The sequence below is a fragment of the Lepisosteus oculatus genome, chromosome 19 (assembly GCF_040954835.1).
Source record: "Lepisosteus oculatus isolate fLepOcu1 chromosome 19, fLepOcu1.hap2, whole genome shotgun sequence".
In the NCBI taxonomy this organism is placed as follows: Eukaryota; Metazoa; Chordata; class Actinopteri; order Semionotiformes; family Lepisosteidae; genus Lepisosteus; species Lepisosteus oculatus.
Window position 1 is genome coordinate 2,214,778 of NC_090714.1, and position 219,352 is coordinate 2,434,129.

The 219,352-nt window shown below is 40.3% G+C and overlaps 5 protein-coding genes and 5 long non-coding RNA genes across 26 annotated transcripts; 6 read left to right on the forward strand and 4 right to left on the reverse strand.

The window, feature by feature from the left end:
* Positions 1 to 7,729: 7,729 nt before the first annotated feature.
* On the reverse strand, positions 7,730 to 84,555 carry prkar1b (protein kinase, cAMP-dependent, regulatory, type I, beta). 4 transcript variants are annotated; one of them, XM_015359786.2, is made up of 12 exons: positions 84,385 to 84,555; positions 84,041 to 84,243; positions 82,918 to 83,143; positions 65,313 to 65,483; positions 58,785 to 58,876; positions 32,917 to 32,978; positions 25,978 to 26,024; positions 24,183 to 24,341; positions 21,968 to 22,028; positions 16,882 to 17,003; positions 9,825 to 9,906; positions 7,730 to 8,787 (listed from the first exon to the last, which is right to left on the reverse strand). In XM_015359786.2, the coding sequence occupies exons 3-12, from the start codon at positions 83,086 to 83,088 to the stop codon at positions 8,615 to 8,617; spliced, it is 1,140 nt and encodes a 379-aa protein (XP_015215272.1). In that variant the 5' UTR covers positions 83,089 to 83,143; positions 84,041 to 84,243; positions 84,385 to 84,555; the 3' UTR covers positions 7,730 to 8,614. The 4 variants fall into 4 exon arrangements, with proteins under 4 accessions (XP_015215272.1, XP_006637029.1, XP_015215274.1 ...); XM_006636966.3 differs by lacking the exon at positions 84,385 to 84,555 and having other exon boundaries at positions 84,041 to 84,343; XM_015359788.2 differs by lacking the exons at positions 84,041 to 84,243; positions 84,385 to 84,555 and adding an exon at positions 83,439 to 83,996.
* An 879-nt stretch (positions 84,556 to 85,434) lies between these two features.
* On the reverse strand, positions 85,435 to 87,098 carry LOC138224327 (uncharacterized). The gene is made up of 2 exons (XR_011182787.1): positions 87,009 to 87,098; positions 85,435 to 85,789 (listed from the first exon to the last, which is right to left on the reverse strand). It is a non-coding gene; the product is annotated as an uncharacterized lncRNA (long non-coding RNA).
* On the forward strand, positions 86,683 to 128,360 carry dnaaf5 (dynein axonemal assembly factor 5). Its single transcript, XM_006636991.3, has 13 exons — positions 86,683 to 87,248; positions 88,672 to 88,856; positions 89,092 to 89,216; positions 90,225 to 90,343; positions 93,848 to 94,080; positions 94,526 to 94,738; positions 99,678 to 99,821; positions 102,969 to 103,137; positions 113,693 to 113,840; positions 120,681 to 120,831; positions 123,045 to 123,201; positions 123,481 to 123,672; positions 127,743 to 128,360. The coding sequence occupies exons 1-13, from the start codon at positions 86,720 to 86,722 to the stop codon at positions 127,880 to 127,882; spliced, it is 2,505 nt and encodes an 834-aa protein (XP_006637054.2). The 5' UTR covers positions 86,683 to 86,719; the 3' UTR covers positions 127,883 to 128,360.
* A 7,604-nt stretch (positions 128,361 to 135,964) lies between these two features.
* Positions 135,965 to 168,386, forward strand: sun1b (Sad1 and UNC84 domain containing 1b). 12 transcript variants are annotated; one of them, XM_069180855.1, is made up of 23 exons: positions 135,965 to 136,028; positions 136,138 to 136,244; positions 148,545 to 148,727; positions 149,155 to 149,345; positions 150,412 to 150,438; positions 150,841 to 151,050; positions 152,332 to 152,454; positions 153,258 to 153,338; positions 154,470 to 154,577; positions 155,961 to 156,059; positions 157,437 to 157,530; positions 157,990 to 158,048; positions 158,678 to 158,844; positions 159,386 to 159,646; positions 160,013 to 160,105; positions 160,447 to 160,490; positions 160,685 to 160,823; positions 162,148 to 162,402; positions 162,983 to 163,067; positions 164,071 to 164,186; positions 164,728 to 164,895; positions 166,219 to 166,311; positions 166,947 to 168,386. In XM_069180855.1, the coding sequence occupies exons 3-23, from the start codon at positions 148,618 to 148,620 to the stop codon at positions 167,061 to 167,063; spliced, it is 2,640 nt and encodes an 879-aa protein (XP_069036956.1). In that variant the 5' UTR covers positions 135,965 to 136,028; positions 136,138 to 136,244; positions 148,545 to 148,617; the 3' UTR covers positions 167,064 to 168,386. The 12 variants fall into 12 exon arrangements, with proteins under 12 accessions (XP_069036956.1, XP_015215230.2, XP_069036952.1 ...); XM_069180851.1 differs by lacking the exons at positions 135,965 to 136,028; positions 136,138 to 136,244 and adding exons at positions 138,069 to 138,200; positions 142,867 to 142,961; XM_015359736.2 differs by lacking the exons at positions 135,965 to 136,028; positions 136,138 to 136,244 and adding exons at positions 138,846 to 139,407; positions 142,867 to 142,961.
* A 2,399-nt stretch (positions 168,387 to 170,785) lies between these two features.
* Positions 170,786 to 179,229, forward strand: get4 (guided entry of tail-anchored proteins factor 4). The gene is made up of 9 exons (XM_006636967.3): positions 170,786 to 170,978; positions 173,474 to 173,552; positions 174,326 to 174,407; positions 175,093 to 175,242; positions 175,894 to 176,032; positions 176,544 to 176,684; positions 177,055 to 177,130; positions 177,991 to 178,063; positions 178,668 to 179,229. The coding sequence occupies exons 1-9, from the start codon at positions 170,836 to 170,838 to the stop codon at positions 178,751 to 178,753; spliced, it is 969 nt and encodes a 322-aa protein (XP_006637030.2). The 5' UTR covers positions 170,786 to 170,835; the 3' UTR covers positions 178,754 to 179,229.
* A 7,186-nt stretch (positions 179,230 to 186,415) lies between these two features.
* On the forward strand, positions 186,416 to 199,666 carry LOC102686567 (hatching enzyme 1.2-like). Its single transcript, XM_069180857.1, has 17 exons — positions 186,416 to 186,749; positions 187,318 to 187,457; positions 187,852 to 187,919; positions 188,322 to 188,429; positions 188,928 to 189,026; positions 189,827 to 193,291; positions 193,670 to 193,771; positions 194,457 to 194,702; positions 194,840 to 194,876; positions 195,163 to 195,213; positions 195,782 to 195,937; positions 196,174 to 196,291; positions 197,314 to 197,492; positions 198,025 to 198,106; positions 198,572 to 198,699; positions 198,823 to 198,945; positions 199,512 to 199,666. The coding sequence occupies exons 8-17, from the start codon at positions 194,637 to 194,639 to the stop codon at positions 199,538 to 199,540; spliced, it is 969 nt and encodes a 322-aa protein (XP_069036958.1). The 5' UTR covers positions 186,416 to 186,749; positions 187,318 to 187,457; positions 187,852 to 187,919; positions 188,322 to 188,429; positions 188,928 to 189,026; positions 189,827 to 193,291; positions 193,670 to 193,771; positions 194,457 to 194,636; the 3' UTR covers positions 199,541 to 199,666.
* A 366-nt stretch (positions 199,667 to 200,032) lies between these two features.
* LOC138224310 (uncharacterized) lies at positions 200,033 to 206,208 on the forward strand. Of its 3 annotated transcripts, XR_011182761.1 has the most exons (7): positions 200,033 to 200,342; positions 200,641 to 200,713; positions 201,513 to 203,183; positions 203,399 to 203,880; positions 205,097 to 205,147; positions 205,303 to 205,353; positions 205,926 to 206,208. It is a non-coding gene; the product is annotated as an uncharacterized lncRNA (long non-coding RNA). The 3 variants fall into 3 exon arrangements; XR_011182763.1 differs by lacking the exons at positions 200,033 to 200,342; positions 200,641 to 200,713 and adding an exon at positions 200,844 to 200,943; XR_011182762.1 differs by lacking the exons at positions 200,033 to 200,342; positions 200,641 to 200,713; positions 201,513 to 203,183; positions 203,399 to 203,880 and adding an exon at positions 204,150 to 204,765.
* Positions 201,249 to 202,295, reverse strand: LOC138224309 (uncharacterized). The gene is made up of 3 exons (XR_011182760.1): positions 202,207 to 202,295; positions 201,816 to 201,918; positions 201,249 to 201,630 (listed from the first exon to the last, which is right to left on the reverse strand). It is a non-coding gene; the product is annotated as an uncharacterized lncRNA (long non-coding RNA).
* Positions 206,209 to 206,918: 710 nt separating the features above from the next.
* On the reverse strand, positions 206,919 to 210,383 carry LOC107078925 (uncharacterized). Its single transcript, XR_011182550.1, has 5 exons — positions 210,301 to 210,383; positions 208,153 to 208,308; positions 207,931 to 208,015; positions 207,675 to 207,729; positions 206,919 to 207,163 (listed from the first exon to the last, which is right to left on the reverse strand). It is a non-coding gene; the product is annotated as an uncharacterized lncRNA (long non-coding RNA).
* On the forward strand, positions 210,050 to 211,631 carry LOC138224198 (uncharacterized). Its single transcript, XR_011182548.1, has 3 exons — positions 210,050 to 210,191; positions 210,377 to 210,471; positions 210,827 to 211,631. It is a non-coding gene; the product is annotated as an uncharacterized lncRNA (long non-coding RNA).
* The last annotated feature ends 7,721 nt before the right edge of the window (positions 211,632 to 219,352 follow it).

The window sequence follows — 219,352 nt, forward strand, 5'->3', positions numbered from 1 at the left end:
CATAACAAAAATAGCAAATCCATCCATCCCTCTTTTTCGCAGGATCGCAGGGGAGATGGAACCTGTCCCAGAAAGAAAGAAAAGGCACAGGGCTGGATCCAGCCTGAATGGGACACCAGTCCATCACAGGACACACACAGACACAACCACACACACCAGGGCCAGTTCTACCAGAAGCCAATTACCTCACCAGTATGTCTTTCGACTGTGGAAGGAAACTGGAGCACCCAGAGGAAAGTGTAACTCCAAGCAGAGAGCACCCCGGGAATTGAACCCAGGGCCCGAGCACTGCAAGGCAGTAATGCTGAACACGGCACCAACATGCTGCCCCCAAAATGCCTAATATAATTTCCATTTCATTAACAGTTCATTAAAATATTGCAGTTGAAAAATAAAACCAAACATGCTATTTAAAATCTTTTATAAAACCATGGCCTACTGACCTAAAAAACTGTTCGAAGCGGCTCTGAAGGTTACCAGGTTCACCTCCTCTGTCCACTACCTGCTCTAAAGCCGTGTGAAACCCATGTTCGTAGTCATAGCATCTCATGCCTGTCGGAGAATAACAGAGGTACTTGGCAGTTTGGCTTTTAACACGTGTTAAAAATGGAAACTATCAGAATGATGCAAAGACTTGACAGTTTTCAGAAAATTGAATCAGTTACAAAACTGAATCAGCCAACCATATGTTATTTTAGAGTTAAAGTTGATCAGTACCCCACTAGTATAGTTCTGTCTGATAACAGATTAGAGGCAGTGAATTACACAGACTGTACAGTTCTGACCTTTTTGTTAAGCATCACCCAGGGGGGGCTTAGAACACCACTCACCACCTTCCCCACTCCTGGAATCTCATCAGCTGCTTCTAGTGTTCTTTCACCTCTGACCTGGCAAGGTCATGAACTCTGACCCTTCTGGGTAAGATTAAAAACCTGGTCAAAGATGTTCACCCTGAGCTTAGCTCCAGCAGAGACACTTTAAAATAAGACCTGCTTATCAGCCCATGCTCATTACGGCATTAGGGGTTAATTTGTGACACGAAATAGGATTTGTCATGAATTGAGGCTTTCCCCTCCTGACTTTGATGTGTACATCTGTTTATACACATGTTATTTAATTGGTCTCCTAAATGAAATAAGTGTTATATTTTAGAATTAAAAAAGCATAGTGATTCGCTAGGACAGCTTATTTGAGAGGAAAATGTGGAATTATATAGCATGAAAGTACTGGCATTTAGCACACAGAACATTTCTAAAGGGTTTGCTCACATTTTCTAGCAGTCCTAGTAACATTACTGGTCATGTCAAAAACTTTATAAAGGAGTCCTTTGATAATTTCAATCCTTCTTAATATGAGGCAATTGTTATATTTTCTTTTCATCTGCAGCGTTTAGACTTATTACAATACATGTAGTGTGCTTTTCATTAGGATATTTGATGAACTTTAATTACATCACCAAATAATTTAAATGCCAATGATTGTGAAATCCATTAACAATGGGTATTCCTGTCACCCCTATCCTCTCATGGAATTGCCAAAGCTTAGCTAGAACATTTGTCAAGAGAGGCAGACTTGGAACGAACTAACTGGTGTCTACTTGAAGGTGACTTGATAAACGTGATAAACGCCAGCTCCAGCTCCAGATGTATTTTGCTTGGGGCAGGGGCTTCTCACCTGGTCAGACAAGTCCTATAGGCAGGCAAGAATGACACCAGGAGTTACAGTACAAGCGCCGAGACTGGAATACTACTCCACTCTCATGAAGGTAGCCAGAGGTAACTGTATGACATCCGTGTAACATGACCAGACTTGTTAGATTCTGCCATTCGATCCCTACCCCAGGAACTGTAGAATCTGTATTCCGGATGGCCACGGCTGGTGCCTGGGATAAGGTAGTGGGTTCCGGCAGTTGCCATGGCTCTGCCTAAAGCTTCTGAATGAAATCCGCAGACTGGTACATCCAATGTACCTGAGCGTCACCCCAAACCCTGAAGCTCTCATCTGATTTTTCCACCGGCAATCTGCAGGAAATAGTGTAAGAGACCTTTGGGGGACAATGTTGTATCCATGCTGTGTACTTCTGTGCATGACAACGTGAGAGGAACCAAAATTCTCCCTGGTAGTGAAGATGTTAACAAAGGGAGTCCAAGAGCAAGTCCAGGTCAGTCTTGCTTCACCCAACCCCAGAGCACTCTGACTTTGACTTGTCACCATTCACTATGGACAGTGGGTCCAGCGTGGTACCATCCTCTCCAACCGACACAGTCCACTCATCAAACCTCACGTGGAATAACATCCCCCAGTCAGAAACTGCTTTTAGGAATGTGTATTAAGTTTGGCCTAAGAAGCTTTGGCGAAACCTGTTTTGCTGGGCCCAACTACCTGGCTTTCTTGTAGGACAAGGAAGTCAGGACCTCCATACAAAAAGAGAACTTAACCAAGGGTTAGCTGTAAAGGGGGACAGTAGGGTGGTGGAGGGGATGTGAGCAAGAGGGCTTCACGGGAGCATTAAGAGTTTTTTGTGAAGTGACGTCATGAAGGAGGACGAGTTAGTTTAAGGTGGCGGATGGAAACCAGGATTGCTGTCATCTCTCATACACTTTTCCATTAAAATCTCATTTTTGTCTTGAATTATTAAGGATAACATTGCAGTGATACAACGACCAAAGCCTGCTTGTGGTACAGTACAAGAAGTGAGACAAGCCGTAGTTTTTGTGCTGGTGTATGGATTCTGGATTATTGTATCCGGGTTGGGATTCAGCCTCACAATCAGCTGCTCGAGAGTGAGACACATGCTTCTGTAGTTCACTGTTAACAGTAGGCATACACAGATACACAATAGGCCTGTCTACACAGCAGGTTCTCCATGGTAACATCCTCTTAAGTCTAAAATTAATAATTTTGTTCGTTGAGGATGGATTAATGCTGTGGACACAGATAAAGCAAAAGCCACATTGTTTGATTATTGCATTCTTGAAAGAAACCTAGCCTGGTCTAGTTTCAAATGCTTCCCAACACAGTGTAAGAGCACCGGGTATTCATGACACATTTTTTCCATTTGATTCCTACGCCAGTGGGATAGACTGGATATCACTCTCCTCGGCTTCATTATCTTTGGTGCCTCAGAGGTAAATTCCACTTTTTCTGCTTCACTGTGGAGTGATAGGGGAGGATTTACATTTTAGCTGACATGTTCAATGAGGAGAGTTTCCACTCGCTGCAGAGAAATTTCGGTCTCAACGCGAGGTACCTGAATCCTCTTTCACTGTTACTCACGTGCTTATTGCCTCCTATGTTTGTAAACCCAATTCCCAAGTTCTAATTTCTTAGGGGAAAAACGGGAAGATTGATTTTGTTCCTCTCATGTTTTTCCTTTAAAGGCAGCTCATAAATCCGTAGCATCTATCGGAATTAGGGATTTTAAGGTTACAGAGGAAGAATATCTATTTCAAAATATCTAGGAATATTTGGCTCCCAGAAATCATGATTATTTCAATTTTCTTCACAACTTTCCTTCAGTCTGTGTATCCAATGTCTGCCCATGGGGCACTATGGGGACTTTTCTTACATATGTTCTGGGAGGCCTAAAAATAGCTGAGTATTGAACGTGGGTTTGTGGTTGTTTTGTCCACTGTCCTAGACAAGGAGGTTAATGATTCTGGGCTCCTTCCCACCCTCTTTAAGAGATGTTGAAAATCTTGTGGAATCCTCCACACTCCCTTTTCTTGCACCACTTGACTACAATTCCTAGTCATTTGCAAGAGCTAGGACCCATGGAGCCAGGGGGAGTGAGCAGAGAGGTTGGATTGCAGGTTGGGTCCTTATTTGAAACTTCTCCTTCTGTTGTAGAGTTGCAGAGACTGTGTGTTCGGGGGAAATGTTTTGGTTCCCTTTTGTCTGGGTTTTGAGCATTTCAACAAAAAATGCTCACAAAGGACACAAAAAGCAGTCTTTGAAACCCCTCTTGCCTCCTCCAGTATCTTATCTCAATCTCCGCCATATTCTTGCACGGTTTGGTCTTTATCTTGAATCGAGATTGAGAAGTGCAGTTTCACAATGCAGACGCACATCGAGTTGGCTTTCCATTTAAAAACAAAGGCATTACTGTGTGTGAGTGGCCTTGGGCTCCTTAAACCCTCAAGTGTCAAAAGCCTGCCGTCTTGTGATTCAATACCATTGATTTTAAAGTCTGGCAAAGCAGCGACTGGAGTTTTATGGGTTTTCCTAGTGTTTCAGACTTTTTTTCATTCATTACCAAGTCTTTGTTATGCAAATGTGGTGAGGTGGGGCTGGAAGAACAATTGCTTCCATTGGGTTAATTAGGTTCACATGGCTGTTAGATGTACAACATCAGTGGCTTTTGCTTTACAACATTAAAGACAAATTTGGGGGATTGGCAGCTTCATAGATGAATAGAAAGATTAAGGCAATTTGGATCACTGTCTTGCCTGAAGGAAAATCCTACATTTTCCTTATTTCATGCAATGTTAGATTACATTATGTAAATACTGGTCTTTATAGAGTGGAATTGCAATAAACTCTTGCCCAGAGTTCGTGCTATGAGCATGTGATATGAAGGAACTGAGCCAAAAGCTGAAATAACTTCTCCAAAACGTCTCCGTTACATTTTTTATGCTGCAGAAACCCAAATTGTTTAAGTGTGCTTTTTATTGAAGAAGTGTGTGTAAAGAGACCAAGGCATATCTTATAGAAAGGTATGCACTTTTAAGAGCATGTAGTTTATTTAAAAATGGGTTTGTTGATAATATGCATCAGTAAATGTTTTCAGAAAAATAAAGCCTTCTCGTGAACCATCCTAAACAACCCCTTAACTTTTATTTGCCTCAGGACTGATTTTAAGTGACTACGTTTTAGACGGTATTTAAGATGGGGGCATAAGGTTGCTTTTGCTAAATATTTCAACAAATGAAATGAAAAATTTTGATTGGTATTAAGTGTGTCTGGATTTGAAGCTCCATTGTCTGCTTAGTGAATAAGATAGAAACTTTCTGTATATTAGATCTGCTTATATGAAATATGTGCATGGCTTGATCATTTTGACAAAATGGCAAAAATAAAAATAAAAACTCTCTTTAGAAACTCTCTAAGATTATTTTAAAAACAACATGATGCACTGAATGCCACTGTTAAGCAGTTAAAAGCTGACTACTTGTATACACAAGTAAATCTCTTTGGCACAATGACAGAAACCCCTATCTTCAGTCAGCCAAAACCTAAAGCGTGTTTCAACGAAGCATTAAACGAAAAATCAGCTTCCTAGCATATTGAAAAAAGAAACAAAGAACAACAACAAAACACTACAAGTCTAAGCACAGTATCTGAATTATATACTGTATTAAAATGGAAAACTTTCAAAATTTAAGTATCTGTAGTTTTCGTTTAAGATTTTAATTGATGATTGGATTTAGAGAAAGTTATGACAACACAGCCATTAATCTATTTAACTATCTTGATTCTGAGGATCTAAAACATTCTAAAGGGGATAGTCACACACAATGTAGTTGACAGAAGTAGAGAATGACCGGCAAAGTTCTTGCAAAACAAGCAAATCCAGGTTCTCAAAGAGACAGATGTCAAGTTACTGTCTCAATACCAGAACATAACAGCGCACAGTATTTTCGACAGGAGCCTACAAGATTCATTCGGGTTCTCTGGTCAGAGAAAGGTGGCCATTTGTGATGCTTTTCTCAGCTGATTTAACGGACTTGAACTTTAAGAAGGGTCCCAATTGTAGTCGTAAAATAACTCAATAACATCTGTAACAGCACTTTCTGGGAGCAGATCACTTCCCAGGAAAATGCTAGCGTATGAAACTTTAAAGGTTTACAGAAGAGACAAAAACAGTGATTTCCAGAATGATTCATAGTCCCAACAAAAAAGGAATAAAAATATCATACAGTGGAAATATTTGTAGAATGGATATCTTGCTTAAAAATATTTAAAACATTGTTGTGTAATCTTAAAGTGACGAGATAAGCTTGCACCCTCTTCCTGTGTTACCACACATCAGTAGTCTTTAATTACCTAATAAATGGGTACCACAGTGGAAAGAAGTAGACTTTTTGTGGGAACTTCTACAGCTATCCCCAAATTTGTGGAGGTCAATGACAGTACTTCCGCAAGCAAAAGTCTTTCAGTGAGGAAAAGCTTTCTGACTTTAACCATGACGATGCATGATACTTCTTAATGTCTTCCAATGCATTACCTTCTTTTATACCCAAGGGAAATGGGAAAACCTTGGAAGCATCTATATACTGCAGTTCCAGAGGCTTCCACTTCACTTCCAAAGACCAGTATGCTACTGTAGAATTGTTTTTTGGGGAATATTATTTAAAGGATTACCTAGAGGCGTGAATAAACATGACCCTCGTGTTTTCAATGAATTATAATAAATATGACTTGGCTATTATGATCACAGTAAAACAACTTTAGAACTTAAGCAAAGACACTTGATCTCATCTTCATTCTGCTATTTGTTTCGTTCCTACCTTAGCAGGGGTATAAATAAATCTGGAGGACACTGTATGGGGGGGGTCACAAATAATCAACTGTTTTAAAACCACGGTTCACCTCAAATTGTTTGCAGTCTGCCCATCCGTTAACACATACTGAACTAACGCAGTTCCTTGATAAATGTCAAGACAAATAAAATGTTATGTGTAGCAATTATTTTCTAAGGATGAAATGCAGAATTTAATTTTCTAATCACATTAGTCTGTTCATCACCTCTGAAGACACGTTTTACAAATCCAAAAGCAAAACAGAATCATTCTCTGTCTTATTTGAATCTCAGAATGTACGTATAAACCATTTATTGTATATTGGAAAGTGTTATGGAATGCACATCACATGACGGTGCCTGTGACCTAATTTCTCCACTCCTTCTAGGAGCTACTGCTAAAGCAATATAATTCTGGGCAAGCAGAGTCCTTTGCTGTCTTTTAAAACTGAACTGTATATACAGAGATAAGATAATTTACATGGCTAATAATTAGAGACTGTTCAGTTTAGTGAGAGCACCAAGTGATGTGAATAACTGAAGGAGACACAAGAGTCAGTGAAAGATCAAGGATGTTAGAGATAGCATCACTTCTCTGTAAAACAGGCAGAAGCTCTAATTTAAAGGCACGTACATAGTTCTGTATAAGAACAAGGATAGGTTAACTACATACCATAAAGTGGAAAGAAAAAACAAAGTTGAGTCATCTTCTTGTGTGGAAGGGTCCACAGCTGAAAAGTTTTGTTTTTTACTTTAAAAAACATAAGCTTTGCTTATTCCTTTAAATTCCAGATGCTGATACAGCTCGTCAGTATGACCTATTAGTTGAGAATTTACATATACTTTCATAAAAGGTTTTAATATCTATGAAGTTTTGTAATTTACTTTTGGAAAACACTTCCCATTCTTTCACAATTTAAAATGTCAATAAAACTGTTTCACAAATTTAAAATTGCTGTTTAAGGTTTCGAAAAGCCAAATGTACACATAAAGCTAAACAAATCCAGTAAATTGGAACTCTGAACACAGTATCCCAAGAGGCATTTGGCTTTACAGTATTTGAATGTGTAAGAGACTGAAAAACATGGTGTGAAAAGGTGCAGACGACTTTCTCCACCTACAAGATAAACCTCCAGAAATGGCAGGTTAATGAAATGGACAGCTTTGCGTTTTCCAAAGAAAATGTGTTCAAGAACGACTATAACAGGATAGATCAGAAGGTTATGCTTTATTTGCGCTGGGATTCAGATAATCGACGTGAAATATGTCATATGAAAGGATTAATTAAGGTTTGATGTGTACAGTAGATTGATATAGAGCAGTGTTTTATTTAACTTATGGTATATAACTAGGTCTAAACAGTTGATGTTATATTAAAAAGTTCAGGAGTTATGACAGGTGCCATGCCCTCAGTTTCAACAGAACATATATTCAATATTAGCTATGGATGAGAAAGTGTGCTCCTGAGAATGTTTTAACTGATTGTTACTCAATAATTTATAATACTACTGACCTTTTGCTTTGGAAGGTAAACACGGCATTAAGGTGCTTATATCCAGTTACAAAACATTTGCACAATATATTTTCAAAAAACAAAACAGGTGTTCGTAATATCACACAGGGATTTCTGACTTATTTAAACATTAATGTTGTAAAAGACGCTTCAATTTTAAATTTCAAAATTCCAGTTATAGTAAACCTGCTTCACCATTCGTACACAGAATATATCACATTCAAAAGTAGTAAACTAAAAGGAAATGCTGGAACAAAATGGGGGAGGAAATCAATAAATGTTTTCACCATAGGCTGCAAAATAATTTTTCAAGTAAACATGGCACAGAAATCTAATAAACCTGAACCGAAACTCTAAGATCCACTCTTCCACTGTATGGCCAACAGACCCATGTACAATCTACATCGTATAACTTTTTTTTTTAAAATACATATTCTAGTGCATCTGCCATCCCTTACATAAAAATGCACATGAAATGCACAACTCATTTTTTTTTTAATAAAGCTACGCAACAGCACAGGTCAAATCGCAGTGCACGAGATAACACAAAAAAAAAGGCAGCAATCCTGCCAGGTAGCCGATTACACGGTCAGAGAAATGAAGCTGTTGTATCTCTGGATGTTCCTCTTCAGGATTTCGGAGCAGGGCCCCAGCACGCGCTCGAAACGAGGGCGGTCCAGTTTGACACACTTCAGGGGCCCGCGGGCCACCACCGTCGCTGCTCTGGGCCTGTTCAACAGCAGTGCTATTTCCCCTAAGGGTGAGGAAAGCGGGAAAAGAAACATTATTTGCGGATGGGAAATCGAGTCACCGATAAATGGATCGCACCATACTGAGAGCGCTCCAAGCCAAAGCTGAGCCGCTCTCAGATGGTTTTAAATTTCTACTCGCACATTGTAGAGTTTGGACGTTCCTGCGGTTTAGAGTTGCCGTATCAGGTTAGCTGGGGAAACGGGTAAATTGTTACGTCTTTCTCCTGCAACAGCCAGTGCCTGAAACTGAAGACTGCAAATATCAGATCACAGCTCAGCAGTCAAGTGAAAGCCTCTGGCCAAAACGACAGCTGTATGCAGTGTTTCAGTTGCAGGAGACATCAAGACTACAGTTGTGTTACTGTACTTTGCTGATCACAATAGCTAGTATGGAGAGCTGGGGCATCACCACTGGATCTATCCAGTGCTGTGTTTTCACTCCTCCTTCTCAATGGCCACTCAAACCCACAGGGAAGCAGCTTGCAGGTGCAGGGCTGGTTTTTCAACATGGAAGTGATCCCATAACACAGACCAGAACGGAACCTCTGTTATTTGAAGTTGAAGACCAAAGCACTTACTTACTTACACTGATGGACTTGATTGGTCTGTCCTCTGTTCTCAGACCATTGATAAAGTGAAAAGCAAACCTACACACCCATAGACTGAGTGAAGACTGGTTACAATAAGCTGCCACAAGCTATTTGTTGTGTGACCGAATGCCCACAGTATGAACAGGCATGATTGTAAATAAGAGGGATTTTGATCAGAATAATTTGCAGCAAAACTATTCCTTCTTCCTTTCTGTTACACATTTGCATTTGGAGACAATAATGTTTTCCCAAATTTTCCATTTGCTTTTGGTCATTTTCCAGTTGTTTTTCCATAAGAGTGCATACATCATTTTAAAGCAAAAAAAAAACACTTGCACCATATGTTCAAGTCCGATAGATCCCCCACGTTGTGTTAACAGTAATACAGGACAAACGGCACATTGAGAACAGGAATAAAGAAATAAGCAAGAGGTGAAAAATGTACTGACCAAAGTAATCTGACGGTCCGAGTCTTCCAACTTCCACATACTCTTCGTTGTCAGACCTGCGCTGCAGAACAGAGGCAGTGCCCTGCACAAGTCCAGAAAGAAGGAACAGCAGTGAGACTGGAGCTCTCTTCTCTACCTGCACTGAACTTGGGCCCTTGTGTTCACTTCAGCTCTGCTCTCTACATCAGGCTGACACCAGGTTGGGCAGACTTCTCAAAAGACACAACCGATGAGCACACACAACACGCAAGGAGTACTGCATTTGCACGTCATTAGTGAATGACCATTAACAGGATGGCACCAGCTTACATTACTGGACTCAACTTACCTCCTTATTGATCCCAAGAGACTGAAACTACAGGCAAAAGCCAACATTCTCCTTATAATGGGTCATTAAGTTCATTAAAATTCTACTCATGCCAAAAGGAAATGCACACAAAAATAATGTAAGAAACTCAACTACCCTGTAAAAACCAGCTTATGAAGATCCCCAGGGAATAGTCAGGCTGGGAACATATTAACCAGTTCTGACTACCTATGAAAGAACGCAAAGAAGCTGTTCCTGGTTATGACTTTGTATTTTTCTATTTCAAGCACATCCATACCGAGAAAAAGTTTTCAATTCCTACAGTTTACTGCACTGACCAGCCTGTAAAAAAAAAGAAAGTGTATGATTCAAGTAGGAAACCTGCTGCAGGCATGGTAAGACAGGACTTTGGCAAACTTTCAGAAACCTAGAGAAGAAAAACTCCATTACCCCACAGCTGTTTATAAAGCACATGTCATTCCATCGAAAATAAGTAAAAACATAGATTAGTCGGTTTTACAGCCCAAAGACCCTGACGCTACTGACCATGTGAAACACCTGCAACACAGAGAGGAGAAGCAGCTGCCTGGAGTACACGGGCAGCGCACACACTACGACCAATCGCACACCTCCAGCATTGCGAACACGCCGAAGAGCTTGAGAGCGCTGCAGCCGCGTGCCAAACCGAGCCAAAAGGGGCGATGTATCTTCTCAATCTGCGTAGCAGTCCCCCCTCCAAAATAAACCTTCTACAAAGCATCTGCAGATAAGCTTCATGTGCGAGTTTGTGTTGGGATGCCCTATTGCCAGTCGTCCCACCTGTGTGCTGCCGACACCTAGTTTTTTGTTTTCGACGGACAGAAAATAAAAACAGGGGCCTCCTGACATTGGAAATAGGACCAACAGGGAAGTCTGCTACAAGAGACAAACAGTGTATTCTTTGTTAATATTCTGAAATTACAGAACAAACACTTAATATATTGTAGTAGTTGAGATCATGAAAATATGTACTATACAGTATGTGAACACAAAGGATCCATGATGGCGATCTTGATATTGTTCTTTTCTTTTCTTTTAAATTTGATTTAAAATAGTGATTTAGATGTGCTTTCCTTGTGCACATAGTATAACACCTAAATGGTTAATAATTACCTGAAAATAACATTAAACTACACATTTCAAGTGTCCAAATAAGGACTGTAAATCATACTAATAAAGCTGGAATTCACTGAGGTAGAACATTAAACATTTATCTTCGCTTGGGTCCCGGCAGAACCTTTAAGGTTCTTGCATTGCTGTGAGTCATATGGAAAAAACATCCTAAACCATGGGCTGGGCTGTGTTCTCAGCAACAGCTGCTCCAGATGGGTCCAGATTCTCTATCATTGTAATAAGAGATTTGATCATAGCTTCCACCTTCAGTGGAGGTAGACAAAGGTGCCGACGATTCAGCAGAGCTGAGTGTTTGGCTACAACTTTTACATTTACATTAATATCAAGGTCCAGGTGTTCTAAATAGCCACAGACATGTAAAATAGGTGCTGTTTAGCTACATCACAACTTGCTAAGAGAGGATTACTTCACTGCTTCTTAAAGTGCCAGATTGGAATTAGTCACATATTAAACACTTGGCCTGGGGCTGGTAGCTCATCGTCAGCTTCTGTGGGAAAACCATCAAATGATAGTTCAATTCAATGCCAGAGAAAAAAAGCCCCAGCAGAATGTGTGCCAAGAAACGTGGACAACTGCCAATAACGGCACTATTTTTCCTCCTTCCAGACATATCAAGGAGATTCACGGCAGTAAAAGTCACAGAAGATTAGAGAAAAAAAAAGAGGAAGAAAAGTGGTAGTCTTTCCTGAATGAAACGCATTATCTTATTTGTCTCCGCCGCTTTTGCAACACAAAAAAAAGTCCGCTGAGTCAATAAAATGGCAAATTTATATTGGATTATGCAGCCGAGGCTTAACTTTCATCAAGGTCCACAAAGATGATCATGTCTGGGGATGAGACAAAAGCACAGGCCACCACCCACAGAGAGTGTTTCACTACAGACAAAAGGGCACAGAACAAGGAGAAGGGATCGCAGCCTGCTTCAAAATACAGCAAACAAAAACCATGTAAGAGTGAAGAAAATAAATGCATGCAGTCTGCCTTGTACAAAAAGCCCAGTTATTTCAGTGCAGGCAAAAGGCTAACATTTTCTGTTGAGCATAAGGGTTAGTTGTGCCATTCCAGGAGAAAATCTTTCTGTTTCGGACACCGCAGTAGATGTGGGTATAACTTGGCAAGTTTCTTCTGTCATAAACGTTTGCAACTTTGATTTGTTTTATGATCATACTAGATAGGTGCTGCTCCCACCGTCACACAGAATTGAAGGGAGGTGCAGCAGGTACGCAGGTAGATGTCTAGGGACAGATGATTGCCCTGGGCAAACAAAAAGGGTAAAGAAACCTGCAGTATTTCATGTTTTAAGGCCAAAACAAAGAGCTCTATTCTCCTGCAAACGGAAGAAGCAGCATTTTGGAGGGCAAATGAATGACAGCCAAGCACGTTAGGAAGTGCGGACAGAGGAGAGACAGAAAAGAGAGGGAGAGCAAGGCTGTTCAGAATGTAATGAGAAGCTCAGACAACAAGCGTAATCTTAGCTAATGCAGTGAAGGCCAAGGTATGGACGGTGTTTACTTTAGCAATATCTTAGTTAGTCAGAAGGAGAAGGGGGGGGGGGCTCTTTAAGGCGATATTCTTTGCTTTAATTTACCATCGCGAACAATAAGGGCAACGCAACAAGCCTTGATTTTTGGAAAAACAACGTAAAGCATTTTATGTTTAACTTCTGACAGGCAGAATGATGGAGAAAGCATTAGCGAGGAAAGAACCTGAAAGCTGCACATATAAATGAGAACACAAGCAGGCGTGTACAGCACAGCCCGTAGCAATGGAATTTCAGATAACGTTGTGCAGGCTTGGTTCAAAGTTTATATGCTAGAGCGTGCCAGACCTGGAAAGCCCCCAAAGACTCATATGAACAAACCCCGGCACACACACGGTATGAAAACAACTATCTTTCCTCAGGTAAGAGAAAATAACCCAGACTGATCTACACACACACACACAAACCCCCCAAAAAAACCTTCAGAGCCCTCTCATACAAACTTTGGTTGCCAGACTTCATCAATCATCCTAATTAATAATTAATCGTTCTGTATTTCTGGAAAGATTAATACCGAGATAGCTGTGTGTGCCCAAGGCGGTGGCTATGTTAATCCATCTCGCAAAAACCTGCTCCTTTGCTCTTTGATACTGCTGGGGCAGTCTCAGAGGGGAGGGTCAGATCTGGGCTGACATGTCAAACTGTCACAACTTAAAAGCAGGAAACAACTACTGAGCAAATACTGGGACAAACAACAGATTGGGCATGGTAACTTTACACTGGAAAGAGGATATGCAAGGAAATCTTTTGGATAAGCCTATTGTACAGAAACTTTCAGATGCCATGGCAGTTTTTTAACATTTCATGTTAAAAATCTAACATTTTCTTTAAGAAGCGAAAGTACCCAATTATAACTGTAATGTTTTTTTAACAGGTTTAAGGTCTAAACTTAAGGTCCCAGATAAACACTTTCAATTAAAAAAACCTTAATTATACCAAGATTAAATTATCTTCAGCTTTAATCAGGAAGGCCTACTCAGCAACCATTCTGTTGCTGTATAATCAGAGCTGTGCAGGAATTCTGATCTGGTGTTAAAAGAGATGAAAAACTCATCGATAAGGGTGTAGCCCAGCACAGAAAACTGAAACTGTAAACCCAATAACTATCACTGAATTTAAAGTGAAACCGAAAGACACTGCATCAAAGAAAACACACTAGTGTAAACACACTTTTGCAGTGTATCGATCACGGATAACAGTTAATCAGAAACTGGGTTTGTATTTTTGTTTTGTATGCACGTCCTACAATTACATTTAAATTGAATACTACTGCAGCTAGTTTCTGTAACTTGAATAATACAAAGCAATCTTCACGACAAAGTGTGAGCCTATGTTATGGAATAGGTACCAGATTTAACAATGTTTTGTATAGACTTGTTTGTGCAATGCAGAAAAAAATGAAAACATGTCAATTTCCATCGGGGCTCTATCCCCATAGTTATAAAAGAAACGTATATCTTTTTGCATTTTGCTCTCTGTTTAAAATCCGCAATTGGCCTTTTTACATTATTTTTTAGTGGCCATACAAACCACCGAAATAAAGCTAAAAACAAAAGCAAAGCTGGCACAACTTATCTCAGCCTTCTGGGGGAACAAAATGCATGTGGCTACACCACCTTGAAGGTGATTAGCACTTGAAGTGTTGTTTTCAGCAAAGAGCCATCCCATGAACTTGCCAGTTGTCTCTATTGCAGTACATTTTCAAAGACCACTAAAGTTTTCACCGTAATTTCAGATATCCCTCAAGGGACAGTTTCCTGACCTTGGAAACCACATTCCACATCTGTCCCGTCTGGGAAAGTTTGATTCTGTGCTTACATTGTGTGAAAAGCACAGTGGGAAACCGGGGTATGGAAATATCTGAAAATTAAATGTTTGTCTCGTCTTACAAAAGGAATTTAACATTTGGACATCCCAATCTTAAATGACAACTTTTTTTTTCATCATCCCAGTTAACAGAGTAACAGAACTGAGCTCTTCAGGGGGAACAAAATGAACAGTGTTCGAGACAGTCTGATCAGTTTAGTTTGTCAGCATGGGAGGATCACACGGTGAACTTGGTATGTTGGCATCAGTGTCCATGAGCTACATTTCTTGAAAGGCTTAACCAAGAATATTTGATTTTGCAGCAGGTATACAGCTTTATATTCTTATTTTGATCTGCAATTAAAGACAATTTGATTTCTTCTATAGTATCACTACATTATTTAGAGTATGTGTTCTGAACTGAAATATAGAGCCGCTAATGAAAGAATAATAGAGAGGAACAATTAAAATAGTTCCTTTTTCATCGATGATATTTTAACATTTCTTTTTGTGCTCAGCTCATCTGTTAGCCAGGTAACAGCATACACGGGTGCATCGAGAATGTAAATTAATTTATACTTCACTAAAAATAAATGTCAGGATCAAGTCACACTATTAACATAAAGACAATGTATTGAAAATTCCTCCCCAAAACTTTAAACAAATTACAAAAATTAAAGTACAGGCTATTTTAACATTATCATATGTAAAAGCAATCATGTAATGTGATACAGAGATGGGGAATTAACAGTAATTAGACTTTAATATGAGTAACATCTTAAAACCTGCTTTCTGTGTTTTGAGGATTATAATGAATAAAAGTATGCAAAACTTAGTCAATTAGCCTAGCATCCCTATTACCAGATTGCTTTTACTTTTATTTTGTATACTTTAAAGGTTATCCATTCATCACCACTATTCCCATCTCTCCCAGAACAAGAGAGAATGATCACAAGCCTTTCTATTTGCAATTACAACTGGCTGAGCAGGCACTGAGTTCAGTCCCACAGGGACACTTTTAAACAGTTTCTTATCTAACTTTGTTTCAAAACCTCAGTTTAAAATCCATTAACTTCCATCTTCAACACTTAGGTCTTGTTCTCAAACATCAGAGAAATGTTTCAGAACAACTAAAAATGGATAAATACATTTACACATTTAGTTTTTACCTTTTAAGTCCGATGCCCTCACCTATTCAAAAAAACCTTTAGCCACTCTGGAATATCACTATCTGTGTGTGAGTCCGAATGGCAGCCATCACGAAAAATAGGAAGAAATGAGGCGAGCAACCTGCTTAAAACAATAGGTTCAACGGGGCCTTCAAATACAATTAAAGCCAAGAACAGCAGCTGTAAATAAAAAAAAAAGGACAGCAAAGCAAATGGGAAAAAAACAGCTAAGGGCTGCAGGTGGAACCTGTGAGTTGGCCAAAAAGGATAAGAGCAATATGTCCGTCAGCACAGTGATAATAGGGCTCCCCTTCAGCTGCAGTGATTGTTATTTGTTCAGTCCCTGCTAGTCACTGGCTGCATTGTTAGACCCATACAGAGTACGGACACTCAACAAAGACATGAGAATGCTCCATGTAAGAAAGAGCCCATTTCTCAACACAGTAAAAATCCTGTGTGCGGAATTAATGAAATGCTTGTTAAATCACAGGATTTATTTCCTCATAAAGAAGCTGTGTGAAACCTCCAGCAGCCCAGTCTCTCTAGCTGCCTTCCCCTTCAAAGAAATGGGAAAGGGGTGAGCCACTTGGTCAGGATCTACAGCTTATTTTAATTGTAGTTCCTAATTTAAAAGAACAACTGGAAGATATAAATGATTGTGGTGTATCATACATACAAACATACACCAACAGGCTGAATTTGAGTACTGAATGTTATCTGCAAAACCAAAAACTTAACAGCGTCCTGAATACTACAGGCCTTTCACAAAAGTCACTGCAAGAGCTTGACACTTTTAATCATCATTAATCTCCCCCCAGACTGCTTCAGACTTCAGTCATTTCTGTAAGCAGTAGTTAAATGTTACATTAGGCACTGTTTTTAAAGTTAGGCTGACATTTCCTAAAAACATGCATTAAAATCCACCCCAAAGCAGGAGGTTATTCAATTTATTACTCAAATGACCTTGGTGCTGAGATAAAACCGAAGCGACAGTTGGAAAAATGATGTTGTACCTTAGCAACTGAGAAATGGTACCCCGCGACCACACACACAGGCTCTCACCTCTGTGATGATGAAAAAGTCATCTCCCGGCTCTCCTTGGACCACAATTTTCTCCCCGTCTTCGAACTGGACAGGCTCCAAAGCATCGGCCACAGTCAGGCGTTCCCACTTGTCTAAGGACTCTACACCATCGGAAAAAGAGATGCTCAGGACGTGCAGGACTGAGTGATACAAAATGAATGACCTTTTCCCTTCACAAACAACACTGGCCAGAAATCTCGACTCCAGCTTTTTGACTTGCTTGTTGCCCAGACTACATTTATTTTTAACTTTCTAGAAATATTAGAAAAACAAACTATAACTGTGTGGAACTCAAATAAATAAGCCCCCCACCTCGTGAGACCAGCATTCAGCATTGTGAGCCATGGCAGTTTTAATTACATGAAGATCCATCTGTCCCTTTTCTAATCCTTTCTCCAGATTCAGGGTCATGGGGGAGACAGAGCCTATCCTGGGCGTGCACCAGGTCCAAGGCCATGGTGCCAGTCCATCACTGGGCACACAGGACACTCATACTCACACCAGGGCAGATTTCACCAGGACCCAGTTAACCCACCAGCATGTCTTTGGACTGTGTGAAGAAACTGGAGTACCCAGAGGAAACCCAAGCGAACACAGAGGTTCTCAGTACAAACAATACAGTACAAACTCCACGCAGGCAGCACCTTGGGTCCAGAATTGAACCCAGGGCCCCAGTGCTGTGATGCAGCAATGCCTAACCACTGCACCACCAAGCAGCCCATAATTACATGAAGATGATGAGTACTAGCACAGCTCTAGTGAGTAGCTGTTAAATTATGTCCGTCATACTGTAAGCGGTGTTTCCTTTGCAACATTTCCATTTGTTAATCAAGCACTAATTGCTAAACAGAATCCCACAGACCAGCAACAAATTTTATACACCAAAAGAGAGTAAAAATAAATAACCAATCAGGAGGTGGTGTTAATTATATTAAAAAATATAATTATTCTGGATTGGAATGGAAGATTGTTCACTACAATTATATCTATACAGTTCCCGTATAAACAGTATATTCTCCCTTAATATACTTTAAGTTTCTTTGAAACCAATATTTCAAATTAAAAACTTTGTCAATATTGTTAGACAACACATTTATACATTAAGAGTGTGATTTAAGAGCGTGATTTTCAAAGTACTTTGCTCCAGAAAAAAACACTATAAACATTTATTGAAATGAATAAGTTAACAGGAGGGAACACAGGTATGCAGTAAAATCAGTGTTTTTTTTAACTAAAATATAGCTTGTGGAAAAACAGTTGCAGGTCTTCTAAGCAGAGTCTTAAATGCTGCTTATTTTACAATGGAGCAGCCCTCTTTAGAAGTCATCCTGTGGAGATTAAAGATAGTCATGATTTACGGAAGCAATTTGGCACCTGAAGAATGTCTGTATCGTTTATCAATAGGATTAATTGGTTCTGTTCAAACACTTTACTTTGGTTTGATGGCCCATCCCACCTCACTTTAAACCACTCAGCTATGAAGTGTGGTTGCTTTAAATCTGTGTGTTAAAGCCTTAACTAGCAAACAAACTCATCTGAACGACTAGAGGAAACCCCGAAGAAACACAAAAAATAACTGGAAACAGCCATCAAACCGCTTCTCGGCAGAATAAATCCAATGTTTCAACACATACATGTGCAGCATCTTTTAACTCGAAGCGACAGCCTGGTGCACATTTACTTCTTTTGCTCTTTTCATCGGCACCAAACCATAAACACTCTGTGCACTTGTGTAAATGCACAGCACAGAGAGAGGAGTACATTTGCGCTCGGGAGGTTGAAATGCAGTGTGTTCTGGCCACTGCAGTCCAATGTCTTTCAGACAAAAGTGGTGAAAGGAGATCATCTGCTTCTTTCACAACTGCAGGCATTATGAATCACTGCCAATGTTTCTTTGGTGTCCACTCCCTGCCAATTCACCCCAGATTATTTCCTTCATTGTCTCAATAGCACCTCAAAATGACAGTTTTCAGTTTCCACAAAGATTCACGAGACATTCACTTTTTTCCTAATGTTTACCTCTTTGCTGATCACACCCCATACAGTCCAAAGCCTTCCACTACGAATACAATAATTTAATGTATAATTTTTTTAATTATTCATTTAATAATTAGCATTTTACATCCAGTCCTCCTTATTCTCAGCGAATATGTTCCTGGACTGCCCTTGGATAACAAAAAAAAACATTTATATTGGGGGAACGGTTCTTCTACACCATATATATGCCATGGGTATGCCTACTACAGCATATTACGCCAAATAACAGAAGATCATGATCCAAAATAAACATTACAAATCTATTACAATAACAAATAAGGAGGATTCAAAAAGCTAAATCTGTAGATGGACAGTGTAGGTTCTGAGTGATCCCAGAGTCAGGACGACGTGATGAAGCTGTAATGGTGTGATCAGATGGAAAAAGTCACGTGTGAAATTTAAAACCGAGCCTTGGAGATGGTCTAGAAGCTCCGGGGCTCTGAATGTTCTAGAAGCTTCAGGAACACTAAAAGGCACATTATTGTTCAGGAACACCTGACACGCCTGGGTTGGCCTGACACCGCAGGTCCATGGAGGAGTAATAAACGGACGAGGAACAATTTCTCGATTTCTTATTGTATTGAGATTCACTGAGCCTAAATACACAATCTCTTTTCCCCAGTCCCCATTCAACGTCTTCGCAGAGACCATATTTTTTCCTCTTTTTTTTTGTGTGTGTGTTTTTGTGCTGCTACATAATACCACAGTGTTCTTGTAATGTGGATGGTTATGGTCTGTTTAGTAAAAACAGTGGTGATAATGTGGACGAGCAGCCTAGAATTTCAATTTAGGTGGCAGCTGAGTGCCGCCAGTGAACTTACGAAGTAAGAAGAGGATATCTGGGTTAATATCAAACAGAACGGCAAAGGGCTGACAATAGGGGTTTGCTGCCGGCTGCCAGGTTCAGATTGCTATTAAAAGAATCCTTTGTTCAGCTGTGTAAGGAAGCCATGTAGAGGGAAGGAGACTGTACTTAAGGAAGACATTAGGAAGATATTTCTGCTATTAAGTAGAACACTCTTAGGAGCTAAGAAACACAGAACAGGTACTTTTAGATGTGACAGTGTAACGTTTTATGACAGCGTGTTAGTAAAAAAAAATAAGAGATGAGTACTTAAATCACCTGAATATATCCGAAAAGGTATTGAGCCACCTGGATAAAGTAATCATAACATTTAGTTTCAAGTTGTTAAAAAATCGTACTTCAATTCAAACATCTACACAGTCTGACTTTAATTATTAGCATCTGAAAGTCAGATTTTCTGGAAAACACTGGAAAATAGATGGGATTCAACCAGTAACCTCAAAATCAAAGGAAATGTGTTTTTGGTATAGCCTTTTTGGGATCAGGTTTATTTTTTGAAAGAGGAAAAGTTAAAAAAAATCAGGAACACAGTAAAAATGAATAAAGTTAAATCAAAAAAGCTGTTACTGGTAACTCTCTCTGACAGATCAAGTCAAATGTTTTGTAATGTAAGGGAACCTACACCATTTAATCTAGCAGTGACCTCTCAAGGTGAACTACTGCACATCCCTAAACACAATTAGCCAGTAACGCCATGTAGCTCTAACAGGTTCTTAATGGTGGCCTTGGTTGTGGAGTTGTGGGTTTGATTAAACAGGGAGAAAAAACACACAAACAAAATACTAATCTGAGGATCAGCCCTGACGTTGTGTGATGTTGTGCGACAATGCTTTTTAACATTTGCTGGCTATTGGCTGCCTTTGGAATCAGGTCAAGTGAAATCTGCAAAAACATTATCAGATGTATAATTTATTATTTATGCTTATTTATTATATGTATGTGTATGTTTGTTTATTCTTTAATGCAGAAAGTGATGATGTATGCTTAAGGCAACCAACAGAAGATATGAAATTCAGGTATGGAAAACTGCTTGCAGGTAGTCTTGCTAGTGATGTGTAAAAGTACACGTCAGACATAAACCACTTACAGCTAAAACTGATGTGTTAGCATTCTGGGAATGATCTGTCTCCGAAATAAAAATTGCAACATTGCACAACTATATCTGACAACAGAACGTTTTATCAGGATTTGTTAAAATGTATTTGGGCAAAAAGCCTGGACTATATACTGTATGCCCTTCAAACAAACCTTCGATTTTAATTTGTAGAGTTTCTACTCAGATTAAAAGGAAACTATCCAGCACTATAAAATAACTTGGTGGAAAGAAAACTGTCTGGAAAAAACCCTTTAGGAACAGATTTGCCTGATTGCTCGTGACTGATGGGCACTTTACCAGAGATGTTTTAAACATCATCGTGGTATTCAAGATCCTAACTATTCAAGTGGTAATGTGATCCTGCTTCCATAGAATTGACATTTCACGGTACGGTTAACATTTTCCCACTTATGGGAAGTTGTTGTTTGGGGAATGGAGATTGGTTGTTTGGGGATTAGGTCTTTGTTGTTTTATTCGTACTGAAGGACGTCAAGTGCTTGTCCCAATTTTGTGGCTATCAAAATAATCAAAGAAAAACAAAAAAGCCAAGGACAAAAATTGAAGGAGCTGTTTGAAGACGGCCTCTGAGGGGCTATAAAAAGGCATGGAGGAAAAAAGTTGGGGCCTGTGAGCTCTTTGGTGTCAGTTTATTTAGCTTACTTGACAGAGGTTATATCCTCTAACCAGGCAACCCCCTGTCACATTCCCACTCAGCTTCTGATTAAAGACTGGGCTTGATGTCATGGGATAATTGCCACACTCAGTGTGTATAGGTCCCACAACGTCTCATAAGCTCCACCGAGCTCCAATCACCACAAGCCAGGGAATTCCTTTAGGATGTTTCTTCCACATAACTGTTAAGGTATTCGGTGAGTTACAGCAAATGTTTCCATAACTGAGTCAGCTTGTCTGAGCTGCCATGTGCTATCTGTCCAGAAATCCCATGCTAGAAATGGGTTTTAGCTTTTCGAAAGGAGTCAATGGCCATCTTCGTGCTTCAGAAAGAGAACTGTCTAGGTGCTGAGTGTGCGGCGGTGACCGGCGATTTCACACACAAGACAACTGACCCAAGATGGAGACCTTGCTCAGGAATTCCTCATACATCTTCCGCTTCCTCAGCGTGCTGCCCTGTTGGGAAAAAATAAAAGGAGAAATGGAGGAAAAGAGAAAGATGGAGAGAAGGGCCACAGTCAGTAACCGGTGAATTGGTTCGACAGCTGCTGACTCTGATTTTCTTCTGCGCTTGTGATGTGGGTGACAGCCTCTGGAAAACATATCCCTCGTGAAAGAGATCAGAGACAGCAGTGCTTGATGTGCTCACCTGACGCAAACGTGACAGGCCCATCAGCAAGACCCTCCAAAAAGAGAAGCATGATTATGGAAAATTGACAGCAATGTCACAAGTGTGGAACGTGATTCGGATTTATTTTTCAAGACAAGCAAGGGGGACCTTGCAAGACGTTTGCAACAGTGTGTAAAAAATTCCAATTACAGTTTAAAACCGAGAAAAGGTCCATCCTACAGCAGAGAGCACAAGTCCCATCCCATGACCCATCCCACTCACATGCACAGGGGGTTTCCCTAACATTGCTGTGTGTTGCAGCAAAAAAAATAGCACTGACTGGCATGTCTAGACAGAAAAAGAAAGATCAAAAAATGTCTTTTCACTGTGATCAGGTTAATGTAGCCCTTAGGAAAAACAAGAGAAGTCAAAAATGTGCATTTTTACATATGGAAAAAATACAGAAGAGGTACTCTGTAATTCCTCCCTTTAATTTAATTGAGGCCAAGAAGAAACACGTACCCTTGCATTACAGTGTTTAAACTAAACTCCAGTTATTTTAATTAAAGGCATTTTTGCAACATCTATTTTTTTCTATTAAATTCTTTTCTCTCTTTTTTTAGTCTATAAAAAGTAATTTGTGTAGTACAAATGAACCTCACAGCCGTAATAAAAGGGTGGGCTGCTGTCTATTAGAATTCTGACAGCTACAGTAGGCATCGGTGAGGTTCTGAAACCGTTCAAAAACGGAAAGTCTTATTTTAAACGAAGACAATTCCACAACAGCAAATCAATCAGGCCTTCGTGATAACGTAAAGGTCAAAGTTAGGCAATCTGCCTGTGTTTCCTTTCTTTCAAATCTACCTCTCTTTTTGTAGGGAAATAGGCTGGAGTGTATATACAGTCCCTTAGAGCACTCTTAATAAAGTAGCCAGGAAAGTTACAAGTCTTGTCAAACTCGGTGCAGTGTATAATCCCTGTCAGTTCTTTAACATAAAGCAGTGTCTTCTTCCCTTTTAAGACTATTTAACATCATCCACGCTAAAGAAGCACTAGTGTCCAGCATGTGCCATAAACAACATCGGGAGCAGACCTTAAATCAGTAACTAAATAGAATCTTAGGCCTGTTTCATTTCATGCAACTTTCTGCGTCTCCAGACTTCAAAAATTACGTTTGTGCTTGAGCATCGGGAATGTTAAGACTTGGTTCCACAGCATTTCTGATCAAATGTTTTATTATTTTTTTAGTGGAATAACTGGATTTGATTTTTTATAACACCAATAAAATTCTAGTTATTCCCCTAGGAAAAATCTCTCTGGATTGACGGTGCAGCTCACAAATTCCACTGTACAGAGTGCAAGCACACAGAAAAGCAAATTCACCATGCCTGTTTTTATGAGGGAAAGTTTTACTTGGAGAACACAATGTGCAATTAACGGCTGAATACCTCACCCTGTGTATGTGCTCTGTTAATATAAAATCTTGAAAGCATGTAATTATTGACCTTTGCAAAACACTTTTTTTATGATTCTGTAGGATTCCCTTTTAACATAACTAAGAAGGCAAAAATCTTTCCAGAACTATTTGACAAACATACCAAATATGTATTATTATGTAATATTGTGTGTTTCTGGGGTAAATGTTGGGTAAAAAGCTTGTTCCCGCCATATGAAGTAAATAGATAAAGGCTGGCAAAACAAATATGACAACAAGTTACTTGATTAACCACTAAATTGTAAAACCAATCAGCTAACTAGAACAAAGCAAAACAAACATGCTGAGTTGTGATAAGGAGCTGTCGATTTTCCTGCTTAGATTAAGGGTCTGTTTTGTTTTGTACAACCCTTGTGGCTACACATTTATCATGACCAGAGAGGAGATCCTGCCTTTACCCAGTCACAGGACTTGAAATGAACAGAGCGAATGAACAATGTAGGAACTCTTCTGGGACCCATGAGATAGTGAAACACTGAGTCCCATAATGAAATCTTGCATTTACCATGAGTATTCGCCTGTAGCTGTCCCGGTCAATCCCCCATAATTTGAGATCAGTTTTGGCCTTGACAGTTGCTGCCCTAGGGGTCCCATAGATCAGGGCAAGTTCCCCAAAGCTGCCTCCTTCCCCAATACTGGTCACCCATTCTCCATTCACATAGACCTATGGACACACAGACACATAGAGGGAAAAAGATACAACAACACGCAAAACACAAAGCTTAAAGCCGCAACGATTCCCAGTTGTGAAGATGGAAGACAAACCCTATTTTTGTGGATGAAGTTTCAGCTCGTGTTTGTCGAGCACAATTGAGTTGTTGACTTTGTAAATGCCCAGCTCCCTCCCCCTTCCAGTGTATTGGTTTGGCTTTTCTTTAACACTTACAAAAATCGACAAGCAGAACCGTCGCAACGTTAAGCGTAAAATGTCAAGACGTTTTATGAAACCAAAAATTACAGTGGCAGGCTCTATCTTCCATGTGTCTTAAGGCCACTGAAACGATCAAGAGCTTTCTCTCACACAAAACACTAATGCAGAAAAAATAAACCTGCTGAATGCTGAAAACACCACAAAAAGAAAACAGCTAAATTAAGATGAGAATGGAAGCTTTTTTGCCAGTTTTTGTGGAATCCCAGCAACATTATGGTGTCTTTGGGGGGAGTATTTTTGGGCGATGTGTCTGCAGACTCTCCAGTCCAAATGTCTGACGGAGCTGTCTCCTGGCAGCCTGGACTTTAATCATCCAAGCACTGGAACAAGGAAACAGACAGCTGCTGGTTTCAGGGTTCTGGGCTTGAGAAGCAGCCAAGACCATAGTTGTGAGACTTGCAGGCAGTTCCCATGTGTTAGTCATGGAATATCAAGCCTGATAAATACATTTTAAAATGGGTACACTTGGTATCACGCTTTGTTGATTTTAAAAAGACTCTGAGATGTTAATACCCATCAATCAAATTAATGAATTTAGATTTTAGATAACCTTTCTAAGGGTAAGCACCATCTCCCAATTTTTTTTTTATCGAGTCAGGTTGCAACAGGATAGAGTGAGATACCTAAAGTACCCTCCTGGAACTACAAGACGCTTATGTAAATATTTAATCAGCTTTTCAAAAAGACAGTTTGTTCTGTGCAAGTAGACAGCAAAGATTCCTGCATTGTAGCCATTCTATCACCGTTGCCATCTCATCTAGGTCATGCTTCACCTGATCATGGAGGAGAGGCTCTGTACTTTATATGTTTTGAATTGAGGAGAGAAAGCCAATCCTGTTTGATCTATCACTCTGTTTTTTTTTCATACCTTTGTCCCTTTCTGCATAAAATGATAAGTAGTTTCCTGTTTATATTTCTCACTAAATGCTATCTTTTCTCCTAAGATTGCACAACAATGGGACTTTTTTCAGATTATTCCTGCCATCTCAAAACCAGCGTGTCCATGTATAATTTTGTAGAAGAGGAACTAGTTTCAATGGAATTAAAAAAAAAACATTCAACTTTTCTGTTATATATTTCATATTTTACAGGATGCTTGTGGACATCTACACAGCTATATCCATTTAATTATCTTCAGGCTAACACTTTCAATTTTAAATTGAAGGATGGTAAAAATATACAGTACACATAGCTTGTTTCATTCGAGATAGAAGTATAGTAAATTAATAATTCTGAACGTCCAATGTATATATATAAGATGTCTACACCTTTCATTGATCTGATCAGAACTTATTAGTTTGGCTAATTGTGGAATCAATGTACTTGTTTCTTTAGAGGACACTGTGAAATTGTAATGAATATTACTTACATCAACTTCTCCTTGGTCGATTACATAGAAGTTGTCTCCCTCATCACCTACAAAGAAAAACGCCACATATTAAATGACTTATGGAAGGCATTTCCAATAGGATTTTTCCTCATTCAGCAAATCTTTCTGTAAACACTTCATAGAACTAAGAGATTACAGCGGTCCGAAAAATGCTTAGGCTACTGTGTCCTCCCCAGTCTCCTTTTACCCCCTGAGGCCCACAGTGATTTGAAAGGCTAATTGTATGAATTATATTTTGTATTAATTTGACCAAAACCAGCAGCAACTGAAAGAGCCACCGCTTCTGGTGAACAAATATTTTTCTTTCCATGGTCAACATTTAATCCCCACACTTTGTTTTATTAATAGGCAGCTATTGGCTTAAGGATGGCCACGCAAGTACCAACTGCGGTGCCGCACAAAAGCGCCGACACCCTTTCGACTTATTGATAACATGTGCAAACATACAAGGAAATGACATGGACTTTGTGGGAGCTGACGATTCAGCATGGGAACCTGGGATTTTTTTTCCTCACTCGGAAGATGGGACATAAGGAGAAAGTATTCCAGCTGAATTGTCCGGTTGTACAAGGTGTGTGCCATGATTTGGGGGTGGAACTTATGATAAGCATGTTTAGGACACATGAAATACTACAGCAGCATGCAGCCATTGGCTCACATACCCAATGGGTGTTTTTTAGAGGTAATCCGAGGTATTCCTGTAAATGCTACATCAATTAACTCCTTTTACGATTAAAAGACATTAACCCTGAGTGAACAAAAGCAGGTATGTACTGTAGCATATCGGATGCTTTTACAGGACTCGTAAACGCATGATCCTGGACGTATACAACGCCCTTCATCAAAACCAAGCTTCCCAAGAGGATTGAGAAACCTGCCAAACCTACAAATTTATGCAGAGATGCAGCCTCTTTTGAGGCCACCACTGCAAGCCAGCTAACCCACAGTGGCCAGATCATGGGAACATCCAGCAGGAGGGAGGGAAGCAGAGCTCCTGCAGTATCTGGGAATTATCCGGGAATTACGAGCTCGGTGGTTGAACTTTGAGTTTCTAAAAATTTGGATTGTTTTCTGTATCTGGAATGATTTTCACAATTTTATTTTATTTTTTAAAGTCAAACTTTTCAGCTTTTTTTACACACAGAGCTTCTACGCATCTACGTGAATTTCCAGTTGGATGGGAAATATTCACCAACCAGCTCCTTCTTGGTTTTTGTTAATCATTAATTACATCTTTCCGGACTTGAGAGGAAAAACCCAAATGTAATTTAAGACATCCATTGTCTGTCCATCTCCTTTTAAGAGTTTAGGACTATGACATATGAAACCTTTTTTCCCATGTCTGGTTTATCAAAACCGTGGAACCCTAAAACTTGTGGTATAGACAGATTAAATTCTGTGTGCATTTTTTATTTACCAGGCAAAACATTTTTTTTTAACGACACCAAAAATAACTAAAATGTAACAGTGGTCGAAAGCCTTTGCATGGGAAATGCCATCTTGGTTACCGACATGGCTGTCTACTGTGTTGGCAGAAGGTTCTGGCCCCATATTAAAAATCAAAATGCTAAACACGCAAACATCAACATAAAGCTTACTAAGGTTAAACCCATGCTAATACCGTTATTCTCCAGTTGGAAGGTGGTTCCTGGCTTCCAAGATAGTGCAGACTGGTGAGCAGGACAGAAGTTCGCTCTGCTGCACGACCGTAACAAGAATGTTCTTCAGGCAGGCAGCACCGTCACTAGAGTTACTATCCCGGGGCAGACACCAGGATTACTAGCCCTTGGCCGGTGAGCTGGAGTGTAGGATGGAATCCTACCATCATCAGACACCTGCACACGTCTTCAGTGGAGGTGTTAATGAATTGGCTTACTGTACTTCAGTGATGTTTTGACAGGGACCACAGAGATTTTCCCCCCATGTTTTATCATGGTTATTTGCAGAAATCAGACCACCCATCTCCTCACTATCAGAAAGCAGCTTGTTCCTGGTAAGGGCAGCAGCTGGTCTGATACAGTGTTTTCTGGGCTGAAAGAGGACATGTACAGTACGTAGTAGGCGCGACTACATGTTAATTGGGTCGTAAGGTCATCACAGGGCTTGCACACCGATACTACTGATAACTACAACCAATTAACAACCAATTAGCCTAGAACCTAGCCAGCAGTCTTTGGAAGGCTGATATCAGAGCACCTGAAGGAAACTGTGAGGAAGCAACACTACCTACAAGTCATTGTGTGCCCTCCATAGATGTCATAAAGATTAAAATGCAATAAATAGCAATATGACACATTTCAGCATGGAATAATCCTTTACCTGCGGCTTTGCAGCCTACTCCTGCTGAAGCAGCTCCCTACTCACACTTCATAAATAATAGTATTTGTCCACATCTTTTCTCATGTGCACAAAATCCGAACAAGTTAGAAAAATAATAGAACACTCATAATAGTTCCTTGCATTTATATGGCATATAAATATGGTAGATATATAGACTTAGAAATTCTGGTCTAGAGGGAAGAACGGTAACTATTGGACCTCCAGCAGCACTTTCAACGGCAACTCGTTTATCCTTGGAAGTCATTCGCTTCTGATCAGCTCCTTAAGATCCCAACTCCTGCTTGCTTTCCAAATCTCGCAAGACCGGGCCGCAGGGAGGTAACAATGCTGCCGAGAAAGACAGACCATCGAGTAAAGAAGCGAGATCACACAAAACAACAACCATTCGACGTGACTAGAATCTTAGTCTTCTCAACAAGGAATGTCTGATTGTGTTTTCTTACGTTAAATTATTAAACTTTTGTAAAAGCTAAGACCTAAGAGGTTCCCTGAAGACTCGAAGGATTAACAACCCTGTTCTGTCATTCAATCAGGAAAAGAAGGCCCAAAGCTAATTAATATGATGTGCAAGGTGCCCATAACTCATGTGGCTAGAAGTCGCAAAGGGGGTGCAAGCTGCACACATGCTTGCTCAGTTGATAATTATCAAATACCATCAGGAACTCGTCAACACACTCCTCCTCACCAACCATTATCCCTGGTGCACAGCAGGCTTTGTTTTCATATCCACTAACCTAAACCCGAGTACCAAGTACAAATATTTACCAGCTGCAGGCACAAAGATCCCACAGTCGTACGGGAGTTTAGAACTGCTTTGTACTGTAGGTGATTTGTTTCATTTCATTTCCAGCACTACATCAAACACACTGGGAATGCAGCTGAAAGCTCATTTCCTTCATTTACCATCATCGGCTATTCAGATTTACTTCTGTGACTTGGAGCACTTTCAGAGTTCTCATACCATTGAGGTATTACAAATTTGACAGAACAATACGAACGTTCCAAAAAAAATGGCCAGAACAGCGAGGAAAACAACATATTTCTCCTCCCTTTACGTTTTCATCATCCATTCGAGCTCTGTGCATTTTTTATTCCATAAGTTGTTTACTGCACCGGATTTGAAAGCATCACTTTTCCTTCATACTCTTCCCTCCAGCAACAAGCCATATAGCCACACAGACAGCTCTTCCAACAAACACAAAGTCACCCAGCTAGTTCCAGAGTTTGCGGTTATACCACTAACCCAGGAGAGTCCTCTCTGATTAATCCCAGTGCTACACGGGCTGTACTCTTGGGAACTTGAGGAACCAAGGTCCCAGTTGGTTAGTGACACAATCCAGACCTGAACCACCTAGATCACAGAGTACAGCCTTGGTAGTGTGTGGTTTTACCTCAGAATTGTTTTATCCTCATAACAGAAGACATGCGACAGACAAAAAGTAAAAAAAGGTTGAAGTTTTGCACAAATCCCCCCTCCCCCAAAGAATAATAAACAATCAATGTATTCACCTTTCTGCTTAAATAATGCAGAATATGGAATCATATTCAGAACCATTCTTATATTAAATAATATCAAATTGAACAACAATGAAAATGTTCTTTGCATTGTAAAAACTAGTGCCAAACATGATAGCAATCATACACTGTAACTCGGCAGGCTCTACTTTGGTTCTTGCTATAGTTTGCAAGCTCTTTTGTAACTCTGGAAAGAAGGTAGGCATCTGTGTGGTGAATTATTTTTAAGAACACAACTTTGAGAACATTCCGCTCAGACTCCTAGGGTGATAAATATATTGTACGTTATACAGTACTTTGCAAAATTATTCTGATTCTTTCTATGGCAATATAACACAGACATTTTAAACTTAATATCTTGAATACGTTTAAGAACTTTTAATGATATTATAAAGTTTATAACTTGGATGCTCAAACTCAAGACCTTTAATGTATAGATAAGTTGCAGTAAATATCAGCAATATCAAGGAGAAAAAACTGAAATATGTCGATTGCATAAGTATTCGTACCTGTGAACTTCAGCAGCGATTGCAGCCTCAGGTCTTTTGGAGTAGGCTCTACCACATGCATGTGTAAAACGGCATGTTTTGGGCTTTGAGTCCAGCTCTGCACACTGGTTTAGTGCAAGGATTGCCTATACTTCTTGGCAGATTTGCTCAAGCTCTCTCCAGTTGCTTAGACATGACTTACGGAAAGCAGTTTTCAAGTCTTTCCACAGATCCTCAACAGGATTCAAGCAAGGACTTTGACTGAGCTACTCAAGGACTTTCACCTTTTGAAGCTCTGGCCTTGTGCTTTGGGTCATTATCCTGCCAAGAGGTTAAGTTTTGTCTCGGTTTCAGGTCTGAAGCATGTTTTCCTATAAGATGTGCCAGTACGTTGCTCCCTATACTGTATGTTCCCAACAGTCCTGACAAATTTCCCAGCCCCTGCTGATGAGAAGCAGATCTATAACAGGATGCTGCCAACACTATTTTTGACAGCAGGGATGGCGTTGACTGAGTGATGCACTGTGCTGTGTTTGCATCAGAGGTAACACTTTGCATTTAGAACAAAGTGTTCCAATTTTGTCTTTAGCTGACCACAAACTCTTCCACCATATGTCTGCAGTATCACCTACAAGGCTTTGTTGCAAACTCCATGTGCAGTGTGAGATGGGTTTCCCCATCCTCTGTTATGCAGGCCAGCTTTGTGAAGTGGCTGTGATATCATTGACTCATGTTTTCCTATATCAGAAACAGAACTCTGCAGGTCTTTCGAAGTTGCCATCCCTGTCACAGAGGCATCCCTATCCAGTCTCCTCTTTGCCCAGCTGCTCAGTTAGGAGTGACAGCGACAGTCTGGGTGTATGATTCACATCCTCAAAGCTTCTTAATGATAGACTTCTCAGTGTTCCAGGGGAGATTCGGGGTTATCGAGTTTTCTTATACTTTATTCCTGATCTGTGCTGTTTTACAACTCTAGTTGTTTTAAAAGCTCTTTGGTTTTCAAGGTTAATCCCTTGCTTGGAATTCATTACCTGAATAAGGGACTTTACAGACCGTGTGTATTGTGAAATCATTGTGACTGGCAGTATTGTGACTGAGGCCCTACAACCACGTGGCTGGTTAAGATAATTTTGTGCATCTAAGAGGTTTGCCACAAAGGTTTTGAAGACGCAAGCAATCTTTACTTTTCTGTGTTTATTTCATATTAATGATTTATTTACTTCTTAGTTTTTTTGCTTTTGAATGTGTGGAGTAGATTGTATATACCTGTACTGTGTAACATTTATTAACAGCTGCTTCATAGTGTCATGACTGCAAGTGTTAATGCAACAAAATGTAACGTGCATGGGTCTGAATACTTTTGCAAGGTACTGTATATGAAGATATTCACGTATTTAAACTATGTTAACTATTCATCTTCAATTTCAAATTTAAATTATTTAAATTCTGAAATTCGTTGAAATAACATTTACATGACAGAACAAATGATAAGCTGAAACAGGAACATAAACAGATGTGACACATTAAACTTCTGCCAAGAATATTTTAGGATTTTCACGCAAGTCCTAATCAGAATGAGTATTTTAATATATCAATAATCTTTTACTCACAACTGAAACATTAATCATCTACTGAGTGAAGTCATTTAAATGTCCTAGTATCAGGGGTAAAAAATATATCTATTCATAGAAACAACTTTAGTGAAACGACTGAGAGTAAAAAAGACAAGCTCACATTTGATGAAAACCTTTATCGTCATGTCTCCCCTTACTAAATAGCTTGAGAAAACATTGTGTGTCTTTGGCTTTCTATGGCCTGGCTGAGAGGGGGAGCCAGTTTTCTCAAACAGAGTCCTGGAATCTCTCAATAAAAGGACTGCAGTGTGTCTACAGATTCTGGTTAACATGAAATGTTGTTTTTAGAAATAAATATAAACAATCTCTGAATCATGTGAACTCTCAAGATCATAAGAGCTCTTTTTTAAACCTCCCCCTTTCGCTGGTTTGAAACCCAGCTTGCACTGCTAGTACCCAAAGCCAGGTCTCAGGAGAAGTCCAGGCTAAGCAAGCTGGCATTATGAAAGCCTATTCCAGCCCATGAGATGATTCGGTATGTTTTCCTACTCAATTCTTCACGTCTGATTTCATATGGCAACTGAGGGGCATATGGATTGAGATCTATAAGTTAGAGGGTCGAAAATATGAGCTATCGCATTGCAATGATGAAGGAAAACAGTCTATAAAATAATGGGCTACATAATATATGGCACCTTTGAAGTGTATGTTCAAAGTAAGAATACTATTCCTAAACAATGCTTTTTTAGCCGAGTTTAAACATGAATACCGTGCACACCTCAAAACAATGAGTTGCCTGTTTTTACATTATAATTGAAGGAAGTAAGTGCATTGTTCTTTAAAGAATTACACAACATTCCAAAAGCAAGTTCGTAGCTACTGAGTAATTTAGGAAGTGATTTTCCTGAATATGCACTGTACGCCCCTTATTATCACCAAATTAGGACACAAACGTGTCTCGGTGTGCATGTGTGTTGGGAGAGGAAATAATGTGTTCAAACCTTGCTGGATGACAGTTTCTCCTGCGATGTGTGTGACTGGGAACATGGCATCAAATATATCGCTGAAAGAAAGAGGGAGAACGTAGTTATCATGCTGTGATACTCGCTTTGCTCTCTTGAATTAAAAAACATGACATTTTTAAATCTGTGAAATGAAAAATAAAGTAGATGCCCTTATCTAAAAGCCTTTAGTAACCCATGCTTCTAAAACCCAGTGTTATCATGTACACTGATGTATAAATACACCAATCACATGTACATATCGTCAGGCTCGTCCTAGCTGCTGCTCTGTGGGGGGAGCTAGCACTGGCGTGGCAGTCCGCTTCTGCTTCATCGGCCTGTCACTCATTGCCGGTTGCCATGGACACTGACAGGAGACTTGAATCACCTGGAGGCGACCACCAACTTGCCTGTCTGGGTGATTTGGGGATATTTAAGAGCTGCTCAGGCTGCTCACGCCTCTGTCATAGTTTGTGTCTCCTGTCCTTTGCTTGTTTCTGTTTCCTGACTTTGCTTGGTTCTTGTCTACATTTCTTGCATCTCCCTTGTGCTTGCTCTGGTCTATGGCATTGATCATCTCGGCTTGGACCTAGTGTTGCTTGACCTCATCCCCCTGGTCATCTCCTTTGTGCCCAGCTGTTCCCTAACTTTATATTATATAATAATAATAACAACTAATAAAAGATCAAAAACACAGAAATGCCCCAGAAAAAACACTAGCACTGTCAATGGAATACTGTGGTATTTTTATTCTATGAAACTGGACTTACTAGTGGAAAGTATCAAATAGAATTTTAGGTATTTGGCAGTAGATCGACAACAATAAGCATATAGTGGTGCTATAATGAATGTCCTGGACTTGCATATTTGGGGGGTTGTTTTTACATCTTGGATGCGCAAGGCCCATTTACATCAATTCACACTCTGTCACTCGTTTACCAGTATTGCGGTATGTTTATTGTTCTGTCATGTACTTCCCATAGGTCATCAGAAAAACGCTGAATTCAAAGTACCAAGTGGTTCCAAGAAGGACTGTAACCTTTTTGAGACCTACAGATTCACACATTCGGATACACAGACCTTCATGCTTAGTCACAGCTTTATATTCATGCTTAGTCACAGCTTTGACTTTGTTAGTCTGTTTGATCACTTTTGCATTTCCTCATTTCCACCCACACTAGACTCCCCAAGGAAGCACGATCCATTTCTGACGGCATTGCTTTAAATGCTCCGTTACTCCACCTCTTTTGTTCCTGAAATTCCTGTGTTTGCATGACCTGCCAGCAGCACCTCTGAGGGCAAGCAAGGAAGAAACAACAAACCATCAGCAATCGTGTTTGTGCTGCATTAATCCCCAGCCAGTCAGTAAAATGCCTGCAGACCAGTGCTGTTTGAGGCTGGTGACCCCAGAACCTTTTCAACAAGGTCCTCTTGTGCCCTGTTATACGGTGTACATGTCCACCAACAAGAGATGAGAGAAAACTACCGCTGGAGAGGAGGCAGACTCGCAACTGTCAACAAGACTACTTGAAGTTTATTACACTCCAACAAAGCAGACCCAGCAGAGCTGAACGGTCACACTGTGAAATGTTTTGAGATGTTGCTGTTGTTTTTTTCACAATGAGGGATCAAAGACGACCACGCTATTCAGTTCATCTGCAAAGCTAATGCACAAAAACAACAAAAACACACATAGGAGCATCTTATTTTAAGAGCCAAAAGCAGTGAAAACAGCACTAATGCAGATAGTTTAAATGGCACGTACTGGTGATAAGTGACAAAGGTGTATGCGTTGAGACTTGAATGGTGTTGCAAAACTTATTTAATCAGCTGCATACCATCTGTCTTATAACGGAATATAAAAATGAAAAGTCATGAATATCAAAGATCCACAGGCTGATACAACGTGGTGAGTGAATCTAGTACATGCCTAAGCCTGTGTTTCATGTGTGTGATTTTAGGCATGTACTAAAGCTGCACACTGAATACGTGTCTAAATATGTCACAGATTAAAGTGAGCTAAGAAAAGCAGGATTTTTAAAAGCTCGCATTTAAAGAGAAAAAACATACACTAATCCTTCTAAAATATTCCTCACAATGTGTGGGTTCTTTGTTGAACTTTAAATTTCCCTTTTTTTACACGTACAGTAATACTATCCAAAACGTTTTTTTTTCTTGATGGATTCTCCAGTGTCACTGTCAACAAACTGCAGCAGTTTGTACCCAACACTTACAAGTCTCTGAGTGTTTCATTATTGACCTTCAAGTGGTTTTACTTTCTGAGATGACAGTGCCAATGTCTCTCAAAACTTTGAATAACCGAATCAAGTCCTAGCATGAACTCATATAGTAAAATTAAAGAGATAAAGTTCCTTTAAAGGGACTGTGTACACATCTGAAGAGGAATAAGTTTATTCCATGCTGAAAAGAGAAGAAAGAAAACACAGTGTTTCGGTTGTGGAGCCTTCTTCGGGTGTGTGACTCTTCTAACACTGTGTCCAAATATATGGACAAAACCTTTTGAATTTTCAGCATGGAATTAACTTCTCATTGTTATTCTTCACCTCCCACTCGGACCTTTTATATTCCTTTAATATACCTATACATGGAATACCTTTCAGGAACTGCTCAGCTTGCTTTCCTTTGAACTATCCCCAGATCAAAGGGTTTCACAGTTCTCATGCGCTGAACTCTAAAGCCACTTTACAGCAGACATATCCAAATTAGAATGTAAGAAAAAAATACAACATTAGATCCTACAATTCAGTTCTACAGTACAATTCCAGCTGAGGTGCTGGTGGTATATTGTAAATTGTTAACATCTCTTGATTTCAGAATTAATAATTAAGTGTTGGCATCTGTTGTACTGTACTATCTTCATTTGGACAAGCATTTTGTGCGTTACCCAATGGAACTCACAATAAAGGTTGGTAGCTCTTCCTGTGCATGCCTACAGGCTCCGTGGTCAAGTGTCTATCTTGCAATATATTCATGTTTTTAATCGTGTGTTAATTGTACCCATCGAATGCAAATACACGGATGGGTCATTGAGCAAATGAACAATTTCGTCAACTCTGTAGCTTCGAGCTCTCCCTTTCTTCGTGATTTCACTGTGTTTTTGTGTATCCGATTTTGAAGGTTTGTAATTTCAGCTACCTACCAATCACCCTGGGTAACTTTTCACAAAGCCAGTCCTGTTCAGTGTGGAACCAATGGACAGGAAGTCCAGAAACGTAAACACAAAAGGATGGCTGTCAAGATAAAGCCTCTGTCAGCAGTAAGCAGAAAGGGCTTATAACCCCTCCCCAGGTTATAATTTATCAGCCTTCAATCAGAACTGCTTCATCAGATGATGAGTTATAGCTAAAAGCAATCCATTCATGTGGAAAGTATTCATTTGTCATCCTTAAATTTGCACTTCCCAGGTAAAAGAACTGAAAAATGTCAAAATTCATATGAAGGGCTTTTGTCTGGAAAGAAGACAGCTTCCATCTCGAAAATCCAAAAATAACTCCTGTCAGGCAAAAGCTGATATTCTGTTTCCTTTTTTAAGATAATGTACTAAAAAGGCTTAGTCTTGATGACATTATGTAGAATGATATATCCATTTAACACCAGACAACGTTTAGGCGCAGTCCTGGCACTGTTGGTACAGCATGGGTCTTCCCTAGCAAACTGTGATTTCTCAGCATCATTGATCAGAGATATAGGAGTCCCCTATTTGGTACTACCTCACTGTATGGCACACAGAAATGTCAAGTGGCTTGATATCACAGCCTGGTTCTTCCATTCCAACGCAGGGGCCAGAGAGAAGAGCTGAGCTGATTGACAAAACACCAATTTCGAAACGGGACAGTATGAAAAGAATGACCAATTCCAAATTAAGAACAACCCTTATACAAAGTTTTAACTTTCAGCTGGAGTTGATCGATGCATGATAGTGCTTTGTTAACACTAAAATATGTATTGCCCAGAACACATGAGTATTTATGATGTTGCGAGTTAGGTTACAGATTACATTAGCAGTTACAGCTAGGTACACTTCCACATGAGTATCTGAAGAGGCTGAAAATAGGCATCAGCCTTTTGACCCTAAAGCCGTAAAGATTCTATTTTATTTAAATTCTGACTTAAGAAGTTAAGTCAGAATTTAAATAAAACAGAATCTCCAACGAATATGATATTGTAATTGACACTTTTAGGTCTTTCTCATCTCAGTTCATTGCAGGGCCAGCTTTGACCCCTAAAAAGGGAGAAGGAGGAAGTGTAGACTTTTCGAACTGCTGGTCTTTTAACATGTCATGGGCAACACAGCCCTGTACTGTTATGAGCTCAGCCGGACCTCGTTAATTAGCAATCAGCATTCCGCACATGACTCTCTATTTAAACCCTCTGCGACCCGCACGTCACTGTATTGAACAGCCTGCTGTTGTCCTGAGCTCTTCCTCCTCCTGAGCCCTTCAGCAAATGACCCCTTCTCCTACTCTGGATCCCGACACTGCTCGCCCAGGTGGCTGCAGGGGTCCCTGTGTCAGCCCTGCTGACTTAAAGGGGAACTATAATGCTATTTTTTAGATTTCAGGGCATTGATAAGTGCATTTCAAACCACAGTGAAAGTAAAATGTACACAGTAACGTGTAAAACCTCCAATTTACGTCACAAAATAGACAAAATTTCCAGGTTTACGCAGCGCCATGTTCTGTGATTCAGAATGAGGCAACAAAACTGATGAATACATCTCTTTTGATCCAAGAGAAATATTGCTCTCAACTTCCAGATGATTTTGCCAACAAATACTACTTACTTTTTAACACTGCATGCAGATCACGTTGGAACCCTTTTGCAGTTAAATAACTACTGCACAACCTGTACCTATTCCATTGTACATCTCATTGCATCAGACATTACAGTGACTAGTGAGCAGGAAGGGCTGCAACACGTCACAAATGTCGTGAACTCTCGCTCTCGGCCGTGGTGAAACCAAAGGTTTGCCACCACATGGCGACCTGCAGTACTTTCACAGAGGTCACGATTTTGTGCTTCATTCAGAATGTGTAAAATTTTGCGATACTTTCAATGAATTTTTCTTTAACCAAGATTTAATAACCGGTCTGAGAAAATAGAACTGTGGTTCCCCTTTAATCCCACGTTACTCGCAGGAGCTAATGAGAGAATAATGAAACTCAGAAAGATAATGTGACAGGGGCTCTTGTTACTCAGTGGCCCCCAGCTCAAGTCAGTTACTCACAACGTGTCCTCTGTAGCATGGTATTCAGGTTCCTGGTGCTCTATCATTTGAAAGAGACCTAAACATGGAGGCCTGTTGTAAGTAAGTGCAACAATATACAATAGTCTCATAGTTTAAAAAAAGAAAACTGGATTAACCTGCATCTTGAAAATGAAACATTTATTTATTTAGTATGAGAGGACCATAAAACAAGGATATGATGGCGTGTCTTAGATTGTCTGTGTCCTTGTCTGATGATGCAGTAGCAGTCCAACAGGCAGTGTCTCTGACAGTACGAGCAGTGGTTGGCCTATTATCTGTACCTCACTCCCCCAGTGAGCCATGAGGAGCACTGAAGAATGTTATCAATCCTATCAGTGGCAGGGCTGACCTCAGGGGAGATCATACAGGAACTCAGGTTTACAACAGATAGGCCATCAGCAGGCCTACCTAATACTAAACATGTCTTTATCACTTCAAAGAACCAAGGGTACCTTCACCTAAGGCAACTCTCCTCTTGAATGTTTTCAGACTTAGTTACCATTTAATCATGTTGCTGGTGGACATGCCTTATAATTTTCAGAGAATGTGGTGAGGGAGAAATGAGAAAGGAAACTGTACCTACTTTAATATTTCCTACTTTCTACCAAATGGGGCGTATTCATTCTCATGAATTACCTCTTAAGAGACAGTTAAAGTACTCCAAGGAAGGTTAGATACTGCATTTGGCCTGGAGGCTTTGGCATATCGGTCGTTCCATCTGGAGCAGGTCGTAGTAGCAAATTAAAAAAAAAGGGTGAGGATATCAGTTTTAGAGTTTTGATTTTGAAAATTTTGATTTTGATTTTCATTATTCTATGGCAGAGTCAGATACCAAGAGTTAATGTTTTCACATTTATTTTCCCCCTAAGCATATCAAAACTTGGCTGCACCCTCCTGAAACTTGGATACCTTCTGTTAAAACCAGTGTTAATGCTACAATGTGTTCTCACTCTGACCTTTAAAAATACCTAAGAAAATGCTGCAGTATACTTTATATTCTCCGAGCATAAGATGTAATTATTTCAAAGGCTAATATAAAACATATTCAGAAAGTTCCAGTAGGTGCTTTTACACTCATTAGTATTATCAGTCTTATGAAAAACTGTATGCAGTGATGTGCATGTATACCCAGCTACAGTTACAGTGCGCAGACACGGTGGTAGTAAGCAGAACACCTTTAAGAGTTTCACATGAGGTTTCTTCATGACAGGCAAACAGGAAAAAGAATAAAGTGGGCTTAAATTAATTTAATTCAGATTTATTTGTATAATGCTGGTAAGTGTTCCGACACAGCTCAAAGGGAAAAAAATCTAAGATTATTATTATTTGATTTTATTTATCTGATTATTTGTTTTTTCCCCCCTGCACAAGTTTTTTGACAGCTAACAAATTACAAAGAGCTTTTGAATAAATATATCAGCCTGGTAATACAGACTTAACTCACTGGGGATACTGTATATGTTCCAGCATGTGTGTTCCCCTGTCAGAGGCTGAAATGTTTTTTTTAATAAGTAGATTCCTTGGGAGTGGGGGAATTTTATGACGGATTTTTAAAAATGTATAGATGCTTTTACACTCAGTGCGCAGTGATATAATACATAATACATATACATAATACATAATAATACATAATACAATAATACATATATTATGTATATTGTATATATATAGTAAAGTAACTGCAAAGACAATGGAAATTCTGGGTTGTTTTCAAATGTTTTCTCAATATAAAATAAATTCAACACTTGATATTGTCCTTGTCTCACTTGTCTCAATCTCAATCAGAGACAAATGAAATACATATTAAAATAAGATGATCATTGAGTGTAAGAAAGATATAAAACTGATAGATTTCCCAGTTATACAGAAATTATGTAATCTACTGAAAAACAACAGTTTTGGCCACTTATTTTATATTATTTTCCCAATCCTTATATGCACTGTGAAAAAGCCCCATTCTCTTTATACCCCAAACCCTTCTCAATCACACTTCAATAGTAAAATGAGGCCAGTCTTTCCTTTCTTAAAGCAAGCAGGAAGGAGATCAATTATATCCAAAGAAAGAACAGGTAGCCTATCTACTTATCCCATACACCTGGCCCTTTTATAACAGATATAAAATCCAGCATGCTTCCTGAATGCTTCTAAGGGCATGCAGAGGCTTCATTAAGCACCTGGAAAGCTAGTTTTATGGTAATGATCTACCGTGACCAGTATGATACAATTAGCGCTTCTTGATTGAAGAAAGTTATTTACAAAGGAAAGCCCAACTCAAATGCTGTCACGGTGTGGTGTGGAGACTATTTACAGCCAATCTTTATGGCTGGGTGTGATCTGTAAAGAGGATTGTGAAGTACCTTCAGGTCAAACACTGACTCACTGGCTAAAAACAAGATCTACGCTGGGCTCCAGCTGCCTTTCACAACCAAATCAGGACGCTGGGAAGGTGACATGAAGAAAGAGTTAACTTCATTTTGGTTATGATTACAGAGAAGGGATCAGGGATCAGTAATTATATTGTAAATCCATGCTAAAAAGTAAAATCGAATGTGGATTCAGCTGTAATTCATAACATGTGTACATATTTTTATGAAGACAATTATATTTGGCAGACTCCATACCAGGTCAGTTTTCAGTAGCTTTATTTTACAGCAGCAGAAGGAATCCACGATAAACTGCAGTAAAGCACACTGCACATTACGTTGTCTTTGACAAGTGAAACCAAACAGCTGTGCTGGAAATACACACTCTATTTAACAGTGTTTTATACCTCCGTCGGTTTTCAGGTCTAATTTGGTAAATGATGGCTGACACGTGGGACTGCACAAAATATTGGCAGGCCTCACTCTTTGGCAAACACTTGTACTGACAAACTTCATTCCAGCTGTGAAGTGGAAATAACCTTTTTTTTTCTGCTCCTTAGATTCATCTGGTTTTCTCTCATACTTTCTATCTGTGCAAGGTGCAAGCAAAGCCACAAGGAAGGGAAGCAGCACGCTGCTGGTTTCAGACAAGCGGCTGACGTTAACAGTCACCTCAAGGACAGAACCGTCATTTCAGGGCTTCTGTGTTTCTCAGGTATTAGCGCCTGCAGGACTGAAACAACTGCGTGAAGAGAGTGGATTTGAATCTAGGCCATTCCACTCTTTACCTAATGTATGAACTCTCGGTGTCAGTATTTAAATGGCCAGATCACTGTTAGTATTGGGTTGCTTACAACAAACAAGAGGGTCTTTGTCGTGGAATTCAACAGTGATTCACTGTGGCTCATTTGAAGACTATTGGACTTTCCAATCTACAGCAAGCTACGTGTGTCCTTCAAATGCACTCAAGCTAGGCTATTTCACTGCAGGAAAAGAGGAGGGCAGTCTTCACAGTTTAAACAATGTCATCCTGTCTAGGAAGGTACTGTAGGTCTCCTTTTCAGGCCATCATCCTGTCTACCCGGTCAGTAAAAAAGACTGGTTGATGTTTGTTCTGAAACAGTGACCAGAAATATTGAAAATTATAAAACTTCTTAAAAAGTGGTTAATAAACTTAAAAGATTAGACGTATCTGAAACAAACAGTAAGCTGTTTATCCTGGTGAGGGTTGTGACGAGCCAGAGCCCATCCTGAAAGTAGAGGTCCCAGGCTGGGAGTTGACAATGCATGTCTTCTGGGGACTGCACAAGGTCACAGGAATAGCCCAATCCAAAACTGGCCAGCATGCAAACTCCACATGGTTTCCTGAGAAATCAACTCGGGAGCCTAGAGCTGTGTGGCAGCCGTGCCAGGCAACATGTTGTCTTCAGAGGAAGCTGAAGCAGGTGAACAAAAAAGCAATTTGCAATGGAAGAGGAGCAATATCTATGGCAACAGAGAGGGATTCAGGTCATCAAGAAAAAAAAACTGGCATCTATACAACACTTCACTTATTAGTAACAAACATAGTCTTGAACTTGATCGAAATTGTTTTACAAAAATCCCAGAGCAGATTGATGGGTTTCTCATTCACAAAGCTATGCCGTTTTGGTTCCTGTTTCGTTGTCTAGTTACACACAAAGGGACAGTCGAGGCTTTCTGGTTCACTGCAAAATGTCCCCCAAATAAAACAGAAATAAAATTTCCTAGCAATGTTTACATAAGAATCCTAATTTAATCACTCTCATTATTACAAGACCGTCATGCATTTCGTCCTGTCACTTCCTCAAACTTGAATTTACTGTCAGAAAACAGAGCAAATTGTTCTCTGTTGCAAAAGGCTTTGAACATCAACATTGTTATTCGTGTATCTATACGACCACTACAGTGACAAATAATAATGATGATGGAGATGAAAATTACACAGGAAAAAGAAGATGCTTTCCTTTTCAAAAGCCAAAAACTGCCACATATAATAAGTTGATGTAACAGAATATTTTCTAAATTAAAAGGTGTTTTCTTCCTGCCAGTTAGTAACTACTGTCTGTTTGAGGGCTGCAGGCTAGTAGTGGTTTCCTCAACAAATTATGCGTTCATTTGTTTTTCTTGACCGGGTTAACATCTGTTTTGATTAATGAATTACCCTCCTTTGGTCACTGAATGCGGTTGGTCGGCAGTAGCCTAAGAGATGGACATCATTTCCAGCAATTTTCCTACCTGTAGAAGCACTCATTAATTACTTAAACTTCTGACACCTAATAATAAGCCTTTTATTCAACTGTACAGTGGGATACTTTTAAAGTTTCCTTCTTTCAAGCACAATCTTCTGTTTAGAGTAGGCTATACTGGCAGAACTGCAATTATATACTTGGATTTTTACTGCATTAAGCAACAATAAACTATCATTATTCTGAGGGGGAAAGATGACTTCATTATTTTATGTGTGAAAGAGACTCAATAAAATAATGATTTGGGTTTTACTTCAGTATTTTAAAAGCAACAATAACTTTCTATAATAAATCTTACAGAGGGTCTCTCATACATTGGAATACTTGGTACATTAAATAGTGAACATGAGAAAATCAATTAAGACACCAAAATATCATGCAAATATCTTTCATGGCATGTCTTAGTGAGTTAAAAACGAGTTCAAGCTCATGATGTCAGATGCTAAATATGTTAAATGCTGTCTCTTTTCTGCAGGCACTCCCAGTTCACTAGGTTCTGCTAAGATGTGCCTCAGGCAGGAAAATAAAGGATTCTTTGCCCACTTACCAAAACTCAATGAATCAAATGTTGACAAGACTAAGCCGCCCTTTGACGTGTCTACAGGGAATGTGTCACAGGAGAAAGAAAGACATCCTCACATCTACCTGCTCAGTCAGGCCAAAGTAACAAACCAGCCACAACAAGGTCTATATGCGACCCAAATTGCAAGAACTTTGCTTCACAGGAGAAGCCGACACAAAGCTTCTAGCCACAAGCTTTTAGAATCTGGCAAAGCTGAAGCTAATTTCAACACAAATTGCCCTTTGTCTGGTATTTGGCAGTATTGCTTACATAATATTGCGGTTACAGCAACTATTTTTTCATTACATCTTAGGCCACAAGGAATAAATTCCCTATGGCTAACAAAAAACATGTTATTTACTTATCTGTTGCATATATGTGATTATCAGTTACTACACCTGAGGGCTATGAGATTTGGTCATTCCTATTCATGCAGATAACTGACCTATTTACACAGGATAAATGGTAACAGTTCATGTGATCCCAATTCAAAGATATTTTTCATTCTGTCTAGGTTAGGTGTCAAAATAATGATATCATACCGATCTACTCCAGGGGGTAATTCTGTTTTTCACCAAACACTATAAGCACTCCAGCACTGAGGAGAATAATTTCATGTGAAAACCTTAATAGTGTCCTGTTAAACGGAGTTCAATTAAAGGTATTTTGAATTAAATTTCCAAAAGAATTGAAACTGACATGGCCACATTTGAACTGGTGGGGCAGCTATGCTTACTGCCTGAAAGCTTGTAAGTCCTTGGTTAGATTCCAGCCTGGGTGACATTCTGAGTGGAGTCTCCATGTTCCCTCCTTGGTCAGGTGCTCCAGTTTTCTCCCACTGTCCAAGACCTAGGCTGGTGTCTCAAAACTGTCCCCTTGTATGTATCTGCACGTGCTGGACTGGACAGGTGTCCTGTATAGGGTGTATTGTACTTTGTTCCAGTTGTCCGCCAGGTTAGATTCCAACTCACTGTGGCGGTGCATTGGGCTAAACAGTTATTGAAGATGGATGGATAATGAAATAATCACGACAAAGACAATATTTCAGAATTACTCAATACTGTTCACATCATTTTATTTTTTTTTGTGCAGAACTCTCCCAGAGGCACAAAGGACTTAATTCCACAGTAATGTGCTTGCACTGCAAACATTCTGGCAACATTTTTTTTTGGAAAGACCTTTTTCGAAACAATTTTGGGAAGGAACGAATTGCTTAGCAGAAAAAAATGATCTACCAATAAACAAAAACTGATCATGCAGAACCAATTCAGAGGAGCCACTCCCTTAACTTTCAACTCTTTCAACACTTTGCTTATTAAGATGAACACAAAGCATTTTGTACTCGGTCCATCAGCCTGACCTCACTGCAACCATGCAAGAAGAAGAATGAACATTTTCCTAACCACAAATCTACAGCCAGGAAATGGCGTTACCTCAATATTCATCTTAAGCGACCAGTCGCAGAGCACAGGCATTTGCCTTTGAAGAACCTTTGTTAACTTCTGATCTAGAACTTTCAGGACCTTTCATAGATCCAGGCTGTCACTCACATTTAATTTGCCGTCACATTGACCTGTCTTCAGCAGTTCACACTGTGTATCAGTGTGTGTTTAGCATGTTGTTTTGGAACAAAGACTAACCTTTAACAGACAAAAAGATTGGAAAAATCTATTCTTAACATAGAATTTGTACTCGACAACGTATTCGTGTTGGCAAATCTTTTTAACACATCAGACAAGAATGAAAGAAAATCTGTGGATGATTTGAAATAAAACATATGGTTATTAAGCTGCTCTTAGTGAGAAAAACGTTCATGAGCAACATACTGTATGCAGTGAGGTAACCACAGCCTTTTCTGTAAAAGGGAACGATCCAAGCCCACCTCCAAACAGAGTTGTCGACAAAAATGTCTTTGTCACTTTGCACCCGCTACTACTAAAAGAAAAGAGCTAAAATGTATACAGAACCCCGGGAGGAGCTGCGTCTTGGAGCTCCGTGTGTGTGAGAATGGTTCTGGTGACTGTGGGGTCCCAAGCTGACTTACAGTACTTTCAGGAAGATTCAAGGATTGAGTTCACTATTAAAGTGAACAATTATTAACCAGATTCCACTTAATTTCATGCTGTATTATCACAGACCTTTGGAATCCATTCTTGTCCACTTCAGATGTGACTGCTACTACCTCCACTTCCCTAGAGCTCAGTGTGAACAGCGCAAGGATTTTCTTGTAACTCATGCTACAATCTGAAACACCACAATCAAGATTTTGCCACCTTTGAAAGGTATTACTCTATTTTGCTCTGACGAACTTATCCTAAACTCTCAGGGTCAAAAGGTAACACTTTCAATAAACTGACAGCAGGATATTCACTGAGGGACATTTGAGTGACATTAACAGACTGACTGTGTCAAGAATCACAGATCATTCCTCGGCTTCCCCTACAGTACAACCTCAACCAACTTTTTTATACAATTGTTTCAGTGGTTAATCGGTCTAAAATGAAAAGAGGAAACCGCTGATTGTGAAAAAAGAGACTTACGTCAGCTTTGAGTCTTTATTTGCACAATTTCCAGTTAATTTTCCAGTTAACTTCCTTTCAATCTAGATATCCAAAACACTGTCATGTTGATAGAATAGTAAACACACACAGCAAGAATCTTTGATCAAGAAAGAAAGCCACACTTTTGTCAAATAAAATACAATAGAGGCGATTACTATTGTCAAGTGAAGCTTCTGAACCACAGAACACCCAGGAATTTTTGGGAGGGCGCAGTGTAATACTTGTGGGAAAAACGATTCAACCAGCAGTAAGTCTACATATTAGAGAGCTGGAGGTGAACAGATATCATTCTTCTGTGTGAAGAGAAATGTGAAGCAAACCAAGCCAGAGAAGGCGAAAGGTACTTCTGACAAAAACAGTCAACGTTTTATGAAACAAGGACAGAAAGAGGTTTCAGCCGAGCGATTTTCAGATGTAATGTGTAACTGAGGATTGCTCATGAAAGAGAAGTTCAAGGCTGTGTGAACTGGGGCTTGTTCAACACTTCCTCTTTTCTGTGAATGACTTCATGGCAGCTATTTTAAGACTCAACCCTTCTAAAGAGTGGGCAATGGGCACTGCAGCCCAGGCAGCCAAGTACAGAGGGGTGGAGCAGTTTACTGCTGTATGTACCCACACTGGGCAGCCCAGGCAGGAAGTCACTGATATGGTGCAGAGAACAAGGCTTCATAATCACTACGGTTTCCTCTTTGTGTTGCGGCCCAGTGCTGTTTTACTTACTGTATGAGCTCTATGTCATGCCTCAACGTATTTACCCAGGACTCTATTTCTCATTTCCCTGTATACCAAAGATACAAAGAGTTTGTCCTCAGGTTACTTGATCAGGGTTCTAATCACTGATCATGAAAGAGCTCCGTGGGGAATAAGAACACTATAAATGTTCTGTGTATGCCCTAGGTTTCAGTAACTCATAATCGTACTAAATGTTTGTGATCATGACATGTTCACTTATCTTCTTTTGCATTCACAAAATACGGTCTTGTTCTAAGAGAAATCCATGAAAAAATCTAGGTCTGTAGTTCTACTGAAAGCCACAAAATTTCTGATAAATTTCATGTAAAAATGACCAATGACAATTTCATATAATAAAACATATTTTGTACATTAACATAAAATGGAAACAAGTTTAAGAAAAAAAAATCCCAGAATGAAAGCAAAAAAAATGCACAATCTCACATTATGGGTTTAGATAAATTAGTTTCTGAGCCTCAGTTATCCAAGTATTATTCATCTCTGAAGAACTACACCTCCCAGAGGTCCAGCATGCAGTTACATCACACGCCAGTCAAAAATGTCTCTCTGCTCTTATTTTGTTATTTTACCATGCTGCGCAGAACACAAACATTTCTGATTCTCTCTCTCCGATACACGTTTTGGCACAGAGTAAAATGTGAAGCCATATTAAGAAGAAATCTCACTTGGCTATTTCAACGAGCCAGTGTTCTATCAGTTGATAAAGAAGCAAGACAGTTTACAGTGGAATACTGTGTTGCTCACTGTATTCCACTGACTCAACAGTGTCTGCTGTAGTTAAAACAGCTTCACAATTTTAATGCCAAACATCTGTCTTCAAGGGTCAAAGCTGACAAAAACTCCTGTTTTTATTCCAGTTCAGACCTTGGTTACATTATTGAGTTTATTTTACTCTTAACTGGAAATTGTAACATACACATCCTCAGTTAGACGTTTTACAATCCTTACTGCAAAGACTGAAAACGTTATATCTAATATTGTGCAAAATATCCTTTAAATATTGTTTACGTTTTAATGGTTTCACCCACCACTGTTTGTGTTTTACAAATGTCTGTTTCCTTGTTTCCTTACCAGAGGTTCATTTCCTTTCAGTATTACTGTAGGATACAGTCCCTTTAAACTCGTTTTTCAGTGAAACTGTTAAAATACCTCAGTTCATCCTTAGCCAAGGCCACTCACCCTTTGACAGGGGATGTTTTGTGGCATGGGAAAAGCAGAATTCAAGAGACCTGCTTTGATCATCAAAAAACCAGCTGGCATCGGTCCTTATTCCATGAAAGCAGAATCTAAGGGTACTGAGGACAGCTATTCTTCTCCCTATCACTCCTCAGAAAATCAAAAGTCAGAAACATTCCATTTATTCTCACACTCTTTTCTCTATTCTATTTTCCAAAGGCTGAAATGTGCAAATTGCTTCTTGTACTACAAGAATAAATGATACATGACGGCGTGGTTTTCAGGTTCAGATTTTCAGGGATGGAGGATTGACTTCATGCATGTTCAGCATCAATCCACAAACCAGTCTCACTTCAGATCTGCACCACGATTTGATTTTACGCCTGATAAACCATGGGTGATGAACAGAAGTGCTCTAGCATGAATGGATACCACAAAGCTGCTTCGTAATTGTGCAGTATCACTGCAGTCATACACTCAACGTCTGAATGGACTGATTTAGCGAGCTATAGTGGGATCCTGACTATCCCAGCTTGGACAGGGTGCAGGCTGAACTCTGTAACTTAGACGGCCCAGTTCAAGTCTGGGCTACGATGGAGGGAAAGTGGCTGAAAGCTACCGGGGCAGGATTTAATCCAGCCAGTGATGCTGAGACCTGTCAGGGAGCTGTGAGCTTGCAGTGCTTTGAGTCGCGGTGCTTCTTCCAGGCAGCGCCATGCACAAAGAGTGGCGGTTGACTCCGACAGCGTACCTCTCACAGACAGGTTTAGAAAGCCCTTGTCCCTTCATCAAGGCAGCCTTAAAGCCTGGTAGCTCGACAACCACTGATTCCAAATTGAGGGGATGTACAAAGGACTGGAGATTGCAATTTAAATGAAAAGAGAAATGGTATGTTTTTGAGTGAGTTCATTATGGAAATTAACACTTTGAAATTAATACAAGCTTTGCAAGGTGGCTTCAACTCTTTATTTGACAATGGACTCTAATGGATATTCATAAAGTACACATTCCTATTACTACTACACAAAACCAACTATAAAATGCTGCTTATGAGATTGTTTGGGCTCAATCTATCGTTTTAGGTGAAAGACTGAAACTTTGATGACTGTTTTAAATTCTTATGTAGTGTCATTATGTTACAACAAAGCAAATAACACAAATCAGAATGGGGACAGCTGGTAAACATGCTGGGAGACAACAAAAACAACAGACTGACCCTCAGTCGAGCGAACCTGCAAAAATGTCCAGATAAGACTGAATAAAGGTTATCTTCTGCCATTCACAATATTTATTTCTACAGGACAGTGCCAAGTATTTTGCTGCATTTTTCATTACTAGAGCAATATGTTATCATGCAAATATTCTTTTTTTCACATGGTATCAAAACCGGATGGAAAAGGAAGTTTCTGATTTCACTTAAGATTGCTAATACAAAAGTCTTGTTTGGACAGCTGATAAAAAGAGGCTTATCAAAAATGTAGAATACACATGCTACCAGTAGAGATAATAGTTCCTACAGTATATCCCTGAGATGCATCAAACACTAGTACAGCCAGGTTCCTGGTTTGAAGTAAAATTCGAAATATCTGCTTCAGCTGCTGTTTATAAAACATGATAAGGCATAAGAAAGGTGTACAAATGTATTTAGTCTCAGATTAAATGGGTCACAAGAAAAGTTAAAAGTTCCAATATTTATCTGAACTCGACCTTAACTGATCAAGCCTAAAAAAAAACCACTCTTTTCAAAAACAAGCCATAACATTAGGAAATTGTACAGTTGTGCTGCTTGAAGATTAAACATAATTAAATGTCACTCACTGCAATGTGAATGAGTTATCAAAGGCAGAATAAAACACTGGCTTTCATTTCAGCTGTTATCAGTACAGGAGGCAGCCAGTACTTCAGGCTAAGTGGCTATCCCGTGCTAAGCAGCACAAGATGAAACACAAAATTGCCACACCTGTGTTTATTAAAGGAAACAATCTGCTTTATAGGCATCATAATAGACTGTTTCAAAAGAGAGCCACTTTGACAATCCGAAAAGTGAGGCAGTAACATCAGGGATTGTCCGGCATGTAATTCAACAAAAAGCCCTGCAAACTTTACAGGTGAATTTGAATGACTTAACTAAAATGTATTTTTGTTCAGTACTGCAAGGCACTGCAGTAAACGGATGTAAAGAATGTTCAAGTCATTTTAATGAATTAAAACGACAATGAGTAATTATTTCAAACATATCCCCTATTAACAAAGAACCAGTTCCATTTTTGCAAGTGATGTATACAAAAATATACATCACCTAAACCTATTACTTGTTCCTATACACAAATATAGTTGTGAACACTGGCCATGCAGAAAGTAGGCTCTCTAGAATATGCTGCTTTCATGTTTCACTATTATTTTCACTATTACAAAAGTAATTCCTCCTTTTAGATAGGGTCACTACAGTATGTGGCTATTTTCTGCAAATACAAACATATGCTCTACAGTTTGTAGGATTTTACTATGACACCTCCTTTATAGTTGAGTTAATGTCAATCAACACTAACAGCAATTCTTTGTTTAATGTGCAACAAATTGTATCTTAACCCATTATCTGAATGTTGATGCATACCTATCCTTTGATCCAACTTTATATATCGCCAACAATGACCTTTTATATTATTATCACATACTATTTTCCCTTTTACTTTCAATGATCAACGTGCAGTCTTCAGTCTTTAAAACAGGTGTCAACAGGCGTACAAGGGCCTGTGAGAGAGCAAAAGGTGGCTTTGGATGACAGTCTACAAGTTAACAGAGAAAAGCTGGGTAAAATGAGACACACCTGGGCTGATTGAATAATTGGCAGCCAGTGGCAGTGAGATTCCGCATGAGGGAGAGGAGAGGACAGGCTCTGTGTGGAACTGACCACTCCCCTGGACCAAGGGCAAGACTGATAAGAGCAGCCAGGGGGAAGGGGGTTCAGTCTGTGTCTGGTAGCTTGAAAGTAAGGACAGGAGAGTTTTGGAGAGAGAGAGGTGTATGGGCTTGTGGGACAGTTTTTCCCCAAAGGACTGATGAAGAGAGGTCCTAATAGGGCCAAATAAGAAGGAAGAACAGGCTCCTGTGTTTCCTAGTGTGTAGCAGTTCTACTTGCAACAGGGCATGCTTGAGGTGACAGGCTTATCACCTGGCAAGGCAGCAGTGGATCTTACACTCTCCAACATAGCTGAGTGACTAAACTATATGTTGGCAGAGCTAATAGCACCAGGTCGGCCTGTATAGAAATGCAGCCAGATGTTGCATTGTCATATCAATCACTTATCTGAAAGGGGGCCAAAGAATAGTCTTTTTGTTTCCTGAAGTGAGACTTTTCAAATGTGCAGCCGGTCTACCCTCATGCCATTATGAGACTCAATGTGACTTTGTCAGTATATTCCAATATATAACATTGTGAGTGGATTGAGAAGCTGAGGTAGCCCTTGAACCCTCCATAGGAAGCATGCATTTTTGCTAGTGTGTACACCTAGTCACTGAGCCAGAATGATGAGTGGCAGTTTAATAGAGCACAGGCTGACAATCAAGGCCCAGCTGATGCATATATAAAACAGAATGGTGTTTTCTTTTCAGAAAGACAAACCAAAAGGAAGCTCTGTTATTTGGCAGTGTGGTTTGTGGGGAACAGGATATAATCTTGCCTTACAAGAGATCAGGAAAAGTCATCCTAAAGTAGAGAAGGGTCTCGGTTTGGTTTGTACGACAACCTTGGGGGAAAGAAAACAAGGGTTCTGTGACAGAAGTCTGCCGCAAGATGGCCATCTGACTCACTTGAGTGAAAATGTTGCACGGATAAAACAACATTCTGTTTGTACATTTTTAATCAGCTGCTTGTCTGCTGTTTGTTGCATTTTCTTAATTGTAAAATTAAAGAGATCAATGTAATGGTAATGTACAGTTCTGGAAGTAAAAAAAAATTAAATCAAAGCAAAGTTTTCTCTATTCTAATTTTTGTTAATCTGTCTTGCATGTACTATACATGTATTATACAGACCAAACTAAACCTGGATATTCTTGGTTTTACATCATTGTAGACCGGTGATATTGTTTTGTAGCACAGTGATCCATACACAGTAAAGCAGGGGACTGTTTCACAAAGCAAGATTACTCAGGTAGCTGGATAACTTCAGCAAACATTGGCAAGAGCCTGGATTTTCAGTTTCATGAAGTGAGACTGAATCTGGTTAATTAACTATAACTCCATAAGTATAAATTAACTATTCTTAACCTGCTCTGAGAGACTTTTTTTTTTATTTGAACATCATTCTAGCGGTACTGTGACCGATGTTTTAGGATATGTTTTTTTCTAATTTCATTTAGGTTATTTTTTAATAAAATATATTTAGGTCACATTTTTATTCTAGTTTAGGAGGGGGGGGAGCTTCACATACTACTTGATTCACACCAACAAAAGAAAGAAAATCCCAACACAGGAATATATTCTTTAATGATGATGATGATCATTCTTTAGTGTTGAAGATGATTCCACCTCCTCCTCCAATGTGGTTCTGCTCACACTTATTCTTGTTGGATAAAATTAGGGAACACTTTAAGTTGGAGGATTGCTCTACACTGTATTGTACAACTACACAATGGCTTAAAGAAGAGCTCCACTTCAATGCCGTAATAATGTAAATTAAGTAATGCCAACACATGAGTTGGTGTAGTTTTGTATATTCTTCACCAGGTGTCTTACACCAGGCAGTGTACAGTGTACTGTGCTGTAGCTCCCTGCTATTATAACGGGTTTAATCCTCATGGTTTTCCGTAAAGAGCTGTAATTCATGTTTTCTGGATTAAGAAGCATGTCCTTTTGCCCTGGATTTGCTGGCTCGAACGGAGGTTTTGCCTATTCTACCCTCCTTGTCTACTGAACTGCGGTGTGAACATGCAGTTAGTCAGATTGTTTAAGCCTGAATCGCTTTAACCGGATAATTTTAACCAGCGTTTGCCTTCGTGAACCTGGAGTAATCCTGGAGGCAGTTATTGAGTTGATTCAACCTGACTCATTTGAGAAAATCCTGCATTAGTTAGACCTGCTTCATGAAACAGACCCCAGGTCACGCATTTGGTACCAAACGCACAATTTAAATGCGCTGGTAATTCACAAGCTCTTCTTTCCGGTGTTCGCTGGTTGACCTCATAAGAGTTAAAAAGATGCAGTGAGCATTTCTCCTTCTCCGAGTTTCACGTTCAACAGCTGAGCGTGGATGGTGTGACAACAATATGCAGCTGCATATCCCAGAAACAGAACACCACTGTTCCTGGCAGATTTCTCATTACTTATTTTCTCCTTGAGGCTGTCAAACAGCTGGTTCCCAACAGCATGTCTACTACTCATTCCGTCTGGGGGCACTGTGCACATTTTTTCTTCAATAAAGGAGTCTTTGAAAGTGGCCAGTCTTACTACTGCATGATTTGTGTGACTCGCAGTTCAATCGTATTAAAGTAAAGCATTGTTCTTTTTTTGTGTGTGTCTTTGGACTGCACTGTCCACACAGAGTGACCAGAGGTATGCTCCGCTCTAGAGCTGCTAATGTGGGCGGGCTGAAAAACCCAACCAGAATCATACTCCTTTGGTCTTTGTCCTGGTCATGTCATCCAACGTTAGAATGACATGAATACTTTTTTTTTCTGGTTTCCTCCTCTTAAGCCTGGTAATCTGTGAAGAGACTTTAAACAGAGATTCCCATTGACTGAAAAGACGGTAGATATTATCATCTGTGGAGACATCTGACGCCACATTTTTCCATTCAAAAGGGAAAAGAGGATTATACCCTTCAGAAACAAAAGGCACACTATGACTTTTCAAGTACTAACCTGGGGCCTGTTTCGGTACTTCTCCGGATATATTGTGGGAAGGAAACAAATAAGTTTAGTAAATGTTTCTGAGCTTGCAAACTGTATCTGATTGCGCTGGTGGTTCGGGGATAAATATGTACAAATCGATCTGCCTCCCACCAACCCCCCTCAAACTTGTCATGAAATGTGAACATCCTGTCCTGCAGATGAGGAAGAGTAGAAGATTTTGTACGCTTATCAAATGACCTGTCTATTTGGGAAACATTAATTGTATCTTATCAGCCTTTGAAAAAAGTATTTTTTTTGTCATAGCAATCAAATTCTAGACTACAGGAATTTCACTTCATTGATGAACATTCAGATGGGTTTTTTTTCTCCTGTGCCCATATGAAGGCTACCCTGACTGTACTGTATTCAGAGCGGATATCTCCTTCATATCCCAGAGCATGGTATCTAATAAATGTTTTTAGAATTGCTTTTAACAGCACTCTAGATGATATTTTCATCCAATTATAATTTTCACAATAACATCTTGAGTATATTTTGTAAATGAACAAGTGACTCATGATCAAATAATAAAGATTGGCACTGTTGAATTGTGGTAAAAACAAAAAAAAGGTGTGGGTGTGTGATATTTTTCTTGCCCCTTTTTGAAAGTCTGAAAACAAGCGGACTGAGAGAAGAAGGTGGATGCCACAAATACACTTTACCACTGAGGGTTGTAGGTCTTTTATTTCTCTTATACTATACTTACGCTGTTTCCCTCTTAATTAGAACACCTACTCAATAGGAACATGAATATATTTCTAATTTAGTATCTATTTTCTCTATGAAAGTTTATGATTTATGGACTATTATTTAATTACGTCTTTATTATATGTCACAGAAACAGAATTGTAGCCTACAGAAATTTTACATCAGGAATGTATTTGTTCTTGTACGGTTTTTGCTTATTTTCTTTCACGTTACATAATTAAAAGGCTTCTGTTGCCCAATGGTTTAAATGATTTTAGAAATCACAGCTTGACAAAAAAACAACAACTGTTTATTGCTAACCCCTAATACTAATGTCTCAGTACATTTTTTCATGTCTTTTAAAAAAATACCTGATCCTATTTTTAAAATAAATGTACCTCAACCTATTCATAACAGTAGTTTTACTGAAACCATACAACCTAAAGATCTGAATTTAATCCCAGGCAGTCATGGAGTAAGAGAAACTTAGAAGAGAAGTCAACTCCTATGTACAGAGGCAGAATACTGTATTATCTTTGCATATTGACTTGCTGTAAAATCCAAGTGTTTCCTCTTTCTAACATTTGCCTCCTTAATGCATCTGTCCATAGAAAATGCTCTCCTAAATGGATGCTTTCTTATGAGTACAAATTCTAATAGACTGAAAAAACAGTAATCAAGATTTGTTAATATTCTATACAACACTTACCTCACTCTTTGGAGCCAAATACACAATAGAAACTGTGCTTTCTAGTAGCCAAACTGCATTTATCAGTAATAAAAAAGTCTTATGTGGTATTAAGGAGGCAAGATACTCAACCATAATTCCCTGCAGTGATGGCCATGACTGATTCATTTCCACTCCTTATTTACGTGTTTCCTATCTCTGGTCTATCTCCCTGCCCTTTCTTTGGCCATGCCTCTGAATGGTGCTGTGGAGCACATCAGCGCTCGACTGCAATCGATCAGCCAGACAAGACAATAAGGGGTGTTCAGGTTCATGCCATTTGTGGTCATTATAAAGGAAAGACGACCAGGGTCATGTGTTTGTATCCCGGCTTCATCTGACATGTGACACCACTTGACGCAGCTTCTGCATGCGATAAACCACAGAGCAGAACGAGTCCATTCTCCAGTTGGCCTGTTGTCTGGGTTGAGAGCACTTCGGTGAACCTAGATATCCAACCTGAACATGACTTCCAAACTGTCACCACACCTTCAGGAAAATCACCCGCACCTAGAACTTGTGTTTTAGAAAAAAGAAAAGGTATTTATACATGCCTCCTTGAAGTTAGAACGTGTTTTCTTTTCTTGCAAGGTTTTTGCTTGTTTTATTTCATGTGGCACATAAAAAAAGCCCTGTTGCCACAACAGTTTCATTGATTTCAGAAATCTCATGGTGACAATAAAGTTTGCCAACCCCTAATACTAAGACTTACTTACACTACTCACATTGTTCTGCAAATTATCATTAGGTTTGAAATTGTCTGGGGTGTAACTATTTGATTCACGTCATATATAGAACAAACATAATAAAGGTTTCAAACATGAGGAATCCATTTGATCCATCTCTATCATTTGACTGATAGTAATGGGCCGTGGAATCTCGTCTAACCCCTTCTTGAGGCACATATAGAAGCATACTGTATGTCCTCCTGACCTAGGCTCTTATTTCATTGCTGAGCCAGAGGTAGTCCCATATGTGAGACGTTTTCCATATAACCTTCCAGGTCTTGAATACTTGAATGAAATTCCCACATATTCTTGACTTAATCTAACAGGATTCAGTTCATTTAGCATGTCCAACTGTGACATTCCTCCAAGGCCAGGAATAATTTCAGTCAATCTTCTTTGAACTGTCCAGAGAGACGTTCAAATTAAATACAGAACATTCAAAGCATAAGAGACGTAAGACGTTCGAGTAGAAGCTGCATCATCGACCCAAGGCTTCTAAGGAACAGGTAAAGAAAGGTTCATTCCATGAAAACAAACACCATCTTCTGGCTGTGGAGCCTGGACACCTGAAGAGTTCTCCACAGCCAAAACAAAGCCTTTTTCTTTTTTTTTACCTTTCAGCATGGAATGAACCTTTACCTATTCCATAAAAGACACAATACTCACCATTCTTTTAAGCCAGTGGTCTCTCACCCTGGCTCTGGAGTTCCCTAATCTAGCAGGTGTTACAGGTCACCATTAAACTGACAGTTTCTAAATGTTTAGACCAGTCTAATTGCGATCAAGCCGGAGACTTCTTAATCTAAGAAATTAAGAGTTCATTTTGAGCAAATACATATTCGTCAGCTCTCAAGGACCATGTTTTTCTTGATTGAATAATAATTTACTTCCCTAAACGATCGATTATATACAAATAGTTACAAAATAGGAACACTACAGGTATAGATTACTGGCAATCTAGGGTCACCTATAAAACAAAATGCTGTTGGGCTCTCTGAGACCATAACAAGAGTTCCCTGTTTTAAATCAATGACATACAATAAATTAATATTGTAGCATACACCCTGTCACTGACTATACATAAAACACTACAATTACTTCGGTACATTAGTATAAACATCACTATAAACATACTTTTTCCATTTTTCAATATGTCTTTTAAATATTTTGTTTTTTGTAAGAGGCAAAAGACACCTTTTTACTTATCGTAAATGATATTGAAAAAACAAATATAATTTATGCCCAGTCCTGACACTGGTACTTCAAGCCAAGCCAAGAGAGAGAACCCTAAACTGTTCTACTGATAGAGACTGAAAGTGATGCAAACCAATCAGTGAAAGAAAGCAGGTATAACTTCAACTGAACCATTTACATCTCAAAATACATGCTCTTATATTAAACATTCCTGACATTTTCTAAACACACTGAAAAATTGTGAATTCACATACCACTGGAACAGACAGTGTTTCTTTTATATTCAATAAAGATGGGACACAACTTTGGAATGTTTACATCGCATAACTTGTTCTTGTGAGTAATGAACCAGGGGGATTATCTAGAGAACAAATCCTTTGAGTGAATCGCAAAAAAAAAAACACCGGCACTTTCACTCTGGTGAAAACAACATGGGTGAACCACCCATTAGATATAGTAATTATCCATATTCTTATTGTCCGATTAATAAAAGCATCCCTCAACACAGCTAATTATTCAAACAGGATTCACAGGAAAGCATCATGGTTACAGTTCTTAAAGTTAGTGGCTTAATATTTGATGTCAAGCCACTCTTATTTTTATAATACACAAGGAAAGGGGTTCAGACTTCTCAAGATACAGAGACTAACAGGCAGTCTGACTATTTTTTTAAAGTCTGGGCTAACCCTTATTCCTTCTATGGTTTCTAGTCTCTAGACTGTACACCTGCACAAGAGAAGGGGAATGCTTTCACATGCTATTAATCACAAACCGCATGACATTGGCATTCCAGTAAAATTGGCAGGTGAACCAGCATTAAAGAGTCAGTTTGATGTTTCATCTCCTGGTCCGCCCCTACCTCCAGTGACTTCCTGCTCAAATAAAACAGGATCTGTGCTCAAATAAAATAAGTTGGCCTTTTTAGTCTGGCCTTGGCAGATCATTTATGGTTCTGCTGTTTAGTTTAAATGCCATAAAAGACTAACTAGCCTGCTCATAGTAACTAGATCAAAATCCCACTAATATAACTTGACCTATGGGGTAAAGATTAAGTATATACAATAATACATCTCTAGGATTCATCAATTAAAGTAATTATTTAGAGAGATTCCGTTCTTTCCGGAAAAACTGAAAAACATGGGTAAGAAGAAAATACTTTTTGCTAAGACAGAAAAACAGTTTGAACTGACTCTGAAATAATCCAGGTTTCTGCAAGGTCTGTTCCGCATAACCCATTCTCTTCACTAATAAAAATATTGCACTGCATTCAGTGCCACCTGGAAGTTTCCCACAACCACAGATAATAGGCGATTAAACGGTAGGAGGCTGTTGGTTCTGGAGTTTACTCTAGCTGGTAACCGTCCAAAAGAAATCTTTAAAATTAAAGACACAAACTTACACAAACTAATAAAATGAGCGGTTTATGAAATGTATTTCTGCTTCTACAAGTAATAGACTAGATGTGAAGGCACTATCATTTTTTTCTTGGATAAGTGGGCACTGAGCATTTAATGGTATCTCTTGAGCTACATTCTCAGTAGTAATGATACTTTGTAGTTTGATATACTGTATCTCTCTGCAAAAATCCTAAAATCTGTGCATGCAGAAAAGATGTGGGGTACCTGTATGCTCTGAAGGAATGTAAATATAGTACCAGACAGAAAAATAAACGCTGTGCTTGAAAAGCCATACCTTCTCTCATTGTCATCAAGGTGTGCGAAGAGCACGTTCTTAGATATTGCCTTGGCCAGCGCTGTCATTGTTTTGTAGTCCTTTGGTATTACCTGTGGAAATATGATCAAAGAGTTGCCACTGCACAAGAGGACTCTGAATTATATCAAGGAACAATGCAAATATCCAGTTAACATCACAACTCCAGGTGCTAGGCTTTCTTTTGTGCTACAGGTTTAGATGCTCATTTTCATTTCATTTTGTCAAAGTATTTAAGAAACATGCTATCTGAAGTGCAAGTTTTTCGCACAGTGGTAGGCTCTTGTGCCTCTTTTATGTCATGCAGGTATTTTGTATAGACTACAGAGGTATAAAACACCTCGTTATTGGCCTCTGTCTTTGAGAGTGTAAAACATAGCTGGTCTTCACTTGAGTATCAGACTTTAATTAACACTAGTAAACAGGTGTACTGTATGTGCAGGACACTAGCAGTGTTTCTGAAAATGTAGAAATGCGGAGGTTCTCAAGAACCGTATACGGATAAATAATGCTGCACACATGGCATTAAGTAAGAAGAGTGAGTAGGCTGAGGAAAAATGTCACTTGGCACAGGAAAACAAGGCAGGCTTTAATTAAGTAACTACGCCAGATGGTTTACCATGAAGGCGACCACGCAAAATAAAAAAGGCAGGCATGTCAGTCCCAGCATCGTTTTCAGACCAGCATCTGCAGTTGGGCTATTTACTTTGAAAAAAAAACTGTAATTACCAAAACAATGATGGGTTTTCTGAAAATCTGCAGCAATAATTCTCACCACCATGGGTTGGTAATCTCCAATACTCTGCAGCACAGTGCTACACATCCTGGAGCTGAGCTCCTGCACTGTCTGGAGCTCTAAACTCCCCAGCAAGGGCTTTGAACAAGGAGACAAACGTTCTGTCTTGACCGCCAAAACAATTGGCGCTAAAACATGTAACAAACTTTGAAAATCGATAGGTATGCCATAGTGTTAGAGGAGATATTAAGAAAATATTTCGAAAGAAGAAAGTATTGTACAGATGGTGTAAAATTGAAAGATAGAAAAGGTGCAGCTGAAAAACGTATAGTAAGAATTGCACACAGAAAAGGATACTGTATCTGAGGCAGAACCTAATGCAAATTATGCAAAAAGGTTTTGTAGATTCTTCCATGTTAAGCACGACAATGTGGCGAAGCAATAAAAAGCAAAAAGAATAATTGTGGGTATAGAAGAAAGCTAAAATCACTTAAACAGGGAAGATTGTTTCTGCTGTGCAAGTCCTCACTTACAATATTGTGTTCAGTTTTAGTCAACAATGCCACATAATGGATATTATAATCTAAAAAAAGTTCAAAGAAGAACAAGAAGAATGATTTTTTGTCTCAGCGGATTGTCACATATAGATTAATGGAGCTATGACAAGGGAGTTTGCAAGATTTGATTCAAGTACAAAGGGGTATAAACAGAGTTAACCCAGTTAACCCATTTACACGCTGAAGTAAAATGAGGACAAGGGGCCACCATTGGAAATGGGAAAAAATGTAGATTAGAGAATAAGAAACAGTTCTTCACACAATGGTGTGGGTATCTGGAACACACAGACAGGTGGCTGAGGCACGTTTTTAAAGAAATAGCTGGATGAAATGTTGGTTTCACTTAGCTATTAAATTGCAAAATAAGCAAGACAAGCCAAATGGCCTACTCTGGTTTGCAAGCATTCCCATGCTCTAGAAATCATTCTGGTAGCAGCAGGGAATATAAAAAGAGCAGATAAATCAAACGCTTGGATCAAATCAATAATTAAAAGCTGAGGTTATCCACAAGTTGGAGATCACAGATTTAAGCACTGTATCTACCCTGTACCCTCCCACTCCCTCCCACCTGCAAATGAGCACTGTAAACATGTGGGGCTGGCATGGTTAAGTGGCATTATTCATCAATGGTTAGTGACATGTTTTTGCACGATTTATTGTAAACATAAAATTGCTTCTGAGTGTTTTTGAACAGTGAAGTGTATTGTTGTTTGAACTGATAAACAAAACAAAAGAGAGGAAAAGGGTGGAATGGGTTGACTTTCGTACACGTTTTCTGACATTTAAGGAACCGTTCCCCTTTCTAGAAAACAATCCCATTTGCACCCAGGAGAGAGTTTAAAAAAATTGAATGACTTTGGCAAATGTAGGGACAGAGATAAAATAAAGTTCAGTTTTTGAAAAATATTTCCCCCCCCTACCAGGATGCAGCAGCTTTGTCTATTAATATTAATTCAATTCCCTGCACTTATATTACTAAAATAAAGGATTTTTATAAAAAATTATATGAGCTACATACTGTATGTTTAGGTAAAGAGGTACTGTAAGAACTGCATTAAAGGGTAATTAAGGTAGAAATTTAGCCAGGACACTCTCCGGCTACCATATGGTACAAAGCGGTTTGGCAAATGACATGACACGACTCTCCAACTAATGAAGCTATTTACAGCACTTTCAGTGTCCACTGAAGCTGAATCTCCTTGAATATAGTGCACAGACGTGCATTGTGGTTCCTGGCAGAATGTATCATTACACACTATTTTGCTAGAAGCTTTGCAGTGACAGCCAGTTAGTGCTTTGAAAACCTTTTTATCACGAGATACGTTCTGCGAGGGGCTGAGAGGTGGCCTAAAGAGAAAAGGAGAAAAGAAAAGTTCAGGAGAAAAGCCGGTGCAAAATGAGACACACCTGGGCTGATTGAATAATTGGCAGCCAGTGGCAGTGAGATTCCGCATGAGGGAGAGGAGAGGACAGGCTCTGTGTGGAACTGACCACTCCCCTGGACCAAGGGCAAGACTGATAAGAGCAGCCAGGAGGCTCCAGGGTGACAGGAAGGAGAGTGAGAGTACGGAATTACTTCCCAACAGCAATGGGCTGAGCTGGAGCTGCAGGCTTGTGGGTCTCAGTGAGGAAGGGCTAGGGTTAGGGTCATGCCTAATGAAAATACTGTAATTTGTATATTAATCATGTAGAAACCAAGCCGAAAAAATCTGCCTACTGGTTGTGCATCTCCATGGACACTATGTATAGTTTTCATTTTATTTATTTTTACAATTCATCACTTTGGCAGACATTTCGGGGGGAGATCTTTCACTTCATATGATACAGTCTCTATCAGCAGTTTTGTCCGTGTGCTGCCTGTTTCTCACTATGCTGGTATCTAATGGCAGGGTGGACAGGCAGCTCAGCACTAGACAGAGCCTGCGTGCAGTGTTTGCCTCCTCTGTTCAACAATGTGCTTCACCAAAGGTGCTTTCTATACCAGTATAATATTAGAAAAATGTAATCAAGATAACAGTAACTAATTTTAACATGCTGGATAACAATTAGAACTAGAATCTCATCATATGTTTTACGTAATTATGGGATATTACTATTAGGTTGCAGAGTGATGTGTAACAGTGTAAAGATGAGACACTGTTATTGAAATAAAACCGTAAAAGCACAACCCTGTTGGAATTGTGTAAATAATCTATTTGAATAATTGAAAAATTAATCTCAATTCAGAATAATCTGAATCTGAATAAACTAAATCATTTGATTTTTTAACATAATCCTGTCTGAGTGGAAAAGATTAATGTACCATTCAAGAAAATGAGAGCTGTATGTAAAACAGTATCAGTGGAAAAATTTGAAATTTGAAATTGTTCATTTCCATTATAAGCAGCAAAATGTATATAAATAGTAAGCCTGTATAGGGAATCTGACATGCTTTTGTTCTTGTGTTTTTTTTTTTTCAAATAAATTCTATATGCTGGCTCAGATCTGTTACTCATTCTGCAGAATACAGCAGCATTCCACACAACAAAATAATGAAATGCAAAATCCAACACAAGACCACGAATAACAGTCAAGTTCAAACTTGCCATGTGGCAATGACAAAATTACATAACTGATCTGCCAGCTGTGTGTTGGAAATTGCATGTTGTATCTGTTGCTAAGTCAACTTTGACATGGGAACTGAAAAACATTTCACAGTGGACTACCAAACATTATCTGATTAGAATTAGCTATAGGGTTCATATGGTATATAAAGCATCCCTTTGAATGGAAAAACAGAAATGTAGTTCCAGTAGTTCCAGTGATTCCTAATTATTGTAATGCAATAATTATGTTTCCTCAGTTTGGCTCAATGATTTATGGTCTGTAATTCTACTGATGCATACCTCATGCTATGTATGTTTTATCTTGTTCTACCTGCTTAGTTAAATGACCATTCTAATACAAATTCTCTCAATAATGATTTATCAAAGAATATCCCGACAGTATACTAAAGCAAAAAAGGCCTAATACAATCCTGCCGAGATTTTCTTCTTTGCTGCGTTTTTGGGCAGAAATGAAGAAGCAGAAAGTGTGTTTGAGCTGCTGAGGACAGCTGTACTGTCCCTTGTTGGAGGGGCAAGTGACCTTCGTCCTTCAAGGGAATAAAATCTACACAGTCAGGAGTGTGGCCCCAGCTGTGCCCGGCTGTGCCCCTGGCAGCCGATCACAGGCCTTTCACTGCAGAACCTGACCCTCCTACAAATGTGAGGGACGACCACAAGGAAGCCTGTGCTCTAGCAGCCATAAAAATAAAATAAAAAAGAATAGAAACGCCCGCCTCCCAAAGAATACAAAATATTGCATTTGCTTTTCATTTTGATTTTCATCAGAAGCAGCTCCAGGACCACGGATGGATTATTAAACAGAACGCTCGTGTTTAAATTCCTCAAGATCAGTGTCTTGTCAATCTGAAGAACAACCACGAAGAAGAAGAATGAAACAAGTATTAAAGTATCAGAGCTTCTGCAGGACAGAGTAATACTGCAGTTGGAAGAGAACTGCATCCCTCTGACAGGTGTGAGGATTCATCATGCACCGGGAAGGGGCTGCTTTCTCTTTTCCAGTTCTCTGTATCCGCCAGTGAAGCCCCGGCTGGCCGATTAGAATGTCATCATTTTAATATAGTAGGCTCTTTAAAGATCCGGAATTCAGTTTTATGGTATATAAGTTTTACAAACCCTCCATTTAATTCTATAATTCAGAAACAATGGCTGGAATGTCACAGACCCAAAAAATGGAGGAGTGACGAAGAAAAATTTAGGAGAGATATTTCAATGTGTGTGCAATTACATGTTTAAACCTACTTACTGTGGCCCAGTTTATTTTTTCTGTGTGCACTACACACAGATATGTTTGCCAGTCTATATATATACAGTATTTCCTGCAGAAGACTCACCCCTGCTCTTGGCCCACTCTATCTTGTCATAATGACCTATAATCAGTTAAATATTTTTGAATGATCTTATTACCTTAAATGCTTTATCCGGTAGAATCAAAAGTGTGATAAAGTAACTTCATGTTATTGAAAAGAAAAGCCCCGTTTGAAACTTTTCTTTATAAATTGAATCTAGTTCATTTTACGCTGCATGCGTGTGAAACGACTGACATACTAATCTGTCTACAACAGTAACTTCCTATCACCCCACTCAGTTAAAAGTAAAAACATTACGCATGTTCATATAATAATGGCGTTTGTTGTGACATGTTAGTGTTAATGCACTTTGTATCGTGTAGTATCCTATGTTGTAATATTATTTAGAAGTTACAAAAGTTGTTATTTTGTGTATTTTGGGAAACGTTTTCTGACTGATGCTTTTCGGTAGTTTTCAGTTTTTCTAGTCACGACAAGCAGATTAAGACCTTTCCATAGAAAACAAAATATCGTGGCAAGAGAAAACATCTCAGGTGTAGACTCAAGAGTAAAATCTGAACCCGGCTTCCATTGTTTATATGTTGTTGTCGAAGAACCACAGCCATGAGAATCTATTAAGCCAAAGGTATAAATTCTATATTTACATTAAGGGACAAACTTCAATTAAAAAATGCTCTCTTTATTTGTGGAGGAAGTATATCAGTGATAATCTGAAAGCGCATATCAAAGATTTAATCTGAATTTCCAGAAAGAATGTGAACCAAAAGGATCATGATAAATGCAATTATTATGAAGCATAATGGCTAGGCAAAGCAAGCACTGATACTAGGATCAGCTCCCAGCTGTATAAACTTTGATAAAACTTAAGCGTTCAGATAGACCTGCCATGAGACAGGCAATTAGAGTAATCTAATTCAAGATAACTAAATTCTGAAAAAAAAAGTTATCTGATTTTTAGCTAATGTATGCCCACATTTACTTAGCCTGGTTACAGCAATAACGTGACCTTTCGGTCTGTCAATGAGTCTAACTGGACATCAGCCCCAGGTGAGTCGCAGGGTTTTCTGAATTTTGTCCCAGGGAAGCATTTGCTTACCTGAGCCTGCTAATGTCCCTTCGCCTACTGTCTGTTAACAACCCAAGATCGTAACGAATTTAACAGACTTATTCAAAGCTGCTGGAATTTCAAGGCCCAGAGTTGACCACTCCAAGTCAAAGTCTTATTTATATGCTTCAGCATCAAGCTTCTTGGCTCTTATGAGCAGGAGAGATAACAGGGCCTGAGTGACAGAGGCCTGCCTCACCTTCCTGACATAAGACACAGCATCTTCCTCAGTGTAGACCTCAGCGCTGACACCCCCTCTTCGGCGCCGGGCCTTCACCACTGGATTTGGGGGTGGAGGAGAAATCTCATCATCATGAGAGTCGGACTGCGAGTTGGACTTCTGGCGAGCCAAGATTTGTTTGCATTCTTCCTAAAGTGGCAAGCAAAGAGAAGACGTGTTAGTAGAAACGGAACGCAACAAAAAGGCCTGGAACTCATGTCCACATTTTAAACAGTTCCACGCTGTGTACTGGCGACTTTCAATAATTAACGGAGGCAGCCTTCATTTACCACAAACAACGCTGTCAATTAAATACCCCATCTCTGAAAAACATTTACGGGGTTCCAGTAAACCATTTGATCTAGCTTTAGAAAGCTCACCTTTCAAAAACATCAATGATAAAATCAAATTCCATTGATTAAGCCTAAAGAGATATTTACCTCGAAATAGAAATCAGGGTACTCAGGTGCAAAGTCTAGTCAAACAATCACAAGATGGTTGCCTGGTATTATTTACTACCTTGCAAAGGTCTTTCTTTTGGCCTTGATTTCCCCGCCTGCTAAGTAGCTGACTGGGAAAAGGACATAACACACAGAACACATCCAATCTCTCTGATGCACACATCTGCTTGGACCACAGATCCCAAAGTCACACAGTCTTTCAGTGTCAAACACTCTGCCCTGAAACAGGAACCAGTAGCTGAATGGGACCATAGAACAGCTGCCAAAAGCTCACAGGCTCCTGTAAAAGGTAGTGGTCGATTTTTACAGCTGAAGGTAATCCTGCTACTCAGCATTGTTAAGAATATGCACTGTACGTAAATGTGAAATGAATTAAACTATGGAAGTAAGCATTTACAGCATTGTTTATTCCTGCACACATCCAGTGCGATGGGTCTAAAAATGATCTAGAAATTACAAAGGAAAATCTAAAATGAGGAAAAACTGTATGTTAACTGTACGATTAGTATCATCTAGGCATTCAAGACACCAATCCAGTTACATTGACATTATCTTTACACACAACTGAATACATTTACAGTCTAACCTTATTACTTTGACACAGGATGTGCAGTCCACAACAGCAAATACTGCACATGGCGTGCTCTTGTTTTCTTCAATGACTAAGCCAATATGTCATATTTGACTTTGAAGAGTAGCCTACATAAAAAAGGAGCCCTGTGAGATATCCCAGGATGAAAACCCTGTCCAGTGATCCGCTTTACAAAACAGGACCACAGCAAACATGATCAAATAACCACTGTGATTAACATCTGATGAGAATCATAAAAAGACTGAATTTTGATTGAAAACAAAGACAATATCGCAGAGACTAAGCTTTGTAGATACATTTCGATTAGAACAGTATGCTATCACTGCTACATCAAGAATGACACAGCCCTAATGGCAGTAATTAAGAACAGCAATAACATGAGCTCTGTATTTACCATGCCATTCGGTAGTCTTCTGCGGAGCTCCGTGTTACTCAACTCCAGTAATTCCACAGCAGGAGGCCCGTACTGCCCCAGTTGCTCTGTCATGCACAAGCAAGGGCGTGTGGCCGAGGCGCACCTGCCATCACTGAACTACTGAAGCATCCGCCTCCCCAGACACCTTCCCGCACAAGGAGCGGGGGGCGGCAGTCCCCCCGAAACAGCGGTATGAACAATACTGCCAAGCGTGCGCGCGCTCCCCCCCCCCCCGGCCACAGGACGAATCGCCCGAGACGGACCCTCACCCCCAGGTGAACACCTCAACGTTCATGCGTTGCCATGACAACGGGGCATCTCACCCTCGGTGAGGACGAAGCGCAGCTAAAAACGACGGTCGCGCAGATCAGGGGAAAGGAAGAGCGAGCGCAGGGGCTCACACACACACGCACAGAAAATCTGCATTCTCCTGTTCACCACAGATCTAGCTCACAGTTCCCAGCGCATCAGACAAGACCTTGTTCTGAAATCAGCATCCCCTTGCATTAATATTAATGAGGATTTAAATGTCACCTAACAACACAGTAGGCTGATTAAACATTCGCATTACGCAGCTGGATACTCAAATGATGGGCTCCAGCCCAAGCTGTCTTTCTGCAATGTCGTCAGATAATTCGGCTCCGCACTGAGCTGTCATCCCTAGCGGTATTTTCTCGGATTCAGGCGCAGTGTGCCCTTCTTCCTTCATTGACATTTCTGCTTTCACTATGCTGTACTGCGTCACCGTCTCGCTGAGAGCAGCGGAGAGGGAGGGGGCAGGGAAGAACAGGGAAAACAATGTGACGAGAGGCCACTGCTATTCAGGAGGCTCTGCGTCTTAGTGCATCCCTTAAGCAGCTCGCAAGGAGACGCAAAATGAGCATCCCCTGCCAGACCGCTGCGGCCAGTCTCAAGGCTGGAGAGCAGAAAGAATAGTTTAATCTGAGCGGAAAAGAAGGCAAGAGAAGGAGCAATATCTTCAGGCTCCGGGACTCCAAACGCACTGACGTGGAATAAGGATGACAGCCCTTTTCAGCAGAATCAATGAAAACTCTGGGACAAAAAGATGAGGTTTTCTGAGAAGAAAATCCAATCTTGCCCACTGATTCTTTCCTCGATTATGTTCTGTGAAAGGTGCTACAGAGAAAAGAGTACTGTTCATATGGTCTTTTGTTCCTCAAGAAAACCTCTACATCTTGTTCAGCCATGCTGTTCCCCCGTGTCTCAAATATCCTGCTATAGAGTGACTACTCGTTAAGGAGACTGAAGGGCTGTACAGTCTATAAAGTACTAAATCTTTTTCACCTTCAGCGAAGGTCTTGTGCTGTGCCAATACAGGTTTTGCTTTGTTGATGTTCACTAGAGGCTAATATGAGAGCATCAAACTCATTATACTTGTAACCTTGGTCTCCAGAGGGGAAAGGTTATGTCCTCTCAATAAACACATCAAAAGAAACCCTCAAGGACTACTGTCAGACCTCCTTTTCTTCAGTGTTGTGTCCATAAGAATGTTTTTCCCCGTCTTGAAGTTAAAAAGTGCTCAATGCAGCAGTAAATGTTTCCCATTTGAAGTCTGGTGATAGAAGCACTCCCATCTTTTCTACTATACAGCACAGCAGAAGAGCTGTGTTGATGACCAAGGACCTTGCTAAAACAGAACGAGCACTTGGGCTTGCAAAGTAGAACCGACAACATTTATGAAACAAAAAATACACCAGCAAGCTGCAGAATACACTGTTGCACCCCAACAGTAAGTCTGGGTTTCATCACTTTAGTTAAGAACATGTCACATCACTGATTCTGAGGCATTGATGCCCTTTTACTCCAGTATCCAGGATACACAGGATACTGTATGTATGCTGTGCTTAAACCATCTCCTAATATTTTTTTTTCAGCAGCAGTGAATAGTGAGATTAGGTACATACATCTGTGGTGTGCAGTGCTGAAGGGCTCGAGCAAAATCTGACATACAAAAAGCTACAAGGCAACATCTAACTATAAGAATTATTCATTCTTATAATTTCACAGAGGATTATTTTTTTTTCATGGGTTTTCTGAACAGACAAGAAAAGGTGTTTATAGGCCATTAAAGCCAGAGTATGTTCTGGGCAGGGCTCATTCCAGACTCTCCCATAGAGCAGTGCAGTCTCCGTAGACAAAACACAGGACAAGTGTGCAGGGAGGCTTTTGTTTCTAGATAAAATTCTGAGGCAGGATATTTTCATTTGCTTGATTTTCAATAAATCACAGGCGTTGGAGATCGTCCGCCCCTGGCTGGGCTCAGAGAGCCTCAGTGTTTATTGTGCTCAGGGCCTGGGAAGAAAGACAGAAGCACCTCAAGCCACCCACAGAGACCACCACACCTTTCTCCAGACAGTCTTGTTAAAATATTGATGGCATTGCCCCTCCAAACAACTCAAGATTCTCGAAGATAGGATCATAACAAAAGAAAGAGGAGACCACCATGCTTCTTCGGCATCATCGAGCCATTTTCGTCAGTTCTGTTCCGGTGAAGCAAGGCCAGGTCAGCATGTAAGCTAGTTACCTGTCCTTCAAAACACGACACTGTAACTTGTCTCTGCATGTTGTTAACACATTATGCTCATCCTAACAAGGGAGTGCTTTGAAATGCATGTCTTTTGGGGGTCTTTTGTCACTCACTTCAATTACCTCAGGCAGAATACCATCAGTGCAGAACAACCCACTCGATCCCAATGCTCACTCAAAAAATGTTTTAGGCTGAGGGGGGATTGTGTGTGTGGGGGGGTGGGGGGTTGTCTAATCTAATTTTATGGCACATTTCTCCATAATAATGTGATTGCACTTTGAAGGCACACTGGTAGTTCAGTAGAAGAATTCTCACCTGCCACGAGCAAAGCCCAGGTTCGATTCCAGGCAGGACATTTTTGTCACCTTACTGCAAAAAAGATAATGCTCTTTGGAACTAGATTAATGCGTAAATGTTGTGTCCCTCTCATCTCGGAGTGGATGAAGAAGACCAGCTTCTCACTGACCAGAACTTAACAGAATGTAATAACCTTTTTAGCATGTTTAAGGCGCAACTGTAAAATGCAATTATTATTATTGCTGTTGTTGTTGTTTTCTATTACAGTCAAAATGTCCTCAGTCTTCCTCCAGAGACCTAACTTTAAAGATCAACAGAAGGTCATTGTTGAAAACTTTTGTCGAAATAATTTGAATCTTCTCTTATCCAGAGAACAGACTACTTTTCAAGCTCACAGCTGCTTTAGGGTGTGTGCACAAAGAATTGCCATACAAGCAAATATCTCCATTCAGGACATCATCGAGCGGAAATCTCACTGTCACTGCTGTCAAAGGCACTGTATCTCCATCACTGACAACTTTATTGCACTCCTCCCGTCTCCTCCACTGGCACTGTACAAGATATAAATTCCTCTCAACGCAACAGCGAAAGCCATTGTTGTGCACCTGCGATCCCAGGAGGCTGAAAAATCTAACTGACATTGATCCCCACACAGATAATACTTTTGCTTTGTGAATAAACCATTCCCAGTCCTCACTTGGTTAATGCATAATCCCTGATATAGCACATTTGCCTCATGTGCTCAGCTCTGAAAGCTGCAGCTTAATTACTAGCTGCTGATGGTAAACCATAATGTTGGTCCAACTGGAATCCATATGATAAACTTCAAAAGAGAGGGCTTGTGCTTCAGTTTAATCTTTTGGAAAATTAGAAAGAGCCCTAATTCTTGTGGTAGCAGGCACTGACTTCAAAAGCAAAGGCTCAAAGCAGGCTACTTGTTTGAGTGGTGAAATCTCAAACCACAGCAATTGCAACAGAAATGTAATTCCCTGCCATGTCACTTGTTGAGCAAAGGGAACACAGTAAAGGCTACCGAAAATAACTATGGAAAAATCCATTTCATAATTATTAATTAATTATTCTGTGTTCTGCAAAACATCCGTGCCGAAGGAGGAAAACAGCCCCACAATAAAACGTTTCAAATGCACCTGTTAGATCAATATCTCTCTGTAGTCATACAGGCATCTGATGACTTCTACAGTAGCTATCCTTCTAAGGATCTTTTGAACTAAGAAAAACTTGCAGATCTGAGAATGAAACGTAAAGCATTCAAATCAATAAAATTAAAATCTGTCGTCTGCCAATTTCACCCACTTTCAAGTAGTTCACTTTTATAGGTTTGTCAAATATCATCCCCAAATGTCATCATGGATTTCCCCAAAACCAACAGACTTCGAAACTCTCGCACTAACATTACGTGTGGCGAAAGCTACCTACATTTCTAACAGACCAACTAACAAGCACTCAGTTTAGACATAAAACAACTGGCTTCACTTCACCTTGGGGATCAAAATGACAGATCTCTTCTTTCCCAGTTTTAATTTTAAATAATTACATTTCAGAAAAGATTCATATTTTAATCTGGTAAAATATACTGCTACATATTCTACTTCTTTAAACAAAAGCATTCTGTTTCTTCCTCTCCAAGCTAGTACAGTAAGGTGAAACAGCCTGTGCATTGTTAAGTCAGACATCCAATACTCAAAGATTATCTCAGCTGAGATAACTTCATAAACCTTAATCCTCCTAATTATAATTTTCTGTAAATCAATACACCTGTAATCTAAGCACTGAAACACCTGCATATGATCTTTCAGTTTACAGAAAATGTGCTTAATCAGTTAAAAGGGTTGGTAGAACAGTAGAGTGCAGATAACGTATCATGTCTGTGTCCGTGACACAGTGAGAAAGTCTTTGTTATTAATGTTGAATAAAGGGTGATGTAAGATGTATGCCGTCATTAATGAAAATGTGGCTGAACTTTACCTTTAGTAGTGCAGGAAGAAGAATTAGAATGGGCCGACAATTCTCAATGTGCCCAAGAAAAATGTTAAGGTATAAATTCATGCATTCAATCTACACTTATAAAAGGAGGGTGAAAAAAATGGTTCTTGATTCTGACATTACACAACACACAAATGTGAGTGTGCGGGGAAATACAGCTTTTTGCATTTATGGAATGGTTTGGAAAGATATGTACATTTATTTTTTAAGTATTTAGTGTATATCTTTCTATATATAGCCTATGCTCTATATTCTATGTATTTTCCTGTTTTCTACCAGGAAAACATACTATTATTTCAGGCTTTGCATTCAGCTAAAGTTCATAATCCATACGAATCTGAGTACATCTTGTCAAAGCTGGTGTCAGAAATGTCAGAAAATTAGTAAGACTTGAAATTAGCATATATGAGAGGCAGAATTTAGGCATGCATCCAAAAGGGAAATGATTTCAGTGTCACTAACAAAGGATGTTGACACTTTATTGTACATCACATTGTGTAGAATGTTTCAAGTTTATGATAAAAACCACTTAACAGTGGCTTTTGATTTCTTTGAGATCAAGGTCACAATTGGGGGTTCTATATCAGCACTTATCTAGCTTGAATACTTCATACTACTGTATTTCAAGATAAACAAAAAATGAAAGTTCTGTAATGTACTGAAATATCAACGTTTTGGACACCAATAACAATCACGTAATTAATTTTGATCTGCATGTTTGGAGAATGTTTATAATTTGATTAAATATTATATAAAAGCAACTTATATCAGCTGCAGTAGTATCTTCAATGGCGTAGTTTCTTCATCCAGAATCTCCTAGTTATTTGTGCAGAGCTGCTAGGCAGGATTTTAAAACCGAATAAGAATGATTTTAATAATAGGAAAATATTTATGACCTTTCAATGAAAAAACATATCCAAGAAATCACATTTCCCCAAATACGCAAGCATACTGGGAGCATCACTGAAATGTCTTACAAGTACTATATTAATAATATTCCACAGGGTTCGCAAGAGCTTTGTACATACTGTAGGAGGGATTTCACATCTTTCACATTTCACAGTGTGGAGCCCTGTGGCAGATGCGTGGCAGATATTGTGGGCTGGTGGTCCTACTACACAGCAGATCAGGGGAGCAGTGAGTAGTGAGAAGTTGATCTCCAGCTGAGTTAAGGTGGACTTTAGGAAGGCCAGACTATGTGAATCAGGAGAGAGGGGTTACCAAACCTGCTCTTTGGAAACGTGCCCCACGACATAAAGTCAGGACATTGGTTTGACACTCTCATCCAAAAGCACGGCACTGTCAACAGTATAGGGTCTCCGTTCACCATACAGGGCTTTTGGTTTGAAAATTCCCATCCAGAAGGAAGAATGGACCACCAGCATCGCTTACAAGAACAGCTTGGTGCTCTTTAGAGCTTTCCCATCTGACCAGTAGTGGCCAGGCCCAGTCTTTCACAGCTTGAGATCTGATGATCAGTCACAATACTGGGAAATTCATTGTTAATGGTCTAGACCAGAGGGAAGAGCACCACCTACTAGTCCACCAACACTACTATCAGCAGCAACCTGGCTTTACTTAGACTCTCCACCCCAGTACTGACCAGACCTAGCCTTGCTTAGCTTTATACCTACATACAGTATAATTTCCCAGTTTAGAGTTCTGCAATGAATTCATATTGGGACAGAATACTCTTAATATCCAGAAAATGTTGAATGTTGAAATTCCCCCCAAAAAATATATTTTCCAATCCACGATGGGCAGTGTTGTTGCTCATGATGTCTAATTTCAGTATGTAATTATCTGACCCTTAAAATCAAAAACAAAATCATTCATCATTTTTTTTTCCCCTCAAGTCTTCTTGTGGTTTCTGTGACTTTAAGACTGACAGTTGTTTTGTTTCTCTGCTCCAGGAAAACATTTCACTGACTTCAGTGAAGTTCCCTACGTCTTCGTGGAGGATATTAGGATACTACACAACCTTTTGCAGAATTATTATTTGCAGGCAAACAATTTGCACAGGCAGTTCACAGGTGCCGTGGCACCTCCGTGAAAACAAATGAGACACTTCCTTTCTTCGCATGTGTGTTTTCACAGCAGTTAGTGATTTGCTGTGGTTGCCATGGAATTGTATGACCAACTGCAAGTTCTGCAGTGAATTCTGTGAAGACATTCCCGTTTCTAAACCACATCTTTAGTGCTGATTCGTCCTCCTGGGCCAATTTATATATCTTATTGTATATCTGCAATAAGATGTCACTGAGACCTGAATTTTATGGGACAGGGAGTTTCTGGATTGAACCCTCTATACAAACTAACAATATTAAATCCTGGCTTATTTACAGTCAGTCATTGTGTTTCATATCACAGCACTGTCACAGTGACAATGTATAAAGCCCAGCTCGACTGCTGTACCATCCAATATGGCATGACCTGGAACTGTGTGCCTGCCTCTTGGAGAGCATTCTCTCAAGGCTCCAGCTGGTGGCCCTGGGGGATACATATGATGACACCCGTAACGGCCTTAACATCACATGTGTCATCACACGGGAGAACATGTGAGAACTTGTGACCGGAGGAAACAGAAGAAGAGTACACTATGGCAGTAAACCGCAGTGCACATTGCTCCCACATTGTGTTTGCCACAGCAAAGAGTAACCTTGGGAGCACAGAAAAATCAGAAAATAACATCCACATTTTTTAATAACTAAACATTAACCCAACGATCAGACTGCCAAAAACCCTACTTGACATAAAGCATGCCACCCCAACAAAGTTCCAGTTTGAATGTTGTGATATTCGGAGCTCAGTCCCACATTCATTTCCCATATTAATCAGTAAACAATCAAAACAACACTTAAATAGCCACTCTGTTGTGTGAGCTTTTACAGATTAGACCACTTCATTAGGAGCAGAAAGGTGCTGGGACTCTATGAACCAAAGCTTCCGAAGAGAGGTATGATCCTCAGATCGCTGTGGCTCCTCTCGTTTGCAGACTTCCTTAAGATTTATAATGCTGACTGAAGATGGTGTCACAGTAATTTAATGGGACCTCATATATTTACTTATCCACAGTAAGGACCATTAACTTCCTACACTCCTACTAAGAACAAATCCAAATGATTAAATACAATTTATCAAGACTACAGAAAATATAAGAACATAAAAAAGAATTTGGATTACTATGTAATTAAAGGTGGTCTGTGGGCTGCAACTCATTGTTTAGGGTAAAACAATACCCATTATTAACTTCTGAAGCGTTAAAAAAGTTGTCAAACACATAAATTACTCCCACTACAATTTACAGTATGATAAGGAGAATCACCAAGAGATGCCGAAATCAAAAGAGTTATAATCAGAGTACTCTCATTTTGTGCACACTTGAAGATTTAAGGTTATTTGGGCAGCAGAAGACAGTATTTTAAGTTAAGGTATGAACTCTGTTAATGTTTTACCACACCACATAAATGATACTATGGCTGGCTGTGGTAGTTTATGCAGGCAGCAACAAAGACTAAGGATTTTTTTTTCCAAACGCACAATAATTAGGTTAAGATGGCCCTGTTAACGCAACAGATTCAACAGAACTCAACTGCTCTCAGAATCACTGAAGATACTGTAATCCCAGATGGTTTAGCTCATGAACATGCTTGCTAACACATAAAAGGGCCTGACTGGGTGTCTGGGTGTGTGGGCTGATCTGTAGACACAGACACAGATATGGAAATACACCACAGGATACATTTTCCAGATCAGGATATCTGCAACAGACGAAGCCGCAAACAAAATGAAAAGGAAATTAAACATGAGCCCAAGATGTGCTGATTTTGTCACATATGGCTACTGACTGCTCTGATACCCATCCAAAACCCGAAAGTGCTCCACAAGTTTAGTATATGGTATTTTCAGCATTTTTAAAGAAATTATCTTGATGGAAATAGACACCAATGTCATCTGCCTTTGATTAAACTTAACTGCTCTCAGAATGGCCCAAATAAAATTCTTTATATACTTAAAAGAATAAATCATAAACAAAGGTAAGACAGATAGAACTTCTGCAATTTCGTTTCACACCTCTGACAGGCACAACAAAAGAGCAGGTATTACAGATCGTACAGGACCTGACAGACTGGAGCACACTGTGTGAGGACCTGCCATGATCTGAGCTTGTTGGAAATGTGCACAGAGAGTCAGTTCCCCTGGTGCTGTTGCAGAGATTGCAGCAGTTACCCAAGCTGAGTTACAGTTTCAGGGAGGAAAATGGTTCAATATCACAGGGGCCCTAGACTCAATTCCAGACGTGGGGTACGATCAATGTGGAGTTTGCACAATGTGGGTACGATCAATGTTCTGGTCGTGTTTGTGGGGTTTCCTCTGGGTGCTCCAGTCTCCTCTCACAGTCCAATAACTGTTTCCTGGGAAAATTCGGTGTGAGTGTGTGCGTGTCTGATTAGCGTTGTGTCCTGTGACAGAATGTGTGCTGTGCAGAGTGTACCCCTATCCCCCACGACCCTGAATGGAAAATCTGGTAAAAAAATGGATGGACGAATGCAATGGAATCTTCTCAATCAGCAACAGCTCCTCTTCTAAAAAGATAAAAGTTCACTTTTCCTACGTTTTTTGCACTCATTTCAGAAAGCCTCCTATTTTAGCAGTAAAAAAAGTTCATTATAATTCGTCAAAGGTTATGATTAATTCTGACGGTCTTGTGCTGTTAGTTTCACATGAAAGGGATTAGACAGAATCTGAAATTAACAGATCAGCATGGAAACACATTAATTATAAAAAGAGGAGAGGAAAATTCCAGCAAAGCTCTTCTGTCTAGTAGCGATTCTATCCTGTCATACTCTGTCTCTTGGGTTACAGCTAGAGATCAATGAGAATAAGTTAAATATAGGGAAAAAAAACACGACTGGCTCAGTACTACCTAAGATGTCACATACTGTACAGTCCTACTTTTTGAGCTCAGGCCTCTGTGTTATAACAATTGAGATATTCATACTGCTGTATCCTCATATAAATAAAAAAACAGGCAACTGACCTTCACCAGATTATTTTTACAAGAGACTCTATTCTGAACATTCTTCTTCATCAAAGACTTCAAGCACAGAAAAAACACATTCGTTCGATCCCGACAATCCTGCTGGGATCTCATTAAAATGTCATGGAAGCTTCTGATATCTGCAATGGCTCACGCATGCACTTATTTCTATAAACCCTGCAATGTTACAGAGCCTTGACTGTAATATAAACCCATACGTTCAAAAATCGCCACTTTGTCAGAGGATGAATAAAATAAAAATGCATCGTTAACAGAGGTTTTCACGTAGTCTAAACTACATTTACAAAAGCAAAGACAGCAAACAAAAAAAATCTTAATAATGCAGATTAAAATATAATAATTGAAGTAGTTAAAGACCTGCAAAAACATTTCAATTTTAAATGGTTTAGTAGCTTTATGATATACTGAGTATCGAAAGACCTTATCATTTAGAATATGCAACATAATCACGAGAATGTTATCAGGACATTATAGAACAGATTGACATGTCATCTACAGGACTAATCGACAGGGGTTCTACTGTTTAAGTCCCAGTACAGTAGAGTGTCACCACTGGAAGCAAAACCAGCTGTATATCTGTGACTGACGCTTTGCTGCAGGTTGCAGATGCTTTCCTGGGAGTCTCTGTCCCTTTTCTCTTGTGCCCACACTCACATCATCCCGCAGTGCACCTGATTGCCCAAGAAAGCCCCCGTGACATGATGCTGGAGATGCCCACAGAAAGGGCAGGAGGTTCCAGGACCTGATCGGTGTGGCGGGTGTGTAAAGTTTCCCTCAATCGCTACAAATGGAGTTTTGTACTAAACACCTCTCATGCACCGAACTCTTGTGCAAAAGAATTAAGAGGATTGTTCTGAACATCCGGCACATCATCTGGTATCCATCAGGGTGGTCAATACAAAAACTTACAGGACTTGACTCCAACGCTGATGGTTTTTATCTGAAGTGACGTAGTCAGGCCTGCAAAATTTCTAACGTACAGGCATTGCTTTTTTGATAACCAAGACATTTTGGTTGCTTCCTGCATTTTCGTTCTTAAATTTCACTGGGTTTGATAGTGTGCCAGTCAAATTAAATCCTTGCTCCTCAAAATTTATCACCAATCAAATTCTTATGTGTTATTAAACATTTTAAATTAATAAACAAAAATGTTTCATTTGTCTAAAAGTGTACTTAAAAGAAGCGATAAGTTTCTTTTGATGAACAGGATATGATTAAAAGCATTCAGAGAGCTTGCAAGACTTTCGTATTGCCATTCTCAACTGCAGAAACTAACCATCAACACTGAAATGGGAAATGTTGAATTTCTTTGATGGAAGTCCTCCGAGTAAGCATACCCTGCATCTCAAATCAGTGAAATAACTAGAAATCATATCAGCACTGTGCTCCGATGAGCTCCTACTATCAAATAAACAGCTTTAAAAGATTAACTATAATCCTTTTGTCCCTTCTTGTCACCGTTAAGATGGTAAACTTCAGTCATTCTCCAACAACAAGCAGTGCATGAATAAGAAAGCAATGTTGCATTATAACTCAACACTGAAATAGTCATTGTTCTTCAAATAATAAAAAGAATTGTAGCTGTATATTATAAAAAACACATCTTCAGTTCTTTTATTTTGACATTAAAGAAATAGGATTAAGACTCAATACTTAGAAACAGGACATCAGCAGTTCTCAATTTATCCTGGCCTGGCTTGCCATAATATATAGCACCTTATAAGCTGCATTTGTCTAGCCATGATACCTGGTTTAAGAAATTCAGATTGAGAAAATGTTGTGATGTTTTTTAAACTATTTTAACTTTAATTAAAACACCCAAGACATGGAAAACACTGACATGGCACTTCCACAAATTAAAGAGATCACTAGCTATGGTACTCGAAGCAAAGAAGATTACTTAAATTCCAAAGGACATTACGCACAGGAAAAAACAAAGAACTATACGAAAACAAAATTATGATGTCAAATGCAACATTTCAAGCCACTTTACAGAAAGTATCTGAAAAATCTTCTTTTATAAGAGCCTTATCATTCACATTTCACTCACATTTTTCAAATGATATAAAAGGGACCAGTACTTACCATCGTAGTTTCAGGCATGCTGAATGTGTTTTTTTTTTATCTCATTTACAGTTACTTATAAAAATTTATGTCTTTCCCACAAGCTCCTAAAGTAAAAATAATAAATTACTGAGTGGAGAATTTTAGCTTTCCAATTCTGAGATATTAATCTGAATTTCAGCCATTACCACAGCTATCTTTATCATTGGCTACATCACCAGAACTGGACACTCATTTTCATCCTAACTTCTATTAGCTCATTCGCCTTTGTCTTGTGATGTATCTTGATGGAGGTTTTACAAAAAGGACAGGAAGCCATAAATCTGTTTTAATGGGGGAAATATGGACAATGGTCCCTACATTCCAAAAAACATGTTGGTGTTCTGGAATCAGTATGAGGAAGAACAACTATGTGCACCCCTAGCCTCAAAGAAATATCTTACAGTGGCATCTTAACACAACCGAATCAATTTGGTCTTGAAGAGAGAACACAAGTGCTAATTGCTATTAAACCTGGTTTGTCACCGCACTCCTACACAGAGTGCGAAATCACAAGCACAAACTCCCCAAGATGGGCCTTCAGGCGGACTGTGACTTTACACACTGCCAACAGGGAGCTGAAACAGCACAGCTTGCGTGTCAGAGGAGAGGCAGACAGATTCCCACAGGTCATCACAGTCCAAAAAAAGTGAGGCGCCCCAAAAACAGTTCGCCCATGGGTGTAACAGCTTCTGACCTCCTCCCAAAAGCAATTGCTGCAGCAGTATTGCAAGTAACACGCACGCCTTCTGACTTGTCACTGGAAGAACCAATGCTACTGGAGCTCTTCCTTTGCCCGGCATCCCAGAACAAAATAAACACCACAAAATGACAACAAAAAACCTCCAGACCAGGAGATTTCCTGTTACAGCACTTCAAATAGACCTCAAAGAGAGGAAGGAAAGGCAGACTGTCAGTTAAATCATGAGGAGACGTCTGTAATGTAAATCACAAGTCAGTCAATATGCAATATCTCTTTTCTAAAGCCTAAAAGGTCAGATGGATAGGGAAATGACTGATAGAAGTTTATACTTTTATTTATATTTTGTGGGAAAGCTAATGTCTGACCTTACTGCCCTATCTTGCCTATTTCTATGTCACAGAACACTGACTGAAAAGTTAAATAAAGACCCTATTACACCCTAATTTATGACACACAAAACGAGAACACTGCCAAACCATCTTATCACTTCTGATCACGACATTGTAGGAAATGGTTTTTGCAAGGTTTAGTTATCACGAGCTTGGTGGGTGGCCTGAGCCATTATGGACCCTCTCTTCCTGAATGATTCAGTATTCATGCGGATCAAAAAATGTAAGTAGTGGAAAAGATGTGCAGACAACACTGTGAGGACACAGCAAGAACTGGAACTGCCTGTGGGCACTGCATTCCATAGCAAACAAAACCCAATATTATCTGTTAGCTAATCACATGCAATATAGAAGACTTCAGAATCAGACCACAACTGAAGACAGAAAGGAGAAACACGGCTTAGTATTTCACAAGGAAAACCATTAACCAAAAGATGAGCACACCACAGAACTTTCTTCTGTTTTGCAGATTTTGTGGCATGTATTTTTAATCTTCCAGTCTCTGGGAAGGTTCAGGGAAGGTCCATTTATAATTCAAAGACCTCTACTCCTGCTGTCAAGCAAGACAGCATGTAGCTATTTGATCATTCCCCTTTCTCACTTTCTTTCTTTTTTTGTCCATGTCACACAAAGTGTGCCCCAACCACAGCGCACAATCACAAGGCAAACACTGTTTTAGCTATCGAAAGGGCTTTTTAACAACGATCAGGCCCAGGACATTTACTGCGAGACAGATCAAAACTGACCTCTGCTTTTAAGATTTGCCAGAAGGCTATATTTGGGGTGCTAAAAGACGTCACAGACTGTCAAAAGAAATATTTCAACTTGCGACATTTTGTTCTTTCCCACGTCTGTTTATCAGAAGTGTCTGGCCTACACGGGGCCTTTAGTTTTTATCTTGGGTAAACTCATTACCATACACACCTTCACTCTGTGAAAATGAGCAGAAATGCTAGAATGTCTTTCTTGTGCTTTGGATATGTGTAATGCTAAATAACATAAACAGAAAGAACAACAGGCACTGAGACTGACACACTGGTCTTGCCAGCCACCCTTACTCAACACCATTGCAAAGTGATGCTGTATAAACTTGACAGGAAGAGTGAAAAATGCAGCCCTACTTAACTTTGCTCAGGGAGATGGCCAGTGCGAGGTGATAACAAGGGTACGTTGTATTTCATTAAAGTTCTGCCACAGCACTGCACAATTACAAGTGTCTGGGGGGGCTGCAGAAGTTCCTGTGTTTACTCAGAGAGCCCTGACTGACGTTTCCCACACTGTCCCTCCCGCTTGTGAAATGACACAGGCTTAAACCCCTGACGTGTGGAACAGAGAACTTACCACACACTCTGGAGAGCACCTTTACTGGTGGAGCAAATCGGGAGGGTAGGGTGTTAGGGGGGCAATTTTCTCAGTTTGATATCACTGTAGTGACCTGCGGTAAGTCCGTTCAGAAATGGATTTGCTGAAACCGTTTATTTCAGTCAAAAAGGCAAAAGCCGAGGCCAACCAGGAGAACAGAGCATCAAAACGGAGAATATTTCATATGGAAGGAATGGAATATCAGGACAAGGATTAAAATAGTTCATTTAAAAAAGAATGATCATTTATTTAGTGTTATCAACCCAGCCGATTTGTAAACACAATGTGTTCCATGTGCACACAACCTATGAACCCTGCATCCGCACACAGGGGACAATCAGGAAGTGCAGGTAGACTTCTCCGACTTGCCCACTTTTCAACCCCTCGTCTCTGGACACCTCACAAACTACACGGCCCAACGCAGTTTGTCCGTCGCTGATTGGAAGAGAAGCGCACCCCTCACCGAAGACAGTACAGCCTGTAAGCGCCCAGGAGGTTGCAGGGGTCTCTGTGTCGACAGGAGCCAAGACAACCCTGCTGACTAATCCCAGCTCTCCCCTCGGTAGATAAGCGCCCAGTGAGTCAGCTGGTGAAATGGCCCAGGCTTGGTCATGTGAGGCCGAGTCACTCATGAGCTCCCTGTACAGCTTTTAATGCATTGTTCTGATATGTACCTCTGTAATTCATTCAATGGCTAACTGTCAACAAGCAGATACTCAGTATCTTTTATTAAGCACCATTTAGGCAATTTTTATTAATAATTTTTGGCATTATTTTTGTTGTAGAACATCCAGGTGCATTGCCTTCATAGCACATTGTGGATTTACAATAACGTCCTACAGCAAAACACTCGCAGGGGACTGGTATAGAGTCCTGTGAAATATTAATTCTGTGATGAACAAATCACGTTGTGATTGAAGCTGGTCTTTCTTCTCCAGGTAAAAGAGTGTGGCTGCCCAAGTCCTTCAGTGCACAGACAGGTTTGCCTGCGGCCACTTCTACTGGGCTCTTCGATGTCTGTCTTCCTAGCCACTTCCATTCACCACTCTCAGAACTACTATCAAGTACTCTCACTTAATATCCATCTACTTTTCTATGTACAATTCGCCCAGTTCATGTATAATGTGTCTGTAATTATGTGAAGTTTTGACAAAGCGTTGTTCCGGAAACAGTGCATTCACTTTACATACGAGGCTGTGTGTATTGAGCTAATCAGCCATCTTTACCAGATCACGACAGGCAAGGTCTCCAGCAAAGAATCTGTGATTATTTTTGTCACCACTTAACCTGCAAACCTTAACATTAACCTATCCATTCTCATGAAATAAATTCTCGTTTCGTGTGGCAATAAATGGTATTGGGAAAACAATCACTGTGTTTTCTGTGTAGATCTGAGTAGCTCATTTACCTGTTGAGTATATATTTTTTAAAAAAAGTCTATTTATTAAAATTTTAAAACATAAAAATACTTTTTTTTAACAATTCCACCACAGGATACACTATTTTGATCTTGAGTATAAATTCATAAATAAAACGTATTTAAGTATTGCAATTAAGATTAGATGGTTATTATTAATATAGAATTGCTCCATCACACCCCTGACTTGAAGTCACTCAGCATAAACATATAATTCACATTTATACTAACCTTTTCCAGCTTTTCAAAATGTTCTCTGAGGAATTTCATGGGTCGTTCTGGCTTTGCTATGCAGAGATTCACAATGCACTCTTTCAAGATCTGCTGGATGTTGTGTTTCTGCACAAAAAGTTCACATCCTTTCAGACTCTCGTCTTCTTCAATATTTGAAGAGGAAGCCATCTTATCTTTGCAGCGGGGAAAGAAAATACCTCTGTTTCTAGTATCACTGAAGGCTCTGCCAAACAAACGAGTGGAGAAACAAAATCAGAGTCTGTAAATGGTGCGCATGCTTAAATTATAATAATGTTTTCATTGGTTGCTTCTCATTAAAAGTGCTTTCTTTTCTCGACACCCTCCTTAAAAGGAAACCTCGGTGAAAATGTTACAAATACTCGTTTGTGTTACAGAACATTACAAAGTATTCACCCGTTTAAATCATCACATCAATTCAAATTGAAATGTTTTGTTTCCCAGACAAAACACAGGCGTGTAAATACATTTACGTCTACAAATAACATCCTCATACATACCCAAGGAACTATTTGTGCAAGTATTAGGAATTTCTTTCGGGAAAAAAAGGAAGATCTGGCTTTTCTGAGGAGGGGAGAGACGAGGTATGCCTGAGCAATACAGTAATCACAGTACTCCCGTGAGTTAAACAGTTGAGCTATCTTCTATCTATGCTCTACATCAACAAGCCATTTATTTGCTCTGTAACCTTGCTAACTTCCGATGTGTCAAGGGAACAGGGCATTACCGTCGCGGTGATGAAAATCGAAGCACAATAAAAATACTCATCTATCATGAAAATAACGAAAACTTATTCGAGATGTCATGCGAAGGGAGGCTTTGGTTTTTATTAAATAATGCGAAGCGAGCACACGTATGCTGTGCAGGGCGACGGTTGCTGTTGTTGTTCTGTGTTATCTGTCATGATCGCAGAAGTAGCGAAGCATCACTCTTGTGATTTCCCACAGGCCAGCCGCAAAGCCCCTATTTCTGCTCTCCTCCGTCAGGCAAGGGGTGTCATGCTAGGCGCACCGCGAAAAAGGAGATGACCGCAGGAAAAAAAAAATGCATTTGTGAGCCGTGGACACCTTCAATCCTAAATTCTAGTCGATCGCCGCCTTACCGTTATTTCCCGGAGATAGTGCCTGCCAGTGTAATTGGCTGCTGTTGCTGCTGTTGCTGTTGCTGCTGCTGTGGTCTCAGGTCGCTGTGCGTCGGTTTCAGTGACGTCAATCAGGCTCGCTTATTTCCAGCGCAAAGCTGCTTTCTGAAGTCAGGCATCTCCGGCGAGGGATTTGTGGCTTGGAGGGAGGTTTGCTGCGTTACCTGTTAGTGTAACGGCAATGCTTATTTTTTTAATAAATATATACGTTATATAGATATTTTCTTCCCTCCAAGAGACAGTGGTTCTTGTGTGTGATGCTTTTCCATGCACAGAACGGAGCCTCTCGGTAGGATATACTGTACCTGCCTAGCGTGGCGCCTCTGAGAAGTCACAGCTCCTTCCACAGCGGACAGGTGCTGAACAAATCGTAGGCGTGTTGCGTTTTCTTTGACTGCAACGCATCTGTTATAACCCATTCTCACAGTCCAAGTCACATGGCAAAGCTGAATGCCTGTGACCTTCAGGGAAAAAACGACAGTTTATTTGCATAAATCTTTCCCTTTGTGTCACGAAGATTCAGCTACCAGAAATTGTCCAACAAGTCCAAAATCGACATTGTTTTCAGCGGACATATTGTATACTGGATATCAGGATACTGTATTCTGAACCTATTTGTAAGATGAACTAACTCCAACATAGCTCAGTGACGCAACAAAACCTAAATCCACCAGTGTATTCCATAGCTGCTTCCTGATTTCACTGTGGGGTTTCCTATCCTGTCCAGCATGAAGCGAACTGCATGAGTTAGTTTGCAGTGAAAACTGTAACCATGAGATGCATGAGAGGGGTGGAATGATGGTTAGTAACTCCAGCATCGATACCCAGTGATATTTGCATATTATAAAACATAAAACTCAGAAAATGATCTTCTGTGTCCACGGACAAGAATGGCTTGTCTGTCAAGCAATGGCTTTGGTAAGGCATACACAGCAGGCCATGGTCTCAAGATCATAAACTACACACCTGCACCTAGTAAACTGTAAATACATAGGAAGTCTATTAAAAAGAAGTTGAGTTTTAAAACCATTCCTGCAATTAGCTGGCCACCAGTGCTGATATGTGTACAGCTTGAGCCTCTGTTTCTGCTCATTCAAATACCAAATTAGCTTATCAATAGATCTAAGATAATGTGGCTGTGGACGTACAGTATGTGAAGTCAGAAACCTGGTGTAAGCAGTTCTGGATGAGACTGGTTGTTTGTTTAGTCATTATCATGTAGAAAAAACAAACAAACCCTGCACTACGTGTACCAGTCAGTTTCCTAAATATTGTACACCTTGCTGTTGAAAATAGGATAATACCATCACCTGTTTTTGTACAGACCAACAATAAATACCAAACTGTCACTTCAATTCAATTCAAATACTTTATTCATCCCCAAGGGGCATTTTAAGAAATTCTTAAACTTCTTATTATATGATAGGCAATATAGAAAAAAAAAGACCTTCTTGTTCAATATATACTAGGGACTATACAACATTTTCATATAGATATACAACGAGGATGTGCATTGGGTTTCCATTAAAACTACAGTTTGAAAAATGCTGTGAGTCACATCCTTCTCTGTGTGCTTCATAACCCATGAAGTTGTCGTGTTGAGGCCTTGAGCCCAACACTGTGGAATCACCTGAGGAAGATGGATTCCATCCAGGATTCGGGGAGGAAGTCCGCCTCCGGGCCAGAATCCCTTCTATTCTTTCAACATCCCTGGGAGGAAGAAAACAGTGGAAGTGCTCAAAATTGGAAAGACTCCTGCTTACCCAGCAAGAAGTCACACATGCACAGAGGCGTTCCGCAAACAATTCATCCCTTATTTCTTGCTCTCGTCATTTATTATTTTTAAGAAACCCTTTTGCAGTGCCTTGGTTGCACAAACGATTTTGGACATCTGTCCTGAAAATGAACATCCCGATCCAGGATCACTATCGCGAATCACGGGGTCACCCGGCAAAGCAAAGTATGTACAGTAGGCACCTGTTCACGCATTTTCAGTCACCTGTCGCAGTGAACTGGAGCTGAGCCCGGCGGATGTAGGGCAGAAACTGGGACACGAGCCTAGGTGAGACTCCAGTCATGTGCAGGCAAAGCACGAAACGCATTGCTGTTACGCGGTGCCTGACATGTTTCATATCATATACTGATAGGCTGTCAGTATAGTATAATTGTAATTCACCTTAATTAAGAGATAGAATGTTTCTCATACCCTTAAATGATGCATTTTCTAAAATGATGGAACATGATTCACGAGTGTGAAAAGAAACGATTTATGCAAACAAAATTTTATTTTTATTTTGTGATGATCTGTTCTAGAAGTGAGAATAATCTGGAATTAAATCACTCTCATGTCGTCCCGAAACAGTGAAGCCACAACGACAGGCAGACCTGCTGCTGTGGGGGAAAAAAAGCAGTAAAAAGCTCTTAAAGTGACAGAATAAAAAAACATTCCGTCTCTTAAATAAATGCGTTTTTTTGGCTTGAGTGGCATCTTTGGTTGGATCCATCCCCACAGAGGGGGAAGGAATTTACGACTGCAGTGAATGGGGAAAGTAATAAAGTTTGCTCAATTGAATGTGCCGTAAACCGATCTGTGTTTGGCAGAACGCCTCTGGTTGCCATAACGACGGAGCAACGGCAGCAATGGCGGCCGGGGACGAGCGTGCTGCAGCTGAAGTAATGCAAACTATAGCCCGACACTTGAACTGCTTGAACGAAGCAAATAAACACACCAGAAAGAGAGCGCTGGAGTCGATTCGAGCAGAAACCTTCGACAAAAGGCTTTCCAGCGGTGTGCTCCAGGAGGTGTTTGACTGCCTGCTCAAGCCTCTCTTGAAGTGCCTGTCAGACCCCGCGGAGAGATGCAGGGAATGCGCTATCAGCATGATCGGTGACTTCATCAAGTGTGTGCCCAAGCCGGAGGAGAGCTTACCCTATCTCATCCCCGCTGTCGCCCAGCGCCTGGGCGGCTGCGAGATTTTGGAGCCCTCGGAGGAGTTGCGGCTGTCCCTGCTGGAGGTGCTGACTCTGACTGTGGAGGTGTGCGGGAGACGGCTTGCTCCCTACCTCGACGACGTGGTGAGAATCCTTCAGAAAACCATCGTCGACCCTTTCCCAGAGGTGAAGAAGGAAAGCTGTAAATGCACAGTGAGCTTTGCCCGGGCTGTGCCAGGTAATGGCTTCGCGGAACGCCTGACGATGCCTTGTAATGAGCAAAATAAAAATGCTTTCCAGTGGCATATCTGATCACCCATCATCTTTATTTGTCTGATTCAGCGGCAGAGATTGTGAGAGCCATACTGTAAATGTCTGTAGATTTTATGTTCATTGTATTTGTATTGCTTTGGCAACAGTGATTTATTTATTCATTGGCCATGTCACTAAAGCCTCTTGAATTGAGTCTGTGTTTCCATGGTTTCAGGCTGGGGAGCCCACAGCACTGGCTAACAGCTTGTGTCTGACTGATGCACAGCAACGGGAGAACCGTCTCGTAAATGTCTTGTTTGCCTCCAGGGTTTCAACAGCTTAAGAAGTGTTTTTTTTAAGTAAACCTAAAACCAGCCACAACAGTTTAACGCGCTAGACATTTAAACGCATATTCCAGTGTTGAAGATAATGACCCAGGAACGTGCTTTCACACGTGTTAGTTAAATCGCTTTCAAGTCACGTTTTCGCAGGGGTGTATTTTGTTACTACGGGGAAGGCAGTAATAAAGAAAACATATCAAATTCAGTACATTCAGGAAATAATTATCTACACTTGGATTTTGTGACAAATTATTATTATTATTATTATTATTATTATTATTATGGAGATTATAGGACCAAGGCAACGGGTTCACACACTTGAAGTGAACATTGCACTTAAAGTTCAAACTCCCGACTGTTAGGCGTGATGCCTGTTCTAGTTTCTATGTCTGTACCTTTCACTTAAATAGAACAATTAAAAAAATGCTTTGACATAGCATTCCCAAACTTAAGAGTACCAGTTTATACATGCATAATAGGTTTTAGAGAAAGGATCAGTTTTATCGATCCTAATACCATCTAATAAAGTGTATAATGTATTTTGAATGAATGTTTTTTTCCCAGGAATCTCCTTTTTGTAATTTGACTATTTGCCAGCCATTTAGTAATCATTGACCCCGTTTGACCCATTGTTCTGCATTGGAGTTGATTGGAGTCTCAATTTAGGTACATTTGGATCAAAGTGCAAATTGCATTAAGTGAATTAAGTGAATATACACTATTTTGTAATGTACAATTTGGAAGCTTTGATAATATTTTACAGATTAAATAAATCCCTAAATGTTTTACCTGGAATTTCACAGCGTCCATAAATATTTCAGTATTGCTGCTTCCCAAGTGCGTCATAAATATTTATCTCTGACATGAGGTGAAAGTCTGTATGATCAACTAAAGGACATCACCACAGGACGTCCACAGGTTCTGCGTGGTAACATGCTTCCACAGCTGACTACAGCTGCTGTAGTGCATTGTATGTGGGGGCAGTATGAAAAAGTCATGAGTATCTTTTTCTGTACTAAAGAAATCTGTTCTATTGTTTGTGATGCTTAAATTGACCTTTTTTTCCAGAACATTTTCACATGCAGTCTGAATCTCTTGTGAAGCCTTTAATGCAAACCATCTCACACCAGCACTCCAAGGTGCGAGTGGCTGTGATTGAAGCAACAGGCTCAGTGATCCAGTATGGAACAGGCAAGTCCATGGATGATGTGCTATCACACTTAGCCCAGCGACTGTTTGATAATGCACCACAGGTAAATCATCAAATAACATTTCTAATTCACGTATGGAGTGTGTTAAAATTGTGTTATTAGTGTCTTATTATTTCTTTTTTACTTCGAAAAATTATGACTTATTACTGTTTGGTTCATTCTGTTTCTACTCTAAGGCTCACATTCTTTATGTGTCTTTACTGTCTTTAGTACAAAATGACCTGGTATTAGAAAAGTAAATGCTTTAATACCCGATTGTCTTTTTCCTCTCCTTTAGGTCCGACAGGCTGTTACAAAAGTGGTGGGAAATTGGCTTTTGAATCTACGGGACAGATACTCATATTTTCACAAATTGATTCCACTCCTTCTGAGCAGCTTTAGTGATGAGATTCCTGAAATACGGTAAATTATATTTTTAAATGCATAAACTGTATGCTGCCCAAAGTAAGATTACAAGTGCAACTACAACCCTTCCAACCCGTCTTAGTGTCCAAAGAAAAACAGACCCAGATATTCACCTTTCATGATCTGTTAAATCAGAATATTACTGTCATCCTAACACTGCTGAGCAAAGGTCTTCAATAGATTTCTTTTAAATAATCCCCATAATGAAATACACTTGCTTTGCCTTCTGAGCACAGCTCAATTTGATTATTAAGAATATCGGTGTTCTACAGGAAGAAGACAAAGAGCAGTGGCTTCTCATTACGGAAGCCTTCATTGTTCTGCCTGTTTATCAGTTAGTTAGGTGGGCCTAATTAGTGTTGTCTACCCAGAATGAGATCTGATGTGGAGGCCAGTTACATTTTGTTTACTGTACGTCTTTGCGTTACCTTAAGGTTGATTCACCAGGATGTGGTAAAGTAACTATGTCATTTGGTGAAAGACAGGAACGATTTACTAATGATATTTACAAGATATTCCAAAATTTCATCCAGCAGTCCTGTCAGACTACATTCCTTTAGGCTATAAATGCCTTCTAATAACTTTATTTTCCCCTATTTCCATTCTGTTTGTGCAGTTACTTGGTAAAACCTGTTTCCTTCATGTTTTTTCTTGCCCGGTAAAAAATAAGTGACCCCCATCTAAATAGAGGAAAGGGTTTGGATTCAGGACATTTGTATGTAACTAAAAGCCACAGAACTCTAGTGCTCCAGGACCAAGACTGGACAACCCTGCTGTAGGCTGTCCAGCTGTTTTAGGTCTACTGTTCAAGCTGTGACTTTCAACCAGAATTATCCTGATATTTACTTTCTTTCTGGGTCTGAAATACTACTAACGTTCAAGGCTTTTGTTATTAAAAATGAAGGCTGATATATGGTTACATAGTGATTGATACAATTGTAAGGATATATAATTTAAATCATGTATATATAATACCAATATATCCCTTCATACGATGTTTCCCAGGCATCTAGCATTTGATTATTGGAAGGAGACAGGTTCCCAGTGGCAAAAAGAGAATGAAGACGACTTGAAGGATAAGCTTGACTTTTTGACCTCAAACCCCTCTCTGTATCCAGCCGGAGGTAAGGGATCTCTGCCAGTATAAATGCTAGGAGTGTCACCTTTCTCTCTTTGATACATGTAAATGTAAGTTGTGGGTTTACTTTAAAAAGTAATGCAATTAGCGCACGTAAGATTTCTACATGATGAGTAGGATTTGTTATTCAGCTGTTCAGAAGTATATTAAGAAATATGTTGTAGATGTCATGCCCTTTGTGGACATGATTTATTACTAAATAACAGTGAGATCTTATCTTCCATACCTTCTTCCAGACTTCAGACTTGTTTGTCAGTGTGCTCCAAAGTGTTCCCTAGCAAATACTAGAGGGAAATTCTGAATGCATTTGTTCACCTTTATACCCTACATGCACCACAGAAGTGTAACCGTGCCATATTGTAATAGGGGTCTTATTCCTACGGCTCAGAAGTTACTTTTAATAAATTAAGGATGTGTAAATGTAAGTAAAACTAAAGTTTAGAAATAGATCCCTGACACTAGGTTTTTCAGCCAGCAGATTTGTAGAGGTTAAATAAAACATCCCGCTAGTAAGTAATTGTCAAGTGGTGGAACATTTTTCACAGGCACAGCATGGTTTCAGAGTTAAAGAACAGCCAATATTATACAAAAACTAATGGACAAATCATATAGATTATTATTTAGAATTAGAGCAAGTGCCTAGTCCCAGACATTTACAGAACCGATATACACTATAGCCACCTGCGTCTTTGAATAATAAACAGACCCCAGTAGCATCCGAAAGAGAATGATTCAGTCTGTTAAAGGTAAAGCTGTTCATACTAGTTCTTACCCAGTAGAAGGCCCTGCTCCAGATAAATCTTTTGCCTGAACTGGTGCTAAACCAGAGGGAATCTTTGTAATATTCATTTCCACAAATATGAGAATATTGACCCTTTTTCCAAATCTTGATTTGGTCTCTCGATTGCCTGATGGGCTTCTGTCTTTAAAGGCTAAGGCCCAAAGTGTCGGAGGTCTGGTTTGCAGAAGATGGTTTCCACTCACTCTGTGAAGTAGAGATGGAGGGGGTGGTCAGATCTATGATATACTGGAGCTGGCCTCTGGCCCTTCACCTTTTTTACACAAGCCTCTTTTACTCTGCCTATTTGTGCCTCCCAGTCAAAGAAGGGTTTAAGTCCAGTCTATGCATCCTACTACACAACGGTTTCACAGCTCTCCTTTGTCTGTATCGGACTGAGTGGTGATTAGAATGCTCAGCAACAATGCAAAACTCCAGTCTAGCTATCATTAATGCCTGGCACAAATGACGACATTTTCGTGAGTAGTTTCTAAACTGAAAATGATCCACAAGTTTAGTTTAAGAGGTCGGTGTTAAAAAAAATCAATTTTGATTGACCTGAAATGTGTTTTCTGAACTGACCACTTATAATGTATTTTTTGTCCTTTCATCTATTCTGAGAGGTTAGATTACTGACCTCTAGTATTAATCTACGTGAAGTAGTAGAATTAACTGAAGTAAAAAGATAAAATGATTTGGATTGTATATATTAAAAGGTTTAACTTAATAGTATAGCAAAAGAGCTATATTTGCAGCTGCACCATAATGTTTTTATGCTTTGAGAAGACAAAGCATGCAAAATTTGGACCTTAGGATTTGATGCTATATTGAAGTCATTGACACTACTGAAAATGATTTCCTACTTTTTTATGTGAAAAGACATGGTTAGCATCCTTGATATGGCATTGTTTTATATATTACCTACCCGGATACCTGGATCAAACCTCAAACGTTATTTACACTGGGTATTTGAAAGTAAACCTTATATGGAGTGTTTTACCTCAGTAGTGTTTTTTTCTTCGTGCTTGTAATACTGCGAGTTGGTTATATTTTGTGCCTGAAGGTGAAATTGAAACAACCTTCCCCCTCCTTGTGTATAACACTGCACCTAAATTGTCATTGATTAATAGTCCTTACATGACCGCATTGCTTAAACATTGTTATTATAATGGCGAGGTAAGATTAATAGCTTATAGGACACTCTTTGTGCTGACTGCAGGTCAAAGTTAAACTCTGCTGATGTGCATAATTACACCAAGTCTCAGCAGTTTTCTGATTTGTGTGTTTCCGGCTATGACACATTTAAGCACCCTAATGTGCTGCTGTCAGAAGTGCTGAGGGAGTGCAGCACCTGCTGGTGCTTCCTAACCTGTTGCCACAACCTATTAATAACATTGTCAGGCTTAATGAGCAGGAAAAAACTGTGCAGAAAACCCAGACTTACTTTTTCACCCTAGTAAATGTCCCGGTGGTTGGTTTTCGACCATGCTGAGGTTTGAGACGTAATGGAAAATCATTTTTAAGTCCCCTGACTGGAGGTCGGCAATTGTCAATGGGTTTTTTGGCCAGCTGCTGCAACCCCCTGTGTAGCACAGGACGAAGGACCAGTTCCTGACAGGTGCAGCTCTGCACCGCAAGGCTTGTGTGAGCATGGGAGAGAGAATGCAGCATAACCATTACACAAACCACATCCAGCCTTTTCCTTGGCATGATGCATGTCCAAAGCGCAAAAAGGAGAGCTGAGGTGTCGAACAGAGGATTGTTCACCTTTCATCTGTAGTTCTACTGTCCAGCAAACTACAGGCATTTTGCATGACAAACCAAGGGGACTGGTCAGCTTTACATGTAATCTGAACTGGACAGTAGTATGCTGCTTTAGAAGTCCAATTTCAAACTAGAGATATGTGGTTACCAGCTGAAGTCTTTTACCGTCAGAGGTCCTGTGGGGAAACCATACATCTAAATTCTCTGTCAGGGGATCTTGGAGGATTTGTTGTGGCATGACTGGTGCAAATTGTCTGTTTGCATTTCTCCTGACCTTTGATTTTTTTTTTTGCTTCATGCCTTTGTGTCGGTTCTGTTAAACCATAATGTCACTTGGCAAAGAGAAATGAGGAAGGTTGGTGTAATAAATTAAAATCATTATGTTTAAAAGTCTTTTTGTCCACGATTTAGGAACTACCCAGAATTGTTTCTTGATTTACTGATTTTCTCTGTGCCTTTTGTTACCATGGAATTTGTCTCTTCTTTCGCTTAACACTTTGTAGTGGGGAAACACCAACAAGGTAGTCTGTGCTTAAGTTTTCCTTTTTTGTGTTTTTTTTTGTATGCTTTTGTTCACTACAGTTTGCAGACTCGGACCTCATAAAGCAGCAGGAAAATAGCTTCTGCTGAGTTGATTGAAACATTAACTGACAGAATAAGAATCAGAGGCTGCCCATTCTGTTTTGCATTACCATGTCCAGTGTAGTTGTTTGATGAAGTTATTATTAAAGTAAGAGTCAAATGTTTTTAGCAAAGAATTTGCTAAAAGTTCAGAAATCTTACTAAATGTTCAGAGGGATTTTGTTGCACGAGTGTACTAGCTGAGGAGTGAGTGGATAGTTAAAATGTTTAGTCGGTTCTATAAAGGCCTTTTGTGTCTTTCTTTTATTTGAAAAAGAAAAAACCAACAACGGAAACTTTTTTTTTTGTTTTGTTTTCGCTGACCAGTGGAACGGCCAGGTCTGGGCTGTCGAGAGCTGATTTTTAGGAATTTGTCGAAAATCCTGCCGGCGCTCAGCAGGGACGTGACCGACTGGGTGGTGGGGACCAGGGTCAAGTCTGCCCAGCTCCTGGCCGTCCTGCTCCTGCATGCTGAGGACCACATCACACAGCACATGGAGCTCATTCTCTGCACTTTGTACAGGGCCTGTGCTGATGAGGAGAAGGAAGTTGTGAAGAATGTAAGTCAAATCTGCAAGTCTTCTACAGGATCAGTGTTACTTCTGAAAGAATATACTGTATCTGTTGAAATATCCCTCGGATGTCAGAAATTGTCTTGTTCAATAAATGGCCCTGCCAAGAGCAGACTCACTGGATAATGTCAAAATTTTGAAGCCATACAGTAATTTATTCCTATTTGTGTCTTAGCATGCCTGTTAGTATTCACTACCTCTTTAATTAAGGAAAAAGTCTGATTATTTGCAGCCAGATGTGAGATTCTTTCAATCGTTCTTATATATTTCAACATAGACTCGCTGAACTAAAATCTGACTATAAGGAAGTAAAGCACTAAAAGCCAAAAATGTATTATTCAATTGGAAAAATAACCAATTTTCTTCATCCTTCTCTAGCACTGACAATTTTCTAAACACTCCGTGCCTGACTTCAGTTGATTCGTCTTTGCAGTGTTTGGAGGCAGCAAACTTAATTGGGACATTTGTCGATCCTGAGGTCTTCCTGAAGCTGATACTGAGCCATCTGAAGAGATCGTCCTCCCCAGCTCATCTCATGGTCCTGAGTGCAGTGATTAGAGGATGTTCAGGACCAGCACTGAAGCCACACCTTCACAAGATTGTTGACGCCTTGTGTCACCCTGACATCAGCCAAGATTCTGAAAAGGTGAAGCCAAAAATAATTCATGTCTTACTCTTTTCTCTCATGGGCAGCAAGTTGTTGACTCAGAATATGACATGACGGGGACTACACGCTAAACATACATGTGTTGCAAACTGAATCCTGAGATCAAGGTGTTTCCTAGGTAATCCTTTATGAATTGTCCTCCCCACTTATAATTTCCAATAATCTGGAATTTCTTCAAGACAAAAATGCGCTAAAATAAAAATGGTTAATTTCTCTTAAACTAGTCACGAAAACATCTTAGCTTCATTCCAGAGACTTGGTTGTGTTCAGCTTTTTTACCACTACTACCTTATTCCTACAGGGGTGCCAAACATATCAAAGAAAGATGACTGCGTGTGATAAGAAATAACAAAGCAGGAATCCAGAAAGGAAATTTAATTTCTAACTTCAGCAACCATAATTGGTGCAGGTCACACATTAGATCCAGATGGAGCCAGACCTATTGCCATGGGGAGCAGGACATTTCAAAGCCCAATTACAGAGGCATTTCCACACCTGTGTGATCAAAACACAGCTTAGCAAAACACAGCCCTTAATGGCTGGCAGCAGCAGAGAGAAATTATTAAACTCACACTCAAGAGGAAAACGTGCCTTTATTTATACTGAATAAAAAATATATATTTCAGTATAGCCAAAATTACAGACTTACACTGGGTTTACACAGAACACCTATAACAGTAACCTCAAATATTTATGATCTTGGGTTGCAGCTTGATTAGTCAGTGAGGTCTCCCAATCATGTTTCCAAATTTGTTTTATTCCTATAATGTGAAATTCTTGGGGAAGAAATCAGGCACATGAACATGCTTCTCAGATACTCCTACAGGGATATGTGGTGCTGTTTGTTTGGAGCTCTGGAGCTCCAAATGGATAAATAGCACCGGACTGTAAAACTGCAGGCATCTACAGCACGTAACAGGAGTAGTTGTTTGCCAGGAGAGTTGAGAGAGCTCTGTCCTGCTAATCTCGACCTTTCCCTCAGCGGCACTCTGACAAATGTGTGTGCTGCTTCTTGGGCATACACGGTCCCTGTCAGCTGGTGACACTACCCTGGCTCTGAGCGAGCACCATTACTGGTTGGGACATTCAGGGGCCCTCCAAACTACCGGGTTGAATCTGCACTGTCATGGCCTTCTATCATTGTTTCTAGATGAGATTCTCCAAGCAACAACTTTCAGTCATCGTAGCTCTTCAGGAGTAGCATTTTCTTGAATTAGTAGGGCAGTCTTTGAGTTGAAACTTAGCAGCAGTGCAGAGGTATTTTCAATTGTGAGAATGAATTTTAAATACACAGTAACACATTTTGAATTTTCGTAACGGCTTAGCTGTGTGGTTCTGTGGTGTCTAAACACTCTTTCCATTTATCACTAATAACTCTGTCAGTTTTGAATTTGGAATTTCATCACAGGTCTTCAAACTCTTCATCTTCCATTGGTTCTAAAACTGCTGACAAAAGGAACTTTGCTTCAGTCATCTTTGGTGAAGTCCTGTCACATTCCAATTAATGTCATTAGTATATTGACATTAATATATATTAGTATCATTGTTATAAAAAGTATAATACTATATTAAGTAGGTTCTGTTCTAAAAAGATAATTCTATGGTGATGCAAAACCTTTGGCCTAGTGCTGTGTAAGTAAGCAACAGAAGGAGATAAACAGTACATATTGGAAACTATGGAAATAGAGTGCAGAAGGGTGAAACAACAGATCTAAGAATACCAAAACAATATATAAAGCTCCATTTGTGCAAGTGACTTCAACTTGACTTCAAAGAGCTCTTTCTTCTCTTCTCTTCTCTAAATAACTGATGTGTGCTATCGGGTACTTTAATATTGTTAATCTGACTGTCAGCACAGTCTGCAAAATTGCATTTTTGAATATTGTCCTGTAGGCAAATAACTTTGAGCTATTAAACATTTGAGAGTTTGCAAACCTGTACAAATGAGGTATGATTTGGAAGAAAAATGTTTCTTTGAACACAGTGTAAAGTAAATCTTCAAAGAAACTAAGAAACCACATCAGATCTGCTGTGCATTCCAGACCTCCTAGAGGAAGTGGAAACTGATACAGTAGGTTTGCACAGTAAACATATTTAACCAATAAGTACATTTTTCCCTACAACTGATCTTTGTAAAATGTCATAAATGCTGACAGTTGTATGAAGGTAACTTCAAGGGCAGCAGATTTGTCATCTTTTCCCTTTGTCTAATCGTTGTATTCTTTTCTTTGTAAGTGGAATTACCCACCTAATGTCACCAACAGATTCACTGCAAACTGCACTGTCAGCCATAAATCACAGTTGTTTAGTTTTTCTAACTGCTAGGTACATGTTACCACAGAAGTACTAGTATTTTATGTTTCTAGAATATAGGGATGCCTCAACAACACCTCAGATGTAAATACAGTACTACACTCAAAGCAAATATTTTTTCAGGGGATAAATTCTTTTTTCAGCAGAATAACATACTTTCTTCGGCTTCTTTCTCAGTGTTGAACTGAAGTGTTACTCTCATGTGCTCTTGACGTAATGCCTATCTCTGATACATAACGGATGACAAGTGTCAATGATGGAATTTAGTGTAGTGGGTAGATGTATAGTGGATACATTGATGTCAAGTTCGGGGCAGCAAATGTATGTGGGAGTCTCTGTAATATCAGCTTCCCTTTACATGTTGTTAATTAATATATCTGTTATCTGGGGCTTCTGTTGTTCAGATCATTCTGTCTCCAGAACTTAGTTCACACCTGCATAAACACTTAGATGGAAGGGCCTTAATTGGGGTTTCTTAATACATATTTGTGAATGTTATGCATTTATGTCTGCAAAGACTTTAAAAAACTCCTGAAGGCTTTCTGTAGTGACTAATTGTTTGACACTGCTTTAGTCACAAGGGACCACAGCAAAGGAACGGCCAGGGAAAACCCCAGTTCCAGACAGGAGTTCCTCTCGAATGCTCTGTCACGGTACAAACTCTAATGCTTTCCCTGCCGCCACCCCCGCAGTGTGTCAATTGAAAGGTTTTAAGATGCATTTATCTAGATAGACCGTGAAACAGCAAGCTCTTCTGTTCGTGTAAACCGTTCCAAATACGAGGTTTGTGCTGTGGAAAATGTTGTCTCGACCTGAACAGTTGTTTTTGATTTCTTATGTGCTCTGTCCTGTGCACCGTAAAGTGAGATGTTGCTCCTCCTAGTGTGCTGAGCAAGAATCAGAATCGCTTGTGCAGAAGGGCCTTTCCCTTCGCTTACCCGAGCCTCCCAGTTCTGAGGGAAGTCATTTCCCAGGTTTCCTGAGCCAAATCTTACACCTGGTGGCTTAGCTTGAGTGAAATCAGACACCTTCCTTTGAAATTTCTCTCTCTAATGACAGGCCGGTGGAAAACAGGAAAATGATCCGATGATAAAACAGATCAAGGCTTTTGTTTAAACAAGTTCAGCTTAAGTTTGAAGGAAGGAGGAAAATCTTTATACCTTGAAAGGATCTTTCTCTTTTTTTAATGCTTTGGTAAAGATTCAATATTTTTTTAATTCATAACGGGGACTTTTTTAAAAATAGGAAAACAAGGGTTTAACACGGGAGGACAGAATAAGAGATAAAGATACCAGTGATGTGCAGCCTCCAGAACAGAAATGGCCAGTTGAGGCAGGGGGAAAGATATTCCTCGGATACTGGCCAGTGAGTCTTTTTTTGTAAAATAAATGTAAAAGAAATATGTCTGTGATTCTAAGAGGCACACTTTGGCCCTGGGTTCAATTCTGGAACTCGGGTGCTCTCCGTGTGGAGTTTGTATGTTCCTCCTGTGTTTGTGTGGGTCTTCACTGGTTGCCCTGGTTTCCTCCCACAGTCCAAATACTGGTGGTTAAATGGCTTCTGGGAAAATTGGCCCTGGTGTGAATGTGTGTCTGTGTCTGTGTGTGTACCCCGCTATGGACTGATGTCCCACCCAAGGGACATCATCTCGTGCTCATTGCTTGCTGGGATAGACTGTGGCTTCCCTGTGATCCCTAATTTGGTGAAGCAGTTGGGAAATGGACGGATGACTGATTCACTGATTCTGTACAACGCTGGCTTAACAATTTAATCATATATATATGTGTTATTTTGCAGTTCTGTGTTAGTGGAAGAAAATAGGAATTCCTTGAACACTGTTTTCAGTAGAGAATGTTGATGTTTCTTCTACTAGGAGAAATCCATCCTGTATTTTGGGAGAGAAACTGATCATACATTTTTATGAATTATGAGTTGTGTTTTTTAAATAAGGCATTGTGGAACTGGTGAAGCTGGAATTGTTTTTAATTACAGTATATGTTCTTAGTCTGGCTTTTTTCTTTCAGAAATTACGTTGCCAGAATGTTGTATATTATAAATGACACTCCTGGAGGTTACTGTAGACATTGGTTACATATCCAGTACTGTAACTAAAGATTTATTGTGTGCTATTGTTTTTTTTACTAAGTGCACTTCAGTCTTCAATCTGGGTTTTTAATGGTTCTAGTCCTAGAGCTAAGATTTTAATTGTTGTGTTCTTCATATACAGCATTGTTGGAAATGCTGAAATCTTAGGTCAAAGGTTTAATAAAACTGAAGGAAAATAAGACATAAAAATATTGCTACATAATTCAAAGGTTAAAAGTCTGGATGGTGCAGTAAATAAACAAAACCAATTTAGTGACAACTGCTACTGTAGTAGCTGTTGTTATTAAATTGCAATCATGCAAATAAAAAGATTTGCCTTCAATATATATGCAGTGTTTTTTTTTTCCAGCTGTGCATGTTTGTCTGATTTAGCAAGCACTGAAAAGTTTTATTTTTAATATATTGTGAAACTGTTTTTTTTTCTGCACAAACCATAGCAACACATGGTTAAAAAAGAATACCTGCCTTTCTAACCCTTCTGTCTCTTCCCTGCCTGCAGCTGGAGTACTTGGAGCAGTTGCTGAGTTGCGTGCAGGCATTGCTTGCGCAGTCTGGACACGACTGCGGAGACATCAGTCTCCAGCTGCTGAAAGTTTTAGTGACCATTCAGTCTCTGTCCTCAGATCAACCACTTCATGACAAGGTAATTCTACCCACAGGGGTTTCCAACAGCTGAAGCGATCTGTGATCTGAAGCTGTGAGCCATGTAAGCCAGCTCTCTTAAAAAAGGCATTCCTTATCCTTTAGCAAGTCACAGATCTTTACTGTGGGCATCTAATTGATAGTTTTCATTCTGTCTTACAAGTGGTTTTTGGCCTGGCAAAGTTTTTTTTTTACTTTGGTGCTGGTCGCTGGAAAGTAATTTCAAGAGTGTTCCTCTGGTTTAAAGGAAACACTATTTTCCACTTGCACTGTGTTAGATTGTACAGTGTAGTCATTTAAAAACAGGGGAAAGGAGCAATAAAAAAGGTGAAATGTTTGCTTAGCTTCATCAGCATTGTCCCAGGCAGAACAATTTATGGTGCTAAGAAAGTAGAAAATATTCATTTCGTGGTCACAATTTCCAGATCAAAGCTTTTGTCCAAGCACTGTTGTCCTTGGTAACCTTGTATTTGTATGGTCTCCTTTCCATACAAATATAAAATGGCTTGAGAATAAAATAGTAAAGTGTGCAGTTTTAATGACAACTGTTTCAGCTCTTTGTTTATCCTATGGGTTTCATATTAAGCCAGCATTGAGTGGAAGAATTAAAAAAAAAAAGTTGTTTAGTCTCCTTGGATACAAATGTTTTCAATTCAATATTCTGTCCTCCCGTACAAGAAATATACCAAATAGTGTCTGGCTAAGCTAGGCTAGTAGCTGACAACTTTTTTTATTTTCTGCAATCAGCAAACCCTTGTTCTTGTTTTAACAGCAGAATTTATTTTTCTTTAGTTCTCAGTTATTTACTTCCTGCCTAAGAATCCTTCGTGGTTTGCTTTTGCCTATTGATTGGCAATATTGGCATGTATTTATAATGAACAGATTAAAGCACGTTTTGTTGTGACATTTCCTGGGGTGACCCATTCAAGTTGCCCGATTGGATTGGTTTTATACATGACAATCATGCAATCTTCATTTAACTATATAAATTATACTGTTCTTGAAATATACCTTCTACTTGGAGAGTAGTGAAATGTAGACCGTTAATGTGTACTACAACAAATGCAGTTACATCACATTTCAATCAATTACTATGCTAAATAGCTTGATAAAAGTGTGCATATGATTATTGTATATCACACATATACTGTACATTTATAAAGAAATAGTGCTTCAGATTTGATGTTCACAATTTGATGAAATCTGCTTTGTTTCATTTGTACATAATTTGTAAATGTGAATACTGTGATGTGTTAGTGGGTGGACTATCATCACTGCATCATGAAGAATAGAACCACATCAGCTCCCACAAGATTCTGTTCTGTACATTCTTGTAGAGGCAAGCTATCAAAGTCTTTTCACAGTCCGTGTCCAATATACCATTGAAGGCATCATCAGATATTAGTGTTCTTGCATAATTGAAGTAACCTTATGATGTCTCTTTGAGTTAACAGACATTAAGTGCAATGATACTCCAGCAGCTTGTATTTTACGTACCCTTTCTTTCTGTTGTGAATACTTATACAGGCTCCTTCTTAACCTTCTTAATCATTTCTAGTGTGCTCTGTACTTATATGAGCAGGACAATGCCTGCATCTTTATATAATTTACAGTCACCTCTTTTTGGGACCTCAAAGTTCTAAGTAAGCTTCCAGCTGTCCCAGTAGTCACACACACAAACACAGCCGGTTCTGGGGTGGAGCACTTCTGAGAACAAAGCATACGTCGGTCTCATCCCTGGCACCGATTGAAGGAGTTGACTTGAGAGAAGCCAGATTTTGTTACCTGTTTTTGGATTTTAGCCATGACATTGTGGTCTTCCTGTGTGCCTGTGTGGGACTGGTTTAATTAATTTGATATTTCTAAATTTGAAAATGTACAGAAATGTGCTCGTTTTTACCCTGTCTAAAGGTGCCGCCATTTTTGCCTTTCCTAGTTTTTATGTTTACCAAATATTTCCAACGTGTTTGTAAGCTTAATGCAGTTACTCAGCGTCTTACATTTTTGTATTTTTGGCAGCAGTGAAAATTTTCTTAAAAGGAGATTATAGATTCTGCTATTTTAAAGTTTTTCCCTCCTTGGTTATTTTAAATGAGAAGCTATTTCAGGCGACACAGCAGTACTACGATGACCTTAAAGAATGTGAGACATAATGATGTGGTATAAATATAGATAATAGCAATATAAGCTTTCCGCATCTGTCTAGATATCCCAGCCTGTGGTTATGGGAGCAGCAAGCCTTTGTGTTCTGTTGGCATAAACATTTTTTAAAAACATTTATTTAACTTTTTGTATTTGTAAAGTAGAGAACGTAACATTTAATAATTTAAAGGGAAGTTCTGTCTCTCTACCAAATAGCTGTATTTTTCCCATTGAAGCATTCAGCCATGGTATGCGTATATGTAAAAACGACTAATTCTTCCCCAGTAAAGACTATCCCTTTACTGTGAGGGACTGTGTTGCGTAATTTATTATGCTTATTTAAAGCCCTATCATTTAATACTGCAGAATGATTAGAAAACTGTGAAGTGAATTTACGGTTCAGTGAGCTTCAGTCACAGCCCGCTTCAATAGTAATGGACAGACAATCCATAACGTGACAAAGTCCTAGCCTTGGAAATATACAGGCCTTATTAAAGTGTTTGCCTAATGTGTCGGTTTCTGTAAGTGAGAATGATTGTCCTTTATTAGAGTGGTTACAAATTAGTCTGCTTTTATCCCTTATTGTTAATACTATTTACGTATAGTTGTCTTCTAAAATGACTTGTCAGTACAGAATGAGAGAAAATGGGGAACATTTATAATAACACCACAGTGCTTTACCAATTCAAGCAAACAGATGTGAAGGAGAAATGTCCTTACTTTTTGGTGGGTGCCTGCAGATGCTGCCAAATCACTGCAGGCCTCGAGCCAGGTGACAGAAATATGTCAGGGTTACTGCAAAGGATGACCGAGGGAGGTAGATGAATCACAGGGCAGTAGGCACGGCAAAACTGTGAAAATTGTAACTCTTGAAACTTACCAATACATTTTTTTTCATTGTGATATGTCTTTGTCTCATGAAATGACACTCTTCACACTTGCTGTTATGATGTTGTCGTAATGATTTCAACCTTTGTGTTCTGCCCCTGGGCCTTTTCCTCAACAGGTGCAAGAGATGATGACTCTCCTGTATACACAACAGGGCCTGAGCAGTCGGACAGAGCTTTACCGGCAGCACATCGGAGAGCTGATTGAGTGGTTAGCAGCCAGCCAAAACAGCTGGACAAGTTACTCTCTGGAGAGACTGCAGTTTGAAGTCATTGTCATTCAGTCAGGTGAGGATGGTAAACTCCCTTATACCAGCACTGCCAAAAATGTTAACCTTGGCAGCTTGGTAAAGTAAAATATTAATTGAAAGCCCCTTCCTGTGCAAGGTGTTAAAATTCTCTTACTATTCATAGATGACCTTGCCTGATTGAAAGTCATTGGTAATCCATGGAGACGTATGACTGAACTGAGAGTGAAAATGCTTATTAATTTATTATGTTAAGGAAATAGGAAAAAGCTGTTTTTTACCTTAAATTTGCATCCTGAAAAAATAATATTGGAGTTTAATCATCCAGATTCCTCACGGATTTCTTTTATGCCACTTGTTCTGGGTTGTGCAGGTTGTACATTTTACTGAAAGCTTTGGCGTATTCCCAAAACGTGTTCAGTTCTTTGAGCACTAAGGACAAAGTCTAAGAACTAAGAATAAAAGCCCATCCTCCCACAAAGCCCAATACTTACATTTTAATTCTGAACTACTAGATTGAACTCTGCTAGTAACACTCTGGCAATATTCACACCTAGCCATAAAGGTTAAACACACAATCTTAAGCATGTTTTAAATTTGACAGGTTTTCTGTGTGCTAGTACTAGAAAGTAATAGGACTAGCTTCACTTTATTCAGATTACAGTATACTTTTTAGGTGAGACGAAAATAGTGCTGTGTGAAAATACATCACTGGTGTCAGCACAGGATACAGAGAGCAGTAATGAAAGGTCAATAATCGTTGTTAGTTTATGTAGTAAGTAACCTCCCTTGAGGTTCTAGGTTGATTAGGTACCAAAAGCAAATAAGTTACATTTGGTGATTATACAGAGATGGGAGAAATATACAGCAGCAACACAGTTAAGACAATACAAAATGATCTGATGGCAAGTCATATTTGAATAACGTAAACTTCTCCATGCAGATAAAAGGCATGAGGTAATATACTACAGCTGGGATGCAGTTAGTTTTAAAATCTCATGTATGAGATTCACCACTGATAACAGTTAGGTAATGATGCACAGAAACAACAAAAAAGACCTGGATGAATTAAAAAGAACAAGAGCAGCAGGTCAACTGGGAGTATGTTGAAACTGTGCGCTTGTTAGACCTCAACTGTAATACTGTATGCACTGTTGGCCTCCACATACCAAAAAGGATGTAAAAGCCTAAGAGGAGAAAGTATTAATTTGCAGAAGCTATGCAGTCTTCTAAGATAGGATTTAGAAATTTCCGGTACAGCAGTATGTTTATTTTTGTCCTCAAAAATTACATTGAATTCTTGTGTGCACAGCTCATGTTTTTATGGACAGGGAGGCTAGCCATTCAAAAAGACTTACTTTTCAATTAAAAATTAAAGTCAGGACTTGCTCCACAATCTTTAAGAATGAATGTGTTTTTAAAACTGTTTATGGCAGCCTGTTGCATCAACCTAAACTTTTTCATATTCTCACTCCTGGAAAAAATCACTTTCACCTGTATAGGAAAGATGGAACAGGACAGACTGAGCACTGAATTGTTTTTAGCAGACTGTGAAATTGACCACTCTTGCATTTCTTCTACCGAAAAGCTGAATTTATTCTACTGCATTAATCTGTAACTGAACTGGGAACACAATAACCTGAATTAGGTATAATCCTGTAATTTACCATTCTTGTCCTCCTAGTGCTCCAATAGTGTTATAAAGGTCAGTTGTAAAAAGGATTTGAGTTGACTTTGACTGTCGCTCAAGAACTTTTGAAGTTTAAAGTAAGATTCTCTCATTAAGCACTTTCCCTCCTAGTCCTTAAAAATTAATAGATTTGCTATCATGAACCTTTTTCTTTGACCTGTTTTATACCCATTTTATTGTTTATTTAATTTACAAGGTTTAAATAATGGCAAAAAATACGCCAGTTTTACCCTTTTCTAAAATGTTTTTGTTTCTTGAAACCGTATATCAATATTGATTGCGCTGAAATGTATTTGGGTAATTATTTATCCTAAATGTAAAATGAGAAAATGTACTTATTTATATGAAAACAAATTATTACTGTTTAATTAACAGAAATGAGTATTTGTTTCACAATCTGTATCTGCCAGGTTATTGCTGGCAGAACATTATTGTTGACAGTTTAATAGGAATTCAAGATTTTTCAGGTTCACATATTTGGCCTTCTCTTGATTGCTAAAGTCTGGTTACCATATTTACACTACGGACAAGTGGCCTCTTTTGCAAAGTAGTTTTGTCTACTGGCCATTATAGCCAAATGGTAAGGGCTTATTACTGGCCATGTAGTAATAGCTTCAAGGAAGCATACAAGTAAATACAAAGTGGGGGAAAAAAAGCAATTCTAGCCCAACAAATTCGGAAAACTCAACTTAATCAGGTTGGTTAGAAATGCCACTGACACTGTCGGATCTGGACCCTTGAACTGGGTGAATGTTTTCTGTAGTCAGTAACCCCCCAGGTTTCTTAGTTACTGATTTACAATGCAGCAGAAAGAGGCTGTGTGGCTACATCCTCATGTGGGTCACTTGGTCAGCTAGAGAGCCCTGGGCCGCAGAGCAGGAACCGAGGTCTGGAGTGCGAGCCCTTTTCTCCAGCTGAACTGAGCGCTTTGGTCTGAAGCGCAGCCATGTTAAGTATAAAAGCATTAGAATGTCCACTGACCAGTACGTGAAGACGATCATTTTAGAGTTTTCAGTGAGCAACTGGGTCAGCAACAGGTTAATTCCATGCTGGAAAGAAGAAACACAGTCTTGTGGCTGTTGAGCCTCTTTCACCACCTGAAGAAGACTCAGCAGCCACGGTATTGATGATAAGCTATTTTTCCTCATACTTCTCTCTATTATTTTAGCTGCATCTAAATAATTCTTCTGTTTTTTTGGGGGGGTGGGTCATTCTAACACAATATTTGGATGTATTACTTGCAACATTCACTTGATGACCTAGATGACAGGACCTAACATGAAAATTAAAATTATTGCATGACGTTGTTGGATTAAAGCATACATCGCAGCCATTCAACAGATGAATATTTTACGTTTGCTAGATAAAGTAGAAACCACTTGCAGTAGGTTCCCAGCTAACTTTAATAATGTGACTGTTTTATTGGGAAGGTAACCACATAACTGTCAAGCTAACAATACTTGACATTGATACATTTACTTGTTCTAAGCATGAGTCAACCACACATGGAGCAGAGAATTCCTCGGCTGTGGTGGGGGTCATACTGAACTGAGCTCCTGCCAACAGGCAAAGCTCTACAGCGATGAATTAACAGCTGTCATCAGGGAATGACCAGAGCTATTTTTGTTGTCCACATAAATCACAGAAGAAGATACATCCATCCTTCCATATTCTAAACGCCTCACCCCATTCAGGGTGACAGGGGGAGCCTATGCTGGCAAGGCATAAGAAGATCTATGCTATATAAAGTTTTTTACAAATGTGCAGTACCATAAAATGGAATGCAAGATATAGAACAAAATACAACACAAAGAACAAAATGAAGCAAAGCACCATAACTAACCGAACCGAAATTATTTAAAACTGGAAATTTTCTTTGAAACACTGTACTTGCAATCGTGCTTGTGAAAGCATAACCGTTACCATTGATGCAACACAGCCACTCCATGTTTTATATTCTGCGCATCAAAAGAAATGCATCAGATATGACTCTAGTTATGCATGTCTTTTAGAAAAATAAGGTATACTCGCAAAGTCCTTGACTGGGCGCAGGCAATGAGATGATCAGACCTTCTGAATGCCAAGCCTGGTGTAAATCAAGAAAGAAAAAATGCAGAAAGGAACCCATATGCCCCACTAATTAAGGAAATAATGTGTTTGTACCATTGGTATGTTGGTGACTGGGCTTAGTCACCTCAGGTGCCCATGCCGGCACAAGAACCAAGCCCTCTTTAGCAGTGAATTAAGGTTTCATGTAGACCACCCATATGCGTGTCAGCAAGTGAGGTGCAGACTTGTTGGGCAATCGCCGATTGTTATGTATTGACCAGACCAATTGATGTGGAGGTACAAGTGTGAAGATCTGGGTTGCAGTGTGTGGTCAGCATCTTCCTTTGACTGCACTACAAAGATCAATCCCTAGGACCTCATTCGCTGCCCCTTCCGCAGGCTCATCGGGTGATAACAAGGGTTTTTCTTAGGAGATGAGAATGTGTAATGAGCTGCGTATGCCCTGCTCATCAGACTTGAGCCTCCTCCACGCGTGACATGTGACAAATACGACACAGAGGCCAGTGAATAGGTATGTGCTTGTACAGGCTGTAGGAGAGTAATGTGACAGGATCCAACCAGACAGAATCTGCAACCTGGTGCAAAGCATGTGTTCCAGATACAGTGACTATCAAGAGCATGCACTTCACTTTGACTTTGTCACATTTTATCGCTTTATAAACCTATAATGTCAAAGTGAACACAAGAGACTTGAGCCCAAGCAACACCTCCACCTCTTTCAAGCAGGCATTTATTGAATGTAGCAATCCAGCTGGTTCGGTGCGAACAACTACAGTACCACAGAATCCTGATAGATCTGGAACAAAAGAATTGGTTTGTAGACGCTAAAAAGTTATCCGCCAGTTGTCAAGTTTGCAACGAGGAAGACTTCAGAATATTTTGTTGTGTTGCTCTGATTGTATCACTAGGGTTGATTTACAGCTGTTTTGCATTATCTTTGTAGCATTAAGGTAGGTAGGAATTTCGTGCTTTGGAAAGCACTCTTATTAAAGCAAGCACGAGATATGCCATGCCATTCTGAAGTTACTGACAGCTGGAAGGTTTAGTTTACAAAAATGGGCATTTCAAAGGAATTCTTCATCTGAACGGTTTTCATTACCTCAACAAATTGTTTGAAATCCCGTTTTGGGGAAATGACATACTTCCTGTTGCCTGAGAGGTGGCTGTGCTCTTCTGTTCCTCCAGTCCTTCTGTCTTATCTTTTCTACAGGCCTTTGGAATGTCTGAGCAAATACTTGGCTCTTGCCCCCAGTACACTGTGCCCAGCTGTCTGTGTTTTCACTCTTGCCTCTCGTGTCCTGTCCTTGCAAAATAACACGCTCTTTCCTTTCGCGACAGCCTTAGGCACCAAGACAAAGCAGATTCCCTTCATCCATGGGTTTGTGCATTTTGTTTTTCATGGTCGGGGTGTGAAAATCCTTGAGACGTGATATTGCAGTCCAGCTTTATTCCCTGTGTGATTCATCCCTTTCACAAATATCCCACTGCCTCCCCCCTTCCCTTCTCAGGTTTGAATAGTTGCTTCCACTGTGGAAACCAACACAGGATTTCCTCTGTCTTCTTCTCTTAATAGCAATAAAAGCGTCAAAAATCAATTTTAGAGCTGGGAATGTTTTGCATGTCTATTTCTCAGAACATAACACATGCTTTCCATTATTGTGAACAAAGGAACCATTGTTTATTAATACTTGTGAGTTTTTTTTCTGGATCTGTATAGAAAAATTAACTTTTACTGTACTATGTTCTTCTTTTTATGAAAAGATCAAATCCGCCATACTGGATTTGTTTCTGATGTACCCCCAATCTGTGAGCTATCCCATCAATCGCATGATGGTGGCTGGACGTGTTTGTATCTTGAAGTGAATCGCATGATGGTGGCTGGACGTGTTTGTATCTTGAAAAGGACAAGTCGCCTGACACTTCGCCTTTTCACAGTTCTTAATATTAAGCTCATCACAAAACTCATCTTGAGCTTTTCAGAAAAATGAAGAATGTCTGAAAAAAGTGCTTCTTGACATAATGTTCTGAATTTCCATAATTATCTGATCAAAGGAGAATCTAAATCTAAGGAGTAAAAATGCTGACAGGTGGGATGGGTTAATCCTTTAAACAGTACAAAAATATAAAAAAGAATTACGAGTGAATTGCTGACGGCACAATTTGTATTCATAACAAAACATAATAAAGTTCTACATATTGATTTCAGGGTCATTACAATGGTGATAATGGAAAAAGATCTTTTGATTGTTTACCACTGTGAACATCCTTGAGTCAAATTAAGTTTAAAAAGTAAACGTGCTCTGGAACTAAAGTTGATTGTTGTTGCTGAGCACGAAGCGGTAACTAAGCAGTTTAGGTCCTCGGGCAAACTCTTAAATATGTGCCTTTTCCCCTTTAATGTTTTCGGTGTTCAAACAAAAAAAATAACTTTATTACAGATTTGCAATTTGTTAACTATTATACAGATACCGCATTCTGTTCATCAGTCCTGGAGCCTATTCAGACACGCAGATCCATTGGGATAGCAAGTTGGAAAGGATAATATCCTCACGTCAGTATTAAAATGAGTTAATCTGAAATCTGCCGGGTGAAAATATAGACGTCTGTAGTGTTGATAGACTGACATTTACAGGCAAAATTTCTTGGCCATAATGCTTATGAACATGTCTGTTACTTTTGTATTTTATTGAGCGTATGGAGCTTATTTTGATGGGGGGAAACAAACAAATAAGAAAGACCTTTTCCCTGAGAGTAAAAGTGTTCAGAGCTATTTCTTTACTGGAAAAAGCAGTGCTCAGGTACTTCTAGTTCAATAGGCTCAGGATAGTGAATTAGTTGTAGAGGAGTCCTAGAGGAAGGTGTCAGCTGTCAGCTTGGTCCTCTGTGACAATTCCAACACCATCTAAAAGCTTAGACAACGGAGCAACTAAGGTTTTTTATGTAAAGTCGTCCATACATTTTTTAATTTGACTTGGAGGCGTGTTTGACAGGACAGGCCCAGTCAGGAATTTAAAGCTGGATCAGATCTCAGAGTCTCATATTGCCACTAGAGTACTATTATCAGCAAGCTAGCAATTATAGCAGTTGAAATGTATTTTAAAAAGCCTGCTCAGTACTGAATTTGAAATCCTCATCACAGGCATCACAGTATGGGAAGCAATCATTATCAATAATTTATTGGTTGATAACTGGCCCACGAGCATGATTGATACCCCCTCATGCAGTGATGCTGCATAACATTACTCAGAAATATCATCTGCACTAATATTTCTAGTCTTGTTGCCTAGTGCCCCCCAAGTTAAAACTACAGCTTTCTGTTTCAGAATTAGTTGATTTTGCCTTTGCTGTTTCATTGACTGTAATCCTCCATCAATGTACTGGAAATGAATATTGTTCTACTATCCAAGTCATAGGTTTATACAGACATGTAGAGAAGCTAAATCTTTAGAATCTAGAACAAGATTGAGAGGACATTTGATACACTAATCAACCAAGTTACGTGGGTTAAAGTTATGCTTATACAGTATGTAACCAGTATTTCAGTTCACCCAGTGCTCTGTTCCAGGTTCACACGATATGCAGCAGAGCAGCTGTGGATTTGGTGTTTGCTGCTTGATAGCAATGTTTCATCATCTTTAGTGTTTGTATCACCATGCACATATATTCCTGACCAAAATAATATAGAAGAAAGCTTGTGTGATGTTGTACCAAAAAAAGTGTCCATGAAAGAGAAATCAAGCAAGTTTAAATGGCAATACTGCTGCATGGATTGCTTGCCAATGAAGTTTAAAAGAATCGATTATGCATACTATTAAAAAATGGAGAAAAATAGAGACTTTATAAATATAATGGTCACTGGTCACCAGAATTGGTCTCTGGTCACCATCGCCAAATGTCAGTTACCAACTCACCTACTGTACGTCAACTCACTAACCTTGTGCACTTGTTTCACCTAGGACCCCAATAGTGAAACGAGTACACAAGGTCAGTGTTGGGAAGAAATGAAGAATGAGAAATGCTTCTTGACTCAAAGAGTTGTGGGTCTCTTCCCAGCCAGGGAGTTGAGTACTGAGCTCCAGGCTCCTTCAGTAAGTGACTGGACTCAATTTTGAATTCAGCTCACTGATAAACACTAACTGGGCTAAATAGGTCAGATGCCCTTCTTTCATTTACAGGCATTTCTGGGTTGTTGTTTTTTTTACTTTTCAAATATTTTTTATCATAAAACCCCTCACTATGCAGTCACTGATAATTAACCCTACAGTTGCACACAGGGGAAAGTGAGGAGTTGCAGACAGTTTCCTTTTACATTCCCAGCTCAAAGCTGTTCACCTTTTAAAGCCCTGTTTACTAACATACAGGACAAAGGAGTGTGGAGTTTGCCTGTATCACAATACAGCCGTGTGGGTTTTATCTGGAAGGGCTGGTTTCCTCCCTCTTCCCAAAGATATGATTCTGTATTTTTGTTTGTCCGAGTATGTACCCTGCAGTGGGCTGGAAACACATCCCGAGTGCTGCCTAACCTTGCCCTCGGTGCTTCTGGGATAGGCTCCAAGGTGCTGCCAACCTTACTATGAATGAGCAGCTCTGTGATGATGGATGGTTATGGGTAATTTGTTTGAAGAGTTTTGGTTGTATTTATGTTGAATACATGTATTCAAACAAATTAATCACTTTCTAGCAGACTGGTAGCCCTCATGTTTTGTTGAAATTGCCATCTTTAATAGTAAGTGTGCATTTTGGTTTTTAATGGTTCGGTAGCGTCTGTGTGGATTTGGTGGGATTAGGGAGCCCTCTGCTGTTTGAGGATTCAGGACTGGTCAGGATTACAACAGTCTTGCAAAATCCTGAGGAAACGTTGCAGCTTGTTTTCAAGTTGGCTTTTCTCTTAATACCCCAAGGTCTCCACAAATAAAACAAAGAGTATTTTATTTTTTATTCTTTGAAAACTTTTAAATCTAGTATGTGTGCATAGCCGCAGTATGCATAAAGAAAATGATGAAGAATGATTTCTTCAGGTGATGTTGGAATGGCGGGGTGTTTTCTTCAGGGAAGAACAAATAGCAGAGGGTAGTCTCTTTAATTCAAAGTTGAGGACTTGATGAACATGAAAGTAGAAGCCCTTTAACTGAAAGGATGACTTGACACAGTGACTGAACATTTGTACCACTGACTGGTCTCGCTGGTAATTTTCTGACCAGGAATACTGAATATCTGTGCATATAAATAATGTATGTTTTGTATGTTTGCCTTTTCGTCTCTTCAGCTAGCTCGGTTTTAATTTCCCTTTAACACAGTTTAGCATTATATTCAACTTCATCAGGAAGTGGTTTAACGTTCTGAACAAATGAAAATAAACATGTCTTCACAGTTCGTCTTCCAAAATCCTCTTTTCCTTTAGACAAAAAAGCAGTCTGCCACTTACTTCCTTTACATAAACAAGCTTAATTTGTGTCTGTTACAGAAGAAACGCCAAGACATCAGTAGAGCATTCCATTGACTATCATACTTATCCACCACAGTGTTAAAGTTTTTGTCTATTCAAGAAACATGTTCGAACAGAATGAGTATGTTAAGGATAAAAGGTCTTGCTGTCGATCTAAAAAAAAGATGTTAGACGCTAAGCAAGTGGCTTAAATGGTGTCACACAAATCCTGCATTTGCAGTGAACACGAGACTTTGTCCTTAACATTGCTGTGAAAGTGCTCATCTTTCTACAGCCTCTCCTTTGTCCTAACTGGTACATAACAGGGACTTGTCTTCCCTGGGGATGGAGTTACTCAAAAAAAGTGTGAGAGAGGAGGAAGTGAGTGAAGAATATTGTCTGTCCTCTGCTAGAGTGACTGATGAAGACTTGTGGCTTTCCACACCTAGCAAAGCACACAAAATACAGTTGAGAAAGTGAGTACAATTGTTGACATGTGGAGACCACAAACTCTGTTAAAAAGACGTTTATTGCTATGTTTTTCAAGCCAAGCTATGCATTTCTCTCACATTGTAGGCGATTGGTATCACATTTTCTCAAGTAACTTGAAGCTATTCGTAAAGAAAAAAAACATAGATGAAGACTGTACTGTATGTTTGGGTGGTCTAAAATATAAGTGATCATATTTTATGTGATTTTTTTCCACCAAAACCTATTGAATTAAAACGACTTACTCCCTTCCCTCTGCATGATAATCAACAAAATGGATTCTGGGTCCATAAACTGGAAGGTCACAAAGAAAGTCTTCCTCTTCCTCCTATACAATTCAATATTTTAATCCGGGAATCCTTTCATTACAGCAATTTATTGTGTTGAAAAAGTCCCGAGGGAGAAGCAGGATGTGACTAAGCTTACAACTTTTTCTTATGTTAAGGGTAAATGAGAATGGGAAGGAGATTTAAACTTTAGACATTGAGGAATTGATGCTGAGGTTCCCAGAAGATGCATGGTGGTGCTGTTCCCAACTCTGTTCCATCCCTTTGTCCGTTTTGGTCATAGTTCTGGCTTTGAATAACACTTATGTTTGAATAGGCTTTTACTCCACTTGGCATCACAATCTTTCCCCCTTCCTTTGACCCTCACACTGAAGACTTTGTCAAGCCCCACTGATCACATACTCTCCCAGCCATAATGTTTCCACTGCCAGCTCTGACAGATGACGTGACGGAATCAGAATGGATTGCCCTCGGAGTATTCTTCCGATTTATCCCCGATTTAGTGCTGAATAAGAGCATCTCCTATTCAGAAACATTAATATAGTTTTAAAAAAGGGAGCTGTCCTTGGGATGAAGAGATTTGCACTTCAAAAGTACTTTTTTTTTTTAATGTTTTTCTGGGATTTTCTTTCAGGACCTGTGACGGGAGAGGCCCTTCCCGTGATAATCCCGGTCCTGAAGACATGCCTGCAGCCCAGCCGGGACCCAGAGATGAGGCTAAAGCTCTTCACAATGCTGTCCAGGCTCCTGCTGAACGCCAGCGAGACGGTGGACTCGCGGGGGTAGGTAGCACATCGAAGCGCACCGCCCCTGTGTGCAACAATAGGGAGATCAAGGTCAGTGTAATTATTGCAGCCCCCTGCAGGAGCAGTAAGGGCTGAGAATGGAATCCAGGGAATGAGTCAATACTCCCGCTAGCTGTCTTTTGCACAAATGCTCCATCCCTGCTGCGCTCATTTAAAATGTAACAATCGAACAGGGGGAGTAATGTCACACTCTTAAAATATCTCTGGGAAAAAATGCACGGTGAACAGCCTTCTGGTTATTGAGTGTCTTGTGGGGGACTGCCAGAATGAGACAAAGGTGAAAAGTTTAACTCTTTCCAATAACATACCATTTAGGAAATGCTGCAGATCTTAAATGCCCATCACAGGTCTTGGTTAGTTGTCAGAGTCTAGTATGGGTATAGTGTAGTGCATTCGGTTCTGTTTTTCCAAGGCTGTGTAGAATTGTGTTCTAGTCCAAGTTAGCACTTTCAAATCCTGTCCTAAAACGCGCTTGTAAGCATTAGCTTTTTTGTTTAATTGTATTTGATTTTGTACATCGGCATGTTTCTCTTTATTTTTTGTTTTTTACTGCAAAATACCATGATGCACAGGTTCCTTGAAAGCAGCAATATAAAATAACACTCGTCTTCTTTTTCTTCTTCATCTTTATTATCCAGTATAATATCTAAAACCGAATGAAAATTGTTGCTAATTAGGAAGAAACAGCAGGCAAAAGTAGTCCATAATTTTCTCATACATTATAGAGAAGCTCGTAGACATTATAAAGAAGCTTTAATACACATTCGTGAACCTTTTCAACACTGTAAAACTCAGCAGCATTTTGCCTTACTGAAGCAAACTTTGCAAAAACTCCAGTCCAGTGTGTTACTGTATCTCTTCATCCTCAAAATTATCCATCAAAATTAGGTGTATAAAAAGAATACCGATACTCTGTGCAGGTTCTTGATTATTGAATTCTTTGTAACCCATTATCCTAACATCCAGGCATGGTTATTTCTGTGTGGTCCATTTGCCCATTTTTGTTTGTTTTACCACCTTTGTTGCTTGCTTTGCATGATAGCTCCTCAATACAAAAGAGGTGTCCTGTTTCCATTATGTTATTCTCCAGGAATTACATGGCCGGTGGAGAATGCCTTAACAGACATGAGCTGTGTGTTCTCAGTACCCTCACACTTGCACATAAAAACAGATAGAATGACAATCACCACTGCAAAGACTAAATCAAAAGTTATTTTGTGTAAGCCACAGGGGGCAAAATCCTTGGGCTGCATTGTTTCTTTTAGGTTGTGTATTTTGGCTTGGTCTCTCTATGAACAGGCTTCAGATCTTTGTTGTTTAATTTTTGTGGAATGTGTTTAGCGCGAATGTATCATTCAGTGCGGTTCTTGTGGTCTCTGCAGTGATTTCTGAATCAGTTGGGGACTATTAACAGGTTTGCTTAGCTGGCAGATGATAATGCGTTTCGCTGTTGCTCCAAGGAAATATTTATCTGATCTTTTTCCAGTTATTTAATTTCTTCCTATATATTCCTGATGCTTACTTGCATTTGCTCACTTATTAAATATTTGCTCTTTTCTGCAAATAAAATAAGAGGTGGCCAGAGCAACAAAAAAAATTCTAAGATGGTGAAGTAAGAAGTCTGAATTGTAAAATTAGCAGTTTAGGTGGTAATCGAAGTCCAAAAAAGTAAGTTGAGCTTGTGTTTAATGATTTACATGTACAAATATAAAGTAATTTTATCAATATAAATACTATTTAAAGGTTAGGAAGTTCAGAAACAAAGAACTGCGTATTAGTTGATATAATTTGAATTAATGTAGTGCGTCACCTTAACATTACACGTCTTATCTTCCAAAGCACCTGAGTACACTGTACATACATTTCACACCCCACCTGAAATAATCTCATCCTGTTTTTTTGTCCTTTTCGAAAATTGTGACCTCTAGATTGTAGAGAAAAGTGAGGTTGATGTAATTGTGAATGTCTTTCTTAATATTTTTTAAAGAGATACAAATGCTGTTTTGTTCACGTTAACGACCTCTGTGCTTCTGCAAAAGGTTCTTACCTTCACCTCTGTGTTACTGAACCCCTGACCTTGAAACCAGATTGGAAATCAGAGTAACCATCCACCAACCCCAGTTAAGGTGAAGTACTAGGAATTTAGCTTTAAATATGGGATTTCTTCCCCCTTTACAAAAGTTTATATTATAATATGCAATTATTGAAACCATGCCAAATGCATCCAGTGACATCTGGTGGAGCCTCCTCATTTTTTTATTCTGTTTGTAATCATTACTTAAATCTCATCAAGACCGTTTTTGCTTCGACGTGTAGCGCTGTGAAAAGATTTAGAAAGCACCGATGCCGTGCATTCCTTTCTGTCAGAAAGCACCACCCACCCCGCAGGATGAGTCCTACTGCTTGATCCAGTTCCAGGCTGTGCCTTTGATTGAGGGTGGCAAGAAGTCCCCTGTGATGGAAGGAAGTGCTGCAGGTCCTGGACCTGGCTGGAGGGTCCTTCAGCACCTGAAATGGGGACACAGTGGTCATGTCCCTACTGACTCTGCCCTCCAGGCCACACTAAAAAATCCATTGTGTCCATTTCACAATCGCAAAAGCGACCTGGCCCGACCAGGGTTGAGGATGCTTAGGTCTACAGTGCTCCTAAATTCATCTGAGAGTCCAAAGGCCGGTGGGGCTTGACCAGCTGTTGGTACTGTAATTCCAGATCCACTTGAATACATTCATGTCAAGGGTATTGACGTTACTACTTACTCCTTAATTTCACAAAATCTGAAAGGTGACTTTCAGTTAATAATATTACATTAATTAATACATTACAGTGATTAATAATACATTAATTTTAATACAGTTGAATAATACATTAATCATAAAGTTAATAATATTATCAATATACATATGTATGTAATGAATCGTAAAACCCAGAGGTTTCTGTGAGAAAGTGTGTAGCACAATGTGAAACAGGAGGCTTTAACAAGAGTAGACGGGAGCACCCAAACCTAATGTGAAAAGTGCAGGATTGCGATTCACTTTAACTGTAAACCTGTATTAGAACAAAGAGTTCAACAAACTACTTGTGGGCAGGTTTTTGGCAGTGAGTGATGTTAAAATTTGTAGCGCTGCTGATAACAGTTTGCAGATAAATCTGGAATATAAAATGACTGCAATTAGAGGTAAAGTAATAGGTGCAGTAGGATTCGTTTAAATTAATAGAAAATTACAGTTTAAATAATTCTTTTGTTTTGTTGTTTACATATGTTAACTTTTTATTAACATTCTTAACATTTTGTGGTATGCAGATTGGTTCTGTTATTCCCATATGCTTTTCAGTTGTATAATGGCTTCAAGGGTTAAAATTCTGTGTTTGGGACATGAAGAAGGAAATGATCTTCTAAATTATCATACGTTATGGTAACCGGAGAGCATTCTAATGGATTTGTCTTCTCCGAGATTAGTCTAAAGTCTTTTTGGAGCATGCAGAGGCATAGTGTGGAAAACAGCATTGGATTCATTTTTGCAGTGGCTTTACAGTGGAAGCACACACTGAGACAGTGAATGCAGGATTGTCAAGCAGCCCACTGGCTAGAGTAATGCAGGATCTTCTACTCTATATCCTAGCAGTTTTTCTTCAAACAGTGACTTTGGGTGTCCTCAGATGTACTCAGAAAGCCCTGGGAAAATCCTGGAATCATTTCAGTAACAAAGAAATAGTCTAGCTATAATAAACATCCTTACTCCATAATTACAATTCATTCAGTTGCTCAAATTGTCAGAGTCTGGATCCAATTTTAGTGTCTTTGGCTGCTTGAATTCTGCTTACCATTCAATTCATTTCAATAAAATTGGCTGGCATTCTGTGTGATTTTAATTTAATAAACCCATCCTTTAGGACTGGGGTAGGAATAGTCAGTTGAAGTCATGTAAATTGCTGTATGTTATGTTTGTCTTTTGTAAGGGAGTTTGTCATCTGTGAGATTTGCATCGAGAGACCCTGAAGAGCATTTTAATTATATATATGAAGGAAAGCTTCTATCCTACAGCATTCTTTGTGAGGATAAAGGAGATTGTCTATTTTTTACATTGTCTATTTTTGCACACTGACTGAAAACTGAGACCTCAGACAAAAAACTGCTCACCTACACTGGTGGTAAAGTTTAAACCAGTTCCCTTGTTCAGAAATAGCATGTTCATTTACTATGAAACTGCAACCAGTGACTCAAGGGGTTTGGTTTTGGAATGGATCTACATTACACTGAGGCACAGTGATGACAGAAGGAAAGAAAATGAATGGATCTGTCAAAACTTGGTGACAAGCTCCAAAGAAAGTCTGCCTAATAATATCAACGGGGAAGTATGGAGCATGGAAATATAAAAGTCTTATTTTAGCTTCATTCTCTTTCAATGTCTACCTAACACTACATTGAAGTACAGCAGGGAAGAAAAGGCTAAACTTCATGATGGCATACGTTTTGGTAAGATTAGTAATTAGGACCTCAAAGTCTGGTTAAAAAGGCTCAAGTATCTGCGTTCATGAGCTGAAAAGACGTGTTTGTCTAATATATTTATTGGAATGCTTTATCCCTTATGGCTCAACAATGGCAGTTACACTGTGAGATATATGATGCCCTAGTTGCTTCAGGTCATTATCATTACAGTTCCACCAAGCTGCAGATTAGGTATGTGAACTAGTTAAGCCTATTATATTTCGGATAATTTAACGATTGCTGTTTATAGTGTCGCAGTCTTTGTATATCTATTGCTTAGAGAACATCAAAGTCAAAATAAAGACATAGCAATGAGGAAATGAAACTTGAAATCTAAATCAAACTATGGTAAAAGTACATTTCTACACTCTTTTTACAATCATGGGCCTTTTTTCCAGCCCATTAATCACATGGGAGTGGGCATGTGTTTGTTTGTGGCCATGTCTCAATGGTGGGGGTTGTGAAGCTCGGGCTTGCTTTAGCCTGGCAGTGGCTGCTTCTGGTGATTAAGGTTCCGGATGTGCTGTCCTGATAGGAAAGGGGAGTGAAACATTCCCTGAACCCAGCAGTGAGGCTGCGTCCAGTCAGGCACTAGAGAGCCTGAATAAAGCCTTCTTCAGCAGGAGGGCATCAGGCCAGTTGAATCAGCAGGTCTCCCCTTTTCATAGTTTACCATGGTAACTGCTGTTTGGAGCTGTTCCTTGCCTCCTTTTGAGTTGGAACAAAGCCCCTGAGAGATAGGGTTGCCAGGAATTCATACTTCAGTATTAACACACACCGAACTATCGCGCATGAGAAGAACCTGCAGTCAAGTTTGTTTGAAACATAACCTGCACCAGAGCTGGAGAGCAGTTGGACTTTCTTCTTAGTATTGTGGATGGTTCTTTTTAGGCCAGAGGCGGTAAAAACTACAGGCTACTACAAATATTGAATAATGTCTGCAGTCTTTCTAGTGCTATTGATGACAGTTTCTTGAGTTCATAATATTTTTCAAAAGATCATCCATCTCATTTGAATCACGGGGATGCGATTTCTGGTTTTCATCATTTCTAACACATCTCTGGTGTCCTATTCTCCTACCACTAATCTCCTACCATTTTAATAACAGTTCTTTGCATTTATACAGCACTTTACATCCTAAAATAATTTACATGAGAAAGTGGATGCACATCTTCAGCCACAGGTATACAGAGCACACCTGGGTGACCTTGGCAGCCATTACACACCAGCAGACCCACTATACAGCAGATCAGGTGCGGATATGCAATACACAGCAGAGCAGGTGGAGAGGTGAGAAATTACTACAGCAGCTGAATGATGGAGAACCTCAGGCTGGCCAGATTGTGAAAGCTCAGAGCAGAATTTGGCCAGGACTCTGGTGTTCATACCATTTCTGTTAGAGGTCTCTCCCTCCCCGTACTGACCAAGTGCGTCCATGTTCAGCTTCTGAGTACCAATGAGGTCAGTACAGAGCAATAAAGGTGCTGTCATGTTGTATAAACTTGAAAATAGATTACTCTAATACATTGTGTGCACGTCTAATTATATGCAGAATGTAAAGTTTATTCATTTTTCTTAACTTTACTGTAGACAAAAAATCCAATTTTTTATATTTTTAACCTGCCTTTTGATTATACTTGTAAACATTCTATAAATTGTTTTAAGGGAAAGTACCACTATAATGCTTGTCTCTCCATACCCTGTCAGACTCTAAAGAGGGTCTAGGAGGTGTGCAGGGAAAATCACAGCCTGGGTAGCATAAAGGAAAGCATGAAAGACTAAAATAACCTGAAGCTGGAAGACTTCCAGGTATTCGAACGCAGACTCTTGTGGGGTGCCTCCCATCACCACTGTTTCAAAACAGTTATTAACACACATCAAGGATTTTATTTCACAGTGCTTATATACAACAACCTTGAGTTTTGTCTTGTACTACAGTCTTTTAGGTCCTGGTTTACCTTTTTTAATTGGTGCCCTCAGTTCTTTTTGTTACACTATTAAGATATTAACCCTGCAGTTTCAACGTGTACATATGGTAACAAACACTTCTGTGGGCTGTGTTGTGGTTGGTGTACAAACTTCTTTACACTTATAACTTATTTCCTTTTCGGAAAGTGCAACCAGGATCTGACTTGTAGGTTACAAGTTTATCTTCCAGTAAAAAATGAACTCTATGAGTATAAACTAACAAGAAAATACACAGTTAGGGATGAGATATTTATCTTTTGTCTGTGACTGTCCAGTCGTATCCTAAATAAAAGAAGCACCTTTCATTTGTTGAGTGCATTGGCTTTTCTTAAACATTTTTATTTTCCATTGATTTCCTCAGAGAGTTCAGCAGCTACCTGGATTCCTTTCTGAGAGATATTCTGATTCCTAATCTGCTCTGGCATGCTGGACGGACTCCAGCTGCAATTCGCACCACTGCAATATCTTGCCTGTGGGCACTTCTGTACAGTGGAACGCTTTCAGGAGCTCGGGTAAGTCAAAGCGTGCCCTTTTAAAACTCGCCGTGACACTGACTGATGCATTGTCAACTTCAACTTTTGCCTTTTGTCTTTTTTTTTAAGCCACCGGCATTTCCGCCTTAGAATGATATAACTTCCATTAAAGACAGGACTTTGTGCATCACTCTGCTTGGCTGGCTTGTCTCACACGTAACCAGCTCTTGTGCCTAGCCTCGGGTTTCGGTACGTTGCTCAGACACAGCCCTGTACTTGATGCACTGTATGTCAGTGCATATCGAAGGATGAATATTAATGTCAGCAGGAGGGAGTGTTAAAGGACTGGGGCCAGCCAGTTCAAAAGCCTTTTTCCTCCATTAACAAACTGAATTGTCCTTAAAGTGGTGAGTGATGGTGCTTCCCATACAGTACCTTCCCTTTAAAACAAAATGGGTCTGTTAAGTGCTGGGACGTATCTGACTCGGGAACATCAGAAGGAACTTGGTGCAATGTGTTTGTTCCTTCATTTTAAAATTAGCCTTTGGCCCTTCCACATTAGACTCCTTAGACAGTTAAATGGAGCCCAGCATTTTCACACATTTCACTGCAGGTCTATCAGATTGATTTAACTTCTCATTCTTTTTCATTACAAAGCACCTCTCTTGAGCCATTTTAATTATTATTGTATTGTGATTATTCATTATGATACATCTGATGACATAAATAATAATGTAAGAGAGGCTTGGCAAAAGTCTTATCATATAATCACATAGATCATTAAAACATTAAAATTAATCAAACCTAAATGTTACAATAACACAAAAATAAGATATTATGGTTCAGAGTTAACATTATCCATTAGCACAGTCTACATGTTGAGAATGTTGCTTTACTAAGTAAAATCTAGATGCTGTTTGCTCCAGCAGTATGTTGCCAGAAGCTATCTTTTCATCTTCCTTGTATGGAAGGGGACATTTGAAGGTCTTTAAATTTAACAGATTGTGAAGTGTTAGTGTAGCCTGTTTGGTCCTGCATACCTTGTAGAACAGACTGGCTTTGAGGCAAGAGTTAGAAAATATGGGATTTCAGTGATACACTTCACATTGACAAAACTAGATATGCCATCTTTCTTGTAGGGAAAAATTTGCTTTCCATGTGCATGAAAAATGTATTGTCCCATCAGTAGCTGGAGTTGGAGGAATTAGCTTTGTCTTTATGCTCATTTCATTTTATTCTTTCGTAGAGGAGATCTTCATTTGAAATCTCAAATTGATCTGCTCCTTCCTGTAAAATCGCTTTAGCACTGCTGGAGTCCTGCTTGGCCCACCTGGAATGTTATTACAGCACTAACCCCTCTTAATGTTATTGGTGCCCAGGATTTCTTGCTTCCGAGACGGAGAAGCTTTTTACTCGGCACTTTCTAAAGCCCTCCAGAGTACGCCAGCTAGGCTATGTCTTTAACAGGTTTTTGTGCATAAAATGTGGGTTTCCTCTTAGGGGCTCCTGCACCTTTCCGGCAGTACTTAGTATCCAAACAGTTTACCTCTGTCTGGCTTAGTGGGTGGCATGACCTGGCGGCTTTGTAGTCAGTGGCCAGCTGGGAATACTCAAACTCCTCTCAGCCTGCTAGACTACAATGGAGACAAGGAAGGGAAAACAAGCTGTTAATTACAGAGAATGCCACAAGTCTTAACCTGCTATGCCACCTAGTACTCAGAAAAGTGACTTTATCCTTTTTTTTTCCATGGAATTTGTCAGAAAAAAGAGGGTACAGAGCAACTGCAGGAACATTTTAGAGTTTACATCTTGTCTGAGTGAGAATCGGACAAAAGCACATGCTAAATACTCTACATGTTGGGTACAGATGCGTACAACATCAAACTATTATCACTGTGTCGCTCAGAATGAGGTGAAATGTCTCTTCCATACTGAACTGGTTGTTGTCTGCTTTCTCTTTTATATACTGATCCTGATTCCAAGATAAATAAGTCTTGGAAAGAATTAATATTCTTCACATGTTTGCCCCCTTCTAATTAATATAGGGTTCTCCTGCACTGCTACAAATTAAGGGGGGCTCTTAGGTAGACAGTTGTGTGGTAAAAAAACTAAACAATTGACACATTTCACGAACTTTGCATTTTTATTTGCTCATCATGAGATTTAAAAAAACAAAATTCTGTTGTGTCATCAGGGTGCCGAGACTGCTTGTGTGCTGTTTGGCTGAAAGTTAAGGGCTCTTTCTGTTCTAGATGATGACCGTCCACAGTGAGCTCATGCCCCACGTGATCGCCGCTCTTGACGAAGACTCCAAAACGACTCGTCAGATGGCTTGCCGTATCCTCGCTTCTCTTTTGAAACTTTGTGGATGCCAGCTGGACCCAGACGGGCTGAACAAGGTTTATCCCGGTATGCTTGCAAGCGGTCTCTCCTAAGTAGGAATGATCAGAATAATTACTGGTCTCAGGAATTTCCCAGACAGACAGGAATGCAGTCTCCTGGTAGAATAAAAACAGAGGCAGCAGACTATGATTTATCAATCCAGGTTTTACTGCGAACAGCAGGAGGGTCAGGGTGAACATATCGGGTTTTCAACTATTCAAGCAATTGGTAATTGGTTCAGGTAAGTCTTCAGCATGAGCAGGTGTGTTGCGGCCCCGACACCTCTTCTGCTCTTCCTCACCACAGAGCTCTTGAAACGCCTGGATGACGCCTGTGATGAAGTGCGCCGTGCGGCCGCTAAAGCCTTGGGCGCCTGGTTCCAGTGCGTCGGGGACGAGTACGACAGAGCCCTCTTCAAGAGCCACGTCGAGTTTCTGTTCCGTGGGCTGCTGGTTCACCTTGATGACCCAGAAACCAGTATTCAGAATGCCGTATTCGGTAAGAACTGGGACGCAGAACGCCTGAGATTCGGTATAAGTTTTGTAGCTTGGTGGCTGAATCACAGGGCCATCGACTTGGATGTTACTTAGTCTGGTTGAGAATCCTGCAGCAGGAAGATTGTTAGTATGGCTGCAACACGATGTAGATTCTCTTAACAGCAGTTTTTGTTTTCTCAGTATTTGTAAATGTTACTTCACTTGAAGGCTCGAGGTTTGTCTTTTCCCTTATGGAGCTAGACCCCAATTAAATACACTGTGGTATTCGAATTGGGCATATCATCTATTCATCCATCTACACATTTTCTAACCATTTTATCCGAAAATGGGTCAGAGGGAGACAGCCTGTGCAGGCAAGCAAGCATTGGGCATTTTATTTATTCCTTAAATCTGCGCTTCTCATTTTTTGTGAGTATGGGGACTCTGTAGGATATTCATCTGGAGGTTACCATTAATATCTAGGTGAGCTCCCAATGAGAAGTGAAAATTCGTTACTTTGACCTCAGTCAATCTGCAAAATAAACCAGCCTTTTTCAATGCTCTTTGATAACTTGGAAAAGCAAAATCCCAGATTGTTAACGTATCACAAAGTGTTTGAGAAATGGTGTGCTAGGGAACACTGGGTATTTCAAACATTAACTGTTCCCACAGTTTTTGGGGAATTTTTTTGTGAAAAATATAAGGCTAAAAATTTCCTCTCCCTTTTCGCGATAGTTCTGCTGTATATCATCGCGATTTATTACTTCTTATATCAACACAAGGCTTTCTGTATTTAAACTACAAAACAAAGTAAAGAACCACATGGATAACATTTGTGCTCCTGTGGGCAGGACTGCTAGTTTAAAATAGGTCACTTAGTGAAAATCCATCTTTCTTATCTTTTTACAAACTATGCATGAATCTAACAAGTTCTGCAGTCAAGTGGAGAGCAGTGTTAGGTTGCAGGCTACAGTCGAAAAAAGGAGAGGTTAATTTCACGCTGAGGAACAGTGCCATGAACGTGATATGAAGCATCTTTTCCTGCAGCAAATACAATGATAATAACCCTTAGTGGCTGTGTTGTGTGGGTATTGTAGAAATGACTTTGACAGCAATACCTTCAAAGGCTTCTTTAAAAAAAAGGTTTAATGATAATTGGACAAGTTGTCCTTCACTTACAAAGGCAAGAATTATCCTGTCACCAGGGATAAGAAGTACTTTAAAGAGACGGCGTGGAATGAGATGCCAGATTGTAGATAATGCTGATAGCGCACATTAATGCTTATTGCCCACAATAACAGATACCATGGCATAATGAAGACATTGTGTTGTCATTTTTTTTCTTTAAGCTATTACATAGGTATTCACTTTTAAACATTTCTTTTGGCTGCTTGATGTCTGATTTCTTGCCAGTGCTACCTTGGGTTTTCCCCTCTTGTAATGCTATAGTACTGTTGGTTATAACTATCTGTTATCTTTCATAATTGTACCTTTGTCAAAAAAGTATCCTTTATTACATCTTTGCACAAGCAGGTATTGTTCAACAACCTCTACCTTGTGTGCAAATATTCATGTAAACTAATAAAAACCTTTTAGTTTTAAAACAAAGAAATGCTTATATCTGATAACTTATCTACATTGCAGCCTTAAATTGTTCATTTCCCATGTGGGCTAAAGCATTAAAATAAATTACTCAGTGTGGCAGGTTTTAGCGCTTTTTTTTCTTTGCTTTTTTTTGTGCTCTGTACATGAGCATGCATGTATGTGCGATTACAGTGCCATCTAGTGCTCACACATGGATGGGAGACTTAAATATCCAAGGTGACCAAGGGCTTCAGTTCGGTTCAGTTTGTCATGCACACAAGTGCAATGAAATGCTTATTTGCACGTGCTGTATGCCCCAAGTTTAGTCAGTGGTAGGGGTAGAGTTCAGTAATCTGATAGCTTGCGAGAAGAAACAGTTACCTTAGACAGTAACTCTAAATTTTTGGAGATTTCACTCTCTTAGAGTAGAATCAGAGAAACTTTCCACAATATGCACCTAACAGTTATCTGTTTGGAGGGAAGGCCTGATCTAGGTAGTGTCTGGGTGCGACAATACAAAGAAATGCACAATGCAAAAGAACATTAAGTGACTTTGAAATAGGTTTATAGCCTTCTCCCAGCTTTGTCCCCGAGTTGTTTTGAAAGGTCCTTGGCCATTCAGCACATTGTGTGACTTAAAATAATGATTGATTTGCCATAGCAAAAAGTTTGAATACTTCTGCAGTCAACATATTTTAGTTTTTGATTTTTCTTCAGCACTTTTAGCTGACATTTAACTTTTTGCATTAGAGTGTTCAGTTTGAGCGTTCAGGTCTGGATTTAAAAAAATCAACAAAAACGTGCAACATTTAAAAAGGGATGAATATTTTTGTAAGGCACAGTAAATACACTATACTACCTATTTTGTTTGCTAAGATATAAGCAGATATATGCCTGTGACTGAAATTGCTATTCATTTTAAATTACTATATCTAATTTTTATCTTTAAGACATGGGTGATCAAATAACATACTTACGGCTGTAGGAATCATCTTTCACCAGCCATTGTTGAAAATTGTGACTTTTAAGAAGTATTTTTTTAAGTACCAAAACCATTAAAGTTTAGTCGTTGGTGCAGTAATTAGTCTGGATGTATGGAAATGTTGTAGACAGCTGAATGATAATACAGCACTGTAGAATGCCTGCAAGGCTTTGTTTTCAAGTAGGATAAGCCCTTTATGAGTCTGACATACAGTGGAATAAATCAGGAAAGGAAATTGAGATCATTGTTCTTGGCAGTGTGGCGCTTTGTCGTAATTTATTAATGAGAATTAGGTTTTATGTTCTATCCCATTTAAAATTATAACCTTTCAATTATAAATCACCATTCAAAGCATACAATGAAAAATATGGTAAAAGCATAAACAAAAAATCAGTGATCAATTGACGGTCTACAGCATAAAACCTATAGGAATGCCTTTTTAAATTATTTTAAAGCAGATTTTGAAAACATAATAGAGCTGTTGCTTCTTTTTCATATGATGACTAGTCAGGTAGAATAGTTATGTTAACTTTTTCACACGTTAACAGCCTTGGATAACAGTTCCATGACTTGTCTTTGTGCATTATTATTTAATATGAAACGAAGTTTGGGTATTGACTCATACTCTGGTTCCGCTGTTATGAAAGTATTAGTCTGATGGTATTTGACAGGGCTTCTGTGTGGCTCAGCCAGTCGATGCACTTGCAGAGTCAAGCCTGGGTCACAGTATGAGCTGACTGTGTGGTGGTACGCTTGGCTGAACGCCGCGGAGGGACAGGCAGGAATAGTTGGCCGTGGTTATATTTAATCCCAGCCGTTACGATGTGATAAGCAGGGGAGGGAAGCCGCAGTCCGCTGACAGGCTGAGGAATCCAGTAGCTGGGCCCAGCAAAGACTCGGAGACTGACGGGGAACTCGCCGTTGTTCTGGTGCTTGGCGAAAGCAACGTAGTGCAGACAGGCAGAGCCGGTTCAGGACAGACAGGGAATCTTTCGGGCAGGATTTGGTATGAGTGGCAGGTTGGTAATGCTGTGAGCACTACCTGGGTCAGGAGGTATCTCGATGACAGCGCACCGGATCAATGGCAGGTAAGGATTTAAATATCCTGCTCTGGTGGAAGTAACACCCGTTCGTTTGAGGAAGGGGGTTGGGACAGTCGGCCCGAGTGAGTCCGAGTAGCTATGAGTGATGTTTCACTGCTCGTGTAAATGCGAGGAGACAGAGGGCTGCAAGCTATTTCTCACCCTGGAATAATACCAGTAACACAGCAATCAAGGTGTTTGCAGACCACTAATACTGCTAGTGAGTGACTCGCCTCTCCTCCAGTCAGCACTGGACCTCCGGCACGGGGCTGTGCTGTGATCCAGGCTGAGTCCCGCCCTGTGCCTTTTGCTTTCTGGGATAGGTTCTGGCTCCCCTGTGATCCCACTTTGCAGCAGTTGGAAAATGGGTGGATGGTACAGATTGTTAAGGTTGAAGGGTAGGTTTTTACTAACCGTATCTTTTCTGTGTGCTGTGTGCTTCAGATGTTTTGAAGGAAGGCAGCGCTGTTTACCCGTCGCTCCTGAAGCAGGAGGTCGAAGCTGTGAAGGAGAAGCACCGCTCCCCATTCTACTGCGATAAACTCCTGCAGCACATCAGCCAGCTGCCAGAGGACAGGGTTTGAATTTCAGCGCGATCCCCCTCTGCAAACCCCTCTCAACACAGATGTGTTTCATGTTTGTCTGTGCAGCTCATCTGCCAAATGTGTACGAAATTACAAGTCTACAGAACTGACCCACATCACATTAGATGTATCTAGTAAGCAGCTAAACTTTTCCTTCAAATTTTTTCCTGCATTTCAAATTAAATGCACATGCTCATTTCTACTACTTAGTGTTTCTTTAAGGGTTTAGCCATTAAACAAGATTTTTTATTGTTTTCTTATAAGTTATAATGGTGATGTAATTGATTACCTTTTAACATTTATTTCACACGATCAAATTTATAGAAATTTGAAAATTCTTTGTTAACACATACAGTACATTGTATTTGTGCTGCACAGAGGAATGTGAAATTTATGCATGTGTGAGATGTTCAGTGCCTTAACTTATTCAAATTGTGCTTTATATTTTTTAAATAAACATTGCTCTTTGTTTTCTTTATTTGGATCTCCTTTGTTTTATTTACATTCACTAGTTATAATAATCCTTACATTTATATAGCGCTTTTCTGGACACTCCACTCAAAGCGCTTTACAGGTAATGGGGATCCCCTCCACCACCACCAGTGTGCAGCCCCACCTGGATGATGCGACAGCAGCCATAGTGCGCCAGAACGCTCACCACACATCAGCTATCAGTGGGGAGGAGAGCAGAGTGATGAAGCCACTTCATGGATGGAGATTAATAGGAGGCCATGACATGGTTAACGGCCAGGACACTAGGGTAACACCCCTACTCTTTTCGAGAAACACCCTGGAATTTTTAATGACGACAGAGAGACAGGACCTTGGTTTTACATCTCATCTGAAGGACGGTGGCTTTTACAATATAGTGTCCCCGTCACTATACTGGGGCATTAAGACCCACACAGACCGCAGGATGAGCGCTCCTTAATCGTCCCCTAACACCTCTTCCGGCTGCAACCTTTTTTTCACAGGAGGTCTCCCATCCATATGGGCCAGTCTCACTACTCCTGAGCTTCAGTGGGTTGCCAGTTGTGAGTTGCAGGATGATACAGATTATTATTAAGGTTTAGTTACAACCTTTAAAAAGAAAGTTCAGAGAAAATTTGGATACAGTTACAGGTTCATAGATACTTCAGAGAAATATTAAATTATACATTCCTACTCCTTTATATTTTCAGTAGCACCAATGCAAATTCTATTAATCTATTTTAAGAGGAAAAGGTGTCCACTAGGTGGCGTGAAAGTATTTCCACTATGAGGTCCATAGCTGAGAACTTTGAGAAAGATCTTCCACTGTGTGTGCATTAGGTACAGTATATAGGATTTTGGATATTGATTAAATGTTATTGGCATCATTTTAATTATTCACAACTGGTTGCGATGTGTCTAAGTGTCTTAATGTTACTTGCAAGCTAATCTCACTACTGAGAGGGCTGATTCGGCACATGTGATGAGATGATTTAAACTGGAATGTCAAGCCTGGTGAAATTTTAGAATAAAAGCCAAAGGAAAGATTGACCTAGGTGTTTATGTTGATTTGTCTTTATAACTTCTAGACTAGTTGGGGGAGCCATAAAAAAGGCAAAAAAAATGCTCAGATATATATCTCGTGTTTGCCTATGTCACGCCTGTTCCGTGAAAGACCGCTGCTTTGTTACAGAGAAGGTTGTTGTATATTTTTTAATTTGTTGCAGTTTTGATGCTCAGTATTTTTGATTTTCCATCTGATACATTAAATGTAAGCTATAGCATTTGTGGGTGTAAAGCAGTCATTTTTTGCCTGAGACAGTTACACATATTTTCTTAGATTCACCTATATTGTTTGGCACATCTGGATAAATCTAGGGTATTGGCACCCTTTTGGAACTGATATTGGCAGTATATTTACTTTATCATTATATGGTCTACTAAGTTTGCTTGTACATGTTTTGTTAGGGTGAAAGACTCTTGACCAAAACATCATTGTAAAATTGCATCATCAGTTTCCCTTTGGGATCAATAAAGTCTTATCTATTTAAAGTGAAAACATGCATCTCCTTGTTTAAAAAGCTGTGGAGATGGTACAGGCAGCAAATGACAAAGTAATGATGCACTGAAAGCAATACTTTTCTATATACAGATATAATACAGAAATTATTTTATTGTCAGGGACACAGCACATAAGAGGAGCCGTGAATGAGATCAGCTTGTCTGAATCATGTCTATGGACGGACACTGCTTTAGCACCACAGGGTGAAGCAGAAGGTTACACATTTTAAGAGACCTGTTACTTTTAAATAAACACATTGAGCCCACAATAACTAAGAAAAAAATGTGTTCTTTATAGACCAAAAGTTCTTTATAGAACAATGTTTGAAAGTAGTTTGCTATTATTGAAATCTTTATTACATAATATTATAAAGCTGTATTCAGTAATGTTCAGTCTTCTTGCTGAAGTTCATCTCGTTCCTACAGCTCCTCTTTAGCTGGTGAACTGGGGTTGATGTGGACTGGATTCGCCAAACGCACTTTGTCTTTGTGGCGCTGCAGCAAAGTTTCAACATGCTTGTCCCTGAATTCACGCTTCTTATTGTCCTGGAAAGAAGAGGGACTTTGCAGTAATAAGATACAGTAGTAAGAAAACGGTGACGTGTAAAACACATGGATAAAGTTTCACTGAAAGGGGAGGTTTTAGACTAAAACAATGAATACTTTGAGACTGAAGATGTGATTGATGATTTGTTGTAGCGAACGTGCATGTTGAAACGCTTGTTTTTTTTTTCACTGTGTACAGTTCCAAAAGAGACTATCTGTTTTACTGACACTGATCCATATTGTCCTTCCTGTAAAAGTGAATTCAAAACTAGGTGATTAGTCACATCGTTTGGCTGCCATCTCAGATTTGGTGAAAAACAATTGATCGACTTCTCTGAAGAAGCCACGAGGCCAAAGGAAGCAAAGGATTTTCTACATAAAACAGGTTGTTCTGTCAGCTGGAATTGTCCTTCTGCTTATCCAGATTGCTACCTTAAATACCGTACAGAGCAGTCTCAAAACGATGCTGTGAGAAATCGATATGTAATCCACTGTGTCTTGGTGGCTGAGTGTGCTAAACTCCAGAAACATCATGTATTCCCAGAGAGCAAATTAATCTACAGTGAATAAAGCATTTAATCAATCTTTTCTCTGGACTTGCCCTGTTGGAACATAGATTGGTATACATAGACTAGCATATGTCCCCTGTCTAGAGTGTTTGGGGCTCTTTAGTTGTGCAACCGTCCCCCTCTTGTGAAAGATTTGGCTACAATAATGAAATATGGCTGCCGTGAGCCGATCCAGTCTCAGATGTGCACAACATACAGTACATGTCTTTACTTACTTTGTGACATATATCTACAGCAGAATGTTGTAGGCTACTAATTCACTACAGAGGAAAAGCAGCCACATCTGTGGGAGTAAGAGTCCACATCTGAATAAAGCTCATTGGTCACACGACCTGTCCTTCTAGACCTGATGGAAAATTAGGTTATAACTCCATGCCAGACGGACATGGTCATGGCTACTAGGAAACACAAATACAGTAGGAATCCTGATGTGCTTTAACAAAACCCATATCTTACCTACGACCTACGGCCTTTACTAAAGGTCACATGCAAAATCTTCTCAAGGCTCGTTAGAGGAAGCTCGAAAGAAATACACATGGACAGCAAAACATGCTCTATAAAAACTGTTCTTGCCCATGCCAGCTGGATCGCTGGATGTTCAGCTGTTATTCCAGGGTTTTTCGCGTGTTTACCTGAGTCTGCGCTCGCTTCACTCCCATGCAGGCCAGAGACTGCTCGTAGCAGAAGAGAATGTCAAGTTCGTCCGCTCTCCTGGTCAGCAGCGCCTCGTTAAAGTCCTTACCGTGGGCATCTGTAAAACCGCTCGCATGCATTAGACTCCCTGCTGTTGCTTTGCAAAACACAGCACCGATTAAGATCAATAAGATCCGGTGGTCGTTATGATTATTTTTGCATTGCTATGAGTTAAGAGGTCATAAAACGTAAAGACGGTGTTTCAGAAGAGGTGTTTGCCCAGCTGCACGGCAGGTAAACACAGATGATCAAGGAGGGGTGTCTGATGGTTTCCTCTGGTTAATTAACGTCTTAGCAAATGGTTTGAGTCTTCTTTAGCCCAAGAGACAGCATAAAAAGGACAGGGGAGATTAAGAGTAAAGGGAGGGAAGGAATGAGAAGGAACATCATCACTTTTCTCTTCCTCTTCGCCTGTGCCTTGCGAGAAAACTTTCTTCCGGTCAGATTCTGACTCGGCAATTTGAGCCTCATCCTAGACAGCTGGCTGTCTTATTTATTGAAGGAAATCTGATTTCTTTTATGCTGGAATCCTCAGGTTAAATGACGCAGCTCCTAGTGAATGATGCATCTTTTGCAGGAGGGGATTCCCACTGATTTTCGGACATCCAGGTTATGGGAAAGGAGATCTGGCTACCGGCCATATTCGTTACTTTAGGAAGCGGGTTGGATTTCTCTTATTGGAGGCCACCGAGTCTATATAGTCTGACTGATGTTAATGTTGTATTTTGTGTAGTTTAGTTTGTGTTATTTTATTGCTAATACTTGTTTATCAAACTCTGACTCTGAATTGTGCCAGGGGAATAAACAGCTTGCGTGCCTCAAAGAACGCCGCGTACTGCTCGGATGTTTTTTGACACAGTTAACGTGTTATTGTGCACTCGCTATTTTATGTCAACGGGCTGCTGTGTTTGAAAATAAATTTGTCAGAACTGTTTTTTATTTTTTCCCCCCACTAGAATTTAAAGACATCAGGATTCAACTTGAAATTTACATTAGTTTCAACTTTGTTTATAATAATACTGTTAATGTTTATATAATAAAAATAAAGTTTTTAAATCTAGACTAAATACGTATCCGGTTGCTCTGGCTTTGTTTGCCTTTTCTAACTTTTCCTACTTTTTTTAAATCTCTGTTTTATTTATTTTTATGTTGATGTTTTTTTTTTTGCTTGATTTGTTTTACTCTGTAAATTGCTCTGAACGGTGTCGGAGGACACGGGCACTGAAAGTAACCTTTGTAATCCTTGTAAAATCTAAATTCTGTAACAACAGAGAACATTTATTAATTACCGATGTCATATGGCTTAATTTCTTATGACCAGTTCCCTGTAACTTGATGTCCCACATCTTAATATGCAATCCTGTGACATCGCTTCTATCAATTAGTCGTCTATGTACAGAGAGGTACGTATTTGTATTTCTGCAACTTTAAAATATAACAGCAGATATAGCCTGATCTTTTTCGAAAAGAAAAGGTTTTTCTCCGAAACAGTTTACACACGAGGACCCTTACCTTGTCTTAAAGAGCTGTCTCTCAAGCTCTTAAAATTATATCCTGTATTTTTGTATTCCTCTAAGGCAAACTGATGTGGTAGGACAGGAGATTTGTTTTAAATCCCCTATTTAAGATACAGGATATAAGAGTTAAATTAATGTGCAAAATAGAGATACAACTCAAAAGCATTTATATTAATTGTGGATTTTGCTGATGAGTGTCTAAACATAGCATGAAGAAACAACCAAATTACCTAACAGGTGCTTGCAGGCTTCTATCATTTTGTCTGTGGGTAAATTGACGCCTTTAAATATATCAGCTTCACACACAGAATCAGTCAGTTTCCGTTTGTCGGTTGGGTCTGTAGAAGGAGTCCTCATCAAATTCTTCAGCTCTGGAAGACATAAATGCAGTCTGACCAGTTCTGGCATAATCCTTTGTCTCCCAGTGATGTGTAACAAACAAAGGAAGCTCTTACCCTGCACTGTAGCCAGGCAACTTTCACAATACATGTCTGTTAAAAGGACGGTAAAACAATTATATTAATTTACAAACCATTTAAAATTTACATTTCTGTTATAAAGGTGTGTTACTTAAATGTTAGAATATTACTGCATGTGGTGCTCATACAGTTCCCACGCTCTTTGTTAACATAGCTGCCAGTTATAACTTTCCTTCTCATTAGTAAACATAGGTAAATTCACTCACGGATTCCTCCTTCTACGGGATAGGAGCAAACAGTATCTTTAGTTTTACTTTTCGCACAACATCCAACGTTACTTGCAGTCAGAATAAATAGGTCTCGGACTATAATATACTCACTTTCTCGGCAGGTTACGCTTTGCTACGCCTATGTCTTTATACTGCATCGCTCTCTAATTGCGGTGCTACTGTCCTACTCCTTATCGCGGTAGGTGACCTCAAGGACTTTAAGGTACTTACAGCGGTTGATACCTTGCGGCAGCTCGGCCAAAGCCTCAAAGGAGCACATGATGGAAATCAAGATTGCCGCTTCTCTTAAATTCATTTTTTTCTGCTTTCAAAACAGTTCAGTCGAGTCCCTTAAGCTAAAGCCAGATGATGAGACACTGTGTTTTGCCTTCAGGCAGCTTTTAATATCTCCTTTTTAACACTGCGTACTGCTGGAAGATAAAACTACAAGGTAGCCGCTTGGTGGACAGGAGGTGTGCACACCTGTATAAGAAGTACAACTGTGCTGCACGTTTGAGCGCTCCTAGTTACTGGTCACGTGATGAAAGGTATACCAGCAGAGAAACTTGAGCAACACACCTGACTTCTTTAAACATGCTTGTGATTTCTGCTTAGGTTTCACTGCTTTTATTTCCCAATATCTGGATACGAATCGGGAGAAATATGAGTATGCATGTCCCCTTGCATTAGAAGAGTTTATTGACTGACAGTAACGAATCACTGTATCTCCTGTCGTCATTCCTAATTTAAACGAGTGTGCAGTTCACACAAAATGCAGTCTTTTCACATTGGAAGGACAAGAACATCTTTTTGGATACGTTCAGATAGGGTAGACTCTGGATTGTGATGTTAAAATGTGACCGCACCAGATTACAGTACTTTGCATTACAATTCAAAGGTAACATACAGTATATAAAGGAAATATCCTACAGTACCTCAAAGTTTATTGCCAGGAGAAAACATTAGTGTAAAATGCATTATTGTACAAATATAACAGTAGGTGTTAACTTTCTTCTACATTTCTGTCCAAGAAAACCTGTTATTCTGTGTTTGTAACGTACATAGTTCTGAGTGTACAAGTACTGAAAAAATAGTAGAACATGTTAGTTGCAGCTAGTTCCAGACTCCCACAAATCCTTTAGTACAAAAGTGCCTCTCATTATCAGTTTTAAAAGCACTTCTTTGTACTTGATATTGCGTTCTCTGAATGGTGTATTCTGAAGAGCTCCATTAGGTTAACTTTATCAGTGTTTTTAAGGATGAAGCATCTGGAGGAAACCCACCCAAACATGGAGAAGAACATACAGACTCCACACAGACAGTACTCAGTAATTAGGGCCACAGTATATTGTTACACCCTACCCCATCCTCGAGTACAAGACAATCAAGCAATATTTGCGCTCTTCATTATCAATGCAAGGCAGACACTGTAAACTAGGGCAGGTTCTGCAGGCAGAGATACTGAGAACTGTAGTCAGGCCTTAATGCTGTGATTGAACCACTTAGTGTACCAAACAGAAAAACGATGCGGGTATGTGGCAGAAACAAAATGGGCACAGCAATGTCAATAATTGTAGAGGTTACATTAAAATGTGAAGGTGGGAATGGGTTGGTGTTCTTTTGCCAGTGTACAGAGCGAGATAAAACTAACATAAAAGGCGAATTTGCGGGAAAGGATGGGGATTAACGGGCGCAATCAGCTGTCCAAACACAGATGAGGCCATTTACGCACAGAACCCATGTCCCAAGCGTTAATGTGGGTTCATGCAACACACCAAATTGTGCCGCCTCTTCCTAAATATTATTTCATCAAAACGTCCAGTGGTCGTACACTTTAAAATGTATATGTATGTCTATTCCTACGTTTTACAACTTAATTCTCCCAAGGTATGCGTTTTTTATTAATTTTCCCGGTAACTAATTGAAATGCAGATTTACTATTGAAACATAGTTTTGAAGGTACAGTACGCCGAAAACCAGATGAACAGTGCCCAGGGAGGGAGGCTTCCGGCCGGGGGATGGCGCTCTCCCAAAACAGGGAATAAAACGGGATGGGCTGGGCTGGAGTAGCGGGCCGTTTGGACTTGGACTTCAGCCTGAAAGTGTGTCATAAAGTTTTGCATTACCGCTTTCTGTCAGGGCGTAGCGAAACTGTGTATGAGTGACTGATAGTTGTCGCTGTTAATGCCGCCTTCCCCTCGTGTTTTGCAGATGACGTTTTAAAAGAGGGGGACTTTCAAATATCCAGGAGGAGCTGCATCGCGGAGGGAGAGGGAAAAACGGATTTGGAGTTGCAAAAACCGGGAGGTTTGACACGGGTGAGTGTTTTTCCTCCACTTTTCTGGTCGTTTTGGCTTCCTCGTGTTTAGCTTCAGATGTTTTTATTCGTGAAAAACCAAAAGAAAAACGTGAGTTGCGACAGAGGCGGACACGACGGCGAAAGCCGCTGTTTCCGTGTTATTACCAGGCGTTTGCGCAAGGGATGCAAACAGTGCTCTGCCCTGGAAAGCTTGATAACATTTAAAACTTGTGCTTAAATAACTAAAGCCCGGGGGTAACGACGTATGAATGGAACCGTGTTTTACATGATGTTTTTTTTTTCTTTCTTCTTCCCGTGATGACATATTTACTGTTTTGGCTGAATTATTTAACTTCCACTCGTTGAGAGACTTTTAAAGTAACTGTCATTTGGTACCCGAAGCGTTATTATTCTGGGTGTTAGCTGGGGTGTCCGTCCGGTTCAGCTCGCATTTCGCGCCGGCTTGCGTGTCGCTCGGCCCCGCGCCAGCAGGGGGCGCCGCCGGCGCATCGGACAGGCCTGGGCCGCGGGCTGGGCTGACTCACCGCGTACGTTAATAATCCAAGTGTTGTGTTTTTTGGAGAGGGGGACAGGAAGGTTATTGAGGTTAATTTACTGGGCGGTGATGCGAGTCAAGATGTTTGTTTCAGCGTTACCGTGGATAGGGCTGCCTAAACAGGCTCGTATCTTGAATTACTGTAAGGTCACCAACACCCGACTAGTCGGGTACCAGTTTAGCAAATGGCCATAGCCGTTGCTGTATTTTTTTCGGGGGGTTAAGACTGAAAAGTTGGAGGGGTATAAATAAAAGACGTGGACCTGTTATTTTAAAATTTGGCTTTAAAAAGTCAATATTCATTTCGTAGTCGACACGTTGCATAACTGCGTAGTGGATTAAATAGGGGGGTTCGTTACCGTACCCCTGGGTGCTTTGCCTTTGCCTATTCTTAGGACCTTGAGCTTTTTTTTTTTTGCCATGCAAAATACAGGTGCTCCCAATTAAAGCTCTGCCCCTTGACCTGCGCAAACTTCAGTGTCTTCTGCGTGTGACAGGTGGAGACACCTGCGTCTGAACTTCTGCACCTGGAAGCGTCCAGGACTGTGCGAGACGAGCTGGGAGCCATAGATATTAAATTAACTGTTGGTAACCAGATAAGGCCTTGTGCAGTGTGATTCGTATGTAATGTTCATGCATCTGCATTCGTGTTTTTCTGCGGTTGCCAGAATGAGGGCGGTATTTTCTCCTTGTGCTGATAGTAAACCTTTATGGGATTTTTTTTTTTTGCAGATGTGCAATCGCGTAAACTCATGCGCGGTCAGACCAATATCTTATAGAAGGTTGCTGTTTTGTGGGATGTTGCATTTTTTCCCCCACTGTAGGGCTCAATTCCTAAGGACAAGTGCCCGGCGGGCAGGTGAGCCAGTGTCAGCAATGGCTTTTTCGGGGTTCATCTGCCTTTGCTCCCTCTTCATGCATTTGCAACAGTCGCGCTTGGCATCTCTTGATAACGGCTCACGGGCGTCTGCAAAGCTATATAAAGAATTAATGACTTAATAAATTCTAGGAAACGTCTGAGAGGAAATGATAGCTAGGACCCGCTGCAGGCGAAACTGAGCAAGGGTGTTGTCTTTAGATGGGTTGCCAGGCAACAGCTCTAGTCCCTTCATCTAAAAGGGGAAGTTCTGTTTTTTTTTTTATTTCTCATGGTCGACATTGACATGCCTTGTGCTAAAATGGTCTGTATATTCTCAATCATATTCAAATGATAATGCGCCTTTTCTTCCCCGAATTCGCGTGGTCGATATTGTCCGTGTCGGCGGGTAGCGCTGGCCGCGGGTCTGTCGGTGTGGAGTTCGCATGTTCTCCTGGCGGCTTTTCCCGGGCTCTCCAGGTTTCCTCCTGCAGTTCAGGATCACCGTGGAGGCATTTTTCGACTCTGGATCGGACTTAATGGGACGGGCAAACATTTTCTATGTAGGTGTCTTGCAAAATGTTTTTTTTTTCCTTCAAATAAGTTTGTCGCATTTAAAAAAAAATAGAGGCGAGTCGAAGATGCTTGTTTACAGTACTGCTAAGGCTATTTATTTTGTTGTCAATCTTTTACTGTTACTTATTTTTTTCCTAAATCACGATTTCTGCCTCTGCAGTGTAGAGATGGAGCTTTTAAGGGAAATCTGCTTTGCAAGCCTTCGCACTTTTAATAGGGCACCGGTTCCTCCTCCTCCTCCTCCTCGTTGCTTTTGCGAAACGAGCTTCTCTGACACCGGGCCGAGGTGGGGGTCTCTGCAGCTGCATCAAAATAGCCGGCAAGGCTGGTTGCTTGCAGCTGGAGATGACTCCTGCAAATGTTAATTTTGCGCGAGTGAAGATGAATAAGGCGCTGAAAAAAAACATTGTCTTAGTTGCTCCCTAACTTAATGCACGGCCGCTCATCCCTTCACGGGATTTGTTTCCCCTAAATCCCTTGATGTCTGCATGCGAGGAGTTACCCAACGTTTCGTGCGTGTGCCGTTCCGCCCAGTGCCCGAGCCTGTTGTGGCGGCTGTCAGAGCGCAGCCATCAAGTGGCTGTCGGCAGCCAGGAGAGTCTGAGTCACCTCTGCCACGCCTGCCTTGAAAGCAAGCCCAGCAATCTTGTGGCTCCGCCGTTTTCCCATTGCAAACGTTGCTGGACTGGGCTCCCCGTGGAGGAAAACCAACACGATCTGTGGCGGCTCCCTGTTCATTGGTGTGGAGCGAACTGGGGACGGTTTGGTGCCCCAGTGGCCCTTGGTGCCTCAGCTGGGCACCTCATCCCAAGCAGTTAAATAGCCCCGGCGGGCTGGATATAGCATCGTCTCTATCCAATAGATTCAAACTGCGCCCTGACTGACAACGGGGGCTGGAGTGGGAGGACCAGCTATCCAGGCTTTGTTACGTCTGGGAAGCCATTTTGGAATTCTGTAGCAGGGGGTAGAGAAACAGCGCTGTCAAGTTGCAAAGTTTTAACCCTCCAGATACACTGTAACCAGAGGCGCAGGGGGCACAAGCGCTCGGATCCCGTTTTCTGGGGGGGGTTTACGTGGGAATGCGGGCGGCAGCCGGGGCATCTCCGAGTCTGAGCTGTGCCTTTCCGACGGGATTGCGCTAACGTGAGACAAATGGACTCGTCCTGCTGCATGGGCAAGTGAAAACAACTTGAGGTCTGGTTCTGCTCTCAGTGACTCGCACCCCCTGCGTTGGAGGACATAATCTGCCGTTTGTAACTGGCAATCCAGACGCGTGAGCTCCTTTTTTTCAGATCTCTTCGCGTTAAAGCTGGGCTTTAATCATTGCTGTGGCGCAGTGTTCTGACTATGAAATGTGTGGATGTTCTTGTTACTTCACTGCGCATGAAGATACATGTACGCGATACAACACTTGTGCGCATTTTAATTTACTGTAAAAGATTGCATGTGTTCCCATACAGTGCTAGAATGTAGTGATCTAAATTTAGCATTTCAGACTGGCGATATTAACGCCATCGGGTCCAGATTTGGAATAATCTGCTGATGCTTTTTATCTTTCCATAGCGCCGCTGATCCCGGATTTTGACACATTTTCTGTTGCAGAGAGCGTCGCGATCTTTCATTTTCTTGCACGTTGTCGAAATGAATTTGCCGTCATTTTGAGTGGTATGTTTAGCTTTAAAAAGGAGTTCTGAAAAAAAGGAGCTGTCTGTATTTCGCCAAGTTTGCTGGGCATGTCTTGCGTGAGCGTGTTTGCCCTCTGTGCTTGTGTGAGAGAAACTGATTTCAAGTTCAGCCTGTCTCCCGTACTAAGTCCATTAGCAGTTGCCCTTTTTAGGATTAAACTGATTGAAGCAAGGTTATACGTAGAAAAACTAGTTTGTACCTGAAGCTGTTTTGAAGTCATCCTCGGATTTGAAAGCTGTTTCAGATGAGATGCAATTTGAATAGATAACCTTGACAGTTAAAGCTCTGTTAAGTCCAATTTAGCTGAATAGATGCTGTTGTATAAACCAAAGATGGTATGAACGGTCTTAAATGTAATGATTATTTACTTGTTTTGAAGTAGTATATAAGGTTTATGGACCATGAATTTTGGTCTACTTCATCAGTCCCTTTCAAAGTCCTCGATATTTGAATCGGGCCCCTCTGTACAATCTGTGTTATTGAGTAGAGCCACTTTCCAAGAAGTATATGATACGTCTACTGGTCCTTACAAAAATGTTTCTGCACAAAGACTTTTTAAGTATGATATTCAGGTGATGTAGTACCCTCTCTAAGAAGTGTTTACCAACAAGGGGCCTTCGCCATAGCTAGTGTTTGAATTAGAGTATTACCGGCAGCAGATTTTTGCATCCTGCAGTAGTAGGAGAAGGAAGTATGAGTTATTAATCTAGTTTCTAGTGGATTTTAAGATTTATCGGCCTGGTTGTGCTGGATTCATGTCTAATGGGTTTGAAGAGAGAGATGATTGGAAAGTTATTCTTTTCATGCACTGAAATGGTGTTCTGATGAACAGAGCTTTTGGACATTCTGGGTGTGCGCAAGGATTGAGACCTTTATGCTGAGATATAGTCTAGAGAGATAGGAACGCTATCCTGCAGTTTGCAGTGCTTTGGTAGTCTGCGAATACAAGTTATCTCTTTATATATTGCCTAAGGTTATGCTTCTTCATCAAAATGCCATCGTTCAGATTGCCATCGCGTAAATGTAGATATCTTTTCCGATTTAAAACTAGAATGCCCACGTCTTCCTTACCTCCTGGAAACTCGACTGTATGACGCCTCACCCAGCCCTCCAGGCCTGAACAGCTATGTGTTTCTTTCATATAGGAATGTTGTCAGGAATGGTACCAACTTCTTCAACTTCTTTGAAGGTTTTTTCTTAAGAGTAGGCATATAGGCTACCGACTGTTGGTTATAACCTGTCTGTAGCACTTCTGTGGGAGCATTTTGTAAGATCCTGGATCCCTGAATGAGTGTGTGAATGTAGGTAATATGGTACATTTTAGGTAACATTTATAAAAACTAGCCCTTGTTTAACTCATTAAAATAATAGTTTAATTTAAAGCAAGAGTTTAGAAGTGCAAGTGCAGTAGATGTTAGCCTGCTGTGTAAAACACAGGTGTTGCACTTTAATGCTAATAAATGAAGCTTCGTCTGATATACAGTGCCTTGTAGAAGTATTCCTCTCGTGTCTCGTCTTGTGAAATTACAAAATGATGCATGCTTTTCAATTTCATATTTATTCAAAACCCAAATGGTCAAACTGAAGTGTTAAAAGGGTAAGATAAGTTACAGTAAACGTCTGCAAAAACTAAAGACAAAACTGAAATGTTATGTACAGCAGTCATCACATCTTTCCACAGATACTCAAAAGGATTCAACTCAGTACATTGAGTGGGCCACTCAAGAACATGTAATTACTTATTCTTAAGACACTTCTGTATAGACTTGAGCGATGCAAACCTAATATAGTGCATTTAAAGCAAAAAGTTCCAGTTTTGTTCCGTCTGACCACAAAACCTTTTTGACATACATTTGTAGGCTCACTCGAAGTGTTTTGTTAAAAAAAAGTGGGATTTTAGAAGTTCGTTACAAGTCTTTGGAGAGTGACTGGGATATTGGTGACCTTTGGACATTTCCTCTCACCGCAGACACTGAGCTCTGTTGTTCTCACTGCATCCAGCTAACCAGTTTCCTCCTTCCTCCTGACTGCTCATCTCGGACAGATAGCTTAACCCAGGCAGTGTCACCATGCTCAAAGAAATATTCAGAGTCTTTGATATGTTTGTATTCCCTTTTCCTGATCTTTTCCTTTATTAAGCTTTATCCTTGAGTTGTTTTGAAAGCATCTTGGTCTTCATGGTGTTTACTTGAAATTCACTACCTGACAGAAGGATCTCAGGAGACGGGTGTTTTTATTCTGAAATGGTGTGAAACGCAATTTCACATCGACAGAGACTACTCAACTAACCGTATGACTTGTTAAGCTAGTTCAGTATGTTCAAATTAATTCCGGCCTGTCACTGTGAAGAGTTTGAATACTGAAGAAGTTGTGCCTTTCCCATTTTTTTTATATTGGTTGCTTTTTGCTTTGAATGTGTGGATTAGGTTTGTGTTAATAATGCGTTCACTGCTACTTGAAAGCGTCATGAATGCACACTTCAACTCCACAATACGAAAACTGTGCAGGAGTCTGAATACCTTTGCAAGGCACATATGTTTATTTCAGGTGTCTTTTATCTCATAACCATGAGGTGCTATTTGCATTGTGTCCCGATTTAGAATAAAATCTTCTGCGGTTTGTGTAAACAATAAGACCAAATACCATCAGTGTCTCATTTGTCCCATTTTTGGCGTTTTCTGAAAGAGAAAATGTTTTCAGTGCACTTTCTAATTAGAGTAGTTGAATAGCTTGGAAAGAGATACTGTATATGAAACCCGTCTGTGGAAATGAGCACAACAGAGATGCCAGCTCTGTTCTTTCCTGGGCTGCTGCAAGAGCTGAGTCGCATGTTGCACAAATGCCAAACTTTGCCAACTGCTGCGGATGAGACAGGCTGAACAACACTCGGTTTGTTTGACATGACTGGGTGTGAATGAGGGTGCCTGCTTGTGTTCTCGCCTAAAGCCCCTGCCTTCGTTCTTGCAGTCTGATCAGGGAATGACCATGGATTTTTCTCGCCTGCACATATACACTCCGCCCCAGTGTGTGCCAGAGAACACTGGCTACACGTACTCGCTCAGGTGAGAACCCACAGCTCGTCTGTCAGCCCACACCTGCTGCTCTTGATTTCCCCTTGAACAGCTGGATTATTGGATGTGGATTGAACTGTTTTTTTTTTCTTTATTGCTTTGATCATAATTTCATACTTAAACGTGTCCTTCGGGAAACTTGTTTCTTTTCCACACTCCCGATGAGTGAAACCGACCAGTGTCGAAATGAGATCTCGGGTCCGAGCACCAGGATTGTAAGCTCTTATCTAGGAAGGATGAGTGCTGACTTGCCGGACATGAATGAGCTCCATTTACACTGGCCAGTGTGACACTGTACCCTGGTGATGCCCACACGCGTTGGGACTTTTCCTCTTGTGGGTTGCGGAAGAACGGTTCATAAGAGGAAAAGCTCAGAGAAGTGCGGTATCCGTATCTTGGCGTTACGGAATTTCAATTCCGACATCGACGTTTTGCAGTCTCACTGGGCAAATACGTTGGAAGAGTTGTACTTGAATGTGTCTAAAACGGTTTCTATGTGTAAGAGTTGCGCTGAGAATCTATATCCTGAAAGTGTGAAGCCCTGAAAGGAAACTTAATTATTCTTCTGTATTGTTAAGGCATGTGAAAGGTTAAAGAAATAGATAGATAGATTCTTTATCGATCCCATGAAGGAAATTGCAGTGCAACAGCAGCTTAACACAGACAACACAGCCACGGTGTAATGAATGATACAATAAAAATAATAATACAACACATATATTCTACAAATATATGTATATACAGTTATAAGGGGAAAATTGTTACTCATTTTGTAACTTCAGATTTTTAGACCATCTTCCATATGTTGAATTACTTTTCAATATGCAATTGATGTATGAGAAATTTAAACATTAAATTGTATGTCGATATAGACACTCAAGGCATCTGGTCCAGTGGGAAAACTAGCAAAAATGGTTTCCATAATGTTTTTATAATAATAATAACCTTTTTTATGGATTGTTTTAGAATCTTGAGAGAGGTTAGTTACTTCCCCCATTGCTAACATTTAAGCTAGTGTATAAACAATTCTTCCATGAGGATACTGTAACTGACTTTATGTAAACAACTTTCAGTTGTTGCACTACTGTGTTGGTTTAGTACATTTACTTTAAATTACAATGTCATTAAATTAATACCTGTAGGTGTCATTTGCTGGGATTATCTAAACTGCCCGTTTTGATGCAATATGTTTCTTGGTGACCAATCAGGAGATCTGTTTAATCCATAAAATAAATCCTTTTCTGAACCTTGTGCGTTCACACCTTGTGAATGTTTGCATGCTCAAACCATTTTTTTCCCCAAGGTAAGAGTATTATACCTCTAAAAAAAAGCTTGCAAGGGCTTAAAAGTGTCACTGCTGTGCAGGTGTGTGGTGTTTACAGATGTCTTGGTAAAGGTGTGAGACGTTGTGCTCAGTGGTATGAGGGTTTGGGTTTCAAGCAACTCAGTACTCTACCTTGAACACAGTTCTTAAATTGTACAGTTTCTTGGAGGAGGCTTAAGCACAGATTTCAGCAGTTCATTGACATTTGTTGTTCGGCTGCAGGTAGTCTACAGTGTCTTTTTTTAACTTAATTCTTGTATTCTTCTTTGACCCAGTTATTACTGTAGGTTTACTTGGGAGTGTGCAGTTCTCGGTGTGTGGAAGACCTTTGCCTGGGCTGTTCCTGTCAAACGAACAGGAATCCAGTGCTTCTGGGGGAATTCAGATTGGAAGAATCAAGAAAAAGCTTGATTAAAATTGATTTTTTTTCTATCGTATACCTACTGACCATTTTAATTCCTGATTAAGAAACAGAAACATAAGGTTTAGCAACCTCGATTTCCTCACAATGTAGTTAGTAGCATGAATGATTCCAATTTCAGTGCTGCTTTTGCCCCAATTTTAAATAGCCATGAAAGTGATACTAGTTCAGTCTGCCTATTAAATATACTGCATTCCCTGATGCTCTTTTAAGGGAGCTGGTTGCTCTTGGAGCTCATGTGCTTTCCTTGCAGTTGTTGTTTGCCGACTGCATCTTGGAAGGTTACCAGCGAGTGGCCGTAGCTTGAAAGCAGCCCTGAAGGGGCTGGTGTGTTTAATACAGACCTCCTCCTCCAGAGGGCAGGGCCACATGTAGAGGGCGGTCCCAGGGGCTTGAGTGACACCAGTTAACCGTTGGGCCATCTGCTTTTCCGGCCTCCGAAAATTCCCCAGGGCTGGCGCAGGGAGCAGAGAAAAGCTCACTATACTGAGGCATCCATTCTAATCCAGTGTGTTCAAGAAAAGTCTCCCGAAATAAAAACAAGGAGTGTTTCGTTTAACACAGTCGTTAATCTGTTGTTTTTTTTAAATGTCATTTTCATTTAGTCTCCCAAAGCTGAACTAGTTAGTGTTAGATTGCGCCTTTTCTTCATGGTCTCCCATCAGACCTTCAAATCGGCTTCTGCTGTCGGCTCTGACACTCATTTCCATTGATTTTCCTTGTGGAACTACAAGGTTTTGGATCAAGTAGATCAACTAAAGAGAGATCAAGTCACTTAAGCAAAAGTAGAGTTAAATATGACAGCCGGATTTGATTTACAAGTCCATCAACATGTCATGCAATAACAATAACACAAAAAATTGCATATGATGATTTTTTGGGTTTTACAACAAAATACTTGCCTTTTAGAATGCAGTTAACAGTCACTGCATCTTCAGTAATTTTTGATGTGGTATCTAGTGATTACCCTCTAAGTGTAATTATTTAAAACATGAGTTATAATTGTGCAATATATAAAAATTGGTTTTGCTGCAAAGAATACCAAATTCTTGCTTTGAGCTTATAGGCCCCGATACATACTGTAGATTTATACAGTGCAATTTATAAAGCTTTATATCTGGCATGAAGCTGTGCTCTTTCCAGCATCTTTCAATTCTGAACAGAAATTTTTCCTTACAAATTTTAATCTGGCCTATTAGTACTGTTAAATGGCAACTTCACTGTTCTGAACAATCTGGTTTATATCCTTTACGTTGTATTATACAGTACGATTTGAGATTAGCTGCTCTATACTGTATAGGCGTGTGTGAAATGGGCTACGGCATTTCATTGTTAGTGGTAAAGGTAAACCTAATTAAGATGAAATACTTGTGCTTTTGGAAGTCTTTACAGTATTCCAGGCAGTGATGTAAAAGTAGACCTGGCCACCTGGAGTGTTTTGTACTCGGGCTTGTCTATAGCTCAGTAACCATGGCTGTTCTGTGGTGTGGGAGGACTGGATTTGAATGCCATCTTGTGCAAATACACATGAGATTTTTTTTCCTTTTCTCCTCCTGCAGAATTTATTTTTACCATCAGCCTGGGGGTGGGAGATTCATACAGACCCCCGTGGTCCTGCTTTGCTGTGTTAGGCGTCCAATTCACAGGCCAGCTCCTGTTTTGTTCGCGTTCTTGCCCCGGTCCAACCCGGCCCTAGACCAGGGACCGCTGGCTGTGTCGATTTCTACTCCTTGCCTCTCGTGGCGAGGGGGAAGTTCTCGCCTGTCCCGGGGGGCGCAGCTGCTTGGCGCGGCAGGGTTTGAGGGAGACAGATGCGCGTGCCGAGTGGGGGGCAGCTCCTGGGAGGCACACAATGGGCCATTGAGCGCTGGGTCGTCTGGCAGGGTGACTTGTGGGCGGCGGGCGGCGCACGGGGTGTAGCTGCTGTGCGCGGACACGTGGAGCACGCTTCACAGACCTTTGCCACAGCTGTTTCTTCACACTGAAGAGGCTGTTTCATTGCTTCTGTGAGCAGTGGGCCGTACTGGGGCAGCGTGGCGCCAAGCGAGTTCGCGGTAAACGCCCTTGTGCATGCGAGTTGCTGCGTCTTTCTCTTGCTGTGGGACTACATCCAGGTGAGTCTTGCGATGGTGCGGTTTTGCCAAACTGTGCAAGAACCAGCTTCCAGTTTTGTTAAATAAGACTGGATGGCTAGTGTTTGAAAGTGCGTTCTGTTTGAGTTCAGTTTTTTGTACTGAACCAAATCTTGGGAGAATTAACAATGTCAAATTGAAAACAAAGCATTTGCTGGTAATTTGCAAAGTGGCAGGTTTTCTTTCTTTCCACTTTCTAGCAGGGCATATAGTGTTTAGGCCTACATGAAATTCTGTCTAGGTTTCTAAGAGGGTTGTCAAATTAGTTTTAATTTCATATGCTCATACCAATGCAGTTGACTTTAGGATACTCTTTATATAAGCTCACTGTAATATTCTTAATGTGTGATGGGTAACTAAACAATCTTGAATGATTATCAATAAATGTTAACTACAAATGTTGGTATAACAGTATGTAATATCCTTTGTAGAAATGTAAATTACTGTGAATATAGTTTAGCCCATTGAAATAGAAGGAATTTGCTAATAAGAAAGCATAGCATGTAAAATGCATTAGAAATGTTTCAAACTGTTGGTGATGAGTATTGAAGTTGTTGATGTTTATGTTGGTGTTCTGGTTGTACATGGTAGGACGGTGTTCTGTGAATGTCTGCATTTTTATTTATTATAAAGGTGGCAAAACTAGTAATCCTTAGTGTCCTGGCATAATTAACAACTTAAAAGCTTTTTTTGTCAGAAAAGCAGGCAGATCTTTGGCTTCATTTGAAAATGTGTTTTCTTAAAGCCTTTAGAAGAGCAGAGAGAATGAATATCTGCTTCACGTTGTTGCACTGCGATTGTTCAGGGTTTGTTTCTTGTGTAGGCTCTGAATCGCCTTCCTTTTGCTTTGATGAAGCTCTCTAGCGTGGGGTGTTTCTGGGGCCGATTTTTTTTTCTTTACACCCACATCACTCATCTTGCTTATTTTTGCTACAGTGAAGCATGTACATTTATTTGATATTCAGTACATACAGTTTCAGCACAACGAAGAATCCCGTTTGCTAGCAAGGATTCTTTTGGTTTGCACCTAAAGTGCAGACTAAGATCACAGAAACAACCTTAAAATCACTGCTCTTCTGCTTGGCTCATGCAATCTCCTCTCTTGAGCCTCTCGTGTGATGCTCATCTTAAAATGTCTTTGTGATCTACAGTATAATCATCATGGGCCAAAAAAAGGGGAAAGGTTAATTTAGCTGGTGTGATGGAAACCATGCAAATCTATGATCCTGGCCACTAAATAGGAAAAGATAAAGAAGGGCAGCAAAGCTAGTAACTTGTGGCTGGCCTACAACATATTTCTTTGCAATGTTAATTTCGGCTCCAGTTACAATCTGAATTTCTCCTAGGTATGTGTCTGCCTGTGCTGTCCTACCTGAGGGTGTTTTCTTTAAGATTTCTACAGGTGTGACGTGCTTGATAGTGCCTGCAGTGATGAGATATGGCAATGCGTTTACAACCATGGAATCGGTCCCTTTCTGTGTAAAATAGGAATTTACAGCGTGTAAATGTGAAAAATTTATTTTGGTTACACAAGGACACTGTCACTCATTGCCGTCAAGCAAACATCTGTGTCCATTATCTTTAAGTATGTCTTTTAATTCACTCTATTTTGCGTTTGTCTTTGCCTCGAACCCTGAGCACCTAATAACCCAGACCCTTAAGCCCTTAAAGCGGTACATTGCCTTCATATTCTGCAGCTCCAGCTACTCTTCTGCAGCGCTCGACTTTGAGAGCCAGCACAAGCTCGAGCCGGTCTTCGACTCCCCCAGGATGTCCCGGCGGAGCTTGCGCCTGGCAACCACGGGGCACTTCTCGGACGATGGCTTCCTGGACTCCAGCCGCAGCAAAGTGTCCTACAGTGGGGGCGGCAGAGCCTACAGGCGAGTGTTTCCCTTGGCACCGCCGTTGTGCTGAGAAAACAGTTTGTTTTTTTTTCCCCTGGTGGCACTTCTGTAGTCATTGCTCTGAAATGGAACGTTCCGGTGCTTAAGATCATTGGAAACGACTGGTTGGACATCGTGTGGAATTACTCCAAAGTGACGCATTGTTTATTCAAAGCAGTGCCGGGTCGCAGTGACTCGTTAGCTAGTTGGCTGTGAGAGGAGTCACTTGCCAGCCAGGTGACCACTGGCCCAGCAGACAGATGTGCTGTGAGCAGCACCTCGGGCAGGCTTGGTCCGTTCGCTGCAGGGCTGCGCTCGTAACGACTGGCACGGCACTGGTCCCGCGACCCGAATGATCCGAGTGCTAACCAGGTAATTGCCAATAAACAGTCAACCATTCTACATTCTCTTTGTGTGTGTCTAGGACTCTAAACAGAACATCCCACAAGCAGACTGCACTGACTTCACAACAGACTCCTTCCAAGACTCAGTCGGACAGTTCCCTCATCCTCGGCCAGAACAGCTTCCACAGCTGTGCCAGTGACGTGTCCCTGATGTCCACGCTGTTAGATGAGTCCTCCATACAAGAGAAGACATTAGTGGACAGCTTTTGGGGTAGGTGTTAGTGTTACATTAAAATCGGCACGCTTCATTTTACAAATACCAACATAGGATATTTAATGATCTCCATTTTTATTCTTCACCTGCAGGATTCAATAATTTATAGTGTTGCTGTTGCTTATGGACCACTGGTAGGGAGGTCCTCTCCTAAGGGAAGAGTGCCGCCTACTGGTCCACTAATACTGAGCTATCAACCTCAGATTTCCTCCTGTCTGACCTTTATAGAGACTGCTGTGTGTTGTTTGTAAATGAAAGTATTGCATTTTCAAAAGAACAGCAATAATTAATGATGCTTATATATAAATAAATAATTGTATGAATTGGGTCTGTCTAAAAAGATGAACTGATGAACATTCTTCTTGTTTTAATGTTGTACTGTAGTCTCATCCATTGAATTAAAAATCTCACCGTTTTGCACTTGGGCATCCTGTTTGCATTTCCTGTGCATCAGATTGTTTCTGCATTTTATTTTAGCTGTAACACACAAAGTATAATTTATATACAACAGTGTTAAAATCTCTTAAATTCCTCTGTCCCCTCTTCTCATTTCAAGTTGCAGTCTGCATTTATTTAGGGACTCTGTCATACTTTAAATTATAATGGCTACCGGAATAGTCTGTACTCTTATCTTCATGCATAATTTACTTCAGATGTTGTAAAGGCTGTTCTTCAGCTGCTCATCTTTTCCTGCCTCAGTAGGTCTGGTTCCATCAAGCTGATGTGATCTTTAAACAAAAATGCATATTTTCACCCCTCTTCTAGCGATTCATTTTTCATAGACTGAAAAAGTAACCATTGTTTTTAAAATTGATTGAGTGTGCTGCAATGGTCCAACCTTAAATCTAAAGAAAGAGAGAGAAAGAAGAGCCAGTTCTAAACTAAGAGGTGGTGTACTACTCTTGTTTTTAGGGGTACTTCAGTTCAGGGTGCCTTTTTGTATAATACACTAAAATCTGGGTCTTGTTGAGTGAACAGCAGTTAATTAGGATTCTTCTGTAGTTCATGCTTCATTTCATATCTGTGCAGTATCACTGCAAGAATTTGCCTTTTGTTTTAACAGGTCTGGATGAAGATAGAGACCTTAAAGGTGAGTTCTGCAGTTATACATTTTTGCTTGCTTGCTTCACTCTGCACTCCACCTCAAACCCTGCTGTAACTGCAAGATTGTGTGCAAGGCTAGAGTGGTTTCACAAACCTCTTGACAGGTGACGCATTTAAAACGGTGAAGCAAAAGTAAAAAGCAGGGAACGTCCTGCATTGGAAAGTATGAATACACTTGAGCAATGAGATGTAATAACTGTGGACTGAGCGTGTACTTGGTAGCACATAGGAGAGCATAGTTGCAGTCAGTCCTTGTGTGGTCGATAACTGATGGGCATAGAGGGTAGCTGGAGAATGAGGGAAATTGGCTTTGAATATTGTTGAATATTTTTTTTTTAACTGAAATTTTTTCAGAGCTGTTTTTCAGTGCGTTTTTTTTTCCTCTTAGGTGGAGATACGACTGTAGTTCAGGGAAATGGAGACCTCAACACCGCAGAAACCCAGACCAGCATGGCGAATGGCTACATCTGCAACGACTGCAGCATACTGTCTCAGAGGAAAGACGCTCTGACAACCTACTCGTCCTCCTCGCACTCCCACTCCCCCACCCCCTCCTCCACCGTCTACAGCTACGACAAGACCAAAAGGCACAAGTCAGGTCAGGACCCCCGCCACACCTGGACGTTTGGCGCTGTTGGGTTGTGGGACGTGTAACTATTGACCCCCACGTCTTCACACAGCTTTGACAAAACTCATTGTAATGTCTTTCAAAAATGGTCACAGATTATGGTGTTTTGGCGGCGCTGAAATTTTGTGCCTGTCGTATTCCTAGAGTAAGTGTAAATTTGATGAAACGGCGTTTGATAGGTTGAACCGTTTTCTTCAATAAGGGTTTTGTCATTTTGGTGGCAACATGGAAAATACCAAAGGCAAAATAGAAGGAATGATAAATGGGTGAACAAAAGACATTTCATTGCACTGAATGTTCTTTTAACTAAATGTAAATGTTTATCTTGTCATGGGAAAATGAGGAAGACGTGTTAACGAGAGGTTAAGAAGAGTGTGGAAGATGCAGGAGTCGTGACACAGCTGAACAGCAGTTATTTTTGGTGCTTTTACTCTGAGCCGTTTTGGTTAAAAGTGTAGCAATTAAAAATCATATCCCTTATTTCTATTTTTAGGTGGTTACTAATTGTAGACTGTCTTATTTAATTGCTTTGTTTAGTGAATGCCAGTTTTTTAATACTTTCCCACACAATAGCGTCTATTTATTGACTTTGTTTTAGATGATCTACAATATAAATATAATGTGAGGCTAAGATATTTTATATAGGTGTTTAGCATATGAGAGTTGCACAGGGGCTGGAGCCCACAGCTTTAAATATTCTTGCTTTTAGAGTCATTGTATTACAACTAAGAAAGTGTTTGTTTTTGTCTCCTGGTTGCTTTAAATGCACATTGCTAGATCTTACAAACACTTGAAGATTTTTCTATTTCCCTTTGATGCAGTGACCGCTGTGCTGTCACTTATATGTGTCCATGGTAGTCAAACACGGGCACGTCTGGTCTTTTTAATCTTTTCCCTTTCTGCTCATGGGCCTCCTGCTTTCACAGTAATGGTGAGGCAGAGCAGTATAGTGCCAGAGCAGTGTGAGCCCCTTGTCCAGCTGCTACTGCAGAGCCACATTAGCATGACTGCAGTGGACATGTCAACAAAAAGAAAAATATCCAAAATACAGTTTTGGGATTCAACTTCTAAAGCTCTTGCTCCAGTGGATATTTTGAGTTGCCAGTTTCTCTTGCAGGAATATAGAATACATGGCCTTTATAAGTGACACTAATTGTAAGCATAGAAATTAAACTCAGACACCTAATGGGCCTTTTATTTGTATTGTTGAATACTGTACTTTAACACCTCAATGATTTGGTCTCCCAATAGGTATTCTTCATTCGATCAGAGATAAATGCCTCCGTACCAGCAGGCGTGCTGCAGCATCTGTATTTTCTGCAGTCATGCTGCTATTTCAAAACATTCTCTTGAAGATCGGTTATGAAGGGAAAGGTATCTGTTACAAAGTGTATACCTGACCTTTCTTGCTTCGCTGGTGACCTTCACTCTGCTGTCTGTGGAATGAAGCAGAGCACTCTCTTGCACTCTCTTGAGCTGTTCATCTGGGCAAGTTGAAGGGGCCATGCTTGCATGTCACTGGGTTTTATTCCGAAGAGGCTGCACCTGTTGGAAACATTTTCTTATTTTCTGACTCTTCCATTACTTTTGCATTTCCAGACATCCAGTAGCAAAAATGGATCATTTTAAGTAAAATTTACAATTCGTTTTTGCCACTCTGCCCTGTTAGATCACATTGCAGTAGAAACAGGTTCACCTTAGTGAATTGTAATTCTTTTCCTGTGCAGTGGGAGGGTTAGTATAGTGCTTACTCTCAGTACTCTTCCTGTGATAGAGCATTGTGCTGCAAATTGGTGGCGGAAATCCCTTTTGGCCTCAACGTTTATTCAAATTTTGGAGTTTCGAGGCCTTACGAGGTGCATCATATCTTTACAATCTGCCCTAACACCCATAAGAAGCTCAATCATCATCCCTCCCAGCACAACCCCAAAAGATCTCAGCTGAGGCGACACTTGAGTGCTGCCCTGCTGGATTTGCTACCCCTTTCTCCATGGGTATGAGTAATCCCTTTCCTGGGCTTATTCAGTAACTTCTCGTTTTACTAGTAAGCAAATGGGCTCACCCTTTGATGCTGTCGCCCTGGCTACATGCAAATAATTTGCTTTCCGACTTGCGCTCATTCGCTGGGGCTGGAGGGACAGGGGAGCAAAAGCATAATTCTGATTTTTCTGTTGCAGCCCATTCAAGCTTTTGCGGAAGCATGAACGTCAAAGATTTGATGACTGGGGACGGACGGCTAAATTTAAATGGGTCTTTGTGTAAGTACTGCTCTCTTGGTACATCGCCCTCGCTGTCATTGTAATCGGCCACGAGAGACGAGGGATTGCCAGTCTGCGACTGTTGAGTTTGAGTGTTGTGAGAAGGATTCTCCATCCTGATTCAGTGGGCTGGTCATGTGGACTGCTTCAGAGAGGAAGGGCACTTGTCTGAACTCGGCTAAATTATTGAAGTGCTGAATGTCATCTTCAGGGAGTGAAATTGTACTGTGAAATGTTATTCTTTTAATCTGAAATATTTCCTGTTGCCCAGGAGGTGGAAGCTACAGATCTTGTTCAAGATGTTTGATATCGTTGCCCATGTGAGATCCTGGTTTCTTTAACGGGCATGGTTTTTACATCTGAGTGGGAGAAAGTTATGAGAGTGGACTTGACCTGTTCATTAAAGGCTTTTTTTTTCTATTCGTTGATCACTTATGGTTTAATGTGATATTAACAGTAATAGTATTCTTATGACATAGTTTTATTTCTGTCCATTTATATTCCTTGATTTCTGGAGTGAGAGTTATCACATGCCACATCACTTATCTCACTACAGGCAAATAACCTTTTGTGTTTTTAGGTTAACAGCAGTTAATTCAAAATGTCATAATTACATTTTATTATATATTTATATGTATTTATAATTATATTTACAGGAATAGAGAAAGGTACAAAATATCCATCAGTGCCCACGTATTAGTACAGCTTGTCAAAATTACACTACCAGCCTGTTAACATATGAAGCAATTGTGGCTTCAGGCTGTACTGTCATTTGTGTGAATCGGTGAAGTTATGGTGTTTTGTCTTAGAACAACCAGCAAATTTGCCCTTTACAGGGCTTTTGCAGTTTGTGCAAAGACGAGTGCAAGTCACACAGCTTTATCTGTACATCTGCAGACACTGAATCGGCTGGAAACCTGCACTTGTACACACCTGTAAAACTGCTTGATCTGTCATGCTGATGACGTGGGAGAAAATGAGTGTGCACTCAGATCAACTGCATAATTGATGTGAATTTTTATTTTCATCCGCCATATACATGACCTGGATTGAGAGCACTGCAGCCTAGAAGATAATGTTTTTCAGCTCCACTGCACGCGTGATTTTTTACAATGTTACCACCACCAACAGGTGACGACTGTAAAGGGAAGAAGCACCTTGAGACACAAACAGTCCACACGCGGTCTTCAAGATTTAGCACCGCCACACGGACCTTATGGCACATCGTTGCTTATACAGGTTGATTCACCTCTTCTGTCGTCCTCCCTCACGGCCGCGGTGTCCATTGCCCTGCACCAGATCCTTATACATGATTAGTTCAGCTATTGTACAGTGTGAGGGGTCTTAAGTTTATTCTCCTCTTCTTGGTAGAGAAAACATGCACGACTTAAATTTAGCACTGAATGTCAAGTATTTACTTTTTTGTTTTTATGCTTTTTGAAGAAAAATAATTGTAAAAATCTACGTTATTGAAAATGACTAGTACTGTACATACTGTAGCTATGCTTTTTACTTTAGCATATTAGTTAGAAAGCTTATAGCAGGTGTAATCTTTTTTTCTTATTGCAATACATTTCATAAAAGAAGAAAGTTAACCCCTTCCCCTTACTATTTTGTAATTGACTGAAAATTTGAGCCAGGACTGCATTTGATGTCTACTGCAGTGTCTTGGAGTTTCTTTGACATGTTCTCCTCTGTTTTGTCTGAAAATAGGTTATCCAGCTTCGTATGGTCTGCATCTTCTGGTTATAATTTTATTTCATGGTGTTCTTGCTTGTCATCGACTGAGATCATCTCTGTAAATCAAACCAGTTCATTCAGCTTTAAGTTGAAAGTTCAATGTTAAATGTTAATTTCCCGTTTTGTCCATGACCAAGAAACAAATGCCCGAGTTAATATAATACATGTGGATAGATGTCATGTTATTCCATCCGTGAAATCGGCAAGTTCTGCAATAAGCAGAATACAATTTGTATTTCCAAATTTCCACTGATTTTCTAAATTAAAGTTTGTAATATTCAGCTATGCTGACTACTTAATTCCTAACGCTTATATAGCACTTTTCTAGACACTCTACTCAAAAGGTTTACTGGTAATGGGGACTCCCCTCCACCACCAATATGAAGCCCCACCTGGATGATGCGATGGCAGCCAGAGTGCTCCAGTACTCACTGAGGAGACGCTAATGAAGTCACGCATGTGGCATGGCTATAATAAACTGTGCAAACCAGCACCTTAACTGCTGTAGCTGTTCGTTTCAATGTTGGTTTGATATCATTAAAACTATTGAAAGGAGATTTGATTTATTATGAGAAACATGATTGGCTATAGTTTGAAGTTTGTGATCAGTGGATGTTTTCAAAAGAGATTAGATGTTAATATTAATTAAAAAAAAAATGAGAAGCACTGTACATGGGTGATTATAAGTGGCTGTTCTGTATGGAATCACCCTTGTAATTGAACCAGTGTGCAGTGCGAACCTCAGATTAAGTTGGTGTTATAACCAGCAGATGCAGAGGTTAACAAGTAAGAAAGACAGGTGCTTGTTCAATTTAAGACTTAATGTTCATCAACGCCAGTGTTTGCTTTTTAATTATTTTTTTCATTATTTATTGTTTGTAGGCTACTATTTGTTTCAAGCAGTACGGACAGTTGCCTCTGCTGGCTGGTTTGTTACCAAGAAGCTGTGGTCTTTTCTGTGGTTGGCCGTTGTGTCTCCAGGTTATTCTTCTAGTTCTTGATGTTTTAACAGCTGCATGACCTCTTTCCTTCTGTCGGCTAATGCGGGTGGTTTGTGCGGATGCTTTTTAGAATGTAAGCTCTTTCCACTAACGGCAGCGCGTCTCTGTGTGAAATTAATAATGGGCAGTGCTTGGGGATCTCGGCTGACCTGTGCCATGATTGGCCAGCACCGCCTTGTACCTTTGTCTGTATTGTGTTAAAGTTATTTGTGTCACTTGGCCTGTCTTCCTGTCAGGCCCCGTTGCTGAAGGTTTTCTGATTTTCTGAGGTGTTTAATTAACCGGCGTTAAAAAGTTAGTCCTTTCCGTCTCCATTTTCAGGCTGTATTTATCTTGGTCCTCTGTTTATGGATGACAGATGTCTCCTTGTATGTAATCTGCATTATTCAGATTAAGGTAAAGAAAACATCAGAACCTAATGCACCAAAAGCAAATTCTAGACAGGTCAGCTGAAAGCTGCTTTCATCTACCCAGTGGAAAGCTTGCACCATACAGTATAAAGCTATTGAAGGTTGCACTGTCAGGGAGAGTTTAAGTTGCCATATAATTCTGGTATTATTTTTTGTGCCGTGAATCCTCTTTGAGAGCAGTCCCTTATATAGACAACTCCAACGCGATACAAGGCTTTGACTGATCCACACCTGATTTATGCTCCACTCAATGCAGCAGGCGCTCATTATGTACAGGAGACCCGCACTTTAACTGCCTAACAGGGGGAAGAGGTGTCTGTTATTGCTGAAAGTCCATTAAGAAACAAAGGACTTTTTTTAGCCCAAAACACTATTATATGAAAAATATTTTCTGTATAACCGATTTCTGGGTCTTTTGACTTTTTTTTTACAACTGAAGATCAATATGGTATTATTTTGTAGATTATTATACAAACTATTTCAGGAATTGTAAATAATACTGTATAAAATTCACTAAAGAATACAAAACACAAACATGCATCGTAAGAAATTGACCTACCCTTGTAGGGTACTGCTGATACTCGTGAATTTCCAACCCATATAGTTTTTACTTTATTCGTTGGCGTTGTGGGGAATGGTATTTTCCATTTTACAGGATTTCCCTTTAGCAGGTTTTGTCCATTAAAGTGCAGTCTGGTAAACTGAGGGTTCGCTGTAGTACGTTCTTGGTTAAGACACTTGAACAGCTGGATTTCTTTGGCTCTGTTGCAGACTCTTTGCTTTGGCTTTGACAAGCTCTTTTCTTTCCCTTCTCCTGCCTTACTGCTGGTGTTTCATGTGAGACCAAATATCCCTGAGGATCTGCATGCATCTCTCCTGGATCAGATCTTCGAATTTCCTCTCCAAAGGACTCTAACAACCGTTTTTTTTTCTCCCTTCCACTGCAGGCAGAGCAGCAACAGGAGCGTTCTGGTGGTTAGGGACTGGATGGTATCACCTTGTTACACTTATGTCGCTCTTAAATGTGTTTATCCTAACAAGGTGAGCTGTTGTTCTCATGTTCTTTACTGGGAGAATTTTCTGCTCGAATGGGATTTTCAAGTCTTTGACTTTTGTATAGAACTTCTGTATAGAATTTGGGTCTCCCCCGCCCATCCCATCCATGTTTAAATGTGGTTCTGAAAAGATATTCACAGCTGAAATGCTTCGGCACCGTCTTCTTGTTCTTGTAGCTGTATTGGCAATGAAGAGTAAAGATTTCTTGGCAGGCAATTGAATCAGCCTTGAAGTATGTTATCCTTTTTGCCCTTCTCTTTAATTGTTGTAACAGTTATTTTCCATGCAGGGGCGCACCCGAAAACCTAGACAAGGTACAGTTCTGTGATTCACTGTGCCAGATCCTGCTGTTACAGTGTAAAATTATACAGCATAGAGCCCATTCACCCCAAATGTCAAAGTTTGAAACCACAGAACCTTTTTTTTTTACATTTTCTGTTCCAGATGCCTCCCTAAACTGTTGAAACTCCTGCTGCTTTTGATTCCTTTCTTGCTTTTACTTGGTAAGTATTTACAGGTTAACATTAGAGAATCTGCTGTTGAATTGACCAGTACCTAATTATTGATACATATTAACTTAGAAGTTATATTGAATATTTTTAATGCAATCTAAAGCACTATCTGAATAATTACATTTAACTGTAAAGTGTGCAAATATTTTGGCAGGAATACCCAACTGTGATCATGCTTGTCAAGTTTGTCATTTTATACAACCGCCAGACAGCAGGGCAACCGAATGACCAGATTTCCTTCAGGCCATTACAAAATCACTTTACACTAGGAGATGACTTCTGGCATCTTTGAAACAAGTTAATTGAGGCTTCAAAGACGTGTCCTTGTAACATGAGAATAAATTAACTGGTTTTCACATCATGGCTGCTGCTGTACACTCTGAAAATGAAAGCTACCAATTACGGCTGATAAGAGAAACTCCACATCGGGACTTGATAGCCCTGGCACTTTTCATCCGGTTCGATTGCAAGTCTGTGTCCAAGTAGACCTAAATTGTAATAGGATTTAGTAGTAGGATGTTGTTCTCTAGTTGAGAATTTAGTCATTTCCCAGAGATTGCATTGGGGAGGCCGTCATATCTTTGGGCATGAGTGGAAGATCATGTGTCTTTTCACCACAGGTCTGTGGTATTGGAGCCCGTCTGGCTTGTTGCTCAGCTTGCCTGGCCTGAGCTCGTCAGACAGGCAGGTTGAAAGCGACGTCACTCCGACGCCTTCATCGGCGTTGGATCAGGTCGCTACAGAGCAGCAAGACCAAGCAGAGGCTCATCTTCACCCATCTTCAGAGGCAAGGAGATGGTTCTTTAACACTTGCCTTTCATGGAGCTTTTATTGAACAGTGCCGTCGCGCTTGTATTGGTTTACCAGTCCTCTGTTCTTGGACAGGTACATTTATGGCCTACAGATTGTGAGGGATACTCAGCCTGTTTAATAAGTGCATGCACAGTTTCAGTATATTCACTTCCCTGCTTACAGATGTATCATTTAAACAAAAACTGCATTTAACAATGTTAGCCGAAGAGTCAATGCATAAAAAAAGGCATTGAGTAACAGCAAGGTGTTGTATTTTACAGTAAGTGGCAAATTAGATATAGTAATACAGATTAGTACATTGAAGACCTGTCTACTTTCACATTTAATCATTTCATGGTGACCAAACTATTGCCGATAGCTAATTCACAACATTATTTTTCTGCATTGTTAATTACACAGGGCGTTTGTTGAGTTCTTTGGCAGTGTAACCCACACCAGAAATTACTTATCGTGTACATTATGCTCCATCGAGCAGCTGAAACCCACTGTGCCTTTTGCCTTTGTTTGTTGTGCAGAGCGTTTCTGGCGTTTTTGATCTTGAGCGCGTGATCAGCCTGGAGAAGCGGCTGGCCCTGCTGTCGGACAGCTGCCAGAAGACCAGCCAGCAGTACGACGAGCGCCATCGCCAGCTCCTGGGCCTCTACGGCAAACTGCAGGAGCAGCTGGCGCGCGCCCGTGACGAGGAGGGCGCGTCCACGCGGATCACCAACCTCTTTGACCAGCGGATGAGCATCCTGAAGCAGGATCTCCAGCAGAGCTGGGAGGAGAAGGAACAGGTACCCTCGAGGGGTGATGCATCACTGATGAGAAGGTCCTCTATATGCTTCAGATAGAATAGTGGACTCTTGTTTGGTAAAACCTCTTCACGTTCTCTTTTGTCAGATCAAAAACAGCTGGCTTCCCCAAATTTGTCCACAGCTGCATTGGTGGGGGGGGAAATGTTTTCATTCCTTTTATATTAATCTGACAGTGTTGAACACATTTTAATGACCAAATTAAAACTTCAGTTTTTGAATGCGTTGTGTGTTATGGTTTCCCATTTAATGTTTGTACATCTGGTTCATTATGACGGGGACCTGAGTGCTGTCCATTCTAAAGGCAAGCAATGGAGAGTAATTTGCATGTTTTTTTTCCTTATGCAGAATCGGAATGAATATTTGGCTTTGCACCAGAGCCATGAGTCTCGTATTGCTGACCTTGAGGGGCTACTTCAAATTATTGCTGCCAAGACAGAGGTACAGATCTGACTGATTACAGTAGCATTACTGTACTGTGTTCTTTCAAGACATTTTAATGTAAAATTTACTGTTAATTGTGCTGGCTTACATAGATAGATACTTTATTGATCCCGTGAGGGAAATTGCAGTGCAACAGCAGCTTAACACACACAACACAGCCACAGTGTAACGAATTATATACTAATAGTACAATACATACAATACAATACAATACAAGAGTTACTCACAGATCTCAATTATAATTGAAAATATTTCCATGAAAAAGCTTCTTGGATTTAAGCACCACATTATGGTGTTGGAGCTTGTGCTAAGTATGATTGCATTCATTGTATTTATAGGAGGTTCGGCAAAAACGTGAAACGAGCACACCAGCAGCCGTAAGGTAGGTCTTTTGACTTTACTCCTGCTATTTCTCACCACTTCCTCGTTTACCGTGATGTCAGTATAGTAAACATTCAGCTTGTCGTGCTATGGTGAAAGGTGGGCTGACATGACTGGAACACAATGACTAAGAATGGAAAATCACCCGGAGTTCCTGTTTTTACTCGAATGTCCATGTGCCTAATCTTATTGCAGTCAAGAGAGCGATGATCATAGCCTGCTTCTGTCTGAAGTGAAGCGATTGGAGCTGGAGTTGAATCAAATAAAAGCGGACTTGCTGGGTGTCAAGACCTGCCATTCTAAGTGCGAGGCTCTGGACTCCCTCCAAGACACTGTAAGTGACACAACACGCCGGCCTCCCTGTGAACTGAGTGCTCTTGAGCAAGAGGATGTTATTTTCCTTCAGGCAGTGCCTGGCTCATTAGGTGTTAATCATTAAGCGGGTCTGCCTACGTTGAGCAATTTTCTACACAGGATGAAAACCTGCATGATAGTGTGCAATGTTTGTTGTATTCAAAAACAAACACCATTTTCATTTTTACACTGGTTGAGTCTGGTGAGCCACCCATTGAGGACGTGGATATTTATACCAACTCCTTGATTTGTGAAAGGGATGCATTCCTTGAAAGTTGTTTAAGTGAAGATCTATTGAAAATGATTTTTCCGTACAGTAAAAAGGAAATGGTGGTCCTGTTCGATCTTAATGGGTGAATTAAGGGTGAACTCAGTGCTTGAAGGTCTGGGGCAGATGACTGCAGAAAGTTTAGTGACTTCTGCTTACTATGTTCTTTCTGTGTTTAATAGGCCTCCACATAGCAATGAGGCTTTTGTTATATTTTGTTGGAGGAAAACGTTAACTACACCATTTTAACCTGTGATTAAGCAAATATTTGATAGCATTTTTCCACGTATGATCAAAATATGTTTGTTTAGTACCACTCCTCCTTACTGTAAACATGTTGGCAGTTTTACATGAATGCCAGAAGCATGTTGCTACCCTGAAAAATGAGTGCAAAACAAGATTCAAATCTGTTTTATAAACCCTATTTTCATCTACAAGTGTTAAATTTACCTCTTAAACCCAATACGCCAAGCTGAACTGTAACATCAGCACTGTGGAGACGCACTTTGTCATTCTGCCCATGAAGATAGAATCATACTTGCTTGTTCTTTCATGTGTCTTGACTATTACTTTCGCTATATTCTTTTAAATAAGTCACTTGTCATGCAAGAGAGAGAAGCATGTGCATAAAATGTAAACAGTTGCAAGGAGGAAGTGAATCACTCGCATATTTATGGTAGGATTTATAGTCTATACTTTTTTACTCTTGTTCATTAGTTTCTTCTTTGTCCGCAGTGTTTTACTGGGAATGGTTGAGTGAGCCAAGAGCCATATTTTGGCTGCTGCTGCTTTGTTGGGTATTTCTTATCACCAGGCAGCATCCTCCTTAAACCTTATTCACAGGACACAGTCGCGAGATCTTTATCGTACAGGACGGTGGATGGAAACGTGTGAACCCGTGCTTTTAACCTGTCATAGCTGCTTGCTAAGAATTCAGCATGAAGAGCCTCGTGAGCGATATTTGGGTGGGCGCGTGCCGGCGAGGAGGTTGTGCGGTAGTGATGAGGCGCGAGTAACGGCCTGATGTGTGTGAAAGGTGGACGCGCGCGTCAGGGAGGCCGTGAAGACGCTGATCTACGGGAGCAGGGAGGCCCAGATGCCCGAGTCCCTGCTGCAGTGGCTTTCCTCGCAGTACGTGCAGCACGGTGACCTGCAGGGCCGGCTGGCTTCCCTGGAGCAGCGCGTGTTCAAGAACATCACCAGCTACACAAGCCAGACCAAGCAGATGCCCACTGCTCAGGTGGTGACCAGTGCTGTCAACGGCGCAGGCGTCACTGGAATAACGGAGGAGGTGGGTGACATTTCTCATCCAGGTGAAACATCCAGTTTCCCTGTCTGGAAAGCTGGTTTCTGATTTATTTTGTACGTTCATTATTTCGTCTCCTGGTTTAACGTTTGTTGAACTACCCGTCAAAGCGAGTTACATATCTGCCTGGCAACAAGGAAAGAGTGATCTGAATTTGATGAAACCGTATCAAAACACATCAGTTAAGTATGGAAAAAAAATCTGACAGCTCCCAGAAAGAGGCAATAAACATTGTAGAAAGTTCCTGTAGGTGTTTCAGTTGGCCATTTTAAGGGAATCCAATAGAAAAAGATAACCAAATGTATAATACACAATTACAATAATGATGTACTATGTATATAATAATTTGAATGATCTTTTACAGGCTTAATTAAATTAACTTTGTGACTTGTTTGTTTTGGCAGAATGAATCTATTAATCCATCTAGCGACCACGTGCTTTACTGATCTTAACGGTTTCAAATGGCATTGTGTTATTCTCCGCCCTCATACCCTGCTTCTCAGTGGATTTACTTGCCCAGCCTACCTTCAAACTGAGCACAACTGGCTCTTGTTTCTTCACACAGCAGGTACATGCAATCGTGAACAATGCACTGAGGCTCTACTCTCAAGACCGAACAGGCCTGGTGGATTATGCATTAGAATCGGGAGGTACAGTAGCTGCTACTTTTGCTTTTTTTACACATGATTTAGAACTGGCGAGAGCACTGAACAGTGTGGGTAAGATCAAGAATTTATATCACATATTCTGCATTTAGTTTCTGCAGCAGATTGAGAAAAAAATAAGACCTGTTTTAAGCAGTTTTGTGTGCCTTCTGAACTTTTATGATATTATTGATGCTGGGATTTCTAATTCACCTGGTGGAGACTGTCCCTGCTAACTATTCCTGTTTGCTCCTCCATTACATGTGTGGTGTTAAAACATGGAAAATGGTATCCCTAATAAACTGTTGTCTGTTCTAAAACAGATATGATACTGATGAACATTCCCCAGTTGTCTGTAGGTGTCCTGCTTTAGGAGTTACTGTTTTCATGAAGGATGATAAATTCATACTGTCACCAGTGTAATATGAGTGTTGATTATTATGTGTGTATTCTCACAAAATAAGTCTGTTCTCGGCACACTGTGGAAGGAAAAGTCCAACCTTCCGGAGCAGTAACTTTCTTTGCTGAGACAAACCTTCAGATGCAAGCAACTCCCATTATTGCACAGAGCTTTAACATTCCCATGTTAATACTAAGCCTGAGTCTTACTAACAAAGCACTAGCGGCATGGGTGTGCCAACATTACACTACCGTCACAGTGAGTCTTCCAGCTCATCTAGATCACAGGCTTTGGGCAGATTCTCTTCCTTTGAAAATTGGCAGTCGATATTTCACAGGGACTTTGACAAGTAACACACAAAGTCACAGTATCTCTACAATCTTCGGAAGTACCACATTTTTTTTTTTGTATTTAATGACCGTCAAGTTTATAAACCACTTATGTATAATCACTTGTGAAACAATAGAGAATGAATTGATTTACCTGGATGGACAGCTGCCGGCGAATGAGTATTTTAGTTTCTTCCTGCTGCCCCGCACCCGCGTCTTCGAGATCAGGGCGCGAGGACTCGGCTCACGGATACGCTAATCACTGCCATGTTCTTGGTAGGCGGCAGCATCCTCAGCACCCGGTGCTCCGAGACCTACGAGACCAAGACAGCCCTGATGAGCCTGTTTGGGGTCCCTCTCTGGTACTTCTCCCAGTCTCCACGGGTCGTCATACAGGTGAGTCAGCACACTGTAGCCCGGAGAAATCGATATTTGATGCATCCTGTAAGCATAGATTTCATCAATTTCCCTACGGGACTAATGAAGTATTATCTATCTATCTAGAGTCAGAGCTCCTTGTCCACTTTAAAAAGCAAAGTAGAGATTCTAGTCTCTCAGAAGTAAAAATGTATATTTAAATTTGTATTTATATGAAATTGCATTTGCCACCTGTTGTAGTTCTTAGTTTTTTTTGCAGTTATGCCAGCCAATGCATTTTGGAAAAGACTGGTTTTATGCGAGCAATAATGGTGGTGATGTAATGTTTATTACTCTTTTGCATGATAAAAATTTGCTTCCCGTGTGCTCTTCTGTTGAGTGCATGTGTATATCTATTTTTTGAAAGGTGGTGGATCTCGGTTGTTGGTTACAATCCCATGATAAATCCTTTTATCTTAGAAGTAACAGCATTTGAAAGGTCAAGGTGGGGAGAGTCATTTTGAATGATACTTTTCTACTCATCTGCCACTTGAAAAATAATTCTGCCTCCCTCCTCCAGCCGGATGTTTACCCTGGGAACTGCTGGGCTTTCAAGGGCTCGCAGGGCTACCTGGTCATTCGTCTTTCCCTGACCATCATCCCCTCCTCCTTCACCCTGGAGCACATCCCCAAGGCCCTCTCGCCCACGGGCCACATCAGCAGCGCCCCCCGCAATTTCACCGTCTATGTAAGTCGGCGACGCTCCCTGGCTTCTCCATGTCTTCGATTGCATGGCGGCGTGCAGCTACAGGAGACCGATCGGCCTTGTTCGGAGCTCTGTAAAGTCCTGCTGACTTAAAGAGGAACTGCAGTCCCCACCTCCAGACTGGTTATTAAACCTCGGCAACCAAATCAATGCATTGAGGTGTTGGAGAAAAAGTTTACGAATTTTGGATCAAGCCCAAAATCAACTGTGAACTTTGTGACAGTTGTTGTTGCAAACCCGCATTTGTGTTCCCATGCATTGTGACGTGAAGCAGTCCTTCCTGCCCGATGGTCTCTGTAATGACTAATGTAGTGCAGTGCAGGAGAAAATAAAAACAGGGCGTGCAATAGATATTTCTACGACGGGTAGGTCGTATTTGTCGGCAGTCGAGAGCAGTATTTCTATTGGATTAAAAGAGACGTACTCCCAAGCCTGCTGGTTTGCTGCAACACGTCACCAGAAGTTTTGTTGCCTCGTACTGAACAGAACGTGGTGCTGCGCATGCCTGGAAATTTCCTGATGTAATTTGATGTAATGTTTTTGTGATGTAACTTGTAAAACCTCCAATTTACTCTGAACATTTCTTTTATTGTGGTTTGAAATGCACTCATCCAATGCTGATATATAATATCAAAATAGTTGCAGTTCCCCTTTAATGGTGTGCTGTTTATAACTACACATGATCGTTTTACACAACAGACGTGCACTACAGTGGATGTGCTGTTGTAAGGCTTGGATTTTCAGTATATAGTAAGCTGGCAATGTCAAAATATTCTGTATCCCTTTGACTTGAATTTTTGTGGAATAAGGGGAAGGTTTTAAAGGAAAAACTAAACCTTAGTCAAACCAAGATTACGTCCACTAGTTTGTTGGAAATTCTATCTTTCCAATTTCTAAACTGTGTAAGAATTGGACCGCCTCTGAAATAATTTATTGCATTTAATTGCTTTTAGAACAAAAGTCACATTTTGTGATTGAGTCAGATGTTCAGCTACTGGAAAAAAAAAATAGGTAAAAGTTTGCCATAATTTTGCCATTTTGATTGTTGAATCATAACTAGATGTTGCTCATAGTTAAAGCCAGGACAATCCTTTATCAAAAGAGTTGTGGGCTCTTTGGCTTACAGTAAAAAGGAAGGAATGTGTAGCATATTGGCTAAAACTGATAGTGGCTTCTTCTAAAATGCATGTGTAACATACATTTTAGAAAGGCTGTTCTTTAATTACTCCAATAATCAAACTGATAAGTCCATTTGTGTTGGGGAAGAGTAACAGTCTTGTCTCCATGTGTTGTGGTTTGTCCCAGGGTCTAGAGGATGAATACCAGGAAGAGGGAAAGCTTCTGGGACGTTACACTTATGAAGAAGATGGAGAGTCCTTCCAGACCTTTCCTGTAACCGTACGTTTTCAACCTAAATCAATTTTTACGTCTTGAATTATTCTTCCAAATTCAAACAGCAAACTTGAATTGTGAGGCCGACCTTAATAAGGCTTACTAGAAAGGAGGCACACAGACTAAACATCTTCATCGATGTAGCCCCCAGTCCCTTCGGTTCCATTAAGCTTCCCTTATTTTGAATATCTCTTTTTTTTTTCTTGAAAGGTTTATCTTGTGTTTGTGAATATGCTTACAGGAATAGTGCAGTGGTCAGTATGCCCGCTTTGGCTGGGAACTCAAAACTGGTTTTGGGATGCATTGCTTCATTCTCCTCTGAGCTGTGCAAAATGTCCAGCCAGGATCGACTTCCCTCGGCTCTGACTAGTAAACTTGGAGTCGCATTAGAAAACCAGGAGCACATTCTGAATGCAGAGCTAGACATCCCCGAAACATGCCACTCCTTTCCCGACGTACTGTGTTCTAGAGCAGTCTGGCCTGCTTGTGTGCAGTGTTTTAGGGCTTGTGTTTAATCGGTTCAATTAAACTTTGTTATAAAGTAGATCATCAAAGCATCGAAGCCATTTTAATCTGTGTCTACATGTGCAGTAGTGCCAGTATGTATTTTTGTGTTGTTGAAAACTATTTCTTTTTTTTAGGAGGAAAATGACAAAGCCTACCAGATCATAGAAGTCAGAGTGCTTTCCAACTGGGGTCATCCGGAGTACACCTGTCTCTATCGATTCAGAGTACACGGAGAGCCCTACAAGAAATGAGTCATCTCGGACTTTCTCCTCCAAATGTACAGTGGTTTATTTTGTATATAGTGGAAGACTTGGGACTATTTACGGACATGGAGGAACATGTCTGGGCCAACGTGAAGCTACACCTCCTAAACTCTAAAAAAAGAGGAATAGCTAAATCTGACATCTGCAGAACAATTTGACCTCCTTACGTTTCTGGCACTTGACGCCTGCACTGAATGCTGACGTGTGGTCAGCCTAAGGGTATACAGCTGGAAAAATTACGGTCTTGACCACTATACCTATCTCGTAAAAGGCAACGCTTTTGAAGTGATAATAACCTCAAGTTTTATAATGGATGGATGGATGTAAAGGAATATAGCAAAGCTCTCTCCCTTGGTGAGATCTGGTGTACACTGGATTGGCTGTTCTGTCTGTTGCAAGGATGAACAAACTGGTTTGGTGAAAACGGCATCAGATCTAAATGTAACCTTTATTTAGTTTTCTATAATGGTTATTCTGCTATAATAACTTTTTTTTAAAGTAAGGATTTGGAGATGCTTTTTTTCCCCAAAAATGCATTAAAACATTTTATGCTAGGGATCAAATAGGAAATTCCCCAAGAATATTATACCTGAATGGCAAGCTCACTGTTCATGCTGTACAAACTACTGATGTTTATTTGCTATTCATGCACTAATAGCTGCAGAATATTTTTCAAAACTTAGAGGGAAAGAAACATCCACAACTCAACACTTCCTGCTCCAGCTGGCAGTACACAAATGTTGATATTTGATATCGAAGACAGAATAGTTAAAATGTTGATCCGGCTGTTATCCATCATCTGGGCAGGAATGTAATTGTACGTTTTATTGTTAATAGTTTGTCTTTAAAGTCTGCTATATCAGTGTTGCTTTAAAAGATATACCCTGTCATTTTTATTTTTTTTTTACTGGAAAAGTTGAAGGACACGCTCCTGACTTGTTATAAGAGTGTATATTGCACAAGTCCTTGTAATTTGTAGAAATATCTTAAAAAGGAAAAACCAAACACATAGGCATCCTCTATTAAGAGTGGCCCATCAGGATAAAATTCTAAACTGTATTTTTAAAATGCATCACTTGTATATCTCCAGCAAAGCCAGGTTATAGAGGGATGGGAACTGTTAATAACACTATTTATTTTTAAAAAAATAACGAGTTAAAGATTGGACTTTGTGCAATGTATTTTTGTAAATGCTTTTCAATCTATTTGGATCGTCTTGAGACAGTTTTATTTTCTTTTTTTAAATTTGTCTTTGCTATTATAACATGGACAAACAGCTACGGAAATGTTCAAATAAAGGATTTAAATTTTTGAGAGCTAATGCATGTAATATTTTAAAGTGACTGTAGGGTATTTTTTTCATCCTCGGCAGACTGTACATCAACCATTGAGTTCAGCTTTGTGAACTAGGAACTAACTGCATGTGGTTAATAGATGGAATAATAGAAATGGGTTGGTACACCCTGATTTAACATGCATCATGTTATAATAGATTGTACTGTACTATAGTGTGCCTTTAAAATATAATCAGCAACATGGCCCCTGTTACAGCAATGTCTTGTCACATAAGTGTACTCAACCTCTTCAGCTCTTCCTGAAAGCATGGGCAGGTGAGGACAGGTCAGGAGAGGTCTAGCTGGAGCAGGACATGAGATCTGAACCACGGGCCAATGAACGATGGCTCCTCTGATGTTCTAACGATGCAGTGCTGTAATCTTATAGCCAGTCGGACCACTCGGGAGCCCCCCTCTGGAATGTGGTACGGCAATGGTATATTCACAATCAAGCCCCCCTCTGGAATGTGGTGCGGCAATGGTATATTCACAATCAATCCGGCGAAATCACACCCAAAACAAAAGCACCACTTGTGAATCTTTTGCCTATGTAAGATGAGATGATTGAAACAATAGCTAACATTACTTAAAATATCCGTCAGGTGTGTTCTGTAAGTTCATATGTGAGTATCTATCAAGGCACCCATCAAAGATGGTGATTTCCCTATGATCAAGTACAGTACATATACACACATGTGCTCGTCATCCACGGGCAAACTGGCTGAAGGGATGATTTCTCTTGAATTCTGGCGGTATGGCCTGCCACTCCTCCAGGACAAGGATATATGATGGAAAATTACCCTCATGCTGAAGAAATCGCCACTGCCCTGAAACCGTCAAAACCCCAAAAGCTTTTGGTTAATGGAATCCTTGGGCATACCTTAGACACTTTTACTTTTTAAACACAAAAAGACATATTTACTCTTTTCATAACATTTTAATAATTAAAATGTTAAATTTAAATTTCTCTAAAGGTCATTAAAGTTCTACAGTTTGATCAGGCACCATGTCCGAATGCAAAAAGCACGATAGTTGCAAAGAGCACAAAAAGTGGCGTAATTGTAACAGATGTTTTAAATGTTTCTGGCTCCAGCTGGTCCCATACTTGTTTATGAGCTGGATTCCGCCGAAGAAATAACTGCTGACTGGAATGTCGCCAGTCTTAGAAAAACAGACTCTCTCCTTCCACCTAGTGGCTACTTAAAAAACTGAATGAGGGGACGTCTTGCTCAAAAATAGACGGATTTGTAGAGCGCTTTCTGTACAAATCAAAGCAGATGCTTTGAAATGAAATGCTCCCAAAACCACAGTACTTCTGAATCAGTACTGTGGATTTAGCTGCCAGTTCTTAACGTCTTCCCTTTAATTTAACTAAAACTTATGAATAAACTGACCTTTTAAAGCCATAAATAATGCGATGGCTTTAATGAATGGAAAAAAAGACCATTGGCGCAGATAAAAGCCATAACAAGGGATTGTAAATTCTAAATTATCTGTTTTAATTTTTTATTAATACACCAGTGGGTTACAGGTTAAAGGTGTTTAATATACTGTATGTGACGATATAAAAAAGCAGCCCTGTCTGCAAGCTTCATCCTGCAGAGAAAGACATGGAATATCTCATATTTAGGGCTATATTGTGGATCCTATTCCTACTCGGTGTGAAAAAGCAATAGATGCAATGCCAATTCTCGCACACCATAATGTACTAAATGAACATTTGAACAGAATCAAATCTCTTTTGCTGACTGCTAATACCAGTAAGCCAATAACAAGGCCTTCTTTTGTGCTAATAAATATTGCGGTTTGTAACAAACTAGTGAGACTCGTATTAAATTACGAGAAGCCAAATACTGCTACTGTGACTCAATACGATCCATGCAGGTCTTTTCTGTCTCTTTATGTTGGAATGAGCTCATTGCCAGAGGTAAGTCATTGATCTATTTACGCGGCAACTATACGACTCTATTCCTTATTCATATCCTTAAGCTGATAATGCTTTAAAGACATTGAAAGTCCACTAAAGTCCGTTAGTAACCCTAATCCCTTAGTTTAGGGCAGTGTTGTGCAATTACAAATTATAGTTGTCTTTGCATAAAAATGCACGATAGCTTAATTCTTTGGGGTTTTGAAGTGTCTTAACATTATGTACAGCTCAACAGTTGAGCAAAAAAAAAATGACTTCAGTTAACGTGAGCATTAGTTGCTCAAGTACCAAACCGAAAATGCAAATGGGTTTGAAATTGCTAGGGGCAGAGCGCTACCTTCACACTGGTCGATAATATTTATCGCCCACCTCCCTAACTTTGACCCTACACGTGTATCAAGCCTCACTCCCCACTACGGAAGCCCGGGTGTGCCAGTTCCGTTTTGTCGTTTTCTTTTTTGTTGCTGCTGCGATCAGCCCAACCGACTGGGAACCGACAATGATGTCTGAGCAGGAGGCTGTGAAATGCTCAAGTGCCCGAAACCGAGGAGGTGTACAGAGGGTAGAAGGCAAACTTCGGGCCAGTGTGGAAAAGGGGGATTACTATGAAGCCCATCAAATGTATCGTACTTTATTCTTTAGGTAAGTGTCAGCCATGTGCACAAAAAATAAAAAAGTGTTGTAAAATACAATACAGACAAGCGTTGAAGGCCTTGGTTTCCAGATCTTTCTTTCAACCTAACAATCCCCTTTATGCTCCTCCTACCTCCCCGTGTGATTGGTTAGTCGTGGGTGCGGATCCGGTTCTTGAGGTCGGTTCTGATCTCTGATTGGGCGAGACTCATGTTCATCAACTGATAGCTGTCATCTAGGTTGGTTTTGCAGACTAACATTAAGGAAGGGAAAGGGCTTTTTTTTTTAAGTCAACGCTACTATTTTGTATTATCATCCCGCAGTCACAAATTATATTTTTAAATCGCAGGCACGCTATTGTTGTTGTTTCCTTCGTTTTGAACCTTGTGGTTTGGTCGGTTGTGTAGTGATCTCGGAATTGCGACCGACACACAAGTCTCCAGCAGAGAGAGATAAAGACCCCCCAGCAGCAAAGTAAACCGCAAAAGACATAAAAAATAATAAACGAGGAAAACGGAGGAGAATAGATCTATAAATATTAAGATCAGCGGGCAAAACTAAAAGAAAAACCGTATGCTGACAAGCTGCAGATTGCGATGCAGAAGCAACACTGTAATCCCGTTGTGCTCGGTCTAATACAGGGAGTATTGATGTATTCAGTGTAACTGATTCTTCTGACACATTAAAACACCGAAAACAGAGCCCCCTTTTCTGAGTGCTCATCCTAGATTACTGCGGGCACCAACGAGTCACCTGTGTGCGGTTACTAAAAACGGGCCTACAATATACCAGGGGAATAAGGCATCTAGGCAACAAAAAAAAGTTATAGTTGCAAAGATAAGATATTTAGCAGAAAATTAAGGATCCAGGTTTGTGACTTTTGTCAAACAGAACGTTAAAACCGAAAGGCTTGTTGTTGTAACGCTGCAAAGGGCTGGATTAGCAAGCCTGAATAATTATGTAACTGTATCCTACTGCAATGCTGTGGATCAGGGGTGCCCAGCCAGGGTGCAGAGTCTCAGTCCACTTAGGGTGCCTGCAAGTTATTGATCAGCTAAGCAACTAATCACTTTCGATAAATAAAGAGATCTCTGGTCATCAAGGGGTGAAGGGCACTCTAAGAGTCTGGTCCCAGATGATCTTTAAATTGCATTGTGAATCAAATCACTTGCTTATCTGATCACATAGAAATTGCTCCAAGCCTTTAGAAATTGATAACCTATAAAATCTGCTGGTTTGGGGCTCTACGGGACCAGGGTTGGAGACCATTGTAAGGTGCATCCTGACAGTTCATTAGACTGCTATGATATCTATTCTGTGAAAGGAAAGGGGCTTTTTTCATTGTACACCTTTATATATATAACAGTAGTTTACTATAGAGATCAGCATGATTAAGAATTCCAATGTACATGTACATATAGCAGGGAACTCCTCTACTCTACTATAGTAATAGTATTTTGCTATATATTAGTAAAATGGCTGTTGTTGTTTTTTTTTAATACAGCCATGCAGTCTGTATGATGATTTCAATGTTGGTTGCCTAAGAATAAGTGCTCAAGAATATTGGACTCAATATTTGTCACGCTAATTGGAAACTTAATTTTAACCCTGCTGATTAGGACGTCCTTCGTATTTTCACTAGTTTGGCTGACAGAGTTGGCAATTAATGTGAATCTTTATCCTACAGAAGCTGTGAGATTCACCTCCTGCTGGTGCGTGTGTTTGGTGGTTTTGTGTGGTTTTGAACAGGTGGTCTGTGAATCTTGACTGCCTTAGGTAACCTAGTCTAATGGTGAATTCCTGTCATAATTACTGATGTTCGTCGTTCTGGAAGTTCTCCAACAAATGCAAAAGTATACATCTGCTCGATTATGTAGGTTAAGATCAGACCAAAAAAATGTGCTCGTCTACAATAACGGGCAGAAGGACAGCATAATTAACATCATTTTCCATCAATTCAGATTGCATTATGGTTTTAGATTAAGGTTAGTGGTAATTGTTTAACAGACTAGCACTCACAGAAATGTTTTCTAGGAGTTAATCTTTTTGCCTAATGTGTCCTTATCTGTCTGCTTTTAGTTTTTGGTCCAAATTGTAATCGGAGCAATGTAGTATTTGTATTCTGCACATTAAGTCATTGCAGAGTGTGGGGAAGAAGAGCAATTAAAAAAATCTGTAATGTACACAATCTACTAAACTCTCTACAGGTTGGGCTAGGCTAAAAAATGGAGAACATAATGACAGGACTGGCGTACTCCACATCCTCAAGCTTCATGAACGAATGCTTCTCTGGTTGTTACTTAAAACTCTGGAGGGCAGAGCCCTGGGCTTGGGCACTGGAGGACTCTGTCCAATATACGATAACAGTGTCATAGTAATGAGCAACTGACTAAATGTTGACAAATGTTGTCCGTTTACATAAATTGTACATTTAAGACTAAATTATGGTGATTGGCATCATGTAAATATTTCTGATACACTCATTTTATTTTTCCTCCATGCAGGTATATGTCACAAGGCAAACATGCAGAAGCGAGAGAGCTAATGTATTCAGGAGCCTTGCTCTTCTTCAGTTATAACCAGGTACTTAGCTACAGAGGTTTGCTCAGTTCTTGTTCATTGCTTTACCTCCTGTAGTATTCTGTCCACCTGCTGCTTCCCAAGGTGCCAAGCTACACTGTCATTGGTTCTTGATCAGTGTTGTTTTACGGGGCTCTGTATTGACCCTTGGATGACAGACTGAAGAAGAGGTTGGGGATTGTTGGAAATTGAGGGTAAAGTCAGCTCTAATGTCCCTTAAAATTGGTCCTTACAGGGCAGTGCTTTCTAGTTTTGCAGGGTGGGTCTTAAATTTTGTCCCAGTGTCTTTAACTGAGGAGTCTCAACATAAATCCAGCCCCTAGAGGACTGAAGGGCACTTGATCCCAGATGAGCTGTAAATTGAAATTGTTCCAAGTCTTGGAAATGATTTAACAGTGACCTAATAAGGGTAGCATTTTCCAAAAGAAATGTGTTTTTAACCTCTATGCATGTAAATTGTGGAATTTAAAGTAATTATTTTGATGCAAAGTCTCTTATGATAGCTGAATTTGTGTCAACGAGTGGGAAGATAGGAGATGGTAAAACAGTGGGTTACTGCTTCATGCCATTCTGAAGGAACTGAGTTTGGCCGCAGTGCAGGTGCAAATATGAGCAGTTTATACCATCTGCGTGGTCCCAGGCTCCTCGGAATAAAATGGCTCACTGCTGCAGAGGATCCTCCAACCAGTTGTAATTTTTCATTGTGTTCTGGAGCTGCGGGGGTAGCAGATTTCCAGGAAGATCATGCAGTTGTATTTCTTTATTTCCATCCACAGCAAAACAGCGCAGCAGACCTCTCAATGCTGGTGTTGGAATCACTGGAAAAATCAGACACAAAGGTAGCAGATGAAATTTTAGGTGAGTGGAGCTAGTTCTGTCTGACTTCTTAAATTATCTGAAATTAAGAATCCCAGTATGTTTTGTATTCAAGCATAGAACATATTTGTTTATTATCAGTGTAAGACTTTCACTGGCATCTTGACGTTTTTTCCCCTGATGAACAGTTAACATGGTCTTCACTGTCTGTATAACTGTCTGACAGTACTGTTGCCACACAGTAGCCGGATCTGGTCAGACCTCTGGGGACAAGCAGGCACTGTGGTGGGAGACTGCTGAGGAAAACTTTGTTGTTGCTCTAAGAGGTGTTGGTAAACCTAGAGTAGGGTTGTTAACCCCCATGTTCTGACTAAATTAGACTCTGATTTGCACAGTCTTGCATACCTGATTGGTCAGGAAGGATGAAAGCTTGGTTTAAGAGTACCAGCCAGCCACGTTTTCAGTGTGGCAAGAATTAACCAGAGAGGCAATAAAGGTTGAAGCCAGGAGGGCTGTGTGGCAAAGGTACAGAATGGCCTGACTGTAGTCTTCATTATTCTCATACTGCGTGAGCCTGCGAGGAATGTAGACCGACACAATGAGCTGACAGGGTCAGCAGCTAATTTTTCCCAATCATAGCAATGCAATATAATAATTACAAAAATGAGTTTCAGGATGTAGCGGTTTCCCCGCCGGACACTGGCATAACATTGTGTTGGCTTTGCAGAGCACTTGGCGAAGCTGTTCAGCCTGATGGACCCGAACTCCCCAGAGCGAGTGGCGTTCGTGTCCAGAGCCCTGAAGTGGTCCAGCGGCGGGTCTGGCAAGCTGGGGCACCCCAGGCTGCACCAGCTGCTCGCTGTCACGCTGTGGAAAGGTAGTGCCAAGACACAGCCCGGACGCCGGCTTCTGACAGAGACATCCTCTTCCAGATTTCAGTAGGCTGTAAAGGCACAGGCTTTATAGCAGCCAGAAAGCACTTTATTGAAGAAGGTTTTGCATAACATGTACAATAATACTTTTCTGAATTCACTACCCAAATGATCATGTATGCAGGTCATGTCTTAAGTGGAATTCACTGTACTGCTGCTATTGTCAGAATTCTTTGAAAATTATTTAAAGGTCATAAAGAATCCATTTGTGATTGCATTTTGCCTAGACCTCATTCACAGCTTCATTACTTTGCAGTCCTTTCTTTGAAAGAAATACCAGTTAAAGATGGTATTTATTTCCATTTCTAACTGAAATTTCAGAGGCCAATATTTAAAAAGGATATTGCATCACGACCCAACCACAGCTTGATCACAATGATCTAAATGGCATTATCAGGTGTTACAGCATTAAAGAAATAACACTGTCATTTTTCTTCACAGTGGCTTCGCAAGCCACCCAGAACACGTACGGTCTCTGTCGTTGCTTTTTTCCCCCATTTCTTAATTGTTCCGTCTGAATCGGCATTCCCAACCGGCAGCTACCGTACGATATAAATACCAGTCTTGGGGTTTATGCGTTTTGTTTTTCTGCGCAGAACAAAACTACAGCGAATCCCGCTACCACTTCCTGCACTCCTCTGACGGCGAGGGCTGTGCCAAGATGCTGGTGGAGTACTCGGCGTCGCGGGGGTATCGCAGCGAGGTGGACATGTTCGTGGCCCAGGCCGTCTTACAGTGAGCTCCTCCCCCGAGCCCCGTCATCCGCGCCGCCGTGGCGTCAGGACTGGAGATCCGTCGGGTTTAATTGACTTCTGAACCCGAAGTGGGAAACTGCTTTCTCCTCAGGCCTGCCTTCACCGTGGATTAGGGTCTTATCAGTAATTCAGAGGAATGGCTTAAGTCTCGAATTGCATTGGTAGCACAGTGTCAAGCAGGAGATACTTTGTTCAGTAAGATATCCGACAGTATTTACTGGAGGTTTTATACACCTGCGTCAATCTTAAGTATTTTTTACATGTAATGAAATGCGAAAAGCTAAATGGGAAAAAGTCAAATAAAATAAAGCAGGTACTTTGTTGGCAGTAAATTTAAAGTGGGTATAGAGTGGGAATCTGACATTTTGGTAGTACCATGCAGAGCTTAGATATGGAACATGCTAAAGAACATCTTTACCTTTACAAAAATGGCTGTTTGCTCTTATTACACTGCTATAGAAGTGAATGTTCTGTTTTTTTGTACCCCCCAGGTTTTTGTGTTTAAAAAATAAAAGCAGCGCCTCAGTGGTCTTCACCACATACACACAGAAACACCCTTCAATAGAGAGGGGCCCTCCCTTTGTACAGCCCTTGTTAAATTTCATCTGGTTCCTGTTACTCGCAGTGGATGGGTAAGTCCACTCTGACATGAGCCCTCTTTTACAATAATATAAAACATGAGACCACTAATGTAATCTGCTTCTTATACTGTATGCCAGATATGAATCCCCCTACAGAAGCAGCGGCGAATTTTGGAAGAGCTGTTTGGGTTTGCAGTTTGCTTTCGTTGTCTTCTCTGTTAAGAATCAACTGTTTTCAGAGCGGTCACTGCAGCACATCAGTCTTGCATCTGAACATAAAAGACCCTAAACTTATGGCATATTGTCTCACAGTGAATGCTGATTCTCACTGGGGGTGAAAGTCGGTTGTAGAATTGTAGTGTATGAAGATTGATTTGATATCATTTACATTGAAAAAGCTTGTGTTCTGTCTCTGTTCCAGGGGTAAGCTAACCGTTTTTACAGTGTTATGTGAACAGTATCAGCCATCATTGAAAAGGGATCCTATGTACAATGAGGTATGGCACTGGATTTTTTGGCTATGATTCCTGAAAAACATGTATATTGCTTTCAGTTATTTAAAATCACCATTGTTATGATTTATGCAGTATATATCATTATTACATGATGCCTAATGAGACAACTGAATGGTATGCTATTAGAATAAAAAAGGTGAAGGATATTCTAAATTGCTAAACACTCACATTTAAGATAAACAGGTTAGAAAAGTAAATTAGCAAACCTTATATACAGTATGTAAGAGGGTGATCTTTATACTATTTTGTATAAAAATGTAAATAAAAAGACTGCTTATGGCACAATTCAAAATAATAATATAAATATAACTTCAGGTACCAGTTGGGTTGTAATCGCTTGTGTGGCATATACATCCATGAAATACTAATTCTAAACTTTTTACAAGACAAACATCTACAAGCAAAGTACAGTGCTGTTTTGAAATAAATCTACAGAAGTCTATAACGTAATATATAATATACTTTTTTTATTTTCTCACATATAAAAGCTCATTTAAATGATGTTTCTTAAGGATTCACTGCCACCCGGTACTTGCTTTAAAATCTGGTCGATTTCCACAGTGAGTTTTACATTTCTCTGTCTTTGCTCACAGTATTGAACCAGAATGGAATGACTGCTTGCCATTCCTGCACAGTCAAGGAATTAAATCAGTTTAATTGTCTTTATCCCTGGATTTTGTGTTGACTTGAACAGCCATCTTTGGCATCAAACATCAGTGGGAAGCATTTTACAATCCATATCACGCTGTAACTGGGCAAAACAGCAGTTCCAATTAATAACATGCTGTTTTTGACAACTGAATAACTTTATTTTGTTTTTGAATTCCTTGCCTTTATTACAGTATCTTGACCGAATAGGACAGCTCTTCTTCGGAGTTCCTCCCAAGCAGTCGTCATCATATGGTGGATTGTTAGGTAAGGGAGTCCCTCTGTAGAATGGGATTTGGGGATGCGCTAGGTAGAGGTGGTGAGGAAACATTTAACTTTGTTCATTTTCTCAAACTTTATAAAACAGTTTGTATATTGCATGTGCAAATAATCCATATAATCAAAAAAAAGAATCTCATTACTGGTACTGTAACATTATGTGCTTGTGTTAGTTTCCTTTGTCATAAAATTATTGTTTGGTTTCAGTTTTTCACATGACAGCTTGAATAGTCCTTTTAGGTTACAGTATGATGAAGAAAAAAAGGGACAACAGATCCAAATGTTAACTTTCAAAGAAAAGGCAGTTATACAGTTGTCATTCTTTGTGCAGAGCCATTGATATTAGCACGCTTTAGTCATTTTTTATTAGTTTAAGTTTAAGATTCTCACGTTTGTTTTCCCTTTAGCGACGATGACTAATTAATGATTGATTACAGCTGATCAATCAGGGTGGACACTTAATAAATAAACACTGAGGGTCCCAGATATGACAGCCGATAGAGAGTGTATGAAGTCAGAAATGAAATACATTGTGCGACTGACTGAAAGTCTTGAGTATTGACCTCAAATTCTTCCATTTCCCTTCTTCCAGGTAACCTGCTCAACAGCTTGATGGGGGCTGGAGAGGAGGAAGGGGATGAAGCCCAGGAGGACAGCAGCCCTATTGAGCTGGACTAAAGCAGGGCTGTGCTGGAGGGGTTAAGGCTGCATGGATCAGACAGGTTACTCTAATAAAAACAAGGCCATTCCAGGCTGGCTTCACTGCATCTGGAAGAAAGGACTGGTGTTTTTGTTTTTTTAGCTTGTGGGCTTGAATGACTGGCAGTTAGTGTATCTGGGACTTGGACACCTGACATGAGAGGAAAACTGCATAAATAAAAAATCATCGGGGGGAGATGTTGGTGGTGGGTCTCCCTTCACAATCTGGAAAAAAAAAATTGTCGGTTTATGTTATTTTGCGTGTGGAAGAGAACACCTGTACACATACAGACCTGACGTTTCTGCAGTTCTATTTTAGGACTGATCTACAGTTGGGGTTTGCTCATATGAAAAAGCTTAAATGTTTTTGGAATCCCATAGATCCACAGGCTGATTGTGAAGTCGGCCTTTGTTTTGCAAAAACTATTCTGTTGCAATAAAGAGTTTGGGTGTGATTGTGGTGAAAGTACAATTATCTTGAACTTAGTGGCACTGCTAGATGTTTGGTTACTTTAAAAAAATATATCTTTTTGAGTACGTTTGTTCTGGTAGATGATCCAGTGAAATGAGGTTTTGAAAAATTCTGACAGCACAGCAGAAATTTCAATACTGATTTGTCTTTATTTATAACTGTTCTTTTAAAATCACTGTCCTCGTGATGTGAGGAAAAGGTCTGTGTTTTCAACAGATAAATCATTCGTCCTGCTCCTTTAATTTGGAAATGCCGTCTGTTTTTTTCTAAACCCAGCCAGTTCGTAGTCGGAATTGTGGCTGTAATTCTGCGCTGCTCCGGTATTACACTGTACACTGTACATCCTCCCGACTGGAGGCACGTCTCTTGTAGACACTGAGGTGGCTGTGTTGCTGGAAGCTGACATGGCCCTCTCCAGCCCCAGCTAACATCCACTCTGACCCATACCTACTGTGCCACAGAAGGCTTGTGAGTTCACCCAGGCTTGAGCTGGCAGTGCCTGGGTCGTTGTCCTCCACCTGTGCTCTGAGCAAGCAGCTTTGTTGATCAGGGCCCCAGTGACAAAGAAAAACTATTTAGTTCACATTCATCAATGACGTTGCTTAGCAGTGATGTTTCTTTATCCAACACGTTTCTGCACTTTCATTTTACATGCTGATCTCTGACACCTGAATGATAATTCACATGTATAATTCATTCATGTAGGCTACAAAACTGGCAGTACTTTTTAGTCTATAAGATGTGGTAGCCTTATACTGTATATGTTAGGTGTAAAATACTGCCAAAACTTTTGGTTTGAAATCAAAGGTATATTTTCCTTTTCACTGTTAATGTGTGCATATACTACTCTAAAATCTATTTGTATAAAAGCACTGGGGCCAGGATTTTCACACTGGTAAAATTATTAGAAAACTCCATTACACGCATTATTTTGATTTGTCATGCATGGCATCCAATCACTGAAAGCTGACATCTTGAAAGATTATAAAGAAAATACATTTTATTAACTGGACAGTTCTGTTCATGACTCCATTATGTCACACTTGACATCAGTTTTAAAACCATATGAGAAAAGCCTCCTTTAACTACAAATAGAAGTTTAAATGTGTAACATTATTGAAAAGCATAATAAATCATAAAGATACAGGTATCTAGGATATCTGTACAGCGTTTTGAACACATTTGAGTGACTAACAGTATGTGCAGGATCCTACTAATGACTTTCTAACTTCCTTGCAAATTAATTGAAATTGGTTAGGGTCATTTGGATTATTGATTTTTCTTTAGATCAAGTATCTTACTGGCATTCCTTTTGAGAAGAAATCATTTGAAAGCTTTATTTTTTAATGGAACCTGAGTTTGAGGAGTTGTACAGTAAGTTTAAGTATGTCATAGAGTTGCAATGCATCAAACACAAGTTGCATTCAATGTTGAATGTTCTAATATCCTGTGTGGTGTTGGAAAAATCGAAGGCCCCTTTCTGATCGCAGTGTTATATTGACTTAAAACACCCAAGCCTGCCAAAAGACACACCAGAGTTGTTTAAAAATGATCCCGAAAATAATCTGTTCCCAAATCTACGCGTTGCGATGAGTTTAATGACCATTTTTGTTGAAAAGGTGGCCCTTTTTGAGCCATGTCTGCGACCAAGCGTTCACAATGTCTAGAACACGAAATCGGCTCTGGCCCTGCCGACAGCACTGTCCTCTGCAGGGAGCCCTGAGCTGAAGAATCTCCCATTCTTACTGTGACAGTATCACTGACGTCGAGCCTTGACAGGCTGTTACTACATGTTTGCATTTAAGGACGGCAAACTTTTTTTTTTTCAACTATTGAAAACACTACATCGCATTCTAGTCACTGGAAACAAACAATAAACTATTTCGTTTCACCCTCTCGCCTCCCCCAAGGTGCCAGTGACATACGCTCCAATAATTGGTGTCAAATCAAATATTTCTTTTACTGCTGCGTAGGCGTTAAGATAGAGTGTTTGACCATTTTAAAGGATAACTGGGCTACTCCTGTCTGATAGTGTGCTCCTTTTTTGATAGTGTCAAGCCATCTTCTAGCCAGTTGGAACATTGTTTTCTAAACAGGACGTACTCCAGTTTAATGCTGTACCCCCAAAAAGTGAAATACGTACCTTATGGAGAGATTTCAAATAATTGTCTGTTTTGTGTGCTTCCTTATCCAGTGTCATATTTGCGAATCATCATGTCATCATGCAGTAGTTTCGAAGATACATGTGCCAGTGCATGTGTGATGAGCAATACAGTCAAGTGTCTGACTGCTATGAGACATCGATACTCCGCATCACCTGTTGTCTGGTGGCTTCAGCCATAGCTTTTCCTGCTGATCTTTAAGAGAATCAAATACATACCCTGTGAGTGTGTACTGTAGAATGTCAGACTTAAGTTCTGTTTCAGTTTTCCCTGAATATGATCTTTATTTGGCCCTACACCTTGCAGCTATTTTTTTGCTTTCAGAAGACACCGTGATTAAACAATATATACTTTTTTGGTTTTTCCAAGAGGAATTGTTCTTTTTTCTTAAACACTAGTTAATGAACTTACTCTGTAAAGCAGACCATCGTATTTTTGAACATGGACTAGGCTTAAATTATTTTTTAATCTGCTGTAATACCAACCAGTGTGTGGCGTGAACAGGTGACAGGAAATCTTTTATATGTTTTCAAAAGCAGTGTTCATATTTATAACTGGCTTACGTTTAAATCCATTTTTTTTGTTGTTTAATATTCTATTAAACTCCTATTTTGTCTAAACTGTCAAAAGATTTTTTTCGTGCTTATGTTTTATACACGTGCTGCAAAATTGAGAGCCTTAGAAAAGGAAAATAAAGATGGAAATGTGACTTTTCTGAGGATTATCATTTCATTACATCCATCCATTTTCTGAAGCACTAAAGCACCTGGAGGAAACTCATGTGAACACAGGGAGAAAATATAAACTCCACACAGACAGCACCCCATGTCCAGAATTGAACCCAGGGCCTCAGTAATTGAACCCCAGTGGGGGACAGTAATGCTAACCACTGCACCATTTATTTATACTATCCATTTATTTAAAAATGTGCATACAAAGATTTCAAAATGTTGAATCCTAACAACCTCAAAAAGACATCTCATAGTTTTGCACACCTGGCGGTATTTTCATGCATTTAGGATCAAAAGAAAACATTGATGTCCTCCTTTCCTTATAGCAAGAAAGAAATCTCCAGCTTGATTTAGCAGAGTCGAGTGCTTTACTGGGAGGGGTCCAGCACCAGGCTCAGGGGGACCTCTTGGTCTTCAGACCCCACTGGAAGGTTGCCGAGGTTGAGTGAGACCAGCTCTGGTGTGTGCTGGGCCCAGCTGCGCTGTCGGGGGGCTCTCCATCCAGCCCAAGCAGAGAGAAGTCCAAGCTGCTCCCGCAGAACCAGAACGTCTGGCAGTCCAGTCCACCTCCAGGCCTGTGAGGTCTCCCCAGGGGGGACTGGAATGGGGTGGTGTAATTCTGCTACTTCCGTTATTTGCCCCTTTTAAATTTGAAACCGTGTATTTTTTTCGGCAGAAAGAAGGAAAAATAATTTAAAAGAGTAGAAATACACATTCTATACACATTCATTGTGTGGAAATGCTATAATAATAATAATAATAATAATAATAATAATTATTATTATTATTATTATTATTATTATTATTATTACATTTATAATAGTAATAATAATTATTATAATAAATATAATAATACATATATTATTATTATTATTATTATTATTATTATTATTATGATTATGATTATTATTATTATTATTATTTTATTCGATAATATTTAAATTTGTAGACAATTAAATCATTAACTGCTCAGCAGTTGGTTCGTCAGCCCGGGATTTCACGTGGATAGCAGTGGGAAATGACTCGTGTGGCAATCTAACTGCAGTCAGGTGACGGGCATTCCTGAAGGACTATAAATGAGCAGATCACGCCGTGCACTAGCAGTCTGCGTCTAGGCTCGGTAAGGTCATAGGTTCCCTTTCTCGGCTGCTGCCGTGTCAGCGACGCTGAGAAAAGCCGAAGGTTTCTTTTTCTTCCTCGGCTGCGTCTTACTGGCCAAACGGGATCGGTCGGGATAAAATAGGGTTGTTCGAGTAGCAATGCATCCGTTTGCGTTAGGAAACCATGTGAGATCGAGGTCTCGATTGCATGAGGAATAAGGAGAAAACGGGAGACCAATTAACCACGGAAATCTCTCCCGGTGTATTGAAGCCAGAGTTAACTCCCTGAGAGATCCAGCAGCAGGGGAGTTTGTGGGCTCTGCGGTTCTTTTTAAAAACGCCTTCAGTAAAGAAAGCAATTCTGGTAGCTTTCCTCTTGACTGATCGAGTCGGGCATGTTCTGATTTGCCGTTCCCGAGCTCAGAGGATGAAAGGAAGGATTCCTCAATTTCTTTAGGATTTCTAAGCTGTTAAGCATAGAAAAGCTACTGTCATCTTATAATGTAACGACGCTTGAATCGGTCTTCAATCTCGACCAGCGTTTGAATGCGGATGTCCAACAAGACGAGCTTGATCTACCCTCATTATAGGGGGTATCGCTGGTCGTAGAAAGCTTGTGTTTTGGTGTAGAATTAAACGATTTGAGTCGTTTGGAGTAAAGTGCAATACACTTGAGAATACCAGCTTGAATGCTGTAGGTTAATTCACCTCAAACATGATCTTGTCAATTCAACTTTATTTATCATACTTACACGGGTGCATGGTATAGTGAAAAGTCTTTCTCATTTGTCACTTGGGTGCAGTTTATAAATAGAACAGATTACAAGACAATAGTAACACAATAATAGTGTAATAACATAACTGTGCAAATATGCAAACAGAAAAAAGAATACAACAGGACAAAAACAGTGCAAAAATAATATGGTGATTGATAAATATTACATTACAATTTTGGCTTACATTCAGTGGTTGTGTATGTAGTAGTGGTGGAGTACAGTCATTGTGGGTACAGGAAGAAGTGAGGAGAGATCAGAGTATGATGGGAGGGAGTGGGGGCGTCACCGGCTTGAGGGCTCAGTCTTATCAGTCTGTTACACAGTGTGAACCATCGCAACAGGAGCTACAAAACCCATCAGGCAGAGGGAGGAGAATTTGTCACTTTTTAGTATGTATTACTTTAATCAATGTCATTTTTTTCTTTCTATTTATGGACCCCAAACTGGAAACAATTTTGATCAATCCGGGTCAGCACTGCTATCCTCATCACTAACAAAGGTTTATTCTGTACATGGTTTCTCCTTTATTGAAACATGTACTGTACATTTTGGGCAGTTTTCTCACTAACCTAGGGTGAACACAAGAGCTCACAGATGCAGATTCCTAACAGTACACAACCTTATCACATACCCTAATATATCCATGATACTCAATTAATGAATGTTCCCCAACTTATGCAAGGACAGCGGCAATAGACTATTTTATGTGTTTTAGTATGTTTAGCTCATCACAGGCCTGTAGTTCACTTGTTTTTTTGTTTTTTTTCCTCATTTGTCCTCTCTCGTAGATAGTCAATCACTGCCTTTATCCTCTGTTTGGACAGTCTCTGTAACCTAAATACAGGATCAATACTTCAGCATGATTGAAGTATTTACATTTAAAATTCCTTAGTAGCACCACTTACGGGCACTGGAGAGGCAGAAATCTGGAAAACTGGGAGAAGGACAGTGATCCAGGCGAGAAGCTCTATGTCTGAACGGATCGGAGCAGCAATGAAGGTGCTGGGATGAGAGTTCAGCAGCAGTCTGGCTGGAGGTGAGAGCTGGAGGTGTCCAGTGCCCCAGGATGAGAAATGAAAGCCCTTATATAACCCCAGAGAGCCCCAGTTTCGTCACCTCTGGCTTTTGTGCCTGGGAATGGGAATACTGACCTGGTAGGAAAAACAGGAATGGTTAAAACATGTAGGAATGCAGGCAGGTGACAATTCGCACCACAGTTCTAAAAGATCGACCATGGATCCTTTCACAGCTCTTGAGAAATGTGATTTGGGTTCCATCTCTAAATATGAAGCCTGTACGGAAAAAAAAAATACATTGGTGGCTACTGCCCACTACTTCAACAAACTTCTCAAAGTGCAGACATTTCATGTCTGTGGAAAAAATATCAAAGTTTGTAAAACCAACTTTGTGTGGTGCTTTCCCTGAAATAGTTTTACTGAAAGAAGTTAGACTTTTTTTTTGGTATAAATGAACATCTTTAATTGACTGAAATGAGTCTCTAATATGGTTTCCCCCACAAACGTGTTGTAAACGTCTCCTCATGTCCTGCTCTTTAACTTTTCAAGCAAGGTGGATAAACTTGTTTGAGAGAAGATAAAAGTTAGGCCTTAGTTTAAACAGATTCTCTACTGTCATTTCATTAATACTCACTGATGTTCATGCTATCAAACTGATTAAATCATTTCTGCAAATCTTTGGAAGGTTCATTATTCATTTAAATGCAGGTAACTAAAAACAACTGACATAATTGACAATGTATTCTTATTGTTGAAATTATACCCTTTAGTTAAATTCATCACAATCGCAATACTAACACAATATTTTTTAAATGGTCTTCCAGTCAGTTTTAGCCTTTACCTGCACTTATAGAGAACCTTTAAAATCCTGTTCTCTCTCAATGCTGTGGAACTATGTGTCCAAGTGGCTGCCTTGCTTTCTCACTGCATGAGGACTGACCCTGAAACAACCCCATGCTTGGACCAGGTGCAGCCAATTAGCCATTGTATTGACACCTGAGAAGAATGAGTGTGTCCTCAGCACTGGGTTCAGCGATTCCTCAAGGCAGCTTCTTTAGCAGCTTTGAAATGTAGAAATGCATCCTATTTTCTTAAATTGAGAGAGAAGAGAGAAGGAAAAACCTCTCTAGAGAGAACTCAAGCCTTCCTTGAGAGTAGGGAAGAGATGTTTTGCTCAGGAAATTGTGTAAGGCCTCTAGTTACGACAAAAACAAACGTTTGCCTTTTTCTTTGAACTTTTCAGTCAGTCCAAAATTTGAACGTTTCTTTCAGGAAACCGTAACTAATAAAATAATGGTCAAAACTGTCCTTGGTTTCTCAATAACTGGCACGAGGGGCTACTGTTTGTTTAGGAGATAATGTGTACACATGGGAATTTTTCTTTTGGAGACACTCTGGTGCTTGTTTTAAAACTTTCTCAAAACGGCACTCCCAAAGTGAGTTCACATTGTAATTTTCTATCATAAGATCCAGTTTCTGGTAAAAAATGAGGATTGCAGCAACAAGGGATTTCTGGAACCAATTGCAACAACCTTGAAACGAGAGTATAAAAGGGTTTCCTACGTCCGTTTCCAGCACCACAACGGAGACTACTCACTCTCGAAGCCATGGTGTTGCTGTACTTTGCTGCCGTTTTCAGCATAGCGGCTCTGAGCTCTGCAGCCCCTCTGCAGTGTGAGGGGACAGTGAAGCCCTTGATAATCGAGGATCCCACTGAGGTGAGCTACTGGAGTAGATGTAGAGAGACTGAGATGTTCCATCATATTAGACCTGTTGCTTGGGATTAATGGAACAAATGATGCTGTTAGCTCAAGCTTTGAACAATAATTGTGTGATATCAATTTTCAACTGGTAATTTAACAATTTTGAATGAAAGCAGAATACAGTACATTTTGATGAGCTGTAGACCTGCATGCAAACCTCAATTTAAAATTCCCTCTCTAACGCTTTGTTAAATTTTATAACATTCTTTTCTCCAATAATAGGTTTTATTTAGTGCTTTAAATCCAAATATGAAATGTATGACTTATTGTTTTATTTAGGCTGATGTTTCAGTCAATGTTTTGAAAAAAGGATAATGTCCCAACTACAGCAGAACATTAATTCACAAGTCAGGCCTCAAAGGAAATCCTATTAAATATTGACAAAAAATCACAGAGACTTGCTGGACAACTGTTAAAATAAAGTTTTACATAACATGCTTTGTAGGTCAGGGTGTAATGTAATAACTTAGAATTGACTGTCTTATACCAAGTACTATTTCTTTTTTTTTTTGCCTGCACACAGATCTTTGGAAAATGGTTTCTGCTTGCAGCAGCTACAGATTATAAGGTCTACCAGGACATGCTGAAGGACCTGCAGAGCTCCTGGATAGAGTTCTCACCTTTAACTGCCAATACAACGGTTTTGAATCAGGGTTACAAGATGTAAGTAGGTTTGCACTGTCCACTGGAAATGTTTTGTGATGACTTGCCAGAGGCACAGGCTGGGCTTTATTCATATGGCATATGGCATAGTATGTCACTCTACAACTCTAGAGTTCTGGGTTTGATTCCATTTTGGGGAGTCTGTGTAACTTATATATATATATGCCTCATGTTGGCATGGCTGTCCTGAGCGAACTCTTTTTCACCCCCCAGAGACGTGCAGGTTAGATTTGATTAGCTGTTCATAATTTCCCTCCCTATCCAGAAGGAGGGCTCAAGCAGAAGGTAGTGGGTTTTTCCAAGTACAAGCAGGACTGAGTAAAAGGCTCTAGAGGAATAAAGGTGCACAGGTGTATGCTGTTCAATCTAAACAGTTCTTATTTTCTGATTACAGGAACACGTGCATTTGGACATCTACAGTTATGAACATGATAAACAACAGTGGGGTTCTAACCTTCGAATGTATGTACTACCTGTTTGCAAATATTCTGGGGGGAGAGGAGGTATTAAGTCCTAGTTAACAGAATTACTTCTATCCCACTGCAGTTCTTAACAAACCGTACACTTCCTAAAAAATATATAAATATTCTAATAGCAGAGAAGAATGTCACAAAAACTAGGTCAGAGTGTGTGTGTATATATATAAATAAAAAGTGGTCTTCTAGAGTATGTTGCAGCTTCTCCCTCTCCTCCCAAATAAATGAATATAGTTTGTTGTAAATGTACTTGGAATACCACAGTAATCTTCTCACTTGACTCCAGGTTTCAAAATGCTTTTTTATGTCATTGTTAAAGAACAGGTTGTTCATGGGCGGCGGGGAATTTTAATGGAAAGTAAAATCCTTTGTTCTGATTTTGTTGAAGTCCTTGGCAACACCACTGGCACAGTCATGGAGACCTGCCCCGAGTGCCTGCTGCTGGACCTCACCAGCAGAGAGGGGGAGCACCTGGCTCACTCCTTCTATATCTTTGGTAAGTTCTCCCATCGTTTCATCACGGATAATGTGTTACTGTACAAAACCCTGACTAGAATAAGACGGCAGTGAAATTGTGGGAGGCCTCCTCATGTGCCCAAGTAGGCGTCAACTACCAAGAGGCAAAACCACTGTCTCACGGAAGTGCCTTTAGTGCAGGAGAAGACTAGATGGGTCAAATGGCCTCCTCTCGTCATCTGTCTGATATTTAGTTTTGCCCAGTGATCTCAGCCTGGCTTCTTTCCAGGAACTATAGGATATCGGCTCAAAGGTTGTAACTCTTTGGGTAAAGAAAAAGCAGATGTTCTCGGGTTTTAACTCCACTTCAATTTTACTTAAAACCAAAGCTGGGCATAAATGTACGCGAGCCATTATAATGCTCTTGTTATGCTCCTACAAATTACAGAGTTGCGAAATTATCTTCTGGTTACCTCTGCATAAGCTTGCTTTGTGTTAATAATATGGTTAGATATTTATAATGTGTATTTGTTTTTAGCTAGATCCCGAGAGCTTCGTTTAGAATACAGGGAAGAGTACCTGAAGCAGTTGTATTGCCTGGGACTACCTCCTCCAACTTACGTTGACCTAGACAAAGGTGAGTTTTCACTACTGGCACTACTATACACAGGGTGGCTCAGTGGTGAGTAGTGTTGCCATGCAGCACTGGGGCCCCAGGTTCGATTCCAGACCTGGGGTGTTACCTGCTTGGAGTTTGTGTGTTCTCCCCGGTTTCCTCTCGGTGCTCTGGTCTCTACCAGTTTCCTGGTAGGCTAATTGGCCTCTGGGGGAAAAATTGGCCCTACTGTATGTACAGTATGAATGCATGCATTTCTGTGTCTAACTTGCAAGGGACTGGTGTTCTGTCCATAGTGTATCCTGTTTGTTGAGATAGGCTCCAGTTCCCCTGCAACCTAGAATTGGGGAAAAAGGTCAGCAAATGAAGGTATTGACTGTTATACACTACTCGGTACTATAGTTGAGAAGTGCATACTGTATAATGGACAGAATTTGAGTTAGAGCCCTGTGTACTGTCCTTACAGGGACAACATTCCCTTGAGAATTATTTTTAATCTCTTGCAAGAGCAGGGACTGAGTCAGACCTTGGTAATGCTCTCAAACAAGGTGCTCGTGATTTGTAACCCCTACTGGACCAGAAGGCACTGAAACCCTCAGGTACCTCAATCTAAGGGGTACTAATATGGTGTACTATTCCACATCTATCATCATACAATATGTTCATTCTTACTCAGTATACAACTACAGACAGTATTTTAGTAGTATAGTGCTTCTTTCACAGCCACCTGTCTTTAGTAAGCTGTTACTCACACAGATGAATGTTGTAATTTTGTTAAATTCACTTTAACTGAAATGACCACTTTTTGTTCTCTTCCCCAGAGCTATGTCCTTACAACGAGAAAAACGCTTCATCCACGGATGTCTCAAAAACTGGACAAAGACTAACTTAAACTCTGTAAAACCTTCCTAGCTACACAAATAAACAATACAAACAGGTCTCATCTGCTAATGTTTTGTAAGTGACGGGTGATCCTTTTCGTGCCATTTAACATTTACACATACGCAAACCTGTTCTCTTAACTGCACTGTGTGAGGTCATTTCCTCTTTAAATGCTGTTGAAGCAGTGTTACCACGAGAGCTTTACCAAGACATGCCTGCTTTGTGCTACACAAAAGGAAACACTTCCCTAAACCTATTTGGAATTGAAACTTTAAGTAAAACCTGTAATTGGAGAAGAAAAGTATAAAATTGAACAAAGCATCAGAGAGGGTGTTTTAAATTGAGTCTAAGCCTACAGTATACTGCTCAATTAAAATGCCTAAAAAAATTACCAGTTGAAAATTGAATACTGCACATATTTACTGTTCAAAGCTCAAGCTCACAACATTGTTCCATTTAACTTCAGTATCTCTACATCTGCTTCAGCAGCTCACCTCAGTGGGGTCCTTGATTATCAAGGGCTTCACTGTCCCCTCACACTGCAGAGGGGCTGCAGAGCTCAGAGCCGCTATGCTGAGTGAGTAGTCTCCGTTGTGGTGCTGGAAACGGACGTAGGAAACCCTTTTAGACTCTCGTTTCAAGGTGTTGCAAGTGGTTCCAGAAATCCCTTGTTGCCGCAATCCTCATTTTTACCAGAATCTTGTGATAGAAAATTCCATTGTGAACTCGGTTGCCTTTTTTTACAGATTATTTCTGTCAGTGACAGTGTTTCCCAGTAAAGAACCAAATGCTGGTTCTATTTTGAGTTTGGGAGTGCTATTTAGAGATAAAGTTTTAAAACAAGCACCCGACTGTCTCCAAAAGAAAAAATCCCATGTGTACACATTAAGTCCTAAACAAACAGTAGCACCTCATGCCAGTTATTGTGAAACCAAGAACAGTTTTGACCATTATTTTATCAGTAACGGTTTCCTAAAAGAAATGTTCAACTTTCGGACTGATTGAAAAGTTTAAAGAAAAAGGCAAACGTTTGTTTTTGTCGTAACTAGAGGTCTTACACCATTTCCTGAGCAAAACATCTCTTCTCTACTCTCAAGGCAGGCTTGAGTTCTCTCCAGAGAAGTTTTTCTTCTCTTCTCTGTTGTCCGTTTTAGTGTCAGTCCAGGCAAACTCCAACTGGCCCAGTCAATCAATATAAATGTGAGATTGCAGGAAAGTGAAATCAATGCAGCAGCGAGGCGAGAAGTAAAGGCTGTAGAAATACAAGGGCCTCTGGGTGAGGCGACTGAGATATAAGGTGTGGAGCTCAGAAAGAGTGACTCCTCACTTCTGAAGGACAGAACTGGCTTCACGATATTGTCTGTGATACAGCTCGTGAAAGCCAGTCTAAAAAAGGATATGAGGTATCTGACTACTGATCTGAATCTGGTATTAAAAGTTTGAGGAATAAAACGTACACAATAATGTAGCAAAGCTGCGTCTGTCTTGTGATACTTGGATACTTCTATCTGGTTTCCAATTGTAGTCGTTTTCAAATGGAAACACATTCTGCATCTGATTCCATGAACGGAGTAGGCTCTCGTGTATTGGGCTTGCAGTAGAGGATTATTGGTGACAGGCACCAGAAGGATTGTGGATACTCTCGAACCTGGGACAACTGGGCAATCTGTGTGTCAACAGACCTCTCCCCTTAAAGAAACAGCTGTGACTGTGCAGATCATGCTTGTTTGGATCAGAAAATAAATTAGATGCAGAGAAAGCACAAAGGCCCATATGAGAGGCCTCGTGTCCAGAGCAGAACCAGACCAGTGCTCTACAACTGCAGCTACACAAGCTTTCTCCAGGCCAGATACAGACACGGTCTCCCGTACAACTCTATTTAAGTCTGTTTCACTCGCACACAGAACACAAGAGTCCCAGCTCTCTAGTAAGTGGGAACTGAAAGGGATGGCAGTATAAAATGCTACTTTATATTTTTGAAGGCTTTTCACATCAGTTTGAGCCTCATAATGTAACTAACCAGCCGACCAGAGGTTTAGTCCTGTGAAGGTCCTGTCCACTTCACCACAGCAGTACGTTGTAATCTGGTCTTCATGGTATTTTCTTTCATTTTGGAATGTCGTGGGAACTGCGGTAGGGTCACACCTGCTGAAGCTCTTGTTTAACTACAGTGTCACTGTTTATATTGCTAAGTGATTAGTTCAGATATGCATCAGAGGTCATCAGGAATAGAAATCAGCAGGTGTCAGGGTTCCAAGACTTAGAACTGAGAGCAGTCTGGATGATTGTGCCCTGAGCTCTGTACATGAGCAAACTGTAATTAACCAGCTACCCAACTACAGTAATCATAGCCCAGCTGGTCTTCTACACAAGAGGAACAATGGCCTCATGACCTTATCCGTCAGGTCATTGTTTCTAAACTACTTTTCAAAAATGGTCAATTTTACGATAGTGACCACAGCCCTTCACTCAGGCTGTACATTCTGCTGTATCTCAAATCTGCATCATGTGCTGTTACTGGAATGTCCTGATTACCTCAGACTGGTCACACCTGCCAAAGCTCTTTACAAATGACACTTTTAAACAGGTTCCACTGTCCTGCACTAATACAGTACAATGTGTGTGAGTTCATGTCCATCTTGTATTCTTACTGCTGCCAAGGCAATGTATTCTAATTTAGAGGTACAGCATATATTATAAGTAGATTCAAAACTCCCCCAAAAACTCTCTCACAAAGATGAAGCAGAAAAAGGGACCATTTTGTCCAGATTTACATAAATGTTTCAGAGTATTTGACTCAAATGCCTTCACTGTTTCTTCTGCACAAGGTGAAAAACATACTGTGAAAATATTGGGACAGTGAGGTAAAATTAGGCATTTTTGCTACATTGCGACATTTTAAGGAAAAAAGATTAATGTGAAGAAAAAGTACAAAATTGTAGTTCTAGGTATTATTTTGTATACATGTTAATCCATGTTAGAGCAATGTTATTTGTTGGTTTCAGTCAGGTGAGCATAATTACTGGGACAAATGGCTGTCAGCTGTTTCTAATAACTCAGGGGTTTAATATTGCATGATTTGGCAACATTTGGAAGAGCTGTGAGTATTTAGTCTTGTTTTCAAGCTTTGGAGTTTATTTTTGAATCTACCCCTTGAGTTAAGGCAGGAGATAAGAAGATAAGAGCTGTCTGTGATGAAAGAGCTAGCAAACGTGAAGATAAGAGCAAAGTAAATTCCAATTGCAGAGAGATTGGGCATTGCAAAATCAGTGATACAGAACATTTTGAAAAATAAAAACTGCTGAAGCAGTAAGCAATTAGTAAAGCCCAGATCATCCAAGGAAGATGACAGCAGTTGGTGACAGAATAATCATTTGAACTGTGAAGGCAAATAGTTCAGGGTTGTAAGTATTTTGTCTGACTATGACACTAAAAAACAAAGATTAAGTAGAAAATGGGAACATTTTGTTTTGTTATGATTTACATAAGTTTTTCACAGTATTTGACTCAAATGCTTTCACTGTTTCTTCTGCACAAGGTAAAAAACATACAGTGACAAGTAAAAATATTGGGACTGAGGTGAAATTTCACATTTTTGCTGTATACTAATGAAAACTATTTATGCAAAAATACAGTGATTTATTTCTTGATACTATTTTGCATACATGTTAATCCGTGTTAAAACAAAGTCATGTGTTGTGTTCAGTCAGGTGAGCATGAGTACTGGGACAAGTGGCTGTAATAAAAGAGCTGTGATACATAGTCTTGGTTTTTGGTTTCAGTCCTTGAAGATAATTTTTGAATCTGCCTCTTGAGTTAAGAAAAGAGAAGACAAGATGACAACTAGAGAGCTGTCCATCACAAAGAAGGTAACATGTGTGAAGGTAAGAGCCAGTTAGAACCATTGCAGTGGGTTTGGGCACCAGAAGCTCAACGATACAGAACATTTTGAAAAAGAAAAACTACTGGAGGAGTCAGCAATCAGTAAAGACCAGGTCATCCAAGGACGTTGATGAGAGAATAATCAATAGAACTGTGAAGAAAAACATTTTTTTGCTAACATGGTTTCTAGTGCAGTAACTGCTAATTGCCTTTTAATGGAGGTGTGTGGCTGTGGATATTGGTGTCTTGGGATAAAGTGCTTATGAATGTTTATGGGTAAGTCAACACAGAAAAGGATATTCAATTTTCTTGTAGCACCAACCATGTCCCTTCTTCAAGTTCTCAGACTCATACAAAGATTTCTACAAAAACATTTTTGCAGTATTATTTCAATATTTTTCTTTGAACATAGCCAGAGATGCTATTTGGCTGAATATTTACAGTAGAGGACAGAGGCAGAACAAAATAAGGCAGCCATCTTGCACTTGTGTGTTGCTATCTGTACATTAGTATGCAGATGTGTTAGTCTAAAACATTAGTTGCTTTGGAACTTTACATAGTATTGGTTAAGGATGACTTGGGTTGTGATTTTGATAGGGAAGAGCTTGCAGTCTGGACTGGCATTACAAAGTGACAAGCCTGCATTCCTGCATCTCATCAATTCACCATTCCTGTTTTTCCTACCAGGTCAGTATTCCCATTCCCAGGCACAAAAGCCAGAGGTGACGCAACTGGGGCTCTCTGGGATTATATAAGGGCTTTCACTTCTCACCCTGGGGCACTGGACACCTCCAGCTCTCACCTCCAGCCAGACTGCTGCTGAACTCTCATCCCAGCACCTTCACTGCTGCTCAGATCCTTTTAGACATGGAGCTCCTCGCCTGGATCATTGTCCTTCTCCCAGTTTTCCAGATTTCTGCCTCTCCAGTGCTGGTAGGTGGGGCTACTTGGGAATTTTAAATGTAAATCCTTCTCCAATCATGTTGAAGTATTGCTCCTGTTATTGGGATATTGGAGACTTTGTAAAAGCCATGATACTCATCTCTTATTTGTTTTGTAATGTCTTTTAGGTTACAGAGAGAGTCCAAACAGCAGAGGATAAAGGTGGTGAGTGACAATGTCTTAGAGAAAGAGGACAAATGAGAAAAAACAACAAAGACAAGTGAACTACAGGCCTGTGATGAACTAAACATACCGAACACATAACATATTAGTCTATTGCAGCTGTCCTTGCATAAGTTGGGGAACAAACACTGACAAGATCATGTCTGAGCTAAATTAACCTACAGCATTCAAGCTGATATTCTCAAGTGTATTGCACTTTACTCCAAACAATTTCTCTACACTCCACCTCTTCGGAATTAACTAATGTTTTTGTGCCCTGTTGTCTCAGGCGATGAAGTTTCTGCCATGGAAGTGATTATTAATGTCAACTCTGTGGAAAGTAAGTGTCATTCATTATTCTCAAGTGTCAGCTGGCCTCCCAGAAGGACAGGATGAAGCAAGTAGTTTTAAGAGACAGTCACTGCTTTAGAATATTGTCCACTTAAGAACGTTTTTCCCCCAAGTTGCCCAACAACTGAAGATGGAATGAAAAACTCTGTCAATGCTTTGCTAAAGTGATTTAATGGATGTATTAATTAAATGGCATTTTAGATGGTAGACTTACAGGGATATGCGACTTTAAAGCACCTCATATCAGGTACTTTTACTTACTCAGTCTGGCGGCACTTAATTGCTTAAATGTGACTTAAATGGCAAAAACTAGTGCATGTTAAAATGCTCTCATGAAGAGAAGACCACCAATATTTAAAGAGTAAAGACAAACAAATTAAAATTTAACAACTGGTTCTGATGTCTGTAGCAAATACATGGCAGTTTCAGTTGTGTAAAAATGCACATATTATATCTCATTTCTTCAACTTCAAAGGAATGGTCAAATGACAGGAAACCTCAGTCTCTAATTAAATTGAGAGAATTTAATGGACTCTTCCTTCTGTTTTTTGTTCCAGCAATGCCCTTCACATCACGCCACTCCATCAGATTTACAGATATTGCCTACTCCAACCAGAGGAGCGCTCTGATCTGTCCCAGAGGTCGACAGTGCTTCTGGCCCAAGTCCTCTGATGGAGCTGTGTACATACCATACGTCATAGACCCAGTATTCTGTGAGTACACCTTTACATATCAATTTCAAACTTTTCATTCAGACAAGGTACAGTCCAGTCTTACACAGTACCACATCTCCTTTGAGGAATTTAAATCCCATTTCCAAATAGCTTTGTGCCCTTGTGTTAGTTATGAATCTGAAATGACTATACACAGTGATACATTAGCATAATCAGTCTTATGATTCTTTCAAGGAAAAATGACCAGGACTTATTTTTCCCCTTTTATTCCACAGCTGTTCCTCAAAGAGTACAGATCAATCAAGCCCTGTCTGCGATCTCCACTGTCACCTGTATCGTCTTCACTCCCCGATCCAGAGAGAGAGATTACTTAAACTTCCGCTCCCTCGATGGGTGAGTTCAACATTATACAGAATCCTTTAGTCAAATTCACAGCAGAGCAGAGAAGGTGGCTCTGAGGTTGGAACTCCAAAATTTACTGAAGATGTTTTTTTATAAAACATTTGCCCATCCTATTTAAACAGGAAAAGCTCCCTACAAGTGGGAAAATGCATATAACCACTCTCTTCATTAAGACTTCAATTTCAGGCATTGTAATAGCAAAGTTCTTTGTTGTTCATAGACAAGCAATCACCTAAACCTCTAAGTGAAGAAATAATACTTTTACGCCAATGTTTATAGATGCACGGCATGAAAATTTTAAATTGTTTAAATTTTATTTCAGATTTTGCATTGCTTTTTTATGCAGCTATTTGTTTTTAAGCTAAATGTTGATTCTGGCTGGTCTGCGTTTTGTAATACAAATCTTGAGCGGTAGCAAGGGATAAATGTTAACACCTGGAAAAGACTTCCATAGTAAATGGAAGACTTCTACGGTAAATGTAGTGTATCGGTCAATATAGTGTTTAATGATTGATGCACAGGTGTCGAGTTCTTGAATTTTGGATGATTCTGATCAATGTGAATTAAATTTTTTTGACAAGCTTGGTTTCTTCTCCCCAAAACTAAAGGCATTGATAAAACTGGTGATGCTCATAACATACAGTAACCTGTATAAGACTTTGAAGGTTTTGCACTGCAGAGTATATTGAACAAAAAACATTATAATATAAAAGCTTAACTCCTGTCCTGAGACCACAGAACCCCAATCAGTGGTGTAAAATGTTGTCTTTTAGAAGTGCAAGGATACAAAAGTTCAGAGCTTTTTTTTGGGGGGGGGGGGCAGTTTCTAAGAAGTCACTTAATAAATATGTTTTTCTGGTACGTTACTGTCAAATGAGATCTGCTGCTATTTTGTGTCACTGCTGTGGGACCAGTGATCTAACAGAGGATCCAGATGAGCACAGGAGCGTACATTGTCTTTTCATGTTGCAAAACACTGATTTCTGGTCTGCTGTGTGTCTTTGGCTTGGAAGCTGTTGGTCTTCCCTTGGACGCACAGGAGGGCAACAGGACATCTCACTGTCCAGGACTGGCTGCGTGCAGAAAAACATCATCAGCCATGAGATGATGCATGCCCTGGGCTTCATCCATGAGCACAACCGGGGCGACAGAGACCGCTACATCAAGGTCCTGTGGGATAACATCACGCCAGGTGTGGAGCACTTACTGTCAGGGGTCGGTTACTCAGGAAGATAATTAAAAAGCTAATTTGTGCATAAAAGATGCAATAGGTCCAATTTTTCTTAAGGACATTTAGCTAGCTGTATCAGAATTTCCTTAAGAAAAACATGTTTTGACGTGTTTTTAACACAGTAAGAGCAGCACTACGAAGGCTGGACCTACTGTAGATTATATTGGTCTGGTATTGGATTGGAAGTTTTCTTTTGATCTCCTTTGGGATTTTTATATGAACCTCTTTATCTTAAGGTTTTTGCAGACGCCTCCCTACAAGGTTCCTGTTTTCCTGAGTAGGAAAACTGAGAAAATGTCTGTTGGCAACATAATCTTGACTAGTGAGGATGAAGACAAAGCTGTGTCTTGAAACAGAGGAGCAACATTCGTATCTGCTGTCCTTTGACCAGTTTTCTCTTTGGTGCTGGGGAGCCTTTAAACCAAATAAAACCTGACCCATTGAGAGGCTGTAACTTACTGCAAACTAAATTAAATGTTTTCTGTTCCGCAAGGTTTTGAAAGTGACTTTGTTAAGAGAGTCACCAATAACCTGGGCACTCCTTATGACTATGACTCAATTCTGCATTACAAATCGTAAGTGAAATATTCAGTATCTTCTCTTTGGGAAATGAGATGAAGGAATCTCACATGTTAAACAGAACTTTCTTCTTGTTGAAGAAAACAGGCAGTGTAAAAGCTGAATGTGATCAATGATGAAATGTCTTTACAACATCTGTCATCTTCACCAGGAGCCCTTACTGATCTTGCATTAGTTCTATAGGGAGAGGTTTTCTTGACTGTTATGTGTTTAGATCTTATGATCCTTTTTTGAAAGGAGAAGAGCATATTCTCTTCCTCATTGTAATAGTAAGCACTTTACATGTACACAGTCTCTAAAAAAGAATCTCAACTGATTTGAATATTCTCATCTTTTGGGTATTTCTCAGAAAGGAAAACATGGTTCCACTTGTTCCACTACCGTTACATTGAGCTGTTTACAATCTGAAACATTGATCCATGATAAAGCCGAAAACCTCATAAAGACTTTTTTCATTTCAGGGGATTTTTTGCTAAACACAGTGGTTTGAAAACACTGGTACCCATTCCGGACAGCAACAGGAAAATAGGTCAGAGCAGCTGGCTGACCAAAACGGATATCCTGAAGATCAACAGACTTTATGAGTGTAGTAAGTCTCTTTTCAGACTCCATTCACTGGTTTCCCTTCCTTTCACATACCAGTTCCTGAACCAGGGCTTCAGGATTTGTCTCCTTCAAGGCTTAATCTCTTCCTTTAACCCCATTTCATCAGAAGGAGAATCTAAGAGCAGGGCTTCCACCCAAACCCCTACAACCAAGACAACTGGAACAACCAGAAGAGCCACTCGTCCTGTTGTTGGCCCCACCATTGAGCCCAACACCCCCACAGGAACAGGTAGATCTGCTTCTTCTGAATGCTTGGCAGTAGAACGCACAGCCCGCTTTCTAATACTCAGTTACACTAGTCACCTTTTTGACATTGAAACAGATTTCATTATTCCCAAAATCCATATATTTCTTTACCACTTTAGAGTGAAGTTATCAGGGATCTGTGACACAAGGTGCATAACAGTTAGAAATAGAATCAGTGGACTGGTAGACAACCGTGTGAACTAGACAATAGGCTTGCTGGGAGCCTTTCAGGATGCAGGAACAGTGTTTCTCCTGCAGTAGACTTGAAGCTTCTTAAAGGCACAGTGGACTCAGCACATGGCAAATGTCCATCAGCTTGACAGTGGGCATTTCTGAGGGTTGCCCACTACTGGCTCAGGGGTCAGGGGGTAGAGCTCTGAGGGATCTTCACTCTATAGAAAATGATATTGTGACAAAACAGTTGTGTACTAATCCATACAGTTCTGTCATCTTCATGATTTGTATCTTTCATTGTCAATTCAGTTTGAAACCCAATGGCTTTGACTGAGAAATTCCAGGTTTTTCATTCACTCTTGTTCCCCTTTCCAGGTCAGCCTGGGGAAATGAACAGAAAATGACCTGCTCTCTAATGAAGAGGACCCTGCTCCACACTCAGCTTCCGGACACAAGGCAGCACACACCGCCAAGAACTAAAGATATTTGTAGGGTGTAAATATTCCTTGTTGTGAAATAAACATTAACCGTGCACAAATCAAGTATCTTTCATTGTTCTGTACCTTCACATCCTCACACTAGAACCCCACAGGGATTCAGGTGCACTGAAGTACTAACATTGTCATTATATTGCAGAGTGTGAATATCTTACAGTATAAATTGCGATGCTCATTTTACATCAGGCTTGTTATTTCAGTTCAGTCTTATAATTGAAGGTTTTACTTTTACCCTAAAACTAAACCATTATAATTCTTAATATAAGTAAATTGTTAGGGGGGAATAATCTAATGGTGAAATATGGAGCTGGATAATTTCGATGGAGTGTCGGTACGGCAGGTGCCGAAGGGGGTGGAGCTCATCCTCTTGAGGCAGTTCCTTCAGCGGCAGAGGGGAAAGAGCCGACAGCATCTACAGTACAGTAAGTGTAGTGTACCTGGCTGTATAAATCTCTGTGAAACATTGTTTAATCGTGTGGAGTCATATGCAACGATTTTTCGGCTTTAGCAGGCGGTTGCGGGCTAGTTAATACGGTACAATCTGGATCTCATCTCCACCTCTGAGCTCAGCTGCAACGAGAAACGTGCGGAATGAAGCTGGAGCCCAGCTGAACTTGTGCTCAGTGCGGCGCTGAGCGCTCAGCATCGCTGTTGTTCTGATTAGCACGAACTGCAGCTCTGAATCAGAACATTTCAACTCATCCCAGCAGTAAGTTGATATGTAGACCGTGATTACTTTGTTTCGTGTTAGTATACAACTGAAGAGAGGCATTTGATAAAAAAAATACCAGATAGGGGTACGTATTGACCAACGATAATAGCAAATAGGCACGAAGCTGTAGGTTGGCGTTTGAACTTGTGCCCTATAATAGAAGCATTTATTTCTTGGGATAAATGATATGAATTCATAGGGAGAGCCTTCTGACTAGCAAGCGAGCAGATCGCCGTTTTGATTTTATAAGTAACATTTGTGTGCAATGATGGAAATGTACGTGTTGTAATTTCAGGGGCTACATTTGTTGCACCTCCTTTAAGAGTCAGTGTTTGTGGACGTGCTCCGTTAGAGGCACCGCGTTACAGGTATGTTAAGCGATGACTGACAGGGGCATGTACTACAGTTTCCTTACAGCCTAATGGCGCTCACTGAAGTTGCTCCCTCTTCAAACCCATTGTATTCGTTTGTGCGGTTGTGTTGCTCAGATTTCCCGAGCTGTATCGCTTTATTTCTGCGGAAGAATCCCACCGCCAACGGCGCAGGAGAACTAAACCGCTGTGACTCGTTATTGCTCCATTGCAACAAAAACGTTACGGTAAGGAGCTCCCGTCGGTAATAAGACGACAACTTAACCTACTACTCCCAGGTAACTAGTGGGTGACTTGTGTAACTTAACGCATTTGACATTTTTGCAGAACGAAATCTGGTGATGCCTATTCTGGTCTTGCAATAATAGACCAGCATACCTGTACATGCATCCCCAACTTTCCCCTCATTAAATGGGGGAACGTTTTCCTTCACATGGCATTGTTGCCCAAGAAATCCTACTCCCCAAGGCATGGTTATCAATGACTGTCCTTCCACTGAACCACATCCACCCCAACAGATCATAGAAATTAATTACATCCAGTGACACCTTGACTTTATTGCTCAGACAATAGTTACAGAATCATAACAGGTCAGAGGATCACCATACACACCACATCTTTGTCCCACATTACTGGAGCATGTCCCATTCCTGTTGGAGAGCTTCAGCCACCCATCTCTCTTCTTCCCCATGTGATCAACAGGGCTCCTTTTTCAGCCAAGGTTACATGAAGTCCTGAGTTTGCTGGTCATTGTAGTATGGTCTCAGAATAACAGTTCAATAATATTCCCCCTCAGGCCACTCCGACTCCTTCTCCAAGCTTGGAGAGCATGAGCTGTTTAACCTTACCCAGATCACGAGCCGCCTTGGGAAGTCCTCCATATCTTCCCACTGACTCGTCCAGGTAAGGTACTGCTGCAAGAAAGCAATAAGACTAGATTGTTACCGATTTTTATCCAGAGTACCATCCAATTTCAACAGCTGAGGCAAGTACAGCAGTGCCCCAACTGGGCTCTCTCGTCACTGGCTATGCAGCAGGATAAAGCTGGGTTTGTGTCCTAAAGTCAAACACACTGGGCTCTTCCTGGTATACAGTTTACCTCAAGAGCTGAAAGACAGTCCTTTGGAATGGGATGTTTGTGGAATCTCACTTTGCCACAACAGCATGCTGTCAAGATGGGATGGGATTTCCGGGCATCCTGCCTTTAAAGACAGATCAATTAACTTTAATTGTACAGAGGATTTCATAGTCCTGTGCTTAAGGACATACTGCCTCCAGAGGGAGTAAAGAGCAGCCAGCTAACCCCTCATCTAGAGCACGTCAAGCAATGAGGAAAGACTGCACTTGACACAGGAAATACCCTGAACATGTCCTACCTTCAGCATCAACTAGGAATTCCACAGTGGCAGTTCACTCAACTTCAACTCACCCATGAGCTGGCTCAAACATCCTTTTCATACACCATCTCACATGTGGACAGCATTACTTACTGCATTTCCAAGCCACAGCTCAGCTTGTCAAGTCCCACAGAGGATCAACTAACTGGCTTCAGGAACAGTGGGCTGGTTGAGTTTTCCAAGCCACTAACATTTCACTCTTCTCACCAAACAGCTCCCAGTATTCTAGAAACAGGAATATTGGCAACACAGCTCACAATGAAAAGTCTCATGTTCCTCTTCCAATGAAGACACAATGTAGAAGTGTTTCTCCCAGGCTTCACTTTTATAAGCCTCTTTGTTAATTACGGGGGTTTGGCTAAATCCATGAGAACCAATCCCAAAAGCCCTAAAATCCTCATGTGGATGGCCAGGTGTGTCCAGCTCGATAGTGCACACCTGCTTCCAGATCCCTGCCTGCTCAGAAGCCATCTTGGCTCAGAAACACCACAGCCTGGGCTTGAGCCAAAATGGAAGGTGCCTACAGAAGCCTTCAAGGACACTATGACATTGCTTTAATACATTTTCCCTGAACATTCAGTGTGTTCTTTTTAAACCCTTCAGCACAGCACACCTCAATCTATTTCAGAAATAGATTAAGAGAGAAAGAGAATAATTTGATTATGGTTTATACAGTTTTTACCTTTATACATATACAGATTTGCGATTTATAACCCTTACACATTCGTTTCAGTGCCCAATATTATTTCTCTTCCTATGTCAGAACACTTGTTGATGCCTGCTATGATTGGAATGGTGCTCTCAGTCGATGTATCGCAAAGGAGAAAGTCAGTGTCCCAGACCCATTATAAAAACATGCTTTGCTAATAGAGTTCTCTGTATTTAAAACAATAACAATGTTTCATGAGAATGTTGTCATTTTAGTTAACTGAGGAGATTGAGGCATTACTTTGAGAGACAGAATTCCTTCCAGTATTTTAGATGCCCTGTACTAGCTGATGTTTTATTAACTGATTTTTCATGTTGAACAGCCTCCTTCTGTTTTCACGGAGAACTGGACTGGTGCTTTGGTAAGTCCACATTTAAACAAACTAGCAGGGTGACTTTTTTCAATCATGACCTGAGCCTGAAATAACATTTTATTTGTTTCTGCTTAGGGTCTCCTCATGTACTCAGACAACCCCATATATGAGTTTCTCATTTTACTCTCATGATTTCTGTAAACCTCTTTTTAGCCCTATAAATGTGGCGTCACCACTGTTTCCTCCTGGTCCTCCCTTCCTAGGCACCTGGAAACCCAGGGGTTTGGCTGGTCATGTGAGGTGTGACGACGTGAGGAGCCTAAGGCATGGTCTCAGAGCAGACCGGAGAGGACCGAGAGTCCAGGGGCTGGAGGTCCAGACATGTCCTCCACATGTCCAGGGTCTCCAGATGAGTGGGCTGTGATCATCACCACTCTTGGGGGAGAGTGTGTGTAAAGAAAGAAAAACTGGGAAGACCCTTCCCCAGCAGGCTGTGAGGGGTGTCTGGAGAGTCAGTTCTGCCTGTTGGTGTCCATAGTGGCAGCCACTACCCTCATGGCCTCACACACCTCTTTGCAATCAGCCAGCTTTCCTTGACTGAGTTCTTCCTCCCTGCTGCTTTCACCAGCTCCCAGAGTCTGCGCCTGAGCTCTCGCAGTACTTGGGAGTCTTGTCCTGGACACCATTTGGCTCTGGCACTGATCCTGCTCTAGACCTGCTTAGGAAATGGTTCATCTCCCACCAGGTAGGCTCCGACTCTTCAAAAGCACTGGTGGGGTTACTCTGAGGCTGAGAATTTTGAGTTTATTGGAATATAACATGTACCTCAGTACAGTGCACTAGTGTTATGCTAATGAGTCAAGTAGTTGCTGCAGTTAACCAGTTAAAAAAATTGCATGTAAAGTAGTATTTACAACTTTGACATGACCCAAGGGAAACGTGAAAGGATGTCATGGGGAACTGTATTTAAAAGTACTTTACACAAAGAGTTGTGGGAGAATGGTACAGGCGATCCAGACATTTTTTTTAAATCAACATACTGTTTTCTTTCGAGCAATGGCTGCATGAGATTATCCAATCAAACTGATATCAGTAACCAAAAGGGCTACATGGATCAAATACTGTCCTCTTATTTGAACTTTCTCATGTTCCTGTAACTTATTACATGGACACATCAGCTGCATGACTAATAAGAAGTAGAAAGGTGGTAAATTGAGTGCATGATAAATGTTTACACATGTAAAATCTGACATCTTGGTGCAGAGTTTAGACCAGGTTATAGCACAGTGAGTGTCCTAGACCCCACAGCTCGCCTGCGTGTTTCTAAATCCTTTCATTCACATTCCTGTGGCTCTCAAACACTAATAGGGATTTCATGCACTAACTGTGATTACTCAGATGGCCATGGGGAAAAAGGATATTGAAACTTGTAACTCATGGGGGCTTCTGTAAACAAGGTCGATATCTTTAATAAGTTTTCACGTGGAGCCAAGAAAAAAGCTGCTTGCAACGTCAGACTGTGGCCACGCCCACTCGAATGACATCTCTCGCAGGCCACGCCCCGCGCACCTGTGCGCCAGGTTCTGCTGGAGAGAGCGGAGCTGAGTGCGTTTGTTCCGCGTCTTTTATGGTTTATTTATTTTTTATTTTTCCTAAGTTTGAATGTAGATCAAGTTTAACTCATGTAATTATGTAGTTTAAACATCACAGAAAAAGGGTTAAAACAAGTATTTACGTTGGGAACTAAATAGCATTTTTAATTTAAGTCTTTGTTCACAAAATCAAGGGTGTGCATGTTTCCAAACCGAAATAGGTTACTTAGATTTGTAGTTTTTTTTCGTTACTTTCCAGAGCATTTTGTGCGTTTGTGCTCTTATATTTGTGGTAAAAAAAGCTTGCAACAAATACTTATTACTTTAAATGGTTTTTAAATTCAAAATTCTGCATTTTTGTGTTTTCAGTTTACTGTCTTTGGGAAGGACATGCTTGGCTTAGCTGCTGTAATTATCCAAGTAAGTATAAACATTTTATTCATTTCTTTACAAGTATCTCATTAAAATATATTTTGCGCCATCTGCCCTGGTTAAAACGCTGTTTGCTGCTAAGAAACCTTGGTTTAAATTATCTTTAAATAATCGTCTAAATACTTGTGTTCTTATGTTTTCAGTTTGGTGTCTGCGGGCAGGACATGCTTGGCTCAGCTACTGGAATTACCGATGTAAGTATAAACCTTTTTATTCGTTTACAGGTATCATTTTGAAGTATCTCCCGAGAATTGTTGTTGGAAATGTGATGCACCTTGTCAAAAAAAAGACTCAAACTAGGAGATACTTGATTTCTCCCCGGCAGAAATGGTTTTGACCCGACAACATTGTAGGCCTGCTGTTTATAGAAACCGTTTTCTGCTAAACTAAACGATAAATTTCGTTTTTTTATGCGTCTAATAGAATATTCAGAAACCGTTTAGGCTTTCGAATTGCATCACAAAACGACGGAGCCTATAACGATATGGATGAATAGTTTGTGTTAACTAAATTGTTTCAGAAAAAGAATGCGAGTCTGCAATCGACACCCCGTAGCTGTATTGTGCTTTGGGTATTCACACTTGACATGTAACTGCTTCAATACCCTCTTTGAACAGGAGCATTTTCAGTTACACCAGACTAAGCGCTTTATTCTTGTAAATGTTCTGAACGTGTCCGTTCAATACAGAAGCTCGGTCTAACTAGCTGGGATCATTTCGAGATTGTTTGTAACCGAAAGTTAATACTGATTTTTGTTTTATTGCAGGAAATGCAACGAAGTTCCAGTCTTCATTCCGGTCGCTGCCTCGACTGATAACTCGGAGAAACAGTAACGTGCTGTGTGTTTCTGTATCTTAACTTGTAGTTGTTTGCAAATGTTTTCTTACTCTGTTGACTTGTATCAGTATTTTGCGTTAATGTAGCCGTGCTTTGACACTTTGTAATTGAAATGCATGTTCATTTTCACTTTGAAGCCTGTGCATCCGACGTATTGTAATGCTTTGTTTTGTATGCTATTTTCGCTCAATAAATTGTTGATTGAACCTTGATTTTGTTCTTTGATTTCTTGTGCAGAGTTCTGTACTCCCTTGGCCCTGAAAACCCCCGGTGTTGGTGAGTTTTTTGGCGGAGAGATTTTGCTTACAGTTTGTGGCCGCAAGGGGACCCCCTATCGCTTTTTGACTTAAAAAGGTCAAAGGCTACCCCCTTTTTAAGCGTGTCCAGATTTTCCCGCCAAAAAACTTAGTATCTGGGGTTTCTCTCGGGGTCTGGTAGCAATCAAGCCGAGCCTCGCCCACCCCCCCTCATTGGAGAGGGGTAGGCGGGGGCTGGCTGATTGACCGCAGCTCTAGCCAGGCCCACTCGCTCCCGGCAGGAGAGGATGGCAGGTTGGTGGTGGCTTTGGTCCCTGCAGAGAGGCAGGTCTCCTGGGGTTGTGGACTTAGAAATCTGTCAGTTGCAACTGTGACTGATAGGCTGAGTCCGCCCTGGGTGCCTCCTCTCTCTCGGGCCGAGGCCATCTCCAGCCTGCCTTCCCCTCCTGCTGGGAGTGAGGGGGCTTGGCTAGAGCTATCCTCCCTTCTCCTCCCCCCAGGGCTAGACCCACGCTCCCTCCTAGGGACCCTATTCCCCCCCAGACTATCTAAAAAGGCGGGCGTCCTCGCACTTTTCCAGGTCAGTGCGATGGGTTGTCGCCTTGCGGTGCGTGGCGCACGCGCAAGACAACACTTCACACCTTCGAAAATACAGGACAATGCAGACAATGAAATGAGAGTTTTTATTGCAGAATTCAAAGCACATACAATAGCAGCAGTCAACAGAAAACATGCAAGTAAAGAAAATACAGCATTGAATCGGGACATTACAGATCAAGCCACTGGTAACAAAAATCAAATGTAACAAAAAGCACACATTGTCGAGAAGAACTTGGCCAACGGTCGTCGAGTTGCTGGAGTGGAGCTGGGAAGGAGATCGCCGGACCGCAGAGAACCAGGAGCCGCAGAACTGAAGGCAAAAGGAAAAGGATCAAGTTAACAGGATATCGGACTTGCAGAATCGATTCACTTGAAGTTCTGAAGTCTATTAACTGTTTAAATAAAATGCGGGAATAAAGAAATATAAAAAACAAATTGAAATCACCAATACATCTCAGTCCTACGTTTTCGTTACTTAGAAAACACGTTCAGCCACATTGAAATTCGATGCTACTTGTAAATACAAGACCAGGTAACACTTACAGCGTGTATAATATTCAAATAAACTCTGCTTTGAAAACCATCGATAAAATGTGTCGGCATTATCCATCTTTGCCCAGTGAATTCAATAAATGAATAAAAGTAACATAAAAAAAGAACCAGTGCCTTAGCGTGTCTTTTTCTATTCAACAAAAACACAACAAAACGAAAATAAGTTCTATAGTTAGTATAAACCCGTTCTGGTGTTAAAATGTTGGAAATACGCATTGTCTTTCATATACTATTTAAATAGTAGAGTGCAAAGCAGGAATATAACTTACCTTGGAAAAAACACTTTTTCATAACTGAAGCCACGTTTCTGATATATTTTGTCACCTGGAGATATAAAAAACAAACGAATTAGTAAATTAAACCTTTACAATATTTTATCATTTCGGAGTGGAAAGCGTTATTATAGCCCGAATCCGACAAACGGAGATTTCACAGCTGCTGACTTTAGAAAGCAAATGTTTGAAGATTAAATAAAACCCTTTTTTCGTTAAAAGAAACACACATTGTCTTACAAAACATACTTACATGAAAGGTAGAATAAGAACGCTGAATGCAGACTTTTAAAACTTCGAGAGCACGCTCAAATGGACAGAACACTCATTTCGGCGTCCTAAAACACAAATTAAACAAAAACAAATGCAATTAACAAATGATGCAAGGGCAATACATTTTATCAAGCCTTCCACAAAGTGAAATTTGAGTTTTTGTATTTAAAATAAGAAAATGCGACATTAAACGCAAACGAACCTCACGCCGCAGAAACTCTCCCCGCCGCCATCTTGCCGGGCGCACCTGTGGAACAGGTGGACGGGGCGTGTCCGCTGAGGAAGGTCACTCTGGGGGCGGGCTCGGCTCCTGAATGACAGCTGTGCGCTCGGTTACAAGGGCTCAGCACTGACGGTTCTGAAGATAAATAGAAACTTGAACTCACCAAATCATAAATTTAGTATTTAACGGCTGAGGATTTTCAGAGAACCCAATTCAATGACATTCTCCTACAAAACTGTTCGCCGGGCTCGTTTAGCTTGCGGCCAGCTGGTCGAATCAAGAGAAATGTGCTGGAGAGAGACCCCTGTCGCTCCTAGTTAGGACTGCACCTCTCTTTCACTGCTTGTGCCACACCTGTCCTGCAGGTGTCTCAGTGGTATAAGGGGCTGCTTTTTCGAATTGAATTCCGATCTATGCATTTATAAAGGTCTTAAACCCCCCATTTGCCCTGTTTTGGAAGGCCCCGAAAATGGAGCCCCCCAAAACGGCCGGCGTGGTAGAGAACAGCCACTCCGACAAACTCACCCCGACAGCATGAGAGCTTCACCCGGGGATTAGGTCTCAGACCGGGAATTAGGTCTCAGACTGACGGGGAGGCTCGGGGCTCGACTTTAACTCACACGACTCTCCGGGAGTCGATCTGCTCTCTGAACTTTAGACGTGTCCGATGGTTCAGCCCGCGGAGCCACCAGGCCGGCCATGCAGAAAACCGGCCATGTACATCTCTTATTCAGACTAAAATCAAGTCATAGTTCCGAGATGAGGCGGTTCCCCAGTCTTATCTCTCATCAAGCATTAATTTATTTTTTAAACAAAATGTCTTTAATGATTCTAAAGACAACTTTAAAAAAACTACATGGGCGATTAAATTGGTTTACATGTTTTGTACTCCAGCTGGTGTCCGGGCAGAATATCCCTTTAGTTCCTTAAGCACAGTAGGTGTCTCGACATAGTATATTTATATTTCCATGGGCGTTTGACAAGGTTCCACATAGAACTTTAAAGATTAAAGATTTGAAAATAAAAAGCCATGCATGTAACTAGAAAGTGAACTGGTGTATTCATTGAAAACAGAACAGTGACAAGGATGTAAAAGTTAGTTTTGCAATAAATGGGGCATCACATCGCTTCTTATTATTACTATGAGAGACGCCATTATTTCATGAACTATAATACGTGAAAGTTATTGTAGTCAAGTGCACAGTGCAGGTAATGAAAGTGTTGTTTAGGAATATCCGACAACTGACAATAAACTAGTGGAAGCAGAGTGCGACAGGTGTTTAGGAGATTAGTATTAACTCTAAGAGACGCAAATTCATTTTGATTACTTTAAAAAGACATTAAAAATCTATACCGTATTATACACTGTATACACAGGTTCTACAGTGAAAAGGGAACCACGGTCAGTGAGTGACGTACAGTACAGTAATCACAGTACAGTAATCACAGGTGAGACTGACTGTCAAACACTAACAGGATAATTCTTACTGCTTGACCCAAAGCTAAAAGACGGGAATTCTGAAACTGTTTCTCGTGTAAGGGTGTAGCTACCTTCTAACCTTTTACTATTGATGTTAGATGGGGATGAATATTGTATTTTGAATTAAACTGCAAACAAATCCTAAATCCTCAATTAAAGTTTTAATAAGGTTATTTCATCAGCGGTGTAGTTAAAAGTATGGAACGGGATTGACTCCAGTTACTTGTGTCGGAAAGACTGAGGGTCAACTCCAGGATCCAGTCCATGTTTTACACATTTCTAATTAATTAACAGTCCAGAGCCAGGTGTGATTAATCTTTATCCGCCTTCAATTAGTCTCCCTTAAAAATTGTTCTGGCAGCAGTATTGCGTCTTTGTCCTTAAATACCGGCTTTGCACCGATCGCTTTATTTGGGTAGCAGAATGTTTAACAAGTTTTCTTCCTATGTAGATGGGAAAAGTTCAAAATGAAACAAGAAAAGGCATCAGAGCTTCAAAATAATTAAGAAGGCGACAAGTAACTGCACTTTTAAAAAAGGTTTGCTGGCTTTCAAAGAGACGTTGAACTCAAACTAAACCAGTAACTTTCTTATCTTTTAACAGGCGAAATGGAACGGATCGTTGTTGCTACTATTTAAAATGGCTACCTGTATCTTTAATGCTTGCTCAGGTCTGTTAGTGGTGTTCCAGCAGGTGTCTTATTCCCTAGTTCCTCCTCTCCAGCTCCCCGGCCTTCCTGTCCTCTACAACAGCCTGGACGCCGAAACGCAGAGCTCCCGTGTGGCGTGAAACTGGACAGATGAGCGGTCAGTTCGAAGGTGAGAATCCAACCGGTCTGCACTCTGCTTGCAGAGCCTCTTGCTTTCGGGTTTAAAGAAAGAGCTTTGTGTTTGTAGTCGGAAAAATCCCAGATACTAACTGACTTTTCTCAGCATGGCAACGCAGTAGATTGTGAAGAAGCCCACAGCTGCGCTCACTTAATCAGAGGGTGGGGGAAATACCACAGGGAAATGGTCAGTACGGGTAAAACACGGTTTCGCTCCATTGAACACCTCCCTGCGAATAAACCTTATTTTTGCTTTCCAAATGTGCTGTTAACTGTGTAGGTTAAGGCGAGAGGCAGAACTTGCGACTACATGTATTAAAAACGCTTTTTCTCAATTGTTCGAGCAGCCGGACTCGCCTCACGGTCCCAGGTGCTCACCGTCTTTCCGGCCGGCTGTCCTGACTGGAGCGTTTCCTCTCCCGGGGCTCCAGACTTCGGACCGCCGGAGCATCTGGATAACAGCCGGCTGGGTTACGACTGTACGGTTTTTTTTGTTCAATTTTTGCAATAAACTGGTGTCCTTGGATTGTTTCTTAAACCAAATTGTTTGGGTATCTTGGTGGGGTCACTTTTTATGTAGGAAGAGCGCATCTCAACAGGGTATTCTCCCGTTTGTTTAATGAGCTTACATGCGTTTCCTTTGCCCGTGCAGGCTGCTCGGGGTGCCTGTTAGTCATGAATTTAGGGTGCTTCATGGCAGTTGTTGTACAACTCCAGCTGTTGCTTGAATGTACACAAAGGCGTGCACTTGATGCACAAGCAACTGGGTGATGGGACAACTCCTATTGCTAAAATAATTCTCTAGTGATGCTTGCACTTTCTTAATATCACAGCCCCCTCTAAATGACTATTGCTCTTGTCCAGACTGGGTCCAGCACTAATAAGGATCTGGAAGAGCAGCTCTAGCCCTGGCAGGTTCAGCTCAGTCTAGTCCTGCTTGCAGCTTGACTCCTGAGAAATGGAAGACTTGAGAGAATCCCATGTTTTTTACAATGGGTTTTGTGTAGACATTTCATGTAATGGGCAAGAATTGAAAGAGAATGTCAACCCATCAGAGAGGTTTAATGTGCTTTCCTGGGGCTGAGCACATGATCAGGAAAACAATCACAGTCCTGAATGAGCAGAGCAGCCCTGCCCTCTGAAAGAGCATTATAGTTAGTTAACACCTGTCTGGTGCTATAACACAATATTCCATATTTACGGAGGCAGTTTGAGGACAGACTAAAGAACAAAAGATTAAGATACACACATTTAAAGAAACATTTAAACTCTTCAAATGTTTAACTAGCAGTCAGTGACAGAAAAAATAAACACTTTGAACATTTGAAAAATTAACTTTTAATCTGCAGGAAACAGGATTTGTTTTGATAGCTCTTCAACATATTTACGGCTTAATACTTTTGGATTAAAAACATATAAAATGTAAATCAATCTTAATGTCTATCCAGGTCGCTGAGAGATCTGTTTAGTCCCCACAGCATAGACATAATGAAAGGAACTGGAAGTTTACTCAGAAAAAGACATTTCATAAGGAAAACCTTTCTTTGTTTGCTTACAAAGTTAGTTTACATTTCCTTTTTTTCACAAAACAAAACATGAAACACTAAACTATCAACTGATTCCTTGAAAAACAAGAGAAATGAAGAGATACAACATTCAACATTTGTTACTCAAAGTGCAGAGCTATTTACTGAAAACAGAAAATGTGTATCAAGTGATAAAATGATCACTCTATTATTTTGTTTTCATATCAACATTTCTTAATATAATTAGGAATGTGATATCTTTTAAACCCCTGAATGACAAAACCCTGCATCATAACTCCCTCTTAATGATGTAAGAACCTGCTGTTCAGAATGACCTCTCATGCAGGTGAGGCTGCAGACTGTGTTGAGTGTCCAGGTGTCCTCGTGATCCCCCCAGCTCAAGGACTCAGGGCAAAGGCCTGTGATCATCAGCACTGTTGAGAGTTGAGAAATACAATCAGAAATCACTGAAGATATAATCATTCTTCCCTCAACAAATATGAAAACAGATTTCACTATGAAACAAGACTACTTACTGTAGAACCAAACTGCTACAGTATGTAACCATTTCATGTCTGTTTGGTGTATATATAATTGATATTGAAAATCATTATGAGCCTAAAAATCAGTCAGTTTCACACAAGTAAAGGTTAACCTCCCTTTGCCCAACACCCCTTTGTGTTACTCAGATAGTTACTGGCCTTCCCCAGGCTAGTTTTACACTACCCCAGGGCACTAATATATACTGGGGCTTTGGTATGGAAATTATGGGCCACAGGGAAGAGTGCCACCTACTCGTACACTGTTTAAAAACATGTGAACAACAAAACACACCTTTTCCTGAAATCTTAGGAAGTCGCTAAAGTAAAATAAACACAAATCAATCCCTTCAGTTACAGAAGACCTTAAGATCAGCTGTGCTGATGAAGTACTGCTCACCCCACAGGAGCCCAGGACACTTCACCCACAGGAGAGCCCTTCCTCCAGCCTCAGGGGTGACCTGTCGCAGCTGCTCGCTCTCCACAGACCAGCTGGAGGAGTGAGAACAGGCAGAGAGCGAATTCAACAGGAGACCCCGGGAGGCCAGACTGTTGCTGAGAAAATAGGAAAGTGAAAGTCATGTCAGGCTTTCTATTCAAAATCGAAAAGCTAGACTTCAGATTGAAACACGTTGCTCTTAGGTAGGAAATATTCCATGTAAACTAAATGACAGTGTGATGCCGTGGGGGTTTCAGACATCTGTCGAGTCGATCAGAACCAGACCAGAACACACCTTAGGCAAATAACAGTTAAAAACACAGGTCTACCCTGATAAAATAAAAGAAACACAGAGCAACTTGTCTCCAAAACACCCTGGAGAACAAATAATGTACCCATATGAAAAACTACATTTCTTCTCAAAGTAAAAAATAAATCTTTCCATGTTCTCCCTCAAAAATTGATCCAATTATGTCTTCTCACCCGTACAAAATAAACCTCCCTCCTTGAATTCAAAAAGTAACTGTGTGCTTGTTAAGCCCATTTTAACTTTCCCTTTTTTCTCATCCTCTTTCAGTCCCTTCTAAAGACTATTATGATTTCACTGAATGAATTAACCTTTATTGCCTCTAAGAGAATTTGTCTTGCACATCAAGAGCTCATAAACCTATAGCCAATAAACTGTAATGTAACTGTAATGTACAATGTAACTGGACAGAAATATTTGAACTTAACAGGTTATAGATGTTTAAGATATAGTTATGCAGATGTCTTCCACAGACTCAGAACTGTATATCCCTCCAGTGGCTTTTGGGATAATTTAGAAAGTACAGGACTAAGCTCTTCATGACTTGTTCATTACTGCAAAGTATTGCCTTCCAGATTTTCCAGGCACGTTCATTTTTGAGTCCTTAAAACACAAAAAACACGCACTCCACTTGTTTAGATGTTACAGTAGTAGGTTCTCCTGGTTCTCAGTCCATTTCCCGGGGGTGGTGCTGAAGCAAGCACACATTACTTAGGGGCACCTGGCCAATCATGGCTTAGATCCTACACCACGCCTCCTGTACATTATTTCTATTCATTAGTTTCTCCACCTTGGACTTGTAATCTCTTTTAGCCTGTTTCAATTCTTCCTATATCTTCCTCTGAATCACTTTCCCCTCTCAATCTATCACAGCTTTGAATTCCTGCTCTTTCTTTTTGGATTAGATCAGATGTTGGTGGTTCGATATGAACTTTACAGGCATTCTTAATGTTACCATAACAGGGATCTAACGTTCTAGAACCTCTTGTGTACCCTTTTACAGACTGATCATCATTAGGGAGAACTGACTTAAGCAAACAGCCATTGAAATCTCCCTAAATTAAGTTCTGAGGCAGTTTTATAATCGGCATCAGGAGAAATCTACAGAGGAGTTGCAAACGCCTGCCCAAACTCCCATGGCAGGTAACGAGGTCATAAAGAAACAGACAGGAGTCCTCGATCTGGTGAGTTAAAGGATTGTAGATCTGTCTGTTTTTTACTTCTTTTATCTTATACTATCTGTTCTTGATTATTTCTTTACCTTTTGCTTTTTCTCTCTTCTTCCCCAGCCCTTTCTTTGTTTTGCTATGGTTTATTTAATACAAAGTCTTTGTTTTCCTGTTGTCTTCCAACATGTTCCCTATGTCCTTTTCCAAATGGGAAATCATGTACTCACCACATCCAGTCAGCTGTAGTTTGTGTGCAGCTTGGCTTCAGTTTCTACTCTGTCATCTCTGGGTTTGATTTATGTGGCCTGTGGGTACGAGTTCTCCTCTGTTTCGTTCCACTTCTACCATCATTGCGGTGCTTTATGTTGCAGTACTTCAGTTCCACGATCTTAATGAGATCAAAAGTCTGAGTGAAATCTTAAATTACCTCCCATTCAGTGCAGTGCCCGTGGTGGCATCACAAAAGTTATACAAACAGAAATTCGTAGTTCAAAACATAGTGATGTGATAACGAACATCAAAAGTTTATCTTCCATGAATAAACATTTTACAAGAACATTCATACATTCTTCCAATGAAGCAGGCGGACAGAGTGATACTTAGAGAATCCAGTTTACGTCCAGACACTACTGGAGGACAGGTGCACACATGATTACGACAGAGACAAGTATACACGAGGGAAGAGATGGTATTTTACAAAGCGCTTTACATTTGACAGGTGCTTTGTGCAAAAGAGCCTGTACTGTAAAACACAGGCTGTGCGCCGGCAGAGCAGAGATACTCCTACCTGCATTGTGGCAGCTGTGTCCTCCAACGAGCTCAGTGTGCAGGATCTCTCCTTCCCAGAAGAAGAAGCCTTCAGGTCTAAAATAATCCAATTAAAACTGGAGAGAGTCCTTTCATTAGCAAATGAACACTAACGTGTTTCTTTTTCTCTCATCAGAAAGTCAGCACTGTCACAGATATAGGGATTCCTAAATTCTTTCATCTCTCGTCTCACACACTCATGGTGCAAACTTGGCATTCTGCCTGATACTCCCCTGTATCAGGAAGTCAGAGTTTTCTTCATGTTGTGTCTTGTGTTTGAATGAAGATGTAAATATGATTCAGAGGATAGAAAATTCCCTTCTATTTAATTTATACAACTGTGTCTTCCTGTAATCCTACCAGTTCTGTACTTTTAAGAACTTCAAACATATCCGGTTTCTGAGAGGAGTGTTTGAAGATCGTCATCTAGAAAACGATCTAATTGGCTTCTCAGCTCCCCACGTCTGGCCAACAGGAATTGAATAGATGCCTCCCCTTATTGACCAATAATAATGCTTGCAATAGAAGCAGCTCCCCAGTATAATAACCAAGTAATTACATGCCTGCCCCCACGTCCCCTCCACAATGCCAAAGTAGCTATACAAAATAACTGAGGTAGAATGGTAACTGTGCCCTGTACCCATATTAAATAAATCAACAAAAGATGTTCTCTCACTGCACTGTAGTAACAAAACCCAATATGCTCTAGATTAAGCAGAGACTGTCTCAACCCCATTTTGTGGGAGGCTGAGCTCTGCAGGTTCCATACTTGCCTAGTAAAAGGTCAGTTAAGGACTTGGACCAACCCTCCAGGTGACGTACAATTCTGAAGGAGTCACAACAAAATGAGAACCCTTAAAGGAGCTCCTGTCAGTGAGTGATCAATTTACTTTACTGCACTCTCTCCCCAGTGCTCCTGGGTAGATAGTGGAGGACCTGTAAGACCACTTCAATTGGTGTTTCAGGATGAGGTCTATAGATGCCTTCTTCTGCAGTTGCACAGATAAAAAAGCCAGAGACATGCTTTACAGGTGTGACAACTGAAGCTCCTTGGTTAGTGCAAGGTACCATTCATCTCTTAAAACTGAACAGTACATGAGAAAACACAGCAATTTCCCTCCACTTTGCATTGTAGTCCAATGAAAGCTACCCCTGAATGTATTGATCTTCAGTTTCAATAAAGCATCGGGGACTAACCATTGGCACCAGTACGGAGGACAGAGTTCAAAGTTAATGGCTGTACATGAGACTTCCACTGACACCTTGGCTTTATTGTACAGACATGACATAGATGTCACAAGGCTCAAGGACATGACAGAAGGTCAGAGGAGCCCCATACAAACCACAGATCTTGGTTCCACATCACAGATGAAGTGCTGAAGATCTCCCCTTCCTGTTCAAGAGCTTCAGTTGCCAGTCTCTGTTATTCCCAGGGCAGAAGAAAAAGGCTTCCCAGCACACCTCTCCATTCTTCCCATGTGATCAACAGGGTTCTTTTCAGAAGTGGGGTAAAGAAAAGATACCAAGAGCACACCTCTCCTGCACCTCTTAAAAAAGGAAAGATTACATGACCACGTCCCGACACCTCACACTGGACACTCGTACCCAGGCCTTTCACACAATGGACTCCCAAGCATGGAGAGCATGCTCAACCTCACCCAGATCATTACCATTGTTGAAGGATGGTTTCCATCACTGTCCAGTGGAGATACTGCTGTGAGGAAGCAGCCTATAGCACAAAAGGACCTACAGGATGGATCAATGCAAGGTACTGTACGAACCCATGAAGACTCAATTGTGCAGAGGGTCAGTCCTGTGCTGAAGGACCTACTGCCTCCAGAGGCAGTGCAGCTAGCTAACCCTCATCTAGAGCAAGTCTAGAAAAACAGAAACACCAATGTGGAAAAACTCAGCTTGTTTTTGCATGGAACACCCTGAACAGCTCCTGGTCAGTGCTGCTGAATGTAGTTCTGCAATGCCAATTTACTCCTCAGCATCAGTATAGGTTATCCATGAGCTGGCACACACACTTCTTTTACACAAAATCCCAGCACATGTGGTACTCCCACATGACAGCATCACTTACTGCATTTCCAAGCCACAGCTCAGCTTGACAAGTCCCACAGAGGGGCAACTGGCGTCAGAAAAAGATCTGGTTGAATTTTCCAAACCACTGACATCTTGCTCCTCTCACCAAACATATCTGAGTATCCCAGAGCCACAGGAACATTGGCAAAACTCACACTGAATAATTCTAATGATCCTCTTCAATTCAAAGCACAATATAAATGCTTTCCTCCCAAACTTCACTTTTATAACCCTCTTCATTAATTACAGGGGCTGGGCTAATTCCATGGGAACCTATCCCAGAAGCCCTACAATCCTCATGTGGAATGGCCAGGTGTGTCCAGCTCGATAGTGCACACCTGCTTCCAGATCCCTGCCTGCTCAGAAGCCATCTTGGCTCAGAGAAACACCACAACCTGGGCTTGAGCCAAAATGCAAGGTGCCTATAGAAGCCTTCTAGGGACACTATAACGTTGCTTTAATCAATTTTCCTTGAACGTTATTAGTTCCTAAACATTTCACCATACCTCAATCTGTTTCAGAAATCGTCGAGTAGAGAAAGATAAGCTCCCCTGAGGGTGGAGGTAGTTAGCATTGGTGACTGGGCGCAGGAATGGTGTGCTGTCAGCTGTCTGTGCAGAGCCTACTGTAGGACATGACAGTGAGGCACTGAGGGGCTGTGTGGTTCTAACATGAGTGTGTCAAGGCTCAGCCTGACAGTGAGGAGCTGGAGACTGGGTGTAATGAGCTGAGTCTGAGTGTGAGAGTGAGGCTCTGGAGACTCTGGTTTGTGTGAGACCCGGCCCGGAGGTGTCAGGAGATGATGTCAGTGGCTGGAGGAAGCCAAGTCGGCCTTCCATTAAGGCAAAGAAGGCGATAGAGCAGCTCTGGTCAAACTGGATTGATCAAGTCAAAGGCGTTCCACTGCTTCTCCCTGAAAAGGACTAGCCAGAGGGTGAGAGCCGGAGGTGAAGCTCATTGAGCTCAGGACACCACGAGTGAAGAACTCAGCATTGTGAGGGGCCTAGGGCTTGATCTCAGAGGAGATTAGAGAGGACAGAGGCATCAGCGACAGAGTAGACTCTGAGCCTGAGTTGTCCATAGTGGCAGTCACTACCCCCATGGCCTCATACACCTCTTTGCAATCAGCCAGCTTTCCTTGACTGAGTTCTACCTCCCTGCTGCTTTCACCAGCTCCCAGAGTCTGCTCCTGAGCCTCTCGCTGAACTTGGGAGTCTTCTACTGGACACCATTTGGCTCTGGTGCTGATCCTGCTCAAGAGCTTTTTAGGAAATGGTTCATCTCCTGCCAGGTAGGCTCCAACTCTTCAAAAGCACTGGTGGGTCTATCTGGTTTAACGAGTGAAGCCATCGTCTCCAGCTCCTCCTGGTCTCTGAGGCTGCAGTATAACCTTTTATCCATATATAATGCTTAGGGAATGGTCTAAAGTTTAGAATTGGGGTTGCACTGAGGCTGAGAAATTTGAGTTTTTTTTAATATAACATATACTTCAGTACAGTGCTCTAGTTTTATGCTAATGAGTGAAGTAGTTGCTGCAGGTAACCATTTAAAATAAATTTGAGTTGCAGTCATACAACGTGGACTACTTTGACATGAACCAAGTGAAATGTGAAAGGATGTCATGGGGAAGTGTATTTAGAAGTTCTTTACGCAAAGAGTTGTGTGAGAGTGGCACAGGCAATCCAGACATTTTGTTGAAACCAACAGCCTCTTTACTTTCGAGGAACGGCTCCATGAGGTTATATAATCAAACTGATATCAGTAACCGAAAGGGCTACATGGATCAAATACTGTCCTCTTATTTGAACTTTCTCATGTTCCTGTAACTTATTACATGAACACATTAGCTGCATGACTAATAAGAAGTAGAAAGGTGGTAAATTGAGTGCATGATAAATGTTTACACGTAAAATCTGACATCTTGTTGCTGAGTTTAGACCAGTTTATAGCACAGTGAGTGTCCTCGACCCCACAGCTCGCCTGCATGTTTCTAAATCC

Coding starts and splice junctions, on each gene's coding strand:
- prkar1b (XM_015359786.2), bottom strand. CDS start 83,088: ATGGCTTCCTCTTCAAATATTGAAGAAGACGAGAGTCTGAAAGGATGT. Junction 26,025..32,916: donor AGAAACTGTCATCCAGCAAG/GTTTGAACACAT, acceptor TTTTCTTTGTAG/GTGATGAGGGAGACAACTTC. Junction 17,004..21,967: donor GAGCAAGGTCTCCATCTTGG/GTCAGTTGTCTT, acceptor CCGATGGTGTAG/AGTCCTTAGACAAGTGGGAA.
- dnaaf5 (XM_006636991.3), top strand. CDS start 86,720: ATGGCGGCCGGGGACGAGCGTGCTGCAGCTGAAGTAATGCAAACTATA. Junction 87,249..88,671: donor CTTTGCCCGGGCTGTGCCAG/GTAATGGCTTCG, acceptor CTTTTTTTCCAG/AACATTTTCACATGCAGTCT. Junction 103,138..113,692: donor AGTCATTGTCATTCAGTCAG/GTGAGGATGGTA, acceptor ATTTTCTTTCAG/GACCTGTGACGGGAGAGGCC.
- sun1b (XM_069180851.1), top strand. CDS start 138,084: ATGTTCTCCTGGCGGCTTTTCCCGGGCTCTCCAGGTTTCCTCCTGCAG. Junction 162,403..162,982: donor TCACTGGAATAACGGAGGAG/GTGGGTGACATT, acceptor TTCTTCACACAG/CAGGTACATGCAATCGTGAA. Junction 163,068..164,070: donor TTATGCATTAGAATCGGGAG/GTACAGTAGCTG, acceptor TGTTCTTGGTAG/GCGGCAGCATCCTCAGCACC.
- get4 (XM_006636967.3), top strand. CDS start 170,836: ATGATGTCTGAGCAGGAGGCTGTGAAATGCTCAAGTGCCCGAAACCGA. Junction 176,033..176,543: donor GTGGCCCAGGCCGTCTTACA/GTGAGCTCCTCC, acceptor TGTACCCCCCAG/GTTTTTGTGTTTAAAAAATA. Junction 177,131..177,990: donor GGGATCCTATGTACAATGAG/GTATGGCACTGG, acceptor CCTTTATTACAG/TATCTTGACCGAATAGGACA.
- LOC102686567 (XM_069180857.1), top strand. CDS start 194,637: ATGGAGCTCCTCGCCTGGATCATTGTCCTTCTCCCAGTTTTCCAGATT. Junction 197,493..198,024: donor GTGGGATAACATCACGCCAG/GTGTGGAGCACT, acceptor CTGTTCCGCAAG/GTTTTGAAAGTGACTTTGTT. Junction 198,946..199,511: donor CAACACCCCCACAGGAACAG/GTAGATCTGCTT, acceptor TCCCCTTTCCAG/GTCAGCCTGGGGAAATGAAC.